This window comes from Hemitrygon akajei, chromosome 5, assembly GCF_048418815.1.
Source record: "Hemitrygon akajei chromosome 5, sHemAka1.3, whole genome shotgun sequence".
Lineage (NCBI taxonomy): Eukaryota > Metazoa > Chordata > Chondrichthyes > Myliobatiformes > Dasyatidae > Hemitrygon > Hemitrygon akajei.
This window is the reverse complement of record NC_133128.1, coordinates 194,129,617-194,417,974: the sequence shown is the minus strand read 5'-3', so window position 1 is coordinate 194,417,974 and position 288,358 is coordinate 194,129,617. Positions and strand designations below refer to the sequence as shown.

Here is a 288,358-nt window from a genome sequence, read left to right as displayed (position 1 = left end):
GTCCATATACCTATCCAATTTTTTTTTTTAAATGACAAATTCGAACCTGCCTCTACCACTTCTACTGGAAGCTCGTTCCACACAGCTACCACTCTCTGAGTAAAGAAGTTTCCCCTCGTGTTACCCCTAAACTTTTGCTCCTCGACTCTCAACTCGTGTCCTCTTGTTTGAATCTCCCCTACTCTCAATGGAAAAAGCCTATCCACATCAACTCTATCTATTCCCCCATAATTTTAAATACCTCTATCAAGTTCCCCCTCAACCTTCTATGCTCCAAAGAATAAAGACCTAACTTGTTCAACCTTTCTCTATAACTTAGGTGCTGAAACCCAGGTAACATTCTAGTAAATCTCCTCTGTACTCTCTCTATTTTGTTGACATCTTTCCTATAATTCGGTGACCAGAACTGTACACAATACTCCAAATTTGGCCTCACCAATGCCTTGTATGGAGTTCCATGGAGTTGTCATTTCAGAGGATAGCGGACAGCACAACATGGAGGGCTGAAGGGCTTGTACTGTGCTGTAGTGTTCTATGGTTCTAGGATCTGCTCTGGGCCGAGCACGTACGTGCAATTATGAAGAAAGCGTGGCAGCGCCTCTCCTTCCTTAGGAGTTTGCAAAGATTTGATATGACATTTAAAATTCTGACTAAACTCTTTAGATGTGTAGTAGAGAGCATATTGACTGGAGGAGAAAGAAACCAGAGGTCCATAAGCCGGTCCTCATAGGAGGATCTGAGGTGGAGAGGGTCAACAACTTTAAATTCCTCAGTGTTATAATTTCAGAGGACCTGTCCTGGGCCGAGCATGTAAGTGCAATTGCAAAGAATGCATTGATGCTGCCTGGCCTGTTGACTTCCTCCAGCATTTTGTGTGTGTTGCAGCTACTTCCTTAGGAGTTTGCAGAATTAGCATGACATCTAAAACTTTGACAAATTTCTATAGATGTGTGGTGGAGAGTATATTGACTGGCTGCATCACAACCTGATATGGAAGCACCAAATCCTCTCCTCTCCTTCACTGTTCCCCATTCTCATTTCTCTCCATCACTTCCCTCTGGTGCTCCTCCCCTTCCCTTCCCTTTCCTCTATGGCCTTCTGTCCTCTACTATCAGATTCCTCCTTCTCCATCCTCTATGTTTCCCCAATCAACTTCCCAGCTGTTGACTTCACCTCTCCCCTCTCACTTATCACCTAGTTTGTGGAATTTCTTCCTTTCCTCCCCCACCTTCTTACTCTGACCTCTCATCGTTTCTCTCCAATCTTGATGAAGGGACTCGTCCTGAATGATTCCTATGGATGGTCCCTGGCCTGCAGAGTTCTTCCAGCATTTTGTAAGGTTGCTCTGGATTTCCAGCATCTGCAGATTTTTTTCTTGTTTGTGATTTATGTCTCGGGTCCAAAGCTTCTTCCCAATTTGCAGATTTCAGCACATATGATCGAAACTGATAATCCAATCCAGCACTGAGACGTGATTCAAGCCAACACTGAGAGCGTGATGCAAATTTACTAAGTGGAACCAGAGTAGAAACTTAATGAAAATTGTGGTTCAGCTGCTATCTTCCTTGCCTTCAAAGCAGAAAGATATGATGTTGTCATTTTAGAGGCTTTGAATGTGTTATCTGTGCTGACACTTCAGTGCAGCATTGAGGAATTGTTGCAATGAGGTTTTGTCTTTGAGGAGATCTTCAGTCAATTCTTCATCAGCTCTTATTAAAGGATATCAGAGGGTTTATGTCACCATTTCAAAAACTTAATAATTTTCTCCCCAGTGTGTGAGCTAATCTGACAGCTCTCTGGTTAAATCAGTTTCTCCTGTATTCTCTACTGAATTTATCAGTGACCATCATATGATTACAGATCTGGGTTTTTACCTTTAGTACAACAGAACATCTTTCCTTTGTTTAGCCTAACAAATATTTTGATAATTTATCCATCAGGCCATTCTTCATGAGTTCTGTCCCGCTTAAGTCCCATGCCATCAGGTACATTTTATTGTTAAATATTCAGCCTACTCTTCAGAAATGCTGGAAAGTTTAGCTGCTTAGATCTCATCAGTAATTCTCCTCACAAAAAATTCAGATGTTCAGTTTGCATAAAACACATACAAAGAGCCACTTTTTAATGAACAGCTGCCTTTTCATCAGACTTAAGTACATCGTGCAGACGATGCTGCTTCATTTGAAAAGCCTACACCCACTAGTATTTGATTAGCAATCTTTGTGAAAGGAAAATTCGGATAGTTGGAGAAAACTACACAGTTGTTCTGATATTATTGTACATCATGAACTTAAAATACAAGCTGGGTTTGCCAAAGCAAAGAAAATAGATAATGCATGACAAGCAAGTGCTGGTCTCTCACAATAAAAGCCTGGGTAACAAGTAATCAGAATCAACGTAATGGATCTGAGAATCTGAGAACCCTGGAGTGATACCAAGTTGATAGCGTAACTTGACAGAGTGTAACAGAAAAGGTTCTGAGAATTTATTACTTAGCTTTGAAGTTGCTCACTGACTTCAATAATCCAGGTGAGATGATATATTAAATAGTAAATTACTATTGTAAGATGAATGTTAGATGTACTTGGTCTGTTGCAATCTGCCTGCACATTGAGCCTAATAAATTGCATGATATTGATTTTGCTATGAGGTACAATATTGTTGCTATTGGTCATGGGTCCTTTGATGAAATCTTCAGTATTTTTCACATCTTCTGGCCTTTAAGATGAACCAGACCTACCTTTAAATGTCATGTCAACATTTTGAAAACATGGTGAACTTTTAACTTTTCAAGATGAGCATCATTGCTGCAGACAAGTAGGAATTCAACAGGACATTAAATACTGCAAATTTATTGTATTGAGTGACTGGGAAGGTTACTAACTTTATAGATGTAATGTGAAACTAATCAAAACAGAATTAATATGCGTTAATGCTTGGCTGTTACACTTAATTGCACTAGACATTAGACATTACAGTCATCAGAGTGAAATGGAAACAGACCGTGATCAGGAAGTTTCATGTTTGATTGCGATGGAAATGGTCTGTGTTCAGGAAGTTTCATGTTTGGATCAGATGGGAACAGTCCGTGTTCAGGAAGTTTCATGTTTGGATCAGATGGAAACAGTCTGTGTTCAGGAAGTTTCATGTTTGGATCAGATGGGAACAGTCTGTGTTCAGGAAGTTTCATGTTTGGATCAGATGGGAACAGTCCGTGTTCAGGAAGTTTCAAGTTTCTTGCCTGTGAATTGTTGCACAGTGGAGACTAATAAAATAGTTACATTCTTGATTTCTCAGTGGCTTTTGACATGATCAACCACAATATAAAAATTCTGCTCAGTTGTCAAGTTAAATAAAAAATTTTTTTGCCAAATTCCAGTTTATATATTGCTTTTGTCAATGTGATCGATAGCCCTTTAACAGCGGGATTGAAACCGTCCTTGAGCCTGGTGGTCTGTGCAGTCAGGCTTTTGTATCTTCTGTCTGATCGAGTGAGAAAAGGGAGGATATTTGGAGTAAGTGGGATCTTGGACTATGTTGGCTGCTTTACTGAGGTGGGGAGAAGTGCAGACAGAGTTTATGGAGGGAAAGTTGGTTTTCACCATGTGTTGAGCTGTGTCGACAACTCTGCTGTTTGTTCTGGTCATGAACAGGGCAGTCGTCATACAAAACCATGATGCTTCTGGATAGGGCGATTTCTATGGTGCATTAGAGCTGGTCTGAGGGAAATGTAAAGTATTAGTGTTCTGAGGAATTAGAGGTGCTGGTGAGCTTTCATTGTCATGGTATTTATATTGTTGGACCAGGACAAGCTACCAGCGATGCTCACTCATGGCTAGGAACTTGAAGCTCTCAACCCTCCCAGTGTCAGCACTGCTGATGTAAAAAGGATCATGGGCACTGACCCTTACTGAAGCTAATAAACGAGTCCTTTGTATCACTGACACTGAAGAAAGATGGTTGTCATGACACCATGTTATTCCTGCCTGTTCTTCAATTCATCATTATTTGAGATATAAACCATGTCGGTGGTATTATCTGCAAACATGTAACAAAACTTATCCACGCAAATATGAGTGTGCAGCAAGTAGAGTAGGGGTTGAGGATGAAGCTTGTGGGGCAGAGTTACTGCTCCCTATCCTATTGACTGGGGTCAGTTAGTCAGGTGTTTGATTATGCAGATGCTCTAGAGATGCGTGTAGGGCCGGGGAGATGGCATCCACTGTACACTTGTTTGGTAGTAGGAACATTGCAGTCGTTTGAGGTTTTCTGCGAGGCTGCACTTATTGCATGCCGTGACCAGTGCAAGGCATGTACTCAAGTGTCAAACATTTCTACTCCAAAGAAAAGATTCCATCTGTGCCTCTCATGATTTTATAAACTTCCATCAGGTCCCCTCAGCCTTGTTGGTGCTCCAGAGAAAGCAATCCATGTTTGTCCAAACTCTCCTTCCAGCTCACATCTCCAGTCCAGCAAATCTCTTCTGTACCCATTCCATAGCTTCCACATTCTTTCTGTGATGAGGGACCAAAATGCAGCTAACCTACATTTTGTATTGGTGCAACATGACTTCCTTACTCATTCACGCTCATTGCCACCACCAATGAAACTCAGTCCCTCTGTATATCAATGTTGTTAAGCTTCCTTCCATTAATTGTGTGGCTTCCTCTTGGATTCGGCTGCCCAAAGTGCACACTTCACATTAAACTCCATCTGCTATTTCTCTACTCATCAGTATCTGATCTATATCTTGCTGTATCTTTTGAGAACTCTCTTCACTGTCCGATACTTCACCAGTCTTACTATCATCCACAAACTTACTAACCTATTAATTTACATTTTCATCCAATTTATTTGTATAACAATGCAACAAAGATCCCTGAACCGATCACAGACTTTCAGGCAGAGTAACTTCATCTACCACTACCCTCTGTCATCAAGTCCTAAATTGACAATGAACCCTCAGACACTACCTCACTTTTTTATTATACAGTATTTCTGTTTTTGCACATTTTTAAAAATCTGTAAAGTATCAGTAATAGATTTACTTGTTTAATTATTTTTTTCACTTCTATGTTATGTATGTCTTGCATTGAACTGCTGCTGCTAAGTTAACAAGTTTCATGTCACATGCCGGTGATTTTAAACCTGATTCTGATAACCTGTAGACCACATCTTTACCTCTGTTAGCTGGGCTGTATCATCACGCTCATTTTACCTTTGCAGTTCCATAACTCTACCCAGAATGTTTCAACACCTTCTGACTCTATGCCATCTCTTTCTTATGATTTGACTTCAATTTTTACCAACAGAATCACACTACTCCCTCTGCCTTCCTGCCCACCTTTTAGATACAATGTATATCCTTGGATATTAAGCTCCAAACTATAACCTTCTTTCAGCCATGATTCAGTAATGCCTACAGCATCATACCTGCCAATTTGTAACTGTGCTACAAGTTTATTTGACTTATTCCGTATACTACGAGCTTTCGAATATAACACCTTCTGTCCTTGATTCACCCTTTTTCAATTTTGTCTACTTTTACATTGCAACTCATCCTGCTGATTGCAGTTTTGCCCTGTCATCAGCCTCTCCTCACTGAACATTGCCTCTGTTTGTAAACCAGCTGCCTCATCTTCATCATTATCACTCCGCTTGCCATCTCCCTGCCAAATTAGTTTAAACCCACCCACACAACCCTAGACAACCTGCCCACAAGGAAATTGGACCCCCCTCGGGTTCAGGTGTAACCCATCCTTTTTGTACAGCTATTACCTTCTCTAGAAGAGATCTCAATGATCCATAAATCTGAATTCCTGCCCCTGCACCAGTTCCTCAGCCACACGTTCATCTTATTCTTACCCTCACTGCTGCATGGCACGGGCAGCAATTCAGAGATCACTACTCTGAAGATCCTGTTCCTCAGCTTTCTACCTAGCTCCCTAAAATCTCTCTCCAGGATCTCCTCAACCTGTCTACCTATGTCATTTGTGACAATATGTACCAAGACTTCTGGCTGCTTACCCTTGCCCTTGAGAATGCCATGGACACGATCCGAGACTTTCCTGATCCTGGCATCAGTGAGGCAACATACCATCCGGGTGTCTCTGTGGCACCCACAGAATCTCCTCTCTGTTCCACTGACTATGGAATCTCTGGTCAACACGCAGTCCTCTTCACCTCTCTGCTCTTCTGAGCCACAGCTCCAGAGACCTGGTCACTGACACTCCCCCGGTATGTCACCCCCTCCCCCCAATATTATCTAAAGATCTATAATTATTATCGAGGCGACTGGCTACAGGTGTACTCTGCACTGGCTGTGCATTTCCCTTCCTCCTCCTGACAGTCACCCAGTTACCTGAAATCTAGGAGTAACTATCTCTCTGTAGCTCCTGTCTATCACCACCTCATTCTCCCATATGAACCGAATGTCATTGAGCTGCAGCTCCAGTTTCTTAATACGTTCTCTGAGGAGCTACAGCTCGGTCGGTGCACCTGGTGCAGATGTGTTTATCAGGGAGACTGGAGGTCTCTCAGACTTCCCACAGACAGTACAGAACCCTGTCACTAGAGCCATTCTCTCTAATCTACTATGCCCTAACAGATGAGGAATGAACGAGAGAGAGAGAGAGAGAGAAACTGCTGTGAAGCTCTGCTTCTAAATCTTGAACTAAGCCAATTCTAAAATCTGCAGACACATCATTGCAGACCCCATGTTGTCAGCACTGTCCACACCAGAAAAGGAAATGTGATAGTGTATGATCATGAAAGATACTTAACATGCCAAATGAGGCACAGGAATACAACCTTTTGTGCGCAATTTAACTTTTGTATGCTAATAGCAAAAGGTGTGTGCACGCAGACAGGGATCATTGGCCAGGACCATTGCCCTACATACCCCTACCATCTATGTCACTCAGCGACTTGAGCTATGTGCTTTGTTTTATTTTTGAACTCTCTCACTTCTATCCACCCACTAACTTTGTGTTGTCAGTTTGGTTTTTTCAACATTCTGTGCCATCAATGCAAATGGTAGGAAGAACAAAGCCTTCATCCTCTCTCCTCTTCTCCTGCTGCTAGTTTTCCCATTGAACCAGTGTAAGCTTGGCTCTCTCTACTCCAGGGCATCTACTGTGTGGTACCTCCTGTCACCCTCCTTCCCTTGTCCTTGTTATATATAACCACATAACAATTACAGCACGGAAACAGGCCATCTCGGCCCTTCTAGTCTGTGCCGAACGCTTACAGAGAGAACCATTTATAAATAACACAAAATGCTTCCTGTAGGATGGGTGGTGGAGGGCAGTAACATAATAAGTACATTTTGTTTTGTAATTCAAATTTTTATTATTTATTCTTATTTTACAAAGCAGCACAGCATATCATAGAGCAGATACAGTACAGCATATTTACACAGCCATCCCATGACAGGAAAACATATAAAACTAAGAAACAGAAAAAAAACTTCTAATTTAAATTTAAATTAGCATACAACCAAAATTGATCCCACGCATCTTGCACTTTTCCCTCACTGTTAATTCTTCCCAATATGTGTTCATATGATGAAATCTTAACCATTTCCTCAGTCCATTCCCTCACAGTGGGACATCTGGGTTTTTTCCAGTTTTGCAATTTAATTCTTGCAGCTGTGATGAGACCCACCTTTAAAATGGTAAGTTTGTCATTGTTTACATTAGGTATCATTGTCCTATCACCCAGGAGACAAAGCCATGGGCACAAGAGCAGTGTAGGACCCGACCAATTCCCCAACAAATTAGGAACTTTCCACCAAAATGGACGAACCATGGAACACTCCCAAATCATGTGAAAATATGTGCCCACCTCATTTTTACATTTTCAGCATAAATGATTATCAACAATCCCCATTTTGTAGAATCTAGTTGGTGTCAAATAATAACTGTGTACTATCTTATACTGAATAAATTTCCCTCTCGCTTCCCTAATATGTCTACCCACATTTGATAAAATATTTGACCACTCGTTATCTTCAATATCGCTTCCAAGATCCTTCTGCCATACTGCTTTGAGATTGTTACATGGTTCACCCACAGAGTGCTTGAACATTTTATAAAACACTGATGCTTTATGAACTTCCTATGGTAGTGTAAAGTATTCAGTTAAAGGGTTACTTTGTGGGCCACCATTCTTGAATATGCTACTAATGCAATGTCTTATTTGTAAATACTTCCAGAAATTCCCTTTATCTACAAAGTTATATTTCCTCTGCAAATCCACATACGACATAAAAATCCCATTCTCATAGAGATCACCTACTGTATTTACACTTTTAATCTTCCATTCTTTCCAGTACACCATTCTTTTCCCACTGCATATCGCAGGGTTATTCCAGAGCGAGGAGTATAACTGATTTAAATGTGACATTCTACAAGCTTTATGAATTGTGCTCCACACACTCCTTGAGTGAAATAGTATAGGATTTAGATTAGTCTTGTCTCTCACATGTTGTGAGAGAATGTTAAGGGGAGAATGTGGTGCAGCCAAGCTCTGTTCTATAACCACCCAGTCTCAATCAACATCAGCCCTGTCCCAATGTTTAGCTAACTTGGTTATTTCAAAGGATAATTTATATGCCCAGACATCTGGTAGACTGAGCCCACCCATGTCCCTGGACATACACATCTTACTCATTTTAATTCTGGGCTTCTTCTTATCCCATAGAAAGTCACTAATAATTTTGTTGTATTGCTTGTAGATCAAATCTGAAATATTTAAAGGAAGCATCATAGAAAGATAGTTAAACTGAGGTGCTATGACCATTTTAACTACATTGACTTTACCCCAGAGTGACAGTCGCAGTGCCCCCCACTTATCCAGATTATTTCTTATCCTACTCAATAATGGATCATAATTTAAAGTAATTATTTCATCCAAATTCTGACTGAGTTTGATCCCTAGTTACTTCATTCCAACTAGCACCCATCTGAAATTAAACTGAGATACTGAATTTGAATAATACAATTTTGACATTGGCATAGCTTCAGAATTACTGCAGTTGATTTTATAACCAGACACTTCAGAATATAATTGAATTGTTTCATTAGTGGGGGTAAGGAATTAGGAGGGTCACTAATCAGTAATAAATCATCGTCAGCATATAGCATCAACTTATGCTCCCTTTCGCTTCCCTTCACCCCTCTAATATTTAAATCTGGTTTTAAAAAGAAGTTTTAGAAATTAAAAAAATGCAGGTTGCTTAAAATCCCATCATATTTGTGAAATCTGTCTTTGCGGCAGGAGTACAATACAATGCATAATAAAAAAATGTGAATTAGAGTAAGTATATATATATATTAAATAGTTAAATTTAATAAGTACTGCAAAAACAGAAGTAAAATTTAGTGAAGTAGTGTTCATGGGTTCAATGTCCATTCAGAAGTCAGATGGCAGAGGGGAAGAAGCCGCTCCTGAATTATTGAGTGTGTGCCTTCAGGATTCTGTACCTCCTTCCTGATGGTAGCAATGAGAGCAAGACATGGCCTGGGAGATGGAGGTCCTTAATGATGAATGTTGCCTTTTAGAGGCATTGCTCCTTGAAGATGTTCTGGATACTACGAAGGCTAGTGCCCATGATGGCGCTGGCTCAGTTTCTGCAATTCTCTGTTGATTCTGTGCAATGGCCATCGCTTCTCCCAGACCAGATGGTGATGCAACCAGTTAGATGCACGGTACATCTGTAGAAATATGCCAGTGTCCGGTGACACACTAAATCTTCTCAAACTCGTAATTAAATATAGCATCATCATGCCTTCTTTGTAGCATTTCCAATATTTTCCATCTTCATTTTTTGTGTTAGATTTTCACATTTGCTACTCTGTTTTTGAAGACTCCATGGATGGAGTGGTGAAGCATTAATAGCCCAGGTCTTCCACTCAAAAACTGACAGCTCCGAGCTTCCGTTTGGCTGCTCTTTGCTTTGAGAGCAGCTGCTCTCTGATATTACAGCTGAGTCTACAGGGAACACAAACCTCCAAGCACTTCCACTGTAGGACAATTCGAATCAATACCTAGTAATTTCCTGTCTTTTTTATTTAATTGACTGAATTTGAAAATTTTTAAATTGTATATTATTATTCTTCAGTATTTTAAGATTTTTTAAACATGTTTATTTTAAAATTTTGAATGTCAAGGATAATCACAAATATTTTTTGTTAGTTATGCCAACTGCATAATTTAAGCAGCTGCTAAGTCAACTCTGAGGCCAGGGCCTGATGGTGTTGTCACATACTGAAATGGTAAAGTCAGTTAATGTAGTTTGACACTTGTCAAGTACGATGATGATGTCATCAGTCTGAGACAACAACACGTGATGTGAGGGAGCATGGAAGCAGAAATGAGAAATAAAGACATGTTCAGAGTTTTGAGTCATGATATATGCATTAATATAGGTTGAAGATATGCTACAGTGGCTACGATATGGACATTGAAAGCAAGTTTAACGTTAGTTGATGGAAATGGAGAAATCCGGGATCCAACACTTCCAATGTTTTACGGAGCCAGCTACATCAGGTCTGAGATGGATGTGGTAGCTCAAATCATTTGAATTTTATGCTGATGGTAAAGGGCTGATTGTGGACAATAATGCAACAGATAATAGAAAACAGACACAGAGAGCACTACTTTTGCACCTTGCAGGGCCAGAGGACCAGATATGCAGTGACACATGGCAAAAAGACAGAGGGAAAAAGAAAATCTACTAATACAAATGAAAGGAAATGCTACAGATGTGGAAACACGGATCACCTGGGTAGAGACCGAAAGTGGACAGAAGTGCAGAAAATGCACTGGAAAGGACCACTTTGCAAAAATGTGCAGGACAAAAGGACTAAAGACACAAAAAGTGAACAATGTTGGGGATGAACAGAGGGATTTGTATGTGTTATTAATGAGACAGAGTCATCTAAAAAAATTACTTTTGGTGCAGGGGGTGTAAATCTGTGCATGTTAGTAGATTCAGGAGCCAGATTTAATATACTGGGTTAAAATGTGTGGGGAAAAATTAAAGTCTGAGAAAATAAAGTGCCTTACATATATTCCTAAGCAAAAGAGAAAGCTAAACCTATATTCATCCAGCACAGGGGGGTGTTTGAATGTGAAATGAGAATTGGAAACAGTTGGGCTAGGGCAGTACTCATACAAAAACAAAATGAAGAAACGGTACCTGTCTGCTATGTGAGCCGCAGTCTGATAAACGGTGAATGAAAATACTCACAAACAGAGCAAGAAGCATTAACTCTAGTATGGGTCTATGAAAATTTTCATCCTTATTCGTCTGGAAGAAAATGTGACCTGATCACAGATCACAACCATTTGGAGATAATTTACAACCCAAGATCTAAAGCATGTGCATGTATAGAGCGGTGGGTCTCAATATTGCAACCATATGGCTACAGAATCATACACACGCCAGGAAAACAGAACATTGCAGACCCAATGTAGAGGCAACTGGCAGAGACTGCTCAAAAAGAGACACACAAGCATGATTCCGAGGAATATATCAAGTTCATAGCCTAAACCCCTGACAACACGAGAGGTGGGCAGAGCCTCAGTCACAGATCCAAAACTGCAGGAGGTGCACAAAGCCATCATGAATAGACACCTTGAAGGACACTTGGGAATAGTTGGTACAAAACAACATCCCAGAATCAAGGTTCAGTGGCCTGGTATGGATAAGCAGCTGAAAAACTGCGAAACTTGTCACAGCTGTCAAACTGTATCTAGACCCAACCCTCCAGAACCACTAAAACTGGCACCATTACTGGATCATCCTTGACAGGAAATAGCTGTTGATTTGCTTGGACCATTAACAACAAACCATTCATTCTAGTAGTAGTTGATTACTGCAGCCAATTTTATGAATATGACAGTCTGACCTCTACGACTGCAGAAAGTTATTGAGTGTCTGAAGAACATTTTCAGTAGACGTGGACTGCCCATATCTATCAAATCAATAATGGACCTCCATTCAGATCTGAATATTGTGAGAGTAATGGAATCAAACTCCTGTAAAGAGCACCAAAGTGGGCTCAGGCAAATGGTGAAGTGGAGCGCCAAAATGCATCACTGATGAAAAGGATTAGGATTGCTCAGGCAGAAGACTTGACTGGAAACATAAACTGAGAAAGTATGTGACTGTGTACAGATGTGTGGAACATGCCACTACAGGGGAAATCCTGCTGAACTTCTCTAAACCACAAAGTGAGGGGGAAGTTACCAGACATCAAGGAGATACACACAGCAGAACTGGGAGTATGAGATTGGGATGCAGAACAAAAAGGAAACCACTATCTGTATACAGAGGATCAAAGAGGAGCACAAAAGTCTACTGTAAAAGTTGGGGACACTGCTTATTTATGCAAGAAAAAGTGGACAAATTCACCACACTTTTCAACACAACACCTCACAGGCTGGTGAGGAGAACAGGGAATCAAGTGGAGGTTGAATCTCCAGCAAGTGTGCAGCATGCAAGGAACACCACACATGTAAAAAAAAAAAAGTTCAATACAAGAGAGACTTCTGACAAACAGGAGGAAATACAGGCATTTGACAATGAGGTACCAGGACAGTAGGACAATATGATGGACAGTTATAGATAAGCTGAAAGTTCACAGTGAACAAAAGCCATTACCAGACATTGAAAGCAAAGAGAAACCGGATAGAGAGACCTCAAAGGGTTAGAAAACAACTTCTGAAGTTTAACAATTTTGTATTGAGGTCGAGCTTTAAGTTGAGGGTTTCAAAACAATGAAAACTGTTGTAAGTTGAAAAATTAGTTTTCAGTTCCAGAGTTATCAATAAGTTGAAACAGAAAATGTGTTGGTTATAGTCAGAATGTGTTGAATTGAAATGGTTAAATCCGTGAGTTAAATGTGTGATAAAACATTGAAGTTCATTTCTGCGGAAAGGAGTGATGCCATGTATTGAATTGGTAAGGTCAGTTAATGTAGTTTGACACTTGTCTAATTAAGTACCAAGATAGACTGCAAATACACAACAGTTATGTTCATAAAGGTCTTGCATTGTGACACAGATCAGCCAGGAGCTGGCTTCCAAGTGGAAGGCAGTACATAGGGACCCACTCCATCTGAAGGCTAAGATTCTTACTATCTGATAGCACAGAGGAGAAACAAAGCTATATATTTTGTATAACTGCAAATTATTCATTTTTACAAAAATCAATAAACACAAACTGGTATAAGATTTCCAACACAATTAACTAAAATATTAAGGTCAGTTAAAAATCAATGCAGTGGGCACGAATATTAGACAGCTCTGATTCCGCCAGGCCTATTAAGCAAAGAACATCTATTCAAGCCATTGATACTTGATGTTGAATAAACTTTGCAGTGTGGCTATTAATCACTAAATCCCATGAAGCTATAATAGTCATAAATGCATTAAGTTTCAGGTAAACCTCTTTGATTAAGGTAAAAATGTACCTGAAATAAAATGTATCAATGCAATTTTTAATGGAGCTGATGGACTTACTTTGTTGACAAGCCGATAGGTTGTGGCAATGAAAAACTGCCGTTCAGGAAAGATTAAGTACAGATGAGATAATGAACGGGTGTCGTTCAAGTAATATCATGATACTGTTCAAGTTTTATATGTTCTAGTTGCACAATTAAATAAGTTGTCTGAATCTTTGCTTGGGAAGAAACATAAGTAATTTCATAGCTATATGTCTCTTCAGAAACCTGGGCATATAAACTAGTGGAATATTTCAGTGCACTCACAAGGGAATGCTTTAGCATTGACAGTGGTATTGTCTCTCAGCCAAGCATACAGGGCTACACTCAAAGCCCAACGCTCTGTTTCCCCTATAATGTAAACATTTTCATACTTTGAAAATACGCAGGCTTGTGGCTACCCATCAATTAACTACCTTGGGGGTAAAAACAGATCATCTGCTACATTTTCACGTTACAGAAGTTGGAATCTGGCTTTTGCTGATGATTTTCTGTTGCATAGAAGCGATCATACTTTGAAACTGTTCACTCTTAAGTCCTTTGGAGACCTTGGTCTGGTCTGGAAGGGCCTCTACATTCATATCACTCTCAAGTCCAGTTTATCAGAATATTAGAAACATAAAGGTAGGAGTAGGGGGAGACCATCTGGACCTTGGAACCTACTCTGCCATTTATCATGACCTTAGATGGACTTCTATCTCAGTGCCATCTTCCTACACCATCTCCATATCCAACAATTCATTTAATATCCAGAGATCTACTCATGTCTGAATTCAATTAACTCAACAGCTGAACTTTTTTACTAACTCTTTTGCACAAAGAATACAAACCATTCACCTATCCTGAGTAAAGGAATTTTGACACCGTTTCTGACAGACAACCTGCCTCTCATTCCAAGACATTGATCTTACTTGTAGATTTTCAGTCAGAGGACAGATCCTCCTTAAAGCCAGCCTGTCACAAGTGGTAGATAACAGTTTTGTAAATTCCACTTAATGTCCTCTAAATTCCAGAAAATACAGGTTTTATTGCACGATTTCTCTAGGAAACTTCTCATGCCTGCAAATGAGGTTAGTAAATCTTCACTGCATGTTCCCCATGGCAAGTATATCTTCAATAAGGAGATCAAAGCTGCACAAAATATTCCAGGTGTTGTCTTACCCCGGCCACATACAAATGTAGTAAGAATTCCTTTCTCCAGTTTAGTTCTTAGATAAAGTGACCAGATCAACTTGGAGATTATTTTTACATGTTTAGAATTAATATCATTGTAATAGTAGAGGTGATCAAATGAAACATTTAATACACATTAAATGTTTAGATTATAAGGATGATAACACAGAGGTGTTTCCCAAAATGGTAAACAGTGGGCATGATGGAAACAAACTTTTATTTCTTACAAACTATTGTGTTTCCGTCCACGTGCTGCTTCCATCTGCACCTGGACAGTTCACCTGAACCTTTGTTTCAAAGGAAACTTATAATCAAAGTTTAAATATGTCACAATATACAACCCTGAGATTCATTTTCTTGAGAGTATTCATACTAAATATAAAGAAGCTCTTAGTTGATGAAGAAGATCCTGAGAGGCAGGATTTATGAAAATTGGAGAGGCAAAATATGATTAGGAATAATCAATATGGCTTTGTCAAAGGCAGGTCATGCCTGACGAACCTGATTCAATATTTTGAGGATGTGACTAAATGCATTGATGAAGGAAGAGCAGTAGGTGTCGTGTATATGGATTTCAGCAAGGCATTTGATAAGGTACCAGGCTTATTGAGAAAGTAAGGAGGCATGGGATCCAAGGGGACCTTTCTTTGTGGATCCAGAACTGGCTTGCTCACAGAAGGCAAAGAGTGGTTGTAGACGGATCATATTCTGTATGGAGGTCGGTGACCAGTCGTGTGCATCAGGGATCTGTTCTGGGACCTTTACTCTTCATGATTTTTATAAATGTGAAGTGGTTCATTTCGGTAGGTCAAATATGATGGCAGAATATAGTATTAATGGTAAGACTCTTGGCAGTGCAGAGGATCAGAGGGATCTTGGGGTCCGTCCATAGGACACTCAAAGCTGCTGCACAGGTTGCCTCTGTGGTTAAGAAGACATATGGTGCATTGGCCTTCATCAATCATGAGATTGAGTTTAGGAGCCGAGAGGTAATGTTGCAGCTACATAGGACCCTGGTCAGACCCCACTTGGAGTACTGTGCTCAGTTCTGGTCACCTCACTACAGGAAGAATGTGGAAACTATAGAAAGGGTGCGGAGAAGAGTTACAAGGATGTTGCCTGGATTGGAGAGCATGCCTTACGAAAACAGGTTGAGTGAACTCAGCCATTTCTCCTTGGAGCAATGGAGGATGAGCGGTGACCTGATAGAGGTGTATAAGTTGATGAGAGGCATTGATCATATGGCTAGTCAGAGGCTTTTTCTCAGGGCTGAAATGGCTAGCATGAGAGGACACATTTTTAAGGTGCTTAGAAGTAGGTACAGAGGGGATGTCGGGTAAGTTTTTTACGCAACGAGTGGTAAGTGCTTGGAATGGGCTGCCAGTGACAGTGATGGAGGCGGATACGATAGGGTCTTTTAAGAGACTCCTGGATAGGTACATGGAGCTTAGAAAAATAGAGGGCTATAAGTAACCCTGGGTAATTTCTAAAGTAAGTACATGTTCAGCACAGCATTGTGGATCGAAGGGCCTGTATTGTCCTGTAGGTTTTCTGTGTTTCTATGTTAACTCTAATCTGCAACACCCAGAACATGCCTTCTTCTCATTGCTACCATCGGGAAGGAGGTACAGAAGCCTGAACGCAAACACTCAATGATTCAGGAACAGCTTCTTCCCCTCTGCCATCCAAAGGTTCATTTTATCATCAGAGTGTATGTGTCTGTATGATACAACCCTGATATATATCTTCTCCAGATTGCCATCCCCCCTTCCCCACGGAAACCAGCAGCAACAATAACAGTTTGCAACTCTCACACTTGCAGAAAAATAGTAACAGTCCCATCAGCCCTCACTCACAGAAACCCGATTCCTTTTTTCAAATCTTTTAATGTTATTATTATTCAAAAATAGCACAAGTACACTGAAGTAACAACACTTACAATGCCTCATAAAAGAGGATATTATAGAACCATAGAACATTACAGCACAGAAACAGACCTTTTGGCCCTTCTTGGCTGTGCTGAACCATTTTCTGACTGGTCCCACTGACCTACACCTGGGCCATATCCCTCCAAACCCTTCTCATCCATATACCTGTCCAAGATTTTCTTAAACGTCAAAAGTGAGCCTGCATTCATCACTTCATCTGCCAGCTCATTCCACACTCCCACCACTCTCTGTGTGAAGAAGCCCCCCCAATGTTCCCTTTAAACTTTTCCCCCTTCACCCTTAACCCATGTCCTCTGGTTTCTTTCTCCCCAGGCATCAGTGGAAAAAGCCTGCTTGCATTCACTCTATCTATACCCATCATAAATTTATACACCTCTATCAAATCACCCCTCATTCTCCTATGCTCCAGGGAATAAAGTCCTAACCTATTCAACCTTTCTCTGTAACTCAGTTTCTCAAGTCCTGGCAACATCCTTGTAAACCTTCTCTGCACTCTTTCAACCTTATTAATATCCTTCCTGTAATTAGGTGACCAAAACTGCACACAATACTCCAAATTCGGTCTCACCAATGTCTTATACAACCTCGCCATTACATTCCAACTCTTATACTCAATACTTTGATTTATAAAGGCCAATGTACCAAAAGCTCTCTTTACAACCCTATCTACTTGTGATTCCACTTTTAGGGAATTATGTATCTGTACTCTCAGATCCCTCTGCTCTACTGCACTCCTCAGTGTCCTACCATTTACCTTGTATGTTCTACCTTGGTTTGACCTTCCTAAGTGCAATACCTGACACTTGTCCGCATTAAATTCCATCTGCCATTTTTCTGCCCATTCCTCCAACTGGTCCAAATCCCTCTGCAAGCTTTGGAAACCTTCCTCACTGTCCACTACACCTCCAATCTGTGTATCATCAGCAAATTTGTTAATCCAATTTGCCACATTATCATCCAGATCATTGATATAGATGACAAATAACAATGGACCCAGCACTGATCCCTGTGGCACACCACTATCTTAAAGACTGAAAATTTTTGTGAATAAAAAAAAACCCTACTAAGCAAGAAAAGTGAGGAAAAAAAAGAACCCATTGGGGGTACAACCCCGGAGCCAGGCGTCATACAGAAAGCTTCTAAAAATAAACATCAAACCGCCAACAAGAAAAAAAGATATATCCAAAAAAAATTACATTTAGATTGTGGAGGAAATCAATCAGTTAACTGAAATGATAGTAACGAGCAAATGAGCCCCATCTCTTCTCAAAATCAAATAGAGGTTCAAAGATTCGACTTTTAATTTTCTCCAAGCTAAGACACAGCATCACTTCAGAGAACCATTGTGACAAAGCAGGAGCTGATATATCCTTCTATTTCAACAAGATGGCCCTCCTAGCTATCAATGTAACAAACACAATAACATGTTGGTTAGACACAGAAATACCATAGATATTTTGAGGAATTATTCCAAAATGCACAGTTAATTTATTAGGTTGTAAGTTGATTCTGAGTGCTTTAGAAATTGTCAAAAAGACTGACTTCCAAAACTGTTTTAATATAGAACATGACCAGAACATATGTGTCAGTATAGCGATCTCAGTTTTACATCTTTCACAATACTTGTCAACATTAGGAAATATTTTAGAAAGTCTCTCCTTTGTCAAATGGTAACGATGTACAATTTTAAATTGAATCAGTGAATGACTAGCACAGATCACAGAAGAGTTAACCAGCTTCAGAATCTGTGTCCAATCCTTCCATATAAAAGTCAAATTGAGTTCCTTCTCCCAATCCTGTTTAATCTTAAGTAAAGGACGCTTGTCCCATTGTAATAATGAATTATAAATTCTTCCAATAGAACCTTTCAACAAGGGATTCATATTCATAATAGTATCTAGCAAGTCAGCCTCCAATATGTAAGGAAAATTACTTAAATATTTTTGTAAAAAATGTCTAACTTGAAGATATTGTAAAAAGTGTGAATATGAGAGAGAATACTTATCGACTAATTGTTCAAATTCAAATTGTTCAAAAGACATCAATCTGCCTTCTTTAAATAAATCCAAAAAAGAATTAATAGCTTTATTTTTCCAAAGTAAAAAAATTGGATCACTCCAACAAGGTTTTAAAAAAGTAATTATGATAAATTATACTATAAAGTTTACATTTTTTAAGATTAAAAAAATTGCAGAACTGGATCCAAATTTGTAAAGAGTGCTTAACCACAGGATATAGGTTTAAATTAACAACTTTAGCTAATTGTATAGGTAGAGCAACTCCTAATGACGAAGTTAAATAAAACTGTTTCACAGCTCTCAGTTCCAGGTCTACCCAAATTGGCTAATCATTCCCATCACCCCAATATAACCAAAAGGACATATACCGCAAAGTAACAGCCCAATAGTACATTCTTAGATTAGGCAAAGTGAGACCCCCATCCTTTTTCAACTTCTGCAAATGACATTTACCAATTCTTGGTCTTTTATTATCCCAAATAAAAGATAGAATAATAGAATCAATCCGCTCAAAAAAAACTTCTTAGTCAAAAAAACAGGAATATTCTGAAATAAATATGAAATTTTTGGTAAAATCATCATTTTAACTATATGAATACGACCAACAAGTGAAAATGTAAGTGGGCTCCATCTACTAAATGAATACTTCATAGAGTCCACTAAAGGAGGAAAATTGGCTTTATAAAGATCCTTATTTTTTTTAGTAATTATAACACCTAAATATCTAAAAGAATCCGTAACTTTAAAAGGAATATTATCATATATAGAAACCCGATTTCTGAATAAACATTGAACCCATGACCATTACCTCACTACTTTTTTAAAATTTCTCTTTTAGCACTACTTATTTAATTAAAAACAAATATATATATTTACATAATTCAGTTTTTTCCTATATTATCATATGTTGCAATGTATTGCTGCTGCAAAGTTAACAAATTTCATGACATACAGTATGCCAGTTATATTAAATCTGATTCTGAAACACACGGTATTGGGGAAGGAGGGAGCTGTTTCAATGGGATGGGCTCCTTCTGAACCATAATGGGACTTGGGTCCAAGTGATTTGCAAAACTAGGGCAGTGAATGGGGCTTTAAACCAAATAATAGGGAGGGAGGTTCAACAGACTGGAGAAGAGTGGCTAAAGTAAAAGAGAAAAATGTGAAAAAGATAAAGAAAAAAGCAACGGAAAAAAGAGAAAAGTCAGAGTGAAGTGAAGAAAAATTAAGTGCAAAAGAGTGAAAGATCACAAGATTTTAAAAACACAATGAGTGTAAGGGCACTTTATTTGAATGTCCATAGTATTCAAAATAAGATCAGTGAACTTGTAGTCATGGCAGATTTCAACATACAAGTCAATTCAGAAAATCAGGTTGGAAATGGATCTCAAGGCAGTGAATTTGTTGAATGCATATGAGATGGGTTTTTTAAAGAGTATTTGTTGTTGAGAATACCAGGGGATCAGCAATACTGGATTGGGTGTTATGTGATAAGACCATAAGACATAGGAGCAGAAGTAGGCCATTCAGCCCATCTGGTCTGCTCCACCATTCAATCATGGTGTGATCCAATTCTTCCAGTATAAGAATATAAGATGAACTGGAGGTTACTAGGGAGCTTAAGGTAAAACAAGCAGGTTGATTCTAGAGATGAGGGGAGTAGACTCTAAGGAGAGGTTGAGTCGTCTGGGACTGCACTCACCGGAATTCAGAACAATGAGAGGAGGTCTTATAGAAACATAAGATTATGAAAGGGGTAGAATGCTTGGGTATTCTCTGGCTGCTTTGACTCCCTCCCACAGTCCAAGATGTACCCAGTAGGTTATTCGTCATTGTAAATTGCCCTGTATGAAGGTAGAGTCAGGGGTTGCTGGGGTGGCATAGCCCAAAGGAGTAGAAGAGCCAACTCCATACTGTATCAGTAAATAAAATCAATAAATAAATAATGGACTTAATGATGCCCTGATTTACCGTCTCTAAATCTTTCCGCATCATTATCTTTCCCTCCTCCTTTTACATATTTTACACTAAACTTTAAGTTATCTAGTCCAAAATCTCTTTTAGCTTAGCAATAAGGACTTGTTAAATTACTTTGAGTTATTTCACTATCCTGAAGACTCTGTATAAACATTTTTTAGTGTGTCACTCCAGACAGCCAGCCATTCTTGTCTGGTGCGTGTTGTCAGGATTGGTCTCCTTTCCGATTAACAGGGTCACAATATGAACGTTCCTGACTTGACCCTTGTTTTTGTTTTACAAGGCCGATTGGCTAGCTCGACACTCAAGCCGGCACGGATGGAAAACGTGCTCGGGGGTGGCCCGACTTGGATTCGAACACAGGAGCCTTCGCTCCGGAGTCCGGCACTGAAGCCATTGCACCACCAGTTTATACATATATGTTTATGTATCTGTAACAGGCTAGTAACAGTAATCGCTCTACTTGTCATTTCCTTCTCTCACATCTACTTTGTGCCTCCACTTTGTCTGATCTATTTGTTGCTTTTTTAAAACTAATTCTGGTAGTTCAGGCTCTTCTAAATGATGTACATGGGCCCTACCTGACAGTCTTCAAAATTCAAAGTAAATTTATTATCAAAATACATAAATGTCACCATGTACAACCCTGAGATTCAATTTCTCATAAATCCAATAATCATAATAGAATCATTGAAAGACCACACCAACAGTGTACAACCAGTGTGCAAACGACAACAAACTGTGCAAATAAAAAAGGAATAATAATAAAGAGAGCAACTAAATATGCAATAAATATCAAGAACATGAGATAAAGAGTCCTTGAAAGTGAGTCCACTGATTGTGGGAACAGTTCAGTGATGGAGCAAGTGAAGTTGAGTGAAATTATCCCCTTTAGTTCAAGAGCCTGATGGTTGAAGGGTAATTACTGTTCCTGAACCTGATGCTGTGAGTTTCAAAGTATATTGGTGAACTGGTTAAGAAAAAGAGAGAGGTGTATAGCAGGTAAAGGCACCAAGGAACAAATGAGGTACTTGGAAAATATAGAAAATGTATGAGAACACTAAAGTAGGTGTGGTAAATTATGTATGCCTGTCTGGACATGCCCCCGGGGTGAATGTGGTAAACTATGTATGCCTGTCTGGACATGCCCCTCTGCTGACTGCTCATGTGGCTCCTCCCACAGACCCCTGTATAAAGGCGATTGGAGGTACTGCTCCCCCCTCAGTCTCCGAGATGCTGTGCTCAGATGCTGTGCTCAGAAATGGCATCTGCTCTGGACATGTTGCTCCAGTAGGCAAATTGGAGCAGATAAAAGTTAGTTCTCAGACTGGAGTAGATGTGTTTCATCACCTCCCTCTGAAAATACTTCATCACTGCGGATATAAGTACTACTGGATGACAGTCATATTCTTCTTAGGCACCGGTATAATTGAAGGTTGCTTAAAGCAGGTGGGGACCTCAGACTACTGAAGCAAGATGTACATAGCATAGAACATAGAAATTTACAGCACATTACAGGCCCTTTGGCCCACAATGTTGTGCTGACCATGTAACGTACTCTAGACTGCCTAAACTTTCCCCAGTGCACAGCTCTCTATTTTTCTAAGCTCCATGTACTAATCTAAGAGGCTCTTAAAAGATCTTATTGTATCCGCCTCTACCACCGTTGCTGGCAGTGCATTCCACGCACCGACCACTCTCTGTGTGAAAAACTTACCCCGACATCCCCTCTGTACCTATTTCCATGTGCCTTAAAACTATGCACCCTTGTGTTAGCCATTTCAGCCCTGAAAAAGCCTCTGGCTATCCACACGATTGATGCCTCTCATCATCTTATTCACCTCTCATCCTCCGTTGTTCCAAGGAGGAAATGCCGAGTTCACTCAACCTATTCTCATAACATACACCCACCAATCTAAGCAACATCCCTGTAAATCTCCTCAGCACTCTCTCTATAGTTTCCACATCCTTCCTGTAGTGAGGTGACCAGAACTGAGCACAGTACTCCAAGTGGCGTCTGACCAGGGTCTGGTATAGCTCACAGCTCTTGAACTCAATCCCACTGTTGATGAATGCCAGCACACCAAACGTTTTTTAAATATTACTGGAATCTTTCAACTTCTCAGTATTCAGTTCTCTAGTTTACCTACGTGATTACAGGACTAGTGCACTACTTATTGCTGTTTGCTTGTAAGCTCAGTTTGTCCTTGCAGCTTTTTTTTAAATGCTAAGGCAGCGTACATGGCAAAATATATTCAAAATAAAATCTATATGATGTACACTTATTGTACCTGCCCCACCTAGGACGCTAGATAAACTCCATGTCATAATCAATGAAAATACGTTGCATGACTTAGACCACTTAGCTTTGGAATATTCAAAAGATAAGTCTGTCTTCTGAGGTATAGCAGCTTCTTTGGATTTGTTCCAAAACACCAGTGTAATGTGCACCTTAGAGCAATGCCCAGCTGACGTGATTATAAGGGAGCAGGCAATAATTTCAACTGCTGCAATAATTTCAAGCAGTTCATAGAATCAACAGATTATACCACAGAGGGTGAATATTTGGCCAATTTGAACTTGGGGCTATGTAGTCTAATTTAATTATCCCCCTAATTCCTACAGCATTTCAAATCTAAACTGATGTTTGGCAAAACCAAGTTTGGAGGTTTAGAAGTAAAACTATAAATTACAGAAGTAGCATGAGTAAAAGGAAACAGACCTAATGTTTCAGGTCACCAGAACACTGATTCTCCTTCCACAGATGCCACCTGACCTGCAGAGTATTTCCAGCATTTTCTGTTCTAATTAAACTTAACAAGAGAAAGTCTGCAGAGGCTGGAAATCCAGAGTAACTCTCAGAAAATGCTGGAGGATCTCAGCAGGTCAGGCAGCTTCTATGGAAATAACTAAACACAAGATATTCTGCAGAGGCTGGAAATCCAGAGTAATACACACACAATGCGAGAGGAACAGAGCAGGACAGGCAGCATCTATGACAATGAATAAACTGTTGAAGTCTTGGGCTAAGATCCTTCTTCAGGACCTAAGAGGGGCCTCAGCTTGAAACATCAACTGTTTATTCTTTTCCATAGATGCCACTTGACCTGCAGAATATTTGCAGCATTTTCTGTTTTTATTTAACCTCCTCTTTATGTCTACACTCCATCTCGTGCTATTTGTTTGTTATCACCTCAACTATCTAACATTAAAGACTTCATTAGAGCAAAGGTGTGTGATGGAGATCTCACATTGTGTTTACAGAGAGTCACAGAGACATACACAGAGCTTGGAATCACTGAGTTCATGATGACTATTGCGAACTGATTTACACTAATCCCTCCATGGACGTTGTGTCCCAGCTCTATTATGTGATGTGTAAACCAGCATGCAAGCCAGACCAATACGAAGTGGAGAGCAGGCTGTTGTCCACTCTGATGCCTTTCCCTCTCCATGCAGCTGATGAACCTAAAGGAATGGCAGAGACTGATATTTGGCATTAGAGGCATTGCAGGAGCTGCCAGCTGGTGTTGAACTTAACACAGGGACTCCAGGTCTGGATTTTCCCCTGAGGTTCACTCCTGGCCTTCTCCATGAGTGGGTATAGGCACAAGTCAACAGAGGTTTGAGATCGGAGTTTTCCTTCTCCTGGGTGACCTACCAATATGGCTGAGAGGCTTCATTTACCAGGTACATGGACCTCAGAACAATAGAGGGCTATGGGTACCCCTAGGTAATTTCTAAGGTACGGACATGTTCGTCAGAGCTTTGTGGGCTGAAGGGCCTGTATTGTGCTGTAGGTTTTCTATGTTTCTACCAAAGTGATTGGTTTTAAGACGCCAGTAACCCGCCCTTTCCCTTCTCCTGTCAGTAGAAACAGTTCAGCTGGGCTCCGTAGCGAATGCCAGGATGGATTTGGTTGTCAGAGGCTATTTCAGACGCACACCATTGGCAGCATTCAACAGGTAGTGGGAGTTTATCCTCACTACCACTTCCAGCTATAACAACTTTAAGGAACTCATCCCACTTTATTCTCTCATCGTTCTTATCAACTCTGCCCAGATTCTGCTTTTCACTTATGTACCAGGGACCAACCAGCCTCTCAGCCATGTTCCAATAACAATGAGGACCTTTTACACATGAGTAAAGCTCTTGAGTTCCTGCCATGGATGCAATGATAGTGTTTATACGCAGATTTTACGTGGGATGTTCATACAGTTAAATTATTCCATGAATTCCTTTTCTAAATATGACTGATGCTATTATCTACCTTCATCAGCATCAAGTTTAATATCGTTGGCGAATGTCATGAAATTTGTTGTTTTGCAGCAGCAGTACATTGCAATACATAATAATAGAAATACTCGTGAATTACAGTAAATATATATATAGAATGGTTAAATCAAATAATTAGTGCAAAAAGGGAAGTAAAAAGAAGAAGCTGTACATGAATCATTGAGTGTCTGCGTTCAGGTTCCTGTACAATCTTCTTCATACTGATTGTGATCATCATACTTCTGATTGTCAGTTTTCTCCATACCAAATCAATGAAGAAATAAATGGTTTGCAAAGATTTGAAATATTTGATCTTTTCCACTGCTCCAAGAGGCCATAGAATGACTTTTATATGGAAGTAAATTCTGTTGACTGCAAAAATCAAAAGGATTGTGATTTGTATTTTTATCATATCACTTCCATTCCATGTCAAAGAACTAACCAAGCGATTAGTAACTGGAACCTATGCAGTCTACCTGAAATGGTGACAGAATATTCATCACCAGTGTGCTGGTAAAGGTCCAGACAGGGATCTCATCATCACCAGTGTGCTGGTAAAGGTCCAGACAGGGATCTCATCATCACCGGTGTGCTGATAAAGGTCCAGACAGGGATCTCATCATCACCGGTGTGCTGGTAAAGGTCCAGACAGGGATCTCATCAGCACCGGTGTGCTGGTAAAGGTCCAGACAGGGATCTCATCATCACCAGTGTGGTGGTAAAGGTCCAGACAGGGATCTCATCATCACCGGTGTGCTGGTAAAGGTCCAGACAGGGATCTCATCATCACCAGTGTGCTGGTAAAGGTCCAGACAGGGATCTCATCATCACCAGTGTGCTGGTAAAGGTCCAGACAGGGATCTCATCATCACCAGTGTGCTGGTAAAGGTCCAGACAGGGATCTCATCATCACCGGTGTGCTGGTAAAGGTCCAGACAGGGATCTCATCATCACCAGTGTGCTGGTAAAGGTCCAGACAGGGATCTCATCATCACCGGTGTGCTGGTAAAGGTCCAGACAGGGATCTCATCATCACCAGTGTGCTGATAAAGGTCCAGACAGGGATCTCATCATCACCAGTGTGCTGATAAAGGTCCAGACAGGGATCTCATCATCACCAGTGTGCTGGTAAAGGTCCAGACAGGGATCTCATCATCACCGGTGTGGTGGTAAAGGTCCAGACAGGGATCTCATCATCACCAGTGTGCTGGTAAAGGTCCAGACAGGGATCTCATCATCACCGGTGTGCTGATAAAGGTCCAGACAGGGATCTCATCATCACCGGTGTGGTGGTAAAGGTCCAGACAGGGATCTCATCATCACCAGTGTGCTGGTAAAGGTCCAGACAGGGATCTCATCATCACCAGTGTGCTGATAAAGGTCCAGACAGGGATCTCATCATCACCGGTGTGGTGGTAAAGGTCCAGACAGGGATCTCATCATCACCAGTGTGCTGGTAAAGGTCCAGACAGGGATCTCATCATCACCAGTGTGCTGGTAAAGGTCCAGACAGGGATCTCATCATCACCAGTGTGCTGGTAAAGGTCCAGACAGGGATCTCATCATCACCAGTGTGCTGATAAAGGTCCAGACAGGGATCTCATCATCACCAGTGTGCTGGTAAAGGTCCAGACAGGGATCTCATCATCACCGGTGTGGTGGTAAAGGTCCAGACAGGGATCTCATCATCACCGGTGTGGTGGTAAAGGTCCAGACAGGGATCTCATCATCACCGGTGTGCTGGTAAAGGTCCAGACAGGGATCTCATCATCACCAGTGTGCTGGTAAAAGTCTAGGTGAGGCTCTCAAAAATTTCACTACCTACTGTTACACAAAATGTACAAAAGTGAAAACTTTAAAAAAAACAATGTTGATCCCAGTAAAAAATAATTATCTAAGATTAAGGAATAATTTTATTTATGCTCATCCTTAGTTTGACTGTGTATCTCTGTTGAAGAATATAATTAATTAGCTCAAAACAATATATCTAATTGTTTTAAAACTTCTGAAATTTGGAAATCTTAAACTATTTAAAACAATGTTCTGTACTGCAGCACTAATTTATAACAATTTGAAATTATTTACTGTCAAATTAATAATTTCCAATAAATATTTTGATATAATTGGAGTGAAGAAATTTCACTGTTTCTGCAAAAGTTACACTTCCATTTTTGAACTCCAGCTTACAAGTTTCGCAGTTTGAAAATACAGATACATCAATAATTAATAAACTGCTCCTTTGCAGATGTTTCTTAATACAGTCTGGCAACAGTGCGTGTGGTAGTGGGGATAAACTCTCAGCACTTATTACATGTTCCCAATGACGTGTGTCTCAAATAGCCTCTGACATCTTGGTTCACTGGGGATCACTGGGGCCTCTTCTGGGGGGGGGGGGTACAACCTATGCAAAAAGGACGGGTTACACCTGAACCCAAAGGGGTTCAATATCCTAACAGACAGGTTTAATAGAGCTGTTAGGGAGGGTTTAAACTAATTTGGCAGGGGGATGGGAATCGGAGTGATAGGGCTGAGGAAGGGGAAAACAGAAATAAATCAAAGATAGTGTGCAACAGAGATGATAGAAAGGCCAGGCAGGAGATGAGGCGTAATCACAGCCAGTGGGATGAATTACAGGGCAATAGAGACGTGGTCCAGTTACAACAGAAATTAACAAATACTGGACTGAAAGTGTTATATTTGAATGCACGCAGCATAAGAAATAAAATGGATGATCTTGAAATTCAGCTACAGATTGGCAAGTATGTCATCATGGCCATCTCTGAAACTTGGCTAAAGGATGGCTGCCATTGGGAGCTGAACGTCCAAGGATATACAGTGTATCTGAAAGATAGGTTAGCAGACAGAGTGGATGGTGTGGCCCTGTGTATAAGAAATAATATCAAATCATTAGAAAGGGATCGGAAGGTGTAGGGTCTTTATGGTTTGAGTTAAGAAATGGCAAGGGTAAGAGGACCCTAACTGCAGTTGAATACAGGCCTCCAAACAGCAGCCGGGATGTGGATTACAAATTACACCAGAAGATAGACAAGGTGTGTCAGAACGGCAATGTCATGGTAATGGTTGGGGATTTTAACATAAAACTGGATTGGGAAAACCAGGCCAGTGTGATCAAGTTCACTTTGAAATTTTAGAAGGAAAAACTAAATTCCAATGTGTTGGTATTTCAGTGGAATAAAGGAAATTAATGGAACTGGCCAAAGTTGACTGGAAAGAAACACAAGCAAGAAGGACACTACTGTAGCTGACAAGAGAAGTCAGAGCCAAAGTAAAAGCAAAAGAGAGGGCATGCAAGGAAGCCAAAGCTAGTGGGAAGATAGAGGATTGGGAAGGTTTTAAAAACTTGCAGAAGGAAACTAAGAAGGTTATTAGGAAGGAAAAGATGAATTATGAAAGGAAGCTGGCAACTAATATCAAAGAAGATACTAAAAGTTTTCTAAGTACATAAAGGGTAAAAGAGAGTTGAGGGCAGATATAGGACCAATAGAAAATGATGCTGAAATATTGTAATGAGAGATGCAGAGATGGCAGAGGAACTGAAAGCGTATTTTGCATCAGTCTTCACAGCAGAAGACATCTGCAGTATACCGGACATTCAAGAGTGTCAGGGAAGTGAAGTATGTGCAGTGAAAATTATGACTGAGAAGGTGCTCAGAAAACTTATTGGTATGAGGGTGGATAAATCTCCTGGAGCTGATGGAATGCACCCTCGAGTTCTGAAGAAAGTAGCTGGAAGAGATTGTGGAGGTTTTAACAATGATCTTTTAAGAATCGATAGATTCTGGCATTGTACCAGATGCCTGGAAAATCGCAAATGTTACTCTGCTATTTAAGAAGGATGGGAGACAGCAGAAAGGAAACTATAGACCTGTTAGCCTGACATCAGTGGTTGGGAAGTTGTTGGAATCAATTGTCAGGGATGAGATTATGGAATACCTGGAGGCATATGACAAGATAGGCCACAGCTAGCATGGTTTGCTGAAAGGAAAATCCTGCCTGACTAACCTACTGCAATTTTTGAGGGAATTATAAGCAGGGTAGACAAAGGAAATGTAGTAAATGTGCTTTACTTGGATTTTCAGAAGGTCTTTGACAAGGTGCCACACATGATGCTGCTTAGCAAGATATGAGCCCATGGAATTACAGGGAAGTTACTAGCATGGGTGGAGCATTGGCTGATGGGCAGAAAACAGAGAGTGGGAATAAAGGGATCCTGCCGGTTACCAGGGGTCAGTGTTGGACCACTGCTTTTTACCATGTGGTGCATGGGAGGGGTGGCACCACTAGATGGGGGGGCTTGTCACACTCCTTGGAGTGGCTTGTCATTTATTGGTCCCCACCAACGCCCAGCTCTCACCTGTGGCTCCTCGTAGCTGTTTGCATGTGACAGTGGCCACACGCCGGGCAACGGCTTCGACAGCCTGGCTAAACTGGGTGAGGGTGGCCAACTGGTCTGAAACCCTTGGTGAGATGGGAATTTGCTCGTCCCAGCATGTGAAGACTCCTTCGGTGGATCAGGCGGAGGAGACCCCGGGGGTTCAGCAGCTGAGAAGGTGTTGCAGCAGCTCTTGTGGAGAGCGTAGGGCGCGGCAGAGCACTTAAGACGCAGCCATCAATGCAGCCAAGGAAGTTGCCAGACGTAACGATTCTTCGTGCCACTGGATCCTGACTTCTGAGGCCGAGAGAGTGGGATCGTCTCTGTGCAAGGCTTTTCCACTTTAATATCTTTCACGCACTGGGTACATTTTGAAAAAGGTCGGCTTGTGGCGCAATGAGATCAGCACCAGACTCGAGAACGGAGTTCGATCCTGCGACAGGCCGCCCCCGAGCGCGCTCTTCATCCATGCCAGGTTGATGTTGAGCTCGTAACTCAGCCTCGTAAAAAACACTGCCACCCTGCACGATGTAGTCTTCCTCGGAAGAGTAGAGAACAGAGAGCCTGCAGAGAGACTTAGATAGCTTAGGGGAATGGACAAATGAATACAATGTTGGAAAGTGAATGGTCATGCACTTTGGTGGAAGAACTAAATGGGCAGACTATTATTTAGATAAGGAGAAAATTCAAGATGCAGAGATGCAAAGGGACTTGGGAGTCCTCGTGCAGGATACCCTAAAGGTTAACCTCCAAATTGAGTCGGTTGTAAAGAAGGTGAATGCAATGTTGGCATTCATTTCTATTGGTATAGAATATAAGAGTAGGGATGTGCTGTTGAGGCTCTGTAAGGCACTCGTAGTGTTTTGTGTGCAGTTTTTGGCTCCTTATTTTAGAAAGGATATACTGACATTGGAGAGGGTTCAGAGAAAATTCACGAGAATGATACTAGGAATGAAAGGGTTACCATATGAGGAGCATCTGGCAGCTCCTGGGCTGTGTCCCCTGGAGTTCAGGAGAATGAGGGGGGATCTCATAGAAACATTCCAGAGTGTTAAAAGGCCTGAACAGATTAGATATGGCAAAGTTATTTCCCATGGTAGGGGATTCTAGGACAAGAGGGCATGACTTCAGGATTGAAGGACGTCCATTTAGAACTGAGATGTGGTAAATCTGTGGAATTTGTTGCCACGAGAGGCTGTGGAGGCCAAGTCATTGAGTGCATTTAAGGCAAAGATAGATAGGTTCTTGATTAGCCAGGGCTTCAAAGGGTATGGAGAGAAAGCAGGGGAGTGGGGATGACTGAAAAAATTGGATCAGCCCATGACTAAATGGCGGATCAGACTCGATGGGTCGAATGGCCTACTTCTGATCCTGTATCTTATGGTCTTACAGCTATTAGCCCCCATGTCTGGCTTAACCCAGTGGAACCATTTCTACCGACAGGAGAAGAGCCAAAGACGATTTACTGGCTCCTTAAAACAAATCGCTTTCGGTAGATGGGGCTCATCAGCCGTGGTTATCCACTCACCTTGGAGAAGAAGAACTCCGGTCTCAAAGCTCCGCTGCATTGTGGCTATACCCACTCATGGAGAATGCTTTGGGATAAACCCGAAGCTGGAGGAGCTGTCCTACGCTGAGTTCAGTGCCCAGTGGCAACTCTTGCAATGCTGCTAATGCCAAGCTATATTGGTCTCTGTCATTCCTCTGAATTCATCAGCTGCATGGAGAGGGGAAGCCCGCTACATGGGCAACAGCTGCTCTCCAGATCCCACTGCCCTGGCTTACAGATCACGTAGATTGCTGGATTGCAACATCCATGGTCGACTCCAAGCAAATGAGTCCTTCAAACTTCACAGAACAATTACCAATGTAATGTCTGAGAAAGTTTTCTTTACCTTGTGTTAGCAGTCAGAAAACTTCATTAAAAATTGTAATACAAAAGTTATGAAAGTATAATCTAGCAAAAGCAACAGATTGCATTTGATTATGATTTGCTTTCTCAGCTTCTAGAAAAAAAATCACTGATCCTTATTTCCATCTGAGATTTTTTAAAACGCATGTATCAGTTTAATATGTATTCATTACATCAAATCCAACAATTCTTATTGTTTTCGGATACTGATCCTTGAAACAGTCCCGTGACATACTATGTATAATTTGTTCTTATTCCTCTATCAAATAAAATGAACAATTCTGCTTTGAATTTCTTGAGCTGATTTTGGAGAAGCAACTTACTATCTGACAAGATTGCTCACAGAAGATTGGGAATTATTTACATGTAGAGTATTTGTTTATTACATTAGGAAATGCTCATTTTACTGATACTTTCAGGGAAGATAAACAATAAAATGTAGCAATAAAAGTAAGCAAACAGCATTCAGAATAAAAATGATCCATGGAGATGAAGCCTGGAGCAGGCCATAGCCTTAGCCTCGGCTTCAGTTCAGTGCCGCACCCAGTAAACGTCGCAGTGCCCTCAGACACGGAGCCAGGAGCAGTCCATTGCCTCAAACCTCAGTTTAGCGTAGAACCAAGTAAATGTCGTGGAGCAGCAAGCAGCAATCATGATTGTTCTTGGAAAATTTTACTGTAGAAGTGGTTTTCTATTATCTTCTGAGTAGTGTCTTTACAAGATTGGTGACCCCAGCCATTATCAATACACATAGGAGATTGTCCGCCTCGCGTCAGTGATCACGTAACCAGGAATTGTGATCTGCACCAGCTGCTCATATGATCATCCGTCACCTGCTCCCATGATTTCACATGACTCTGACTGGGGGGGCTAGAAAGGTGCTACACCTGGGCCAAGGGTGATGATGCACCATCAATAACTCACTCTGAGACGTAAAAGCGAGGTATCGGCTTTTATTGACTGGAAGAAAGAATGAGCAGTGAGTGACCACCATACTATATCTTGGAGACTGAGAGGCCGGGCTCAGACCTCCATCACCTTTATGCAGGGGCCTGTGGGAGGAGCCACAGGAGCAGTCATCAGGGGGCATGTCCAGACAGGTATATGTAGTTCACCACAGGTGACTTGCAGGTTAGTAGAGGGAAGGAGCACCTTGCGCCTCCTTCGGTAGAGACGTAGCTCCACCACGTAACACTGTCATATGATGCCTGGAATGATACTGCAGGAGTATTTGTAAACAAAGGGATATGACACACAATGCAGGTCAAGAAGTCAGAAAAGGCTTCTGCTAGAATCTGCTATAAATGTGGAAATAAAGTAATATGAATCCTGTCTGAAAAGACATTGAAGAGAGGTTGGCGGGGTTGCAGAGCATGAGTTAAAGTGCATATTTTTGCCTTGAACAGGGACTTAGATGGTTAGGTATTGTGAATCATCTGGAATATTTTGCTTAATAACACATATCAGAGCACTAGACATAGCTAACCCAATGAGTATTCAATTCTCTGCAGCGTTTAATGGTGGAAAAGGAAGTCAGAGCAACGTGAGGAGGAGGAAAACGGTACTATTATTTGTTTCTCTAGGTGTGCTGTGTATTTGGTGACTAAAAAAGAAATGATGTTGAAACTGGCCTTAATACTTCTGAAAGAATAGAAACAAGACCGTCAACGTTTTTGATGAGACTTTTTCCAGAATGCTGATTTGCAACAGAAATCTTTATATTTGGCATTTTAGATCTTCTAATATAGAGAAGAGATGGTTGTTTATTAATGTGGATTATTGGTAACAGTGCCTCAGTTTGTATTTCAGTTCTGCCTTGGATGTCAACATAAATATACAGATGCTTTGAAGGCACAATTAGAGTTAGTTTTATAATCCACCGGAAGCAAAGAAGCAGTGGGATTAGAAGTAATTAGCATGAACAACTTTGCCTGATTTTTGGGCTGCTTTCATTAAAAAGAGATTAAGAAGTGATTTAATAACAGCATTTAAATTTATGAAGAGAAATAACAAGAGATACAGTGTTTGCACTTATTGGTCGAACACAACTATACTTTGGAAAGGATACTAAAGCCAAAGGAGATGTTCTAGTACGGATCCCCAAAGACAAAATCTGCTGTGCAGAATGAACAAAAATAATTAAAGCGAAAACAAAAAGTGGGGATTGAGAGTGTATTGGTAGAAAGGCTTAAAATTAGAAAGGGAGGTAACAGATACTTAATGAAGTTCTCCCAAGGGTCATTGTGGGGATTTACACAGTAAGAGATTTTCACATAATAGGGGAACACTTACAATATATTCTCAGGGGTGAGAACAGAAAATGACTCTAGGATTGTTTCTCTGGTAGAGAGGTCGAAGGAAATGCACATTCTAACAATGACTACCACCACTCCCTACACTCACACCATGATAGCTGTCTGTATTCAGGTTCTGGTTAGACAACCAGCTGAAAGAAAAGGAGAAACAAGGATGGGTTCAGAGCACTAAGGTGGGGAAAGGGAAGTTCAATCAAGGACTGTTTGGGTTGTCTGACCTGTTTCCGCATTGTAATTTACGTCTCATTCTGCGAACTTCTCTGCAGCTTTTGCTTTGACTAACAACAAAATCCAAATCATATTTTGGGTAATAACAGCATAATGAAATACTTGTTTACTTAATTACATATGGAGCACCATGGTAGTGTAAGGCACATGCTTTACAGTACCCCGGTTCAATTCCCATCACTGTCTGTAAGGAGTTTGTTTGTTCTCCCTGTGATTGCATGGGCTTCCTCCCACAGTCCAAAGATGTACCGGTGGGTTGGTTAATTGGTCTTTATAAATTGTGCCATGATTAGGCTGAGGTTCAATCAAATATATCTGGGTGGTGCCACCTGTAAGGGCCTATTCTGTGCTGTATCTAAATAAATAAATAAAAAGCTTTAGTAAATGTTTGTACTCCCATAAATACTGCAATTACTGGTAATTTAATGTTACTTTTGTGATCATAGATTGAAGTGATGTAAATATTTACATTGACGTCAAGACGTTTATATCTTTCTTTAACTGTTCCACATTGAAGTTTTTTTCTTACCGCCGCTGAGCTATCTACCACAGTTCATTGAGGCTTGAAATAGCTTAGTAAAGTAAGTATATAACTCAAGTACTGTGCCTGATGCATTATGCAACTCCACTGCCCTCTAGTAACAATAGGATGAATTTCTTTTCTAGAATCTTTCTACATTCAGCGTTTGTTCAGCACTCAGACCAAAGGATTGAGATGTGTCTATTTTAACGCAACGAGTGTTGTGAACAAAGTAGATGAGCTTAGAGCGTGGATCAGTACTTGGAGATATGATGTGGTGGCCATTACAGAGACTTGGATGGCTCAGGGACAGGATTGGTTACTTCAAGTGGGGGGTTTTAGATGTTTCAGAAAGGACAGGGAGGGAGGCAAAAGAGGTGGAGGCGTGGCACTGTTGATCAGTGATAGAAATGGTGGGCACCATGGAGGGATTGTCTACGGAGTCTCTGTGGGTTGAGGTTAGGAACAGGAAGGGGTCAATAACTTTACTGTTTTTTATAGGCCGCCTAATAGTAACAGGGATATCGAGGAGCAGATTGGGAAACAGATCCTGGAAAGGTGTAATAATAATAGAGTTGTCGTGATGGGAGATTTTAATTTCCCAAATATCGATTGGCATCTCCCTAGAGGAAGGGGTTTAGATGGGGTGGAGTTTGTTTGGTGTGTTCAGGCAGGTTTCTGACACAATATGTAGATAAGCCTACAAGAGGAGAGGCTGTACTTGATCTGGTATTGGGAAATGAACCTGGTCAGGTGTCGGATCTCTCAGTGGGAGAGCATCTTGGAGATAGTGATCAGAATTCTATATCCTTTACAATAGCATTGGAGAGAGATAGGTACAGACAAGTTAGAAAAGCGTTTAATTGGAGTAAGGGAAATTATGTGGCTATCAGGAAAGAAATTGGAGGCTTAAATTGGAAACAGATGTTCTCATGGAAAAGTATGGAAGAAATGTGGCAAATATTCAGGGGATATTTGTGTGGAGTTCTGCATAGGTACTTTCCAATGAGACAGCGAAGTTATGGTAGGGTACAGGAACCGTGGTGTACAAAGGCTGTAATAAATCTGGTCAAGAAGAAAAGAAAAGCTTACAAAAGGTTCAGAGAGCTAGGTAATGTTAGAGATCTAGAAGATTATAAGGCTAACAGGAAGGAGCTTAAGAAGGAAATTAGGAGAGCCAGAAGGGGCATGAGGAGGCCTTGGCGGGCAGGATTAAGGAAAACTCCAAGGCATTCTACAAGTATGTGAAGAGCAAGAGGCTAAGACGTGAAAGAATAGAACCTATCAAGTGTGACAGTGGGAAAGTGTTCATGGAACTGAATGCAATAGCAGAGGTACTTAATGAATACTTCAGTATTCACTATAGAAAAGGATCTTAGTGATTGTAGTGATGACTTGCAGCAGACTGAAAAGCTTGAGCATGCAGATATTAAGAAAGAGGATGTGCTGGAGCTTTTGGAAAGCATCAAGTTGGATAAGTCGCCAGGACCGGAAGTTTACCCCAGGCTACTGTGGGAGGCGAGGGAAGAGATTGCTGACCCTCTGGCAATGATCTTTGCATCATCAATGGGGACGGGAGAGATTCCTGAGGATTGGAGGTTTGCGGATGTTGTTCTTTTATTCAAGAAAGGGAGTTGAGATAGCCCAGTTGGTAAGTTGATGGAGAAGATCCTGAGAGGCAGGATTTATGAACATTTGGAGAGGTATAATATGATCAGGAGTAGTCAGCAGGGCTTTGTAAAGGGCAGGTCTTGCCTTATGAGCCTGATTGAATTTTTTGAGGATGTGACTAAACACATTGAAGAAGGAAGAGCAGTATATGTAGTGTATATGGATTTCAGCAAAGCATTTGATAAGTTACCCCATGCAAGGCTTATTGAGAAAGTAAGGAGGCATGGGATCCAAGGGGACATTGCTTTGTGGATCCAGAACTGGCTTGCCCACAGAAGGCAAAGAGTGGTTGTAGACGGGTCATATTCTGCATGGATGTCGGTCACCAGTGGAGTGCCTCAGGGAACTGTTCTGGGAACCTTACTCTTCGTGATTTTTATAAATGACCTGGATGAGAAAGTGGAGGGAGGGGTTAGTAAGTTTGCTGATGACACAAAGGTTGGAGCTGTTGTGGATAGTGTGGAGGGCTGTCAGAGGTTACAACGGGACATTGATAGGATGCAAAATTGGGCTGAGAAGTGGCAGATGGAGTTCAACCCAGGTAAGTGTGAAGTGATTCATTTTGGTAGGTCAAATATGATGGCAGAATATAGTATTAATGGTAAGACTCTTGGCAGTGTGGAGGATCAGAGGGATCTTGGGATCCGAGTCCATAGGACATTCAAAGCAGCTGCGCAGGTTGATTCTGTGGTTAAGAAGGCATACGGTGTATTGGCCTTCATCAATTGTGGAATTGAATTTAGGAGCCAAGAGGTAATTTGCAACTATATAGGACTCTGGTCAGACCCCACTTGGAGTACTGTGCTCAGTTCTGGTTGCCTCACTATAGGAAGGACGTGGAAACCATAGAAAGGGTGCAGAAGAGATTTACAAGATTGCCTGGATTGGGGAGCATGCCTTATAAGAATAGGTTGAGTGAACTCGACCTTTTCTCCTTGGAGTGAAGGAAGATGAGTGGTGACCTGATAGAGGTGTACAAGATGATGAGAGGCATTATTTGTGTGGATAATCAGAGGCTTTTTCCCAGGGTTGAAATGGTTGCCACAAGAGGACACAGGTTTAAGGTGCTGAGGAGTAGGTACAGAGGAGATGTCAGGGGTATGTTTTTTACTCAGAGAGTGATGAGTGCGTGGAATGGACTGCCGGCAACGGTGGTGGACATGGATATGATAGGGTCTTTTAAGAGGCTTTTAGATAGGTACATTGAGCTTAGTAAAATAGAAGGCTATAGGTAAGCCTAGTAATTTCTAATGTAGGGACATTTTCGGCACAACTTTGTGGGCCGAAGTGCCTGTATTGTGCTGTAGGTTTTTCTATGTTTCTATGTTCAAACCTTTCTCAATAGCCCTTGGGGAAAAGGAAGTGGTATTCAATGGCTGAGTATTAATAATGGGAGTGCTGAAAGAAACATCAGTCAATGGAATAATGTTGATTGGTAGAGCAGAGGACTGCAATTGCTGTCATTGTGAAAGTTATACATGCAACAAACTAATACTGCTGTTTGAAGAAGAAACTAATTGGAGAAACAGTATGTGGTTGACAGTACCTAAATTATATTCTCATTCATACCTGATCCATAGTATTCAGATTCGAGAGCACAGAATTAAATCGAACTCTGCTGCCAATTTTAGTTTCATGCTCTGCTGGCTCCTCCAATTGTTGATGTGGTGTTTGTGCCTGGACTGGTGGGAAGGAATTGTTTTTCTGTTCACCAGAGTTCGAGGATCATTCTGTCCCCTTCATCAGCTTAGTGCTGGCCCTTCATTAACATGACTGCTTCCTTGGTGCTTCTCCAGCTGTCTGTTGGCCTGCCCACTCCCTCCATCAGCCATACTCTATTCATAGCAAGTTGGCCAAGTTTATGCATTGTCTTCATTACTCTCTGAGTCTGCCAGCTGCACCCTCTGAAACGTTAGTTATTTCTGATTGCCAGTTGGTACTGATAACAGCTCACCAGCAGCCTGTTCTAGTCCAACTACATAGATGCTACAGCTAGGCAAGCTCATCATGGCCTCTACTTCCTCAGAAAGATAAAGAAATATGCCACGTTTTGTCAACCCTTATCAAATTTTATGGATGTACCATATAAATGCTTTATGCATGACTGACCATATGATCATAATCATAAGACATAGGAGCAGAATTAGGCCATTTCGCCCCATTGAGTCTGTTCCACAATTTAATCATGGCTAATCATTCTTCCCCTCCTCAGCCCCACTCCCCAGCCTTCTCCATCTTAACCTTTGCGGCAGTGGCCAGTCAAGACTATGAGACCATACGACATGAGCAGAATGACGCCTTCTGGCCCATCGAGTCTGCTCCACCACTCATTCATGGCTGATCCTTTTTCTTCTCCTCCTCAACCCCAGTTAGAACCATAGAACATTACAGCACAGAAACAGGCCCTTTGGCCCTTCTTGGCTCTGCTGAACCATTTTTCTGTCTAGTCCCACTGACCTGCTCCTGGACCATATCCCTCCATACACCTCTCATCCATGTACCTGTCCAAGTTTTTCTTAAATGTCAAAAGTGAGCCTGCATTTACCACTTCATCTGGCAGCTCATTCCACACTCCCACCACTCTCTGTGTGAAGAAGCCCCCGCCCCCCCAATGTTCCCTTTAAACTTTTCCCCCTTCACACTTAACCCATGTCCTCTGGTTTTTTCTCCCCTGGCCTCAGTGGAAAAAGCCTGCTTGCATTCACTCTATCTATACCCATCATAATTTTATATACCTCTATCAAATCTCCCCTCATTCTCCTTCGCTCCAAGAAATAAAGTCCTAACCTATTCAACCTTTCTCTGTAACTCAGTTTCTCAAGTCCTGGCAACATCCTTGTAAACCTTCTCTGCACTCTTTCAACCTTATTAATATCCTTCCTGTAATTAGGATATTAGGATATTCCTGTAATCCTGTGACCAAAACTGCACACAATACTCCAAATTCGGCCTCACCAATGCCTTGTACAACCTCACCATAACATTCCAACTCTTATACTCAATACTTTGATTTATAAAGGCCAACGTACCAAAAGCTCTCTTTACTACCCTATCTACCTGTGACGCCACTTTTAGGGAATTTTGTATCTGTATTCCCAGATCCCTCTGTTCTACTGCACTCCTCAGTGCCCTACCATTTACCTTGTATATTCTACCTTGGATTTTCCTTCCAAAGTGCAATACCTCACACTTGTCTGTATTAAACTCCATCTGCCATTTTTCAGCCCATTTTTCCAGCTTGACCAGATCTCTCTGCAAGCTTTGAAAACCTTCCTCGCTGTCCACTACACCTCCAATCTTTGTATCATCAGCAAATGTGCTGATCCAGTTTACCACATTATTATCCAGATCATTGATATAGATGGCAAATAACAATGGACCCAGCACTGATCCCTGTGGCACACCACTAATCACAGGCCTCCACTCAGAGAAGCAATCCTCCACTACCACTCTCTGGCTTCTCCCATTGAGCCAATGTCTAATCCAATTTACTACCTCTCCATGTAAACCTAGTGACTGAATCTTCCTAACTAACCTCCCATGCGGGACCTTGTCAAAGGCCTTACTGAAGTCCATGTATACACCATCCACTTTCCTGGTAACCTCCTCGAAAAACTCTAATAGATTGGTTAAACATGACCTACCACATACAAAGCCACGTTGACTTCCCCTAATAAGTCCTTGTCTATCCAAATACTTGTAGATCCTATCTCTTAGTATTCCTTCCAATAATTTACCTACTACTGATGTCAAACTTACCGGCCTATAATTTCCCGGATTACTTTTAGAGCCTTTTTTTAAACAACAGAACAACATGAGCTATCCTCCAATCCTCCGGCACCTCACCTGTAGATACTGATATTTTAAATATATCTGCAAGGGCCCCTGCAATTTCAACACTAGTCTCCTTCAAGGTCCAAGGGAATACCTTGTCAGGTCCTGGGGATTTATCTACTCTGATTTGCCTCAAGACAGCAAGCACCTCCTCCTCTTCAATCTGTATAGGTTCCATGACCTCACTACTTGTTTGCCTTATTTCCATAGACTCCATGCCAGTTTCCTTAGTAAATACAGAGGCAAAATACCCATTTAAGATCTCCCCATTTCTTTTGGTTCCATACATAGCTGACCACTCTGATTTTCAAGAGGACCAATTTTATCCCTTACTATCCTTTTGCTCTTAATATACCTGTAGAAGCTCTTAGGATTACCCTTCACCTTGACTGCCAAAGCAACCTCATGTCTTCTTTTAGCCCTCCTGATTTTTTTTTCTCAGTTTTTTTTGCACTTTTTATATTCCTCAAGCACCTTATTTGCTCCCTGTAGCCTATACATTTCATACATCTCTCTTTTCTCCTTTATCAGCGTTCCAATATCCTTTGAGAACCAAGGTTCCTTATTCTTATTCACTTTGCCTTTATTCCTGACAGGAACATACAAACACTGCACTCTCAAAATTTCTCCTTTGAAGGCCTCCCACTTACCAATCACATCCTTGCCAGAGAACAACCTGTCCCAATCCACGCTTTTTAGATCCTTTCTCATTTCTTCAAATTTGGCCTTTTTCCAGTTTAGAACCTCAACTCGAGGACCAGATCTATCTTTATCCATGATCAAGTTGAAACTAATGGTGTTATGATCACTGGAACCAAAGTGTTCCCCTACATACACTTCTGTCACCTGTCCTAACTCGTTTCCTAATAGGAGATCTAATATTGCATCCTCCCTAGTTGGTACATCTATATATTGATTTAGAAAACTTTCCCGGACACATTTTACAAACTCTAACCTGTCTAAACCTTTAACAGTATGGGAGTCCCAATCAATATGTGGAAAATTAAAATCCCCTACTATCACAACTTTATGTTTCCTGCAGTTGTCTGCTATCTCTCTGCAGATTGCTCCTCCAATTCTCGCTGACTATTGGGTGGTCTATAATACAACCCCATTAATGTGGTCATACTTATCCTGTTTCTCGGCTCCACCCATATGGCCTCAGTAGACAAGCCCGCTAATCTGTCCTGCCTGAGCTCTGTTGTAATGTTTTCCCTGACTAGCAATTCCACCACCCTCACCCCCCCCCCACCCTTCATCTAAACCCTGGAACATTAAGCTGCCAGTCTTGCCCCTCCTGTAGCCAAGTTTCACTAATGGCTATAATGTCATAGTTCCATGTGTCAATCCATGCCCTCAGCTCATCTGCCTTTCCCACAATACTCCTCGCATTGACATAGACACACCTCAGAAGATTATTACCACCATACACAAACCTTCTATTTCTGACTTTGCATGAACTTTTAATATCATTTATTTTTCACCCCCGTTCCACTATCTGCTCTGGCACTCTGGTTCCCATTTCCCTGCAAATCTAGTTTAAACTGTCCCCAATAACACTTCTTAGTGGGTTTGTTAACCTCCCTGCAAGGATATTCATCCTCCTGTAGTTCAGGTGTAACCCATCTCTCTTGTACAGGTCCCACCTGCCCCAGAAGAGGTCCCAATGATCCTGAAATCTGAAACCCTGCCCCCTACACCAGTTTCTCAGCCACGTGTTCATCCTCTAGAGCATCCTACTCTTACTCTCACTGGCACATGGCACAGGTAGCAGTCCTGAGATTACCACCCTTGAGGTCCTGCTTTTTATCTTCCTACCAAGCTGTCTATACTTACCCTTCCGGACCACCTCACTCATTCTTCCTACGTTATTGGTACTGATGTTTACCATGACATCTGGCTGATCACCCTCCCACTTCAGATTGTTCCTAGCCTTCTCCCCCATAACCCATGATGTTATGTCCAATGAAGAAATTATCAATCTCTGCCTTAAATGCACCCAACGATCTGGCCTCCACAGCTGCATGTGGCAACAAATTCCACAAATTTACCACCCTTTGGTTAAAGAAATTTCTCCACATCTGTTTTGAAAGTGCGCCCCTCTATCCTGAGGCTGTGCCCTCCTGTCCTAGACTCCCCCACCATGGGAAACATCCTTTCTACTCTGTCAAGGTTTTTCAACATCTGAAAAGTTTCAATGAGTTCCCCCTGATTCTTCTGAATTCCAGTGAGTACAGACCTAGAACCATCAAACGTTCCTCATATGATAAACCTTTCATTCCTGGAATCATCCTTGTAAACCTCCTCTGGACACTGTCCAATGCCAGCTCATCTTTTCCTAGATGAGGAGCTCAAAATTGTTCACAATACTCAAGGTGAGGTCTCACCAGTGGCTTATAAAGCCTCAGCATCACATCCCTGCTCTTGTATTCTAGACCTCTTGAAATGAATGCTAACATGGCATTTGCCTTCCTCACCACCAACACAACCTGCAAGTTAACCTTTAGGGTGTTCTGCACATGGACTCCCAAGCCCTTTACATCTCAGACTTTTGAATTTTCTCCCCATTTAGAAAATAGTCCATACGTTTACCTCTACTACCAAAGTGCATGACATGCATTTTCCAACATTGCATTTCATTTGCCACTTTCTTGCCCATTCTCCTAATCTGCCTAAGTCCTTCATCTGCCTTCTTGTTTTCTCAACACTACCTATCCCTCCACCAATCTTTGTATTATCTGCAAACTTGGCAACAAATCCATCTGTTCCATCATCTAAATCAATGATATACAATATAAAAAGAAGTGGTCCCAATTCCAACCCTTGCAGAACACCACCCTATCACTGACAGCCAACCAGAAAAGGTTCCCACTTGCTGCCTCCTACCAATCAGCCATTGCTCAAACCTTGCCAGTAACTTTCCTGTAATACCAAGGGCTCTTAACTTGGTGAGCAGCCTCATGTGTGGCACCTTGTCAAAAGCCTTCTGAAAATCCAAATATACAACATGCACTGCATCTCCTTTATCCATCCTACTTGTAATCTCCTCAAAGAATTCTATGAGGACTGCTAGAAACCGCAGAGAGTTGAGGACACAGCTCAGCCCTTCATGGAAATTAACCTCTCTAAAATGGATTCTGTCTAATTTTTGCTGCCTCAATAAAGCAGCCAATATAATCAGACACCACCCACCCTGGATATTCTCTTACTTTCCCTCTCTCATGGATTTGTAGATACAAGCATGTAATACTAGGCTCGAGCTGTATCATTGCTCTGTTGTTATAAGATTTTTGAATAGTACCCTAGTTATTCCTAGGTTTGCAAAATAGTTCTTCCAAATTATTAATTCATGTGTGTAGCTGCTGCTGTTAGAAAAGCAAGTTGGCAGTATATTTTTCATACAATTTTTAAGGATGGCCAAAAGATGAATGAATGTTGCTTTACACATCAGGCACGAGTCCTGAAGAGTCCAAATGAAGTGTCTAAGCCTGAAAATTTGACTATAGTATCTATAGATCATGCATGACTTGGTGATTTCCTCCATCATTTTGTGTGATTTACTCTGAATTTTCAGTATACGCAGAGTCTCTTGCGCTTACAAAAACTTTCTGCTACTTTAGAGCATTACAGCTACATTATCAGTTGGGATCTCATTCTAATTATGGTGTCTGATATTGCAACATTTTCATTGTACTGTATAACGTTCACAGCCTAGATTACATGCTTGAATCTTAGAGAAAGGGGTTAAACTCACAAATGACTAATGTATAATTGCCCAAAACTTAACATCAAAGGCTTCTATCATTCTCCCATTGTCTGTATTGAGAAAGAAAATATGCCCATGTACAAATATTTCTGATTTTACCTGATATTATGACTACATATTGGTAAATGTCCTACTTTCAACAATGGAAAATACTGGAAATTATTTTATTATCTTTGATGTCCTGTTTTATAATGGGAGATCAAATCTCCAAGGAATTGTTTTTGTGCTGCATCATTAAAGTAACACAACAAAGTTTTCCACTTTTATCATTTGTGATGTATTATGTTAAAAATATTAATGATATACTCAAGCTTTCAAAACATATTGGCCTAGAAACATACTGGCTGGTTCAAGCAGCTCACCGCCACCTTCTCAAGGGCAATTGGGGTGAGCAATAAATGCTGGCTTAGCTGTCCCATAAGTGAACAAATAAAAAAAAAGGGGTGTATGTAAATTTAAGGACAATAGCCCATATCCTAGGGTGAGGCTGAAGGTACCTTCAATTTTGTCTCATGAGAAAGGAAACATGAAATGAGAAGAATCTAGGAGTGAAGGGATAATATAGTGGGCATTGTGCATATGGGGTTTGGCCAGCATCAGGAATCAAGTCGGTTCTGGGACACAAAGAAGTCACAGGAGATAAGGGGGAGAAAAATTAGACTGGAAAGAGTTAGTCAAAATAAGGGATTAAGAATCTTTGAAAATCATTCAAGATCTACCTTGTGAATGGCAAATCTGCAGTGTTTTGCATGCTCACGTTGAGTTTATTCATAGTTGAATTGAACAGATCCCTCCAAGTGGATGGATCAGGGAAAATGGAGGACAGGCAGAAAGGCGCTCAGCTTAAGATCACACATGTTCTTATTGAAAGAGCAGATTTCTGAAGTTGTATAGCCAACTCTTGCTCTTCATGTCTCTTTAAAATTGTAAATTCAGTTACATGCAATGTTTAAATCTAGAATTCTGCTGCTCACAGAAAAAGAGTAATGGAGGCCTATAAACAAGTTTAGTTTATTCTGGAACCAATTAAGCATGTAACTTAGAGGCAAAAGAAGGCTGAGGAAGCTCAATGTGACTACTAAAAATACAAAATGGATGGGTGTTCTGCAGAACACTTCAAAATAACATTACTTACCATAACAGGTAAATAACGTAGTTTTATTACTAACACGAATGAATTGTGTTGTTTACCAAAAGTTCAATGCATGCAAAGTAAACATCTCTCCCAGTTACATTGAGTCTTGACCAACACGGGGGCTCACTGATCCTTTTGTAGGCAACAACCAGCAGTTTGCTTTGCTCACCTTTGACCTGAGACTTTGAGATTTCACGGGGTCCAGAGTCAAGTTTGAGGACACCCAGGTCTTTTTTTTTGTGGAAGATCGATGGAAATTGATTTCCTGGAGTTCTTTGAAAAATGTTTATTAAAGCGGAAATCTCCGGCTATACCACACTTTGACTTTCAGAGTTATTTCAAGTTGCAGAAAAGAAAAAGCTCACAATGTAGCAGGTAATATACTGATATGAACAGAAGAGTGATTGGCTAAGACAAAAGGTCAGTAAAAATGTAAATCACAAACACCAGACAGTCTGCAGATGCTGGAAATTCAAAGCAACTCAGTAAAAATGCTGGAGGTACGCAGCAAGTGAGTTAGCATCTATGGAAAAGAGTAAATAATAATTAATTGACCTAATTGACTGTGCTTTTTGGAATAATTCCTCAAAATATCCATGGTATTTCTCTGTCTGTCCAACATGTTGTTGTGTTTGTTACATTGATAGCTAGGAGGGCCATTTTGTTGAAATGGAAGGATATATCTGCTCCTACTTTGTCACAATGGTTCTCTCAAGTGATGTGTCTCAGTTTGGAGAAAATTAAAAGTCGAACCTTTGAACCTTTATTTGATTTTGAGAAGAGATGGGGCTCATTTGCTCGTTACTATCATTTCAGTTAACTGAGTGATTTCCTCCACGATCTAAGTGTAAATTTTGTTTTGATATTTTTTCTTGTTGGCAGTTTGATGTTTATTTTTAGAAGCTTTCTATATGATGCATGGCTCCGGCGTTGTGCCCTCAATGGGTTCTCTTTTTTTTCTCACTTTTCTTGCTTAGTAGGGGTTTTTTTATATTCACAAAAATTTTCAGTCTTTAAGATAATTTAAAATTTTTTTTGAGACATTGTAAGTGTTGTTACTTCGATATACTTGTGTATTTTTGAATAATAATAATAAAAATATTTGAAAAGGGAAAGAGTAAATGGTTGATGTTTTGGGCTGAGACCCTTCTCCAGGACTGAAAAGGAAGGGGGAAGATGCCTGACCTGCCTATTGCTTCCCCATGAGTCCCACTCTAATCTCCTATCAGATTCTTTCTTCTTCAGTCTTTGACCTTTCCCACCCTCCTGGCTTCACCTATCACCTTCTAGTTAGTCTCTTTTTCCTTCCTCCACCTTCTTATTCAGGCTTCTTCTCAATCTTGAAGAGTCTCAGCTCAAAATGTCCAAATGTTTACTCACTGAGTTCCTCCAGCATGTTGTGTGGGTTGCAATAAAAAACATAGATTGATGAAGGCACTTACAAATGGAACATTATGCATGTAGAAAAAAAAATGAACTAGACCATTATGACAGGAAAAAAAAGTAGGTATCTAAATGATGAGAAACTGGAGAACTCTTAGAGCAACTTCTCTGATAATGATGCAGCATTCAATGTGACCATGGCAACATTTAGGTTTGGGACTTGCATGATATGAATGTGCATTTAAGTCTCAATTTCAACCAATTCCAAGACTGGGTCAAATCATCTCCCATTAACCATCAATCATATCATCAATAAAGGTCATCAATATCCAAATAATTGTGATCTGAAAAATAAAAAAAAAATCTAGCGTCAGCACGGACTAGAAGGGCCGAGATGGCCTGTTTCCATGCTGTAATTGTTATATGGTTATATAGACCAGTTAACTCGGCATTCCTGCTCTGACCATTTGAAAAATGTTCTCAGTCATTGATTCTTGATTTTGATCCCTAATCCTCAAGTTTTTCCATTCTTAAGTAGCTGTGCAACACTTTATTTATGGATTTCCAGGAAGTCTTCCAGATGTTAACAAATCTTCTTTCTTTCAAGTCTTCTGTCAATGGACTTTTAAGCTATTGATGCAACTTCTCCACAGACCTCACTCTTAACTTTCTCAGTCTTATTCTTCTCCATGGAAAGTGTCCGAAATTTTCAAATCCCTTGTTAAATCTTCCATGCACCCTTTCAAAAGCATTAATATTTTTACTGAAGGGCTGTTATTCAAAAGAGATTACTATAGCTTCATTTCTCTTCAAAGAAATAAGATTTATATCTATCTCTTTACTAAGAAAATCTATACAATAAATAACATGCTCACAAATTGAAAACATTTCACATTCAGAATTATACATGATATTTTGTGCTGGATGACAACCAGGAATCATTTCAATTTGTACTTTAATTCTGATTTGTTGGTGAAGTCATAATATTGAAACTTGAATTTGCAAAGTAGTATTTAATCAAGTAAAACAATATTTCTACAATTTTCTACACAAAATTATTAAAATTATGCACATTTAACTGATTGCTTTATTAGTGCAGGTTTTATAAACCTGCAAAATAGACTTTCTAGCATTTAAGTACAACACTTCAACCAGAAATAACAGGACTGCAGATAATTCTTTTAAAACAGCCACCCTGTACATCAATAAATGTCCTTGATTTTGGTAGAGAAATGGAACTGCAGAATTGTCTGCAATAATTTCCTGAGAATCACAGAATACAGGTGTAGGTAAGCATTGAAGCACCATGATAAAAATATATGGAAATGTCAATGACTAATTCAAGGAGGGTGCAGCTGCAATCTTTATGAAACAAAATGCTGGTTCTGGAATTAAACACCATGGAAAATGTCTTATTTATTCCAAGTCAACTTAACAGATACTTTTAACAGTGATCAGAGATATATTTACTTTGAAACTTCAGAGTACTAGAAGTACAGAAAGCTGAACCAGTCTTTAAAAGGCAACAGCCTATGTAGTGTATCCACTGTTTAATCAGATACTTTAAACTATCTCAGCAATACTGTTCTTTGAACTGCATTTGATGTCTTTTTTTGTTGAATTTTCTTTGAATACTCATCGATTTTATTCCTTTTTAGGTTAAATGCATATACAATACCAAAATGGGTCTGAATACCTTTCAAAATGATTTTCCCTTTGCTTCTAGTGTCAGCGTCACATATTGAATATGCTCTACTTTAGTGACAGTTCTGAAGTCCTGACATAGAAAAATGTCCAAAGAAGCAAGAAACAGAGTTATTGTTCAGAAACAAGTTTATCCTTGGATTCACAAAATTGAGTTCAATTGTCAAGTTGCGTCTGAAGACTTGATACATTCAGTAAGGCAGACAGATTGTATTGATAGGTGAGTTTCCCCACAATATTCTTTAGTGATAAGAAACCAATTCTGCATTTTAAAAAATTCATATGTTTCCAACATATGATGCATTTAAATGAATGTAGAGCCTTCAATGATTTGAAACTTTGTGGCTGAGACATTTGAGCAGGCACCAACAGAAATCAGATTCATCAGAACTTCAGAAGATTGAGCACAAAAGCACTCTGTCAATTTATCTTCAGCTGGGGAAGAAATAAAAAAGAAATTCTCATCAGGTGAATTTATTTTCTTTAATTGGAATAAATACAAATGTTCCTTCCAATTTCTCATCCAATCTCCTATTGTATCAATAAATTTCATGCCACTTTCAAGAACCAAATATTTTACAATTAAAGATGTTCAATCATCAGCTCAAACATGTGCATTTTCAGCTCATAGTCAATCATAAGCAACAAAACCCTTTCAAATGATCCTTGGACAAAATAATCAGCATAGTCAGCTGTGTAAGTATTAATTAGAACAGTATAAATTACAAATAAGAACTGTTTAGAAATAATGGGCTGTTTTGTATTGATGGTAGGGCCATTTCGTAAAGACGATGGTTTGCCACTGTGTGTGCAGCAGCATGTGAGAGATTTGCGAGCCTGGACTCCTCACTGAGCTCTCGAACCTACTGCGTAAGGGACCAAAAACATCTGGAATCTCACTATGTCCAACAAAGGTGAATGTTTAATCTCACAATTCATGGCTCATACACTTCATGTCTCCCTACATCACACTCTCTGTAACTGGAATATTATCTTCTGCAGAAAAACAGCATCAATCATCAGAGATCCCACCACCCAGGACATGCTCACTTCTCGCTGTTGGCATTAGTAAGAAAGGTACAGGAGCCTCAGGACACACACCACACGGTTCAGGAACAGTTACTACCCTCAAAAATCAGGCTCCTGAACCAATGGGAATGATTTCACTCAACTTCCCTTGCCCCATCATTGAAGCATTCCCACAACCAATGGATTCACTTTCAAAGACTCCACATCTCATGTTTTTGATATTTATAGCTTATTTGTTCATAAAAAATTTTTTTCTTTTTATATTTGCGTAGTTTGTTGTCTTTTGCAACTTGGTGTGGTTGTTCATTGATTTTATTATGGTTATTATCCTATTATGGATTTACTTGAGCATAAGACATAGGAGCAGAATTAGGCCATCCAGCTCATTGAGTCTGCCCTGCCATTCCATCAAGGCTGATCCTGGATTCCACTCAACCTCATACATCTGCCTTCTTGCCATATCCACTGATGCCCCAATTGATCAGGAAACGATCAATTTCCACCTTAAATATTCTCATGGACTTGGCCTCCACCGCAGTCCATTGCAGCGTATTCCACAGATTCACCAATCTGCTGCTAAAAAAAGTACCTCCTACCTCTGTTCTAAAGGGTCACCCCTCAATTCTGAAGCTATGCCCTCTAGTTCTGGATACTTCCACCATAGGAAACATCCTCTCCACATCCACATCCAGCCCTTTCAAAATTCGATAGGTTTCAATGAGATCCCCCCACATTGTTCTAAATTCCAGTGAGTCCCAAAGTTGCCAAATGCTCTTCATATTTTAACCCTTTCATTCCCAGAATCATCCTCAAGAACCTCCTCTGGACTCTCTCCAGTAACAACGCATCCCTTCTGAGATATGCGGCCCAGAACTGTTAACAATACTCCAAGTGCAGCCTGACTAGTATCTTATAAAGCCTCTCATTATCTCTTTGCTTTTATGTTTTATTCCCCTTGAAATAAATGCCAACATTGCATTTGCTTTCTTTACCACAGATTCAACCTTCTTGGAATCTTTCACAAGGATGCCCAAGTCTGATGTTTGGACCTTTCCCCATTTAGATAATAATCTGCACTATTGTTACTTTTAACAAAAGGTATTAACATACATTTCCCAACACTATATTCCAACTGCCCTTTCTTCCAATTTGTCTAAGTCCTGCTGCAATCGTATTGCTACCTCAGCACTAACTATCCCTCCACTTATCTTCATATCAACCACAAACTTTGCCACAAAGCCATCAATTCCATTATTCAAATCATTGACAAACAATGTGAAAAGTAGCGGTCCTAATACTGACCCCTGACGAACACCACTAGTCACTGGCAGACAACCAGAAAAGGCCACTTGCTGCCTCCTGTCAGCCATTCCTCTACTCATGCCAGTATCTCTCCGGTAATGTCACAAGATTTTATCTTGTTAAGCAGCCTCATGTATGGCATCTTATCAAATGCCTTCAGAAAATCCAAGTAAATGAAATCCACTGCCTCACCCTGCTTGTTACTTCCTCGAAGTACTCCAACAGATTTGTCAGGCAAGATTTCCCTTTGCAGAAACCATGCTGAATTTGACTGACTTTATCATTAGTCTCCAAGTACCTCAAAACTTCATCCTTAATAACAGACTCCAACACATTCACAACTACTGAGGTTAGGCATACTGGCCAATACATTTTTTACTACTTCATTCCTCCCTTCAAGAGAGTAGTGACATTGGAAATCTTCCAGTTCTTCGGGACCATGCCAGTATTAAGTGATTCTTGAAAGATCATGACCAATGCATCTGTTATCTCTTCAGCATCTTCTTTCAGTACTCTGAGATGTAGTCCATCTGGTCCAGGAGACTTATCCACCTTAAGACCTTTGAGTTTGCCTAGCACTTTTTCATTTGGAATAGCAATGGCACTCACAGACCTCTGGCACACTGCAGGTACAGAGGGGATGTCAGGGTTAAGTTTTTTTATGCAGAGTGGTGAGTGCGTGGAATGGTTTGCCGATGACGGTGGTGCAGACGGATACGATAGGGTCATTTAAGGATTCCTGGATAGGAACATGGAGCTTCGAAAAATACAGGGCTATGAGTAACCCTAGGTAATTTCTAAAGTAAGTACATGTTGAGCACAGCATTGCAGGCCGAAGGGCCTGTATTGTGCTGTAGGTTTTCTATTTCTATGTTTCTGCAAAATATATCCTTTGACTTTAAGCTGCCAATTATGGCCCTCTATCAGCCACGACTCAGTGATGCCCACAATGTCATACCAACCAATCACTAATTGCACCACAAGTTTGCCCACCTTATTCCGAATGCTACGCACATTTAAATACACACCTTCAGTCCTGCACTCTTTGTCCTTTTGAATTTTGCTCTTTCCTCTGTCTGCATTTGTACAGAATCATTAGCTTGTCCTTCCTTACATTCATATTACACTCATCACCTACTTGTAAACCTGCTGGCTCATCCTCAGCTCTATCATCCTGGTTCCCATCCCCCTGACATATTATGCCCACATAAAAACAAATCTGTGGGTTGTATAGGGTGACATATCTGAACATTGATAATAAATTTACTTTGAATGATCTATTTAGATGCTACATGAACAAAAGTTTTTCCACTGAATCTTGGTATTTTGGTGCATGTGACGATAACAATCCTATTGTCAATTTATTGAAGATGGAGCTTCAACTTAATAGCGACTCCCATTCACTTCAATGGGATCAGTGACCCCACTTTAAAAGATAAGCACTTTGATTATATTGTTTTCAGTCTCTCTATTTATCCTTTTAACAGTACTTTTTCATTATTAATGCTCTTATTCTTTAAACATTTGTATATATATTTTAATTCATTTAATGGTTTATAAATGTCTCTTTATCACACACCTTGGAACCACTATCACAGTTATTTTTGAAACACACAGCTGTAGGAGCAAAGGTTAAGTTAAATGAAATACAACTAGTCTTAAAATCTGACAAGTTCTTTTTTGCTGCTTTTGTGATCAATTTGAGTATCTCAATCCCACAGATTGCAACAATGTCAAAATGAATGTGCCATCAATACAGGACAAACGATAACCTTAAAAATGTTTCCAATAAACCAAGGTGCAGACCCAAGTCCAAGGACCACAGTGTTGAGTGTTAGAAGGTCAAAAGAATAGAAGGGACAACAGGGAAAGTCAACAAATAAATAAGGTATGTGAAGCTCAGCTGGTAATATAGTAAATAAAAGCAAGAATGATTCCAATTCTGGTATCCTCAAGGAGATTAAACTGGAAATTTGATTCTGACAGTGAAAATACTGGAGAGTTACTGTGGGCAGGGTAAGTGTACAATGTCAGTTTGGATTGTTTTGATTCGTTATTTATCTGTCTTGTTGGGTGCAGTATCTCACTGTATCTATTACGGTTCTTGGATTAATTGAGTATGCACACAAGAAAACAAATCTCAGGGTTGTATATAGTTTCATATACAGCATGTACTTTAATAATACATCTACTTTGAAATTTGATTTATGTGGAGAAAGCCAAGAGTAAGTGAAAGGCATCCTCTACAAAGACTGCTACCCTTTCATGTCAGGTTGCTTAGGTCTGTGATGTTGATCGCGTCCACAGTATTTTGGAGCGGGAGGGAGAGCAGCCAGATGTCTTGGTACATATTGGTACCAATGACATAGGAAGGAAAAGCAAAGAGGTCCTGGAAAGAGAATTTAGAGAGCCAGGCAGAAAGCTGAGAAGCAGGACCTCTCAGATAGTAATTCCTGGATTGCTGCCTGTGCCAGGCACCAGTGAGGGGAGGAACAGGATGATTTGGCAGATTAATGTGTGGCTGAGAAGCTGGTGAAGGAGGCAGGGCTTCAGGTTCTTGGATCATTGGGATCTCTTCTGGGGAGATATAACCCGTTCAAAAGTGACGGGTTGCACCTGAACCCAAGGGGGACCAATATTCTCGTGGGCAGGTTTGTTAGAGCTGTTGGGGAGGGTTTAAACTAATTTGGCAGAGAGGTGGGAACAGGAGTGAAGGGAATCAAGATAGGATGGATGGTAAATAGGCAAAGATAGCAAGCAGCCAGATTGTCAGGAAGAACAGGCAGATAATAGGACAAAACTGCAGGCAGCAGGTTGAGTACTAGTGTATTAGGGATGCAGAATCAAAAAGGGTAGCAAATACAGTACTCAAAGTGTTATATCTCAATGCGTGGAGTATAAGAAATAAGGTGGATGATCTTGTTGCACTTTTACAGATTGTCAGGTATAATGTTGCGACCATTGCTGAATCATGGCTGAAGGATGGTTGTAGTTGGGAGCTGACTATCCAAGGTTACACATTGTATCAGAGGGATAGGAAAGTAGGCAGAGGGGGTGGCATGGATCTGCTGGTAAAGAATGGCTTCAAATCAGTAGAAAGATGTGACACAGGATCAAAAGATCTTGAATCCTTGTGGGATGAGTTAGGAAACTGCACGGGTAAAAGGACCCTGATGGCAGTTATATACAGGCCTCCCAACAGTAGCTGGGATGTGGACTACAGATTACAACGGGAAACAGAAAAGGTTTGTCAAAAATGCAATGTTTGATAGTCATGGGAAATTTCAACACGCAGGTCGACTGGGGAAATCTTGTTGGTAATGGATCTCAAGAGGGTGAGTTTGTTGAATGTTCATGAGATGGCTTTTTAGAGCAGTTTGTTGTTAAGCCTACAAGGGGATCAGCTATATTGGATTGGGTGTTATGTTATGAACTGGAGGTAATTGAGGAACTCATGGCAAAAGAACCCTTAGGAGATAGTGATCACAATATGATTGAGTTCAACTTGAAATTTAATAGGGAGAAAGTAAAGTCTGATGTAGCAATATTTCAGTGGAGTAAAGGAAATTACAGTGGTATGAGAGAGGAGCTGGCCAAAGTAAATTAGAAGGAGCTGCTGGCAGGGATGTCAGCAGAGCAGCAATGGTGTGAGTTTCTGGGAAAATTCAGGAAGGTGCAGGATCGATGTATTCCAAAAACAAAGAAATACTCAAATGGCAAAATAGTACAACTGTGGCTGAGGGGAAGTCAAAGCTAATGTAAGAGCAAAAGAGAGGGCATACAACAAAACAAAAATTAGCACGCCCCTACCTCTTTTGCCTACCTCCCTGTCCTTTCTGAAACATCTTAGCCTGGCACTCTGAGCAACCATCCCTGCCCCTTAGCCATCCAAGTCCCATAGCTCCAAGTACTGACGTATACTCCAAGCTCATCCGCTTAATGGAAAATCTTGCCTGATGAACCTGCTGGAATTCTTTGATGGAGATTACAAATAGAATAGATAAAGGGGATGCAGTGGATGTTGTATATTTAGATTTTCAGAAGGCCTTTGATGAAGTGCCACACATGAGGCTGCTTACCAAGTTAAGAGCCCATGGTATTACAGAAATGCACAGTAAATTTTTCTAAATGAGAAAATCCAAAAATCTGAGATGCAAAGGGACTTGGGAGTCCTTGTGCAGAACACCCTAAAGGTTAACTTGCAGGTAGAGTCGCTGATGAGGAAGGTAAATGCAATGTTAGCATTCATTTTAAGAGGTCCAGAATACAAGAGCAGGGAAGTGATAGTGAGGCTTTATAAGGGCTTGATAAGGCCTCACCTTGAGTATTGTGTACAGTTTTGGTCTACTCCTCTAACTAGAGATGTGATGGCATTGGAGAGGGTTCAGAGGGCATTCACAAAGATGATTCTAGGAATGAAAGGGTTATCATATGAGGAACGTTCGATAGTTCTGGATTTGTACTTGCTGGAATTCAGAAGGATAAGGGAGGCTCTCTTTGAAACCTTTCAAATGTTGAAAGGCCTAGACAGAGTAGAAGTGGAAAGGATATTTCCCATGGTGGGGTAGTCTAGGACAAGAGGGCTCATGATGAAGGGTGTCCATTTAAAACAGAGATGCCGAGAAATTTATTTAGCCAGAGGGTGGTGAATGTTTGGAATTTGTTATCACATGCACCTGTGAAGGCCTGGCTGTTGGGTGTATTTCAGGCAGAGCTTGATAGGTTCTTGATTGGACATGGCATCAAAGGTCACAGGGGGAAGGCTGGGGAATGGGGCTGAGGAGGGTAGAAAACAATCAGCCTTGATTGAATGGCAGAGCAGACCTGATGGGCCAAATGGCCTATTTCTGCTCCAATGACTTATGGTCTTAAAACCCTCTCTTGATACAGAAGTTAAAGGGCTTCAAAGAGAGTTTAACATAACTGTGTGTGGGGGGCAACCGGTATGTCTTTGGACAGTAGGAGGAAACTGGATCATCCGGAGGAAAACCACATGGGCAATGGGACAATGGGATAATGTACAAACTCCTGAAGGCAGTGATGGGAATTGAACCCAGATCACCTGTACTGTGAAGCGTGCATGCTAACCACCACGCTGCTGTGCCACCAAGTCCAAGGTTGACAGGTTCTTGATTAGTCATGGCGTGGAAGGTTATGAGAAGGCTGGAGAATGGGATTGAGAAGGAAATTGGATCAGCCATGATGAAATGGTGGAGCAGACAAGATGGGCTGAATGGTCTAATTTTGCTTCTATACCTTATTGTATTCTGTGTTGTGCTTTACATCACTATTAGCCTAACTTCTCCCTTTTCCTTTGCTGTTTATTTGTCAAATATTTAATTGACTGTCATTCAATTTAATGCTACATTGTAATAACAGTTATGGGAAAGACAAATACAATTAAAAACGGAAACCAAAACTTTTAAGATTTATTTCCAGTATATATCAGCAAAAGGATAAATCAAATTCAATTAATTGAAAGGATAGATTAGGTGCAGTGGTTGTAACCTGCAAGGTCCTATTCAGTCATTTAGTTTGGGATTCAATTTAAATTTTGGGATCTAATTAAATTCCAATACTCTTGAATGGAAAATCCTACAAAAATAGTGAATATAGCCCAGTTGATCACAGGTAAAGCTCTCCTTGCTACTGAGAACATTTACACAAAGTATTGTTGCAGGAAAACAGCATCCATCATCAGGCACTTCCATCACCCATTTCACTGTCCATCAGGAGCCTCAGGACCCAAACCAGCAGGTTCAGGAACAGTTCTTCACTCAACTTCACTTATTAAAAGATTCCCACAACCTGTGAACTCACTTTCAAGGACTCTTCATCTCATATTCTCAATATTCCATATTTATTATTACTCTTTTTCTATTTACACAATTTGTTGTCTTTCATACTTTGGTTGAATGCCCAATTTGGTGCAGTCTTTCACTGATTCTGTTATGGTTATCATTTTATTATGAATTGATTGAGTATGCCTGCAAGAAAATGAATCTCAAGGTTGTACATGATGACATGTATTTTCTTTGATAATAAATTTACTTTTAACTTTTAAGTTCATGTTAGTTAGGATTCAATGTTTAGGGAGATAGATGGGGTTGCTTTGCCCTGGATGGTTTTTAGCTTAATTGCTGTTAAGAAGTATTCCATTACATTCCTGACATGGTTTTGGGAATATCAGGAGATGAGCCACTGACTGATTCCATGGTTAGAAAGATAAGGGAATTCACGGTTAACGGTAAGGGTCCATGGCAAAAAAAGGTTGGGAACCCCAGGGCTAGGTGAATGTGTGGCTGAAGAGCTGGTGCAGGCGGCAGGGATTCAGGTGTTTGGATCATTATGATTTCTTCTGGGTAGAGGTGACCTGTACAAGAGGGAAGGGTCACAATTAAACCGGGGGAGACCAATATCGAGAGCGAAGTCAGTGAAAAGACTGGCAGAAAGCAGTGTATGAGCAAGGCAATCAGAAGAGCCATGTTTATAGCATAAGGGCAGAAAGAAACACAGCTTCAAATTGCATCTATTTCAAAGTATGTAACTTAATAGGTAGGGTGCATGAACTGATGGTGTGGGTTGCCTCTAGGGACTGGAATATTGTGGCCATAACAGAAACATGGCTTGGAGAAAGGCAGGACTGGCTGCTTAATACTTAGGTGTGGCAAGGAACAGACAAGAGGGAAGGGGGTGCTTTTGATAAGTATGGACATGATACCAGTTCCTTGACGGGAATAGTCAGCACGGTTTGTGTGTAGGAGCCCAATCTTTTGGAGTTACTTGAAGAGGTAATGAAGAGGATAGATGAAAATCAAGCAGTGGATATTGTCTATATAGATTTTAGTAATGCTTTTGACAAAGTCCAACAGGGCAGGCTAATTTGGAAGATTACCTCTCATGGGATCCAGGGACAGCTAGTAGGGTGAATTCAGAATTGGCTCAATGATTGGAAGCATAGGATGTTGGATAAAGGTCAATTCTTGGCCAGTTAGGGAGAAAGGTTGAGGAATGGCAAATGGATTTCAACTTACAGTGGGTAAGTGTAAGGACACACATTCTGGATCGTCAACCCAGGGCAGGACATAAACAGTGAATGGCAGAGCACTGGGTGTAACAGAGGGACCAGGATTACAAGTGCACAGTTCACTGAAAGTGGCCACACACTAGACAGGGTGGTGAAGAAGGCACTTAGCATGCTGACCTTCATTGTTAAGGCATCATGTTTAGAAGAAGACTCATTTTGCTGCCATTATACATCATTGGTGAGGCTGTACTTAGAGTATTTCTGCAGAGGACGCCCCCCGCATTCCACCATCCCTCACATGACGGACATGGCCCAGCCAGCGCAGCATACACTGTCTTAAAAGCGTGGACATTGTGGGAAGTCCAGCGTGGGCGAGGACCTCAGAGTTTGGGACTTTGTCTCTTCAGGTGATAGAGAATTTTTGGAGTAGATGGTCCAAGTCTCACTACAATACAGGAGGGTGTAGATAACACATGCATTGTACATGGTAGTCTAGGTCTTTGTAGCGAGTTTCGGGTTCTCCCAGACCCGCGAGAGAGCCGAGCAACAGGCAAGAGGATCATTGGTGGACCCCGGCTGCGCTTCAGGGACCTCTGCAAGCGCAACATGGGGGCCTTAAAAATCAACACAGAGTGCTGGGAGGATACAGCAGATGACCACAACAAATGGCGAGGTACTCTTCAGCAAAACCTAGAGCAAGGTGAAAGAATGGTCCTGGGTCAGTTTGAGGAGTGGACAGCGGACAACAATTCCATAACGCCCTACACATGCAGCAACTGATAATAAAGAGAGGAGAGATTTGAAAGGCACCTGAGAGGTAACCTCTTTACAGAGAGGGTAGCGAGGACCTGGAATGAGCTGCCTGAAGAAGTGGTTGATGCGAGGATAATTCAAGCATTTATGAGGCATTTGGGTAGGTACATGGAGAGGAAGGGCTTCGAGTTATGGGCCGAATCTGATTAGCTAGGAGGGTGCTGTGATTACCATGGACCCACTGGGCCAATGGCCTGTTTCTATGCTGTTTTGTTCCATCGCTCTATTAAGATTTTTTAAACTCTGTGATTTCCAAGTCAAAGGTGGATGAGACTAATCTACCCTACACATCCTTCATGGTTATACAATACTGGTTTTTGATTCTAATAAATTGATCTAATTACAAATCTTACAAATAGTAAGTTCAGACAGTAAATTTTATAGCTATACCTCAGGAACAACAATTAGTTCCTTCCTCTTGAGAAACACCATGCATAGGAATCAAACTCTCACACTGTTCATTATCTTCTGGAGTTCTGAAAAGAAATCACAATTATTACTTATCTCCTGTGACAAAGCCTGAGAAATGATTCAATCATGTTTGTTAAAAATATTACTGAAAAAATTTCCTTGTACATTACAACAAAAAAGTGTTGAGATGCAAATGTTTGGTTCAGTTATACACAGAGAAAATAAACTCAAGCTTTAACTTCAATGACATATCAAGTATTAAATACCATTGTAAATATTTGTATGGTTTTAATTAAAATGAATTCTGGAAACAGCAGGTCCGGCAGGTAATCCCTGGTCTAATACATGAATTAATTCTCGTGTCTCTTTTCACAGTTGCTGTCTGGCCTGCTGAATGTCCCCAGCATCTGCAAAATGCAGCTTTCCCTGCCTGGTGTTAAGGTTAATGATGAATATTCATTAGTGAAGATGATTCAAGAAATTTAATTATTTCATTTAATAATATGAAATATTATTAAATGAAATAATAGCAGCTGAATAATAGCAGAGGCTGAGTACGAGCTTCACTCCAGGTGAGGTAAGGCCAAGTAAGCTTCTTTAATTAATCTAATAAGCTTAGGAGTAGGTAATGGAGGCAGCAGTTAGGGCAGTTGAGTGCTCCGTTTGCAGTATGTGGGAAGTGAAGGCGAGCACAGCTGTCCCTGATGACTACACCTGCAAAAGGTGCATCCAGCTGCAGCTCCTGACAAACCGTGTTAGGGAACTGGAGCTGGAGCTGGATGAACTTCGGATCATTCGGGAGGCAGAGGCAGAAATAGACAGGAGTTTCAGGGAAATAGTCACCCCTAGGAGTCAGGAGACAGGTAGTTGGGTGACTGTAAGGAGAGGGAAGGGGATTAGACAGGAAAAGCAGAGCACCCCTGTGGCCGTTCCCATCAATAATAAGTATACCATTTTTGGATACCGTTGGTGGGAACGACCTACCAGGGACATGTTGCAGTGGTTGCATCTCTGGCACCGAGAATGGACCCTCAGCTCAGAAGGGAAGGAGGGAAAAGAGGAGAGCAGTAGTGATAGGGGATTCGATAGTTAGAGGGGCAGATAGGAGGTTCTGTGGAAGAGATCGAGAATCCCGGATGCTCTGTTGCCTCCCTGGTGCCAGGGTCTGCGATATCTTGGATTGAGTTCTCAGTATTCTCAAGAGGGAGGGTGAGCAGCCAGATGTTGTGGTTCATGTAGGGACCAATGACGTGGGTAGGAAGAGTGAGGAGGTCCTGAAAGGTGAGTTTAGGGAGCTAGGTGCCAAGTTAAAAGACAGGACCTCCAGGATAGCAATCTCAGGATTGCTACCAGTGCCACGTGCAGGTGGGTTTAGAAATAGTAAGATAGTGCAGATCAACACGTGGCTGAAGTCATGGTGCAGGAGGGAGGGCTTCAGATTTATAGATAATTGGGCAGTTTTCCAGGGAAGGTGGGACCTGTTCCGACAGGACGATTTACATCTGAACTGGAGGGGGACAAATATTCTTGCAGGTAGGTTTGCTAGAGAGGCTCCAGTGGATTTAAACTAGATATGAGGGGGGAGGGGAACCAGAGTGTAGGAACAGATGTATGGGAGAAGGAAGAAAAAGACAGTAAATTTGTTTGTACTGTTAGAGATAAACAGAGAGGAAGAGGTGGAGAATTTCTTAAATGCATTTATTTTAATGCTAGGAGCATTGTAAAAAAGGTGGATTAACTTAGAGCATGGATTGATACTTGGAAATATGATGTTGTAGCTATTAGAGAAACATGGTTGCAGGAGGGGTGTGATTGGCAACTAAATATTCCTGGATTTCGTTGCTTCAGGTGTGATAGAATCGGAGGGACAAGAGGGGGAGGTGTTGCGTTGCTTGTCAGAAAAAATATTACAGCGGTGCTCTGTCAGGATAGATTAGAGGGCTTGTCTAGGGAGGCTATTTGAGGAATGGGAAAGGTGTAGTAACACTTTTAGGGGTGTATTATAGACCACCTAATGGGGAGTGAGAATTGGAGGAGCAAATTTGCAAGGAGATAGCAGATATTTGTAGTAAGCACAGGGTTGTGATTGTGGGAAATTTTAATTTTCCACACATAGACTGGGAAGCCCATACTGTAAAAGGGATGGATGGTTTGGAGTTTGTAAAATGTGCGCAGGATAGTTTTTTGCAGCAATACATAGAGGAACCAACTAGAGAAGGGGCAGTGTTGGATCTTCTGTAAGGGAATGAAATAGGTCAGGTGACGGAGGTATGTGTTGGGGAGCACTTCGGGTCCAGTGATCACAATGCCATTAGTTTCAATATAATTATGGAGAAGGATAGGTCTGTACCCAGGATTGAGATTTTTGATTGGAGAAAGGCTAACCTTGAGGCGATGCAAAAGGATTTAGAAGGAGTGGATTGGGAGAATTTGTATTATGGGAAGGATGTAATAGAGAAATGGTGGTCATTTAAATGTGAAATTTTGAGGGTACAGAATGTTTATGTTCCTGTTAGGTCGAAAGGAAAGGTTAAAAGTTTAAGAGAGGCATGGTTTTCAAGGGATATTGTAAACTTGGTTAGGAAAAAGAGAGATATCTACAATAAATATAGGCAGCATGGAGTAAATGAGGTGCTCAAGGAATATAAAGAATGTAAGAAGAATCTTAAGAAAGAAATTAGAAAAGCTAAAAGTAGAAATGAGGTTGCTTTGGCAAGTAAGGTGAAAATAAATCCAAAGGGTTTCTACAATTATATTAATAACAAAAGGATAGTGAGGGATAAAATTAGTCCTTAAGAGAATCAGAGTGGACAGCTATGTGTGGAGCCGAAAGAGATGGGGGAGATTTTGAACAATTTCTTTTCTTCGGTATTCACTGAGGAGAAGGATATTGAATTGTGTAAGGTAAGGGAAACAAGTAGGGAAGTTATGGAAACTATGATGATTAAAGAGGAGGAAATACTGGTGCTTTTAAGGAATATAAAAGTGGATAAATCTCCAGGTCCTGACGGGATATTTCCTAGGACTTTGAGGGAGGTTAGTGTAGAAATAGCAGGGGCTCTGACAGAAATATTTCAAATGTCATTAGAAACCGGGATGGTGCCGGAGGATTGGTGTATTGCTCATGTGGTTCCATTGTTTAAAAAGGGTTCGAAGAGTAAACCTAGCAATTATAGGCCTATCAGTTTGACATCAGTGGTGGGTAAATTAATGGAAAGTATTCTTAGAGATGGTATATATAATTATCTGGATAGACAGGGTCTGATTAGGAACAGTCAACATGGATTTGTGCGTGGAAGGTCATATTTGACAAATCTTATTGAATTTTTGAAGAGGTTATGAGGAAAGTTGACGAGGGTAAAGCAGTGGATGTTGTCTATATGGACTTATCGTTAGGTATTAATATTGAAGTAGTAAAATGGATTCAACAGTGGCTGGATGGGAGATGTCAGAGAGTAGTGGTGGATAACTGTTTGTCAGGTTGGAGGCCGGTGACTAGTGGTGTGCCTCAGGGATCTGTACTGGGTCCAATGTTGTTTGTCATATACACTAATGATCTGGATGATGGGGTGGTAAATTGGGTTAGTAAGTATGCAGATGATATTAAGGTAGGTGGCGTTGTGGATAATGAAGTAGGTTTTCAAAGTTTGCAGAGAGATTTAGGCCAGTTAGAAGAGTGGGCTGAGTGATGGCAGATGGAGTTTGATGCTGTTAAGTGTGAGGTGCTACATTTTGGTAGGACTAATCAAAATAGGACATACATGGTAAATGGTAGGACATTGAAGAATGCAGCAGAACAGAGTGATCTAGGAATAATGGTGCATAGTTTCCTGAAGGTGGAATCTCATGTGGATAGGGTGGTGAAGAAAGCTTTTGGTATGTTGGCCTTCATAAATCAGAGCATTGAGTATAGGAGTTGGGATGTAATGTTCAAATTCAGCCTTACCAATGCCTTGTACAATTTTGAGTATTGTGTACAGTTCTGGTTACCAAATTATAGGAAAGATGTCAACAAAATAGAGAGAGTACAGAGAAGATTTACTAGAATGTTACCTGGGTTTCAGCACCTAAGTTACAGGAAAAGGTTGAACAAGTTAGGTCTTTATTCTTTGGAGGGTAGAAGGTTGAGGGGGGACTTGATAGGGGTATTTAAAATAATGAGGGGGATAGATCGAGTTGACGTGGATAGGCTTTTTCCATTGAGAGTAGGGGCGATTCAAACAAGAGGACATAAGTTGAGACTTAGGGGGAAAAAGTTTAAGGGTAACATGAGGGGGAATTTCTTTACTCAGAGAGCGGTAGCTGTGTGAAATGAGCTTCCAGTAGAAGTGGTAGAGGCATGTTCGGTATTGTCATTTAAAGCAAAATTGGATAGGTATATGGACAGGAAAGGAATGGAGGGTTATGGGCTGAGTGCAGGTAGGTGGGACTAGGTGAGAGTAAGCGTTCGGCACAGACTAGAAGGGCCGAGATGGCCTCTTTCCGTGCTGTAATTGTTATATGGTTATATAATATAAGAATATATATTCTATTAAACACCCTCAGAATGTCTAAATAACTTAAGGGAAAACAAGCTATTTATTAGAATCTTCTAATTAAACCATTACAGACTTGTTGAGAGATAATATCTCTCTATTTGGTTTTAACAAACTTTGTTTTGTGGCATAATCATTAAGAAGATTGTCCAAAATTTTGTGGCTGCCCCTTCAGTATGCCATTACTATGTTGCCTGTAATCAAGAGATCTGAGGCAGATCAACAACATTTTTCAGTTTCACTTTTTAATGATTACAATTGTTGCCAATTCCCTCTCTGTTTAGTGCTGAACAATTGCTCATATAGGCTTCCAATGTACTACGAGTGTTGTAACATCTTTTATGTCCTAGTCTTGTGAGTGTCAATAAACTATTTGATTACAGAATGCAACAGCCAAACCCATTTACTCAACATAACACAAGCATATGCTGTTTAATTGTCACCGCACAGCAACTGAAAATAAAAAGCCATTGGTGGCCAACTAATACACTCTCTATTTCAGGTCAATTGCAGTTGTGGCTTCAGATAAATCATCTAGGGTTGCCAACTCTTATTGGATTTATTTCTGGAGTTTAATCCATTTATCTGTCTTTCTCCATCAACTCTGACACAGTTGCATCGATGAGAAATAAATGGATAAATAAGCTCAAAATGAAATGAAAGACATTTTTGTTAGCATGGCATGTTTGCAACATTGGTTCAGAGTTGGATATTCAATAGCTCCAGGACATTCTAAGAAGGTTGGCAACAAGGAATGAAATCTGAGGCTTTAGGTTTTTGTGGATTTGTGCTACACCCCATGATCTTAAGCATAGGTTGAGGAGTTGGAAAAATATTGTTTTAATTCTTTAATACTTTAATCTTTAAGATAATTGCATTGTAAAAACCACTTTGTCTTCCTTCCAAGAGATTGTTGAAAGAAAAACTAACATTTCCAGGAGGGACTTTGTTTTAAAATATGCTCAAAATCATACTAGAAGTCATGCAGATGTATTAGCTCAGGTGGTAAAGTGATGCAGCTAGGGTAGTTGCTGCACCTCTGTGTCAGAGACCTGGGTTCAAACCCAGCCTCGGATACTATCTGCTGTTTCACGTTCTCCCTGTGACAATGAGTTCCCTCTGGATGCTCCAGTTTCTCCCCACATCCAAAGAAGTTCGGATGGTAAATTAATTGACAATTGTGAATTATTGATTGCGTGGAGGAACATTGTAGGATCTGGACGGAATTGATAAGGTGGACAGAATAAAAAAATGGGAACAATGTAGGATGGGAAAAAAGTAATGATGCAAAAAATGGGAATAATGTAAATACATTGTTGAGTGTCAGCTTGGACTTGGTGGGCTGAAGGGTCTTTGAACATAAAACTGCAAAAGAAACAGCCTACAAATACTGCAGCAAACCTTAAAATAATTACTGTGGTCTGTTTTGTGATAGGAAAAGGTCTCCATTTAATGTGGATACGAGGAAGTCTGCAGATGCTAGAAATTCAAGCAACACACACAAAATGCTGGTGGAACGCAGCAAGCCAGGCAGCATCTACAGGGAGAAGTAGTCGATGTTTCTGGCCCAGACCCTTTGTCAGGACTAACTAAAAGAAAAGATAGTAAGAGATATAAAAGTGGGAGGGAGAGGGGGAAATCCAAAATGATAGAAGAAGATGGAAGGGGGAGGGATAAAGCTAAGAGCTGGAAAGGTGATTGGCAAAAGGGATACACAGCTGGAGAGAGAGAGGATCATGGGACAGGAGGCCGAGAGAGAAAGGAAGGGGGAGGGGAGCACCAGAGGGAGATGGAGAACAGGCAAGGAGTGATTGTGAGAGGTGCAGAGAGAGAACAAAAAGGAAGAGAGAAATAAGGGGGGGGGGGGGTGTGGGGAATAATAAATAAATGCAGGATGGGGTAAGAAGGGGAGGAGGGGCATTAACAGAAGTTAGAGAAATCAATGTTCATGCCCTCAGGTTGGAGGCTACCCTGCTGGTATATAAGGTGTTGTTCCTCCAACCTGAATGTGGATTCATCTTGACAGAAGAGGAGGCCATGGATAGACATATCAGAATAAGAATGGGACGTGGAATTAAAATGTGTGGCCACTGGGAGATCCTGCTTTCTCTGGCGGAAACTGCATCTGGTGCTCCCGGAACGGCCTTCTATATATATGTGCGGTTGGGAGACTGTAGGTCTGACACGGTGGTCAGCAGCACAGGAGCGCCGCAGGGAACCGTACTCTCTCCGGTCCTGTTCACCCTGTACACATCAGACTTCCAATATAACTCGGAGTCCTGCCATGTGCAGAAGTTCGCTGATGACATGGCCATAGTGGGGTGTGTCAGGAATGGACAGGAGGAGGAGTATAGGAAACTGATACAGGACTTTGTGATATGGTGCAACTCAAACTACCTGCGTCTCAATATCACCAAGACCAAGGAGATGGTGGTGGACTTTAGGAGATCTAGGCCTCATATGGAGCCAGTGATCATTAATGGAGAATGTGTGGAGCAGGTTAAGACCTACAAGTATCTGGGAGTACAGTTAGACTAGAAGCTTGACTGGACTGCCAACACAGATGCCTTGTGCAGGAAGGCACAGAGTCGACTGTACTTCCTTAGAAGGTTGGCGTCATTCAATGTCTGTAGTGAGATGCTGAAGATGTTCTATAGGTCAGTTGTGGAGAGCGCCCTCTTCTTTGTGGTGGCGTGTTGGGGAGGAAGCATTAAGAAGAGGGACGCCTCACGTCTTAATAAGCTGGTAAGGAAGGCGGGCTCTGTCGTGGGCAAAGTACTGGAGAGTTTAACATCGGTAGCTGAGCGAAGGGCGCTGAGTAGGCTACGGTCAATTATGGATAACTCTGAACATCCTCTACATAGCACCATCCAGAGACAGAGAAGCAGTTTCAGCGACAGGTTACTATCGATGCAATGCTCCTCAGACAGGATGAAGAGGTCAATACTCCCCAATGCCATTAGGCTTTACAATTCAACCGCCAGGACTTAAGAACTTTTTTTTTAAAGCTATTATTAATGCTTTTTGAGTTAGTGATTTAGATGCATATCATATTTTACTGAGTTAAGTATTGTATGTAATTAGTTTTTGCTACAACAAGTGTATGGGACATTGGAAAAAAAAGGTTGAATTTCCCCATGGGGATGAATAAAGTATCTATCTATCTATCTATATTGGTTTGACCCAACGCAAACTGGGAGACCATTTCACTGAACACCTACGCTCTGTCCGCCAGAGAAAGCAGGATCTCCCAATGGCCCCACATGTTAATTCCACATCCCATTCCCATTCTGATATGTCTATCCATGGCCACCTCGCCTGTCAAGATGAAGCCACACTCAGGTTGGAGGAACAACACCTGATATTCCGTCTGGGTAGCCTCCAACGTGATGGCATGAACATTGATTTCTCTAACTTCTGTTAATGCCCCTCCTCCCCTTCTTACCCCATCCTGCATTTATTTATTATTCCCCACACCCCCCCCCTTATTTCTCTCTTCCTTTTTGTTCTCTCTCTGCACCTCTCACAATCACTCCTTGCCTGTTCTCCATCTCCCTCTGGTGCTCCCCTCCCCCTTCCTTTCTCCCTTGGCCTCCCGTCCCATGATCCTCTCTCTCTCCAGCTCTGTATCCCTTTTTCCAATCACCTTTACAGCTCTTAGCTTTATCCTTCCCCCTCCTGTCTTCTCCTATCATTTCAGATTTCCTCCTCCTCTCTCACTTTCCTATCTCTTACTATCTTTTCTTTCAGTTAGTCCTGACGAAGGATCTCGGCCTGAAACGTCGACTGTACTTCTCTTCCTATAGATGCTGCCTGGCCTGTTGTGTTCCACCAGCATTTTGTGGGTTGGCCTCCATTTAATGTGGGCTGGTATTAGAGTGGCTGAGCCTTCTGCTGCCCCCTATGTAGTTGTCATCTCCCTGCCTGGACTACTTTTGACCATACCATCACTTGACAGAATTTACTTACCAACTTACTTCAAGTGCCCTAAAAAAAATGAGCTCAAGTTATCACAATCAAATGCAACCGATTGTTAACTATTGTCTAGATTCGTGTTTGACTGCGTTTAAAAGCAAGTAATCAGAGTTGACACACAAGTTTTCAAAAAGTCCATGCAGTTAATTTCACTGGCCCTCCTATGTGTCAAAGCAATTATGAATTATTACAGCGTCCCATCATTTCCATTGTATCATAACTTCCTCTACTGAACATGTAACACAGTCAGCCTCACCATTTTGTATAGCACAGCACGTCAAATTCTAAAGATATAAGAGTAAAAACATCTTTCCAACCTTCTTGCTCTCCTCTAGGGATAATATAAATTTCAAGTTATTTAAGTGTCCCCAAATTCTTGTAAAAGCTTTGTCTTTAATCATGTTCACTAAAAGCTTATTCAATTTTTAAATCATTAATGGTATAAAAAATGTATGAACAGAAAAGGTGTTTCAACTGCACAACCTGACACTTCTAGCTCAACATTGCTCGAAGCAAGATCAAATTTTAAATTGGTACCAGCTGTACACATAATCATCAAAGCAGACGATACCTCTGAATCCAATGTTTCCTGCATATAAATGCAAATATCCGCCTAAGGCCAACCATTACTGGATCCCAGTTATTATAATGGCATAAAAGTGTTGCAATGAAAAAAGAGAGAAACACTGGAATGGATCCTGCGAATAATAACCATGAAAATTCCATCTGGAAATTAAAAATAAAAATTAGAATTAATAAAAGATTGCAATTTTTTATCCAAGTTTAATTTATACAACTAAGTTTTAAGTTGACTTGTTTTTCACAAAGATTTCTTTTAAACGGCTGCATGTACATATTTTAGTATATGTAAAATTAGCTATATAAATGCCATAACATTGAGACTTGTGTATGTCTAAATGTGGAAGACCCAATCTTGCTGATATCTCTGCTGTTGGAACCTATATCATGTTCAGCAGAATTAAGCATACACTTGCTGAGATTGTGCTGGAGAATCTATTTATTGTTTCTGAAATAGAAGAGCCCCAGCGTAGCACGGCAGCATAGTGGCTAGGCAACGCTTTACAGTAACTGCTGCTGCTTGTAAGGAGTTTGTACATTCTTACCGTGAACACGTGGGTTTGCTCCAGGTGTTCCAGTTTCCTCTGACAGGCCAAAGGTGTACTGGTTGTTAGGTTAATTGATCATTATAAAATGCCCCCGATTAGGTTAGCATTAAATTTGGAGAATGATGGGCAGTGTTGAAGGTCTGGAAGGGGCTATTCCATGCTGGATCTCAATGAATAAATCGCTGCTTCCATACCGAAAGGATAGATCTATAGAGTCTCTCAAAAGCAGAGGTGGTGGAGTATGCCTCATGATCAACTCTTCTTGGTGCACAAATATATCAGTGCTGTCCCAATTCTGTTCACCAGACCTGGAATATCTAGCAGTTAAATGCCATCCTTTTTACCTACCACAAGAGTTCTCTGGGGTCATTTTGATAACAGTATACATTCCACCTCAAGCCAATGTCAATCAGGCTTTAGATGATATGAATAATGGGATCAACATGCACAAAACAGTGCACCTTAACGCCTTCACCATTTTCGGGGATTTTAACCAGGCCAGTCTGAAAAAACTCACTAAGCAATTACCATCAACAGATCACTTTCAATACTGGAGGAAACAACACACTGGACCATTGTTACACCACCATCAAGAATGCCTACCGTGCTATTCCACGCCCTCTCTTCGGGAAGTCTGATCACCTGGCTGTACTTTTACTCCCTGAGTATAGGCAGAGACTGAGGACTGCAGCACCAGCAGTGAGGACCAAGAAGGTTTGGACGAGGGAAGCACAGGAGCACCTACGAGACTGTTTTGAATCGGTGGACTGGACTGTATTCAGGGATTTATCTTCGAACCTGAATGAATATGCTGCAGTTGTTACTGACGTCATTAAAACCTGTGTGGAGGAGTGTGTGCCTACAAAGACTTACTGTACATTCCCAAACCAAAAGCCGTCGATGAACCAGGAGGTAAGTCGACTGCTGAAGGCTGGATATGTGGCATTCAAGTCTGGCGAACCAGGCCTGAACTAGAAAACCAGGTATAATTTAAGGAGCAGCCAATTTTGAATGAGTTTGGAGGCGACATCGGATTCATGACAACTCTGGCAGGGACTGCAAGACATTACTTCCTACAAAGCGAAACCCAACAGCATGAATGGCAGCGATGCTTCATACCAGATGAACACTGACTTCTATGCCTGCTTTGAAAGGGAGAATATAACTGAAACTGTGAAGATCCCTGCTGCACCTGATGACCCTGTGATCTCTGTCTCAGAGGCCAATATTAAAGAGAGTGAACCCTCGCAAGGCGGAAAGTCCCGATGGAGTACCTGGTAAAGCTCTGAAAACCAGTGCCAACCAACTGACGAGTATTCAAGATCATTTTCAACCTCTCACTGTAACAGACGGAAATTCCCACTTGCTTCAAAAAGGCAACAATTATACCTGTGCCTAAGAAGAATAATGTGAGCTGCCTTAATGACTATTGCCCAGTAGCACTCACAGCAACAGTGATGATATGCTTTGAGAGATTGGTCATAACTAGACTGAATTCCTGCCTCAGCAAGGGCCTAGACCCATTGTAATTTGCCTATCGTCATAATAGGTCAATGGCAGATGCAATCTCCATGGCTCTCCACATGGCTTTAGACCACCTGGACCACACAAACACCTACGTCAGGATGTTGTTCATCGACTATAGCTCAGCATTTAATACCATCATTCCCACAATCCTGATTGACATGTTACAGAACCTGGGCCTCTGTACCTCCCTCTGCAATTGGATCCTTGACTTCCTAACCTGAAGATCACAATCTGTGCAGACTGGTGATAACATAGCCTTCTTGCTGGTGATCAACACTGGTGCACTTCAGAGGTGTGTGCTTAGCCCACTGCTCTACTCTCTAAATACCCATGACTCTGTGGCTAGGCAGAGCTCAAGTTCATCTATAAATTTTCTGCAGATACAACCATTGTTGGTGGAATCTCAGGTGGTGATGAGAGGGCGTACAGGAGTGAGATGTCAACTAGTGGAATGGTGCCACAGCAACAACTTGGCACTCAACATCAGTAAGACAAAAGAACTGATTGTGGACTTCAGGAAGGGTAAGATGAAAGAACACATACCAATCCTCACAGAGGGATCAGAAGTGGAGAGAGTGAGCAGTTTCAAACTCCTGGGAGTCAAGATCTCTGAGGATCTAACCTGGTCCCAACTTAGCAGCTATACTCCTTTAGCTTGAAGAGATTTGGTATGTCAACAACTACACTCAAAAACTTCTACAGATGTACCGTGGAAAGCATTCTGACAGGCTGCATCACCATCTGGTATGGGGGGGAGGGGGGTGCGGGCTACAGCACAGGACTGAAAGAAGCTGCAGAGGGCGGTAAATTTAGTCAGCTCCATCTTGAGTACTAGCCTACAAAGTACAAGGACATCTTCAAGAGTGGTATTTCAAAAAGGCAGCGTCCATTATTAAGCAACACAAACACGAGGAACTCTGCCGATGCTGGAAATTCAAGCGAGACACACAAAATGCTGGTGTTCCGGAGGATTAGAGTCCAGAACAGATCCCTGAGGCACACCACTGGTGACCGACCTCCATGCAGAATATAACCCGTCTACAACCACTCTTTGCCCTCTGTGGGCAAGCCAGTTCTAGATCTACAAAGCAATGTCCTCTTGGATCCCATGTCTCCTTACTTTCTCAATAAGCCTTGCATGGGGGTACCTTATCAAATGCCTTGCTGAAATCCATATACACTACATCTACTGCTCTTCCTTCATCAATGTGTTTAGTCACATCCTCAAAAAATTCAATCAGGCTTGTAAGGCACGACCTGCCCTTTACAAAGCCATGTTGATTATTCCTAATCATTTTATACCTCTCCAAATGTTTATAAATCCTACCTCTCAGGATCTTCTCCATCAACTTACCAACCAGAGGCAAGACTCGCTGGTCTATAATTTCCTGGGCTATCTCTAATCCCTTTCTTGAACAAAGGAATAACATTCGCAACACTCCAATCCTCCAGAACCTCTCCCACCCCCATTGATGAAGCAAAGATCATTGTCAGAGGCTAAGCAATCTTCTCCTCCCCCTCCCACAGTAGCCTGGGGTACATCTCATCCGGTCCCGGTGTCTTACCCAACTTGATGCTTTCCAAAAGCTCCAGCACATCCCCTTTCTTAATATCTACATGTTCAAGCTTTTCAGTCTGCTGCAAGCCATCAGTATATTCACCAAGATCTTTTTCCATACTGAATACTGAAGTAAAGTATTAATTAAGTACCTCTGCTATTTCCTCTGGTTTCATATGCACTTTCCCACTGTCACACTTGATAGTTCCTATTGTTTCACGTCTTATCCTCTTGCTCTTCACTTACTTGTAAAATGCCTTGGGGTTTTCCTTAATCCTGCCCACCAAGGCCTTCTCATACCCCTTCTAGCTCTCCTAATTTCCTTCCTAAGCTCCTTCCTGTTAGCCTTATAATCTTCTAGATCTCTAACATTACCTAGCTCTCTGAACTTTACTTAAACTTCTTGATTAGATTTATTACAGCCTCAGTACACCACGGTTCCTGTATCCTACCATAACTTCCCCGTCTCATTGGAACGTACCTATGCAGAACTCCACAAATATCCCATGAACATCTGCCACATTTCTTCTGTACTTTTCCCTGAGAACATCTATTTCCAATTTAAGCTTCCAATTTCCTACCTGATAGCCTCATAATTCCCCTTACTCCAATTAAATGCTTTTCTTACTTGTCTGTTCCTCTCTCTCTCCAATGCTATTGTAAAGGAGATAGAATTCTGATCACTATCTCCAAAATGCTCTCCCAGTGAGAGATCTGACACCTGACCAGCTTCATTTCCCAACACCAAATCAAGTACCACCTCTCCTCTTGTAGGCTTATCTACATATTGTGTCAAGAAACCTTCCTGAACACACCTTACGAACTCCACCCCATCTAATCCCCTTATTCTAGGGAGATGCCAATCGATATTTGGGAAATTAAAATCTCCCATCACGACAACTCTTATTATTACACCTTTCCAGGATATGTTTCCCTATCTGCTCCTCGATATCCCTGTTACTATTGGGCAGCCTATAAAAAACACCCAGTAAAGTTATTGACCCCTCCCTGTTCCTAAGCTCCACCCACAGAGACTCCGTAGATAATCCCTCCATGATGTCCACCTTTTCTGCAGCTGTGACACTATCTCTGATCAACAGTGCCACGCCTCCACCTCTTTCGCCTCCCTCCCTGTTCTTTCTGAAACATCTAAAACCCGGCACTTGAAGTAACCATTCCTGTCCCTGAGCCATCCAAGTCTCTGTAATGACCACCACATCATATCTCCAAGTACTGATCCATGCTCTAAACTAATCCGCTTTGTTCACAACACTCCTTGTGTTAAAATAGACACATCTCAAACCGTCTGTCTGAGCACGCCCCTTCTCTATCACCTGCCTATCCTCCCTCTCACATTGTCTACAAGCTTTCTCTATTTGTGAACCAGCTGCCTCTTCCCTAGTCTCTTCAGTTTGGCTCCCACCCCCCAAAAATTCTAGTTTAAACTCTCCCCAGTAGCCTTAGCAAACCTCCCCGCCAGGATATTGGTCCCCCTGGGATTCAAGTGCAACCCATCCTTTTTGTACAGGTCATACCTGCCCCAAAAGAGGTCCCAATGATCCAGCAATCTGAATCGCTGCCCCCAGCTCCAATCCCTCAGCCATGCATTTATCCTCCACCTCATTCTATTCCTATACTCACTGTCACGTGGCACAGGCAGTAATCCTGAGATTGCTATCTTTGTGGTCCTGCTTCTCAACTTCCTTCCTAACTTCCTGTAGTCTTTTTTCAGGACCTCTTCCCTTTTCCTACCTGTCTCATTGATACCAATACGTACCACGACCTCTGGCTGTTCTCCCTCCCACTGCAGGATATCTTGGACGAGATCCGAAACATCCTGACACCTGGGAGGCAAACTACCATCCGAGTTTCTTTTCTGCATTCACAGAATCGCCTGTCTGACCCCCTAACTATAGAGTCCCCTATCACTGCTGACTTCCTCTTCCCTTCTGAGCCACAGTGTCGCACTCTGTGCCAGAGGCACGGCCACTGTTGCTTCCCCCAGGTATGCTGTCCCCCCTAACAGTACTCAAATGGGAGTACTTATTGTCAAGGGTACAGCCACTGGGGTACTCTCTAGTACCTGACTCTTCCCCTACCCCCCCCCCCCCCCCCCCCACCAACTGTGACCCACTTGTCTGTCTCCCATGGCCCTGGTGTGACCACCTGCTTGTAACTCCTCTCTATCAACTCCTCGCTCTCCCTGACCAGGCGAAGGTCATTGAGCTGCATCTCCAGTTCCCTAACTCGTTCCCTTAGGAGCTGCAGCTCGACACACCGTGTGTGGCCGTCCGGGAGGCTGGGAGACTCCAGTTCTTCACACATCTGACACCGAGCACAGAAAATGGGCCTCACACACATACTACCTCCTTTCCGCAAAGAACACAGGTAAACCTTGTCCTGTTACGGCCTAAGCCCGTTGAGCCAAAGCCCTATCACTCAGCTGCCTCTCATTCCACTGCCCGCTGGATATGGCAATCTTATTTTAAACCTTTCGTGCTCTACCGGTTGACGTCACACGCCTGCATAGTCTTGCCACTCTTTTGTCCCGTGTAGTAAAAACTGCCTTCGCTCCCGAAATCAGCCATAAAACTTAAGAGTGAGCTTGCATTTACCATGTCAGATGGCAGCTCGTTCCACATTCCCACTACTCTCTGAGTGAAGAAGATCCCCCTAATGTTCCTCCTAAACCTGTCCGCTTTCACCCTAAAACCATGTTCTTTCGTATTTATCTCTCCTAATCTAAATAAAAAGAGCCTCCTGGCATTTACTCTGTCTATACCCCTCAATTTTGTAAACCTTTATCAAATCTCCCCTTACTCTTCTATGCTCCAAGGAATAAAGTCCTAAGCTGTTCTATCTTTCCCTGTAACTCAACTCCTGAAAACCTGGAAACATCCTAGTAAATCTTCTCTGCACTCTCTCAATCTTACTGATATCCTTCCTATAGTTAGTTGACCAGAACTGCACACAATACTCCAAATTTGTCCTCACCAATGTCTTGTACAACCTCACCATAACATCCCAAATCCTATACTCAATACTTTGATTTATGAATGCCAGGATGCTAAAAGCCTTCTTTACAACCCTGCCTGCCTGTGACACCACTTTCAGGGAATTATGCATCTGAACTCCCAGATCCCTTTTTTCCTCCGCACTCCTCAGTGCCCTACCATTTACTGTGTATGTCCTACCTTGATTTGTCCTTCCAAAATGCAATACCTCACACTTGTCTGCATTAAATTCCATCTGTCATTTCTGGCCCATTTTTCCAGTTGGCCCAGATCCCTCTGCAAGCTTTGAAAGCCTTCCTCGCTGACCACAATGCCTCCAATCTTAGTGTCATCGGCAAACTTGCTGATCCAATTTACCACATAATCATCTAGATCATTGATATAGACAACAAACAACAATGGTCCCAGCACAGATCCCTGAGGCACACCACTAGTCACAGGCCTCCAGTCTGAGAAGCAATCATCCACTACCACTCTCTGTCTTCTCCCACACAGCCAATTTCAAATCCAGTTTACAACCTCTCCATGGATACCCTAGTGTCTGAACCTTCTGAACTAACCTCCCATGTGGGACCTTGTCAAAGGCCTTACTAAAGTCTATGTAGACAACATCCCCACCCTTTCCTTCATCTACTTTCTTGGTAACCTCCTCGAAAAACTCTGCAAGATTCGTTAAACACAATCTACCACGCACAAAGCCATGCTGACTATCCTTAATCAGCCCCTGGCTGTCCAAATACTTGTATATCCAAACTCTCAGAACACCTTCCAATAATTTACCTACTACTGATGTCAGGCTCACCGACCTGTAATTACCTGGTTTACTTTCGGAGCCTTTTTTAAACAATGGAACAATGGAATACCCTCCAATCCTCCGGGACCGCATCCGTGGCTAAGGACATTTTAAATATTTCTGCCAGGGCCCCTGCAATTTCTACACTAGTCTCTCTCATGGTCTGAGGATAGATCATTTCAGGCCTGGGGAATTTATCTACCTTTATTCGCTGTAAGGCAGCAAGCACCTCCTCCTCTTTAATCTCTATATGTTCCATGACACTACTGCTCGTTTCCTTTCCTTCCATATACGCTATGCCAGTTTCTTGAGTAAATACTGATGCAAAATAACTGTTTAAGATCTCCTCCATCTCGTGAGGCTCCTTACGTAGACAACCACTCTGATCTTCTAGAGGGTTAGTTTTGCCCCTTACTATCCTTTTACTCTTAATATACTTGTAGAAACCCTTTGGGTTTACCTTCACACATCGTCTGTCAAAGCAACCCCATGTCCTCTTTTTGCCTTCCTGATTTCCTTCTTTAGTATTTTCTTACATTTTCTATACTCTTCAAGTACCTCATTTGTTCCTCGTTGCCTATACCTGCTATACACCCTCTCTTTTTCTTAACCAGATCAACAATATCCTTTGAAAACCAAGGTTTCCTATGCCTGTTAACTTTGCCTTTAATCCTGGCAGGAACATGCAAACTCTGCACTCCCAAAATTTTGCCTTTGAAGGCCTTCCACTTACTAAACACGTCCTTGCCAGAGAACTTATTCCAATCCACTCTTCTTAGACCCTTTCTCATTTCCACAAAATTGGCCCTTTGCCAATTTAGAACCTCAACTCGAGGACCAGACCTATCCTTATCCATAATTAACTTGAAACTATTGACATTATGGTCACTGGACCCAAAATGTTTGCCTACACATACTTCTGTCACCTGACCTGTCTGGTTCCCTAACAGGAGATCAAGTATTGTACCCTCTCTCGTAGGTACCTCTATATATTGATTTAGAAAACTTTCCTGAACACATTTGACAAACTCCAAGCCATCTAGCCCTTTCACAGTGTGGGAGTCCCAGTCAATATGTGGAAAGTTCAAATCCCCTACTATTAGAGCTTTCTGTTTCTTACATCGGTCTGCTCTCTCTCTACAGATTTGCTCCTCCAATCCCTTCTGACTATTGGGAGGTCTATAATACAACCCTACTAGTGTGATCACACCTTTCCCATTCCTCAGCTCCACCCATACAGCTTCTGTAGACAAGTCCTCCGGGCTGTCCTGTCTACGCACAGCTGTGATATTTTCCCTGACTAGTAATGCCACTCCTCCCCCCCCCACCCCCACATCACGTCTGAAACAACGGAATCCCGGAACATTAAACTAACAGCAATAATGTCGTAATCCCACGTGCCAATCCACGCCCTAAACTCATCTGCCTTACCTACAATACTCCTTGCATTGAAATAGATGCCCCTGAGAACATTTCTATCAAGTACAAACCTTTGATGTCTGTCTATACATGCAGTCCTTGCATGACCTTTATCCTCCTCCACCTCACTATCTGCTCTAACATGCTGGTTCCCCTCCCCCTGCAAATCTAGCTTAAACCCCCTACAGCAGCACTAGCAATCTACCCGCAAAATGTTAGTCCCCCTCCAGTTCAGGTGCAAACCATCCCATCAGAACAGGTCCCACCTTCTCTGGGACAAAGCCCAATTGTCCAGAAACATGAAGCCCTCCCTCCTGCACCATCTCCTTAGCCACGCATTTAGCTGCATTATCTTCCTATTTCTAACCTCACTAACACGTGGCACAGGTAGCAATCCTGAGATTGCAACCCTGGAGGTCCTGTCCTTCAACTTTGCACCTAACTCCTTAAACTCTCTTTGCAGGACCTCCTCCTCCTTCCTATCCACGTCATTGGTCCCAACATGGACCATGACATCTGGCTGCTCATCCTCCCTCCTCAGAAAACCGAGAACTCGATCTGAGATATCGTGGACCCTGGCACTAGGGAGGCAACAGACCATCCGGGATTCTCGATCTCTCCCACAGAACCTCTTACCTGTCCCCCTAACTACTGAATCCCCTATCACTACAGGCAGTCCCTGGGTTATGAATGAGTTCCGTTCCTGAGTCCGTCTTTAAGTCGGAACAGGTACATCCAGTATCATTTAGCGTCAGTTAGTCAAACATTGGTCTTAATAAATAGTATATATTTTACCTTTCTATGCATATAAAACACTTAAGAAACGTATGTATTTCAATAATTAAACCACTGCATTGCTTAGTAATAATTGTAGCTTTCATCAGGGCAGGGCCTTTCACATGCTCCATTATTCTCGCTTTATCCTTTAAAAATGTTCTGATCATTGACCGACTGTAGCCTAATGCTTTTCCAATGACCAATGGCATTTCACCTCTTTCTGATCACTTTATTATTTCCACTTTATTTTCAATCGTGATCATTTTCTGTCAACAGAACAGAAATACTGCGGATTCAGCAGCAATAGCTGTGGGCAGCAGGTCCCGAGCTCTGCCGGGTCCTAAAGTCCACCCGCACTGAGACAGATTAAATGGGACAAGTAGGGGCGGTGCTGACTGGAAAAGGGGGGTCAGGGTGAATCTTGCTATGAAAAATTTAAGCCAAATACAAAGTTACAGACTCGACACAGTGTTAACGGCAATGTGATCCGACTTAAAATGGTGGACGTGATGAATTTTTAATATAATAGGCTTTATGGCAGGCTGTTTGTAAGTATGAGTTGTCTGTAAGTCGGACGTTCGTAACTCAGGGACTGCCTGTATTGCTCTCCTCTTTTCCCTCCTCCTTTTCTGATCTGAGGGTCCAGTCTCGGTGCCAGAGACACAACCACTACAACTTGTTCTTGGTAGGTTGTCCCCACCAACAGTATCCAAAATGGTATACTTATTGTTGATGGGAATGGCCACAGGGGTGCTCTGCTCTTTCTGTCTATTTCCCTTCCCTCTCCTGACAGTCACCCAGCTACCTGCCTCCTGACTTTTAGGGGTGACTATCTCCCTGAAACTCCTGTCTAGTTCTGCCTCTGCCTCATGAATGATCTGATGTTCATCCAGCTCCAGCTCCAGTTCCCTAACACGGTTTGTCAGGAGCTGCATCTGGATGCATCTTTTGCAGGTGTAGTCATCAGGGACAGCTGTGCTCGCCCTGACTTCCCACATACTGCATACAGAACACTCGACTGCCCTAACTGCTGCCTCCATTACCTTACTCCTAAGTTAATTAAATTAATTAAAGGAACTTACCCAGCCTTACCTCACTGGGAGCAAGCTTGACCTCAGCCTCTGTTTGCCGAAGTCTCTCGAGCCAAAGCCTCAAAGCTCCACTCCTACCCTGAGCCGCTCACACCACTGGCTGCTCCTCTGCAGTTATTTGTCCCTGCCAAATATCTCAAGTAGTCGCTTGCTCTAATCAACACTCTATTTAACCCTTCAGTTGCCCTCCACGCTCCTTTTAAAGCACACTCACCTCAGCTGCTTCCCAGCACTCAGCGCTCTCCCGAGCCCCTCGCTCCTCCTCCTGCTGCGACAGTCCCGTGATCACACTGTGCCTTCTCTTAAAATTCCCTGAACTACCTCTACCACCACCCCAGACAGCAGATTCCACACCCCCAACACTCTCTGTAAAGAAAAACAACTATCCCGTCACATGTCTTTTGAAGTTACCCCCCCACACATTAAATGTATGCCCTCTAGAATAAGATACCGTCTGCTCTAGCTATGCCTGTCATAATCTTATAAACCTCTATCAAATCTCCCCTCAGCCTCCTCTGCTCCAGAGAAAACAACCAAGTTTGTTCAACCTTTCTTTATAGCACATTACCCCTAATTCAGGTAGCATCCTGATAAATTTTCTGCACCCTCTGCATAGCCTCAGCATCCTTCCTATAATTATGAGTGACCAGAACTGTATGCACTACTTCAGATGCAAGTTTTATTAAGCTGCAACATAAATGACATTCCTGTCATTTGAACTCAATGGCTTGACTAATAAAGGCAAGCATGCCATATGCCTTCTTAACCACCTTATTGACTTGTGTATCCACTCTCAGGGAGCTATGAACTTGGACCCGAAGCTTATCAACATTAAGGGTCTTGCCTTTTCATTTCATTGTTTTTGTTTCAATGTTTATAGTTTTAATTCAGAGAATGGATGCTTGGCATGAAGACAGGATGGAAACAAACTTCTCCTTCCTAATATTTAAGTAGAGGACACTCCTGCTCACCCAATAATGAAAAACAAAACAATACCTATTTACTGACAAAGGGAGAATTGTGATGATGCAGACTACGTCTGATCAACATACAATATGGAAACTAGCTCTATTCTTTTCGAAGAAGAGCATCTGCGTGTAGATGAAAAGTGGGAGAAAAAGCAGAAGGTAGTAAAAGGAGGAGAGAAGCTATACCAGTCAAAGCTTTGGCTATGGACCCAGGTAAGTACGGTCTTATTCAGTTGAACAATATTATTAAAGTAAGTCTGGCCATTACCTAACTTCCTTCGTTATTTATTTGTTATTTTTTGATTCCTTCATCAACTGATACTTCTCCATAGCTTAATATTACCACTGGAAAACCAAACTGAATGTGCTCCAGTACAGCAGTCTACTAGTTAGAAGCAATATTATTATATTTGATATTTCCTTTATAATTAATATTGCTTAAAAGAATTTTTTTGATCTGAAATGTACTTATTTTATTTAGAGATACAATAGGCTTTTCCTGCCCAGCGAGCTACACTGCCTAGCAACCGACTGATTAAACCCAAGCCCAGTCACTCGACAGTTTATAATGATCAATTAACCCACTAACCGGTACACCGTAAACATGAGAGATTCTGCAGATGCTGGAAATCCAGAGCAACACACACAAAATGCTAAAGCAACTCAGCAGGCCAGGAAATAAATAAACAGTCAATGTTTTGGGCAGAGACCGTTCTTCAGGACTGGGAAGCCAGGATAAGTTATTGGACTCTGCAAGCAAACCAAAGCACCTGGAGGATACTGGAATTAAACTCCAAACTCCAAAAGCCCAGAGCTATAAAAGCGTTGCACTGACTGCTATGCTACAGTGGCACCCTATTCTTTAACCTCTTCTACAAAGTGACAAGCATTCCTTTAAAAAATAATATAACCACTTATCTTTCATGCCTTACCTAAACGTGCTATTTATAACATCTCAAATAGGACCATTAATACTCATGGGGTACAGGAGCTCCTGAAACTTCACTGATCATGTTTGTCCAAATTGGAACTGTACTGTTTAGAACTATCGGGCCATTTATCTCAATGGATAGTAATCCAATTTCCACTTTAATGTTAGATCAGACAAGATTTTACAGTGTTATAAATCTCCTACAAATAACAAGACTGCAACTCTGATGATTCTATCAGAACTCTGTGTTAAAATAAAGCTGTCCTTGTTGCAAATTTATAAAGAAATCTTTTCCAGAAACAAAAACAAATGTTCGGAGCAAGGAGATGCTCAGCCAGCAGCAGACCAGCTTCAAGTTCATTCTCTTTTCTCAGTCCATTTGTCTCCGCCACATCTGTATCTGTTCCTAGGATGCGGCTTTCCATCAGAGACATCTTCATTTTCCAAAGAACAGCCTTCCCCAAACTCTATCATTGACTCTGCCCTCAGCCTCTTCTCCATTTCCCAAATATCTGTGCTCGCCCATCTTTCCACAGCCTTAATAGGGATAGAGTTCCTCTTGTCCTCACCTACCACTCCATGAGGCTCTGTATCCAACACATACATCATTCTCCACAAATTCCACCATTTTCACTCAGATCCTATCACCAAACACATCTTTACCTTACCTTCCTCCCCCCCCACTCTCTGCTTTCCAACAGACATCAGTCCTTTCATGATTCCCTTGTCTATTCACCCCTCTGCACTAAACTTTCTCCAGGCACATATCCCTGCAAGTGAAGAAATGCTACACCTGATCATTCACCTCCTTGCTCATTCCCAAACAGTCCTTTCATGTGAAACAACACTTCACCTGTGAATCTGTTGAGATCATTTACTGTATCAGGTGCTCCCATTGTGGCCTCCTCTATGTTGGTGAGACCTGATGTAAATTGGGGGAAAGATCGCTCTGTCGAGCACATCTCTACTCTATCTGCAAAAAGCAGAATTTCCTACTGGCCAACCATTTTCATTTCTATCCCCATTCCTGTTCTGACTTGTCAGCCCATGGCCTACTCTTCCGCCATGTTGAGGCCATTCTCAGGGTGGAGGAGCTACATTTTATATTCCATCCTGGTGGCCTCCAACCTGATGACGTGAACATTGATTTTCCATTCCAGTAATTTCTTTCCCCTCCCCCTTCCCTGTTCTTCTATTCCACACTTTGGCCTTTTGCCTGTTCTCATCTGCCTATCTTCTCCCCCTGGGTTCCCTCCTCCTTCCCTTTCTCCCATGGTCTACTCTTCTCTCCCATTAGACTCCTTCTTCAGCAGCCCTTTGCCTTTTCCACCAATCACCTCCAGCCAGTCCCCTTCCCCCACCCACCTAGCTTCATTTAGAATCTTCTAGCTTGTCCTTTTTATTCTGGTGCCTTCCCCTTACTTTTCCTGTCCTGAAGTAGGGTCTTGGCCCAAAATGTCGACTGTTTATTCATTTCCATAGATGCTGCCTGACTTGCTGAGATCCTCCATCATATTGTGTGTGTTGCTCTGGATTTCCAGCATCTGCAAAATCTCGAGTTCAATTTATAATTTTTGCTTAACTTCAGAGTAGAAACAATTATATTTCTCTGCACACCATATTTAGGAAAACAAACTTGCACGTGTCATGATTTCTATAGGGTCAAAAGTCAGGCAAACTACACTTGTTTAACTACTTCCAACCCTGCAGCTACTAATTTCCTAATGGTATGCCTTAGTATTCTCTTCCATAATACAATTCCTCTTTTATTAAGTGTTATGCTTCTCCATAGTAATTTCAAAGGAGGTTTTGACAAGAGATACCCAAATGAACTTTGATAACTCTTTACAAAAATTCTCAAATCTGTATTTGTGAACTTCCCATGATTCAGGACATTTACAAAGACAGGTGTGAAAAAAGGAACTGAAGGATCATTGGGGACCCGAATCACCCCAACCACAATCTATTCCACCTGTTACCATCCGGGAAACGGTACTGCAGCAAAAAAGTCAGGACCAACAGGCTCCGGGACAGCTTTTTCCACTAGGCCATCGGACTGATTAACTCACACTGATTTGAGTGTATTCCTATGTTACATTGACTGTTCTATTTATTATAACTTACTACGATTGCATACTTAGACGGAGACGTAACGTAAAGATATTTACTTCTCATATATGTGAAGAATGTATGAAATAAAGTCAATTCAATTCAAGTGTTTCATTAGAGCCCTCTGTAGTAGCAACACATAGGCCTAAAATGTCACAAATACAATGGAAGTACACAGATCTGTGCCCCAAATGAACAAACTAACTAGAAGTGAGCAATTTCTTTAGAACAAATATTTGCTGATATCCATCATCAAACATAGCCTAACAACAATTCAGCAGATTAATGAAAATATACATAATGAGTCTTGTTTTCTAGCCACTGTACTGTGAATGTTTTGACAAGATTCTGGTATTGATCATGCATTGAAAACAGAATGAATTACCTTTCTCATATAGATGTCTGCTATCATGGAAAGTGGTATTGTGAGGCTTAGTGCAAGTGTACCAATTAGCGATGATGTGAGAAAACAGCCCCTGAAAAATAAAATTCACTTTAAATATAAAAATTATAAATTTGCACAGGTTAAATTATATTCTTGTTTAACCCTAGAAGTCAGAATGATGCGTTAACTTACAATGCTCCCTGACCTCCGTATAATAAAATACTTATTCTAAAGTTATGGTGTACATAGATTTAACACACACAATGAAATTAGATAACAGATCAATTGGTTTGTATTTTTTGGCATTTTGTAAGATATTAATGTTGCAAAGACATCATGAGGGGTTTTACTTTCATTTAAAATATTGTTAACAGAATTTTATACATTGGAACATTGGGGTTTAACTTAGTGTTTCGAACAAAGTGATTTACAAAAATGTAGCATGCCCAAAGTACTGTACTGAAGTATTAGTCATATTATGTGTATGTTGGCTTGACCTTACAAATTATTACAGCTCAACTATCAGGCTCTTGAACCAAAGGGGATAGCTTCACAACCTATGGACTCACTTTCCAGGACACTTCGTCTCATGCTCTTGATACTTAGAGCTTATTTATTCATTATTATTATTTCTTTCTTTTTGTATTGGCACAGTTTATTGTCTTTTGCATCTGGTTGATCACTCAAGTTGGTGTGGTCTTTCATTGATTCTATAATGGTTATTATTCTATTATAGATTTATTGAATATGCCCACAAGAAAATGAATCTCAGAGTTGTATATGGTGACATATATGTAATTTGATAAATTTACTCTGAAGTTTGAAATGTCTACTGCAGCAAGAGTCCTATCCATTTAACCAGACCACAGGATAATGATCAGCAGTGAATGTCTGAAACCAAGAGAGCTGGTTTCTGAAAAGCACAAAGCTTCACTTTAAGTTGCCATTACATCAGTTGATTCTTTCCATGCCTTATAAGCCCATAAGATATAGGAACAGAATTAGGCCATTCGGTCCATCGAGCCTGCTCTGCCATTCCATCATGGCTGATCCTGGATCCCACTCAACCCATACACCTGCCTTTTCATCATATCCTTCGATGCCCTGACCAATCAGGAAACAATCAACTTCTGCCTTAAATATATGCACGGGCTCGGCCTCCACCGCAGTGTGTGGCAGACCATTCCACAGATTGACTACTCTCTGGCTAAAGGAAAATTCCTTCTTACCTCTGTTCTAAAGGGTCGCACCCCCCCCCCCCCCACCTTGTGGCACATTAGGCAGCAACCTTGTTGTTTTTTTAGAATTTGTCTGTTTTTTTATGAAGCCGAATTGCTAGCTCAACGCTCAAACCAGAACAGATGGAAAAGATGCAAGGAGCCGGCCGGATTCGAACCCAAGACCATTTGCCTCAAATTCCAGTGCAGATGCCACTAAACCACTGGCTGGCTACAATTACAGAAGCTGAAGGAGGTGTTTCTGAGGAACTGAGAAGGGTTGGGAAAACCTTGTAGCAGAAATAAATCTGGCTGTAGCTTTTTCTTTGTGCATCTTTGGATGCTGAGCCACTGAGTATAATTTAGGCTGAGATAGGTAGACTTCTGGATCACAGAGGAATCAAAAATTACGGGGAACAGGTAGAAAATGGAATTGAGACCAATGATCTTATCAATCATGATCTGTTGAATGGCAAAACTTCTTCAGTCTTTTCAATAAACACAGAATTTCCAGGTTTTCTACTATTTAGGTTAAAAGGGTGAAGCAGCAACATGCAAGAATTCATCAGAACTTTAGAGTTTAAGGGACATTGCAAACATAATATATAATGTATAAGATGATGCGAGGCGTTGGTCGTGTGGATAGCCAGAGGCTTTTTCCCAGGGCTGAAATGGCAAACACGAGAGAGCACAGTTTTTAAGGTGCTTGTAAGTAGGTACAGAGGAGATGTCAGGGGTAAGTTTTTTTACTCAGAGTGGTGAGTGCATGGAATGGGCTGCTGGCAACGGTGGTGGAGGCAGATACAATAGGGTTTTTTCAGAGACTCCTGGATAGGTACATGGTGTTTCAAAAAATAGAGGGCAACAAGTAACCTTAGGTAATTTCTGAAGTAAGTACATGTTTGGCACAGCTTTGCGGGCCGAAGGGTTTGCATTGTGCTGTAGGTTTTCTACGTCTAAAATGGATTCTGGAGTTAGAAGAAAGGAAAATAGCAAAAATAGTGCTACGCTCAATTTGTTCAGTAATCAATACTGAACACAGATTAATGATATTAATCATCACAGCAAAGATGTATGCAGTAACACATCCATCCACCTTGATGGCTGTATTAATCCAGTCCTTCAACCACACTCCAGCATACATACCAATTTAATTTGCAGATATACCCATTTGTCTTTCTGTGCAATTCCTCATATCCCTATTTGTTAATTCACCAATAACTATTAAACTTATCTTAATGTCTCTTTTTCAGTCACTTTCAACAACAGCTTACTATCCTTCCATTCACTATTTTTCAATACGTTCATTCATAGGTGTCTATTTTTCTCCTTGCTAGGAAAGAAAATAAAGAACAGAAGAGAATGGCAGATAACCGGATGTGGTTCTCCAATTATCACACACTTTACAGTTGTAGAAGAGGGATGCTGCAAATATACAGAGTTTTGTGGTGCTCAGTCACTGGAGATGGCAGTCTTAATGCAAGGCTTTTTGAACCATTAAGCACTTCAGTTGGACTGCTAAGGCAGGCTGGATTTTTTCCTAGTAACTCTTACACAAAGTGAGCACAGTAGGTTTGGGAAAAAGTTTAACTCGGAAGGTCTTGGACTCTATATAGATTCTAAATCTTTGCTCCTGATAATAAACAAGGTCATTGTGAAGAGTATGTTATGTATTCCCAAGTGTCTTGCTACACTGTGTTGCTGGTAGAGAAACTGGTGGAGTCTGCCTCTAATATGGTCTAATGCAGATAGCAGGGTATCACAGGCTGCACCCTTGTAAAAAGTGACCAACACTACATATCAAATAAAGCACTGAAATGAGGACTGACAAGCATTCACCAGGAACTGAATACATGTATGATTTCATAATTTATCTCCCATGATCAACAATTGATCAAAAGCTTAATGCTAGCAAAAAACTATTGGTGGGCCTTGACAGGGATAAACTTTTCCATAGATGTCAACTGGCCGGCTGAGTTCCTCCAGTGTTTTGTGTGTGTTGGAAACATAGAAAACCTACAGCATAATACAGGCCCTTCGGCCCACAATGCTTTGCTGAACTTGTACTTACTTTAGAAATTACATAGGGTTACCCATAGTCCTCTATTTTTCTAAGATCCATGTACCTATCCAGGAGTCTCTTAAAAGACCCTATTGCATTTGCCTCCATTACCAATGCCGGCAGCCAATTCCACGCACTCACCACTCTCTGCGTAAAAAACTTAACCCTGACATCTCCTCTGTACCCAACTCCAAGCACCTTAAAACTGTGCCCTCTTGTGTAAGCCATTTCAGCCATGGGAGAAAGCCTCTGACTATCCACACAATCAATGCCTCTCATCATCTTATACACCTTCATCAGGTCACCTCTCATCCTCCGCCACTCCAAGGAGAAAAGGCCGAGTTCACTCAACCTATTCTCATAAGTCATGCTCCCCAATCCAGGAAACATCCTTGTAGATCTCCTCTGCACCCTTTCTATAGTTTCCACATCCATTCTGTAGTGAAGTGACTAGAACTGAGCACAATACTCCGAGTCTGACCAGGGTCCTATATAGCTGCAACATTACCTCTCAGCTCTTGAACTCAATCCCATGGTTGATGAAGGCCAACACACCCTTTGCCTACTTAACCACAGTCAACCTGTGCAGCAGCTTTGAGTGTCCAATGGATTTGGACCCCAAGATCCCTCTGATCCTCCACACTGCCAACAGTCTTACCATTAATAGCATAATCTGCCATCCTATTTGACCTACCAAAATGAACACCTCACAGCTATCTGGGTTGAACTCCATCTGACACTTCTCAGCCCAGTTGCTAAGACTCTCCTTTAGGAATTTCAAAAAGATAATCTACTTGGAAAGAGTCTAAACTATTGATCATCTACCCTAATAAGCCCTTGTGTATTAATTTTATTTATTTGACAGAGCTCTTGTGAAGCATCAAAATACACTCAGTGACCACTTTGTTTGGCACCACCTACATCTAATAAAGTGGCTACTGAGACTACGTTCATGGTCTTCTGCTGCTGTAGCCCATCCACTTCAAGGTTCAACATGTTATGCATTCACAGATGCTCTGTTGCACAACACTACTGTAATGCATGGTTACTTGCGTTACTGTCACCTCCCAGTCAGCATCAGCCAGTCTAGCCATTCTTCTCCAACCTCTCTCATAACAAGGCGTTTTTGCCCATAGAACTGTTCTAGATATTTTTTCTTTTTGCACCATTCTCTGTAAATTCCAGAGACTGATGTTGATGAAAATTCCAAGAGATCAGCAGTTTCTGCGATACTGAAACCACCGCATTTGCTACTAACAAACATTCCGCAGTCAAAGTGACTAGATTCTGATGTTTAGTCTAAACAACAACTGAATCCCTTGACCATATCTGCATGTTTTTATGTATTGAGTTGCTGCCACATAATTAGCTGATTCGAAATTTCCATAAATGAGCAGGTATATAGGTGTATCTAATGAAGTGGCCAGCGAAGTGTTGCTCTAATTATTCCTAAATGCAAAGATAAGGAAGAGAAGAAAGGAATCAGAGTGGCATCAGTACTACTGGGGAGAGCAGACATTTTGTAATAATCTACTTCTAATTATACTGTTTAGAATTAAGAAACAAAGATGTTTTTGTCCTTAACTAATGGGAAGCGTTCTGAGCAGCAGATTTCCAGGGACTTTATAAAAACTACAGATTGGCTTCTCTGCACATAAAGTTAACATTATAGCCTGCTTTGGTAAGTAAGTAGCCATTTGGCTTTTGTGGCTGGCTGGCTATAAGATTGAACAATCAATGAAGCCTGTACTTCACCAATGCCTGTACTCTATGGGTGATAAGTTTAGCATCTTGTGATTTGCAACCCTTTGATGATTCCTGCTCTGCTGTAGAACTGCACCTTTACGTTGTTGCTGTTGTTGTTTATCATAGATCTCAGCTAAAAAAAACTCAGTATCAGTGACACATTGGGTAATCTGAATAGATAAGAGCTCCTCATCTGTGGTATCTATGGAATTTTCAAAATAATCTGGTATGTTTACACCTTACAACATGACACACATTATGTTTTTAAAAGCCATCTTGGAAGCAGCTGTGAGGTTGAGACATCTGTGCCAGATGTCCTTGTCAATGTTCCAGACCTTCATCTTGTATTTCAAATTCATACTAAAAACCTCTAACTGACCAACTAAAATTGATAACTACCTCACTGATGATACTGATTACACACAGACTAAAACATCAGTCGAGATATGGAAATCCCTAGGGTAGAGCTTCCAGATGCACTGTCATTTTCTCAAACTTGCAAACTCATGTAGCAGCCATTTAAAATTCAGGTCAGGGCTTCCGAGAGAGAAAAAAAACTATAAAGAACAAAGAAAAAGTTCCTGAAGTAATAGCATTCATGTACTCTGAAGCTTTACCTGAACATCGCAATTACCGCTTGTTAACTAGAGGAATGCCATAGAGATTTGGGTAGTTGCAGAAAGGCTTAGACCACATAGAAGAAGCTAGAGTTTCTGATGAGATGCTAGGATGCAAAATGGAATGATAATGAAGCTGATCAATTAAAATGCTAAACAGTTGATTGCTACAGCCATTGCATTGCAGAGACATTTATGCAAGAGAAAATCATAGAGCTTTAGCAGAACAACCAAGACGCCACAGTGAGAATTACTTTAACCTCTTACTATATACATTTACCTGCCAGTAATACAATAATATCTTTGCTGACCTATCTGGAATACTGAATGCTCACCAGATGTAATCTGTTGAAATGGTAGAGAGAATTGCTTGTAGCAGCACTGCCAGCAGAGCCTTATCTTGGAAACCAAACAGATCTCATTTATGTTTCATCATCACTGCTGACCCATACCACTGGTGGCAGTTGTGTAATGGGGCAAGGGGATATAACCTTAAATGTGCTGTCCAGAGGGATAGTCTGATGCATATGAAGGCAAACACAATTTGGAGACCAACAAGCAAGGTTCCACATGCCTGTGATCAAATTAAAGATCTCTCTGACATATCATTGCAATGAATTACAGGATTATGGTAGAGATATCACCAGATACATGTAGCTAAACAGTATTTGCTGACTTGTCATACAAAAGAAATTGTAATTCCCAAATTTTGTAAGAGTGACTAAAAGCTTCCAAAAAAATTATGTCCATTATTACCAAATGCATTATAAATAACAATGATCTTTGGAAATAAAGAATTATGGAAGGTTTACTTCATTCTTATTTACTGAATTAAGGGTGAAGGGCGAAAAGTTTAAGGGAAACATGTGGAGAAACTTCTTCATTCAGAGAATCATGTGGGTGTGGAACAAGTTGCAAGTGGTGCACATGAGCTTGCTTTCAACATTGAAGAGAAGATTGGATAGGCAATGGATGATAGGGCTACAGTCCTGGTGCAGGTTGATGGGAATGGGCACTTAAATGGTTTGGCTGGTTTCGATGGGCAGAATGGCCTGATTCTGTGCTCGTTTCTATGACTGCGATGTGTAATACTACGAAACACTTGATAACGTTTGTAGATCATTTTCCTTCAAGTGAACATGTCTTAACAATTCAAAAATAAGCTGTAATAAAAATCATACCACAACCAGAGAAATTCGGACAAAACTGTTCCTATAAGACCATTAATAAGGATGTACATCCATACAGTTCTGGTTGGAAATTCAAAAACCTCAAATCCTGTATAATGAAGAAGGAAAAACCCAGGCCACAGTAGCAGGAGATTAAATAGTCCAACAAACCCTGTATGGAAAAAAGGCAGAATAAAGAAAAAGTTAAATTCAGAACAACTAGCTCTAGGTTTCAAAAAATTAACAATTGGTAAAATCTGAAGATATTTATTCTTTTTCTTACCTAAGATTTTATATATCTAATTTTAAATTCAGTAATACCAGCTTTTCAGCAATGAGCTGCATCCAAAGGTTCAAATTTAGCAAACAAATCAAGGATAATTTTGATTTTGCCTTGATTTAAAAAAAATCATTTTTCAAAAGAACAAGAAAATTAGAGTGATGTATGTAATTAAGATGTTAGCCTTGTTACATTTTCTATTCAAGCATGGCACAGTAATGGATACCTGAGTTCGCCAAATTCAATACCATAAATCACTTACAACAAAACATTAATTTGTTACATTACTATAGTGAACCAATTCGGCAACGAAGGCAAACAGTGCAAAACTGTTTGTTTTTAACAGAAGCACAGTAATCATGGGGTGATGGGGTGGAGATGCCTCTCTACCAAAGGAGGTGTAGGGTGCTCCTTCCCTCTGCTAGCCTGCAGGTCACCCTTCAACACGGTGTAGCATCCTGTGAAGCCATGGGAACAGGTCGTGGATGGTCATATGAGCAGCTAGTGTATATCACAAGTCCTAGTTATGCGACCACTGACACTAAGCAGATAATCTTTGAAGAGTATTGATAATGGTTGGGGTGACCTCTCTTGTAAAGACACTACCCAGAAGAAGGCAATGGCAAACCACTTCTGTAGAAGTCACGTTATTGACCATAATTGCTAACATCATATGACACAGCACATAACGAATGAATGACTATAAAAATTAATGAGCTCTCAGAGTAACTCTCCAAAAATGACAAACACCAGATTTCAAAGTTTCATTCTTAAATTACACTTTTCAGCTTAATTTTTAAAATGTGCCAAAATTGCTTTCTATCAGAGAACTGTTGTCCCTGTTATTCCGTTGTGTTTGCATATCATAAATCTAACTCAAGAGGCAATTGGAGATTGGTTAGTACAACAATGAGGGCATCACTGAGTCGTAGTTGAAATGCGGCCATATTAGGGAGCTTAACATCTAGGAATATACTTTGCATCAAAAGGAAAGGCACGGAAGCATAGAAAGGGGTGCCATCGGTTCAGACTGCTGAATCTTTGTGGGTGAAGTTAAGAAACTGCAAGGGTAAAAAAATCATTATGGGAAACATATCTAGGCCTCCAAATAGTAGCCAAGATGTGGGGTTGAGTTTGCAAAGGGCATGTAAGAAGGGTAATGACAATAGACAATAGGTGCAGAAGTAGACTATTCGGCCCTTCGAGCCTGCACCGCCATTTTGAGATCATGGCTGATCATCTACCATCAATACCCGGTTCCTGTCTTGTCCCCATATCCCTTGATTCCCCTATCCATAAGAATGTCACAATTGTAATGGGGAATTTCAATATACAGGGGGATTGGGAAAATCAGATTGGTGTCAGATTGCAAGAGAGGGTATTTGTTAAGTGCCTACAAGGTGGCTTTTTAGAGCAGCACTAACTAGGGAAAAGACCATCTTAGATTGGGTGCTGTGTAATAACCCAGATCTTATTAGGGAACTTAATATAAAGGAGCCCTTAGGAGGCAGTGATCATAACTGATTGAATTCATACTGCAATTTGAGAGGATGCCGCATAAGTCACATGTATCAGTACTGCAATGGAATAAAGGGAATGTCAGAGACATGAGAGGAGCTTGCCCAGGTGGATTGGAGGAGGATACTGGTGAGGACGACGGCAAAGCAGGGATGGCTGAAGTTTCTGGGAATAGTTCACAAGGCGCAGGATAGATATGTCCCACAGAAGAAGCTGTTCTCAATTGGCAGGGGTAGGCAACCCTGGCTGACAAAGGAAGTTAAGGAATGCATAAAAGGAAGGAAAGGGCATATAAGGTAGCTCTTTTCCCAGAAGCTGTCTGGCCTGCTGAGTTCCTCCAGCATTTTCTGTGTGTTGCTTCGGATTTCTAGCATCGGCAGATTTTCTCTTGTTTGAGTACTTTGTATCAGCCTTCACTGTGGAAGACACTCGCAGTGTGCCAGAGATCTGTAAATGTCAGGGTGCAGGAATGAGTGTCATTTCTATTACAAAGGAAAAAGTGCTAGGCAAACTCAAAGGTTTTAAGGTGGATGGACTACATTCCAGAGTCCTGAGAGAGGTTACAGAAGAGATAACGGATGTATTGGTTATGATCTTTCAAGAATCACTTGAATCTGGCATGGTCCCGGAAGACCGGAAATTGCAAATATCACTCCACTCTTTAAGAAGGGAGGAAGGCAAAAGACAGACAACTATAGGCCAGTTAGCCTAACCTCCATGGTTGGGAAAGTGTTGGAGTCCATTATAAAGGATAAAGTTCCGGGATACTTGGAGACTAATAATAAAATAAGTCAAAGTCAACATGGTTTCTGTGAAGGGAAATCCTGTCTGACCAATCTGTTAAGAGTTCTTCGAGGAAGTAACAAGCAGGGTGGACAAAGGAGAGGAAGAGGATGTCACTTACTTGGATTTTTTGAAGGCAATTGATAAGGTGCCACATGAGGCTGCTTAACAAGACAAAGTCCTATAGCGTTGCAGGAAAGATACTGGCATGGTTAGAGGAATGGCTGACAGCCATGAGGCAGCAAGTGGGAATAATGGGGGCCTTTTCTGGTTGGCTGCCAGTGACTAGTGGTGTTCCTCAGGGGTCAGGATTAGAACCACTACTTTTGACATTGTTTGTCAATGATTTAGATAATGGAATTTATAGCTCTGTGGCAAAGTTTGCAGATGATATGAAGATAAGTGGAGGGGGGATAGTTAGTGCTGAGGAAGCAATGCGATTGCAGCAGGACTTGGACAAATTGGAAGACTGGGCATAAGAAGTGGCAGATGGAATACAGTGTTGGGAAATGTACGTTAATAAACTATTAACTAAATGGGGAGAACATTCAAATATCAGAGAAGCAGGACTTGGGAGTTCTCGTGCAAGACTCCCAGAGGTTAATTTACAGGTTGAGTCTGAGGTAAAGAAGGCAACTGCAATGTTGCCATTATTTCAAGGGGAATAGAATACAAAAGCAAGGAGATAACAGTTTATAAGACACTAAGAGACTAGTCAGGCCACACTTGGAGTACTGTCAACTGTTTTGGGCCCCATATCTCAGAAAGGATGTGTTGTCATTGGAGAGTCCAGAGGAGGTTCAGAAGGATGATTCCGGGAATGAAGGGGTTAACATATGAGAAGTGTTTGGCCGCTTTGGAACTATACTCACTGGAATTTAGAAGAAGAATCCAGCCTGGGGGGGGGGGGGCGGGGGAAGACAGTCTCATTGAAACCTACCAAATGTTTAAAGGACAAGATACAGTGAATGCGGAGAAGATGTTTTCTATGCTGGGGGTATTCAGATCTAGACGACATTGCCTCAAGATTGAGGGGTAACCTTTTAGAACAGTGGTAAGGAGGAATTTTTTTTTTGGCCGGAGAGTAGTGAATCTGTGGAATGCTCTACCATAGACTCCAGTGGAGTCCGTGGGTATATTTAAAGCAGATTTTGATATTTTTCTGATTGGTCAGGGCATCAAAAGATATGGCAAAAAGGCAGGTGTATAGGGTAAAGTGGGATCTAGGATCAGCCATTATGGAATGGAGGAACATACTTGATGGGCTGAATAGCCTAATTCATCTCCTATGTCTTATGGTCTAATATTATGTTTATATGAAAAAATATAGTCATGGATCTTATTGCCAAATTGGTGATCAGAAAACTATTTCAAATTACCTTTGTTATATCATAGCAACTTCACACAATGTAACTTTATACAAAAATGTCACGATAGTGATAGTAATTAAAGTTTGAAGAAAACTAGTGAAACATGGAAGATAAGTTTTAAATAAAAATCTAAATAAAAATACCAATACAAATGCAAAAGATAAAGTCTAAGCAGCACACACAAAATGTTGGAGGAACTCAGCAGGCCAGGCAGCATCTATAAAAAGAGTAAACAGTTGACATTTCAGGCTGAGACCCTTCATCACAACTAGAAAAAAAGATGAAAAGTCTGAGGAGAAAGTACACGGTTGCAGGTGATAGGTGGACTGGCAAGGGGCAGGAATATAGCGAAGAGCTGGAAAATTGATAGGTGGAAGAGATAAAGGGCTGGAGAAGGGGTAACCTGATAGGAGAGTGTAGAAGACCACGGAAGAAAGGGAAGGGGAGGAGCATCAGAGGCAGGTGACGGACAGGTAAGGAAATAATGTGAGAAAGTCTAATATAGTCTAAAGCTAATTACTGGTTGTGTCAAAAGAAAAAGCATTTCATTCGAATTCATATGTAGCCAGTATTAGAAAATCAATGTTGATACAAACTTGCATGAAAAGATTCAGTGAAGCATGTCACACAAAATGCTGGTGGAACACAGCAGGCCAGGCAGCATCTATAGGGAGAAGCACTGCCGACATTTTGGGCCGACACCCTTCGTCAGCATGTTATTGAAGCAAGTTATTGCTTTTACTGACAAAACTTTATGTATAACAAGAAAATATCACTAAAAGTACTAGTTTAATGTGTTTTAGATTAAGACATAAAGTACTTTGGGGAAATAAGGTGATGGAAAAAAGTTATCTAACTGGCTTTGATAAAATTCATTCATTTGCAAGTACCACAAATTAAACAGCCTTGTCCCAACAAAGAAATTTAATTTTGTACATACAAATGCCGGAGACATAATTTTGGTCAAACAAAGCAAGTGATTTATACTTGAAATCAAAGCATTTGAAATTGCTGGTATAGAAGTGGTATCCTTATAAACAATGTGAAGGAGGCCTTGCATATTTTCAGAGAGATTTCCATTGCTTTTCTACTGAATAGGAAGCAAAATTATGCAGATTTAAAATGAATACCCACAGGTACTTCACTTCATTGTATTCAGTGCACAAGGCTGACAAGCAACAGATAACCCAACCAAATTAGTCTACAGATATATCCAAGTTAAAATTTAATATCTTAATGTTGCTAATTGTTCAATTTTATCTGTTCTACTAGGCATTTATTCATGTCAAATATGTAATTTGGATTTCCAGTTTAAGAGAATGTGATTTTTAGCCTGATTTATTATAGAGTAAAACAAGAACTTTTATTATTCTATAATTGATACTGCTCTGAGTATCTTTCAGTTGGTGATAAAACGTTAATTATTCCAAAAATTACAATGAAACCACAGCAGTTTTATTTTCTGCTACAATCTAACATATAGTAAGTATTCAAGACATTCAACAATCCAGACTACCAACAAACAGCAACACTATTTAGAAAAGCTTCAGATTCAAACAATTTTTTAATTTTAATATCACTTCGGTTAACCTCTTAAGACATACAAGGAACAATTTCTATTAAGAAAACAAACCAGAGAAAACTCCAACAGCACTAACAAAAAATACAACAGGACATTGTGACTTTCAAATATTCTCCTCCTATTCGTTTTAATCCCGAAAATGACTTTTTGATTTCCCCTGCAAGTTCAGAGTACATTTATTATCAAAGTTGAGATTCCTCTCCTAACAGGTAGCCATGAAACAAGGTTGCAGAGAGGCTTGGTCAGTTTAGGAGAGTGGGCAAAGAAATGGCAGATGAGATACAATGTTGAGAAATGTACGGTTGTACATTTTGGAAGAAGAAATAATCGGGCAGATTATTATTTAGATGGGAAGAAAATTCAAAAATTGGAAGTGCAAAGGGACTTGGGGGTCCTCGTGCAGGATACCCTAAAGGTTAACCACCAGGTTGGATCAGCAGTAAGGAAAGCGAAAGCTATGTTGGCATTCATTTGAAGAGGAATAGTGTATAAGAGTAAGGAGGTGTTGATGAGGCTCTATGGGGCACCGGTGAGACCTCATTTGGAATACTGTGTGCAGTTTTGGGCTCCCTATCTTAGAAGGGATGTACTCATGCTAGAGAGTTCAGAGAAGATTTACAAGGATGATTCCTGGAATGCAGGGGGTTCCATATGAGGAGCATATGTCATATGGTATCTTGGACTGTATTCATTAGCGCATAGAAGAATGAGAGGCGATCTCATAGAACCATTTTGAATGTTGAAAGGAATGGACAGAGTAGATGTGGAAAGGCCATTTCCCTTGGTGGGTGAGTCCAGGACAAGAAGCCACAGTCTTAGAATTTGAGGGTACCCATTTAAAACAGAGATGAGGAGAAATTTTTTTAGCCAGAGGATCGTAGATTTATGGAATTCGTTGCCACATACAGCTGTGGAGGCCCGATCATTGAGGGTGTTTAAGGAGGAGATTGATAGGTATCTAATTAGTCAGGGTATTAAGGGATATGGGGAAAAAGCCAGAAATTGGAACTAGATGGAAGAATAGTTTTTAGCTCATGGTGGAGTGGTGGAGCAGACTCGATGGGCCGAATGGCCAACTTCTGCTCCTTTGTCTTGTGATCTTGTGAATAAAACTCAAAAATCCCATATGTATGGAAAAAAAAGACTGTCTTAAACCCAATGTGCAGCGAATAAAAAAACCACATCATTCACAGAAACATAGAAAACTTACAGCACAATACAGGCCCTTCGGCCCACAAAGTTGTGCCGAACATGTCCCTACCTTAGAAATTACCTAGGCTTACCCATAGCCCTCTACTTTGCAAAGCTCCATGTACCTATCCAGGAGTCTCTTAAAAGACCCTATCGTATCCGCCTCCACCACCGTTGCCAGTAGCCCATTCCATGCACTCACCACTCTCTGAGTAAAAAACTTACCCCTGACATCTCTTCTGTAGCTACTCCCCAGCACCTTAAACCTATGTCCTCTTGTGGCAACCATTTCAGCCCTGGGATAAAGCCTGGGACTATCCATACGATCAATGCCTCTCAGCAGCTTATACACCTCTATCAGGTCACCTCTCATCCTCCTTTGCTCCAAGGAGAAAAGGCTGAGTTCACTCAACCTATTCTCATAAGGCATACTCCCCAATCTAGGCAACATCCTTGCAAATCTCCTCTGCACCCTTTCTATGGTTTCCATGTCCTTCCTGTAGTGAGGCGACCAGAACTGAGCACGGTACTCCAAGTGGTGTCTGACCAGGGTCCTATATAGCTGCAACATTACCTCTTGGCTCCTAAATTCATTTCCATGATAGATGAAGGCAAATACACTGTATGGCTTCTTAACCACAGAGTCAATGTGCGCAGCTGCTTTGAGCGTCCTATGGACTCGGACCCCAAGATTCCTCTGATCCTCCACACTGCCAAGAGTCTTACCATTAATACTATATTCTGCCATCATATTTTACCTACTAAAATGAATCACTTCACACTTAACTGGGTTGAACTTCATCTGCCACTTCTCAGCCCAGTGTTGGATCCTATCAATGACCTGCTGTAACCTCTGACAGCTCTCCACACTATCCACAACACCTGCAACCTTTGTGTCATCAGCAAACTTGCTAACCCATCCCTCCACTTCCTCATCCAGGTCATTTATAAAAATCACGAAGAGCAAGAGTCCCAGAACAGATCCCTGAGGCACTCCACTGGTGACCGACCTCTATGCAAAATATGACCCATCTACAACCACTCTTTACCTTCTGTGGGCAAGCCAGTTCTGTATCCACAAAACAATGTCCCCTTGGATCCTAGGCCTCCTTACTTTCTCAATAAGTCTTGCATGGGGTACCTTATCAAATGCCTTGCTGAAATCCATATACACTACATCGACTGCTCTTCCTTCATCAATGTGTTTTGTCACATCCTCAAAAAACTCAATCAGGCTCGTAAGGCACGACCTGCCCTTGACAAAGCCATGCTGACTATTTCTAATCATATTATACCTCTCCAAATATTCATAATCCTGCCTCTCAGGATCTTCTCCATCAACTAATCTTCTGGAACAGATTTATTACAGCCTTTGCACACCATGGTTCCTGTACCCTACCATAAATTCCGTCTCATTGGAATGTACCTAGGCAGAACTCCACGCAAATATCCCCTGAACAGTTGCCACATTTCTTTCATATATTTCCGAGAATATTTGTTCCCAATTTATGCTTCCAAGTTCTTGTCTGATAGCCTCATATTTCCCCTTACTCCAATTAAATGTTTCCCTAATTTGTCTGTTCCTATCCCTCTCCAATGCTATGATAAAGGAGATAGAATTGTGATCTCTATCTCCAAACTCCCTCTCACTGAGAGATCGGACACCTGACCAGGTTCATTTCCCAATACCAGATCAAGTACAGCCTCTCCTCTTGTAGGCTTATCTACATGTTGTGTCAAGAAACCTGCTTGAACACACTTAACAAACTCCAAGGCAACACAAGTGAATCTGCAGATGCTGGAAATAAATAAAAACACAAAATGCTGGCAGAACTCAGCAGGCCAGACAGCATCTATGGGAGGAGGTAGTGATGATGTTTCCGGCCAAAACCCTTCATCAGGAGTTCGGCCCAAAACGTCGTCACTACCTCCTCCCATAGATGCTGTCTGGCCTGCTGAGTTCTGCCAGCATTTTGTGTTTTTAACAAACTCCACCCCATTTAAACCCCTTGCTGTAGGGAAATGCCAATCAATATTGGGAAATTATAATCTCCCATCACGACATCTCTGTTATTATTACACCTTTCCAAGATCTGTTTCCTTATCTGCTCCTTGATATCCCTGTTACTATTGGGCAGCCTATAAAAAACACCCAGTAAAGTTATTGACCCCCCTTCCTGTTCTTCAGCTCCACCCATAGAGACTCCGTAGACAATCCCTCCATGACGTCCACCTTTTCTGCAGCCGTGACACTATCTCTGATCAACAGTGCCATGCCCCCACCTCTTTTGCCTCCCTCCCTGTCCTTTCTGAAACATCTAAAACCCGGCACTTGAAGTAACCATTCCTGTCCCTGAGCCATCCAAGTCTCTGTAATGGCCACCACATCATATCTCCAAGTACTGATCCACGCTCTAAGCTCATCCGCTTTGTTCACAACACTCCTTGTGTTAAAATAGACACATCTCAAACCTTCGGTCTGAGCACGTCCCTTCTCCATCACCAGCCTATCCTCCCTCACACATGGTCTCCTAGCTTTCTCTATTTGTGAACCAGCTGCCTCTTCCCCAGTCTCTTCAGTTTAGTTCCCACCCCCCGAAAATTCTAGTTTAAACTCTCCCCAGTAGCCTTAGCAAACCTCTCTGCCAGGTCAGAGCGCACCCCTTCTCTATCACCTGCCTATCCTTCCTTTCGCACTGTCTACAAGGTTTCTCTATTTGTGAGCCAACCTCCTCTTCCCCAGTCTCTTCAGTTCGGTTCCCACCCCCTAACAATTCTAGTTTAAACTCTCCCCAGCAGTGTTAGCAAATCTCTCCACCAGGATTTTGGTCTCCCTGGGATTCAAGTGCAACCCGTCCTTTTTATACAGGTCACACCCACCCCAAAAGAGGTCCCAATGATCCAGAAATCTGAACCCCTGCCCCCTGCTCCAATCCCTCAGCCACGCATTTATCCTCCACCTCATTCTATTCCTGTACTCATTGTCACGTGGCACAGGCAGTAATCCCGAGATTACCACCTTTGCGGTGTTCTCTACGGTTTATCACCTTGTTGTAGTGGAGAAGCTTGTGTGGTCCTGAGATCCCGAGAGCGATGTTGTCTGGAGCTATGCTCCTGGTAGGGTCACCCATGGCGGTAAGGTCGAGGGTGAGGTGCCTGACAAAGAACAATCCAACCAAGACCTCAACGATGGAACAGGCGGACAAAGTTACTTCAAACTCAACGGCTGTGAAGGCGGATGAAGGCTGCAACAAATCCATCAACTCCAATCATCGTGGTTTCCATGCCATTGGAATCAGTTGGTTGATTTGTGAAGTATCGTGTGCTTCTTGGAGTGCAACATCAAATACACGTCAAACAAATACACGCACAGGCGTCTTCGCTCTGTGGAAACGGAACAAAGACCATCATCCTCGACCGCGAGGGATAGCCACGACTACCTTTGTGGTCCTGCTTTTCAACTTCCTTCCTAACTCCCTGTAGTCTTTTTTCAGGAGCTCTTTCCTTTTCCTACCTATGTCATTGGTACCAATATGTACCACGACCTCTGGATGTTCTCCCTCCCACTGCAGGATATCTTGGACGCGATTAGAAACATCCTGGACCCTGGCACCTGGGAGGAAAACTACCATCCGAGTTTCTTTCCTGCATCCACAGAATTGCCTGCCTGACCCCCCTAACTATAGAGTCCCCCTATCACTACTGCCTTCCTCTTCCTTTCCCTACCCTTCTGAGCCACAGGGCCGGACTCTGCCAGAGGCACAGCCACTGTTGCTTCCCCCCTCCCCCCCTCCCGACTGTGACCCACTTGTCTGTCTCCTGTGGCCCCAGTGTGACCACCTGCCTATAACTCCTTTCTATCATCTCTTCGCTCTCCCTGACCAGACGAAGGTCATCAAGCTGCATCTCCAGTTCTCTAACATGGTCCCTTAGGAACTGCAGCTCGACACATCGGGTGCAGATATGGCGGTCCAGGAGGCTGGGAGACTCCAGGACCTCCAACATCTGACACATAGCACAGAAAACAAGCCTCACACACATACTACTTCCTTTCCACAATTAACACAGGTAAACCTACCACGCTTCGCCCCATTACCGCCTAAACCCGTTAAGCCAAAGCCCTATCACTCTGCTGCCCGCTGGATATGGCGGTCTTCTTTTTAAACCTTTCCCGCTCTACTGGCTGATGTCACGCGCCTGCGCAGTCTTGCCTCTCTTTTACCCTGAGTAGTAAAACTGCCTTCACTCCAGAAATCCTTCGCCGTTTACCCGCAGCTTTCTTGCTCCGAATCAAAATAAGAAAATAAGAGAGTAAGATAACCTGTACAAAAGACCACTGCCACTGAACACCCAAAGTGCAATAAAAAAATCATGCGAACAGTAACCGCAAGCAAATAGCACTTCAGAAAAAAAGAGTCTGAGAGCCATAATTCAGTGCAGAGCCGAGTAAACACATCAAGCAAGGACCCGAACCAACCCGTATATTGTCTCAGGTCCTGACACCTTGATATTTTCAATCAGGCCCGGCGTTTAAATCTCCGCCTGAACAATGGGTCTTGGTGCTTGGATACGCCAGACTTCGTGCCTTGATTCAGCCTGTAAACCTCCATCTGCACATTGTGTTCAGTTGTGTCTGGCGCTTGGACCCAGCAGATTCGATTTGGTCTGTGCCCAATCTTTCATGTTCTTCCACGCTCTCGGTGGCACGTCCGCTGTCTGGGTTCTGCCACACTGAAGGGATGTTGCAGACTATTACTTTTGATGATTATTTGCCAGAGAAATATGGTCATCAAAGTACTTAGTTGCTATCCTTGTTTCGTTAGCCACCATCAGAAATTGAGAGGTTCACCAGTGCCCTCTCAAACCAGAAGATTCCCACTAAATCTGGGAATATTTATTTCAGTATAGTATTTAATTACTTTGTCTATTTAGTTTTACCAAAATAGGCTAAAGGACTGGAATATGAGATTTTCAGACAGATGCCGTAGGTAGACTGTGGAATTGGGTTGTTCAATTAGGCACAAAGGAGTTTGGTATATTCCAGGTGACCGAGCAGTCCTTTTTAGGAGCAGCACTCTTTACCCTCAGACGAGGGAGGGGACTAGAAAAGATGTCCAAAACATTGGTTGTCCCACAACATCAGGCAGTTTACCCCAACAGCAGTTGAAAACATACAAAACTGATATTTTTTAGAACTTGGAATGTGCGGACTCTTATAGATGGTGACATAATATGGACTCAGTGGCCACCTACAAACACGTAACAAAAATGCACAAATGTAACCACCACCGGTGAATATTTCAAGCAACCAATCAAATCACAATTTGGTTCAATGGTGCTACAGAAAGAGAAAATGATCACATAAAAACATATGGAAGGAAGAATTAAAAACAAGGTAATTATAATGCCGGACCTTCAGTTAGTCAAAGGAAAAGTAGAATAGGAAATAAAGTGCAAAGATACATACATTTCAAAACAAAACAGTAATGCAGGGATTTCAAACTATGTAAATTAAACAAGATCAGTCTAAAGATATATATTTTTAAAATATACTCTGAAGAAATGTTTTAGCCATTAAGTGAAATTCCCACAAGGTGGTTGACCAAGTTTTGGGTGATGATGTTGGACAAGTAGATGGAAAGCAAGTGGAAACACAGTTTTGTTGGCAGTGACCTATAATTTAATTTGAATTAGTGGAGCTGTGAAAAAGATATACAAAAAGTACAAGATTCTTAGAAAAGGGCCATATCATCAAATCAATCCAGTTGCTTCACAGCAAATGTAGTTAAAGAAATCGGCTGAGTAGCAACTTTGGGGAAGTTGGGGTCCTCAGGAATAGGTCCATATAGATCATCTACTTGGTTAAATGCACCTGAACGTGTTTCAGTGCCTTCTGTATTTATATGCTCACCCCCATATTTACTAAGGTTAGGGAGGTTCACAAAACCTCTGCCAAATCAGGTGTAATTATCCATTATCATTCATAACTGGATACCATAGCTGCTGTAGAATTTTGATCTAATCCACTGGTTGTGGCAATACTCCAAATGTCTAAACCGGGGTCTACAGACCCCTCATTTAATGATAGTGGTTCATGGCATAAAAAGGTTGTGAAACCCTAGTCTACACTATTGCTTCAAAAGATGAGTAGAGGCAAAATTCCATTTCAAGAACACAGGAAATCAAAGCAGGAGTCTGCCATTCAACACTATGTACCTTCTCCACCATTCAACAAAATCATGGTTGATCCTTTACCACAGTGATGTTTTCTTGCCCCACACCAATCTGTCATTTCACTTAATGTTACAAAACCTATATTATTTTTAATGGATTAGCTGAATGAGCCTCCACAGCTCTTTTGAATACAGGTTCACTGTCCTCCAGATGAAGAGGAACAGTGAAGTAGTGATTAGCAGAATGCTTTACACTATCAGCGACCTGCGTTCAATTCCCACCATTGTCTGTAAGGAGTTTGTACATTCTCCACGTGACTGCATGGGTTTCCTCCCGGTGCTCTGGCTTTCTCCCACTGTTCAAAGGTGTACCAGTTGGTCAAATAGTTGTTGTAAATTGTCCTGTGCATTATTAGGCTAAGGTTAAATCAGGGATTGCTCGGTGATGCAGCTAAAAGGGCGGTAAAGGTCTGTTTCATGCTGTATTTCAAATAAGTGAATAAAATCTGTCCTCATCTCAGCCAAGAATAACTGACCCCTTACTTTTTGAGACCGTGACCCCTAAATCTAGCTATACTACCATGGGATCTATCATCCCTGCATCTATTCTGTCCCAAAAGAAACACGTATTTTTCAAAAAGATTAACTTCCCTTTTTTTTTAAAAACTCCAGATTATGTGCCTGGTCTACCTAATCTTTTATCATATGACAATATTCCTATGTCAGAAATCAAACTGGTTAACCTCTGTTGCACATCCTTGATGGCAACGATACTGTTCCTGTATAACAAAGTGTTTCAACAGACAATAGATGCAGGAGTAGGCCATTCGGCCCTTCAAGCCAGCACTGCCATTCACTGTGATCATGGCTGATCATCCACAATCAGTACCCTGTTCCTGCCATCTCCCCATATCCCTTGACTCTGCTGACTTTCAGAGCTCAATCTAACTCTTTCTTGAAAGCATCCAGAGAATTGGCCTCCACTGCCTTCTGAGGCAGAGCATTCCACAGATCCACAACTCTCCGGGTGAAAAAGTTTCCCTCAACTCCGTTCTAAATGGCCTACCCCTTATTCTTAAACTGTGGCCTCTGGTTCTGGACTCTCCCAACATCCGGAACATGTTTCCTGCCTCTAGCGCATCCAATCCCTTGTATAATCTTGTATGTTTCAATCAGATCCCCTCTCATCCTTCTAAATTCTAGTGTATACAAGCCCAGTCGCTCCAATCTTTCAACATATGACAGTCCTGCCATCCTGGGAATTAAGCTCGTGAACCTACGCTGCGCTCCCTCAATAGCAAGAATGTCCTTCCTCAAATTTGGAGACCAAAACTGAACACAAAACTCCAGGTGTGGTCTCACCAGGGCCCTGTACTACTGCAGAAGAACCTCTTTGCTCCTATACTCAACTCCCCTTGTTATGAAGGCCAACATGCCATTAGCTTTCTTCACTGCCTGCTGTACCTGCATGCTTACTTTCAGTGACTGATGAACAAGGACACCTAGATCTCGTTGTACTTCCCCTTTTCCTAACTTGACACTGTTCAGAGAGTAATCTGCCTTCCTGTTCTTGCCAGCAAAGTGGATAACCTCATTTTTATCCACATTAAACTGCATCTGCCATGCATCAGCCCACTCACCCAACCAGTCCAAGTCACCCTACATTCTCATAACATCCTCCTCACATTACATACTGCCATCCAGCTTTGTGTCATCTGCAAATTTGCTAATGTTACTTTTAATCCCTTCATCTAAATCATTAATGTATATTGTAAATAGCTGCAGTCCCAGCACCGAGACTTGCGGTACCCCACTAGTCACTGCCTGCCTTTCTGAAAAGGACCCATTAATCCCTACTCTGTTTCCTGTCTGCCAACCAATTTTCTATCCATGTCATTACCTACCCCCAATACCATGTACTCCAATTTTGCCTACTAATTTCCTATGTGGGACCTTATCAAAGGCTTTCTGAAGGTCCAGGTACACTACATCCACTGGCTCTCCCCTGTCCATTTTCATAGTTACATCCTCAAAAAATTCCAAGATTAGTCAAACATGATGTTCCCTTCATAAATCCATGCTGACTCGGACCGATCCAGTTACTGCTTTCCAAATGTGTCGCTATTTCATCTTTTATAATTGACTCCAGTATCTTCCCCACCACTGGTGTCAGGCTAACTGATCTATAATTCCGTTTTCTCTCCCATTCAATTCTTAAAAAGTGTGATAACATTAGCTACCCTCCAATCCACATAGAACATTGGAAAATGATTACCAATGCGTCCACGATTTCTAGAGCCACCTCCGTAAGTACCCTGGAATGCAGACCATCAGGCCCTGGGGATTTATCAGCCTTCAGTCCCATCAGTCTACCCAACACTATTTTCTGCCTAATGTGAATTTCCTTCAGTTCCTCTGTTACCCTAGGTCCTCTGTCCACTCTTACATCTGGGAGATTGTTTGTTTCTTCCCTAGTGAAGACAGATCCAATGTACCTGTTCAACTCGTCTGCCATTTCCTTGTTCCCCATAATAAATTCACCCGTTTCTGTCTTCAAGGGCCCAACTTTGGTCTTAACTAATTTTTTCCTCTTCACATACCTAAAGAAACTTTTACTATACTCCTTTATATTCTTGGCTAGCTTACAATAGTACCTCATTTTTTCTCCCCGTATTGCCTTTTTAGTTATCTTCCGTTGCTCTTTAAAAGTTTCCCAATCCTCTGGCTTCCCACTGATCTTTGCTATGTTATACTTCTTCTCTTTTATTTTTATACTGTCCTTGGCTTCCTTTGTTAGCCACGGTCACCCCTTACTCCCCTTAGAATCTTTCTTCCTCTTTGGAATGAACTGATCCTGCACCTTCTGTATTACTCCCAGAAATACCTGCCATTGTTGTTCCACTGTCATCCTTGCGAGGGTATCCTTCCAGTCAACTTTGGCTATCTCCTCCCTCATGGCTCCATAGTCCCCCTTTGTTCAACTGTAATACTGACACTTCCGATTTTCCCTTCTCCCTCTCAAATTGGAGATTAAAACATTATATTATGGTCATTACCTTCTAATGGCTCCTTCACCTCGAGTTCCCTTATCAAATCTGGTTCATTGCACAACACTAAATCCAGAATTGCCTTCTCCCTGGTAGGCTCCAGTACAAGCTGCTCTAAGAATCCATCTCTGAGGCACTCCACAAACTCCCTTTCTTGGGGTCCAGTACAAACCTGATTTTCCTGGTCTACCTGCATGTTGAAATCCCCCATAACCGTAGCATTACCTTTGCGACATGCCAATTTTAACTCTTGATTCAACTTGCACCCTATATCCAGCCTACTGTTTGGGGGCCTGTAGATAACTCCCATTAGGGTCTTTTTGCCCATACAATTTCTTAGTTCTATCCATACTGACTCTACATCTCCTGATTCTACGTCACCCCTCTCAAGGAACTGAATTTCATTCCTCACCAACAGAGCCACCCCACCCCCTCTGCCCACCTGTCTGTCCTTTCGATAGGACGTATACCCTTGAATATTCATTTTCCAGCCCTGGTCTTCTTGCAGCCTTGTCTCTGTTATTCCTACAACATCATACTTGCCAATTTCCAAATGAGCCTCAAGCTCATCTACTTTATCTCTTATACTTTGTGCATTCATATATAATACCTTGAATCCATTACTCCTCTCACCTTTCACATCGGTCCCTATTGCACTTGGCCATACTCTCCGATCCCTTCCTGAGCTTTCTGCCCCATTAGTTCTGTTGTCTTTCTTAACTTTTCTTATTCTCTCTTTCCCTTTAACTCCATCCTTATATTTCCAGTTCGTCTCCTCCCCCTCACTACTTAGTTTAAACACACCCATGTAGGAGTGGCAAACCCGTCTGCCAGAATGCTGGTCCCCCGCCTATTAAGGTGCAACCCGTCTCCTTCGTACAATTCATCCTTACCCCAAAACAGATCCCAGTGGTCTAAGAATCTAAATCCCCACTTCCCGCACCAGCTCCTCAGCCACACATTCAGATCCCCTATCTCCTTGTTCCTGCCCTCACCAGCATGAGGAACTGGAAGCAAACCAGAGATAACCACCCTGGAGGTCATGCTTTTCAGCCTTCTTCCAATTTCTCTGAAGTCACGCTGAAGAATTTCTTTCCTCTTCTTCCCGACGTCATTTGTGCCGACATGAACTACCACTTCTGGCTGTTCACCTTCACCCTTGAGGATGCCCTGCAAGAAACCCATTTCTGTACCTCTCACTATGGAGTCCCCTACTACCACGGCTCTGCCTGATGCCTGTCTTCTCGGCTTTGTTTCAGTGCCAATTTTTGACTCGCAGACCTGTCTGCCTCTCAGACTGGCAGTATCGTCTGTCCCGACAGCTTCCAAGAGGGTGAACCTGTTTTCAAGAGATACATCCCCTGGGGTTTCCTGTACTCCAAGTATCCATCCCTTCCTCATCATCAACCCCCCTTCTCTCTTTTGGTATCTTCAGTGTAACGATCTCCCTATAGGTCCTGTCCAGAAAACTCGTTTTCCCAGATGAACCTGAGGTCATCCAGTTGCTTCTCCAGTGCCCCAACACGGTCCTTTAGGAGCTGAACCTGGGCACACTTTCCACAGTTGTAGCAGCCAGAGGCACCATCAGTGTCCCTGACCTCCCACATCAGGCAAGCATCACACTGAATCAGTTTACCTGTCATCTCTTCACCACCTCTCACCCTCTCCAACTGTAGCATCGTCTCCTCCCTCAGCCTTCTCGCCAAAGGCTCGCACTTTTCTCACAAGGCACTTCCCTCCCCTAAAGCAAACCTTGCTTATATTGGCTGATAAACTGACTAACTTGTTTCACTTGCTTCACCTCTGCCAACCTTGAAGGTACATGGTAAATGGTAGGGTATTGAAGAATGCAGTAGAACAGAGTGATCTAGGAATAATGGTGCATAGTTCCCTGAAGGTGGAATCTCATGTGGATAGGGTGGTGAAGAAAGCTTTTGGTATGCTGGCCTTTATAAATCAGAGCATTGAGTATAGGAGGTGGGATGTGATGTTAAAATTGTACAAGGCATTGGTAAGGCCGAATTTGGAGTATTGTGTACAGTTCTGGTCACTGAATTATAGGAAAGATGTCAAAATAGAGAGTACAGAGGAGATTTACTAGAATGTTACCTGGGTTTCAGCACCTAAGTTACAGGGAAAGATTGAACAAGTTAGGTCTTTATTCTTTGGAGCGTAGAAGGTTGAGGGGGGACTTGATAGAGGTATTTATAATTATGAGGGGGATAGATAGAGTTGACGTGGATAGGCTTTTTTCATTGAGAGTAGGGGAGATTCAAACAAGAGGACATAAGTTGAGACTTAGGGGGCAAAAGTTTAAGGGTAACATGAGGGGGAATTTTTTTACTCAGAGAGTGGTAGCTGTGTGGAATGAGCTTCTAGTAGAAGTGGTAGAGGCAGGTTCGGTATTGTCATTTAAAGCAAAATTGGATAGGTATATGGACAGGAAAGGAATGGAGGGTTATGGGCTGAGTGCGGGTCAGTGGGATTAGGTGAGAGTAAGCCTTCGGCATGGACTAGAAGGGCCGAGATGGCCTGTTTCCGTGCTGTAATTGTTATATGGTTATATGGTATGTGTTGCAGGCTGGTCCCGACCGGTTTTTAAATCAACTGCTCCTGAAAACAACAGAAAAAAGACTCCGCGGGGCTTGGTGCATTAGTAGCGACCAATCAATTTGCGATTCATTAGCAGGAACAAGTAAAATTAAAGCAGAGTGGTCATTGTGTGAGTGGACTAGTGTAGGAGTGGGAATTTGCTTTGGCTCAAGAAGCTTCAGCGAAGAGGCACAGGTCAGTAGCAGGATTTTGTAGTGGTTGAATAAAAAGTCATTAAATTACCATTATTAAATAAGTAGGGATGATGCAGGATCAGGTGATGTGCTGTAGCTACATGATGTGGGAGCTGGTGGACACCATAGTGGTTCCTGGTGACCACATCTGTAGCAAGTGTTGGCTGCTTGAGGAACTCAGGCTCAAAGTTGATGACCTGGAATCTGAGCTTCAAACACTGTGGCACATCAGGGAGGTGGAGAGTTACCTGGATTCTCTGTTTCAGGAGGTAGTCACATCCATTTGATTAGCTGCCTCAAATCGGTCTGTGGTCAGGGACAAGAGGGTGTGACTGCAAGTGAGGTGGGTAGTGGGATCCAAAGACAGTGCTGGAGGCACCTCAGCCCTTGAGTTTGTCCAACAGGTCTGAGATTCTTGTTCCCTGTGTGGATGAGAGTGAGGGCTGTAGGAAGGATGAGCAACCTAACTGTGGCACTGTAGTTCAGGGAGCCATTCCAGAGGGGGGAAAGAAGAGAAATGTAGTGGTAATTCGGCACAGTATAGATAGGGAATAGACAGAGTTCTCTGTCATGTTCCAAAGGCTGTGTTGCCTATCTAGTGTTCAGGTTCCGGACAACATATCTGTCCTGCAGAGGAATTTGCAGTGGGAGGCGCAAGATCCAGTTGTCATGGTGCATGTGGATACCAATAACATGGGTAGAACGAGGAAAGAGGTTCTACTGATGGAATTTGAGCACCTAGGGACTAAATTAAAAAGCAGTACCAAAAAGGTGGTAATGTCTGGATTACTACCCGAGCCACGTGCAATTTGGCATAGGGTCAAGATTAGAGTTAAATGCGTGGCTCAACAACTGGTGTGGGAGAAGTGGGTTTGAATTCATGGGAAACTGGCACCAGTATTGGGGAAAGAGGGAGCTATTCCAATGGGATGGGCTCCATCTGAACCATGATGGGACCTGGATCTGAGGGAATTGCATAACTAGGGCTTTGGATAGGGCATTAATCTAAAGAATAGGAGGGTGAGTTCAACAGATTGGAGAAGTATGGATAAAGTAAAAGAGAGAAGTGTGGATAAAGGTAAATTCAAGCATAGGATAAAAAGAGAAAAGTAAGAGTGGAATGAAGAAAAGTCAAGTGAAAAGTGCCCAATTAGCCTACTAACTGGTACACACAAAGTACACTGCAGATGCTGTGGTCAAATCAACACGTACAAACAGGCTGGATGAACTCAGCAGGAAGGGCAGCATCCGCTGAAATGTCCGAGACCCTTCGTCAGGACCAGTACGTCTTTTGACTGTGGGAGAAAACTGGCGCACCTGGAGAAAAACTCATATATTCACAGAAAGAATGTACAAACACCTTACAGGCAAATGCGGGAACCGAACCCAGGTTGCTGGTTCTGTAAAGTGTTGTGCTAACCACAATACTACCATGCTGCCACATGTGATAAATAAATAAATGAATCTGAATCTGACTGTACCTAGAGACTTGAAACCTGTGGGGATTATAAATAAATGAAGCCAATTTTGCTGCAGCTGCAGCTTTAACACTTCATTGTAGTGAAGAGTGATGAATTTCTACACGGACTATCATTACCTTGTGCAAGCACAAATGAAAAAATTAAATAGACCGAAGAGCTGAACTGTGGCCCAGGGAGTAAAAGCACTAAATTATGTTGAAGTAATTAGTGACTTAAAATAATAATTCAGTAAACAGTACTTCAGTTACTCACCACTGAAACAGTATAGTCAATATTTTAAATACATAATGAAGCTATTAAAATAAATTGATCAGATTGGATCTGAATGTTTTTCAGGAAACACGGTGCAATGCTAGGGCAGGTTAAATCTTCATTCATATACTGACTTGTGATTTGGAATGATAAAAAATATCACAATGCACATTAATTCAATAGTTATTTTAATCCACCTATAGAATTGAATTATTCAAACCATTTTAGTAGACCATAAGATATAGGAGCATAAGTGGCCATTCGACCCATTGAGTCTGCTCCACCATTCAATCATGGGCTGATCCAATTCTTCCAGTCACCCACACCCAATTCTTACAGTCACCCTCACTCCCCTGCCTTTTCCCCATACCCTTTGATGCCCTGGCTAATCAAAAATCTATCTCTGCCTTAAATGCACCCAATGACTTGGCCTCCACAGCCATTCCTGGAAACAAGTTCTACAGATTTACCCCCTCTGACTAAAGTAATTTCTCCGCTCTCAGTTCTAAATGGACATGCTTCAATCCTGAAGTCATGCTTTCGTGTCCTAGAATCCCCTACCATGGGAAATAACTTTGCCATATCTAATCTGTTCAGGCCTTTGAACATTCAGAATGTTTGTTATGAGATCCCCCCCTCATTCTCCTGAACTCCAGGGAATACAGTCCAAGAGCTGCCAGACGTTCCTCATACTGTAACCCTTTCATTCCTAGAATCATTCTTGTGAATATTCTTTGAATCCTCTCCAATGTCAGTATATCCTTTCTAAAATAAGGAGCCCAAAACCGCACACAACACTCCAAGTGTGGTCGCACGAGTGCCTTATTATAAAGCCTCAACATCACATCTCTGCTCTTATATTCTATACCTCTAGAAATGAATGCCAACACTGCATTTGCCTTCTTCACCACCAACTCAACCTGGAGGTTAACCAAGTCCCTTTACATCTCTGCATTTTGAATTCTCTCCCCATCTAAATAATAGTCTGCCCATTTATTTCTTCCACCAAAGTGCATGACCATACACTTTCCAACACTGTATTTTATTTGCCACTTCTTTGCTCATTCCATAAACTATTTAAGTATCTTTGAGAGCTCTCCGTTTCCTCAACACTACCCTCTATTCCATCTATCTTTGTATCATCGGCAAATTTAGCTACAAATCTATTAATCTCATAGTCCAAATCATTGACATATATCGTAAAAAGCAGTGTTTCCAACACCAACTCCTGTAGAATTCTACTGGTAACTGGCAGCCAGTCAGAATAGGATCCCTTTATTCCCACTCTCTGTTTTCTGCCAGTCAGGCAAAGCTCCACCCACGCTAGGAACTCCCCTGTAATTCCATGGGATCTTATCTTGCTAAGCAGCCTCATGTGTGGCACCTTATCAAAGGCCTCCTGAAAATCCAAGTGCACCACATCTGCTGCATCTCCTTTGTCTACCCTGCTTGTAATTTCCTTTTAAAATTGTTGCAGGTTAGTCAGGCAGGATATTCCTTTCAGGAAACCATGCTGGTTTTGGCCTATCTTGTCATGTGCCTCCAGGTATTTCGTAATCTCATCCCTAACAATTGATTCCAACAACTTCCCAACCACTGATGTGAGGGTAACTGGTCTATAGTTTCCTTTCTGCTGCCTCCCACCCTTCTTAAATAGCAGAGTAACATTTGCAATTTTCCAGTCATCCAGTATAATGGCAGAACCTATCAATTCTTGAAAGATCATTGTTAACACGTCTGCAAATTCTCCAACTACTTCCTTCAGAACCTGAGGGTGCATTCCATCAGCTCCAGGAGATTTATCCACCCTCAGACCATTAAGCTTCTTGAACACCTTCTCAGTCATAATTTTCACTGCACATACTTCCCTGAACAGTCTTGAATGCCCAGTATACTGCAGATGTCTTCCACTGTGAAGACTGATTCAAAATATGCATTCAGTTTCTCTGCCATCTTTGCATCTTTCATTACAATATCTCCAGAATCATTTTCTATTGGTCCTATATCTACCCTCAACTTTCTTTTACCCTTTATATACTTAAAAAAGCTTTTATTATCTTCTTTGATATTAGTCACCAGCTTCCTTTCATGATTCATATTTTCCATCCTAATGACCTTCTTAGTTTCCTTCTGCAAGTTTTTAAAAGCTTCCCAATCCTCTATCTTCCCACTAGCTTTGGCTTCCTTGTATGCCCTCTCTTTTGATTTTACTTTGGCTCTAACTTCACTTGTCAGCCACGGTAGTGTTCTTCTTCCATTCAGAAATTTCCTCTTATTTGTAATATATCCGTCTTGCACTTCCCTCATTTTTTGCAGAAACTCCAGCCATTGCTGCTCTGCTATCCTTCCTGCTAGTGTCTCTTTCAAGTCAACCTTGGCCAATTCCCCTCTTAACCAATTGTAATTTTCTTTAAACTGAAACACCGGCACATTGGAATTTGTTTCCCCTTCTCAAATTTCAAAGTGAACTCGATCATATTGTGATCACTGTTCCCTAAGGGTTCCTTATCCTTAAGCTCTCTTATCATCTCCAGCTCATTACACAACACCCAATCCAGCACAGCCGATCCCCTAGTGGGCTCAACAACAAGCTGCTCTGAAAAGCCATCCCTTAGACATTCTACAAATCTCTCTTTTGAGGTCCAGTACTGACCTGGTTTTCCCGATCCACTTTCATATTAAAATCCCAATGATTATCATGGCATTGCCCTTCTGACACACTTTTTCTGTCTCCTGCTGTAATGTGTAATCTACATCCTGGTTGCTGTTTGGATGCCTGTATACAACTGCTATGAGGGTCCTTTTACCCTTGTCATTTCTTAATTCAACCTAGAGACTCTACTGCTTCCGATCCTATATCATCTCTTTCTAATCTAATATTATTTTTTATACACAGGGCCACACCAGCCCCTCTGCCTACTAACCTATCTTTCCAGTACACCGTATATCCTTGGACGTTCAGCTCCCAATGGCAGCCATCCTTTAGCCAAGTTTCAGAGATGGCTACAATGTCACACTTGCCAATCTGTAGTTGAAGTTCAAGATCATCCATTTTATTTCTTATGCTGCATGCATTCAAATAACATTTTCAATCCAGTATTCATTGCTTTCTGTTTTAACTGCATCATGCCCCTATTGCCCTGTAACTCATCCCACTGGCTGTGATTATGCCTCATCACCTGTCTGTCCTTTCTATCATCTCTGTTGTATGCTATCTTTTGATTTATTTCTGTTTTCACTTGAGGACAGTGAGGAAATGGTTGGGGGAGGCTTATGAGGCACTCCAGGGTTGTTTTGAGGTGACAGACTGGCAGGCACTCTGTGAGCCACATGGAGAGGACATTGATGGGCTCACAGAGTGCATCACTGGTTACATCAACTTCTGTGTGGACTGCAATGTTCCGGCAAGAACTGTCCTTTGTTATTCAAATAACAAGCCATGGGTAACAAAGGACATTAAGGCCATCCTGAACACTAAAAAGAGGGCATTTAGAGATGGAAATAGGGAGGAGCTGAGGACAATACAGAGGGACCTGAAAGCCAAGATCAGGGAGGCTAAAGACAGGTATAGGAGGAAGCTTGAGTGGAAACTCCAGCAGAACAACATGAAAGGGGTCTGGAGTGGGATGAGGACCATCACTGGGTTCCGGCAAACCAACGACAGAGGAGCTGAAGGCAGAGTGGACAGGACCAACAAACTTAACCTGTTCTTCAACAGATTTGACACTGTGGCTCCTGCCCATCCCCCACATGATTCATCTGTTGTCGGCCCCCAACCAACACATACTCCACTCTCCCCTCCTACCCCTCCTCACAGCCCTCCACCCTGCTCTCATGACTACACCCCTACCCCACCTGATACCACCGCAGTGGGCTTCACAGCTGAACAGGTGAGAAGACAGCTGAAACGTCTCCACACAAGCAAGGCTGCAGGCCCAGATGGTGTCAGCCCCAGGGTGCTCAAAGCCTGTGCCCCTCAGCTATGTGGAGTACTTCACCATGTCTTCAACCTGAGCCTGAGTCTCCAGAGGGTTCCTGTGCTGTGGAAGACGTCCTGCCTCGTCCCTGTATCGAAGACGCCGTGCCCCAGTGGCTCCAATGACTACAGACCGGTGGCATTGACCTCCCACATCATGAAGACCTGGAGAGACTTGTTCTGGAGTAGCTCCAGCCTATGGTTAGGCCACACTTAGACCCCCTCCAGTTCGACTACCAGCCCCGACTAGGAGTTGGATGCCATCGTCTACCTGCTGAACCATGTCTACGCCCACCTGGACAAGCCAGCGAGCACTGTGAGGATCATGCTTTTTTGACTTCTCCAGTGAGTTCAACACCATCTGCCCTGCTCTGCTGGGTGAGAAGCTGACAGTGATGCAGGTGGATGCTTCCCTGGTGTCATGGATTATTGATTACCTGACTGGCAGACCACAGTACGTGCGCTTGCAACACTGTGTGTCAGACAGAGTGGTCAGCAGCACTGGGGCTCCACAGGGGACTGTCCTGTCTCCCTTTCTCTTCACCATCTACAACTCGGACTTCAACTACTGCACAGAGTCTTGCCATCTTCAGAAGTTTTCTGATGACTCTGCCATAGTTGGATGCATCAACAAGGGAGATGAGGCTGAGTACAGGGCTATGGTGGGAAACTTTGTCACATGGTGCGAGCAGAATCATCTGCAGCTTAATGTAAAAAAGACTAAGGAGCTGGTGGTGGACCTGAGGAGGGCTAAGGCACCGGTGACCCCTGTTTCCATCCAAAGGGTCAGTGTGGACATGGTGGAGGATTACAAGTACCTGGGGATACGAATTGACAATAAACTGGACTGGTCAAAGAACATGGAGGCTGTCTACAAGAAGGGTCAGAGCTGTCTCTATTTCCTAAGGAGAATGAGGTCCTTTAATATCTGCCGGACGATGCTGAGGATGTTCTACAAGTCTGTGGTGGCCAGTGCTATCATGTTTGCTGTTGTGTGCTGGGGCAGCAGGCTGAGGGTAGCAGACACCAACAGAATCAACAAACTTATTCGTAAGGCCAGTGCTGTTGTGGGGGTGGAACTGGACTCTCTGACGGTGGTGTCTGAAAAGAGGATGCTGTCCAAGTTGCATGCCATCTTGGACAATGTCTCCCATCCACTCCATAATGTACTGGTTAGGCACAGGAGTACATTCAGTCAGAGACTCTTTCCACCGAGATGCAATACTGAGTGTCATAGGAAGTCATTCCTGCCTGTGGCCATCAAACTTTACAACTCCTCCCTTGGAGTGTCAGACACTCTGAGCCAATAGACTGGTCCTAGAATTATTTCCACTTGGCATAATTTACTTATTATCATTTAATTATTTTTGGTTTTATTTTGCTATATTTCTACTGTGTTATTGGTTGGTGCAACTGTAACAAAATCCAATTTCCCTTGGGATCAATAAAGTATGTCTGTCTGTCTGTCAGTCCAGTTCCCATCCCCCTGCCAAATTAGTTTAAACCCTCCCGAACAGCTCTATTAAACCTGTCTGTTAGAATATTGGACCCCTTTGGGTTCAGGTGTAACCTGTCCATTTTGTACTGGTTGTAACCACTCCCCACCCCCCCCCCCCAGAAGAGGCCACAATGACCCAGGACCCCGAAGCCCTGCCCCCTACACTGGTCTCTCATTAACATGCCTGATCATGCTATTCTTCCACTTGTCAGGACATAGCACAGGGCAGCAATCTTGAGATTACTACCCTGGAGGTCCTGCTTTTCAGCTTCCTACCCAACTCCCTGCATTCTCTCTTCAGGACCTCCTCCCTTTTTCAACGTGTACCAAGACTTCTGGCTGTTCATCCTCTCCCTTCAAAATACTCTGTACATTATAAGTTTTAGGTTTATTAAATTTGCCATTAGAAAACCCAATTCAAATGGATAAACACAAATTGTACTAACCAGCAATAAACTAAATCAATTTAGGTGTTACGAATGTGCCACAACTCTGAGGGGCCGAAGGGTACAAAGTAGCCCCCTCCTTCTTGAGAATCGCAAGATCGCTATTAATTCGGGTCTGGGACCCAGGAAATGAGAGAGAGACGTCCAGAATACACAGGTTTTGGAATGTGTCCTGAACTCAGCAAGACAAAGTCACGGATAACGGCCATTGTCTCTTGGAGACGGAATTGTGTATTGTGTACTGTACTATTCATTGAAGCCCCTCAGGGGATGACCAGAGTGGGCTGGTTGAGGGATTGCATCATCCCAACCTGATTGACATCTGAGACCCCGTGAGTAAGGATAAAAGAGGGTCTGGGGAACAACCCCTTTAGACGCACCAGGAGAAACGCTACAAACCCCGTTTCAGCGTTTAATAGCGACAGCCAGTGGAGGGCTCGCGTGCATCCTTTTCCCTTGCCTGGGAATTGGCGGGCTTGCCACGGAAGAACGGCTTTAGCTAAAGGAGAGGCCACAAGTGACCGGCCACACCAACGGAACTCTCGAAGGATCGAAATCATAAAAGGAAAAGCCAGCAAGTTTCTAAAAATCTCTCTCTTGACTGCAGCCTGCATAAACTGAGTGACTTTTATATTTCCATCGGACAATACATTATCCCCTAGACAACGATAGAGCTATTTCTTATTGATTATTATTATACCCGCACTTTTAGATTTAGTATTGACGACGTATATTATCTGTATGTTTGCACTGATAGTATTTTTACCAATAAATACTGTTAAAAATAGTACCATCAGACTTCAACGGACCTCTCTATCTTTGCTGGTAAGTGACCCAGTTACGGGGTTCGTAACATAGGAAACAACTATAGTTGATTTTATTATTTAAGAGAATTATACAGTAAGCTGTTTGACTGTCAACCTTACCAAAAAACATTGGAATGTCGAGTTTGTCTTCTCGATCAACTTTTCTTTTAATCATGACAATATAAACGGCATATAGCACTGCTCCTGTTAATGACCACAATGAACCTGCAATAAAATAAGATGTAAATATTATAGAGAATAACAGACAGAATTTGGATTTTAAACAGAAACTCTTCATTCTAGGCATGTTTACTCTGTACATAATTTTGTTTGGTATTCTCATGCCAGAGACCACTTTCCTACCAACTCTTAGTGTGATAATATATTCCTATCCTCTAACTTTTTTTCTGGCCAATTGAATTTTAGATCATTGTTGACACTGAGGGCTTGTGATAACTGACAATCTGGATCGGTCAGAATTGAGGATGGATTAGGTGCAGTGGGGTTGGCGGGACTGAAATTCAGGTTTTAAGATTAGTTTGAAGGGGGTTGGTGATAATAAAGATTCTTCACGTTTTATTTTTAAATCATCCTTCACTCATTTCTCAAACTCCCCAAACTTCAAACCCACTACTAGCACGGGAATCCTCAATATCACACACCATTTGTTTAGAGCAGTGCTTCGCAACCTGGGGTTCACAAACCCCTTGTTCAATGGTATTGGTCCATGGCATGGAGAAGGTTGGGAACCCTGGTTTAGAGTCTTTACTTTTCAATGGGAAATATCGTTGTTGAGAATTTCATCTTCTACCTGCCTTCATACTCTTGCAGTTGCCTTTATTTCCAATTAAAACATGAGTTTCATTTTTTCTTTTATACTTTTGTATCCAATTTAAAAATGTTATTAAAATCACTCTTGCCCTGAGGAAAACTTACCATAAAATTACTAATTAATCCTACCTCACTGTACATAACCAAATCTAATACAGCTTGTTCCAGGTTTACTATTTTGACATATTCTGAATATGCTCCATGAACTCGTGCTCAAGGCTGGTTTAATCAATTTAATTGATAAAAAGCATAAAATTAAGTTAAAAGATTGAAGTCCCTTTTGTGCAAGCTCCCATTATTTCTTCATTTGTACTCTGTCCTATAGTGTAGCTGTTGACAGGATATCGATTGACACTCTTGTGTTCTTTTTCTTTGCTGTTTTCATCTCCACCCAATCTGATTCTCACTATTGATCTTCTGAGGAAATATGATTTCTCACTTCTGTACTAATCTCACTCACCATTAACATCCTTTTTCCTTCAGGTTATTCCTCAAAAATAGCCTAGAATATTCAGTCACATTTCAAATACCCTCTTTAACAGCAATCAGATCACCCCCATTTATTTCTACATTTTCTTAAATATGAATCTTAAGTACAAATACTTACTGAACTTTAAGTGACATATGCAAACCACAAGCATATGAAACCAAGCAATATTATTCTTTAAGTAAGTCAGCACAGCTACTATATATCCAATTGAATGGCTGTTTTTGCCCTGCATTAACAGTTTGTTAATACTGTAAAGCTGGAAATGTTGAGGAATCACTACGTAGGTTTGGATTCAGCTAACAGTAGCCTACATGAAGACATAAACAACATCCATCTTTGGGCTGAGAAAAATATTTGGTCAAATTTCTGGCTTGAGTTGGGTAAAGAACACCCTGCTTTACTGGGAGGTCCATCTGCTTCTCTGCTCCTTCAATAGATTATGAATGCCAAGTACCACACTATCAAAATGACTGGGTCACCACTGACTAAGATCTAGCATCAACTGCCTTATCAAAAAGATGGCAGAGGCAAGGGGCTCTGTGACAAATAATTCATAGTCAACTCCTAAGTCTTTATTCTTAAGTCAAGTTCTAGTCAGGTTAATGAAGCACTCACAATGTGCCTGGATCCAACCATGCTCAATAAGCTAGGCAAATGCACGTCATCCCTCCGGTAAACACTGCTTCCTCCAGAATCTATAATGTTTCTACCATTACTAGTACACCGCATGGAATCTTGAATACAATGCTGCATAAACATTCTGTTAATGTTTGCCAAGTCCTATCATTTCTACTTCCGAAAAGGAGAGAGCAGCGCAACTATTACCACAGAGATTCCCTATAAGCCAAACTAGATCTTGAATGGGTAAACATTAATTATCTTACTGAGTTAATATCTGGAAGCCTCCAATAAAAACTGTTCCATCAGCACATGATGTACATCAGCTGAAAGAGAAATTCTTCACCTCTGTCAAAGCAGATAGGAAACAGTAGAAATGAATACTGCCTTGTATTTTGAGAATAAGTTTTTTGTTTAATAAAAACTGAATTCTGTAAGTGAATAATGCATCATTTTATGTGGGACTATTACTCAATATCTAAGTGCTATGCATCAGAGGTTCAAGAATAATTTATATTTATACAGCACCCTTAGGGAGCAAAACTGTCGCAAGCTATTTCACAGGAGCAATATTGAACAAAAATTTCCAACTGTGGATGCCAGGAAAGTTGGCCAAAAGCATCAGAGCAGCAAGTTTTATTAAGAGTCTAAAAGGGGCTTAACAAAGAAGTTTAGACTGGTATTAGAAAACAAGTCAGAATCAGGCCTATTATAACTGATTTAAATGATGTAAAATTTGTTCTCTTTGGCAGCAGTGCAGTGAAAAGACAAGTTTTAAAATGCTTAAAAATGATATAAGACCATAACAATAGAAGTAGGCCATTCAGCCCATTGAGTCTGCTCCACTGATTGGCTGATCCAATTCTTCCAGTCATCCCCACTCCCATCTTCTCCCCATACCCTTTGATGCACTGGCTAATCAAGAACCTATCTATCTCTGTCTTAAATGCACACAATGACTTGGCCTCCACAGCTGCTCGTTGCAACAAATTCCACAGACTTGCCACCCTCTGACTAAAGTAATTTCTCCGCATCTCTGTTCTATGTGGACATCCTTCAATCGTGAAGTCGCGCCCTCTTGTCCTGGACTCCCCTACCATGGGAAATAACTTTGCCATATCTAATCTGTTCAGGCCTTTTAACATTCAGTATGTTTCTATGAGATCCCCACTCATTCTCCTGAACTCCAGGGAATACAACCCAAGAGCTGCCAGACGTTTCTCATACGGTAACCCTTTCATTCCTGGAATCATTCTTGTGACTCTTCTCTGAACTCTCTCCAATGTCAGTATATCCTTTCTAAAATAAGGAGCCCAAAGCTGCACACTATACTTCAAGTGTGGTCTCACGAGCACCTTATAGAGCCTCGACATCACATCCCTGCTCTTATGTTCTATACCTCTTGAAATGAATGCCAACATTGCATTTACCTTCTTCACCAACAACTCAACCTGTAGGTTAACCTTTAGGGTATCCTGCACAAGGACGCCCATGTCCCTTTGTGTCTCTGCATTTTGAATTCTCTCCCTATCTAGATAATAGTCTGCCCATTTATTTCTTCCACCAAAGTGCATGACCATACACTTTCAAACATTGTATTTCTTTTGCCATTTCTTTGCCTATTCCCCCAAACTATCTAAGTCTCTCTGCAGGCTCTCTGTTTCCACAACACTGCCCGCTCTTCCACCTAGCTTTGTATCATCGGCAAATTTAGCCACAAAACCATTAATCCTATAGTCCAAATCATTGACATACCTCATAAAAAGCACCATGTTCCTAAACCAGGAGCCAATACAAGTCAGCTAGTATGAAACTTGGTATGAGACAGCACATAGATATTAGAGGTTTGATTAACATCAAGCTTATGGAGAGCAGAGAGAGGGCAGTGGCCAGAAATATTTAGAATAGGGGCTCCCAACCTCTTTTTATGCCATGGACCCATACCATTAAACAAGGGGTCTGTGGACCCCAGGTTGGGAACCCCTGGTTTAGAATAGTCAAGTTTATAAGTAAAAAGCATAAATGACAATGTCAGCAGCAGCTGAGTCTAAGCAGGGAAGAATCAGACAACGCTTCGAAAGGGGAAATAGGCAGATATAGCAAAGGCTGACTTAAGTGCTCACCTGAGGTGAAATATCTTAAAAAGATGGCAAACTTCAGATGTTTGCAAGAATCAGAAGGTTGCATAGGAGCAGAATTATTGTCTGGGGAGTAGAGGTGATAGGTGATGGAAAAAATAGCATTAGCCTTCCTTGTACAAGTTGGAAGAAACTTCTATGTACTTGTTACCAATTGTCAGTCAAGTGTAACATTTTAGGCACAGTGACATATTCAAAATAGGGAAGTGGTAAGGTGGAGAAAGGTGTCATTACACCATGTGAAAAAGCATGTTGTTACTGAGTGATAAAATTCATTGAAAGTGGTGTCACAGATCGATAGGGTTGTAAAGGATGCTTCTGGCACATTGGCCTTCTTAAATCCAAGTATTGAGTAGTTTTGTTGAAGTTGTAGTATTGTGTGCAGTTTTGGCCACCTAGCTACAGTAAAGATGTAAATAAGGTTGAAAGAGTGCAGGGAAAATTTATAAAGATTTTATAAAGGGTCTGGAAGGCCTAAGTTATAAGGAAAGATTGAATAGGTTAGGACTTGATTCCTTAGAATGTAGAAAATTGAGAAGAGATTTGATATACAAAATTATGAGGGGTATAGATAGGGTGAAAGCAAGCAGGATTTTTCCACTGAGATTACAACTAGAGTTCAAGGGTTTATAGACAATAGACAGTAGGTGCAGGAATAGGCCATTTGGCCCTTCTAGCCAGCACCGCCATTCACTGTGATCATGGCTGATCATACACAATCAGTATCCCGTTTCTGCACTCTCCCCATATCCCTTGACCCCGCTAATCTATAAGAGCTCTATCTAACTCTCTCTCGAATGCATCCAGAGACTTGGCCTCTACTGCCTTCTGGGGCAGAGCATTCCACATATCCACCACTCTCTGGGTGAAAAACGTTTTTCCACATCTCTGTTCTAAATGGCCTACCCCTTATTCTTAAACTGTGGCCTCTAGTTCTGGACTCACCCATCAGTGGGAACGTGCTTCCTGCCTCCAGTGTGTCCAATCTCTTAATAATCTTATATGTTTCAATCAGATCCCCTCTCATCCTTCTAAATTCCAGTATATACAAGCCCAGTCGCTCCAATCTTTCAACATATGACAGTCCCGCCATTCCGGGAATTAACCTTGTGAACCTATGTTGCACTCCCTCAATAGCAAGAATGTCCTTCCTCAAATTTGGAGACCAAAACTGCACACAATACTCCAGGTGGGGTCTCAACAGGGCCCTGTACAACTGCAGGACTTCTTTACTCCTATACTCAATTCCTCTTGTTATAAAAGCCAGCATGCCATTAGCTTTCTTCACTGCCTGCTGTACCTGCATGCTTGCTTTCATTGACTGATGTACTAGAACACCTAGATCTCGTTGTACTTCCCCTTTTCCTAACTTGACTCCATTTAGATATTAATCTGCTTTCCTGTTCTTGCCACCAAAGTGGATAGCCTCACATTTATCCACATTAAACTGCATCTGCCATACATTTGCCCACTCACCCAACCTGTCCAAGTCACCCTGCATTCTCATAACATCTTCCTGACATTTCACACTGCCACCCAGCTTTGTGTCATCAGCAAATTTGCTAATGTTACTTTTAATCCCTTCATCTAAATCATTAATGTATATTGTAAACAGCTGCGGTCCCAGCACCGAACCTTGCGGTACCCCACTGGTCACAGCCTGCCATTCCGAAAGGGACCCGTTAATCGCTACTCTGTTTCCTGTCAGCCAGCCAATTTTCAATCCATGACAGTACTCTGCCCCCAATACCATGTGCCCTAATTTTGCCCACTAATTTCCTATGTGGGACTTTATCAAAAGCTTTCTGGAAGTCCAGGTACACTACATCCACTGGCTCTCCCTTGTCCATTTTCATAGTTACATCCTCAAAAAACTCCAGAAGATTAGTCAAGCATGATTTTCCCTTCATAAATCCATGCTGACTCGGACTGATCCTTCTACTGCTATCCAAATGTGTCATAATTTTAGGCTGAAAGGTGAAAAGTTTAAGGAGAACATCAGGGGAAACATCTTCATTCAGAGGGTTGTGAGAGTGTGGAATGAGTTGCCAACACAGGTGGTGTATGCGAGTTTGATTTCAACGTTTAAGAGAAGTTTGGATAGGTACGTGGATGGTAAGGACATGGAAGGCTACAGTCCTGGTGCAGGCCGAAGGGAGTAGGCAGTTTAAACGGTTTCAGCACAGACTAGGTGGCCCAGAGGCCTGTTTCTGTGCTGTACTTTTCTGTGACTGACTCTAAATGTGTGCAGCAGTGTGGTGGCAATGCACAAGAATAAATCCTAGATGGGGGACCAGCAGCAATGGTTCTGGAGACTAAAACTATAGATGAGAACCGTTAACTGACAAATTATCATTAGACATGCCCAAGGTTAGGTTGTAAAATCTTTTTTAGAACTTTGTACCAAACCTGAAATGAAACTACTTAACCTTAGAAATGACAAACCATTAAGTGTTCTGACTTAAACAAATGTTAAATTACATTTATGGGTAGATGTGTAATTTTACAAATTGACACAAGAGATATTGTAAATTGAACAAATTCTATTATAGATATACAGTACAATTTAATTTTACATTGAAGACTATATTGTTACAGCTAATAAGCAAACTAAACATGCACAATCTAAAACATCAAGGTTGAAAGAACTAACAAATAAAAATTGTCTATGCATAGCAGTTTCTATTTTCCATTATTTAAAACAAACAGTATACTAGCTTTTTCAACTGTAGAATCATAATTCATTAATACCATAATCCAAAGACAGACAGAGCCCTTCGATTGAACAGTATGTAGTGTTTGTGATTAAGCAGTCTATAAAAGATCTAGAAAAGATGGTTAGAAAGTACAGTAAGAGAGCAAAGTTAAAGATTTAAAAATCTCATTATCCTTGTATCTGACAGGACTTTTGTCATTTTAATGACCGAATGTGTTTCAGATTTTGCGTATTTTTAGACAAAAATTCTGCCAGCTCCTCTGACGATACCTTCAGCAAACGTACTTTTCCGAGAAAAGAAACAGATGGATAAATCTGGTCATTTCTAGAGTCATAGAGTTTTACTGCAGGAAAATAGGCCGTTTGGCACAACTTGACTATACACACCCAATATTTATAATTGACTTCAGAGCTGTACAATTCTATTTTCATACCGGGTAACTTGTTTATAACTTATTTCCTTGTACATGTTTTTATTCTTAATGACTCATTGTGCCAATCCACCATTCCATCTGCCTTCTTCTTCAGATAATTAAAATTTTTTTAAAAAAAAATCTTAATTATCAGTGGAAGGAAGATTAGTAGCAGGACAATTAGTAACAAACAACTGACTCTTCTAAATTATGTATAATAGTTTTGATGAAATAGTAATAAAATATAGCAGGTAAATAATATTCATTATTTGAACAGCATTTCTACACAATAGCCTGAGATCACGTTCCTGTATAGAAAAAGATAACGACCACAAGAATCCGGTAATGGCACAATAAATTACAGCTTCAAGTAAGAAATGGACACTTACGCAGATTTATGGTGCCACAGAGAGATAAGGTTGTAAAGAAAGCTTTTGACAAATTGTCTTTCATAAATCAAACTTTCGAGTACAGGAGCTGGGATGTTACGTTAAATTTGTTTAAGACATTAGTGAGGCCTAATTTGGAGTACTGTGTGCAGTTTAGGTCACCTACCTTTAGGAACTGTATCAATAAGATTAAGAGTACAGATAAAATTTACAAGGATGTTGCCAGGACTTGAGGTCCTGAGTTAAAGGGAAAGGTTTAACAGGTTAGGACTTTATTCCCTGGAGTGTTGGAGATTTGACAGAAGTACACAAAATTATGAGGGGTATAGATAGGGCAAATTCAAGCAGGCTTTTTCCTCTGAGGTTCAGTGAGACTAGAATTAGAGGTCATGGTTTAAGGTGAATACGAGGAGGAACATATTCATTCAGAGGGTGTTATGAGTATGGAGCAAGACTCCAGGGCAAGTGGTGGATGCAGATTCAATTTCAGCATTTAAGAGAAGTTTGGACATGTACATGAATGGGGTGGGCAGGGGGCAGCTATTATCCAGATGCAGATCAATGGGACTAGGGAATAAAAGTTGGCACGGACTAGAATGGCTGAAGAGCCTGGTTCTGTGCTGTAGTGCTCTATCATTGTATGACTCTGTGTGTCTTATTGTTGTACTTTCACCTTATATAATCTGACCTCCAGCATTAGAAGCAGGTATGAATAGGTCAGTTGATCTGACCAATTTAAAAGGTTGGATATTCTCTGACCCGCATTAGCAGGCGCCATACAGAGTCAGCAAGTCCTAAAACACATCCTACGTTGCATTAGCACAGATGATGAGGAACACCAAATAATATTTAGGCAGAACAGGAAACAGGTCTGAAGAGCTCTGGAGTTGTGTATCTTTTGAGTCATGGAGAAACTCCATATTTTATTAATCTTTTGCCTTGAGATAATGATAGTGTTTAACTGATCCTGCAAACTTACCTAGGGATGCAATACACTCTCCTAGGATGGTTGAAGTTATATCCCACCTTGCTGTCATGTGGGCATTAAGGAAAGAAGAACCATGTTGTTAGAAATGTGACAAATACTATTGCAAGGTGGTATTATTATGGACCAACATCTTGAGGAGGCAGCTCCTCCATGCAAAGTATTGCTAAAGTTAAGTGAAGTCACCTAATTCTGTATATCCAGGTCATTACCACACTGAATTTATTGATCAGTGCTTTTACAAGCACACTACAAACATAAAATATTCAAGCTTTAGGCATTCTGTTGAAACGCAGACTGCAGCTTCAAATAACCTGAGTCAACAAGGCTAAATATTATTCAGTATCAACCTACATTCATAAAAAAGGGCAAAAAAACAGAAACAACATGTAAAAAAGGAGGATTCTCTGATGAAGCATCTACTGCAGAAATTAAGTTTCATAGCTGATTACAATCAAGTAGTTACAGGCTTAATTTATAGTTGGTCTAATCATATTTTGGCATATTCATGATGAAATCATACAATTAGTGCCAATCATTTCTTGATTAGCAAGAGAACAGTTCTGATGCACTAGCATACAAATTCAGTAATACTGTATCTAGGTGAGCTATCTTAACCTTGAAAATTTAAAACATTAAATAGTTTCTACTATATCACTGAGCATTCCAAGCAGTGCAGAAATGTACAAGTGATTTGGAAATTTATGACGCTAAAGTATAACATAAGTTGAAACTACTGGTAGTCATTGCACACCAAAAAGATATTGCAATTGTGAATTAAGATTGCAAAGAACAATGATGTAGCCATGATGTGATTAATAATTTCAAAAAGATGCCATCTTGGAAGTGCAAATATACTTTGTGCCATTAAACACAAAAAAAGACAGAAAATCTGATGACAAGCATGATCTTAAAACTGGGAAGCAGCAAGCATGAGTGGGACACTGTATGACCAAAAGGACAGTGATAGGCATGAACAGGGCACTGCACGTCTGAAACGACTGTGTTAGGCATGAATGGGACATTGCATGTCCGAAAGGACTGAGCTAGGCACGAATGGGACCCTGCACGTCTGAAAGGTCTGGGTTAGGCATGAATGGGGCCCTGCAGGTCTGAAAGAACTGGGTTAGCCATGAATCCTACGGCCATTGTGAATACAATATTCTGCCACCGCCATTTCTCTGGGTAACCCTAATAGTATACACCTATGCTCATTGATTTGGGTTTCGACTGTGAGTCCCACTTGGCTGACATGCACCACTCCGCATGCACAGGGAGTCCTGGCAGCATGAGCTGACCTGAGACCCAGATCCCCTTTGATTTGCATAATGGTATTAATCCGGTGATTATTTAGGATCCTTCCAGAAACCATGGTAATATAGGGAAGACAGGTTCCTCCTCATTGTTAGATTTCCTGGATTTTCCATTTGGGTGACCCAGAAAAATTGCTGGCAGCATAACATTACATTCGCAATACCCATAGGATTGACTTCTTTGGCGCAAGACTACTGTGCTGCGCCAATGGCTTTTGGGACTGCCTGGTAAAGGAAACCTTTGAAATAAAACCAGAGGAAAAGAATTTTAACAAAGTCAAAGGTCTCGCTCTAAGTAAGAACTGGACTTCGATTGTAAACAAAGTGGGAGAGCAGAAACCTGAGTGGATGAAGACTACCCAATCAGGAAGGATGGACTACAGGAATATAAATACTATCGGACTAGACATGATTCCTGATGAAGATGGCAGAGTCTATCATCGAAATGTTGGTAATTAATTGTACCCGGCTGGAAGCCTGAGAAGAGTTTATTCAAAACAGAAGGGTTAGACGTGAATGGGACACTGCATGACAGAAAAGATTACACAGAATGTTTGGAGTTACATTTCAATGAGCTGACAAGCAATTTCGTTTTTAGTGGCTGCCAGTTACCACAGGGTTCAATTATCTCTCACATTCTAACCCTGTCTGCCCATATACAATTGTATGAGACGTGTAATTAGTCACCACCATTATGTGTTATGTTGTATGACGTGGGTGTTCATGGTCTTCCATCCATTCCTAACCTGTGATGGATCACTACTTCTGGGGACAACAACTCTGCCCACAATGCTGCTCCCATTCCTTTCTTTATCCATGACCACGATTATTCTTGGCAATTTTATTCTGCAGAAGTGATCTGCCATTGCCTTCTTCCGAGCAGTGTCTTTACAAGATGGGTGATCCCAGCCATCAATACTCTTCAGAGATTGTCTGCCTGGCATCAGTAGTCACATAACCAGGTCTTGTGATATGCACCAGCTGCTCATACAACCATCTATCACCTGCTCCCACAGCTTCTCGTCGCTCTGACTGGGGGGTTAAGCAGGTGCTACACCTTGCCCAATGGTGACCTGCAGGCTAGCGGAGGGAAAGAGCTCCTTACACTCCTTTGGTAGAGATGCATCTCCAAACTGCCACTCATAACATTAATAATTAATATAAACATATTTCAATCACATTAATTTGTAAATAGATAAAACTTGGAAGTATTATCTAACAAGTCTAACACTTTCAGTAACTGACATTAGCTGTGGCAAAAACACTTTCACCAGCTGTTTAGAGCAAAATAATTCTGAGAACAAATCAGATAATTTCAATATTCTCCATCAGTGTTCAAATAAGTCCTGATTAGATAACTTACAAGTTTCAAAATGATGTACACAAAGTATTTTTATAGCTCATAAAATGCAGCTTGTTTAATTAACCTAATTGCAGTTTTGTATGTCTGATTTGATTATAACAGCTTTGGCTTGATTATTTTACCATCAGTGCAAGTTGATTATTTGCAAAAGATTGAGAGGTGAGAGTTCTTTTCTACACACAAGTAAAAATGAAAATGGCGGCATATTCAACACAACAAATCAAGGTGTAGGAGATAGCTTATCTAATTTTAGTTATACTGTTAAAGAATCAAAACAAATCAAGAAAACTCTCTAAACAAAGTGGATTTTATAGCAAGATGCAAGAATAAAATTTATGGTGGAGTAAGCACCTCTTTTGTAGTGAACGATGAGAAAATATAGATTAGAGGGAGGGCAAAAACAAATAGACAATAGATGAGTGTTGCAAGTGATTTAAATACCCAGTTTTACACTTAGAGCAGTAAAATAATTGGTGTTTCTTGTTCATTGACTTATTTTGGCTTTGAAGACTCAGCACAGCTTTAGCAGAAAAGATCTGAACGCTTTGGAAGGGGTCCCAAACTAACAGTATGTTAACTAGGACATGTCCTCTTCTCATTGCTACCATCAGATTTCTGAATGGACATTTAACCCATGGACACTATCTCAATACTTTACATATACGGTATATACTTACTGTAATGTATAGTTTTTATTATGTATTGCAATGCACTGCTGTTGTATAACAGCATATTTCTGTTATGATTCTGATTCTATAGGAAGAACTAAGACATTTAGGCTGGGAGATAATTAAATAGTCAAGGTGAGAAATGTAATCAAAGTGACTAGCAGAATGCTGACTTTTTCTAAGGATTTTTAAAAATAATTAATTTTAATATTTTTAAACTACCAAAGAAAAAAACTGATGGATGATAATGGATAATTAGGAAAAAAAACATATTCGCTTAAGAAGGGAAGATAGAAATATACATAAAAGTCTGTGCACTGTTAAACTTTATAAATTGGAAAAGTAATTTAGGAAAGGTCCCCAGATATCATAAAAAGATTGTTTCGAATTTAAGACTGAGCAGTGGATCTTCTCTAAATTTAAATAAGACATAATATCACGTAGCCATTGAAGATGTGTAGGAGGAGTAGACTCCTTCCATTCAAGCAAGATTGCTCTCCTTGCTAAAAGAGAGGTAAAAACTAAAACCTGTAGGTTATGAGTATTTAAAGTTATGTCTTCATTTGCAATAATACCAAACAAGGCAGTAAGGGGATTTGGGTCAAATTGGACCCTAAAAAGTTGTGAGAAGGTATGGAATACTTCCTGCCAAAACTTTTCAATTTTAGGGCAAAAACCAAAACATATGAATTAAAGAGGCATCAGCAGAGTTGTATAAGTGGAGAAACGTTCGAAACTAAGGATTAGTATACGAATGTAGAAAAACTTTGCTGGAGTCATGTGAAGTTCTAGGTAGACCACATCCAGAGCACTTGAGAAAATCTGACTGTCATACATCCGAGGCCCCCATCCAGAGCACTTTGAGCAAACTTGAGCCCCATACATTGTGGAAGGGTATTATTTTCTGGAAATTAGTTCAGTATTGATTTATCAAAAGGAATTTGGTTTTTATGTAATAAATTATGACTGCTTAAACAAGCTAGAATTTATCTCATGGAAATTTAAAAATCAAGGTAATACACTTTATTATCAAATATTAATGACTGCCAATGGGCAGTTGGAGGCAAACTACTTCTGTTGGATGGAAAGTCTAGGATCAAGAGGTAAAGGCTCCTAACCCAATCAGAAATAAAGACAGGAATCAATCCCATGCACAATGGAAAACAGAAATTTTGATCACTGATCTGGAAATTTATGCCTGGTCATTTGTTCATTTAAAAACTGAAGTGACTCTTTAAAAAAATCTATTAGTAAGTTAAGTACAGAAGCCAACATATGGAGCTAGATCAAAGATTAGCCATGATCTCAATGAAAATACTTGAGGGACTTAATAGTCTTCCTGCTCTAGTTGTCAGCTTAGAGCAAATGTGTAGTCACTAAGTTCTAAGTGAGACCTCCAAGTTGTTTTGGCTTTGAATATTGGTGAAGATATTATTCAAAAGATTATGGTTATGTTGACAGAAATACAAGTTAGTTTCCACACTTCATCTTTCCAATTGGGTTTTCACCAAAGATCTACTGCTAATGACTCATACACATATTATTATGTGAGGTCAATAAGACACATTCAAAGTGCAGTGAGTAACCAAGGGAACTTTCATTCAACTTACTTTTGTTTTCATTAATTTGCAATTTGTGTCACAGTTGTTCAAGACATAGAACCAAAAATTCATTTTCAACTGAATGATTAGCCTGACCATTAGCTGTTTCAACATTTCCACAATTCCAAGACAAACTTGCAGAACTTGACAACCTACAAAATCAGATGCCCTCACTCCTACATTTGTTAAATCTTGAAAAACCATCCACCAAGAGTAGAAATTTGTAAACAGAATTGAAATGGAATTGAAATAGCTTATAGATCAGAGAGCTCAGGATTAGTTAGTTTTCATGTTAATCTCATTTTCCCCCTATAATCATGAAAACAGTCCACTGTAACAGCATTTCAGGTGGTAGATTAATGTTTAACATTAGTAAATTAGATAGAAAGTCTTACTCTAGTTTCCCCTCTGTTACTTTTAAGATTCTGGTTATAGATATAGATGGCCTAAGTGACAGCACATTTAAACAAGTATATGTTAATGAAAAGTTCTCTCATGGTCTGCTTACCCTGCACTGCTTGCTTCTGCGTCCTACCCAAGATCCACAAACTGGATGTCCAGGTAGGCCTATTGTCTCTGCCTGCTCCTGCCCTACTGAACTTGTGTCTTCATATCTCAATTCCATTCCATCCCCTTGGCTTAGTCCCTTCCCACCTACATCCACGACACTTCTCGTGCCCTCAGTTCCCTCAGTGACTTTCAATTCCCTGACCCTGACCACCTCACCTTCACCATAGATCTTCAGTACCTGGACACTTCCATCCCACATCAGGAAGACCTCAAAGCTCTCCGCCACTTGCCTGACAAAAGACCCAACCAGTTCCCCACCACCACCACCCTCCTCCATATGGCAGAAGTGGTCATCACCCTGGAGCAAATTTTCCTTTGGCTCCTCCCATTTTTTCCAAACCTGAGCGGTAGCCATGGCCCTTAAATCCACATGATCCATCTCTGACACATCACTGTCCTTTCTCAATCTCTCTGTCTCCATCTCTGGGGACAAACTGTCAAGTAACATTTATTATTATTTTATTTTTTTACAAACCTACTGATTTCCATGGTTCTCTTAACTATATCTCTTCCCACCCTATCTCCTGTAAAACACTATTCCCCTTAATCAGTTTATTTGCCTCTACTGCATCTGTTCCCAGGACATGGCTTTCCATTCCAGGACATCAGAGATGGCCTCCTTCTTTACAGAATAGAGTTACTCTCCCTCTACTATTGATGCTGTCCTCAGCCACATCTCCTCCATTTTCCATACATCCTTGCTTACCCCACCTTCCCACCGCCTTAAAGGTGATAGAGTCCCTCATCCTTACCCACCACCCTGTTGGCCTCCACATCCAACATATTATCCTCCGCAACTTCTACCATCTTCAAATGGATCCTACCACTAAACAAATCTCTACCTCCCCTTCCCTCCACTTTCTGCAGATATCATTCCCTTGGTAATTCCCTTGTCCATTTGTCCCTCTGTACTAATCTCCCTCCAAACACTTATCCCTGTAAGTGGCTACACTTCGCCCATTCCCCTGCTCCCACACCTCCATCCAGGGCCCAAGCAATCTTTCCAATTGAGGCAACACTTCACCTGTGAATTTGCTGGGGCTGTCTATTGTGTTCAGTGCTCCCAATGCGGTATTCTCAACATTGGTGAGACCCATTCTAAGTTGTAGGACAGGTTCGATGAGAACCTTCGCACCATCCACCACAAGCGGGACTTCCCAGTGGCCAAACAGTTTAATTCTGATGCCCATTCTGATGTGTCAATCCTTAGCCTCCTCTTGTGCCAAAATGGAGGCCTTGGGGTGAAGGAAAAATACCTTATATTCTGTCTGGGTACCCACCAACCTGATGATATGAACATCGATTTCTCCTTCTGGTAACCCAAATTCCCCCTACCCCCTCTATTCACCACTCTAACCTTTTACTTCCCCCTGGGTCGGGTCCCTTTCTCCTATGGTCCACACTTCTGTCCTAACAGATTCTTTCTTCTCCAGCCCTTGACCTTTCCCACCCACCTGACTTCACCTATCACCTTCCAGCTAGCCCCTTTCCTCCTCCCCCGCCTTTTTATTCTGACATCTTCCCCCTTCCTTTTTAGTCCTCATGAAAGGTCTCAGCCTGAAGCATTGGCTGTTTATTCATTTCCATAGATGCTGCCTGTCCTGCTGAGTTCCTCCAGATTTCCAGCATCTGCAGATTTTCTCATGTTTGTTACTGGGAAGAAAGCATTACATTTACTTTGCTGTCACAATGACATTTGTTTACAATTGTAAACAAATTAGCTCTTGAAATTCAAAATTACTATGAATATCAAGCATGGGGTTTTCAGTTTTAAACTGATAATTCTGAAATTCCAGAAATCAGTTAACCAGGTTTCACAGCTAAGAGTCCTCAAAACTGCAACTCTTCCTTTACAAACGTCTGCAGCTTCTTGACACTGACAAAAAGAACTTCGTAAAATATTCTAAAGACATTATTTTTACAAACAGATTGCTGCATTTCTGTTGAACTTCCTCCAGAGGAAAGTTTATGTCCAAAGTTTCTACAATTCTACAAAGTTTTCCAATCAAAATCTTTTCACATATATATTAAATGCAATCAATTAACACAAACTTAAGGCAAAAATTTGATGCTGAATATCAGATAAACAATATGTCTTTAAACTAAGTACAGACGGCACTCCTTATCCACAAATTCAACCAACCGTGCATCCAGAAAACCCGGCAGTGCTCATCCAGCACTTGTTGTTCAAGCATGTACAGACTTTTTTTTCTTGTCATTATTCCCTAAACAATGCAGTATAACAACTATTTTACATCGTATTTACATTGTATTAGGTATTATAAGCATTCTAGGGATGATTTAAAGTATACGGGAGGATGTGCGTGGGCTATTGTGGATCGGGATCGAAAAAATCAGAAGTTATCTTACTAAATAAGTCGGAATAGGTACATCCAATATTATTTAGCATCAGTTAGTCAAGTGTTTATCTTAGTATATAGTATATATTTTACCTTTCTATGCATATAAAACACTTAAGAACGTATGCTTCAGCGCCGGGCTCAGGAGCCAGTGACAGACCGCTTTTGAGCGCGTTCTCCATCCATGACGGGTTGATGTGGAGGATCAAAAACCCAAAACCCAATAATTAAACCACTGCGTTGCTCAATAATAATTGTAGCTTTGATTGGGGCAGGGCCTTTCTCACTTTATCCTTTAAAATTGTTCCAATCGTTGACTGATGTAACCTAACGCTTTTACAATGACCGATGGCGTTTCACCTTTTTCTGATCGCTTTATTGTTTCCACTTTATTTTCAATCGTGATCGTGATTATTTTCGTGAATAGAAACACTGCGGATTCAGAGGTCCGATGCTGGGTCCTAATGTCCACCGCACTGAGACAGGTTAAATAAGGTCTGGGGTTCCGCTGGGTCCTAAGATCCACTGCATTGAGACAGGTTGAATAAGGGACTTGAGCATCTGCGTTTTTTGGTATCCGCAAGGGGTCCCAGAACCAATCCCTCGCAGATAAGAAGGACCGACTGTAAGTGAGACACATGCATAAGTCTTTAAAGTAATATTTTGCTGCCAACATGTTAATACAGTATATATTAAAGATATTCTCTGAGTTTCTGCTTGGGCACATATCTGACTCAGTCCATTAGTATTGCTGAGGTAAATGATTGGGAGGTGTAGGGAGTAGTTAGATGTGTGTTGTCATTGTCATCAGTTATAAAGCTAGCAATTATTGCCCATTTCCTGTTTCCCTTCAGAAAGGTCTGGTGAGTTGCTTTCTCTAACTATTTACTTGTATTCTCATGGGCATTTATGGAAAAGCATTCTCTTGTCTGGAAGGGAAGCTTGAATCCTTTTCAGCTAAACTTTACTGCGATTTGAACCTTATAAGAGCAAAGATAAGGATGCTCTTACAAATAAATGGTCACTCAGCATGTCAAACATCCTACATCACCTGTTAATTGTAAAAGAAGTTTCTGACGTGAAACTGCCTATGATCATTCACAAGAAGCCTATGTTAATTCTGCAGCCTTGAAGCGCTGAGTGAAGTAGAAACCAAACTGAATAAAGTATGAAGTGCAATGACCTAAGAAAGATAGGATAGCACATCAAAAACTTTGGAAGTGAAGGAGGACAAGCTGGAGATAATGATGGCATTTGGACAGTCATTATAATCTTGAAAAGTGATGGTACAGAGCTAAAAGTCACTAACAAATGTAAAGGACTATTCAGTACCTCAGTCCTTTATAAATGTTTATTTTAATCATGGTATGACATGGTGCACTTGCAATTCAGTTAGAGTCTGCAGATATGTAATTCTGCTCAATTACTAGACATAGAAAAGAACAATTTCTTTACCAGCAAAGCCAATAATAAGGGAATTTAGACTTGTGGAAGGACCGGAAGAAATTTGAACATATTTTTCATCCAGAGAGTACTTGGGACCTGTAGTTTATTCTCTAAAAAACATAAGGCTATTAAACATAGGCTATTCAACCGATCCAGTCTGCTCCGCCATTCCATCATAGCTGATCCATATAACAATTACAGCACGGAAACAGGCCATCTCGGCCCTTCTAGTCCGTGCCGAACTCTTACTCTCACCTAATCCCACTGACCCGCACTCAGCCCATAACCCTCCATTCCTTTCCTGTTCATATACCTATCCAATTTTATTTTAAATGACAATATCGAACCTGCCTCTACCACTTCTACTGGAAGCTCGTTCTACACAGCTACCACTCTCTGAGTAAAGAAATTCCACCTCGTGTTACCTTAAACTTTTGCCCCCTAACTCTCAACTCATGTCCTCTTGTTTGAATCTCCCCTACTCTCGATGGAAAAAAGCCTATCCACGTCAACTCTATCTATCGCCCTCATAATTTTAAATACCTCTATCAAGTCCCCCCTCAACCTTCTACGCTCCAAAGAATAAAGACCTGACTTGTTCAATCTTTCCCTGTAACTTAGGTGCTGAAACCCAGGTAACATTCTAGTAAATCTTCTCTGTACTCTCTCTATTTTGTTGACATCTTTCCTATAATTCGGTGACCAGAACTGTACACAATACTCCAAATTTGGCCTTACCAATGCCTTGTACAATTTTAACATTACATCCCACCTCCTATACTCAATGGCCTTTATAAAGGCCAGCATACCAAAAGCTTTCTTCACCACCCTATCCACATGAGATTCCACCTTGAGGGAACTATGCACCATTATTCCTAGATCACTCTGTTCTACTGCATTCCTCAATGCCCTACCATTTAACATGTATCCATCCATCATCCCTCTCATCCTCACAATCCTGCCTTCTCTCTGTAAGCTTCAATGCCATGACTAATCAAGAACCTATTAACTGCTGCCTTAAATATACCCAATGACTTGGCCTGCACAACCATCTGTGGCAATAAACTTCATGATGAATTCAACACCCTCTGGCTAAAGCAATATTTTCTCATTTCCGTTCTAAACGGACATTTGCTCTATCCAAACCTTTCAATATTTAATAGGTTTCAATGAGATTCCCGCTTATTCTTCTATACTCCAGCAGAATGACAAAAGAAATGACATCTTACAAAAACTCAAATGCATTTGAAGTACCGTGATACACAAGGTTATGAAGCAAAAGGTGAAAAGCAGGATTAAATGGGATAGAACTTAATTAATTTGTATGATTTCACTCAGTGCCAGATTCATAGTTTATGCAATAATACTTTCTTCCAAAACCTTTAATAACTATGACAGCAAGTACAAATTTGGATGGTGAAAGAATTAGTTAATTTTGTTGAGACACTTCAATATTTTTTTCTATTTGGTCTTAAAATGCAGTATCCGTTCAGGCTATACAGAGAGTAAAGCCGACCCTCAAACCCTGCCTCCCATATAACTCCCCACCTTAAATTCCTCTATATACCTGTCTAGTAGTCTCTTACTAACAAAACAAAAGCTATTGTGAGGTTTGAATTTTTAATTTTCATTTTAAATTGCTACACAATACTCTATATTTACATAGCACAACATCTATAAGCTCAGAGCACATCTGATATTTTCTCATCAACTAGGAACATTCTGCACATATATCATAATAGACTGACTATTCAAACAATAATGATTGGTAACTTATCAGCCAGCACTTTTTCCAAGGGGGCTTGATTTCTGTCATTAAACATGCTTACAGTGATACTTTAAATATTCCGAACACAAATCACAAAATGAGAATATGTGGGTGTGATTGATAGCCATTAGAAAGTAGGAGGGAAAGCTACAGACTTGTTAGATTAATCTTCATCATAGGGATTCTGTATGTAAGATATAGAGAAAATTGAAATGATTATAACAAAAACACAATTTTTTTTAAAGATTAGGGCACCTCTATTGCATTGTTAATTCATCTACTTTAGATGGGTTTCCAGAAGGAATTTGGTATGAAGGTTAGAGAGCACTTATGGAATGAAAAACAGAGTTGATATTTCAGGTCAAAGGACCTTCATTGGAACTAGGAAAATGAAGACAATGAATGGAGGACTCCAATTAAAGGTCTCAAAATGAAACCTATTCATCTATCCCCTATTCTTTCTGCAACTTAAACCAGTCCTTGTCATCTCACTGATAAGGATTATGAATCTGAAACATTAACTTCCATCTGAATGGCATTTCCAGAATTTTCTGTTTTTATTTCAGATTTTCGGCATCTGCAGTCTTTTTTAAATTTTTATGGATTCAGTAAGGTTCTGCATAAGAGATTGTTAGCCACAATTCAAGCAAATGGAAATGAGAGCAAATTATTGAGCTGAATAGAAACTTGTTAGGAAGATGGGTTATATATTCACATTAGAAAGATTGGCTGGTAATGGTGTTTGAAAATTCACTTTATTAAATAATACAAGCAGCCAAGAATATGAGATTGTATAGTGGACAATGATTAGGGGCGTGGTAAACAGTATACACAGAAGAACAAATTATATTAACTCAGAACAGTACAGCAATGGACATGTCATTCGGCCTGTGGTATTGTACCAATCTTGATGTCGATGCTTTCCTCCTGTGTATCAATAATATCAATAATATGTCAATCTAAAAGTCTCAAACTCCAACAAACTGACTACCTCCACTATTACCTTGGTAGCCTATTCCAATCACCTACCTTCTCAAAGGACATTATTAGATTAAAAGAGTGGACAAAGGTGTCACATATGTATCTCAAGATGTAAAGTCATACATTGTGGATTAAAAAACTTCCATCATACTCTATATTTGGAGGGATACAATACTGAGGAACTCCGCTGGTCGGGATTAACTTGGATGTTGTGTCATAGTTATCTACATGATATGTAAGCCAAGATAGTCAGATATGGGGAGCAAGCTGTTGCCCGTGCAGCAGGCTCCCCTCTCCATGCATCTGATGAAGCTAAAGGAACGGCAGAGACTGATACTATTCGGCATCAGTGGCAGCACAGCAGTTGCCAGTCTGCATTGAACTCAACATAGGACTGCCTTAGGGTTTCCAGCTCCAGATTTTTCCTCAGGGTATACCCCCAAAGCCTTCCCCGTGAGTGGGGAAAGCTGAAAGACAGTGGAGATGTGAGATCATAGTTTTCCTTCTCCTAGATGAGCTGCCAACCGCAGTGAACAAGCTCCATCTGCCCAAAGTGACTAGTTTTAACCCACCTTTGTCCCTCCTCCTCAAAGTAGAAACCTAGTAGCTAAGCCCCACAGGAGCTGCTCTTGTTGTGACTATTTGAGACACACGTCATTGGGAGCATTAACAGGTAGTGGGAGCTTATCCTCACTACCACCCCAGCTGGAACAACCTTAAGGAACCAGTTATATAATAAAAAAGGAAAGTTTGGCTACATCAGAACAGCTGTGTACAATACCACAGACTACGCTTTAAGAAAAATTATATCGAGCCAGGAACAGGTAGTGAACAGATGCAGGAGAATCTTCATACAATCACACAAATTTAAAGCGCAAAAGATAGTTTGTTTAGGTTACAGTGTATCCATTCGTGCCTCCAAGCTTTCAGTACCCAAATGGAATAGGTATAGGTATGGCTTCAAGTATTCAACAGCTATCTTTGAAAGGCACAGAGAGTTTCAAACCCACACTGACCTTTGGGTGAAAAAGTATTTATTTAATTTCCTAACATTGGCAGTGTTTCATTTCCCCAGTTTGAATTCCACGGTTTTAGCTTTATTACTTTTCACATTTTTTCCTGCCTTCTTTATTTTCTATATCTCCTTCAAAAAGAGGAGTTGCCACTAAAAGGCCTGCATCACTCTCTTTCAGTTGGCAACACCCTCACTTGTGCCAATCAGCTTCTCCTGGCCCACACCAAATCACAGACTTTCCCTTAATGTTCTCAACCCCTCTTCCAGATAACCAATATGTTTAATTTTTAACTGTTTGCAGTTGTGGTGAAAGGTCATCAAAATTAACCATTAACCCCGTTTCCATCAGACTGATCTGCTGAGTATTACCAGCACTCTTGGTTTTTATTTCAATTTCCACTATCTGATTTTCCTCACTTTCCAATTAAAGTATCTCTTCAGTCTCCTTTGATCCAGAATTAACCATGCTCAACCTTGACCGTGTCTCCTGACAACTATACTTTTCATTATATATTGTCTCCATATCCTCACTACTGTTATCAAGTTATATTTGCACAGTGGGGATTAGAATTGTACAGTCTTCAAGTTGTAGCCAAGCTAACCTTTTATGCAGATCTAGCATGAGATAACTCCTTTTACAAACGTATATTCTATGCCTCAGCTATTCAAGGCCAATTATCCCATATTCTATAAAATCACAAGACACAGGAACAGAATTAGGCCACTTGGCTTGAGTCTGCTCCACCATTCCATCATGGCTGATTTATCATCCCTCTCAACCCCATTCTCCTGCTTTCTCCGATAACCACTGAGTCTAATCAAGAACCTGATGTTGAAATTAACTCCAATTTTAGATTTTAAATGGTTTTACATATGAATGCAAGGCACATTCACAAATTATTAGAATTCAATGAGCTTGTAAAAGAACAAAATGTCTTCCCAGCAGCCAGAAAAATGACTAGAGTTCTCTGCCACAATTCCTAAGTCTCAGTTATTTAGGTAAATATTAAGTAGTGAAGGTATATTAAGGTTGCATGAGATGGGACTTCTGCAATGAAAGTGACCAATAATAAATGGCTTGAACAAATATACAGCATTAACACAAAACTAGCAGTGGGAAATAGCTTGTTCTGATAAAGCCTGCCTTGCTGATTTTCAAGGAGTTTTTAATAAACACTATTTGCTGAGCTCCTATAGTCATGAATCATCATGCAAGCCAAACCTCTCCTTCAATCATTCTTTTAAAATTCTTCAACTGAAATTGGTTAATAATTCAAAGTAAACTTATTATCAAAGTATATGTATCACCATACACAGCACTAAGATTCATTCCCTTGCGGGCATTCATAGTAAATACAAAGAAATAACAAAAAAAAAGTAAATAAATATTGAGAACAGGAGAATGAAGAGTCCTTGAAAGTGAGTCCAACTGTCTGTCTAAAGTGAGCCAGAAGTTTAATTGAAATGTATGGAATGTTTAATGAAAATAAATTCTACTAATGAAGTAAATGTATTTTCCAAGATAAGTATGGCTAAATAATCTATATATTACCCAGAGTTTTGAATTAGAAGCCTTAACTGCGTCACATCAATGAAGGGAACATTTATTACATTAAAAGAATTATATAATTCACATTATCATGCAAACTCTATCACTAAAGTTTTAGAAAAAATGCATCATAAATATTGGAATTTATTTTGTGTGTCAATAATTGTATATGCTGGATTAATTATCTTGCACTATATTTTGCAATGGCTATGCTATAAACAAAATAACAAAAAATCAGTATGTGAAGTTAAACAAAACTACAAATTGGTTATTACTTTTTTCAACAGTGTTACAAAAGAAGTAAAATCCTTTACCTATGGTGCCTTTTCCCCCTGTCTCATTACTTGACAGACTTACAAGTGTAACACCACCAATGCTAAAAAAGCAAAAGCAAATATTGTTAATTTTAGATTGCAGATTAGTCCTACAGAGACGAAAAATTGGAGAAATATGTTCAATGTGTAAAAGGCAACAAATACAATTGATGCGTGTAATTGAATAAAAATGATAAGGTTAACATTTTATTAATAAGTCAATACATACCTTAAAATTACTGCTAATAATTTGGATAATGTAAATCTGTCTCCACTGTTGCTAGGGAACATAGCAGCCAGAAGAAGAGTGAAAAGGCCTGTAGAAATAAAATATTCAAACAACCAGCAAATTAACTTTGAAATGTAAAAAGATAGAATTAAGCACAAGGATTTTTTAGGAAAATATTTTGCCACAATTAGTAGATTAGGAAGCTGAAGCACATCAAAATCTTATTTGAGAGGAATATAACTCATATCTTTTTAAACAAAGGTCAATATATTAAATACAATCACAACTAATAATACAATTACTAGTCTTGTAGTAGTTGTGGTTTGAGGAGCTTTAATGAGGGGAGTAAACGGGATTAGGCAGTTAAGAGTTGCAGCATTACTGTAGACTGAGCCATTTTAAAGAGCTTGCTTTATTTTTATATTTAAAAAGACATATCTAGATGAGGTAACAAATAAATTATACTATAAAAAGGAATTATTCTGTTCTCCCAAAATAAAATCTCAACTAAATTACATCTCAGTTATTGGGACTGTATTTGTTAGCAGTCTCTTCTCATTTCTAAATTAATATATACTACTTTTAACTTCTAATAAACTTTTGAACTATTTAGGCCGCCATGAAACTTCCGTGGTCGCTAAGCTTGTTCATGGAGCTAAAGAATTAAGCAGCAAAGAAATAGGACCCTTGGCCAACTTGTCTATTCTGACCAAGATATATATCCGAGCTAGACCCATTTGACTGCATTTGTGCCATATACTTCTAAAACTATTCTATCCACGTATTTGTCCAAATGTCTTTAAAACATTGTAATACTCACTTCTCCCACTTCCTCTGGCAGTTCAGATAGCAATAATTGAAAAACACTAGATGGCGCTGTTGCAAGTGTTTTTTTTTGCATTTAATACTGATTAATCACCGAAAGAAGTTTATTTGACAAGACATTTCCATATGATTGAGCAACTGTTCCCCCATCCTAGCTGCACTCTTATGGCCCCTCTCAAGCAGACAATTACATTTTGTCACTCTAACATGGAAATTAACTGGCTCAGAGTGTCATGAATAAATATTTTTCAAAAAACTTCAAATAGCAGTTTAGTGGGATGAGCAAATCTGGTAAAGTTTGATTACAAATTAAACACAGAATTCATTAAATCATTAGGAATAATTATAGTCAAATAAGAATAAAATGTGTTGGTAGTAACACGAGAAATCCATTCGCATCTGAAAAGAGGAAAAAATAGGTTAACGTTTTTACTCCTCAACTGAAAAGGAAGGAACTGAAATCTTTGTATAGTACTGTACAAATGTTTTAGGCACATATATATAACTAAGCTACCCCTGAGACTTTTGCACAGTACTGTAGTAGTTTTGTGTATTGCACTGTACTGCTGCCACAAGAAAAACAAATTTCATAACATATGTGAGTGACAATAAACCTGATTCTGATATGTATGGGTTTCTATCGTGGACAGAGTGGGAAAAGGAAAGGGAAAGGAGAATCATGGTTGGGAAAGAGGACGGGAGAGGGAAGGGAACAAGAAGCACCAGAGACATTCTTTAATGATCAATAAACCAATTGTTTGGAATCAAATGATCTTGCCTGGTGTTTCAGGTCTAGATGTGTCTACACCTGTGCCAACCTCTGCCCCTGGCACATCTTCTCTGCCACCTCTCCCACACAACTCCCGTGGCACTCCACCCTTGCCATACCCAACATCCTTTGTTTCCACCAGATTTACAAACTTGATCTCTGCTCAAGTTTGTTGGGTCCTACACCGCCCTTGTGCCCACGGCTTTGTCTCCTGGGTGATAGGACAATAATACCTAATGTAAACAATGACAAATTTACTATTTTAAATGTGGGTCTCATCACAGCTGCAAGAATTATATTGCAAAACTGGAAAAAACCCAGATGTCTCACTGTAAGGGAATGGACTGAGGAAATGGTTAAGATTTCATCATATGAATACATGTTTGGAAGAATTAACAGTGAGGGAAAAGTGCAAGATGTGTGGGATCAATTTTGGTTGTATGTTAACTTAAACTTAAATTAGAAGTTTTTTTCTGTTTCTTAGTTTTATATGTTTTCCTGTCATGGGATGGCTGTGTAAATATGCTGTACTGTATCTGCTCTATGATATGCTGTGCTGCTTTGTAAAATAAGAATAAATAATAATAAAAATTTGAATTACAAAAAAAAGCTATATATTTTTAAAAACTTTTCCACAGTACTGTAGAGAAAAGGGACAATAATTAATAGCTAATAGTGCTTAAAAATAAAGACAGAATACATACATTTGATTTTTTGTATCAAAAAAAGAGCAACTTATTCGTGTGGCTCGGCGTGTAGGGATGGTCAAATTCCAAGAATTCAATTTTCGATTAGTGGAGGATTTTAGTCCAGAAGTAATGAAGGCAAGGCTTCTTTTTAAACCTCTGATGTCCGAATGTTATGAGAAAAATCTAAAACCTGCGCTCTTATACCCTGCGAAGCTCAGAATCTCGCCTCCCAATGCATCACGGCGTGTTTTCTTTTCTATATCTGAAGCGAGAAGCTTTCTGAATGAGAACTTCCCTACTGCTGCGGATTCTCATCTCTAATAAATGAGTGATTTTGATTGTTGCAAGATGGTTTTTGTTTCCAAAACCAGATTTTGTTTCTGGCTATTGGTGTAGGTTTACACTATATTTTATACTCTGAAGTTTTTTTTTGATGTACTAATCTTTTTATTTTACTTACTTCAATCACTGTACTTCATCTTTGGTCATTATTATTAATCCTTCGAAGGCGAATTTTTTTTTACTAAGATGGTGGTTTCTTTAAAATATTTCTGGCTTTTTTTTAATTTCGCCATTTTCTTTCTCTCGTCTTCTTCCTATAATGCATTTCTTATCACAGTTTAAATTTTTTTTTGGTTTGTTTGGGTTTTAACCCAATTTATAAGTTACTAGTGATTATATTCTTTTTATTTTTTTTACTAGCAATTATATTAAGAAGTTTGGTTTTAGTATAGTGATTATTATTTCTTTAGAGTTTGGGTGGATCTTTTTTATCCTTTATATACGGAGTTGCCTTCTGCTGATATGGGGGTAGATTTAGTTTCATTTCTCTTTCTTCCCAGTCTTTTCCTGGCTGGGGAGGAGTTCTCTCCTCTTGGGTGGGGGTGGGGGGGGGTCTTTTTCTAAATCTTATGTTCCTTACATCAGTTTTTTTTAGTTTCTTCATTTGGGCTGATTTTAAACTACTAAAATGTCTGCGATGTCGTCACTTCCGGGTCCTCCCCTTATTTTTGTTCCTCTTCCGGGTGCATGAGTTCATAATTTGGTTAACCCTTTATATACCAAAGGGTTGATTTCAGAAATATGGCTCAGACCATTAATTTTGTCTCTTGGAATACTAATAGCTTAAACCATCTGATTAAACGGAAAAAGATTTTCAAAGTATTCCAAAGACTGAATGCACATATTATTTTTGTACAAGAAACTCATGTGAGGAAAGAGGACATTTATCGCTTTTTTAGGTTTTGGAGGGGTCAACAGTACCATTCGAATTCAAATGCTAAAGTAAAGGGAGTTTCAATTTTTATTGACTCCTCTATTGCATTTGTCCAACACGATATTTTTTCGGATCCGAATGGTAGATTTTTGTTAATTACTGGCTTACTTTTTAACAAAAAGGTTGCTATGGTTAATGTTTATGCTCCAAATGTGGATTATCCCGATTTTTTTGTCCTTATTTACTTCTCTATCTAATCTAAATGAATATAAGTTAATAATGGGTGGTGAATTTAATTGTTGTTTAAATCCTTTGTTGGACAGATCTATATCTACTCAGACTTTACCTAATAAGTCGGCCACTTATATTAACTCTTTTTTGACTGATAATGGAATTTTTGATATTTGGAGATTTCGGCATTCTAAGGACAAAGAGTTTTCATTTTTCTCACATGTTTATCATTCTTACTCGATAATTGATTATTTTTTTATTGACTCTTGGTTTATTCCATCGGTAATTGGTTGTAATTATGATATTATAGCTATCTCTGACCATGCTCCATTAAAACTTTCTATTAAATTTACGGATACAGCTTCTAGTGCTAGACAATGGCAATTTGATTCTACCTTACTGCAAGATCCAGATTTTATTAAATTTATGAAGGAACAGATCGATTTCTTCTTTTCAACTAATTCCACTGATGATATTTCTTGCGGAACATTTTGGGACACTTTTAAAGCATATATACATGGACAGATTATCTCCTACTCTGTTGGTCTGAGAAAATGCATTAAGAAGGAAACTCTTTTATTGGTTGATAAAATTAAAGAGATTGACAAGAAATATTTGACTGCTCCTAGTAAAGAGCTTTACAAACAAAGGGTTGAACTTCAAATGGAACATAGTTTATTACTTACATCTTCGATTGAAAATCAATTAATGAAAACCAGATCTGATTTTTATATACATAGTGATAAATCGGGTAAACTGTTAGCTAGTCAATTGAAGAATGCTTTGGTTAAACGTCAAGTTACTAAGACTCGTCAGCAGAATGGGGATCTGACAGTTAACCATGATGAGATAAACAAATCTTTTCAAGATTTTTATACCTCCCTGTATCATTCTGAATTCCCTCATGATTATAATACCATGTGTGATTTTCTTGGGAAATTGAATTTTCCAAAATTATCATCAGATGATCTTTCAATATTAGATACTCCTATTACGGATGCAGAAATTAAAGGGGTTATTTCCTCTATGAATTCTGGGAAAGCACCAGGTTCAGATGGGTATACAGTAGAATTTTTTAAATGTTTTTCCGCTAATCTTACTCCTTGGTTATGCAGGGTTTTTGAAGAAGCAATTAGATTGAGTAATCTGCCACAATCTTTTTATAGAGCTTCCATTTCTTTAATATTGAAGAAAGATAAAGACCCTACTGACTGTGCATCCTATAGACCAATATCTTTATTGAATGTAGATTCCAAGATCTTTTCCAAGTTACTGGCATCCAGGCTGGAGAAGGTATTACCTCAAATTATCTCGGAAGATCAAACTGGTTTTATTAAAAATCACTACTTTTTTCAATGTTAGGAGATTATTGGATATTGTTTATACTCCTTCACATAGCACTTCAGAATGTGTCATTTCATTAGATGCGGAGAAAACATTTGATAGAGCTGAATGGCCATACTTATTTCCTGTGCTTGAGAAGTTTAATTTTAATCCGACATTCATTTCCTGGATTAAACTGATATATCATACTCCAGTAGCCTCAGTGCTTACTAACAATCAAAGATCTCCCTTTTTTCGGGGTACTAGACAAGGCTGTTCTCTTAGTCCATTATTATTTGATATTGCTTTAGAACCCTTGGCAATTGCTATCAGAGAATCACAGAACATTTTTGGCATTAATCGTGGGATGGATATACATAAGTTATCATTATATGCAGATGATTTATTATTATTTATTTTTGATCCTGATAAATCCATTCCTGCAGTTATATCATTGTTGGCTCAATTTAGTAATTTTTCCGGGTATAAATTAAATCTTAATAAGAGTGAAATGTTTCCTTTAAATAGACAGGTTCCAATTTATGGAAATTTACCTTTTAAATTAGTTAATGACTCTTTTATTTACTTAGGGATTAAAATCACAAAAAAACTATAAGGACTTATTTAAGGTTAATTTTTTACCCCTAATCGATCAGATTAAATGTTTGTTTACTAAATGGTCACCAGTATCTTTATCTCTGATAGGTCGGATTAATGCTATTAAGATGGTTATTTTACCCAAGTTTTTATATATATTTCAAGTGGTACCAATTTTTATTCCGAAATCTTTTTTTGCTAATGTTGATTCAAAAATTTCCTCATATATATGGCAGAATAAAAATCCTAGATTAGGTAAAAAATATTTACAGAAGGCAAGGAAGGAAGGTGGATTGGCATTGCCTAATTTTAGATTTTATTATTGGGCAGTCAATATCCGATTTTTGATATGTTGGTTAAAGTATTGGGATTTATCTTTTAGCCCTCATTGGGTGAACCTGGAAATTAAATCTGTACAAGGATTTTCATTGGGTTCTATTTTAGGGTCTTCTCTTCCCTTTGCTCTTTCTAAATTGCAGAAACGAATTGACAATCCGATAGTTAAACATACTTTACGTATATGGTTTCAATTTCGGAAATTTTTTGGGTTGACTCAGTTTGTTTTAAATATTCCTATTGTATCCAATTGCTTTTTTTATCCTTCTATTATAGACCAAGCTTATTCAGCTTGGAAGACTAAAGGATTACTCCGATTTTCCGATTTAATTTTGGATAATTGTTTTATGTCTTTCGAACAATTATCTAATAAATATAATTTGCCTAGATTTCATTTTTTTAGATATCTACAGATTAGGAATTTCTTAAATACTGTACTTCCTACCTTTCCAAATCTTGTGTCTTCAGGTATTTTGGAGAATTTGTTTGAACTAAATCCTTCTCAGAAAGGGCTAATATCAAAACTCTACAATATAATTATGAAGATACGTTCAGAGCCCTTATATAAGATTAAAAATGATTGGGAAAGAGAACTTAACCTTACTATCCCTATTGAGAATTGGGATAAAATTCTTCAATTAGTTAATTCATCATCTATATGTGCTAAACATTCATTAATACAGTTTAAGGTTGTGCATAGGGCTCATATGTCTAAGGATAAATTGGCTCATTTTTATTCCTATATAAATCCTATTTGTGACAGATGTCATTCTGAGACAGCGTCTTTAACTCGTATGTTCTGGTCTTGTCCGCTTTTGAAAAAATATTGGAAGGACATTTTTGATATTATTTTCACAGTATTGAACATTGATTTACAACCTCATCCTATTACTGCAATTTTTGGTTTACCAATGATGGACTCAGTCCATTTATCCTCTTCTGCTTGTCGAATGATTGCATTTCTTACATTAATGGCTAGAAGATCTATTTTGTTGAATTGGAAAGAAATTAATCCTCCTTCCGTATTTCATTGGTTTTCTCAAACTATGTTATGTCTAAATTTAGAAAAAATTAGAAGTGTTGTATTTGATACTTCTATTAAATTTAAAAAGATATGGAGACCATTTATTCAATATTTTCATATGATGTAATGTGACCCTGTTCCAAGCCTATTTGTTTTTCCAGTTTTGATTTTGCATATGTTGAGAGGATCGGAGTTGACGACACTGATGATTTTGTATTTTTGTTAGATATTATAAACAGCCCTTTTTTTCATTTTTTCTTTTTCCCTTTTTCGTTTTTTTCCTTATTAGTTATTAGATTGTTAGATTAGTTTTTCTTGCATAAATTTTTTTTTCTTTTTCTTTTTTCTGTTTTTTAAAAATATATATTATGATATACCTAGGTTTGCTTTGTTTATTTGTTACTTGTATCGTCCATGATTTGGGAAGACTCATTTATACTGTAACTATTGCTTATGTATTCTTTCATGTTCAGTTGAAATGTGTATGTTTGTAATCCCATTATCTATGTATCATTCTTATTATGTTGATATTAATAATAATAAAAAGATTGAAAAAGATTTTTTGTATACATCAGAAGTTTTGGAAGTTGAAGATGATCTAAATAACATTTTAAGGTAGCAAACAGTTTTGGTAGGTAAGCTTCCTATGGTGGGGTGATCCGGAAAAAGATGCCTTTAAGTAGTTGGTACACATACATTACGGACATTGGGTCATCTAAAATATTCAATTTTCTTTTGTTAGGTAATGGTACTGAAAGAAACGAGTGTTCAAAATGCTAAATAGAGCTGAGGAGCAAATGAGCAATAAGTGGTAAATCAGGAATGAGGGTTTGATTAAACCTTTTACAAAAATCTACTTTAACATTAATTATGTTGAGTTTTCATTATACAGTAATATGTAATTTTGGTAATAAGCCAATTTTTTTATTTTAAAACACAAATTTAACAAATCCTAACACTTAATTTTTCTAAACTAATTTTCCATGCAGTTCAAAGGACAGAGCATACAACTTACCAGAAGTAGAGGACAAAATATTAACAATTGCCACCTGGGTATCAGACAATGCCTCCTGGTAGGAAAAGTTTGCCAGAAACCACTATAACATTAATAGTACAGTTTAAGTCAAAATGTACAGTTTATAACAACATATATATGGTGCATTAATATTTCTGTTCAATCATTTTAATTGTAAAACATAAATGATAAATATTTTAACAGTAAAAAAACTATTTATAAATGTATAATTCCAACACAATGTCAAATGATGTTGATAAGACTAATGAACACATATTAGATACTTCTATGATGTTAAGTCAATTGCAGTGTATATTTTCCTGTATCCAATTAATTGAAATGCAATACTTGATGTGGTGAAGAATATATCCATATGTAATTTTCTAAAGAAGAAATTTAGCCATTTATACTGTTTATAAGAAACTCCATCCCACCTTTTGGAACACATTGGTTTATCCTTAATATGTTCATTGCTTGCACTAGTCATACGAATAGACCACAAGATATAACAGAATTAGGTCATTTGGCCCATCGCCTGCTCTGCCTTTTCATTATGGCTGATCCATTTCCTTCTCCTGTATTCTCCCCATATCCCTTCATGCTCTGACCAGTCAGGAATCTATAAACCTCTGCTTTGAATATATCCAATGACTTGGTCCCCGCAGCCACCTGTGGCAATGAATTCCACAGATTCATCACCAGTCATAACTATTTTTACACAGAGGGTAGTGGGTGCGTACAATGCCCTGCCAAGGGTGGTAGTAGGGGCAGATAATAGACAATAGACAGTAGGTGCAGGAGTAGGCCATTTGGCCCTTCTAGCCAGCACCGCCATTCACTGTGATCATGGCTGATCATACACAATCAGTACCCCGTTCCTGTCCTCTCCCCATATCCCTTGACCCCACTATCTATAAGAGCTCTATCTAACTCTCTCTTGAATGCATCCAGAGACTTGGCCTCCACTGCCTTCTGGGGCACATATCCACCACTCTCTGGGTGAAAAAGTTTTTCTGCATCTCTGTTCTAAAAGGCCTACCCCTTATTCTTAAACTGTGGCCTCTAGTTCTGGACTCACCCATCAGCGGGAACATGCTTCTTGCCTCTAGTGTGTCCAATCCCTTAATAATCTTATATGTTTCAATCAGATCCCCTCTCATCCTTCTAAATTCCAGTGTATACAAGCCCAGTTGCCTCAATCTTTCAACATATGACAGTCCCGCCATTCCGAGAATTAACCTTGTGAACCTACTCTGCACTCCCTCAATAGCAAGAATGTCCTTCCTCAAATTTGGAGACCAAAACTGCACTCAATACTCCAGGTGGGGTCTCACCAGGGCCCTGTACAGCTGCAGAAGGACCTCTTTACTCCTATACTCAATTCCTCTTGTTATAAAAGCCAGCATGCCATTAGCTTTCTTCACTGCCTGCTGTACCTGCATGCTTGCTTTCATTGACTGATGTACAAGAACACCTAGATCTCGTTGTACTTCCCCTTTTCCTAACTTGACTCCATTTAGATAGTAATCTGCCTTCCTGTTCTTGCCACCAAAGTGGATAACCTCACATTTATCCACATTAAACTGCATCTGCCATACATTTGCCCACTCACCTAACCTGTCCAAGTCACCCTGCATTCTCATAACATCCTCCTGACATTTCACACTGCCACCCAGCTTTGTGTCATCAGCAAATTTGCTAATGTTACTTTTAATCCCTTCATCTAAATCATTAATGTATATTGTAAACAGCTGCGGTCCCAGCACCGAACCTTGCGGTACCCCACTGGTCACAGTCTGCCATTCCGAAAGGGACCCGTTAATCGCTACTCTTTGTTTCCTGTCAGCCAGCCAATTTTCAATCCATGTCAGTACTCTGCCCCCAATAACATGTGCCCTAATTTTGCCCACTAATCTCCTATGTGGGACTTTATCAAAAGCTTTCTGGAAGTCCAGGTACACTACATCCACTGGCTCTCCCTTGTCCATTTTCATAGTTACATCATCAAGAAACTCCAGAAGATTAGTCAAGCATGATTTTCCCTTCATAAATCCATGCTGACTCAGACTGATCCTTCTACTGCTTTCCAAATGTGTCGTAATTTCCTCTTTTATAATTAACTCCAGCATCTTTCCCACCACTGACGTCAGGCTAACTGGTCTATAATTCCCTGTTTTTTCTCTCTCCCTCCTTTCTTGAAAAGTGGGACAACATTAACCACCCTCCAATCAGCAGGAACTATTCCTGAATCTATAGAACATTGGAAAATGATTACCAATGTGTCCATGATTTCTAGAGCCACCTCTTTAAGTACCCTGGGATGCAGACCATCAGGTCCTGGGGACTTGTCAGCCTTCAGACTCAACAGTCTATCCAACACCATTTCTTGCCTAATATAAATTTCCTTCAGTTCATCCTTTACCCTAGTTCCTTTGGCCACTATTATGATTAGATGCATTAGATACATTTAAAAATCACTTAGGTAGGCACATGGATGGTAGGAAAATGGTGGGCAATGTATGTGGGAAGGGTTATATTGTAGGTTTACAAGTTGACACAGCATTTTGTGCCAACGGATCTGTTCTGTGCTGTGCAATAATGCAGGAGGAGATACTCACCACAAAGCAGAAGAAAAAACTGATTTTTGCTACTTGTGATATTGTCAGTTTGCCAGCAGATTTTAGTGCCGCTTCATGATCCTTTGCTGCTGGATAGGACATCCTAGACAGCTTTGCTTCAAATGCGTGATGAGCTGGAAGCTGCCGCACCTCCATAATATTACTGAATCGAACACGTGTCTTTTTCACAGCTATAAATAAAACAAATTCATATAAAACTTCTAGCATTTCAATGAAGCATTTGTTTTCTTTAATAATGAAAAGATAAAATGCCAGAACCACTCAGCTTGTTAGGCTGCATCCATAGAAAAACTATTCCATTTCAGGTAAGTAGATTTCTTCAGAACTATGATGCTGAGTGTTTCCACCATTTCTATTTTTGAGCTCAAGCATTTATGTTCTTTAATGAAACATTCCTCCCCATTACATTCTTCTTGGATTTCGACTTTGAATGGATAAACACACAGGTACATCAGAATCAAAATTAGGTTTATTATCACTGGGATGTGATGTGAAATTTGTTAATTTAGCAGCAGGGAAAATGAAATAATAATAAATAAAATAAAAATAATAATAAATAAACAAGTAAATCAATTACATATATCGCATAGTTTAAAAAACGTGCAAAAACAGAAATACTGTATGTTAAAAAAAAAAAAGTGAGGTAATGTCCAAAGACTAAATGTCCATTTAGGAATCGGATGGCAGAGGGGAAGAAGCTGTTCCTGAATCACTGAATGTGTGCCTTCAGGTTTCTGTACCTCCTACCTAATGGTAACAGTGAGAAAAGGGCATGCCCTGGGTACTGGAGATCCTTAATAATGGATGCTGCGTTTCTGACACACTGCTCCCTAAAGATGTCCTGGGTACTTTGTAGGCTAGTACCCAAGATGGAGCTGACTAGATTTACAACCTTCTGCAGCTTCTTTCAGACCTGTGCAGTAGCTCCTCCATACCAGACAGTGATGCAGCCTGTCAGAATGCTCTCTACGGTACAATTATAGAAGTTTTTGAGTGTATTTGTTGACATGCCAAATCTTTTCAAAACTTAATAAAGTATAGCTGCTGTCTTCCCTTCTTTATAACTACATCGATATGTTGGGACCAGGTTAGATCCTCAGAGATCTTGACACCCAGGAACTTGAATCTGCTCACTCTCTCCACTTCTGATCCCTCTATGAGGATTGGTATGTGTTCCTTCGTTTTACCTTTCCTGAAGTCCACAATCAGCTCTTTCATCTTACTGACGTTGAGTGCCAGGTTGTTGCTGCGGCACCATTCCACTAGTTGACATATCTCACTCCAGTACGCCCTCTCGTCACCACCTGATATTCTGCCAACAATAGTTGTATCGTCAGCAAATTTATGGATGGCATTTGAGCTTTGCCTAGCCACACAGTCATGTGTATACAGAGAGTAGAGCAGTGGGCTAGGCACACATCCCTAAGGTGCACCAGTGTTGATTGTCAGCGAGGAGGATGTGTTATCACCAATCTGCACAGATTGTGGTCTTCTGGTTAGGAAGTCGAAGATCCACTTGCGCAGGGAGGTACAGAGACCCAGGTTCTGCAACTTCTCAATCAGGATTGTGGTATTAAATGCAGAGCTACAGTCAATGAGCAGCATCCTGACGTAGGTGTTTGTGTTGGCCAGGTGGAGAGCCATTGAGATTGCATCTGCCATTGACCTACTTTAGCTTGTGATGAAAAATATTAAACAATTTAGTAAGTTACCAACATAATTCAAGGAAATAGCACCACACAATGTTATGCCTTTAGGAAATGAAGATCAAGGATAAACAGCTCAAAAAGGATGAATTTGACAAGAAAGAATTAATTTACATCCTCTCTACATTCCCACAGCTGAGGTAATGAATTAGACATACTGTGAAGGTCTCAGTACTCGCTGCTAGATTTTCAACTTGAGGTAGTAGTGGCAAGACTGAAAGAAACATTCAAGTTACCCACAGCATCTCTGGGTCAACAAAGGCAAATAGGTTAAAACATCTCTCAATCAAGTAACTTCCTGCTTAAAAGTTTGAACATTCAGATACCAATAAAATAGGTTGCTCTAGCAATGATAGCTGTCACTTAATGTCCTTTAACAAGGTCTCTTTAAAGATCAAGTTGTAGTAAAATCATTTTGAGGTATTTCACAGCAATGTCTGTCACTGCTGAATGCCCTTGGACAAAGTCACTTTGAAGAATAAGTTGTAGTAAAGTCACACTGAGACATTTCAAATTAGTTTTAATTCATGACACTATGTATATTGAAAGACTCAAAGATCCTGTTTTCTTTCTACTTACAAATCACTTTCTACATTACGTTTCCCTCTCAAAATCACTATTTCTAGAACAATATAATCCAACATGTTTCTGCATTTTTTGCATTAATGCTTTTAAGATCACTATTTTATTACAGTAACCATGGGGTGATGGAGTGGAGATACATCTCTACCAAAGGAGGTATAATGTGTTCCCTCTCCCCAACCCCCCCCCCCCCCCCCCCACCTGCAGGTTACCCTTGGGTGAAGCACCTGCTTAGACCCTGAGTAGGGTCATATGAGCAGCTGATGCAAATCACGTCCTGGTTTTGTGATCACTGATGTCAGGTAGACAATCTCTGAAGAGTATTGATAACAGCTGACATCATCCATCTTGTAAAGAAGGCAATGTCAAACCACTTCTGTAGAAAAATTTGCCAAGAACAATCAAGCTCATGGAAAGACCCTGATCGTGAATGCTATATGACATGGGACATAATGAACAAACTGGTTTTATTGCATAGCTCCAAAGACATGTAGCTATGTCTCCATTTAAGACCATCAAGGCCTTGATTTTCTTTAGAGACGTTGTAGTAGACAACTGTTACGAAGGATGAACAACTCTGATGGGCAGAAGGGTACAGAGTTGCCCATGCCCCCCTCCCCTGGGAGAATCACAATTGGTCAATTTTAACTCACAGTGTTTATAGCGAGGCCGGTGGGGAAGGCTCAAGAGAGGAGAAGTTTAATGTTAGTAGAGAGTTTAGGTTAGTACCTCCATTCAAGGAGACTGATGTTGATAGTTACTTCTTGCATTTTGAAAAGGTGGCAGTGAATCAGAAGTGGCCCAGAGATCAGTGGGTGGAGTTGTTACAAAGTGCATTAAAAGGGAAGGCTCAACGGGCATATGCGGCATTGTCCACGGACGAGTCTGAGGATTATGAGGAAGTAAAAGAGGCTATCCTTCGGGTCTATGAGTTGGTACCTGAAGCGTATAGACAAAAGTTCAGAGATTTAAAGAAACTATGGAATCAGACGTATGCAGAGTTTGCCTATGAAAAGGGTGTGCTCTTGGATTGCTGGTGTGCTGCAGAAAAGGTGGAGGAGGATTTCCATCATTTCAGAGAGTTAATTCTGATTGAGGAATTTAAAGGTTGTGTTTCGGATAATATCAGGATGTATCTGAACAAGAAGACGAATAAGTCTATATCGGAATTTGCCAGGTTCACAGATGAATATGCCCTAACCCACAAGTCAAGGTTTTCCTCGAATATGAGTTACCAGAAAGGCAGTAGGGACGGTAGAGAAAGTCCACCGGCTAAGGTCGAGAATAAGCCGGGAGTTAGTGGAAAAGGTGAGGAGGAAGACAAGCAGGCTGGCAGGAAGGTTCCTGGCTTGACCTGTTATAATTGTGGAAAGGTTGGTCATATTGCATCTAAGTGCTTTGCTCCGAAGAAGGAGACAGGAAAAGGGAAAATAGCAGTCCTTACAGGGTGTATTGAGTCGATCAGCAAGTCGACGAGGAAGGCAAAGGTAGATAGAGTACGAGAGAGGCATGAGAAATTTATTTCAGAAGGGACGGTGTCTGAAAGGAGAGACCCCAGTTCCAGTGAGAATCTGGAGAGATACTGAGGCTGATCAGTCATTGATCCTAAGTAAGGTGCTAGATTTTGGTCCTGAGACTGGAGAGGTAGTTTTAAGAGGTATAGAAAAAGGGACAGAAGCTGTGCCTTTGCATGGGATCATTTTAAAATGTGACCTGGTATCTGGACCAGTCGAAGTAGGGGTGCGGTCAGAATTACCGAGAGACGGCGTGGACATCCTTCTTGGTAATGATTTAGCAGGTGGTGACGTGTGTTCAGCAGTGAAATTAACGAGCAAGCCTGTAAGTGTTGAGGACCCGCCCCTGGATTCTAAGATCTATCCCGCATGCGCAATCACTCGCAGCATGTCAAGGAAGGCAGCTGAGAAAGGGGACAGTTTAAATGAGTCCAGTGTTGATTTGGTTGAGATGTTTTTACCGAATCTGTGCCAAGAGGGGTTAGGGGATGGTAAAGCGGAGAATAGGGAGGTGAAAGAGAGTAAAGGAGAGGAGGTAGACCTACCCTTAGCCAAGAGGGAATTTATAGAGGCACAGAGTAAAGATGAGAAACAGATGAGGCAATTAGAAGGTCCAGGGTTGGACATGGATGATCTGTCTGGCTTAACAGAGCAGTTTGAAGTTGAAAAATTTAAATGTGTTCCCGATAATGATATGAGGGCAGTCCTAGATGAAAAGGATGCCATTACCTTGAAGGAGTCTGCTGGGATAGCAGATGAAATAGTTTTAACCCGCAGGGTTAAGTTTACTCTGGATGGGAGTTGCCCAGAGAGTAACTGGGAGGATCAAGGGAACTTAGAATTTGGAAAAGGGACTGGTATGGAAAGCCCGGAAGAGGTAGATGTCCCGTTTGAGTGTGTTTAGGGTGTGGAGTCACATGGTACTGAACCTAGTAATGAAACTCAGGAAAGGTCTGAGGTATCTGATTCAGTTGAAAAGGAATGCAGTTCTTTTGGGTCAGATGGACTTGGTTCAGTGAAGAAAGGGTTAACCTTGGTACCAGTGGAAAGTCAGAATTCTCAGTTGTTTGTGTTAGAAGGTGTGTTAAAAGTTAGTGAGGAGATGAAAGCTGGTGATGTGAATATTATTGAAAGAGAAGGGAAAGGTGTTGTTCCTAAATTAAATAAAGAAAATTTAAAGTCTGAATTGGTTTTAGAAGCAGTAACCAGGCTGAAGGAACAATGGCTTGTTAACAAGGTGCCTGTGAATCAATTACAGTTTGTTTTGGAATTTACAGGTAAACAACTTGCAGATGTTAAACTGAAAACTAATAGAATGAAGGGTCCTGAAGATAAAATTAATGACTTGCTCAAAAATAAAGAATTGTGTGGAAGTTCAGAAAATAGGCTAAGTTTGGAAAACATTGGTGATAAGATAACTCCTATGAAAGGAGTATGTGAAAGCCTATTCCACACTGGTGAGCAAGCTAAACATGTGAGAGTTAAGTGGGAAAGAGGAAAAGGTTGACAAATGCCACAGGATCTGGTTTTGAGGGAATTTGACAAAGCATGTAAAAGATAAAAACACCATGGAAGATTGACTGTTAAGTTTAAAAGTAAAATAGAGATTAGTATTTGCACAAACTTCTGTAATGTACTACAGTATAATCACACATGTATTGGTTCACATTTTGTAATATATACTTAAGATCACAACCCTTTAGTATTTTTTTTGCTGACAAAAGGAAAAAAAATAGGTGGTTATTAAATTGGAGTCTGATGCTACAGGAATTTATTAAAATACAATATATTAAAGGGAGTGACAATGTAATCGCTGACTGGTTATCTAGATGCTAAGTGAAGGTATATCTGTATTGCTTTATAGTTAAGAACACTTCTGTATTTTTGCTAAACTCTGTAATCCTGTAAAACGCTGTACTAGTTAATTTTCCCCTTTGGTGAAAATTCCTAGAAGGATGGGGGTGTTACGAAGGATGAACAACTCTGATGGGCAGAAGGGTGCAGAGTTGCCCATGTCCCCCTTCCCTGGGAGAATCATAAACTGTTACTGTTACCACGCTGCTAATGAGAGAGAAAAAGAGATCAAGAGGAAAACAAGTTGGAAGATCTGCTGCTGATAAGAGGGAGGAGAGGAGCTATTGATTTACTGTTATGTCTTTTGGAGAGGGCTGTTTACTTGGTACCATTCTGTTCATTAAAATTCCTCAGTGGACAGCTGGAGTGGGCTGGTTTGATGGGCTAAGCCATTCAAAACTGATTGACACCTGAGACCCCATGAGTAGGGATAAAAGTGAGGTCTGGGGAGACACCCCGCAGACACACCAGGAGACACACCAAGAGGCGCACCAAGTGGCACACTAGTGAGCACGGCTTAAGCGTTGGAACCCACAAGAAAAGTGTGGGGCATCGGAGACCGAATGAAGGATCGATCAATTTTAACTCACAGTGTTTATAGCGAGGCCGGTGGGGGCTTGTGTGTGTGTCCACCCTTGCCTGGGTGATGAGTCCACCATAGAAGAACGGTCTAGCTAAAGGACAGAGGGGTCATACCTGAATGGCCACAACAACACATCGACGGATCAAGAACATAAAGGAAGGTTTGACTGGCTGTCACTGTTTGCTCGCCCTCTCTCTCTCTCCCTCCCTCCCTCCCTCTAACGGTTACAACAAAAGAACCAACAACTACCTCAGCCTACATGAACTGAACTGAACTTTATACTTTCCCATGATAATTCATTATCCCCTAGACAATGATAGAGCTTGTTTATTATTGATTATTATTATTATACCCACACTTTTAGGTTTAGTATTGCTAATGTGTATTATCTGTATATTTGCATTGTTGATATTGATTTGTATATTTTACTAATAAACACTGTTTTGAAAATAGTACCAGACTCCAACGGATACTTCTATCTTTGCTGGTAAGACACCCAGTTACGGGGTACGTAACACAACACATACCTAATTTTTTAAAACAATTTTCACTGTTTCCATTGTGATCACAGCATTTACTTGTTGAAGTCTTTGGTATTCCTTGTTGGCTGATACCACTATGGCTGGAGCTCTTGCACCAATCTATGCCATCTTACCCCCCCCCCCCCCCAACCCTGTCCATCTTGATAATTCTCAAATAACCAGGCTTCTCACTGTCAGTGGAAATAGAAATATTACAAATATATGATTTAGGAGCAAGAGCAATGTACTCAAGTATTCTCTAATATACAATAACACCAAGGCTAATCTGATTGAAGCCTGAATCCTGAAGCTTGATGAACAGACAAATGTTATTTTGATCTAGGTGAAATAAACGATGTTTTTTCCCTTTCTGTTTATTTAGTGGCATACAGAAGTTCTCTGACTAATGTGCTGAAACCGGACAACAGTTTCCATTTGGAAATCTTGTGTGTCGCAGAAAGCAGAAGGAGGTCATTCAGTCTACAGTTACAGATATTATTACATAGGGGGATTATATTTGCAGATCAGTCCTGTGGTACATCTGCCATTTCCCAAGAAGACTGTGTTGTCTTTATTTCTCCTTACTCTTAGCAAGCTGGGAGTAGAAAAACTAAATGTACTTTAATGTTGTTAATATGCAGGTGATTACCGTAGATTCCGGACTACAGAGCGCACCTGATTAAAAGCCGCTGGCTCTAATTTTAGAAATAAAATCAATTTTTTAATTGTAAAGGCCGCACCGGATTTTCGGCCGCAGGTGTCCCACGTTGTAATATGAGATATTTACACAGAAAGATATTACACGTGAGGATTTTTTTAACTTTTAATTAAATCCATATGGTAACAAAAACAAATACATATTGCAAATGCTTTTTTTCGAACCGTGCCCGTACGCGGCTACTTTTAAATATACGTTGCGTATACTTCTTTACTGAACAACATTCTAATATCTCCTAACGACTGGTAAAAAATATATATATTGCAGCCTACCAGGAAAAGTTATTGATCACCTTTAACTTAAAAGCAGCGTTCGCTCAGATCCAAAGCCGCTCGCGTAATGCGCTCCCTCCCTCCGTCCCGTTTCATCGCAAACCGGCATTTTCCCACAAGACGCCGCGAAACCGGGTGTGACGTCATAGCATCCCGCGATGCAGTACAGAAAACAAATATAGTTAAAACTCTTCTAACTTTAACTAGAAAATGAATTACTAAGCGAAAATATTATAAACTAAGTAACTGCCATAAGGCAGCACAATGCTTCGAGTGTTTTCCATGTTGATGAGGGTGAGTACAAATGACTGATTTACAATAATTTAATTGTGAAAGTGCGCTTGATTTGTGAACTACTCATCAATTTTATTGGTCTACTGTTATGAGGCAAAATGTTTACGAGGCGGCATGAAAAAAAACCATGTATTAGCCGCTCTGGATTATAGGCCGCAAAGTTCAAAGCTGTTCAAAATGTGGGAAGAAAGTAGCGGCTTAAAATCCGGAATCTACGGTAATGTAGTCGGCTGGTGGCGCAGTGACATCAGCGCCAGACTCTGGAACAGAGGTTCCCTGGTTTGAATCCAGCCGGCCGTTCCCGAGTATGCTTTCCATCCGTGATGGGTTGAGTGTTGAGCTTGTAACTCGAAGAAAAATAAAGAAAAATACTGCGAAATATCTGTGTGAGGAGTGGCGCGCCACACAGTCTTTCGTTCTGTGCCTTGTAAGGCATGAAAATTCCCAATGCTGGCCTCTCAGGCCTGAGTTGACATCATCATTAATGTGTTGAACAACCTCTCCAATGTAACACACATAAAATGCTGGTGGAACGCAGCAGGCCAGGCAGGATCTATAGGGAGAAGCACTGTCGACATTTCGGGCCGAGAGCGAGAAAGGGTTACAGAGCTGGAAAAGGGAAAGGATCATGGGACAGGAGGCCTAGGGAGAAAGAAAGGGGGAGGGGAGCACCAGAGGGAGATGGAGAACAGGCACAGTGATGGGCAGAGAGAGAGAGAAAATAAAAGAGGAGGGGGATAAAAACTAAATATATCAGGGATGGGGTAAGAAGGGGAGGAGGGGCATTAACGGAAGTTAGAGAAGTCAATGTTCAAGTCAATGTTGTTCCTCCAAACTGAGTGTAGCTTCATCTTGACAGTAGAGGAAGCTGTGAAAAATGTGTGGCCACTGGGAAATACTGCTTTCTCTGGCGGACGGAGCGTGGGTGGTCAGCGAAACGGTCTCCCAATGTTTGGAGAAACCTCTCCAATGTTTCTACTTTATTCTGTTTATTACAAATACTCTATTATATACCATCTCCAATACTTCATGGTCTTCATAACATTATTAGATACAACCATTATTCAATTACATTTATTTTGATTTTGTACTCAATAATTCTTTCATTGGTTACTAATTTAGTCATTTAGTAATACAGCACAGAGTAAGCCCTTCTGGCCCTTTGAGCCACACAACCCCCTCCACTAACAACCTCGACTTAACTCTAACCTAATCATGGGACTTTTCACTACAACCAATTAACCTACCTGATCTGTCCTGGGACTGTGGGGGGAAACCGAAGCACCTGGGGAAAATCCACGTATTCCACAGGGAGGATGTACAGACTCTTTACAGATGACACTGGAACTGACCTTCGAACTCCAGGGCCCTGAGCTGTTATAGTGTAGCACTAACTGCTACACCACTGTAGTGTTTTAAGGAGATTGAGAGGGGATCTGATTGAAACATATAAGATTATTAAGGGATTGGACAAGATAGAGGCAGGAAATATGTTCCAGATGCTGGGAGAGTCCAGTACCAGAGGGCATGGTTTGAGAATAAGGGGTAGGTCATTTAGAACAGAGTTAAGGAAAAACTTCTTCTCCCAGAGAGTTGTGGGGGTCTGGAATGCACTGCCTCGGAAGGTAGTGGAGGCCAATTCTCTGGATGCTTTCAAGAAGGAGCTAGATAGGTATCTTATGGATAGGGGAATCAAGGGATATGGGGACAAGGCAGGAACTGGGTATTGATAGTAATTGATCAGCCATGATCTCAAAATGGCGGTGCAGGCTCGAAGGGCCGAATGGTCTACTTCTGCACCTATTGTCTACTGTCTAATCTGTTCTGTTCTAATCTGTTAACCTGTTCTAAATGTCATCTGAAACCTCATTTAACTAAATTATTGTTGTTTAAGATTAATGAATTTTCAATGCAGCCATTAATGTTGATGCTGCAGTGACCCAGGATCCTGGGTTTTATCTTCACCTTTGCTGTTGTCTGTGTGACCACATGGGTACAGGCCAGTTCTCAGAGCATTTTCCTACTTATTTCTCTGTGATCTATTCTCACATACCCATCAACCTACCCTTCCCACCACCAATTCCCCCACCATGTACTTACATTAAGGGTAATTTACAGTAACCAGCCAGTATGTCTTCACAATGTGGAGGGGAACCAGAGTTCCCAGAGAAAGCCCATGTGGTCGCACAAATAACAGACAAGGTCAGGATGAAACCCAGGATCCTGGGTCTCTGCAGCATCAGCATTAATTGCTACATTAACAATTCACTAACATTAAACAACAATAGTAATTTAGATAGATGAAGTCTCACATGACATTTAGAACAGATTTAAATGACCACAACACAATGTAAGAATTATCAGGTAAAAAATCAAAATGTAATTGAGTGATTGTTCTATCTGACAATGTGATGCATGGAGTATGTGAGATGGTATGAGTATTGTAATAAGCAGGCAGAAAATGGAACAAAATAGAAACTTCGAAAAGTTTGTTGAACACATAATCACTGCAAACTAACAATATAAAGGTACGTTGAGTTTGTCAGGTCCCAGCTTGCTCAGAGGGAGGAGTGAAGACAACATGATCTACCTGGGACATGGGGGGGAGGGATGTACCACGAGATTGGAACAACAAATAAAATACCTTGTTAAATAATATCTCTTGTAAATATAGACTGGTCACCTTGGGATCAGTGGCAGGTAAAATTTTGGTAACAACAGTCAGAGGAAAAAAAGTTAAAAAATACTTGGAGAGGCACACTTCCAATTCAGTAGTTCAGGAGAACCAGTATGGACTTGTATAACTAAGTCATGTTTTACTAATTTTAACTGGATTTTTTGGTGAAGTAGCAGAGAAGGCCAATGAAGGAAATGCAATGTATGTTGCTCAAAGAGATTTTAAGATCATTAGACAAAATTTCATATAAATGACTAATGAATAAAATAATAGCTCCTGGAATATGAGGCTGCACAACTAATTAAAACATTGATGTAAATATACTGTAGATTTAAAATTTTAAATTCATATTTCCTACATCCCCAAAGCTGCACAATCACTGATCTAAAATACAAGATCCTGGAACAGATTCCCTATTACGACTGCTGGTAAGTTCTAGCATGCTCCTGATCCTATGTGGAATTCAGCTGGGGAGCAAGTTGGTAAATTGCCAATGAAGTTTTTTTCAATAAGAACATGAATGTGGGAAGCAATGAAGGCATATTTGAGAGGTCAGATAATAAGTTATACTTCTAAAATTAAGAAGGAATATATGATAGAAATAGATCAATTGGAAAAAGAGATTATAAAACTAGAAAAAGAATCTCAAAGAAATATGACAGAAGAAAAACGAAGACAACTTATTAATAAGAAGTTAAAATATAACACACTCCAGACATATCGGACAGAAAAAGCAATTATGAGAACTAAACAGAGATATTATGAACTAGGTGAAAGATCACATAAGGTCCTTGCATGGCAGTTAAAAACAGATCAGATTTCTAAAACAATAAATGCAATCCAAACAAAAGTGAACAAAGTTACTTATAAGCCTCTAGAAATTAATGAGGCTTTTAAGAATTTTTATTCTGAGTTGTATAAATCAGAATCAAAAAATGATGATGTTAAGATAGAAAGATTTTTAGCACAAATAACTCTTCCAAAATTAAATACGGAAGAACAGAAGGGATTAGGTATGCCTTTTACAGTGAAGGAGGTTGAAGAAGCTCTGGGATCACTTCAAAGTAATAAATCTCCAGGAGAAGATGGTTTTCCGCCTGAATTTTATAAAAAGTTTAAAGATTTATTAATTTCTCCCTTTATGGAGTTAATACATCAAGCGGAAAGAACGCATAGACTTCCAGAATCTTTTTCAACAGCTATTTTAATAGTATTGCCAAAAAAAGATAGAGACCTTTTAAAGCCAGCATCATATAGACCTATTTCTTTATTAAATACTGATTATAAAATAATAGCAAAAATCTTATCTAATAGATTATCTAAATGCTTATCAAAATTAGTGCATATGGATCAAACAGGATTTATTAAAAATAGACAATCGGCAGATAATGTAACCCGGTTAATTAGTATAATCCATTTAGCGCAAAAGAGGGCAGTTGCTTTAGATGCCGAAAAAGCATTTGATAGATTGGAATGGGATTTTTTATTTAAGGTATTGGAAAAATATGGATTAGGAACATCATTTATAAAATGGATTAAAACCTTAAATACTAATCCCAATGCTAAAGTAGTGACAAATGGTCAAATTTCGACACCATTTCAGTTAACAAGATCAACTAGGCAAGGTTGTCCATTATCACCTGCTTTGTTTGTGTTGGCAATAGAGCCATTAGCTGAATTAATTAGAATGGACCCAGATATTAAGGGTTTCAGAGTTAATCAGGAAGAATACAAGATTAATTTATTTGCTGATGATGTTCTACTTTATTTAACAGATCCATTACATTCATTATGTAAATTATCTTATAGATTAGAAGAATATGGGAAAATATCAGGTTATAAAGTAAATTGGGATAAAAGTGAAATTTTACCTCTTACTAATGGAGACTATAGTCAATGTCGATTAATAACTCAATTTAGATGGCCGGCAAATGGTATAAAATATTTAGGTATAAGAGTTGATAATGATTTAAAAAACTTATACAAATTAAATTATTCACCACTTTTGAAAAAAATTCAGGAAGATCTTGATAAATGGATGGCATTACCATTAACATTAGTAGGTAGAGTAAATACTATAAAAATGAATATATTCCCTAGACTACAATATTTATTTCAATCATTACCAATACAATTACCCCAGAAGTTTTTTCAAGAGTTAAACAAATATGTGAGGAAGTTTCTCTGGAAAGGTAAAATGTCAAGAATATCGTTGGAAAAATTGACATGGAAATTTGATCTAGGAGGGTTACAACTTCCAAATTTTAAGAATTATTATAAAGCAAATCAACTTAGATTTATTGCATCTTAATTTTTTGAGAAAGATAAACCGGCATGGATTAGAATAGAACTAGATAAAATAGGAGAAAATGTACCAGAAGATTTTATATATAAATGGGAATCTAAATGGATACGGGAAAAGAAAGAATCTCCTATATTAAAACATTTGATTGATTTATGGAATAAGATAAATGTTGATGATGAGACAAAAAAATCTTTATTAGCAAAGAGATCTTTAATTCAAAATAGACTTATTCCTTTTACAATGGACAATCAACTTTTATATAATTGGTTTCAAAAAGGGATTAGATACATAGGAGATTGTTTTGAAGGAGGTATATTAATGTCATTCGATCAATTAAAGAATAAATATAAAGTATCAAATAACACTTTATTTTGTTACTTTCAACTAAGGACATATAAGAGAAAAACTAGGTCAAACAATGTTATTGCCGAAATCTAATGAAATAGAAATTTTAATTCAAAAAGGAAACATTAAAAAATTTATATCTTGTATGTATAGTTTGATTCAAAAACAGGCAATTAAACAAGGAGTCCATAAGTCAAGACAAAAATGGGAAAGTGATTTGAATATTAAAATTGAAGAAACAAATTGGTCAAGACTATGTCTTGATAGTATGATAAATACAATAAATGTTCGGTTAAGATTAGTGCAATATAACTTTCTACATCAATTATATATTACACCACAAAAAATAAATTAATTAAATCCAAGTTTATCTGATCAGTGTTTCCGATGTAACCAAGAAACTGGTACATTTTTACATTCTACATGGTCTTGTTCTAAAATTCAGCCTTTTTGGACAAATTTAAGACTTTTACTGGAACAAATTACGGGAATACAACTTCCTCATAATCCAATATTACTTTTACTAGGTGATATTGAAGGGATAAAACCAAAACTCAAACTAAATAAATATCAGAAAGAATTCATAAAAATTGCACTGGCAGTAGCCAAAAAGGCTATTGCAGTTACTTGGAAATCGGATACATATTTAAGTATAGATTGTTGGAAGAAAGAAATCTATGGCTGTATTCCATTAGAGAAAATTACTTATAATTTAAGAGATAAATATGAAACATTTTTGAAAATTTGGTGCCCTTATTTACAAAAGACAGGACTAAATATATAGGTGCTCTGAAGATGAAACAATTGGTTACTTGGGGAAAGAAATAAATATATATACTAAAGTTAGTAAGAACTCCATGGAGCATGTGGAGATCTTCCAACAACCAGGCACTCTTTCTTTTTTTTTCTTTCTTACCTTCTCTTTTTTTTATATAGGGAAGTTAAGGGGAGGGGTTAAGGGGAGGGGGGAAGGGATATATACATTTTTTTTCCACTCTTGTAATTACTTAAAAATGCAATTAAATAAAAATTTTTTAAAAAAAATAAAAATAAAAATAAGAACATGAATTATGCATTCACAAAAAACTCCCAAACTTGCTAGTACTTATTTGGGAATGCCATGTATTCAAGGTATAATGACAAACTTGATCCAGGCCAAGATACTTAAAAATCTGAACATGACATGCTCCTCTGCTAAGCTAGGCAAAGTAAGAATCTAAAGTTAAACCTACCTGGAATGTTGTCATTATTAGCTTTATCATTGGCAGAGTCATGAAACTTCACTGGGATGTACAGAGGTTCACTCTGCAAAATAAGGAGAAACAAGCTCGCAACTAGTTAAACAGAATATTTAAAAACTTTACACAATATGTGAAAACATACTTATTTTAATAGTTATTAGGATTTAATTTTGAAAATATATTTCTATATCCTAATCATTGAGCCTAACTTTCCCTTTTTCTTTCATTTGTAGTTGCAAAATTGACCACAAGGCCTTCATTTGTGGTGTTTAAAGTGGTCTCCAGGAAGCTATTCTTCATTCAGAAACATTTGCTCTTCATTGACAACACGTTTGTTGATAATCTCTGCATTGGCAACAATAAAGTTGGTATGAAGGTGGCACATACCATCCTTCTATGAAGTCCACTTCATATTATTTTAATAATCAGTTTCTGATACTGAAAATAAAGTGTTGGGGATAGTGCGTGGGAAGAAGAGATCAATGCATGAAACCTGAGTAAGGTCTAATTGGACTTATACAATATGTACTTCGAGAATAAATTGAACTTTGAAGGAGAATCACTTCTGCTGCTCTTGACCCATGTGAAAACTTTTCAATGATTCAAGCTTTAATATTTCTGCGTTTTTGGAATAATTGCCCTTTTTCTTAAATTTTTCAGATTAAGAAATAGAGGAACACACACAGAAATACAGGTATATTGTTTGGATCAAAATGTTAATCAAGATGCAAATTGCTCTGTTTTTCTGAAGGTAAGACAAGGGTCAAGTTCCAGTCTGAAAATTCAAGACAATTACATCCATTGACTCTCCCTTCTCTATCATGCCTGTTATTTACTCAAATAATTCCAACAGGTATGTCAGGCAAGATTTCCTCTTCTGGAAACAATGCTGCCTTTGGCCTATTTTATCATGCATGTCCAAGTATCCCGAAACCTCATACTTAATAATGCACTCCATCATCTTCCCAACTACTGAAGTCAAGCTAACAAGCCTAAAATGATAACTTTGTCTTATCACATGCCTTTCTATCTTCCATTGTAATTCATATCCCACATCCTGGCTATTGTTCAGAGGCCTGTATATAATTACCATCAGTTTTTTTAACCTTGCCGTTTCTTAACTCTACCCACAAAGATTCTACATGTTCCAATCTTATGTCACCCCTTTCTATGGATTTGATTTCAATACAGCCACCCCATCCCCTCCGCCTAACTGCCTGTCCTTTTGTTACAAACTGTATCCTTGGATGTCAAACTACCATCTTTTTTCAGCCACGACTCAGGGATGCCCACAATGTCTTACCTTCCAATCTCTAACTGCATTACAAGATCTGCATTACCTTATTCCATATACTGTGTGCATTCAAATATAATATCTTCAGTCCTGTATTTATCACCCTTTTCAACTTTGTCCCCGTTACACTTCAGCTCATCCCTCTGACTGCAATTTTGCCCTATCGACTGCTTGACATCCTTATAGTCTCACTATACAACGCATCAATTTGTATACCACTTTGGTTCCATCCCTCTGCCAAATTAGTGCTTAAACTAACCCTCCCCAAGAGCTCTAGCAAACCCGCCCAGGAATATATTGGTCCCCCTTGGCTTCAGGTGTCAGCCACCTTTTCTGTTCAGGTCATAACTTCACTGGAAGAGGTCCCAATGATGCAGAAATCTGAAACCCTGCCCTTTCCACCACGCCCCCAATCACTCAGGGTGGATGTGGAGAGGATGTTTCCTGTGGTAGAGGTATTCAAAACTAGAGGGAACAGCATCAAAATTGAGGGGCAACCTTTAAGAATAGACAGACAGACAGACATACTTTATTGATCCCGAGGGAAGTTGGGTTTCTTTACAGTTGCACCAACCAAGAATAGTGTAGAAATACAGCAATATAAAACCATAAATAATTAAATAATAATAAGTAAACTATGCCAAGTGGAATTAAGTCCAGGACCAGCCTATTGGCTCAGGGTGTCTGACACTCCGAGGGAGGAGTTGTAAAGTTTGATGGCCACAGGCAGGAATGACTTCCTATGATGCTCAGTGTTGCATCTTGGTGGAATGAGTCTCTGGCTGAATGTTCTCCTGTGCCTAACCAGTACATTATTGAGTGGATGGGAGACATTGTCCAAGATGGCATGCAACTTGGACAGCATCCTCTTTTCAGAAACCACAGTCAGAGAGTCCAGTTCCACCCCCACAACATCATTAGAGGTAAAGAGGAATTTTCTGAGCCAGAAGGTAGTAAATCTATGGAATGCTCTGCCACCGACTGCAGCGGAGGCCAAAGCTATGCATATATTTAAGGCAGAGGTTGATCATTTCTTGATCAATCAGGGCATCAAAGAATATGATGAGAAGGCAGGTGTATGGGGTTGAATGGGATCCGAGATCAGCCATGATGGAATGGTGGAGCAGATCCATGGGCTAGATGGCCTAATTCTGCTCCTATGGCTTATGGACTGCTGAGCGAAACACGTCCTACAGGAATGCATCCCTAGTAATATCATGGGAATCTTGGTTTAACCTTATGGAAATTCACTTTATGGATGGTTTTCTAGCAATATAAACCCTTTATAACAGGAAGACAAAATTGTTTGCAACACTGCGTACTCACCAAAGAATTATTTACACTAGTGTCGGTAGTACAAGTTGCAAGATAACTTTCAGCATCTGCAAACTTAAAAAAAGAAATAGTTTACTAAGCTGGCACCAGAAACAGCATATTAATATGGGAAAATTGATCTTGGTACATCCGCTAAGATTGAATAACAATTAATTATTTCTGTGCGGGTATGTTTTTGACATTTACTGTAACCATAAATCAGAAAATTACATCTTAAAGTAAAGCTAGTAAACCTTTCACAGTTTCACAGGGTCTCTCATGAGTCACAGGAAAATACAACACAGAAACAGGCCCTTAGACCCATCTAGTTTGTGCCTATTCCCATCGACCTGCACTGGGACCATAGCCCTCCGTGAAGTTGAGATTGCACGCACCACTTGCCCTGACAGCTTGTTCCTCTGCGTGAAGAGGTTTCCTATCACGTTCCCTTTAACTTTTTCACCTTTCACCATTAACCCATGATCTCTAGTTGTAGTCCCCCTTAAGTTGAGTGGAAAAAAACTGCTTACATTTACCCTACCTACTGTATACCCTTCATAATTTTGCAATCTCAAACTTCTACGTTCCAAGGAATACGGTCGTAGATGGCTGATTCAGAAGATTAAGGTACTTGGCGATCTGCAGAGACTTGGTAGATTAGAATCAAAATTGACTTGGTCATAGAAGGCAGAGGGTAGTGGAAGGGTATTATTCCGATATTATGGGCTGAAGGGTCTGTTCCAGTGTTCTATAGTTTATGTTCCTAAACTTGCAGCAACACAAGTTATTTACAATATATTGCCTTTAAAATTATTAAGAAAATGTAGATTGAGGGCTTAGTTGGGAAAGTTACTCACCAACGCAACATGCCTTCCATTGGTACATTGCTCCCGCCATGGCTTCCACACAAGGAATCCAATTAAGTAAAGAACAAACATGGATGTTTTGGCAAATGTACTAAAAAAGGGTTTCTCATACTTTTTAAATATATACTGGAAAGAAGAAGAAAAAAAGCATGGTTAAAATTTTTTTAAAGACCTACTAAGCCAGTTAATCTTCATGTACAACAAATTAAGGATTTTATCTGCTCCCTGAACTTTTGTACTCCTCTTAAAACAACACAATCTGTAAAAATGTTGTATTTACAATCACCACTTATGCAAAGCACATCTCCAGGTATGCACACATACAATGTTGTGCAGTGCCTAGTAAAAGTATTCAGGCCCCAACCCTTTGTTCACATAAATGAGTATTACAATCAGGGATCGATCAATTTAACAGATTTTTTTTAAATTTATGAATCATATGCTCCTTTTTCACTGTAGAGCCCAAAAAACTGGGAAGATTCTAAAGCATGAAAAACTAAAAATTCAGTTACTGAAATACCAGCAGTTCAATATTATTCACCCCCCTTTGCTCAGTTCGACCACATCTCGAAGCTATTACAGCCAGTAGTCTTTTTGGTAAGTCTCTATTAGCTTTGCACAATGTGATGGAGCAAAACTTGCCCATTCCTCCTTGCAAAATTGCTCAAGTTGTGCCAGGTTAGTTGGGGAGCAGCAGTGGACAACAATCTTGAGATCTTGTCAGAGATGTTCAATTGGATTAAGGTCAGAAGTCTGACTGGGCCACTTAAAGACATCAATTTTCTTCATTTGAAGCCACTCCATGGCTGCTCTGGCAGAGTGCTTTGGGTTGTTGTCCAGTTTAAGCTTTTTAGCAGAGGCTACCAGGTTTCATCCAGGATCTCTCTGTTTTTAAACAGCATTCATTTTTCATTGTTCTCCGATTAAAACAAAGAGGGAGACTGAAACACCGAGGTGAATGCTGAAGATGAGCACCGGCTTCCTGTCTTTTGATCACTGGTGGGAGTACTGTGTTAACGGAAAAGGAAGCCTGCCTTTTCATCACAGGTGGGCTCACTCTGCAACTGGAGAGGAGAGACTGCCTTTTGATCGCTGGTGGGATCGCTCTGCTGTCGGAGAGGGGAGACTGCCTTTTGATCACTGGTGAGATCGTTCTGCTGTCGGAGAGGGGAGACTGCCTTTTGATCGCTGCTGGGATCGCTCTGCTGTCGGAGAGGGGAGACTGCCTTTTGATCACTGGTGAGATCGTCCTGCTGTCAGAGAGGGGAGATTGCCTTTTGATCGCTGGTGAGATCGTCCTGCTGCCGGAGAGGGGAGACTGCCTTTTGATCACTGGTGAGATCATTCTGCTGCCGGAGAGGGGAGACTGCCTTTTGATCGCTGGTGGGATCACTCTGCTGCCGGAGAGGGGAGACTGCCTTTTGATCGCTGCTGGGATCACTCTGCTGCCGGAGAGGGGAGACTGCCTTTTGATCACTGGTAGGTTCGCTCTGCTGCCGGAGAGGGCATTCGATCGCTGGTGGGATCGCTCTGCTGCCAGAGAGGGGAGATTGCCTTTTGATCGCTGCTGGGATCGCTCTGCTGTCGGAGAGGGGAGATTGCCTTTTGATCACTGGTGGGATCACTTTGCTGCCGGAGAGGAGAGACTGCCTTTTGATCACTGGTGAGATCGTCCTGCTGCCGGAGAGGGGAGACTGCCTTTTGATCGCTGCTGGGATCGCTCTGCTGTCGGAGAGGGGAGATTGCCTTTTAATCACTGGTGGGATCACTTTGCTGCCGGAGAGGAGAGACTGTCTTTTGATCACTGGTGAGATCGTCCTGCTGCCGGAGAGGGGAGACTGCCTTTTGATCGCTGCTGGGATCGTTCTGCTGTCGGAGAGGGGAGATTGCCTTTTGATCACTGGTGGGATCACTTTGCTGCCGGAGAGGAGAGAGAATGTGACTGTTACTGTTAGTGATTTTTGGGTTTAAGTCATTTACATTTAGCAGATGGCTTTGGCTACCAGTCTTCTGTTTCTTGAAAACATATTGTGGATTTAATTTGGAACAATGCATTCCTAAAAGCTGTGAATCCCAGTCCACAGATGATGTGAAGTTTGCATGTAATTTCAAAAGTAAGCTTTGTCTATACTTTGTAAACATGGAATTATCCTTCGTGTTTAGCAAATAAATACTGAGCCCCACATTGGGCCAGGAGACCTTCTACTGAAAGTGTCTCCATATGATGCCTGCTGTGCCTAGTTTTGTCAAATAAAGAAGCTGCTTTGTATCTATCAGTAACGCAATTTCATTCACGCAACAACATTTGGTGTCAGGAGTGGGATACCTTCGTGACCCATCGTGTGGCCAGCAAGCCTGAGTATTTTCTAAAATAGCACTCACACTTGGATCTGTTCGGGTCAGTGGTATACGGGAATACCAGGTATCACAATCGCGGAGAGCTGAACTGGTAGATATAAAAGTAGTGTGTGTATGTGAGGAAACTTTGCGTGTTAACTTGGTGAGATGAAGCCACCAGTTGCGAAGGGTGGTTACCAATGGTTCAGGATGCCAGAGTAGGGGGCGTGTATATTCGTTCGGGGAGCTGCATTTTACTGTATACATTTTGCAAGTGTGATGCAAATCAATACAGCAAGCATCATGAGTTCAGGTGCTCAAAAGTGGCAAATTGTGGTGTATATACTCTGTGGTTTTACGTATGTGCTGTTTAACTGGTACCTGTCTTTTATATTTTGCATAGTGTGGGAATTAGTGTGGCTGTATTTCAGGGAGAGGTTTTACCCAGATATATCTGTCGAATGGCACCTATTGAGATCAAGCAACGTCAGGTTGCGAACCCCGATGATCAAAGCCAGCACGTGACAATGATTACGACCATTCATAAGCCCCTCACATCCGGGGAGAAACAGAGCATTTTGTCAGAGTTGCCCTCACTTGAAATTGCATGTGGGAATTCGGAATTCTGGCGTAAGCTTGAGGAAATGGCTGAAATTCACCAGATGCACCCTAAAGATATACACGTGTTGGAAAAAGCGAAGTGCCCGAGGAATATGTGGGACAGGATGGCCCAGGGGTGCGGGATGGTACCTGGGCAACTACCGGGAAAGCCAGCAATGAAGAAAGATATTGCTTTTCTAAAGGGGAAGTGGGGCAGTGACTGGGGGGAGGTGAGAGTAACTGGGGAATGATAATGGCAGCGATTCAAAAAACTGATGAGACGGCTGTGGATAATGCAGAATGTAAATAGTGAGTGTATGAGGAGTATTCCGGGTTGGACAATCCAGGGAGGGAACGACTAAATTTTCCTGAAAATGCTGAAGGAAGGCCTGCACTCAGCCCATCAGGGAGTTTTAGATTTAGGCATAACGGTAGGGTTGACCTACTCTGCGATAGTTTCCTGGACCAGTAAGGTAGACAGAAGAAAGTGCAAGAGAGATCGTAAAATGGCTGTAGACGATGCAGCTGCTGTGATGTCTCAGAGAGTTTGTTTTGTTTGTTAGCGACCAGGGCATGGAGCAAGGAACTGCTGGAATAGACGTGGGACGATAAAGGAGCTGATATGCTACAGGTGTGGCCTATTGGGACACGGTTAGAAGCAGTGTCCAAAACAGAGGAAACAAAAACAGATGAACGTCACAGCAGACACACAATCTCTCACCCCATCGGTGCCCAGTCTGACTGACGATCAGATCAAAAAGGTCAGGAAAAGGTGTGGTGGCGGGAACACTGCCAGCGCTGGTGACCTGCAGATGTACACAAGAGCATTACTAGGGGGACGGCCATGCAATATGTTAGTGGACACAAGGGCATCGATATTGATCCGAAGCCCAAGATCTTAAGGCACAAACTAACGGAGATGGGAGTAGACTCTCACATGGTGGATTGGATAGTGGACTACTTGACAGATAGACCTCAGTATGTGCGGTTGGGAGACTGTAGGTCTGACACGGTGGTCAGCAGCACAGGAGCGCCGCAGGGGACCGTGCTCTCTCCGGTCCTGTTCACCCTGTACACATCAGACTTCCAATATAACTCGGAGTCCTGCCATGTGCAGAAGTTCGCTGATGACATGGCCATAGTGGGGTGCATCAGGAATGGACAGGAGGAAGAGTATAGGAAACTGATACAGGACTTTGTGATATGGTGCAACTCAAACTACCTGCGTCTCAATATCACCAAAACAAAGGAGATGGTGGTGGACTTTAGGAGATCTAGGCCTCATATGGAGCCAGTGATCATTAATGGAGAATGTGTGGAGCAGGTTAAGACCTACAAGTATCTGGGAGTACAGTTAGACGAGAAGCTAGACTGGACTGCCAACACAGATGCCTTGTGCAGGAAGGCACAGAGTCGACTGTACTTCCTTAGAAGGTTGGCGTCATTCAATGTTTGTAGTGAGATGCTGAAGATGTTCTATAGGTCAGTTGTGGAGAGCGCCCTCTTCTTTGTGGTGGCGTGTTGGGGAGGCAGCATTAAGAAGAGGGATGCCTCACGTCTTAATAAGCTGGTAAGGAAGGCGGGCTCTGTCGTGGGCAAAGTACTGGAGAGTATAACATCGGTAGCAGAGCGAAGGGCGCTGAGTAGGCTACGGTCAATTATGGAAAACCCTGAACATCCTCTACATAGCACCATCCAGAGACAGAAAAGCAGTTTCAGCGACAGGTTGCTATCGATGCAATGCTCCTCAGACAGGATGAAGAGATCAATACTCCCCAATGCCATTCGGCTTTACAATTCAACCGCCAGGAGTAAGATATGTTAAAGTGCCGGGGTTAGGACTCAATGTATTTAAGTAAACTACTTAAGAACTTCTTAAAAGCTATTATTAATGCTTTTTGAGAGGGTGATTTTAGATGCATATCATATTTTTACTGAGTTAAGTATTGTATGTCATTAGTTTTGCTACAATAAGTGTATGGGACATTGGAAAAAATGTTGAATTTCCCCATGGGGATGAATGAAGTATCTATCTATCTATAAAAGACATACTCTTGCCAACAACCGGACAGGCTATTTATATTAGGGGTGTAGGAGGGAAAACACTGAAAGCAGAAAGAAGTCACAAATACTAGAAAATGGGGGCGTGTAGCTTCCAGTGTATTTCTGGTTATGTCCGAATATTGAGGGCACTATCCTTGGAACAGACATCCTAAGGGAAGCAGGAGCTGTTATTGATTCAGGAAAGGGAGAAATAATATAGACAAGTCAGGGGCAGCGAACACATACAACCAACAGAATACACAACGCAACCTGGCTAGCATAGTCGCAGCTGCCCTGATCACCAGAGACTGGAGCCAGGATGGTGTCTACGGGTTACTTTGTCGGCAGCAAGATTGTGGACAAGTAAAGATAAACCCAGTTTAAATAGATGGGGACCTGCATAAACCCCATAAGCAGTACCCTATAAAAACTGACCACTGTCCAGGGTACAGTGAAGGCACAAAAACACCAGGGGATACTCAGAGAGACTGCGGCTATATGGCCAGCAAAGCCCAGTGAAACATATCCGTTAACCACAGGCTATACCGCCCTTAAAACCATGCCATTTTAGTAAAACTATATGAAGAGGTGGAGGCAGAAGAGAAGGAGAGGAGGCAGAGAAAGGGAGCAAAGGAGGGACCAGGTGGGCGCTGGGCACAAGGGGAGGGAAGAGTCCCACCATGTATTAGGAAGATATTACTGAAGTTATATCATGGGGTAATTACGGGTTGAGGGGAACCTGGGGCTTACAGGGATAGAATGACACAAAATGTGAAAGACCTTTGTAGTCAACTTAAAGTGTTGAAGGGCCGAGCGAAACAACAGCAGTGAATCGTTGATCAGAGAGCCAGAGGGAAAGGAGATGGTCCATCCACAGCCTGGCGACCAAGTCATGGTGAGGGTGCTGCCGGAAAGGGTTTGCCCTGAGGTGGGCAGGACCACAGACGGTACTCTTAACCAATGCCACTTGTGTCTGTGTGCAGACTCGGCGAGGCAGCCAGTGGAAACACTGGACTCAGGGTTAAACCGCACGACTCACCCTCCTGTTGCTCCCACAGACAGAGTGGGGGATCAAGTGTACCCAGTAACCATGTCATTACACCAGCTGGCCATGCCAGACCTGACCACAGCTGATGAAAACATACCCAGAGGAAACACAAAGGCTGAAAATCCCGACAGCATGGCAGAAAACCGTCAGTAACATGCTAAAGTGTGATGGTGATGGTACTCTATAATGAAGGCTGGTTGCTGAAGGTAGATGATTAGTTTAATAGCATAGAATAGAGAAGATATTGGAAAATAGATGGGGAGGGATTTTTAAGTTAAAGCAGAGACAGCAAGTTCCACAACTTCGATGGGTTTCAGACTGCACACGGCATCTGAAGGATGTCACCCCCAGTCTGAATGAGAAGCTGGGCCCTTTCAGCAGTCGGGTCAGTGATCGACTGGACAGTTCTGAAGGGGGTGCCACCATGGAGACCACCCCACCCCTTCCTGTACATCGATGAGAGGGCCTGTGGGTGCTCTTGGAAAGAGAGTTTCAGTGACCAGAGAATGAAGGGGGGGGGGGGAAGGCAAGGAATGTGATTAAGCTGCAATCAACCTGCAGTGAAAGAGCTGACAGGCACATGAAAGAAGCCGCATTTCTAAAGGTAGTGATTAGGGAATGCTAGGGTAGATATTGAGGCACACAAAATTGAGGGGGGGGGGGGTGAATTGTGAGGCAGGGTGTTTCTGCTGCCCTATTTGAGTAGATCCTCCTAGGTTGGCCTTTCCTGGTACAAATTTATTTTTGTCCAGGAGGGCTAAGAGGAGGGACTGTTAGAGTGATTTTTGGGTTTAGGTCATTTACATTTAGCAAATGGCTTTGGCTACCAGTCTTCTGTTCTTTGGTAATGTATTGTGGATGTACGAATGTTTGTAATTTGCAACAATGCATTCCTAAAAGCTATGAATCAGAAGATGTGAAGTTTGCATGTAGTTTCAAAAGAAAGCATTGTCTATACTTTGTAAATATGGAATTGTCCTTTGTGTTTAGCAAATAAATATTAAGCCCCACTTTGGGCTAGGGGACCTTTCCACCGAAAGCGTTTCCATATGAAGCCTACTGTACCTTGTTTTGTCGAATGAAGAAGCTGCTTTGTATCTACCAGTAACTCCCTCTGGCGATTTCATTCATGCAACAACAGTTACCTAGGTTTTCTACCCAGGATATAGATATGATATGGACTTGGACGATTGACTTTCCCCCCCCCCCAGTCTTATAGTTTTTTTATATTCTGTGTTTTACACCCAATTTTTCCACATTTTTTGTGTGCAGGGGAGGGGGATTTGGGGGTTGACAATTGTGCTGCCATTCTTTTCTTTCTTGGTTTTGTGGCTATCTGGAGAAAAAGAATTTCAGAGTTGTATTTTATCATTGTATTTTAATGATAAATGAACCTCTGAGTCCTTTGTGTCTATCCACCTTGACCAGATTTCTAGTCCCTGCTGCTGAAATGCATCCTGATAGCATAATGCTACCTTCACCAGACTTTACAACAGGGATGGTGTTATCTGACTGTTGCATAGTATTAGATTTATCCCACATGTACCACTTAGTGTTGAGACCAAAAAGTTCCACTTCAGTCTCATCCAACCACAAGGCCTTCTTCACAGTATCTTTTAGGTGATGCTTTGTAAAGTCTTTATGGGCAAGAACATGATTTTTTTGTTTTCCTGAGCTTTTATCTTGCCACAGCGATGGAGGATGAGAGGTGACCTGATAGAGGTGTAAAGGATGATGACGGGCATTGATCGTGTGGATAGCCAGAGGTTTTTTCCCTAGGGCTGAAATGGCTAACACGAGGGGGCATAGTTTTAAGATGCTTGCCAGAAGTAAGTTTTTCACACAGAGAGTGGTGGATGCATGGAAGATACTGCCAGCGAAGGTGGTAGAGGATTATATAATAGGGTATTTTAAGAGACTCTTAGATAGGTACGCAGAGTTTAGAAAAATGGAGGGCTGTGCAGTAGGGAAATTCTAAACAGTTTCTAGAGTAAGTTACATGGCTGGCACACACTGTAGGCTGAAGGGCCTGTAATGTGATTTCTATGTTTCGTCCATAAATATACTCTTTCTGCAAGGCTTTAGAGAATACGGAGCCATGAACATCATCTGCAGTTGCAGCCACTGCCTTTCACAGCTCACTCAGAGTGATGGTTGGCATCACAGCAGCCTCTGTTACAAGTGCCATTCTTCTCTGGTGACTAGGCTTAGAGGGGGAGCCTGACCTGGGCAGTGTGGCTGTGGTTTCATATTTTTCCCCCAGTGGACTGCACTGAGCTCCAAGGCATGTTCAGTGTCTTAGAGATGGTCTTGTATCCTTCCTCAGACTTTTGCTTCTCTATTACAATTTCTCTGACTTGTCTTGAATTCTCTTTTGTCTTAATTTTAGTTTGGTCTGTTGAAAATCGACCACACTATCGGACCTTACAGATAGAAAGTTTACTTATTCAGTTAATCCTCTAATTTTCTACATCAACATTTGGGTGAATTGGTAAGCACCAAGGAAAGTTAACATAATAATTACAAAGGAGATGGACACCTTTTCTGCCACACAATTTTGGTTTTAATTTTTAGTAAATTGTTGACAGGTTTTGGAATTTTTCTTTTGATTTAATATGATGCTCAATGTTTTGTAGACTGCTCACCTCCCTCTGCAGCTGGATCCTAGACTTCCTGACTGGGAGACCTCAGTCAGTCTGGATTGGGAGCAGCATCTCCAAAACCATCACACTGAGCACGGGGGCCCCCCAGGGCTGTGTGCTCAGTCCACTGCTGTTCACTCTGCTGACCCACGAATGTGCTGCAATACACAGCTCGAATCACATCATCAAGTTCACCGATGACACAACTATGGCGTGTCTCATCAGCAAGAACGATGAGTCAGCATACAGAGAGGAGGTGCAGTGGCTAAAGGACTGGTGCAGAGCCAACAACCTGTCTCTGAATGTGAACAAAACAGATGGTTGTTGGCGTCAGGAGAGCATGGAGTGACCACTCTCTGCTGAACATCGATGGCTCCTCCGTTGAGATGGTTATAGCACCAAATTTCTTGGTGTTCACCTGGTCCCTCAACACCAGCTCCATAGCAAAGAAACCCCAGCAGATTCTCTACTTTCTGCAAAGGCTGAGTAAAGTTCATCTTCCAGTCCCCATCCTCACCACATTCTACAGAGGATGTATAGAGAGCATCCTGAGCAGCTGCATCACTGCCTGGTTCAGGAATTGCACCGTTTCGGATCGCAAGACTCTGCAGCGGATAATGAGGTCAGCTGAGAAGATCATCGGGGTCTCTCTTCTCGCCATTACAGACATTTACACCACACACTGCATGCGCAAAGCTAACAGCATTATGAAGGACCCCACACACCCTTCATACAAATTCTTCTCCCTCCTGCCGTCTGGGAAAAGGCACCGAAGCATTCGGGCCTCATGACCAGACTGTGCAGCAGTTTCTTCCCCCAAGCCATCAGACTCCTCAATACCCAGAGCCTGGACTGACATCTACATCATTTATTATTGTATTGAAATTTGTCCTCTACTGTGCCTATTGTCTTGTTTATTATTTATTTATTAATTATTGTACTGCCCTGCACTTTATTGTGCACTTTATGTAGTCTTGTGTAGGTCTGTAGTCTAGTGTAGTTTTATACGTACACAACACTGGAAGAACTCAGCAGGTCAGGCAGCATCTATTTCGGGCCGAGACCCTTCATCAGGAATGGGGGGGGGGAAAAAGAGGGCCGAAGCCCAGTAATAGAGATAGGGGAGGGGGTAGGGCCTAGAGATGCCAGGTGGAAAACCAATCAGAGGAACGATAAAGGGGGCAGGGGGAGGGGATAAGCATGAAAGAACTGTAGAGATAAAGAAGCAGAAAGTTGAAAGGGGAGAGAGAGGCAGAGAGGGACCTGGGATAGGGGATGTAGCACTATGGTCCTGGAGGAACGTTGTTTAGTTTTTACAGTGTATTGTATCAGCAGTTTATGGTTGAAATTACAATAAAAAGCGACTTGAGTTGACTTGACTTGACTCAAAAATGCTAGTTTAATAAATTAAATTTAGAAAATTAAACAGTAAAATATGAAAATAATTGTGGGGGGGTGAATACATTTTCAAGGCACTGTACCTGTAACCTGCAATGCTTTTAATTATTTAAACAATAGTACACAATCTTCTCCTTATAGTAGGTGTTATAATTCTAAGCTACCATAAAACTAACCTGTTTGTTAAATGTGTATGTTAATGATAACTCAATATGTTTTATGAGGGCATTTCAAAAAACAGGTGAAATATATAATTACATCTATGTTTCTAAAGCATATAACACATCTCTTAAGACAATAAGACAGAGGAGCAGAATTAGGCTATTCAGTCCATCAACTCTGCTCTGCCATTCCATCATGGCTGATTTATTATTTCTCTCTCAACACTATTCTCCGGCCTTCTTCTCGTAACCTCTGACACCCTGACTAATCAATACCTATCAACTTCCACTTTAAATATATCAGTGACTTGACCTCCACAGCTGTCTGTGGCAATGAATTCCTCAGATTCACCACCTAGCTGAAGAAATTCCTCATCTCTGTTCTAAAGGGACGTCCTTGTGTTCTGAGGCTGTGCCCTCTGGTCTGAGACTCCTCCTTGTATCTTTATGCTTCCTTTTATGTTTGCACAATTTATTTTATTTTCTGCATGACAGTCTTTTTTTAAAATAGGTTCTTTTGTGTTTGTTTTGTGGCCGCCTGTAAGACTAATCTCAAGATAATATAATGTATACATGCTTTCATAACAAATGTACTTTGAACATCTCTTGATATATTAACCACAATAATTAAAAGTGTTACATGCCTAAAATAAGAAGTCTCTTTCCACTCACTTGAGCCTGAATTCCTGCACTCCCTACCCACCCACAACGACCCAGATTCCCACACCTCACTTCCACTTACTCAGGCCTCAGACGTTACATGGTATATGATATGTGCTGGTCTGCTGTTGCAGAAGTCCGAAGTGTGTTGGATTACCAGTGTGTTGCAGGAAAGCTTACTCTGTGACAATGAACTACACTCTGATCAACATCCTTCAAATGGAATACCCAAAGGCTCCTGAATTCATCATTGCTGGTGACTTCAACCAGGCCAACTTGAAGCGTGCGTTAGCTCAACACTAGCATCACGCCGCCTGTCCCACCAGGGGCAGAAACACCCTCAAGCATCAAACCCTCAACCTCAACTATACAACCATCAAAAATGCATGTGAAGCTCTTGTCCACAGACCACAGGGATGTGCTGCTTCTTCCTGCATACAGACAGAATCTGAAAGAGGACAGTCCGGTACAGAACGTCGTATAGTACTGGTCTGAGGAAAACGATGAGATTCTATGTGATTGCTTTGAGTCAGTAGTCCGGTCCATTTTCAAAGACCAGCCTAGATGAGTATGTCACTATTATCACAGACTTTACCACAAGTGTGCTTGGACTGTACACCAACGAGGACAACCTGGGTGTTTCCGAATGAGAAACCATGGATGAAGCAGGAGGTACAACCCCCATTAAAGTCTAAGTCTGTAGCATTTAAATCAGATGACCTTGAACTTTGAAGGTGGGGACATCGTAAGCAGTGTGTGAGGAAGCGGAAGCAAGGCCAGCGGGCAGGAGTCCGTGCCAGGAAAAAAGCCAGCCCCAACCAGCTGACTCTCCCGTCCATTCTGCTCTCCAATGGACATTAAATTGGACCACATCTGTGGCAACGAAATACTCGGCAGGAGTACAGAGACGGACGGAATCCCGGACACTGCCATTCAGCTGTTTATTTATGTAACAGATTTTCCCCCAAGCCATCGGACTACCAACCTACTGCCCGCTGCTGTGCCTATTGTCTTGTTTATTATTTATTGTAATGCCTGCACTGTTCTGTGTACTTTATGCAGTCCTGGGTAGGTCTGTAGTCTAGTGTAGTTTTTGTACTGTGTCATGTAGCACCATGGTCCTGAAAAATGTTGTCTCATTTTTACTATGTACTGTACCAGTAGCTATGGTCGAAATAACAATAAAAAGTGACTTGACTTGACTTGAAATAAATCAAGATATGACCTCTGTAAAGTTATAAGAACTCACCACACAGGTTACAACACGAAGTGTGGCCGCATTGGCAACAACAGATAGATGCAATTTTCAGAATGTGACTGCAATATTAATGATGAGTTGCTGTAAATATGACATGAAACAACTAAAAATCTGCAAAATAGAATGAATTTAAGGAAACATTCTGTCAAACCAGATAATACAAGACCACTGCACTTACTGAAGTAAGTTCAGATGATGCAACCCAGATGACGTCAACAATCAACAAAATGATTATTCCGAGGACCATCCGTCGCCTCTGGGGGAAACTGCTTTGTGAGCTCATTCGATTCATGATAAACACCCACACCATTTGTAACCTGTCAAACACAAATATTAGAGCAGTGAATGCAAGTAAGTGTATAAAATTATCTGCATTTTCTATCATTACTCTAACATACTAATCTCATTCATTCATATGCAGCCTTTGTCCATTCAGACTGTTTATCTATTATGATTCATGCAGAAACAATGTTTCCATCATCTCCCTCTCCCTCTCTTTTTTTCCATGTTTTCATCTTTTGGCATCCCATTCACTGTTGTTCTTTCTCAGGGGACCATCCTGGACCCAGCACACAAGTATAATTGCAATTGTGAAGAAAGCATAGATATGTAATGAAAAGTTTCTTGACTGGCTGCATCACGACCTGATATGGAAACACCAATGCTTTGGAATGGAAGATCCATTAAAAGATAGTGGATTCAGCCGAGTATATCATGGGTAAAGCGCTCCCAACCATTGAGCACATCTACATGAAACACTGTCATAGGAAAGTAGTATCCATCATCAGAGATCCCCACCACCCAGGTCATGCTCTCTTCTCTCTGCTGTCATCAGGTAGAAGGCACAAGAGCCTCAGGACTCACACCACCATACCAGCACGTATCATGTACAGGTTTCCCCCGCAATCCAAAAGTACAGTATTTCTATGAAACCGTTTGTAAACCAAAATGTCGTAAAGCAAAGAAGCAATTACTATTAATTTATATGGGAAAAGTTTTTGAGCGTTTCCAGACCCAAAAAATAACCTACCAAATCATACCAAGTAACACATAAAACCTAAAATAACACTAACATATAGTAAAAGCAGGAATGATATGATAAATATACAGCCTATATAAAGTAGAAATATTGTATGTACAGTGTAGTTTCACCTATCAAAATCGGGAAGACAGCGAGCCAAAGTCAATTTGGAGAAAAAAAAACACGCATGCGCAAACAACTGCCCGCACAAGGTTTCACGGTCATTGTAGTCTTTCTCGGGGTAAACACACATATAAAGCGGGTGTCTTTTTTTCGTAAAAGCGAAAATCCTCTTTGGTTAGCGAAAACAGGTACTAATGTAGGTCTTTCGTAACAGCGAGTTGTCGTAAAGCGAACGTTCGAAAAACGGGGAACACCTGTACTATGTAACATCTGAGGTGAGTAAGCGGAAGGGATCTGGGTCATTGTGGGTGGGTAGGGAGTGCAGGAATTCAGGCTCATGTGAGTAGGACTTTTTATTTTAGGCATGTAACACTTTTAATTATTGTACCCTTTTGAAAGGGTACCCCTCAACCAACTGGCTCTTGAATAAAAGAGGATAAATATGCTCACTTGCCTCATTATTGAGATCACAAGATCACAAGACAAGGAGCAGAAGTAGGCCATTCAATCCATCGAGTCTGCTCTGCCACTCCACCATGAGCTAAACTATTCTCCCATCTAGTTCCAATTTCTGGCTTTTCCCCCATATCTCTTGATACCCTGACTAATTAGAAACCTATCAATCTCCTCCTGACGAAGGCCATTTCATTCTTGGAGTCATCTTTGTGAACATCCTCAGACCCTCTGCAACACCAGCACATATTTTCTAAGATGAGGGGCCCAAAAGTGTTCACAATTCTCAAGGTGAAACATCACCAGTGCATTATAAAGCTTCAACATCACATCCTTGCTTTTGTATTCTAGACTTCTTGAAATGAATGCTAACATGGCATTTGCCTTCCTCACCACCAACTCTAAGGCTATGTCCACACTAGATTGGATAAATCCGTAACCGAAGCTTTTCCTCTTCACTTTGACCCTCTGTCCACACTGAAATGGCATTTTCCTCCCCCGAAAATGTAACTTTTCTAAAACGCCCTCCAGAGTGTGTAAATTTGAAAACGCCGGTTGGGCAGAGTAATGTGGACGGGATAACTGGATATTTTTAAAAACGCTGTCGTGTCCTGCAGGAACAGATAGTGGTGGTACCTCGGCAGTTCATTGTTTTCCTGAACACAACCAAACAATTTCAGAACAGACAGCAATGAGACTGAAGCTAGAAGAGTTAGAAATGTGTTCACTAAATACTTTGACCCATAACTTACTGAATAAATAAATGTACTAATATATCTCAGAATTTTGGATTTTCTTCCCCGTTTAGAAAATTGTCCGCACATTTATTTCTACTACCAAAGTGCATGAACATGCATTTTCCAGCATTTTTTTTCATTTTCCACTTTCTTCCCATTCTCTTAATCTAAGTCCTTCTGATTCCGACCTGTTTCCGCGACACTATCTGCCCCTCCACCAATCTTCATATCATCTGCAAACTTGGCAACAAAGCCATCTATTCCATCATCTAAATCACTTATATACAGCATAAACAGAAGTGGTCCCAACACCGACCCCTGTGGAACACCACTAGTCATTGTCAGCCAACCAGAAAAGGATCCTTTTATTCCCACTCACTGCCTCCTACCAATCAGCCAATGCTCTAACTATGTTAGTAACTTTCCTGTTACTCTTAACTTGGGAAGCAGCCTCATGTGTGGCACCTCGTCAAAGGCTTTCTGGAAGTCCAAATATACAACATCCACTGCATCCCCTTTCTCTATCCTACTTGTAATCTCTTCAAAAAATTCCAACAGGTTCGTCAGACAGGATTTTCCCTGAAGGAAAGCATGCTGACTTTATACTATCTTGTCCTGTGTCACCAAGTGCTCCATCACCTCATCCTTAACAATTAACTCTAACATCTTCTGAACCACTGAGGTCAGGCTAACTGGTCTATAATGTCCTTTCTGCTGTCTTCTTCTTTTCTTAAACAGTGAAGTGACATTTGCAATTTTCCAGTCCTCTGGCACCATGCCAGAGTTCAATAATTTCTTAAAAATTATTTCTAATGCCACTACAATCTCTAACACTACATCTTTCAGAACTCTAGGATGCAGTTCATCTGGTCCGGGTGACTTATGTACCCTTGGGTCTTTCAGCTTTTACAGCACCTTCTCTCTTGTAACAGTAGCTCCACGTATTTCTCTTCCTTCACAAACCACAACATCGGGCATACTGCTACTGTCTTCCACAGTGAAGATTGATGCAAAATACTCATTTAGTTCATCAGCCATCTCCTTGACCCGTTATTATTTCTCCTGCCTCTGCCTCATTTTCTAGCGGTCCTATATCCACTCTTATTTCTCTCTTATTTTTAACATACTTGAGAAAAGCTTTTACTATCCATTTTGATATTATTTGCTAGCTTGCTTTCATATTTCATCTTTTTCTTTCTAATGATTTTTTTAGTTGCTCTCTGTAGGTTTTTAAAAACTTTCCAATCCTCTCTCTTCCCACTAATTTTTGCTTTGTTGTATGCCCATTCTTTTGCTCTTACAATGGCTTTGACTTCCCTTGTCAGCCATGGTTGTACTATTTACCATTCGAGTATTTCTTCATTTTTGGAATACATGTGTACTGCTCCTTTCTCATTTTTTTTTGCCAGAAACACACACCATTGCTGCTCTGCTGACATCCCTGCCAGCATCTCCTTCCAATTTACTTTGGCCAACCCCTCTCTCATACCACCTTTACCTTAAGCTCACTAATCGCCTCCAGTTCATTACATAACTCCCAATCCACTATAGCTGATCCCTTAGCAGGCTCAATGACAAACTGCTCTAAAAAGCTATCCCTTGGGCATTCAACAACACCTTTTCTATTTCCTGTTGTAACCTGTGGTCCACCTCCCAGCCACTGTTGGGAGGCCTGTATATAACCGCCATCAACAAACATTACATATATTCTATTCTTTTATATTATATATAACAAAACGACAATGTTGTTTATCTGTGGTACATATAATTTTCAAAGCACAAAAATATATTTATAACATTCCCAAAGACAACTAATCTTATGCCAATAGCAAATCACTAACCTTTTTCATTTCTTGTGTTAAAACCTAGCTACAATTATTCATCATGCATTTCTTTCAACAATTTCTGAAAAATAATGCATCAGCACCACCAATCTACATTCATGTTCATTAATCAGTTTCTGCTCTAACAGAAATTTTGAAAGGAGTGTGTATTTCAGTTGGAATAAACTGAAGGGAAGTGATTTGTAGATCTCTGGGGCAGAGCTGCAATGTGTAACTACGGTAATTATTAGAATTTCACACTTCCAGCTTTCAAAATCTTTCAGCATACAGTATAAAGTTTCTTGAATTGCAGTTGAGATATTATGTTCTACAATCTTATAATTACTGACAGGGAGTATTCTGGAGTTACGTGAATATAGTAGATATTAATTCAAACAAGAACCAGTCTTCATAAAAAAGATACAGAAACATCATCGGCTTAACTCTGCATGGTAGCAGCAGAGACACCGAGGAGCAGATTGGGAAGCAGATTGGGAGGCAGATTTTGGAAAGGTGCAAAAATAATAGGATTGTTATCATGGGTGACTTTAACTTCCCTAATATTGATTGGCAACACACACAAAATGCTGGTGGAACGCAGCAGGCCAGGCAGCATCGATAGGAAGAAGCACTGTCGATGTTTCGGGCCGACACCCTTCGTCAGGACCTGACGAATTCATGGGAATTTCCAGCATCTGCAGATTTCCTCGTGTTTAATATTGATTGGCATCTGATTAGTTCCAATGGTTTAGATGGGGCAGAGTTTGTTAAGTGTGTCCAGGATGGATTCCTGTCACAGTATGTTGACAGGCCAACTAGAGGGAATGCCATACTAGATCTAGTATTAGGTAACGAACTGGGTCAGGTCACAGATCTGTCAGTGGGTGAGCATCTGGGGGACAGTGATCACCGCTCCCTGGCCTTTAACATTATCATGGAAAAAGACAGAATCAGAGAGGACAGGAAAATTTTTAATTGGGGAAGGGCAAATTATGAGGCTATAAGGCTAGAACTTGCAGGTGTTAATTGGGGTGATGTTTTTGCAGGGAAATGTACTATGGACATGTGGTTGATATTTAGGCATATTTAGGGATAGCACCATCCAGAGACAGAGAAGCAGTTTCAGTGACAGGTTACTGTCGATGCAATGCTCCTCAGACAGGATGAAGAGGTCAATACTCCCCAATGCCATTAGGCTTTACAATTCAACTGCCAGGACTTAAGAACTTTTTTAAAGCTATTATTAATGCTTTTTGAGTTAGTGATTTAGATGCATATCATATTATTACTGAGTTAAGTATTGTATGTAATGAGTTTTTGCTACAACAAGTGTATGGGACATTGGAAAAAATGTTGAATTTCCCCATGGGGATGAATAAAGTATCTATCTATCTATCTTGCAGGAAGTTAGGGATAAATTTGTCCCGGTGAGGAAGATAAAGAATGGTATGGTGAAGGAACCATGGGTGACAAGTGAGGTGGAAAATCTAGTCAGGTGGAAGGCAGCAGCATACATGAGGTTTAGGAAGCAAGGATCAGATGGGTCTATTGAGGAATATAGGGTAGCAAGAAAGGAGCTTAAGAAGGGGCTGAGGAGAGCAAGAAGGGGGCATGAGAAGGCCTTGGCGAGTAGGGTAAAGGAAAACCCCAAGGCATTCTTCAATTATGTGAAGAACAAAAGGTTGACAGGTGTGAAGATAGGACCAATTAGAGATAAAGGTTGAGAAGATGTGCCTGGAGGCTGAGCGAGGTCCTCACTGAATACCTTTCTTCGGTATTCACCAATGAGAGGGAACTTGATGACGGTGAGGACTATATGAGTGAGGTTGATGTTCTGGAGCATGTTGATATTAAGGGAGAGGAGGTGTTGGAGTTGTTAAAATACATTATGATGGATAAGTCCCTGGGTCCTGACGGAATATTCCTCAGGCTGCTCCACGAGGCGAGGGAAGAGATTGCTGAGCCTCTGGCTAGGATCTTTATGTCCTCGTTGTCCACGGGAATGGTACCGGAGGATTGGAGGGAGGCGAATGTTGTCCCCTTGTTCAAAAAAGGTAGTAGGAATAGTCCAGGTAATTATAGACCAGTGAGCCTTACGTCTGTGGTGGGAAAGCTGTTGGAAAAGATTCTTAGAGATAGAATCTATGGGCATCTAGAAAATCATGGACTGATCAGGGCCAGTCAGCATGGCTTTGCGAAGGGCAGATCGTGTTTAACAAGCCTGATAGAGTTCTTTAAGGAGGTGACCAGGACTATAGGTGAGGGTAGTGTAGTGGATGTGATCTACATGGACTTTAGTAAGGCATTTGACAAGGTACCACACGGTAGGCTTATTCAGAAAGTCAGAAGGCATGGGATCCAGGGAAGTTTGGCCAGGTAGATTCAGAATTGGCTTGCTTGCAGAAAGCAGAGGGTCGTGGTGGAGGGAGTACATTCGGATTGGAAGACTGTGACTAGTGGCGTCCCACAAGGTTGGGTTCTGGGACCTCTACTTTTCTTGATTTTTATTAATGACCTGGATGTGGGGGTAGAAGGGTGGGTTGGCAAGTTTACAAACGACACAAAAGTTGGTGGTGTTGTGGATAGTGTTGAGGATTGTTGAAGATTGCAGAGAGACATTGATAGAATGCAAAAGTGGGCTGAGAAGTGGCAGATGGAGTTCAACTCAGAGAAGCGCGAGGTTCTCACTTTGGAAGGACAAACTCCAAGGCAGAGTACAAAGTAAATGGCAGGATACTTGCGAGTGTGGAGAAACAGAGGGATCTGGGGGTACATGTCCACAGATCCGTGAAAGTTGCCTCACAGGTAGATACGGTAGTTAAGAAAGCTTATGGGGTGTTAGCTTTCATAAGTCGAGGGACAGAGTTTAAGAAACGCAATGTAATGATGCAGCTCTATAAAACTCTGGTTAGGCCACACTTGGAGTACTGTGTCCAGTTCTGTTCGCCTCACTATAGGAAGGATGTGGAAGCATTGGAAAGGGTACAGAGGAGATTTACCAGGATGCTGCCTGGTTTAGAGAGATCAGAGATTAAGGAAGCTTGGGCTTTACTCTCTGGAGAGAAGGAGGATGAGGGGTTTGCATCATTGTGATTTGAGTTTAATCTGGCAGACCAGACAGATAAGGTCACTTAGCAATATTAAAATGTGGTCACAGGTCTAGACAATCAATAGTGTTTGTGTACTTATGATATTTGTGTACTCAGAGAGAACCCTGACAACATTAATTTTGGCTAGTTGGTATTTCTGTCCCCAGTAGCTTGCAGACTATTTGTGTGAGCAAACACAAGGAAATCTGCAGATGCTGGAAATTCAAACAACAACACACACAAAATGCTGGTGGAACACAGCAGGCCAGGCAGCATCTATAGGGAGAAGTGCTGTTGATGTTTCGGGCCGAGACCCTTCGTCAGGACTAACTGAAAGGAAAGATAGTAAGAGATTTAAACGTAGTGGGGGGAGGGGGAAATGCGAAATGATAGGAGAAGACCAGAGGGGGTGGGATGAAGCTAAGAGCTGGAAAGGTGATTGGCGAAACTGATACAGAGCTGAAGAAGGGAAAGGATCATGGGACAGGAGGCCTCAGGAGGAAGAAAGGCTGGGGGGAGCACCAGAGGGAGATGGAGAACAGGCAAACAACTAAATATGTCAGGGATGGGGTAAGAAGGGGAGGAGGGGCATTAACAGAAGTTAGAGAAGTCAATGTTCATGCCATCAGGTTGGAGGCCACCCAGCCGGTATATAAGGTGTTGTTCCTCCAACCTGAGTTTGGATATTTGTGTGAGTTACTTTGTGACAAAAGGTATTTGAACAATCAGATGCATCACTGTAGATATGTAATTCAAAGAAACCATCGGTTAACCCAAAATATTGAAGTAAACTATGTCATTTTAACTACTGAATTGTATTGAATCACCAGCTGTTATCTTTAATCTTGAGGATATAAGAACGTGGTGTACCTTTGGGCTTGTGAAACTCTAGCAAGAGAGTTCGAAAGGAATGTTTGTCACGATGAATAAAAACTTTCATATCCACTTGTCCAGTTTCTCCAGTGACCTACTCACAGTCACAAAAATGGCTAGCTTAAAATCATACAATATAAGCAGAGGGGTATATGGTATTAAACATGTTACTAAACAGGTACATGGAATTTAAAGCTCTTTATAGCTGCTCTCCGATTAGCCATAATCATAAAGATGTTAAATGCGGCAGCCTAATGAAAGGACAAAGCAGAGTTCACCAAACCAGGACCAATACTGAAATATTTCTTAACTTCTATTACTTTATTAATAAGCTGCAAGAACTCACAAACAAAATTAGTAAATATACAGCAGTTTCCTATTATAGTGAGCAATCAAAAAAAATTAAATAATTAACCAAGTGTACATAGAGTGATACAAAATGAAAATGGATGTTTCTGACTTTTGGAGATAAGAGTTTCCACAGTTCTCAGGAATGAAACACTTTCTTAAACACAGAACTGCCTATACTGGCCAACAGTAATTGATTACCGTAGATTCCGGATTATAAGCCGCTACTTTTTTCCCACATTTTGAACAGCTTTGAACTCTGCGGCCTTTAATCCAGAGCGGCTAATACATGTTTTTTTTTTCATGCCGCCTCGTAAACATTTTGCCTCGTAACAGTAGACCAATAAAATTAATGAGTAGTTCACAGAGGTCCAATGAAATTGCACGATAAATCAAGCGCACTTTCACAATTAAATTATTGTAAATCAGTCATTTGTACTCACCCTCATCAACATGGAAAACACTCGAAGAAAAGCATTGTGCTGCCTTTATGGCAGTTACTTAGTTTATAATATTTTCGCTTAGTAATTCATTTGTTGGTTAAAGTTAGAAGTGTTTTAACTATATTTGTTTTCTGTACTACATCCCGGGATGCTATGACGTCACACCCGGTTTCGCCGCGTCTTGTGGGATACCGGTTTGCGATATACGGGAAGGTGGGGGCATTACGCGAGCGCATCAGACCCGAGCGCGTCAGACCCGAGCGCGTCAGACCCGAGCACATCAGACCCGATTAGACCCGATCGCGTTACGCGAGCTCATCAGACCCGAGCGAAAACGCTGCTTTTAAGTTAAAGGCGATCAATAACTTTTCCTGGTAGGCTGCAGTATATATTTTTTTACCAGTCGCTAGGAGATATTGGAATGTTGTTCATGCTGTTCAGTAAAAAAGTATATGCAACGTAATTTGTGTTACCGATACGTATGTATATTTAAAAGTAGCCATATTACAGGCACGGTTCGAAAAAAAGCATTTGCAATATATATTTGTTTGTTACCATATGGATTTAATTAAAAGTTAAAAAATCCTCACGTGTAATATCTTTCTGTGTAAATATCTCATATTACAACGTGGGACACCTGCGGCCGAAAATCCGGTGCGGCCTTTACAATTAAAAATTTTATTTTATTTCTAAAATTAGAGCCAGCGGCTTTTAATCAGGTGCGCTCTGTAGTCCGGAATCTACGGTAGATGAATAGAAACAAAGCAATTTCATTCATGAGTTCAGTCAAAAGCATGGAACTGAGGGTTCAGGAAATGAAAGCATACTTCTTGAAGTGCAGCAGACTTGCATAAGGAGGCTGAAGAAACTAGTAAAACAGAGAAACAGAAATATTTAATTGTACGGATCATTAGAGAGATCTAGCATATGTTGACACAATACCTGGATCCTACAATTTCTCTCATCACCTTCCATTAGATGTGAAGGAAGCCTATTTTTGTTTTGTTGTGTGGATCTCCCCAGCTCTCTCTGTGGTATCATGCTCAGAGATCAACACCTCTCCAGTTTTCTCTGTGGTATCATGCTCAGAGATCAACACCTCTCCAGTTTTCTCTGTGGTATCATGCTCAGAGATCAACACCTCTCCAGTTTTCTCTGTGGTATTATGCCAATATGCAGTTCCTCATACAGTGCCTCTGTTGTTCCCTATACACAAAGTTGTGCAGAAATGAGATCACCATGGTATTGTAGCAGAAGTGTCATTAGAGAGCAAACATTGGTTCCTGGTTCCCACATTGCTCTGCAGTCCAAGCAAACCCCTTTCTCACAGGAGGCTTCAATCCTAGCAGTGTTTGGACACCAGTTCAAGAGTAAGACAATGAAAGGGGCAATGAAGAGGACTCTCACTGTAAAATCTGAAATCATGGATTGCCAGGAAACATGTCACTCAGATTTGTGCTGAACGGAAATGACAGTACATTGCAACAACAGCTGTACAACGATCGCTGCATATGTTGCTCGTGAACTTCTTCCCTTTTGGGCTTTCAGAAAGAATACTCAATTTCTCTGTCAACTCATAATGTTGGTTTTGTAGCATACTCAACGAAACTGGACATCTGCTTCATATTCACTCATCCTGCCTTATCTCATGTTGAATATAACCCTTTTCAAACCAAATACCAATTAATTACAAAAAAGTTGATTAGTTTTCCAGGCCTCTAAAAATAAGGAATTTTAATTTCTTAAAAAGTACTGTACAAAAGTCTTAAGCAGGAGGTGTCCATAATTACGGACCTCCAGCACCCAGGGCATGCCCTTCTCTCACTGTTACTGTCAGGTAGGAGGTACAGAAGCCTGAAGGCACACACTCAGTGATTCAGGAACAGCTTCTTCCTTCTGCCATCCGATTCTCAAATGGACTTGAACCCTTGGACACTACCTCACTTTTTAAAATATAGTATTTCTGTTTTTTTTGCACTATTTTTAATCTATTCAGTATATGTATACTGTAATTGATTTATTTATTACTATTATTATTTTATTTTGTTTTCTTTCTTCCATATTATGTATTGCATACAACTGCTGCTGTCAAGTTAACAATTTTCATGTCACATGCCGGAATTTCTTGACTCAGAGAGTGGTAGCTGTGTGGAATGAGCTTCCAGCAGAAGTGGTAAAGGCAGGTTCGGTATTGTCATTTAAAGTAAAATTGGATAGGTATATGGACAGGAAAGGAATGGAGGGTTATGGGCTGAGTGCGGGCCAGTGGGACTAGGTGAGTGTAAATGTCGACACGGACTAGAAGGGCCGTGATGGCCTGTTTCCATGCTGTAATTATTATGTGGTTATATGGTTATAATAAACCTGATTTTGATTCTGTATATCATGTAGTAATAGAAGTTAAATTCAGTATCTGTGAAAAAGTTCAATCAAGTTTCTTTTAAAAAAACTGCATTGAAACTATAAAACATAGGAGCAGAATTAGGCAATTTGCCGCATCATTGATCTCAACCACATTCCCCTGCTTTCACTGCCTAACCTTTCTTCACTATTCTTGGTTGGTGCGGCTGTAACGAAACCCAATTTCCCTCGGGATCAATAAAGTATGTCTGTCTGTCTGTTGACACCCTGACCAATCCACAAACTATCGAGTTTAAACTGGTATTCAACTACCTGTTAAAATATACCCAATGACTTGACCTCCATAGTCATCTGTGACATCAAATTCTACAGATTCATCACTCTCTGGCTCAAGCAATTTCTCCTCATCTCTGTTCCAAAGGGACATCCTTCTATTCTGAGGATGTGCCCTCTGGTCCTAGACATCCTAGATCATAGAACATAGAAAATCTACAGCACAATACAGGCCCTTCGGCCCACAAAGCTGTGTCGAACATATCCTTACCTTAGAAATTACTTAGGGTTACTCATTGCCCTCTTATTTTTCTGAGCTCCATGTACCTGTCCAGGAATTTCGTAAAAGACTCTGTCGTATCCACTTCCACCACCTTCACAGGCAGCCCATTCCACGCACTCACCATTCTCTTTGTAAAAAACTTACCCCTGACATCTCCTCTGTACCTACTTCCAAGCACCTTAAAAAAGTGCTCTCTAATGCTAGCCATTTCAGCCCTGGGGAAAAGCCTCCGACTACCCACACGATCAATGCCTCTCATTATCTCATATACCTCTATCTGGTCACCTCCCATCCTCCGTTGTTCCAAGGAAAACAGGCCAAGTTCACTCAACCTATTCTCATAAGCCGTACTCCCCAATCCAGGCAACATCCTTGTAAATCTCCTCTGCACCCTTTCTATGGTTTCTACACCCTTCCTATAGTGAGGCAACCAGAACTGAGCACAGTACTCCAAGTGGGGTCTGGCAGGATCCAATATAGCTGCAATATTACCTCTCAGCTCCTAAACTCAATCCCACGATTGATGAAGGCCAATGCACTGTATGCTTTTTTAACCACAGAGTCAACTTGCACAGCAGCTTTGAGTGTCCTTTGGCCTCGGACCACAAGATCCCTCTGATCCTCCACACTGCCAAGAGTCTGACCATTAATACTTTATTCTGTCATCATATTTGACCTACCAAAATGAACTACCTCACACTTATCTGGGTTGAACTCCATCTACCACTTCTCAGCCCAGCTTTGCATCCTATCAATGTCCCACTGTAGCCTTTGACAGCCCTCCACACTATCCACACCACCTCCAACCTGTACATCATCAGCAAATTTACTAACCCATCCCTCCACTTCTTCATCCAGGTTGTTTATAAAAATCCTGAAGAGTACGGGTCCCAGAGCAAATCCCTGAGGCACACCATTGGTCACTGACCTCCATGCAGAATATGACCCGTCTACAACCACTCTTTGCCTTCTGTGGGGAAGCCAGTTCTGGATCCACAAAGCAATTTCCCTTTGGATCCCATGCCTCCTTACTTTCGCAATAAGCCTTGCATGGGGTACTTTATCAACTGCCTTGCTGAAATCCATATACACTACATCTAGTGCTCTACCTTCATCAATGTGTTTAGTCACATCCTCAAAAAATTCAATCAGGCTCATAAGGCACGGCCTGCCTTTCACAAAGCCATGCTGACTATTCCTAATCATATTAAGCCTCTTCAAATGTTCATAAATCTTGCCTCTCAAGATCTTCTCCATCAGCTTTCCAACCACTGAAATAAGATTCATTGGTCTATAATTTCCTGAGCTATCTGTACTCCATTCCTTGAATAATGGAACAATATCTGCAACCCTCCAATCCTCTGGAACCTCTCCCATCATTGATGATGCAAAGATCATCGCCAGAGGCTCAGCAATCTCCTCCATCACCTCCCACAGTAGCCTGGGTTACATCTCGTCTGGTCCGGGTGACTTATCCAACTTGATGCTTTTCAAAAGCTCCAGCACATCCTCTTTCTTAATATCTACATGCTCAAGCTTTTCAGTCCACTGTAAGTCATCCCTACAATCGCCAAGATCCTTTTCCGTAATGAATACTGAAGCAAAGGACTTATTAAATACCTCTGCTATCTCCTCCGGTTCCATACATACTTTTCCACTGTCACACTTGATTGGTCCTATTCTCTCACATCTAATCCTCTTGCTCTTCGCATACTTGTAGAATGCCTTGTGGTTTTCCTTAATCCTGTTCGCCAAGGCCTTCTCATGACCCCTTCAGGGAATCCTAATTTCTTTCATAAGCTCCTTCCTGCTAGCCTTATAATTTTCTAGATCCCTATCATTACCTAGTTTTTTGAACCTTTCGTAAGCTCCTTTTCTTCTTGACTAGATTTTTAACAGCCTTTGTACACCACAGTTCCAGTAACCTTCCATACTTCCCCTGTCTCACTGGAACATACCTATGCAGAACTCCATGCAAATATCCCCCAAACATTTGCCACATTTCTTCAGTACATTTCCCTGAGAATATATGTTTCTAATTTATGCTTCCAAGTTCCTGCCTGATAGCTTCATATTTCCCTTTACTCCAATTAAACACTTTCCTAACTTGTCTGTTCCTATCCCTCTCCAATGCTATGGGGAAAGAGATAAAATTGTGATCACTATCTCCAATATGCTCTCCCACTGAGAGATCTGACACCTGACCAGGTTCATTTCCCAATACCAGATCAAGTACAGCCTCTCTTCTTGTAGGCTTATCTACATATTGTGTGAAGAAACTTTCTTGAACACTCCTTACCAACTCCACTCCATCTAAACCCCTCGCTCTAGGGACATGCCAATTGATATTTGGGAAATTAAAATCTCCCACCACGACAACCCTGTTATTATTATACCTTTCCAGAACCTGTCTCCCTATCTGCTCCTCGATATCCCTGTTACCATTTGGAGGTCTATAAAAAACACCCAGTAGTTATTGACCCCTTCCTGTTCCTAACTTCCACCCACAGACTCTGTAGACAATCCTTCCATGTCTTTCTCCTTTTCTGCAGCCCTGACACTATCTCTGATCAACAGTGCCACGACCCCACCTCTTTTGCCTCCCTCCCTGTCCTTTCTGAAACATCTGAAGCCCGGCACTCAAAGTATCCATTCCTGCCCCTGAGCCATCCATGCCTCACCACATTCAATCTGTTTAGGCCTTTCAATATTCAGTAGGTTTTAATGAGAATCTCTCCCCCCCCCACCAAACATTCTTCTAAAATCCAGCGAGTATAGGTCTAGAGCCATCAAATGCTCCTCACACATTAACCATTTCATTCCCATAATCATTCTTGTGAACCTCCTTTGGACCTGCTCCAAAGCCAGCACATCCTTTCTTATACAAGGGGCCCAAAACTGCTCACAATACTCCAGGTGCGATCTGGACAATGTCTTATAAAGCCTCAGCATTACAACCATGCTATTATATTCCAGTACTTTTGAAATGAATTACAACATTGCATTTGCCATCCTTACCAACCTGCAAGTTAAGCTTCAAGGAATCCTGCACAAGGGCTCACAAGTCCCTTTGCATTTCTGATTTCTGAATTTTCTCCCATTTAGAAAATAGTCCATGCCTTGATTCTTTCTACCGAAGTGCATGACCACGAGTTCCCTACACTATGACTTTTTTTTATCCATTCTCCTAATCTATTAAATCCTTCTGCAAACTCCCTCATTCTTCAACACTACCTCCCTCATTCTTCAACACTACCTCCCTCTCCATCCATCTGCAAATTTGAGCACAAAGTCATCAATTATGTCATCAAATTAATTTGCATATTATGTGAAAAGAAGTGGTCATAATACTGGCCCCTGCTAGCCACCAGCAGCCAACCAGAATAGGCGATCATATTCCATTTCTTTGCCTCCTGCAGGTCATCCAATCCTCTGCCAATGCTAGTATCTTCCCTGTAATACCATGGGTTATCTTATTAAGCAGCCCCACCATGAGTGGCACCTTATCAAAGGTCTTCTGAATATCCAATAAACAGCATCCACTAACTCATCTTTGTCTATTCTGTCTGTTATTTCCTCAAAGAATTCCAGCAGATTTGTCAGGCAAGATTTCCCCTTCGAGGAAATCATGCTGACTTTGGCATATTGTATCAAGTGCCTCCGAGTTTCCCCAAAACCTTATCCTTAATAATTGACTCCAACATCTACTCAGCCACTGATGTCAGACTAACTGGCTGATGACTTATTTTCTTTTGTCTCCATCCTTTGTTAAAGGCCAGATGAAAATTGGGAGAAAATTAATTGTAATTTGTTGCCACCAGTCCTTGCTTCAACTTCAATTCTAGACTTATCCAAGAAGACCAGATATGGAACCAGAAGGAGTAACCAATCTAACTGGCAAGTAAGGCATCTTGTAAGTTTTGCACCACCACACAACAGAACTGCTTAGCAAATGGAGAAATACATTTTCATCGTTGGCAAAAAAGACATGTGGAGTAAAGTGAAGCTGTGACACAAAGTTCCAAGCTGGATAATGTAGTTACAAAAGAGAAAAACATCCCATAGAGAGAACTGTGCATAAATGTGATGATTTTGAAATTGACAGTTAATGCAAGAAACAAGCAAGGCAGTTGGGTAAGATTTGCCATAGGTTAAAAGAGGGCAGAAGGTTTCTGGATTTGTTGGTATTTATGGAAAAAAGGGAAACAAGCAAGGCATTGACAAAGTTGAGTTGGAGTATTCACCATTCTTACAATTTTGGAGATAACACAGGGAAAAAGAATGGCAAGTTATGGGATATGAAAACAGAACAATTATTTAGAAAAGCACCATCAGGGACAACCAAATAGCTTCTGGTAGAAAATGAATATCCTGACTCACTGATATTAAAGTTTAAAAAGCCTCAAAATTAAAGTTATTGGCAGAGGATGAATCTGATTATTGTAACATACAAATGAAAATAAGGCTTATGTTTAAACTCTAAATCTATGAGAAGTAGGACATTTAAATAGGAAATAGAGAAGAGCCAAAATGAATTCTAGAGACACAATTGAGGGCATTGTGTAACTATGGCAGGATAAATTATTACCACAGGCATGGTGAGTGAAGGGAACTAGGAAGAAAGATATTGCACTAGGCTAGAGATAATAAGTCTATCCACACCAATAACATTCGGAGAAATCAAGAGAAAGAGAAGAATAACAATCAGAAATAGTGAACCGTAGTCACAGTAATTCAATTTTTAATGTTAATGCTTGGATTCAGTAGATTGTCAGTGTTGGATGACTATAACTTATTCTGAATTTTTAACAGAGAAAATAGAATGTATATGACTGATTAGGATAGGGATGAGGATATAGCTAGCTTTGGATAGGTTATATGGACAGGAAAGGAATGGAGGGTTATGGGCTGAGTGCAGGTCGGTGGGACTAAGTGAGAGTAAGCGCTCGGCACTGACTAGAAGAGCTGAGATGGCCTGTTTCCGTGCTGTAATTGTTATATGGTTATATGGTTAAAGTGATAAGGATAATTACAGAAGCTTAGAGCAAAGAAAACAGACACTGAGGAAAAGCATCAGTTAACATTCAGCTGAGGGAGATGAGCCTGCAATAGTTTATCACTGTTTATAGAACCTCACAATGTGCATTTTAGCTTAATTTTATCACTGGCTTTCAAACATTACTAATTCTGCTTTAATGTTTCAGAATCTTTGAAAAATATTAAATTAATTTTCTTTTATAAACCATGGCCAAACGTGCAATATAAATAGTGCTTGGTACAATCATATGTCAATAAGTCAACAGGAGGAAGGAGATGGGCCAAATGATTATTACAACTTTAAAACAAGTGACATGAGTTACTAAATGAAGTTCAATACTATTTCACCACCAGACAGAATAGTCAAACACTTGCCACTCAAATCTTCTGACATCTGTCAAATGAAGAAGCATTTTTTGCAACTTTATTTTGTTTTACCTCAGTATAAACTGATTAAGTGCAAATAATTTTCACAGATTTAAAATGTAATAGCTCTTTCATCAAACCTACAAAATAGTTTCTTCAATTTACCAGCTGACAGAAGTATGACATATAATGTTTTCACCCATCTTATATCTGTAGTACATTTCATTTTCAAACCAGTCAAAATATATCCATAATAGTCATAGTCACAAATAAGCAAATGCCAAGAGGAAAATATGGATCTTTTCCTGTGTAAACATCAAGATATAATTATTCAATTTCCATGCCCTTCAACAATGACTGAAAGCTAATGCAACAGCACCACCAACCTTAGCTCACGTTCACTGATCAGTTTCTGTTCTAACAGAAATCCTGAAAGGAATGCATATTTCAGTTTGAATAAATGTGATTGGACAAATGGTTACACTATTTCTGAAGGGAAATGATTAATAGGGCTGTGGAGAAGGACTGCAGTGTGAGACTAATTATTAGAATTTCAAAATTCCAACTTTGAAAAGCATCTAGCATACAGAATTAGACTCCTTGAATTGAAGTTGAGATACAGTTGGCCCCCTGTATCCGCGGATCAAAAATATTTGACAAAATTTCCAGGAAGTTCCAAAAAGCAAAACTTGTATTTGCTGCGCGTTGAGCACTACACTGAATCCATGTGAATGAAGTGATGTGTAGGCATACTCTTCTGTAGCCTCCCACCATTTCACAGATCCTCAATCTCTATCCAGCGCTCGTTGTTTGAGCATTGTTCGCCTTGTATCTCGTTTGTTTGCTATTTGTGTTGTGAGTGAGAGGAAGGAGCTTAAGGCTAGTAAGGGATGGCTGGCTAGCTATGTAAAGTACTACAGCCTCAAGAACTTAAAATTCACAGGAGAATCGGCCTGGGCTGATGCTGAGGGAGCATCAGCGTTCCCAGAAGAGCTACAATGGTTACGTCTGTACTGAACATGTTCAGACTTTTTTTCCTGTCATTATTCCCTAAACAATGCAGTATAACAACTACTTACATAACATTTACATTGTATTAGGTATAAGTAATCTAGAGATGATTTAAAGTATACGGGAGGATGTGCATAGGTTATATGCAAATACTATGCCATTTTATATAAGGGACTTGAGCATCCTCGGGGGTTCCTGGAACCAATCCCCTGCAGATACCGAGGGACGAATGTATTATGCTCCATGATCCTCTGATGGCATGCTTAAAATTTGGCAATAAAAGCATATTACAGGTGTCCCCCGTTTTTCAAACGTTCACTTTACACCTCGCTGTTACGAAAGACCTACATTAGTTACCTGTTTTCACTAACAGAAGGTGTTTTCACTGTTACAAAAAAAGATAGCACGCGAAAAAAGGCAGCGTGCACCCTGAGCAGCTAAGCTCCTCCCCCGGAACGCATTCTAGCCGGCATTGCTTAAACACGTAAAGCATCTGTGCTTTACGTCGATTTATTTTGTGCATCCGTTAGCAAGATGAGTTCACAGGTATCGGAAAAGCCTAAAAGAGCTCCTAAGGGTGTTACGCTTAGCGTAAAACTAAACATTATTAAGCGTTTCGATCATGGTGAACGAAGTAAGGACAAAGTGAGTTTGGCTTGTGGAAGTTGATGAAGATAATGTTGAAGAGGTTTGGGCATCCCATGACCAAGAACTGATAGATGGAGAGCAGATACAATTGGAAGAGGAAAGGATAACAATCGAAACGGAACGCAGTAGCGAACGGACCAAAAGTGAAGTCGTCCAGGAACTGAACGTGAAGCAACTGCATGAGATTTTCGCTGCAATGATTGTAGAGAAGTTTAATTTTGAAAGGGTACATAGGTTTAGGGCATATTTTCAGGATGGTTTGAGTGTTTACAAAGAACCATATGATAGAAAAATGCGCGAGGCTAAGCAGTCAAGCATAGTGTCATTTTTCAAGCCTTCCACATCAGCCACAGCAGACAACGAAACTCGACCTTCGATATCGAGGCAGGCAGACATGGAAGATGACTAGCCTGTCCGGATGGATACAGACGACAATCACACTCCAGTCTCTCACCATCCCAACCTCCGACGACTCAGCCTAACACACCATCATCACTGTGCTCACTGTCTTCCCGATTCCAGTACGTGAAGCTACACTGTACATACATTATTTCTACTTTGTATAGACTGTGTATTTTCATATGTTATTTGGTATGATTTGGCAGCTTCATAGCTTAAAGGTTACTGGAAAGAGTGCTTCTGCCGAAAGCGCTTGCGCCAAGTGTTTTTGCCGCCAGTGCTGCCAAGAGTGCTTGTGTGAGATTTTCGCTATGGTGGACAGTGCTGCAATAATTGCAGAAAAGTATTCCTACTTTATATAGGCTGTGTATTTATCATATCATTCCTGCTTTTACTATATGTTACTGTTATTTTAGGTTTTATGTGTTATTTGGCATGATTTAGTAGGTTATTTTTTGAGTCTGCCAATGCTCACAAACTTTTCCCATAGAAATAAATGGTAATTACTTTTTCACTTTACGACATTCCAGCTTACGAACCGTTTCATAGGAACGTTCTACCTTCGGATGGCAAGGGAAACCTGCACTAAGCAAGTATATGGAATTTATATCCACATCTATAGGAGTTTGTCAAAGTTTTAGATGTCATGCGAAACCTGTTTGAAGCAGATGGGTATCTCAGACTGCAGAAGCGAGAGGTTAAAGGTCAGATCAGCACAGGTCACCAGTACTTGGTTCGGTATCCCATCTGGGCCAGATGTTTTTCATGGGCTCACCCTCCTAAAGTCTGTCCCCACATCAGCTTTACAGACTGAAATCACAGGATCACTGGGGCTATGAGAGTTTGTGATAGTTCTTCCAAAGCCTTGTTGTCATCCATATTGCTTGATTTAACTTTACAAGAGGTGATAATATTCAAGCCCTGACACAACTGTCAAGCATCCTTCGTTGATTCAATTTGCAAAGAATTTGAGTTAAGAATTATCTTTGTTAAAATAGCAAAAATAAAATCCACGTAACAGGAAACATATCAATTGAAATTGCAGGCCATTTGGCTCCACATTTCCTATGTATTTACTAGAACTTACAGCGTTCCTAATACAACCTTGGAACATCTGGACAGCAAAGGTGCATACTTCGGGATGTCCTTTATCAATTACAGTTCAGCATTTAATGCCATCACTTCCTTGAAATTAATCAGTAAATTCTAAGGCCTGGGCCTCAACACCCCTTTGTGCAATTGGATACTGGTTTTCCTCATTTGGAGACCCTAGTCAGATCAGATTGGCAAAAACATCTCCTCCATGATCTCCAGCAGCACAGGTGCACAACATGGATGTGTGCCTAGCCCCTTGCTTTACACTTATGATTGTGAGGCTACATACAGCTCCAACACCATATACAAGTTACTGATGACACCACTGTTGTGGGCCGTACCAAAGGAGGGAGATTGAAAATTTGGCTGGTTGGTTTCACAACAACAACCTCTCACTCAGTGTCAGCAACATGAAGGAACTTATTGTAGACTTCTGGAGAGCGAAACAAGAGGTCCATGAGCTAGTCCTTATCAGGGGATCACTATTTTGGAGGACCTGTCCTGGACCCATTATATAAATGTAATTGCAAAGTAAGCACGATGCGCCTCTACTTCCTCAGAAGGCTGTACAGATTCAGCATGACAAACTTCCTCTGCTGTGTAGTGCAAAGTGTATTGACTGACTGCTTTACGGCCTGGTATGGGAACACCAATGCCTTTGAATGGAAAACCCTACAAAAGATAGTGGATCCAGCCCAGTATACAACGGGTATAAAATCAGGTTTAATAATCATTTAAGCTATACACTGATACTGCTTAATGAGACAGCACCCCTCTGGGACCAAGGTGCAAAACATTCAAAAATAGCAAGCAAACATTCAAAACAGTAACAATTTCAGAAAAGCACATTCACCAAGACACTGGGCGACAAATGTCCAGCAATCGACGGTATGGTCTCTCAACAGCGTACAGACGCCACAATCCCTCTGTCATTCCACTGTTCAAACATGGGAGGACAGTACCGATGAGCAACACCAGGTCCCAGCTGAGCTCAACTTCAGCATTGCTCACCTGGTCTACAGCAGCAGGCAAGCCTGAGGCTTGTGGCCTAGTTCTCCTTACAATCAAAGCTACACAGCTCCCATTTCGACTGTCCCTCCACCAGACAAAGGTAACAAGTCTGTGGCAACTTACATTATCATTGCCCAACAGATCGCAAGTGAATGTCCGAGACAATCGCCAATGGTTATACTGCACCAACTTCGATACTTCCGAGTAGCGGGCAGCAACAAGTTCTGCAGGCCCCTCTGAACCCAAACCGGCTCCAACGGTATCCTGACCAACGCCTTCTCCACCATCTTGGCCTCAGCTGGCCCCTTCAATACCTCAGCCAGCTCTGCCGCTGACACCAGTCCGGGTACTCTCATCAACCCGCCGTTCACTGATGGAGTGGCCCTACTGTACCTGACATTCTTAGAGTAAAATTGTCTTTGGATCATAAAAAAGCATATTCTATGAACAAAGCACTTTTGGTTGGCCCTGGGAGGCCACTGCATTCACATGTGCCACCATCTTTCCAGAAGTCAAAGATCCTCAGCGTCCAGGCCATGCTCTTTTCTTGCTGCTGCATCAGACAGAAGGTTCTAGTGCCTCAGGTTCAACAACCATCAGGCTCTTGAACATAGGAGGGTAACTACACTCATCTATTGAGTTGTTTCCACAACCAATAATCTCACTTTAAGGACGCTTTAACTTATTATTTCATTCTCTTCTTACTTCTTACTATTTACTTAAAGAGTTACATTTCAACAGTTTGTTGTCTTCTGTGCTCTTGCTCTTTCATTGCTCCTGTTTACAGTTACCGTTCTATAGATTTGCTGAGTATGCCTGGAGGAAAAGGAATCTCAGGGTTGAACGTGGTGATGTATATGCACTCTGATAATAAATTTTACTTTGCACTTTGATATTTGATTTCTGGAAAGTTAGAGGTGACCCAAGGGCATGAGTACACTGTTCTTCAACAATTTATTCCAATTTTGGGTTTTATAAGAAAACAGGACATGAGAGGAACTTGCCATGAAGAATTTTTGCACAGAAATTGCCTCACCTCGCTGTGGGGTGGCCACAGGCCTCCCCACAGGTCAAGCTTGCTTCAAGCTCAGTTCACTAACATTTAGAATTTAACACCCTGGTTATAATTTTACCGCTGGGTATTTCATTTAATGGTTTTCTGTAGAAGCAGTGTGTTCTGGTAGTGTTTAGATTACTGATAAAGATAAGGGGTTGTGATGTTCATGGTTAGGAATGTCATGTCATCTAATCAAGATGATGGAATTGGAAGAAGGTTCTAGAGGATGCTGGGCAGAGAGGTTTTGATCCAACCTCTGATGTGAGGTGGGTTGAGGACCTTTTTCTTCGGCGGGAGATGGAGAGAGAAGCTCAGAAGAACCAGCCATAGGATTTCATCCAATGGGAATGCATGATCGGATGGAGTTCAAGAGGGGAATCCTACTGGTGATCGGTGAATAGGAGTTGGTGTCATGAGTACATATGACACATCTGCTTTTGGAATATTTGAGCTCCAACTTGCACACATTTGACTGTTTTAAGTATGATGGGCCCTTATGTTTTTTTCTTCTTTAAAAATGGTTTGGTTAACATTCATAAGTGTACTTTCTTTATAATTGTATGCAACGTATGGTCTGTTATTTCTTGCTGACAGACAGTTGCAGGGGGCAGTAATTACGCAATATTCACAGATTGGGGTTCGGGTAGGCAAGGCATCCCAACTTCCCGGTTTTGGTGGGACTGAAGTCATACCGACCTTAGACACATGGAGTTTTTGAAGGGCGGTTTTCTCACCACTGAGTCCGGTGGCTGTCAGCAAGGGGCTAATGAGCCGCATCTTCAGAGATGCTGGCTAAAAAGGCGTTTCAAGAATAATTAGTTAAAATAACAAAATTAGAAAATTCTGCCTAGATTATCATCTTGAACATAACACCTTGAATATGGGTGATATATCAAATTCTTAGCTGCAAGTCAGGGAGTAGAATCTTTAATACAAATGAGATTATTTAAAGCCAAGTATATACAGTGAAAGCTTTTTTGAAACAAAGCTTCAATATCCAAATGTTGAATAAAAATCTTTCTAAATCAAGTACAATTAAAAAAAAGCATAGAGTTGATTTTCAATTCACTATTCTTTTTAATACATAATTATCACTATATGAACTTTTGGAATCAAGTTAATCTAAATTCCAATTACCTTTAAAATTCAGTATCTGCTATTTAGCAAATAGTAACTATTCCATTGAAATTTTTGGAAATTGTGCAGCCATATACGAGGAGACAAAATATGTAAACCAAATATGTGCAGCCTTCTTGAAATGTATGAAGTAATGAGATAGTTGTTTTTGAGATGTAGCTTGACATAGATAAAGGTTAACCAGAGTGTAGCATAAAACAATCTCAAGTAATCTCAGTTCAGTTTGTAGTGGAGTTGGAACCTCAGTATAAGCTGGCTTTAGTTCAGCAGTTATTAATATGTTCATTCAGAGAGGCCACGGGATGTGAAAATGGAGAAGTTGCACATGGATGTAATTGGAGTTGCTCTTCGGAGATTGTAGTTGAGCTACATAGTTGGGTCAGAATACAGGAAACATCTTTTTTCCCCTGTATCCAGTTGTTCTGCAGCTGATCAGGAAATATGTTCCTGATCGTAAGTGGAAAATATTCCACTTATTCCTCACCTTTATTCACACCAAATTTTGTTTAATAATTAATATTTATGGGGCAATGTATTTTTCAAGTATGAAAATATTGCAGTAAATATAATCATTTCAATGTTTCTTTTTCAACAAGTGTCCCAGAAAGATACCAAGTAGATTTAGAAAACTTCCAGGAGGTCTGCAATGTATTTTCTTTAATACACTCATCTAGCTCTCTTCGAACGCTACAAATAAATCTGTTCCCAATATTATCTCCCACAGTGTATTCCAGATCCTAATTACTTACTGTTTAAACATGTTTACTGATGTCACTTCTGGTTCTCCTGTCAATCACCTTCATTCTTTGCCCCCCACCCTTTTCCAGATGCTCCCTTTGCACCCTTTTGCCTCTTTGCAATTTAAATTTATTTTCTTTCTTATTGTTCCATTTATATGGAAGGGTCATTGATTTGCAACGTTACCTCTGCTTCCCTTTTCATAAATCTCCATTACTTGTCAGGTATTTCATTATACATCTATGCATTTCATGATTTTAAAATTATGAAGCTTTTCCACACAGAGTACTCGTCCCTGAAATAATTCCTCTCTTCCCGCTGTTCCCATTAGGAAGAAAGTACGGGAACTTCAGGATTCACACCACCAAGTTCAGGAACAGTTACTACCCCTCAACCATCAGGATCTTGAACCAAAAAGGATAACTTCACTTAACTTTACTTGCCCGGTCAGGGCATATTCTGGAGTTTGGTGTACGGCAAATATTAATTTCAGCAGCAGCCATTCTTCATTACAGAGTACAGTTACCGTGACACTTTAACATGTTATTCACACTTGCTGTCACACTCCCTCGGTGTCCTCTGCCTTTGCGTTTGGTGAGGTCAGAACTGATACAACTTACTGGTGTTCATCACTTAGGATCTCTGAAATGACACTGTTACTGGGTACATTTGATTTCTTGCTCTGTTGGAAATGCCAGTACTGAAGAGTGAAATCACTTTGTTAAGGGAAAGTGAGGCAGCGACTGGGGTGAGGTGAGAGTAACTGGGGTACGATAATGCCAATGGTTCAGAAAAGCGATGGATTAAGTATCAAGCGTATGAGTATTCAGTAATAGATAATCCAGGGAGGATCACCCAGTCTTCCTGCAAATGCTGAAGGAAGGCCTGAGCTTAGCACTCCAGGAAGTTTTAGATTTGGGGATAGCAGGGGGATTTACCTACTCCACAACAGTATCACGGGCCAGTGAGTTACACCAGAGGACGGGGTAGAGAAGTTGTAAAGTGGTTAAGTGAACATAGCTGCTGTGATATCATGAAGAACTTGCTTTGCATGCCAGCAAACAGAACACTTAGAAAGGAACTGCTGGAATAGAGTTGTTACAGCTGTAGCCTCTAAGCCATGGTTGAAAAGACAGGAAGGTATGAGAATCACTCACCAAAGCGGGCAGAATCCACAGCAGCGCTCTCCCCTTCTGATCTGAGTACAGACCTGATTGTAGAGCTGGTGAGGTCAGACAACTGGCTGCTGGCTGCCTCTATTTTTCAAAGGTGGTCATCCACAGATGTACACAAGGTGTTTATTAGGGGGCCGGCAATGTGAAATGCTAGTGGACTCAGGATCACCAGTATCAATAACTGACCCAGGTCTGGAGAGGCAATTTACATTACCAGTGCAAGATATGAAACAATGAGGGAAGAGAGAAATCAGCCCCAGGTACAAGACCGAGGGAGTACAGTTTCCTGTGGTTTTTTTGGATGTGTCCAACCAATGAAGGTACACACCGACTAAGGCGGGTACTATCATAGACTCAGGAAAAGGAGAAGTAATGTGGACAAGACAAGAGCAGCGAACATGTGTGGCCCAGAGAGACAGCAATCCCAGGCAAAGAGAAGAAGCAGGGCGATGTACGGAAATCATGTCAGAAGATCCCAAAGGTAGGGGCCAAACACGGTCAGGAACTGTTAGAAGTAGTGTAGCTGCCTCAAGTGGTAGGAGTGATTAAAGGAAAGGATAGTAAGGAGCCGAAAGGGAACGAGTGCAAGGAGGGCGGCGAAAGAACAAGAAGCAACAGAAATTTCACAAGTACAGAAAGAAACCACAACTGCCAATTTAGTAAGATTACATGGAGATGTTAAGGACCACTGCAACCAGGGTAACACATTGAGGGATCGAGCAAAGCAGCAGTGGCATACTGCAGATCAGAGACAGGCAGAGGGACAGAAAATAATCCTCCCATAGCCAGGTGACCAAGTTAGGGTAAGGGAGCTGGTTGAAAAGACAGGTGAATAAAATGACAGGCGATGCTCCCCATGAATGACGCCTGTGTTGGTGTGCAGTCCTGGCAAAGTAGCCCGGGGAAACAGTGGACTCAGGTTATACTGTATTACCCAACTTCTTGTCGCTCCCACAGACAGATCAAGCGTACCACATAAGAGTATCATTGCAAAGAACCTATGTGATGAACATCAGCCGGCTGCATCAGTTCTAACCATACATGATGGAAGCAAGCCCACAGCACACACAAAGGCGCAGGGCACAGAGAGCACGATAGCAAGTCATAAATAACATGTTAAAATAGAATGGTAACTGTACTCTGTAATGGAGAATGACTGCTGTTGAGATCAATATTTGCTATATACCTGAACTCCAGAATACACCCTGACACTGAAATGTTTCCATGACCAATGGACTCACTTTCAGGGACGCTATCTCATGACCCTGATATTAATTTCTTATTTCTTTATTATTATTTCTTTCTTTTTGTATTTCCAAAGTTTGTTGTCTTCTGCATTCAGTTGAACATCCTACTTGCACAGTCCTTCATTGATTCTGTTACAGTTATTATACATCAAAAAGCACAGGATAAGATGTTAATATCCTTCATGCCAATGGGTCATGAGCACATGATCGAGACTGCCTTGATATTGGGAGTGGCACAGGGTTGACACACAGGGGTCTTTAAGTGGGCACCCTCCTTCCTCGATGTTTCATCGATTAGCCCACATCTCTGGAAGGCTCGACGATGACTTCTGGTGTCCCAGAGTCATCCCACATTGTGTCTTCCCACTCTCTTAATGCTACCTTGGACCCCAGTTATCTTTTCGCTTGATCCAAAGCCATTGACTGCTTCTTACCGCTGCCTCTGATGTGGGTCTATTGGTTTGCCACAAAGTCTGACCATCAAATCCCTCACTTCCTCAGCAATTTGATGGTGGATGTGGCTATAAATCCCCTTCAACCCACTTCCACAGCACAAACTTTGGTTTTCCAGCCCCATTGTTGCACTTCAGCTCCTAGATCAAAATAGTATACAAAAAAGCTGGATGAACTCAGCAGGGAGGCCAGCATCCGTTGAAAGAAGCAGTCAACGTTTCAGGTCGAGACCCTTTGTCAGATCAACATAGTGTAGCCTCTTGCATTCATGCTTCAGCCACTGAATCCTGCCACAGGACTATGAGTTCCACGATGTAGTTGATCTGTAATGAATTGGACCAGAGAACCAAGTCTGGCCTGAGGTTGGTGGTAGAAATTTTGGGTGGAAATGTGAGTTTTCTATAAATATCCCCCAGCATTTCCCATTCTCTTGTCATTCATCTGTCCTGTTCCTGGTTTTGGATGCAGATTAGTTGGACTTTTCCCTCCCTCCCAGACAAATGTTACTGGAGTCAGAGCATTAGATCAGTCTAGTTTTTGTACTGTGTCATGTAACACCATGGTCCTGAAAAACATTGTCTCATTTTTACTATGTATTGTACATAGCAGCTATGGTCGAAATGACAATAAAAGTGACTTGACTTGACTTATTAGTCATTCTAGGGGGCAAATAGCTGGTTGATATCCTCTTGGTCTAGATTGCCACTGCCAGACTCCTCAAGACTTAGTTGTGACGCACATGTACCTACCTAGTGTGAAGCTGGCTTTGCAGCTGGCTAGATTGTGCTTGAGGTTTGCTGGAATCGAGCACAGGGCACAAGTTGGCTCCTGATCAAACTACAAGTGGAGTTTTTTTTATGAGGAAAGCACATTATATGTAGCTCTGATGAAAATGCCAAGTCTGTTTACTTCCATCTTCCATATGTCCTTCCAGATAATTTTCCTCCTCTCAGTCGTTTCCCACCACGTCCATTGCCCATGTTTAGCCAGAGAGACCGGCTTTGCACTTCTGTCTGACTCTTGTTCTCGCCATACTTCCTCGCGATGGAATTGTGGCCTTATGCCAGGTGGGTCCACTTGCTGCCAGACCAAAGCTGCCCCAGCCCTGTTGGATTTGCCCCAAAGTCTCTGTGCCTAAGGACTGGTGTTGCTTACTGCACTGCATCAAGCTGGGGTCCATTCCGCCCAGATGATAAGATCCGTGCAGCATTACCGATGGTCTTGTCAAGAGAGTCTTGGAGTGTCATCTGCAGACACACCTTAGAACACTTGAATTACTCTGTAAAGCCAGTGAAAGATAGTTCAAGGACTTCTTTACCATTGAGACTGATGTTACTGATAGACCTTGGGGCACCAAGCCACTTACTGACGAACAACCAATGGTTCGCGTGAGCTTCTTCAAGGTTGCTAGTGGGACCTCATAGACAGTGAATGGCCACATCACCTGCAGTAGGAGTCCAAACTGTAAGCACCAGAGCTTCAGTTTTCCTGGCAGCATGGCCTTGTCGGTGTTATCCAAACTGTGGGCGATGTATTGCATTAGTTGCTGCACCTGCTCTTTCTTTGTGAGACTGCCATTGTACCATGGACCCAGGCTTTTGACAGGCTGTTCAGACACTGTTGGAATTGGGTAATCACTGATGAAGAACTTTATGTCTTTCAGCATTCTCTTGACTATGGAGGTGCTTCCTGACTCGCTGGGTTTGATTTTCATTCTAGCTCACTTGATGTTTTCCTGCATCTTTCCAAGTAGTCGCTTGGTACATGCTGCAGTAGCAGTCAGTGTTCTTGTATTGTCCATGTACGTCCCAACAGTGGGAAGATGAAGTCCAGCACTTGTTCTTTCACTGCCTACCACCCATCTCGAAGCCCTGATAATGACCTCCATGGCCACTGTGAAGGCCAGGGGTGATATACTGCAACCTGCCATAATGCCTACTTCCAGTCTGTCATGTTGTGGTAAAATCTGCTCTTGTGAAGCACAAATGCAGGTCTTGAAAGTACAACTTCACCAGTGTTGTGATGGGCTCTGATATCTGGAAGAAGTCAAATGCTTCCCAGAGGAGTGCATGGGGAATTGAGCAGAATACATTGGCGAGGTCCAGAAAGATCAGAGATTCCTTTTGTCCTTCCTAACTGCTTGGATCTGCTTGTATGTTCCAAATACCCAGAGAACCCTGGGATCCCTGCTTTCTGTACAGCTGTATCAATGTACTTGTTTCTCTCCAGGTAATTGGCCAGTGAAGAAGATTTTCCCTTCGATGTTCAGAAGGCAGATTGGTCGAAACTGACCAATGTTTTCTGCATCCTTTTCTTATGGATTCAGGACACTACCAGCCCTTCACCTCGCTTTGGGTATTATTTACCTCTGTCACACTATCCTCATGAGCCTCCAGAGATACCGCAAGATGTCCAGTGCATTCTTATAAAGCTTGTTTAAGACCATAAGATAAAGGAGCAAAAGTAGGTCATTCGGCCCATCGATACGGTCACCCATAGGCCCAGGAGCAGGTGCTGCTGTCGCCCGTCGTACTGCCTTCTCTAATTTTCTCCATTTTGGATGGTCAGCATCCAAGTGGTAGCTGGGGGGAGGGGGGGGGGCTGAATTGGCGGGATGTCGTATAGATCACATGTTCCTGCCTTTCAAGTCAGTGTGAATCTTTTCCAGGTGATCTTCCAGTTCCTGCTTTGATGCTTTCAAAGTTCCACTTTTTTCCAGCTTGAAGAGACCTTTAAGGAACTTAAAAGGGTATTTGAGCAACTGTGTTCTTGTTTGTCCTTTCTTTCTGCACAGCTTCCTGAGACTCTCAGTTCTTCGCACCTTTGTCCACCGGCTCATGAAATCCGCGTGAAGTTCGTTGAGACGTTCCCTCTCACTATCTGGGGCTTTCTCCCTGTTTCCTCAACTGTCCCCTTATTCTAACCATTTGCTCAATCTCCTGCTGCCTCCTACACTTCATTGATGGTGATGTTGTCTTTCCACTCTTCCTTGAGCTGACTCCAAACCTCTCTTTCCTCCATAGCAGTAGCTGATGCCTCCCATTGCATCCAACTTCATTGCTGTTGTTCCTTTTAATTGCTCGAAAATTTTCATCAAGTCATTGTTGATAGCTTCCCTCTCAGCAGTTTAGGGCCACTTCATGAGCATTTAGGAGGTGTTGGAGGTTGGGTGGGTCCCTCAGCTAGCATTTCTGTGCTAACCTCCTAAGTGACAGGGGTGCTGATGTTCTGCAAACTTTGGTTTTTGACTGGTTGCTGCGCTTCACTCGACTCAGTTGATTTACTTTGGAAGAAGTCCGGATCAATGTGAGGCCTATGTCCCTGCTCCCTCAACCACCTTTCCTCCCTTGAAGGATCTTCAACTCCTTTTCTGATGTTATTTTCTCCCACCCACAGATGCACACCCGACGCTTGTGTCCTACTACTAATGCTGCTGGTGTTTCGGTGGTCTCTTGTGCGGTGTTCTCTTTTTATTCATGGTAGATTCCGTTCCTAGGTCTGTAGCTGTGTCATTGAGCCATCTTGAGCCGCTGCACTAGCAGGCTCTAGGTTTATCTTCCTTTGTTGCCTTTTCAGAGCTGCTAACAGGCGTCTCCAACATGCTGAACTAGCACTGAGGACTGCTGCCATGCATTGCTAGCCCATGACAGTCCCACTGAGGTCTACTCTCTCCTGTCAGTTGTCTTTCCCTTGTCGTCAGCTGCCCTTTCACAGCAGTCACTGGACAACTGCAGCTAATCCAAATAAAAAAAAACACAGGAAAAGATGTTAATACCCCTCCTGCCAATGGGTCATGAGCACTTGCTGAAGACTGCCTTGATGCTGGGAGCGACACAGGGTTGACACGCAGGGGTTTTCAAGCAGACAGCCTCCTTCCTCAATCTTTCTTCGATTAGCCCACTACGTCTTTGGAGGGCTCGATGATTACTTCTGGCATCCCAGAGTCACCTCCCCAATGTGTTTTACCTCTCTCTTGATGCTATCGTGGAGCCCAAGAGACCTCTTTTTGTTTGATCCAAAGCCATTTACTGCTTCTTTCCACTGCCTCTGATGGTTTACAATAAAGTCTGACTACTCCTTCAGCAATCTGATGGTGGATATGGCTATAATTCCCCTACAACCCACCTCCACAGGATAAACTTTGGTTTTCCAGCCCTGTCACTGAACTTCAGCTGCTCAATCTGCATAATGTGGCCTCTTGCACTCATAGGCTTCAGCCACTGAATCCTGCCACAGGACTGTGAGTTGCACGACGTAGACAATCTGTAATGAATTGGACCAGAGAACCAAGTCTGGCCTGAGGTTGATGGTGGTAATTTTTGGTGGAAAGTGGAGTTGTTTATTGACATCCACTGGCATTTTCCAGTCACAGGCCATGATCATCTATAGATTTATTAAGTATGCCTGCAAGAAAATAAATCTCAGGATTGTATATGGTGACATATATGTACTTTGATAATTAACTTGCTTTGAACTTTAATTTCAGTATCAAATGCATGTAAATTTTCCTGAAGTATGAATACTCCAGTTTTGGTCAAATCACCATTTTATAATGGTTCAGCATGATTTGCATGACCTTGTATTCTAGATATCTATTCAGAGAAGGCCAGAATGCCTATTTTAAGCTACTTTTTCAACCTGCATTGTCATTTACAACAAAGTATGCACAATACTTCCAGATATATGCCTTTGTACTCCTTTTAGAATTGTGCTCACTCGTTTTTTTAACATTAAAATGTTTTTGCACTAAAATGGCCTCTTTTGTTCTAATTGTGCCTTTGAAAAAATTGTGCTTTATGTTTAATTTATGCTTCTTATATGATATTGTGTACCCGTGACACTCCTGCAAGTAAGGTTATCATTGCACCTGTGTACATGTGTATTTGTGCATATAACAATAAAATCGATTTGGTGACTTCTACTATCAAAATGTACTATTTAGCAATTTTTTTGTATTAAACTTCATCTGCACATAATTTCTTTATTCCATCAGCATGCTCATTTCTCTTTCCTCTGTGAACATTTGTATAAATTTGGAAAGTGAGGCCTGTACACTTAAGTCCAAGTCAACAATAAATATGAAGGAAAGCAATAGTACTAATACACCCCACTAGGATATCTCTCTCTTGTCGAAAAAATGACTATTACATCATATTTCCTTTTACCTAGCCAGTTTTCTATCCATGTTGTCACAGCCTCTTTTACATGGTCTTCCATCTGGTGACAAGTTTATTATAATGCACTTTAACAAAAACCTTTATGGAAATTATATACACATCAAATACAGTTCCTTCGTCACCTTCAACACTACTCCCTTTACACTTATCAAGTAGGTTGCACATAATATGCCTTCAAAAAATCCACTCTGACTTTCACTAATCAATTTCTCTAAGCTATTTCTCTCCACAATTATTGTTTCCATAACTTTTCCCTACTACTAAACCAGTTAGTATTACTCAAATTACCCCTGTACTGTTTTTATTTTGTACAAGAGTGTAATATCTGCATCTTTTTTCTGTGGAAATCCAGCAACATCATCTTCATCGATATAGAGTCATTATTGTACATATTGTACAAATTGACAGATCGACAGATGATGCAATAGCCACAGCCCTACACACCGTCCTTATACACCTGGAGAAGAGGAATGCTTATGTGAGAATGCTGTTCTTGGACTACAGTTTAGCATTCAACACCATAATTCCCTCCAAGCTTGACAAGAAGCTCAGAGACCTTGACCTTCACCCTGCCTTGTGTAGTTGGGTCCTACTTCCTGTCAGATCGCCGGCAGTTGGTAAGTGTGGGCTCCCTCACCTCTGCCCCTCTGACCCTCAACAAAGGTGCCACTCAGGGTTGTGTACTAAACTTATTCCTTTCCTCTCTGTATACCCATGACTGTGTAACCACCCACAGCTCCAATCTGCTAATTAAATTTACTGATGATACTACAATGATTGACCTAATCTCAAAAAATAATGAGGTAGCCTACAGAGACTATAGGTTAGCATTTAATGCTATCATTCCCACAATCCTAATTGAGGAGTTACAGAAGCTGGGCCTCTGTACCTCCCTCCGCAATTGGATCCTCGACTTCCTAACCAGAAGACCACAATCTGTGTGGATTGGTGATAATGTATCCTCCTCACTGACGATCAACAATGGTGCACCTCAGGGGTGTGTGCTTAGCCCACTGCTCTACTGTCTACATACATACCCATGACTGTGGCTAGGCATAGCTCAAATACCATCTATATATTTGCTGATGATACAACCATTGTTGGTGGAATCTCAGATGGTGACGAGAGGGCATACAGGAGCGAGATGTGCCAACTAGTGGAGTGGTGTCACAGCAACAACCTGGCACTCAACATCAGTAAGAAGAAAGAGCTGATTTCAGGGGTGTCAAACTCATTTTAGGTCACGGGCCGGATTGAGCAAAATGCAGCTTCATGCGGGCCGGATCAGTCAGACGCGTGCGAACGCAGTTTTCGTTGCCTCCGTTTTTTCAGCCTGCTCTCATGTGTCTCAGTCTCTGCTATAACTACAAAGTGTTTCACTTTACAAATTCCGTTTCTTATGAAGAAGACTGCCGAATAAACACTAAAAACCCTGAAAACCTGGTACCTGAATAAACTCAGCATTAGCCACATCATACGCCATAGGCGCTTCGATTACTGGGGCCAGCTTTAATAGTAATTAGATATTATCTCGCGGGCCAAAGATAATTCCACCGCGGGCCGGATTTGGCCCGCGGGCCTTGAGTTTGACATATATGGGTAAGATGAAGGAACACATACCAATCCTTATAAAGGGGGTCAGAAATGGAGAAGGTGAGCAGTTTCAAGTTCCTGGGTGTCAAGATCTCTGAGGACCTAACCTGGTCCAAACATATCAATGCAGTTATAAAGGCAGCAAGACAATGACTATACTTCATTAAGAGTTTGAAGAGATTTGGTATGTCAACAAATACACTCAAAAACTTCTATAGGTGTACTGTGGAGAGCATTCTGACAGGCTGCATCACTGTCTGGTATGGGGGTGTGAACTATTGCACAGGACTGAAAGAAGCTGCAGACGGTTTTAAATTTAGTTGTCCCCATCTTGGGTACAAGCCTACAACGTACCCAGGACATCTTCAAGGAGCGGTGTCTCAGAAAGGCAGCTTCCATTATTAAGGACCTCCAGCACCCAGGGCATGCCCTTTTCTCATTGTTACCATCAGGTAGGAGGTACAGAAGCCTGAAGGCACACACTCAGCGATTCAGGAACAGTTGTTTCCCCTCTGCCATCCGTTTCCTAAATGAACATTGAACCCTTGAATAGTACCTCACTTTTTAAAATAAATATTATTTCTGTTTATTGCCCGATTTTTAATCTATTCAATACACGCATACTGTAATTGAATTACTTAATTTTTTTTCTTCTTCTATATTATGTATTCTATTGAACTGCTGCTGATAATTTAACAAATTTCACGACACATGACGGTGATAATAAACCTAATTCTGATTCTGAGAAGAAGTCACTACCCTGACACAATGGTGTTAAGAAAACAACCTCTTCCTCAATGTCACAAAAACAAAGGAGCTGGTCGTGGACTACAGGAGAAATGGAGAAAGGCTAGCCCTTATTGACATCAATGGATCTGGGGTTGAGAGGGTGAACAGCTTTAAGTTCCTCACCATACACATCACTGAGGATCCTACGTGGTCTGTACATACTGACTGTGTGGTGAAAAAGGCACAACAGCACTTCTTTCACCGCAGATTGTTGAAGAAGTTTGGTGTGGGCCCCCAAATCCTAAGAAATTTATATGGGGGCACAATTGAGAGCATCCTGACTGGCTGCATCACTGCCTGGTATGGGAACTGTACCTCCCTCAATCGCAGGACTCTGCAAAGAGTGGAGCGGACAGCCCAGCACATCTGTAGATGTGAACTTTTCACTATTCAGGACAGTTAAAAAGACAGGTGTGTAAACGAGCCCAAAGGATCATTGGGGACCCAAATCACCCCAACCACAATCTATTCCAGCTGCTAGCATCTGGGAAACAGTATGGCAGCATTAAAGCCAGGACCAACAGGCTCCAGGACAGCTTCTTCCACCAGGCCAACAGACTGATTAACTCATGTTGACACAACTGCATTGTTACGTTATACTGACTGTCCTGTTGTACATAATGTTTATTATAAATTACTATAAAATGCACAGTGCACATTTAGACAGAGATGTAACATAAATCTTTTTACTCTTCATGTATGTGAAAGATGTAAGTAATAGTCAGTTCAATTCAATTGTCCCTGCCCATCCATCATCTTGCAATAATTTTCCTGTTCACAAGCCTATACCATTGGATCCAGTTTTATGTTTGTTTTCAGTCTTTCACATTCTTTCCATTTCCCTTCTTTGCTCCCTTTACTTGTTCATGAACTTCTTATATTCAACTTGTTCTAACGACTTGGTGTCTGAAATTTGTTCTCTAATATATATTTCTTGTTGTGCCACAAATAATCTCTACTACTCTTATTCACATCTTTTTTTTCTCTTATTATCAAGTCTCGTTCCAAAGTTAGCTTAGATCTCCGATAGTGCACTATAAAATATACTATGAGACATCTGTTGAATGTTTTTCCAAAGCAGATAATACAGCAATTGTAAAACAAATTTATATCAAGTAAAGTTCATATTATAGGCCAGTTAGTCAGACCTCAGTGGTTAGGAAGATATTGAAGTCGATTATTAAGGATAAGGTCTCAAAGTACTTGGAGGGACATGATAAAAAAAGGCCATAGTCAGCATAGTTTCCTCAAGGAAAAAAACTTGCCTGACAAATCTGTTAGAATTCTTTGAAGAAATAACAAGCATCAGTTGATAATGTGTACTTGGATTTTCAGAAGGCCTTTGATAAGGTGCCACTCAGGAGGCTGCTTAACAAGCTGCATGCCCATAGTATTACAAAAAAGATTCCAGCATGGATAAAGCAGTGGCTGACTGGCAGGACACAAAGAATGGGAATAAAAGAAGCCTTTTCTGGTTAGCTGTCAGTGAATGGTGGTGTCCTACAGGGGTCTGTTTTGGGACTGATTCTTTTTACATGATAGGTCAATGGTTTGGATGATGGAATTGATGGCTTTGTTACAAAGTCTGCAGACGATATGAAGATAGGTGGTGCTGCGGGTAGTTTTGAGGAAGTAGATCCGCTACAGAAGAATTTAGACAGCTTAGGTGTTGAAGCTTAGGAGAATGAATGAAGAAATGGCATATGGAATGTACTGTCAGGAAGTGTATGGTTATGCACATTGGTAGAAGTGTTACGAATGAGGAGCAACTCTGATGGGCAGAAGGGAATTTTGAGAATCGCAAAATCGCTACTATTTCGGGTCTGATACCAAGGAAATGAGAGAGATAACAGCAAAGACAGTTGTTATTGATAAACAGCTCATGTCAGTTAATGAGAGAGGGACAACGCAGAGATACACTAAGTGGAATGTCTCCTCCTAACAAAAACGGAACGGAACCACTGATTACTGCTATTGTTTCTTGGAGAAGGATTGTATATTGAGTACTGTTCTATTCAGTGAAACCCCTCATGGGGCAACCAGAGGGGGCGGGTTTGATGGATTGCATCATCCCAACCTGATTGACACCTGATACCCCATGAGTGGGGATAATAGTAAGGTCTGGGGAACACCCCTCAGACGCACCAGGAGAGATGCTACGAGACCGGTGGGGGCTTGTGTGTGTGTCCACCCTTGCCTGGGTGACGAGTCCACCACAGAATGGTCTAGCTTATGGTCTAGCTAAAGGACGGAGGGGTCATAAGTGAATGGCCACAACAACAACGCATCGACGGATCAAGATCGTAAAGGAAAGTCGTCAAGTCAATAGCTGTTACTCTCTCTCTCTCTCTCCAACAATTGCAACACAGCGACCAACAACTACCGCAGCCTGCATGAACTGAACTGAACTTTATATTTCCATCGGACAATTCATTATCCCCTAGACAACGATAGAGCTTATTTCTTATTGATTATTATTATACCCACACTTTTAGGTTTAGTATCAATGACGTATATTATCTGTATATTTGCATTGATATTATTTTTGTGTATTTTTACTAATAAATACTGTTAAAAATAGTATCAGCAGACTCCAACGGATACTCCTATCTTTGCTGGTAAGACACTCAGTTACGGGGTTCGTAACAGAAGAAATAAAAAGATTGACTATTTTCTAAATGGAGAGAAAATATAAAGAACTGAAACACAAAGGGACTAGGTAATCCTTGTGCAGTATTCCTTGAAGGTTAATTTGCAGGTTGAGTTTTTGGTAAGGAAGCCAAATACAATGTTAGCATTCATTACAAGAGGACTAGAATACAAAAGCAAGGATGTAATGAAACTTTATAAAGCACTGGTGAGGCCTCACTTGGAATATTGTATGCAGGTTTGAGCCCGTTATGTTAGAATGGACATGCTGAAACAGGACAGGGTTCAAAGGAGGTTCACAGAAATGGCTTGTCATATGAAGAGTGTTTGATGGCTCTGGGCCTGTATTCACTAGAGTTTGGATGAATGACAGTGACCTCACTGAAACCAATCAAATGGTAAAAGGTCTTGATGGACTGGATATGGAAGGGTGCTTCCTATGATGGAAGAGTCTAAGCCCAGAGCACACAGCTTCAGATTAGAGGGGTATCCTTTCAGAATGGAGATGAGAAGGAATTTAGCCAGAGGGTCTTTGCCACAGGTAACTGAAGAGGCCAAATCTTTACATATATTTAAGGCAGTTTGATAGATTCTTGATTGGTCAGAGTATGAAGGGATACGGGGAGAAGGCAGGAGATTAGGGCTGAGAGGATAAACCGATCTACCATGATGAAATGGCAGAGCAGAGTCGATGGGCCAAATGGCCTAATTCTGCTCCTATATGTTATGATCTTATGGATTTTTTTGTGCGGAAGGAGGAATTGGGGGGGGAGGGGTGGCGATGTACCTATTCTGTTTATGTTCATTTGTTTGTGTGGAGAGGTAGGATGTGAGGGTTCATGATGGTGCTGCCTTTCTTCTCATGGCTATGTGGAGAAGAGGAATTTCACATTGTTTACAATGATAATAAATGAGCCTTTGAACAACACCATTTTATTTATTTAATACATTTTGTATTAATTGTTTCTGAATTTGCGTTACATTTTTCAAGCTATCATGTCCACAACACTTTGGAAAGGGAGGGAGAGCAGCCTGATGTCCTGGTACATATTGGTACCAATGACATAGGAAGGAAAAGCAAAGAAGTTCTGAAAAGAAAATTTAGAGAGCCATGTAGAAAGCTGAGAAGCAGGACCTCCAGGGTAGTAATTTCAGGATTGCTGCCTGTGCCATGTGCCAGTGAGGGTAGAAACAGGATGATTTGGCAGATAAATGCGTGGCTGAGAAGCTGGTGCAGGGGGCAGGGCTTCAGGCTCTTGGATCATTGGGATCTCCTCTGGGGGAGAGCTGTCCTGTTCCAGAGTGAAGGCTTACACCTGAACCCGAGAGGGACCGATATTCTCGCGGGCAGGTTTGTCAGAGCTGTTGGAGAGGGTTTAAACTAATCTGGTGGGGAGGAGGGTTGGGAACCAGAGAGAAGGGACTCAGGATAGGACGGATGGTAAAAAAGGCAAAGGTAGCATGCAGTCAAACTGTCAGGAAGGGCGGCCAGATGACAGCACATAATTGCAGCCAGTAGGGTGGACCAGTGCATTACGGATGCAGAGTCAAAAATAGTAACAAATACAGTACTCAAAGTGTTATATCTCAATGCATGGAATATAAGAAATAAAGTGGATGATCTTATTGCACTATTACAGATTGTCAGGCATGACGTTGTGGCCATCACTGAATTGTAGCTGAAGAATGGTTGCAGTTGGGAGCTAAATGCCCACAGTTACACATTGTATCAGAGGGACAGGAAGGAAGGCAGAGGGGGTGGCGTGGCTCTGCTGGTAAAGAATGACATCAAATCAGTATAAAGATGTGACATAGGATCAGAAAATGTTGAATTCTTGTGGATTGAGTTCAGAAACTGAAAGGGTAAAATAACCCTGATGGCAGTAAAATACAACCCTCCCAATAGTGGCTAGGTTGTGGACTACAGATTACAACAGGAAATAGAAAAGGTATGTCAAAAAAGGCAATGTTATGAAAGTCACGGGAGAATTCAACATGCAGGACGATTGGTAAAATCAGGTTGGAAATGGATCTCAAGAGACTGAGTTTGTTGAATGCCTACAAGATGGCTTTTGAGAGCAGTTTGACATTGAGCCTAAGAGATCAACTATACTGGATTGGGTGTTATGTAATGAACCAGAGGTGATTAGGCAGCTTAAGATAAAAGAGCACTTAGCCGTGATCACAATATGATTATGTGTTCAACTTAAAATTTGATAGGGGGAAAGTAAAGTCTGACATAGCAGTATTTCAATGGAGTAAAGGGAATTACTGTGGTGTGAGAGAGAATTGGCCAAAGTAAATTGGAAGGAGATGCTGGCAAGGATGACAGCAGAACAGCAATGGTGTGAGGTCTGGGACAAATGAAAAAGGTGCAGGATAGATGTATTCCAAAAACAAAGAAATACTCAAATGACAAAATAGTACAACCGTGACTGACAAGGAAGTCAATGCTAATGTAAAAACAAAAGAGGGGGCATACAACAAATCAAAAATTAGTGGGAAAACATCAGTGGGAAGCTTTTCAAATCCTACAGGATCACCAGGAGGGAAAAGATGAAATATGAAAGCAAGCTAGCAAACAATATCAAAGTGGATAGTAAAAGCTTTTTCAAGTATGTAAAAAAGAGAAATGAGAGTGGATATAGGAACACCAGAATATGAGGCCGGAGAAATAATAACGGGGGCCAAGGAGATAGCAGGTGAAGTAAATGAGTATTTTGTAAATCTTCACTTTGGAAGACACGAACAGTGTGCCAAATGCTGAAGAATGAGAGGGAAGAGAAGTGAGTGCAGTTACTATTACAAGGGAAAAGGTGCTCAAAAAGCTGAAAGACCCAAGGGTACATAAGTCATCTGGAACAGATGAACTGCACCCTAGGGTTCTGAAAGATGTAGCAGTAGAGATTGTGGAGGCATTAGAAATGACCTTTCAAAAATCATTGCACTCTGCCATGGAGACAAGGGGCCAAAAAACTGCTAACGTCACCCCACTTTTTAAGAAAGGAGGAAGGCAGCAGAAAGGAAATTATAGACCAGTTAGCCTGACCTCAGTTGTTGGGAAAATGTTAGTCAATTGTCAAGGATGAGGTTATGGAATACTTGCAGACACAGGACAAGATAGGACAAAGTTTGCATGGTTTCCTTAGGGAAAATCTTGCCTGACAAACCTGCTGGAATCCTTTGAGGAGATTACATGTAGGATAGATAAAGGGATGCAGTGGATGTTGTATATTTGGACTTTCAGAAGGCCTTTAACAAGGTGCCACACATGAGGCTGCTTACCAAGTTCAGAGCCCATGGTATTACAGGAAAGTTACTGGCATGGTTAGAACATTGGCTGATTAGTAAGAGGCAGAGGGACTTGTAAGCCCTTGTACAGAACACCCTAAAGGTTATCTTGCAGGTAGAGTCATGGTGAGGAAGGCAAATGCATTGTTAGCATTCATTTCAAGAGGTCTGGAATACAAGACCAGGGTTGTGATGCTGAGGCTTTATAAGGTACTGGTGAAGCCTCACCTTGAGTATTGTCAACAGTTTTGAGCTCCTCGTCCAAAAGATGTGCTTTGGAGAGGGTTCAAATGGAGAATCAAAGGATTATACGAGGAATGCTTGAGTCCCTACTCACTGGAATTCAGAAGGATGAGGGGAGGATCTGATTGAAACCTTCTGAAAATTGAAAGGCCTAGGCAGAGATATGGAAAGGATTTTTCCCATGCTGGGGGAGTGAAGAGTGCACAGAGGGGCCTCCACTTAAAACAGGGATGCGGAGAAATTTCTTAAGCCAGAAAGTGGTGGATTTGTGGAATTTATTCCCACAGGCAGCTGTGGAAGTCAGAAACATGGAAGAAACCATTACAAACTGACTCCTTTCTGTACCACTTCTTTCACTTTTATTGGTCACAAAATCATCAATTGTCTTAATCCTGTATTTTTGATCTAATCCTGAAACATTCCAACTTTCAATCTCCTTCCTATCTACTTCTTGTATCTCTTCAAAAGTAACTTGGACCTTCAAGTTGTAAGCTGTTACTAAAGAAATTGTTAGATTAACTTTTAAAAATCAATGTCTGACATTATACTGAACTGGGAAATCAAACAGCAATTAGCCTTTTTACACTTATATTGTATTATGATAAGAGTGAAATGCAATTATTAGTTAAATTTTACTAACAGTAAATTCCATATTTTACGTCGAAACGTACCTGTGGGTGATAAAGAAAATTCATCACCAAGTTTACACAGCAGAGTCCTACAAACAGCAAATGACCAGATCATGTTACTAGCTGTTATTTGAGAGATAAATGTTAGCCTGGAAACCAGAGGAACCCATCTAAGCTTCTCCTAATAATGCATTCCCCCTCCCCTCTTCTCCTATTCCCCACTCTAGTCTCATAACTCTTCTCACCTGCCTATTACCTCCCTCAATTCTCCTCCTTCTCCTCTCCTATCAGATTCCTTCCTCTCCAAGCCTTTACCTTTCCCACCCACCTGGCTTCACCTATCACCTTCTAGCTATTCTCCTTACCCCACCCCTTACGTTTTTATACGGTGTCTTCCCCTTTCCTTTCCAGTCCTAAAGAAGGGCCTCAGCTTGAAGTGTCGTTTATTAATTTCTATCGATGCTGCCTGACCTGCTAAGTTCATCCAGTATTTTGTGTGTTGCAATGGATTTAGGGTTTCTGTTTTACTTGAGAGCACAGACTTAACTGTGAAATCTGAAGGAGAGTACCTCTGATAAATGTAACACTGTCTCAGCAATCTGCTTCAGTGAAATAGAGAATCGGAATAAATACGTACAGAAAATCAAGATGGAATGCGGGGGGGGGTGGTGTCTATATTCAATCTGGCATCGATAACTAGTGATGCATACAGGTCATTGTTAGATGTCAACTATTAACTCTCTTTGTATATGATCTGGACAAAGCCAACAGGTGTGCTCTAGCAACTTTGCTGATAACACAAAGATATAGTGGATGGGTTTGCAAATTGTGAGATTTCATAAGCCCACAGAAGGATATAGTTGCTTAAGGGAATAAACAAGAAATTGGGTAGTAGAGAACACGGTGGGAAAATGCACTAAGAAAAATTAAAAGGCAAGCTTTGTTTTTACTAAATTAAAGTAAAATTATAAAATGTTGTGGCAAGATCTGGTAGAAGTTCACATGCAGGTTCAGTAAGTTATTCAGAAGTTAAGAATGTTAACCTTTATTCCAAAGGAAATGGATAATAAATTAGGGACATTTTGATGCAGTTTTGCAGAAACAAAATCTGGGCTTTCCTGTGATATATCAATCACCATATTTAAGGAATGACTGGAAGCAGTGACAAGTTTCATTTGATTGATTGCTGAGAAGCAGAAGTTGATACATGAAAAAAGCTTAAACAACATGGACCGATTCCATATTGTAAAGCACTAACAGCAAAAAAAATCTGCAGAGGGCTGTCACGTCAGCTAGCTCCATCATGGGCACTAGCCCACCCACCATTGAGGATATCTCCATAAGGCAATGTCTCAAAAAGCTGGCATCATTAAGGACCACTTCTCATTTATACCATCTAGATTTAACAGACATTTATTTTTAAATATAGCATATTTGAAGTACTGCTACCGCAAAACAACAAATTTCACAACAAATGTCAGTGAAATAAACTTCATTCTGGTTCTAAGCTACAGGATGCTGAAAGGTGATCATATGGAATTATATAAGATTCGGAACGCGATCAACAGAGTGCATATTGAGAGAATATTTTCCATCGTGCAGTATCCCGAGTTAGTCATAACTTCAAATAAAGGGTCGTCCATTTAAGACACCTCACTCAATAGACGTTAATCTTTGGAAATCTGTACCTGAAGTAGATGCGGAAGCAGAGCCACTGAATATATTTAAGGCGGAGAATTACAGATATTTAAATCACAAAAAGTCCAAAGGTGTGAAAAGGGAGGTAAAAAAGTGTTGAAACCAAGATGTGGATCAGTCATGGTCTTACAGAATAGCGAAGCACGCTGGAGAGGGGCCGACTGGCCTATTCCTGCCCCTGTTCCTAGGAAACTTGTGTAAAGACCGCAACTGATGCCAGCAACACGTGTCACCGTGCCCTTTAACCGCGGGCTGGACCCGAATGCCCATCCGACCTCTCCCTCCCGCGCCTCGGCAGAGAGAATCCAGCAGGCATATTCACAATCACAAATCCACCGATAACAACCACTGAACGACGTCTTCATAAGCGCAGCAAACGGCACCACATTGCAACTTACGCAGAAAAGTGAACGAGGACATCACATCTTGACGATGACAAGCAGGAGACGAAATGTTGTAAACAGAACAGCCCCTACGGAGTCACTGGTCAGATGCCCGTCTCTGACTAAAACGTGCACGCACGGTATTCTGGAGTTTGTAGTTCATCTGTATAGGAACACACCGGAATTTCCTACAGTTAAACTATAGTACCCAGCATGCAGTGCAACAAGGCCGCTTGGATTCACGTGAGCAAGTCTAATTTAGAAGGTATAGAGTCTGGGCAGCAGCAAATATTCCATGACGTAATGTCGATAGACAGAAGCGCTGGCCACTCAGGTGGTAAGCTGACTCATCTGTGGTTGGTAGAAAATGGCTGCCGGCTGTCCGACTTATTAGCCAATCAGACTGTGCGAACCCGGGAGCTAGAGGCGGGTCTGCGGTCTGAACGCCCGGAGCCGGCAGCCATTTTGGCGCTAGTGCGGAAGTTGGAGTTGTGTCCTCGGAGCCCGAGCCGGAGCGGCCGACCGTTCCCTCTGTTCATGCTCAGGTAGCGCCGGGCACAGCGGCTCCCGTTCTTTCTTGTCAGCTTCGAGAAGAAAGCTATCCGAAAAGATGGCAGGCAGATTACCGGCGTGTGTGGTGGATTGTGGCACTGGGTAAGTAATGAGGCGCGGTGTGGAGGAGTGAAGTTAGAGAGGCGGCTCTCGGTTCCGGGGCCGGTGGGTGTGGGCCGCCCGTCTGTCGTGATCCGATTCACTGGCTGGGCAGGGTTGGCCCGGGCTGCAGAGGGTACCACATCCATTAATCAGCAAGGTAAACGATCGGGAAGAGGTGAAGCACTGACTAAAAGGCGGTGTTCATATCTCCGCGGAAATCAAATAGCATAGCTCCAGGGAAAGGTGTGACTCTGACGGCAGTAACAGCCGACCACGGTCGCTAACTGTCCTCCACCCAGAATCAACTGTAACGGCGCAGGATTCCTCCCTTCCATCAGCATCGTTGCACCTTTCAGAACCAGGTGAACTAAAATCTAAAATCTCCTCATTCCTCCCATGTCGGCGTTTTACACTTTTTTTTGCCCTAAAGTAATTCTTGCAGAAAAACCGTGGGTAAAAAGGCCGCAAGTGGACAAGCGCGAATGAACTTCCGAGTTGTCAAAGCTCCTTCCTCCTTTCGTGCATAATTTCCTTATTAGGCTGTTTCTTTGTTAATGTTTAGTTGCTGATCGTGGAGGCTTAAACTATTTCCTTTTTGGTGTTTTTTTTTCAGACCTAGTATGTTTCAAACTACTATATTTCAAATGTGACAAAAGAGGTACTCGTTGAGTAAGGGAAATATTCACGTTACACTTTGCATCATCTTCAGTAAAACAAATCCTAATATGTGAGCTATCATTGTAGTGAATTTTGCTGTGTTGACAAGTGCCTGCGACCCTATGGTCTGTAAGCATATTCGCTTGTTTCTCTTGGTATAGACGCTGTACGTTTCGGCAAAATACACCACTAGTGAAGTTTATCGGATTCCTTGCTGTCTTTGGTACTGCAAAGTAGGGTTAAGCATGAGTTGTTTTTGTTTAAATCTATATGGTGAATCTATTTTAAAAATCAATTGCGTGGATTTTTTAAAAAGTGGGAACAGATCTACCTAAAATGGGTATTACATTTAAAATGTTGAATAAAAGTATGCAATGTGTTCAGTATTACAGGGTGTAACTTTGTGGAAAATTAATGTCATTGTCTTGAAATAGTTCTTTAAAAATGTATGTCTTGTCCTGTCTGCTGTGAATTGCCTGCACTAGCTTGCAGGAGGAATTTTGGAATTTCTTATTGCTGCTTTTTGTTGCCTCAATTTCCCCCCAATCCTAAGTCACTGATACCTGACAACCTGTTGAGATTCGTGCACATGTTGTTCTGACATCCTGAATCCTGCCCCTGATTTTCATTATTTTAATCCTGGTTCCAAATTCTGGAATTCACTCCCAGACCATCCATTCCACTCTGCATTTAATTCTCTTCTAAATGTCACTTTCTGAAAGCCTTTAAGGTTTTGCTTAGTGACTGTGTCTAATTATCTTAACAACTTGTACTTTAAATATTATGTCACATTAACATACTCTATTGATCAAGCATTCAGCATTGATATTTAAACAAAATCTATTCACAAAGCATAAACTTCTAAAGTGAAAGAATCAACTTGAAGTGATGAATGAGATAATTTATTTAAATATGTTACTCAGAATAAGTATGACTACTCTGCCCATTGAAGTAAATTTGGCAAAAATGAAATAAAGATATTGAATAATTTTGGTACCACAGCCACCAGAAACTGTTCTGACAGGTTAGCTATTTTGACATACCGACAAATTCATTCTGTTACCCATGCGAAATAACTTGGTTTCTTTATATCCCAGTTAACTAAGCACTTCATTACAGATATTTTGTCTTAAATGTACCTTTATAGAGTCATAGAAAAGTGCAGTACAGAAATAGGCCCTTTGGCCCATCTAGTCTGTGCCAAAAGCATTTAACCTGCCTACTCCCATCAATTTGCACAGAGGTCATAGCCCTCCACATCCCTACCATCCATGTTCCTATCCAAACTTCTCTTAAATGTTGAAATTGAGCTTGCATCCACCACTTATGCTGGCAGCTCGTCCCACACTCTCTCAACCCTCTGAAGTTTCTGCTCATGTTTGCCTTAAAATTTTCACTTTTCAACCTTAACTTATGACCTCTGGTTATAGCCCACCTAACCTTGGTGGAAAATAGACAATAGGTGCAGGAGTAGGCCATTCGGCCCTTCAAGCCAGCACCGCCATTCAATGTGATCATGGCTGATCATCCACAATCAGTACTCCGTTCCTAACTTCTCCCCATATCCCTTGACTCCGCTATCTTTAAGAGCTCCTTCTTGAAAGCATCCAGAGAACTGGCCTCCACTGCCTTCTGAGGCAGAGCATTCCGTAGATCCATAACTCTCTGAGTGAAAAAGTTTTTCCTCAACTCCATTCTAAATGGCCTACCCCTTATTCTTAAACTGTGGCCTCTGGTTCTGGACTCCCCCAACATCAGGAACATGTTTCCTGCCTCTAGCATGTCCAATCCCTTATAATCTTAAATGTTTCAATCAGATCCCCTCTCATCCTTCTAAATTCCAGTGTACACAAGCCCAGTTGCTCCAATCTTTCAACATATGATAGTCCTGTCATCCCGGGAATCAACCTCGTGAACCTACGCTGCACTCCCTCAATAGCAAGAATGTCCTTCCTCAAATTTGGAGACCAAAACTGCACAGAATACTCCAGGTGTGGTCTCACCAGGGCCCTGTACAACTTCGGAAGGACCTCTTTGCTCCAATACTCAACTCCCCTTGTTCTGAAGGCCAACATGCCATTAGCTTTCTTCACTGCCTGCTTTACCTGCATGCTTACTTTCAGTGACTGATGAACAAAGACACCTAGATCTCGTACTTCTCCTTTTCCTAACTTGACACCATTCAGATAGTGATCTGCCTTCCTGTTCTTGCCACCAAAGTGGATAACCTCACATTTATCCACTTTAAACTGCATCTGCCATGCATCTGCCCACTCACCCAAGCTGTCCAAGTCGCCCTGCATTCTCCTAACATCCTCCTCATATTTCACACTGCCACCCACCTTTGTGTCATCTGCAAATTTGCTAATGTTACTTTTAATCCCTTCATCTAAATCATTAATGTATATTGTAAATGGCTGCAGTCCCAGCACCGAATCTTGCGGTACCCCACTAGTTACTGCCTGTCATTCTGAAAAGGACCTGTTAATCCCTACTCTTTGTTTCCTGTCTGCCAACCAATTTTCTATCCATGTTAGTACCCTACCCCCAATACCATGTGCTCTAATTTTGCCCACTAATCTCCTATGTGGGACCTTATCAAAGGCTTTCTGAAAGTCCAGGTACACTACATCGACTGGCTCTCCCTTGTCCATTTTCATAGTTACATCCTCAAAAAATTCCAGAAGATTAGTCAAGCATGGTTTCCCCTTCGTAAATCCATGCTGACTTGGACTGATCCTGTTACTGCTATCCAAATGTGCCGCTATTTCATCTTTCATAATTGACTCCAGCATCTTCCCCACCATTGATGTCAGGCTAACTGGTCTATAATTCCCTGTTTTCTCTCACCCTCCTTTCTTAAAAAGTGGGATAACATTAGCTATCCTCCAATCCTCAGGAGCTGACCCTGAATCTATAGAACATTGGAAAAGGATTACCAATGTGTCCACTATTTCTAGAGCGACCTCCTTAAGTACCCTGGGATGCAGACCATCAGGCCCTGGGGATTTATCAGTCTTCAGTCCCATCAGTCTACCCAACACCATTTTCTGGTTAATGTGAATTTCCTTCAGTTCCTCTGTTACCCTAGGTCCTCTGGCCACTATTACATTTGGGAGATTGTGTCTTCCCTAGTGAAGACAGATCCAAAGTACCTGTTCAACTCATCTGCCATTTCCTTGTTCCCCATAATAAACTCACCTGTTTCTGCCTTCAAGGGCCCAACTTTGGTCTTAACTAATTTTTTTCCTCTTCACATACCTAAAGAAGCTTTTACTATCCTCCTTTATATCTTAATCTCTAGACAGTTTCTCAGGCATTTTAATTATTTTGCTGATTAACCTAGAATAGGAACAAAGGTGACGCCTTACTGCTAAAGCATATTTAAGCTTTTTTAAAGTGAGCAGATTATGGATAGATGCTATATTTGTATTCCTTGCCTATTTCTGGTGTAAAATATTTGCAAATGTGACTCTTCAAAGGCTGACTCTAACTTTCAATTCGAAGATGAACAGCAGCTACAATTAAAATTGCATTTGGAATTGGAAATTTTCCAAGTGCACACATCAGTCAGAGTATGTACTGGGCATGGCAGTTTGCATGTGTGTCTTAATTATTTTGAATTGTCATTTGAAGTCATGAGTGGTTTGATTTTGTTTTAGATAGATAGATACTTTATTCATCCCCATGGGGAAATTCAACTTTTTTTCCAATGTCCCATACACTTGTTGTAGCAAAACTAATTACATACAATACTTAACTCAGTAAAAAATATGATATGCATCTAAATCACTATCTCAAAAAGCTAATCTACAAATCTAAAAAAGTATAGATTGTATATCTAAAATACCTTACTACTTAGCACCAAAATATGGTTTGGAATAATATCAAGTGTTTGCTCAGTTTTTTGGTATTAAGCATGTAGAAATTGTCTTGTCCTGAGAACTCTGTCCCTCTGCTTTTGATAACTTAAAAAAGAAGCTGCAAATCTCAGTCTCTCTTCTGTTAATCTTGATCTTTACTATCAAACCCAGTTCAATGAAGATTAGAGGTTATGCTGGAAAATGAGATGCCAGTTTGAAGCTGCAGAACAGGGTTATATGCATGCTAAACAGCTGAGTGTTCTTGTACCCAACAGTTTCAATCAAAAGTTAGCAGTCCAGTAATATTTAGTTGGGAATGCTGGTGCAACTAACCAGAAGAGAAACTTCAAGAGCATCTTACGCTATAATGATAAATGCTGAAGGTGAGGCTGGGTTGTGCCTTGACATCTTCAGGTAGAAGTGCAGAATAAATCATCGAGCTCTGTGTCCTCTTAGTGTGAGATTTCAGTCAATTTAGTTCACTTCATGTACCAAGAAATGGTTTAGCACCAAATATTCCAAAGGCAAGCAGACCAAGCAGCATGATGGCCGTGGTTCTGTTGACCTCTGCTTCCACTGGGGATGATTCCATATGGTTACAACACTGGCAGTGTAGACAGTTGTCTGTCTATCAAACATACCGAATGCAAACTGGCTAATGGATGCCCAATTCTCAGTCGTGGAAGATCATATCATCAGAGCTATCAAGTGGCATTCTCTTTTTGACAATCGACTTACCATTATTTAATTAGATTTTTTTTACATCTGTCCTTATCACAGCCACGGTTTTAATCAGCCAAAGAGCTGACTTCTACAGATGATGAGAGTGACTGCCCTTATCATCAGGGCAACAGTTTAGGGACAATGATGATTAATGCATACTGTCATTGTCAGTGTAAGTCCCCAAGCATAAAATTTGTGGGGGGAAAGGCTTCTCCAGTGCAGTGTGGTATTTGCTTCCTTGACCTGCTCTCTACTCCAAGGTATAATTGAAAATCTTTGATTGGAAAAATGTGTAGTCATATTTGTAATGTTATTTCCAGCAGACAAGTGTAAATTGTTACTCCAAATCCGATGCAGCACAAAAAAGAAGGCAAATGAAACCCCATTTATAAGACGACTTGTAAAGATAGATTATATGTGCATAAAATTACTTTAGGTTTAGGAGTGTCTGTAAATAAGTTGACTCTGACTAAAGTAGTGCAGATAGAGGTCGGTGTGGTAGGTTACTCTCCCACCTAAGTATCTAAACCATATATGTCAAACTCAAGGCCCGCGGGCCAAATCCGGCCCGCAGTGGAATTATCTTTGGCCCGCGAGATAATATCTAATTACTATTAAAGCTGGCCCCAGTAATCGAAGCGCCTATGGCGTATGATATGGCTAATGCTGAGTTTATTCAGGTACCAGGTTCTCAGGGTTTTTAGTGTTTATTCGGCAGTCTTGCTCGGCAGTCTTCTTCATAAGAAACGGAATTTGTAAAGTGAAACACTTTGTAGTTATAGCAGAGACTGAGACACATGAGAGCAGGCTGAAAAAATGGAGGCAACGAAAGCTGCGTTCGCACGCGTCCGACTGATCCGGCCCGCATGAAGCTGCATTTTGCTCAATCCGGCCCGTGACCTAAAATGAGTTTGACACCCCTGAACTAACGAATCACAGAGACATCAAAGACTGGTAAATTAGATCAATGTACCTGGTATTTGGTGGTCAGTGTGGATAGGGTGGGGCTGGTGTCTGTTCTGTTTCATGACTGACTCCCATTGGATATATGAAAAATCGATACTTGTGCATAGAGGTCTGTCAAGTTTGTCCTGTTGAGGGAATATGAATGACCAAAATAAATGTTAACTTTTTACTTTTCTTTTAAGATCTACGTCCTATACTTAAATTTCAGTACATTAGGAAGCATTGTTGCTTTCCTCCACCAGACTTTCATATGTCGGGTTGTATTAAAATTCTGTCTCAAATAAATCATTCAAGCATGCCTTTTCTACATATATATGAGGATGTTGGTCCCTCAGAAACTTGTGAATCACAGCTGCACATTGCATCATTGTGCCTGTAAGGGAGCAAAATGGAAAACTGAAATTTGTGCAACTGGGATTGTAGTTGCCAAGGAAACACATTTGAGAATATTTATAACTTGCATTAGAAGATGAGCAGGGATGACTTGATTTCAGTTATAGGACAAAGGCGTCATTAATTTTACAAGAATGGTTTCTGAAGCAAGCGATTCTTTTCATTTTGCAGCTACACCAAGCTTGGTTATGCTGGGAATACAGAGCCACAGTTCATCATTCCATCATGTAAGTATGGTATTTCAGTGTTAGCAATAAATATAGATACAAAATTAAACTTACTTACTGAGATTTTAAGATGGATCTTCAAATTAATTTCCATTTTCGAGTCCTACTATTAAGTAGAAGTAATTTGACAGCATTTAATTTGAATGAAAATAAAATGCACTTTATGGGCAATGGGTAAGCAGTGTAAATTGTCTCCATAGAATATTTACTTCCACATAAAATTCAAGGGTTATTTACAGATGTTGTAATATCTTTAGAGGCAGTATAGACTTGGATGCAAAACTATGCATTATGATAATAATTCAAATGTTTATTTATGTAAGGAATAGAATAAGATTTTTCTCAATGAAAAGAGACAACATTGTATGTCTTCTGTGACTTTTACATGCTATAAAGATCAGATTTAACCAATCTAAAATTTGGAGTACCAATTAATGAAGTGACCCTGGTGAATATTGAGATTGAATTACAACTTTTTATAGAAAGTCTTCCTGGTTTCAAATTTCAAAAAGATGTGGGAGACATTTTAAATATTGAATACCTGGTCTATATTACCATACTAACTTTTATTTTAACAAACATTAATACATGGACTCTTAAGAATTTCCAAGGACAATGTCTTGCTTTACAAGGCACTTAAAATAGAACAAAACAAAAACACCATTGATCCAGGCAGCAACAAAACATAAAAAACCTGAGAATGCTTGAGTCAAGCTGCATTTATGATGAGAGAAAGCTAATAAAACTGAAGTTTTGATCTCCACAGAAGCTGTCTTATATGCCAACTTTGAACATAGTGGTTAATTCTAATTTCTTCAAATCGACTCCTTTAAAAGGGGAATGTTTACATTAAACTGCCCAGATTTTATGCAAATACAGTTAATGTCTCGACCTTCATCGGAGCACTGATTTGATCAATGTGCTAGCTTGTTGTGGGAAATAGGATATCTACCAAAAATCAATAATTTTAAGCATGATGTTTGCAGGAGCTGTATGATATGTAATTTCAATTACTGACAGGAGATGGGCAGATTACTATCTGAATCCTAACGAATATTCTAAAATTTAATTTCTTGACTTTATTGAAAATGAGCCTGTGAAAATGAGAAGCTACCACCTGTCTGCTACACACAAGCTGTGACAAGATCATAGATATGATAGAACTACCAGAGAATCTGAATTATGACACTGAGAGAGAACAAAATAAGTTTTGGAATATATTTACTGAGAGACCTCCTATCCAAAAAAGTGTTTCAGTAGGCATTCTCAGAAGAAAATATACAGATTTTTGTTTTGTTGAACTTGTGCATTGTTCAGTTAACTGAGATTGATGATTTTTACTTTGGTAAAGATCTAAAATGGATGTTCAGATTGGGTTTACCTACAGAGCTATTTTAGCATAAAGGTTAAATCGCAGAGGATAGCAACAACTGCACATAACTATATATCCATAATTCCATTTACATTGAAGTGTAGATATGTTGAGGATATTTTGTGCATCTTTCCAGGTATTGTATCTCTAATTTTGAAACACCGTGCATACTATGAAAGGAAATGAGGTGATGGACATGAGAGAGCAATCCCAAGGTTTAATTCATTATTTAAATCATGGAATATTAACAGCTGCTAGGCGTAGTTTGTGTTAATCCTAGTGAAAATAGGGTTGTAGTAAGTTTTTTGACGTTAAAGTGTAAACCCTTGATTAATTCTTCTGCAAATACGTCTTTTCAATTATTCAGTACAGATTTAATTTAATAAATGTGGACATTTTATTTATGCCCATACATGCAAAAGAAAGTTTAACAGAATAAATTAATTCCATAATTATTTAGTGTTGTATGTTTTAAATTCTGAATCAAAATTAAATCTAGCTGTGATAAAATGTTAATGTCAGGTTTAATATCATTGCCATATGTTATGCTGCAGTAGTACAATGAATACATAAGCTCAGTTACAGTAAGTATAGTTTTAAAAAATGAAATAGTGCAAAAAGAGGTGAAAAAAATAATGAGCAATTAACACAAAATGTTGGAGGAATTCAGCAGGCCAGGCAGCATCTATGAAAAAGAGTAAGTTGATGTTTCGGGCTGAAACTCTTCATGTGTTCTTGGCCTGAAATGTTGACTGTACTCCAGCATTTTGACTGTTGCATCTGCAGATTTTCTCTTGTTTGTGGGGGGGGGGGGGGGGGGAAGATGTAGTGTTCATGGGTTCAATGTCCATTCAGAAATCAGATGGCAGAAGCTGTTCCTGAAGCATTGAGTGTGTGTTTTCAGGCTCCTGTACCACCTCCCTGATTGAAGATAGCCAAGAGAAGAGGACATGTCCTGGGTGATAGGGGTCCTTCAAGATGAGTAACACCTTTTTGAGGCATCATTTCTTGAAGATGTACTGATGCTGGGGAGGCCAGTGCCCATGATGATACAGACTAAGTTCAATCCTGTTCAGTGCCACCCCACTCCTCTCCCCATCCGTACCAAGCAGTGATGCAGCCAGGTAGCATGCTCACCACAATACATCTGCAGAAATTTGCAAGTAGAAATTCAAGATACAATGTTGCTGCCAAATAGGATGAGTTTAGCCTGGAATGTTGAGCCCAAAGTTAATATTTGATCACAAAACTATGATATGTAGTTTAGCCATTAAGAGATGGGGAATGAGGATCTTTTAGTTAAACCATATTTTCCTCGTACAAGAACGCCAGAATTTTGCAGTCAGTTAGCTCAAGAATAATGTCTGATGATTTTACTAATTTCGGGAGCGTTTGCACCCACTCCACCTGTATGTATGTGCACATTTAAAATCCCTTCTTTCTGATTGAGATGATTGACCTGAAATGTTAAATCTTTCAGATCTTGTGAGTGTTTTACAAATTTATTTCAGATTTTTACTATTGGTAGTTACTTTTTAACTGGAAATGGAACTGCATTTGGGGAGAGCAGGATGTAAGAACGAAAATGTGCTGATAAAATTTGAAATCAGGAAGGAACATAATGTAGGGTAATGAAAGCCTACCGTAACATTTGATCATGTGTTTGAGCTGAAACATGGTTTTTAAAACAAAGTCATATTTCCTTTATGCCAGGCAAGTCGTTACTTTCTGGGAAACAGTTTGATACACCTCTGCAAGCATTTCAAATAGGCCACAAGTTTATTCTGTCATTGATTTGCACATCACAGTAACAGCATTTCCTTTCTGCTGTAGCTTTTTCGGGTGGAAAAAGATTATTTCCTGTGCATTGAAAATTTTAGCTTCAGAGTAGTGCTTGAGCTTCATGCGACCTCTAATTTTGCAATTTTTTTTGCCATCTGGGAAGGAAGTGGCTAAGCATTGTGTGTCCTAAAAGATAGCCATTGTCTGAATTAGAGAATATGCCAAGAAACACAGTTCAGTGAAGTTTAAAGAACCATCATCTACTTATTGAGATAGAAAAAGCTGAGTATATTTTGCTTTCATAATCACTTTACTCATCCTCATATAGTTACTTTATATATCATGTTCTTTACTAATGCTGCTCACAACTTGCCAGAGATAAAGGAAGTAGTTCATGTAAATATGGAGATTAACACTTTTTTTTGCAAAGATCTTGTTTCCGTACATCAAACTGAGACATTCAGCGATGCATGCCTTAAATGTTCCAATGATTGTTGTAAACAGATCAATGCTTTTACTCTGGAATTTGTCATGAACAAAGAATCTATCAGCCTAAATAAAATCAGTATACAATGAAAATAGTAAATGACTTTAAAAATCATTTTTTCTTTTGACTTTCTTTTTATAACATTAATATTGTATGCATTTCTAAGAACATGCAGTTCAACTCTGCATGATTATGCAGAACGTTTGAAGTTATTAACTCATCTTCTACCATAGGCCACAAACTTATCAATCACCCCGATGAGTTATTAACTTCAAACTTTCTGCATAATCACTGAGTTGAACTGCATGTGGATGTAACGAGAGCTGTATAACTCGTCTCCTTATATCTTGGGTCACAAACTTATCAATCAGCCCTGCTGTGGACACTTTCTGGAGGTCCAAGATCCGTATGCTCCACAACTGCTGGACTAAGTGTGTAAATATAGGAGGGGACTATGTTGAAAACTAAATGTACTAGGTTTTCTAAAATTTACTCCTACCTTAGGCCATCCCTTAAAAATCACCCCTTGTACACTTTGTTAGTATTTGGTAGCATTGCCTTTAAATTGTTTAACTTGGGTCAAACATTTTGGGTAGCCTTCCACAAGTTTCTCACAGTAAGTTACTGGAATTTTGTTCCATTCCTCCAGACAGAACTGGTGTAACTGAGACAGGTTTGTAGGTCTCCTTGCTCGCACATGCTTTTTCAGTTCTGTCCACACATTTTCTATCGGATTGAGGTCAGAAAATGATGTCAAGTCTGGTTCATCCTTGGGAGCAATTTCCAAATGCCTGAAGGTCCTGACCTCAATCCGATAGAAAATTGTGGGCAGAACTGAAAAAGCATGTGCAAGCAAGGAGGCCTACAAACCTGACTCAGTTACACCAGTTTTGTCTGGAGAAGTAGAACAACATTCCAGCAACTTACTGTGAAAAGCTTGTGGAAGGCTATCCAAAACGTTTGACCCAAGTTAAACAATTTAAAGGCAATGCTACTAAATACTAACAGTGTATGTAAACTTCTGACCCACTGGGAAAGTGATGAAAGAAATAAAAGCTGAAATAAATCGTGCTCTCTACTATTATTCTGACATTTCACAGTCTTAAAATAAAGTAGTGATCCTAACTGACCTAAGACAGGGAATGTTTTCTAGATTAAATGTCAGGAATTGTGAAAAACTGAGTTTAAGTGTATTTGGCTCTAGGTAATGATAGGATTCCATTCCTGACATTCTTAATAACCGGAACAGTCTATATTTTGGAAATGAATTTCAACAGAAGAAATTCTCAAAAAGCTGATGGGAGATCAAATAGGTGTAGGAAGAATGGGTGCCTGCGACCTGACTGACCCAGTATGTGAGCAAGTGAGTGTGCTCAACACTTCCAGCTCTGCTTAGCCCCTTGAAAGTTGTGGCTCTGCAGAGATTAGGAAGAGAAGGAACCTGGAAATGCCCAATTTCTACCCAGCCTGTAGCTCCACAGTAGCTGATAAATTCATCCCCATTCATCCCACTAGTCTCCAATATTTGTTTGAATACATGGTCATAACCTGGAGAGGAGCATACTTGTACTGTGCAAACATTTCTGAAATATTTGCTCTTTTCACCTACCTCTTCCACCACCTATGGCAGTTTGTACCACACTCTGGGAGAAAAATGAGCCTTTAAAATCTCATGTAAATATTCCCCATGTCACCCTAAATCTATGCCTTCTAGTGTTGAATTATCTTAAACATGAGAAAAAGACTCTGAATGCCTGCCCAGTGTGTCCTTTATATTATAGAGTAAATCTTCAAGGTCATTCCTCGGGGTCCTTTACTCCAGGGGAAACAGTTCCAGTCTACCTAATCCCTTGTAACTCAAATCGTCAAGTCTTGCAACATTGTTGTGTATCTTTCATGCACTCTTGACTTAATAGTATAATATATAGCTTAGTGAATGACACAAATTGCTACTCTCCAACCCTGTCTCAATAACTAATAATTGTATTAGTAAATGCAAAGTGAAGTGTGACAACACCACAATATAACCTTAATGACATTTGATCTTGTAGCAAAATTACACAGCATGGAAATAGGCCCTACAGCCCATCTAGTCTGTGAAGATCAAAATGCCCAACTAAGCTTGGTCCATATCCTTCAGTCTTTCCTATGTATTTGGCCAAGTCTACAGCCTTGGCACTTTTGGCAAACTTGCTTTCACTCGGTGAGTTGGTTTCCTGAAGCTGCCTTCATTTGTGTGGTGTTCTTCTATTGAGACTAAAAGCAGATTTACCAATGGCACCTATAAATGTATTGTTTAGTCAGGTCTATAAAGTCTCTCTTGCTAAAAATTGAGGCTTGTTTTATTGATATTTTAACCAGTTAATGTCACTAAATATGTGCAAATAGTGTAATTATACTATCATTGTCCAAGAAGATATTTGAAACAAAAACTCTGGATTCTATTCTAATAGCAGAACTATGTACTACTTAATAGCATTCTACTGTTTGTTCTATTGTTTCTATAACTGTTCTATTGTTTGTGCCTATAATTTTATATACATTTGTGTCAGTGAATATTACAATAGTTATAGCACTTAAGGATATGAGAGCATTTTGTAAATATTTTACAGTAGCATTTTTGATAAACTTTCAATTTCTCTATCAAATTAATATAAGTAGTAGCACATTCTAGTTGTATAAGATGATGAGAGGCATTGATCATGTGGATAGTCAGAGGCTCTTTCCCAGGGCTGAAATGGCTAGCACGAGAGAGCATAGATTTAAGGTGTTTGGAAGCAGGTACAGAGGAGATGTCAGGGGTAAGTTTTTTTTTTTACACAGAGAGTGGTGAGTGTGTGGAATGGGCTGCCGGCGACAGTGGTGGAAGCGGATACAATAGGGTCTTTTAAAACACTCCTGGATAGGTTTATGAAGCTCAGAAAAATAGAGGGCAATGGGTAACCCTGGTTAATTTCAAAGGTAAGGACATGTTCGCCACAGTTTTGAGAGCCAAAGGGCTTGTATTGTGGTGTAGGCTTTCTATGTTTCTAATCGTATCTCAATTCATGTTGAACTAGCGTTCATAAATTTTGTCAATCATTTTGTCGAGAGGATGACATTGTGAATATATTTAGAACTAGTTTGGTGTATCTGATTATGAAAGTTGGAATTGAAAGGGATAATTAACAGGATGGTCCTGTGCTGCTTGGCAACGTTAAGTTTCTTGATACAAGCCCACATTTTCTTTAAATAATTTAAAGATTGTAAATACTACAACTTTCTCACTATATTGACCTGCAAATGAAAATAAAATACAAGAATAGGTGTAATTTTCTCATATCTGCAGGTGTTTTAATTTCAATAATTGATCTTGAAAAAATAAGTCATTGATGTTTTCCATCAGCTAAAATCTTACTTGCATTTACATGTTTTAATATTGTATGTGTGCTAGTTATTTTCTATATTATACCCAAAAGCAGTCTTTTTTATTTGTATTGTAAATTTTTAATGCTAACATCTTTAAACAAAACTACAATGTAATCCTCAATGGCATCTGAAATATTACTATTTTTATTTGATTTATCTTCAGCTGAATTTATATTTAAGCTTTGATCTTTTGAAAATACCTCAATACAACACAATTCAAAGTACAGAGTATTTGAAAGTGTTGCTCATGGGCCAGAAGTTATATTTGATGAAGGCTTTGAAGACAATTGTTCATCTGTGTAAAGTTTTATTTGTTTTGCAAATCTGAAACAATGCTGGAGAAAGTTTAGGCATTTGTGAATGAAAATCAAATTAACTAAAATCAGCAAATGATGGGAGCATGTTATCTGAGTTGGGTTTTATCAGTATCCTCTGTTCTAACATCTGGCTTCCATCGTTTTGTATATCACATTAAGTTTTAAATTTCATTGTTTGCCTCTCTGAAATGGACAAAACATTTCCTCTTTTTAAATGCGTACTTATTTTCTTGTGCATAAACTATTTGTTGACTAAACATTTTTTCTCTACCTACTGTAAGGTATTGCAATCAAGGAATCTGCAAAGGTTGGTGACCAGGCGCAAAGGAGGGTGATGAAAGGAGTTGATGATTTGGATTTCTTCATAGGGGATGAAGCAATAGACAAACCTACTTATGCAACAAAGGTAAGTTCATGAAATGAGGTCATTTTGGCATTTGATAAACATTGTTCAATATTAAAATGTTTGTAAATGTAACAAGAAATCTGCAGAAATGAGAATAAATTTGACTCGTAGCTTGCTGTATCATTTACACTTGGCTGTGAATGGATTGAGTTTGGTAAATGGTCACTTTACCAATACGTGTGTGTATACTAGTATTAAGTTAGTCATGTTACACAGTTGGAAGTGGAACAATTAATGCAGAAGTATGTGATTTGTATCTTTGCCCTAATAAGAAATTTGGTAAGTGACTGTATGAGTCCTATTTAGGACATTAACTTCCTTATTACTTGTTAAATTTTAAAGGACTATCTGATAGGTCTACAATATTTTATTTATTACTCAGTTTGAAAGTTTCTTAATTACAAAATTAATATTGATATCTGCTTTACTCCTGTGACAGTGGCCTATTCGTCATGGCATTGTTGAAGACTGGGATCTGATGGAGAGATTTATGGAACAGGTTATTTTTAAATACCTTAGGGCAGAACCAGAAGACCATTATTTTCTTTTGGTAAGTACAGCTGTTACTTTATGCTAATTCTGTAATTGAAGATTTTTAATTAAAAATCACAATAACATTAATATATTTTTAAAGATTTAGAAATGGAATTTTAATCATTAAGTAGCAGTGAACGTTTACTTAGAATTTATGCCTGGAGCCACAACGAGGTACAATACTAAACAAGAATTTTGTATTGGTGTTCATGAAAGAGAAAGACATGGAAGATGATGAGTTTATGGAGGCGTATGCTGATATTCTAAGGAATGTTGGTATCGAGGGGAGATGGTTGGGTTCGACCCCTGGGGTCTTGTCAACATAATTTGCATAAGTCCCCAGTTTATTGAAAGAGACAAGATGTTGACAGATCTTTAGGACCTTGCCTGTAGATGAGAAGGATACAGGTGGCTGAAGAATATCCACTGTTAATCTTGTAAGATCAATGAGGATAATCCAGCAAATTTTTGTGCCATGGAAATTATTGGACAAGGTTCTTGGGCATAGGTTCCACTTATATCTGAAATAGTATGTCTTTGTTATGGATAGTCAGCCTGGCTAACTTCATGTTATAAATTTGAGTTTTTTGAGGTGATGAAGATGATGGAGATAGGGCAGTAATTATCATATATGTACATTTTAAAGCTGTCAGCAAGGTAGGTACATTGTGACTTGGTGGAGTGATTCAAATTGTCTTTGCTATAGAAAGCAGGGTAGTTGTGGAAGTGCATTATTCTTACTGGAGATCTGTAACAAGTGGTTGTACCACAGACCTTGAGCTGGGGCATCTGTTTATAATGTATGTGGATGAATTGGTTTAATTGTACAGTAGATAGGCTGATTAGTTAATCTGCAAATGGCACCAAAATTGTGGATAGAAAGGAAGATTATCAAACTATTTAGCAGGGTGTGGATCAGTTAGAAATGTGGATACAAAAATGTCAGATTAAATTTAATCCATGAAGCATTGTAGTTTAGGGATTCAAATAAGAGCAGAATACACAGTAAATGACAGACCCTCAGGAACATGGATGCACAGAGATACTGAGCTTCCCAAAAGTACTTAGGGTAGTAAGGGTGTACATCATGCTCACCTTCGTTAATCAGGGCATTGAGTAAAATACATGGTGTCATGTTGCAGCTGTGTAAAACTGCGGACACAGGTGAAGTATTATAAGCAATTAACTGGAAGAATGCAGAGGTTTTGAAGAGGGTTGCAGTTTTTATTCACCAGGATGTTGCTCACATTAGAGATTATTAGCTTTAAGGAGAGATTCGTCAAACTTGGATTGTTTTCTGTGGAGAGTCACAGGCTGCTGACCTGTTGGAGGTATATAAAATTGACAGGATAGTCTATCTTCCAGATGAAAATGTCAAATACTATGAGGTGTATATTTTAAGGTGAGAGGGGGAAAATGTAAAGGAGATTTATAAGGCAGGGTTTTTATTTTGTACACAGAATGATGTGCCCTGAAGTACTGCCAGGGGAGGTGGCAAAAGAGGTAGTAACTTTAAGAGGTATTTAAGTAGGGAATGTTGGGATGTAAACCATGTGTTGACAAATAAGATTACTTTAAATTGGTGTTATCATTGGCATAAACATGTCAAACAGAAAGCTTATTCCTGTGCTCTTCTATAATTCTCTTCAATAGAAGCTGAAGTAAATTATAGTATGCATTCTGAATTATGAGCAAGTAAAGCAGATAACTAGAATATGTCTGCTCCCATTTATTAAGAGGCTTATTGTATTTTCAACAGACTGAGCCTCCATTAAATACACCTGAAAATAGAGAATATACTGCTGAGATTATGTTTGAATCTTTCAACGTACCAGGTCTTTACATCGCTGTCCAGGTGAGGTAACATTTTGTTGCTTTTGTATAACTGTATTAGTAAATAAAATAGTTATATGTGTTATTTCAATAATCTTGTATACTGATGCTGCACAAAAATACTCTGACCTTTTACCAACTTTTTTTATACTCTTATTATGCCTTACCCTGAAGTATACTAGATGTTCTTATCAAAACTTCACAAATTATTCTTCCCTCATGGTTACAAAATGCTACAAGACTATCACTTGGTTTCCTTAACTTCTAATACCAGAGAAAATTAAATATCTTGTCCCCAGTGATATGCAGATAACCTGTTTAGTGAATTGTTCAAATTATAAGCATGGAATTTCTCCTTCACCAACATGAGTATGACAAATATGTTTCTATATATGTTGTAGTTTGTTTCAAGATTGTTACTGCTAAATAGAGTATAATTTGTTCTAACGGTCTTCAGCTTTGGATTGAAAAATAACTAGCTTTGTTTGACTTCAGGCTGTCCTTGCCTTAGCTGCCTCATGGACGTCTCGACAAGTTGGTGAGCGAACGTTGACTGGAACAGTTATTGATAGTGGGGATGGTGTCACTCATGTTATTCCAGTGGTAAGTATACTTTCAAACTGTTCTGTGACCTATCCCAATGACCTTCAAACTGAAGTTGAACTTCATTGATCTGCTTTAATTGAAGTGTTCCTTATAGATGTTTGTCCACTTATTCCTCCCTGGTCCTAGCACCTCCTTGAGGTGCAGCCCCTGTCCCTGTACTGCTTCCCTCCCCAATACTCAGAGACATAGACTCATTCCATGTTGCATACTGCTCCTGCAAACTAATTTTTATGCTGTTGACGTGGCATCCTCTATGTTGGCGAGACCAAGCACAGAGTAGTTGACTGCTTTGTGAAGCATCTTCACTCTGTTCACAATACCCATTGTGAGCGTCTTTGTGCATGTCATCTTCTCCTTTATAGTCACGCCAACCTATCTGTCCCGTACCTCTCCACTGCCATGTTGAGACCAAATGCATACTAGGAGAACAGCACCCCATATTCCACATGGGTAATTTATGCCCCAGTAGTGTTCCATTCTCCCTCTGCCTATCTGCATGGGTTCTCTGTCCCTTTGTTCACCATTCCAGACCTGTTATCTACATCCTTACTTTCTTCTAGTAGCTCCATCTGCTCATTATGCACCACCTCACCCGATCCACTTTGCATTTTAACCCCTTTCATTTCTTTATGCTTCCTTCTACACTCTGCCCTGTTGCAGAGTCTTGACCTGAAATTTCAACCAGCCTCATGCCTACAGAAATGCTTCTTGATCTACTAAGTTCATCCAGCAGTTTTGTCATGACCATAAAGGCTTGAACCAGAGATTTCTACCACCTGGATAACTAAGAGCATAAGGTGTTAGAAAATAGACACTTTCACCTTTCCCTCTCACGTAGGCTCTTAAATCTGAAATATATTGCTGATCTGTTTTTGTCACTGGGTCGAAATCCTGGAACTTTCTATGCAAAGCTTTGAAATGCCTTCAGTCTACTGAGTAGGGAGTGTTTAAGAATGTATCTTACTACCATAATTATGGCATTTATAGATGGGTTGGTTGTCCCAAGTGATCAGTGGTCCCATGATTTCTTAAAGGCTTAAATCGGCATGAAATGTGATACAAAATGAAGTGGAATCAAAAGAAATCTGTAATTTATAATTAGTCATATAAAATATTTCTTGCCTAATTGATCCTCTTTAATCATCATAAGGCCTTGATATCTATTAATTGAAATGCTGTATTTTGGTGCGGATCCATAGTTTGTGGTGATATTTCAATAATTTGTGTCAAGTGTAGTTAAGTGTCACAGTTAAGAGTCAGTATTAACTTTACCTGGTTTTCCCTGGCTGGTCCCATTTTCAGCTCCACCCCCTCCATTTCTGCCACATCCCTCCCGCCCCCTTATCTTGAAAAGCTATACAGCTATATGCCTATTGACCCCTTTGTTCATGAGTATAAAAATCTTACAAGTAGAGGTCATGATTCTAACTGTAAAGGAGACAATTTGGAATGGAAAAAAGGACTGAGCCAAAAATGGGCATGTAGATTGAAGACAAACAGATTACTGCAATTCAATAAGCATAGGCCTGCATTATTTTGGGTATTTTTGCTTTATGTTAAAGAGTAGACACTCTACTTTGAATGCACTGTGATCCTGCACTTCCTAATATTGAAGACTAAAATGTGCTTGTGTACAAATGCAGGTCAGAACTCGTCCTCTTGAATTTCTAGGCCATTGTTTTATTTCTCAAATCTAGTTTTATTCCCGCATGACCAGCTGAGTTCTTTTTTTTTCTTGCAATAGAACACGCTTCCCTTTTGCTATTCTTTGCAAATCTAATTACATTGTTGTCAAAAACACATCCTTTCTTTCTCAGCACTGAATAATAATAGTTCCCTATTAATGCTATTGGTGATTTTAAAATGTTGTAATTCCAAGAACTAGTATGTGTTTCATTTCTGGTGGGACTGATGCAATTTCCTGTGGTTTGAAGGATAGTTGACCTCAGACTCGTCCAACAACTCCATTGGGTAAATTTTGCTGTTCATGATCAACTTGGTCTGCTAAAGTGCATCTTGCAATTTTTACTACCACTAAACCTGTTTGAGGCAAATAAAGGGTTGAATTTATGGTCCATCTTTACCAAGATCATCTTAATGCAGGGGTTTCTGTATCTAATCCCGTAAGTGCAGTTTATTATTGTATGTACTTGTATGACTGACAAGGTTGGTATTTCCCCATCAAGTAAATGTTTTGTCATTAACTTCGCTAATAAAGGAAATTTTAATTTATTTGTAATTTTTGTGTAAGCTGACCCCAACCTGTTTTGGAGAGCAGGTTAGCTACTTGTATCAGTTAAGGAGAAGTGTTAAAATCTTGTGTTTAAGCTGTTTGTGATAGGATCACTCTCTCATTGCAAGAATCAGTTGCTTGAGTCTGTGTTGATCTGCCTCCAGTGCTAGTGTATCCCTTCATCAATAATGAGATCAAAACTCTGCACAGTCCTCCAGGTGTGACCTTGCCAGTATTCCACATGACTTTGATACAGGGGTTCCCAAACTGGGGTCCATAGACCCCTTGGTTATTGGTAGGGGTCTGTGACATTAAAAAGGTTGGGGACCCCTGCTGTAATAAAATGTACCTATTTACGGTTAGAGAAGTCACTTTACTGATCACTGATTTGGGTTCAATTTCCCTTTGCATCCCTAAGGTGATTGTATGTTCTTCCTGTGACTGTGGGTTTTCTCCGGCTGCTCCAGTTTCTTCCCGTGTTTTTAGGGACTATGGTTAGGGTTAGTGAGTTGTGGGTGGGCTATGTTGGTGCTGGAAGCAAGGCAACACTTATGGGTTACCCCAGCACAATCCTCAGACTCTGTTGGTCATTGCTGCAAAAGACACAATTTATTATGTTTTGATGTACGTGACAAATCAAAGCTTTAATCTTCTTTAATCTTTTTTGCAACTAAGGTTAATATGGCATTTGCCACTTGCCACACCTGCCTACTAACTTTAATGCAATTTATCAAAGAAGAACCTGTTTTTTTTCTTGCCAAGTTTGTGCCTATTCTAGCAACCTATTGCAGTGCCAAAATATTCTTCAGATCGTTAGTATAAATCACAAACAATTGAGGGCCAGAAGTGGAGTTACACCCTTCCCTCCTGATTAGATTAAAAATCTGTTTCTGACTGTCTTCTGTGCAATGAACGCATTCCCTAATACCAGGCTTGTATATCTTGTACAATGCCCTTAAGCGATACTTATCAAATACCATCTGAAAGTTCATATACTTTCGGATGGCATTTGACATCAATGAATTTTGTTGATCTGTAACTTCAGATATTAAGTCGTACATTAAATGTTTTTAACGGTAATGAACAATGAGAAAAATTAACACAATAATAAAATCTTACTATCATTCTAGTATTCTATTCATTCTATGTAACTATCTTAAAAAAATTGAATAAATAAAAAAAAGATCTTACTAAATGGAAGAACAAGTTTGAGAAGCCTCAAGGCATGTCATCATGTTTGTTAGTATTTCTGTAGAAAGTACAGACCAATAACTACTTTGCAATTGGATTTTCTAGAATTCATAGTAAAAGCACCTGAGCCAAATTTGTATTGGGGTATTACTTTCTGCCTGTTATGCTGCTGGCTTTTAGGGCAACTGGAGGTCCTCCATCTTTGCCGGTTTTCAGTTCTTCCCCTCAGTTTTCACTACTGTCAGTAATCTATTTTACTACTTTCTTTTAAAGGCTGAAGGTTATGTGATTGGTAGCTGCATTAAACACATTCCTATTGCTGGTCGAGATATTACATACTTCATCCAACAACTTTTGAGAGATCGAGAAGTGGGTATACCCCCGGAACAGTCCCTGGAAACTGCAAAGGCTGTAAAGGTACAATTGTGTTTTTTTTGAAAAGCAAAACAGTGTAATGCCCCTAATGTGAAATAATTTCTCATTGACTCAAGAAAGTATGAGCGATGGGACCATTTAGAATAATATCTGAAGATTTGTTCAGAGATTACTGTTAAGGAGTTTGTTATGGTAAATATAATATAAATGTCAAGGTAAGCATTTTTAATACACTTGCTCTTGAATAAGTAGGTTATTTAGCCACTGTAAAGATCAGCGTCAGTACTTGATGGGAACGAGGGGAGAGTAAAATAGGTCAATGTGGGAGTATTGTCAGTGGCTGCTTGGTCAGCTTGGATTCAGTGGACTGCGTAATTAGGTTTCATGCTGTTTGTATTTAGCAAACAGTAGTGCTAATTTTCATATAAAATTACTGTTTTATATTGGACTTTTTTTTGGACTGTTTATAAATTGTTAGCTATTGCATTTAAATTCGATATGTTTAAGGTAGTATGTTTAAACTTGTATATTAAAGATAAAAATAATGTTGTAAGAATTTGATTGTGTTCCTGCTTTTGTTTAAACTTTATCTTACTAAATTAAAGGAACGCTTCAGTTATGTCTGCCCAGACTTGGTGAAAGAGTTCAGCAAATATGACACAGATGGTACCAAATGGATCAAACAATATACTGGAGTCAATGCCATCTCTAAGAAAGAATTTACCATTGATGTAGGCTATGAGCGATTCTTGGGCCCTGAAATTTTCTTTCACCCAGAGGTAACTTTTTAATTGTGCTTAACAAATTTGCATTGCTACTTTTCAACAATTTGCTGTGTATGTGTTATTCTCATTAATCATTAGTGATGGACAGTGTTTTCCTTCTCTCTAGTTTGCGAATCCTGATTTCACACAGCCCATTTCAGAAGTAGTTGATGAAGTTATTCAGAACTGCCCTATTGATGTTAGACGTCCACTGTATAAGGTAAGTGTTCCAATTATGCAGCATTTCAGTGTGGTTCTTTTGAACTTTTATTTAGGTGTATTGAGATAATATGCAAACTTTCTGATTGAACACTCAATTATGCCTAAGATACTCAATTAATTTGTGATCATTAATTTTTTTTAAATGTTACTTTCAGTATCTAGTTGCTTGTTCTTTTTTTCCCTAAATTGAGCAAACCTTGTCAGTCCTTCAGAGTGCAAAGATATCTAGCTTTACACTGTTATTTATAATATGGGTCCAGGTTAAAGTTATTTCGTGTGGCTGCCTTCACATACTAGTTCATGAAGCAAGCTATATGGTTACCAGCTCAGAGGATTATCCCACTTTATATTGTCTTGTTTTTCCACTTTGAATTAAGCTTGCAAAGTCTTTTATAATGCTATTTAAATAGGTAGCATTCCCAATAAGACAAATAGGATGAGTCCTCAATCCTGATATAATGAAGTTTCATTAGTGTCCTGAAAAGTTACAGCTTCCTCATTTTCTTATTCCATACCCCTTGCAATAATGGACAATATTCTGTCATCCTGACTAATTACTTGGAGTATCTATATAACAACTGTGTTTCATATACCAAGACATCAAGATCCTTTTGTATTGCAAAATTATGCAATCTTGCATAATTTAATGGGCCTTTTCACTTTCACCAAGTGCAAAACTTGCATTTTATTTTATTGTAGATTTTGTACAATACTTGTTTGTTCATTTAATCAAACTTGTCTCTCTACTGGTTGTTTGTGCTATTTGCTTTGGATTTAAGTTTCTCACCTTCAAACTGAATGTGAAATCCTGACGAAGGGTCTCAGCCCAAAATATCAACTATTTATTCTTTTCCATAGATGCTGTGTTCTTCCGACAATTGATGTGTGTTTCCTGCCATGCTCAGCAATCTTGGTTCTTTTGGTCATGAAAGCAGAATTTTAGTCTTAATTAGTTTGCAATCTCAATACATATCTGTTCTGAGGTGGATACCATGTGTCCGTGGGAACTTGGTGTTTTTAATCACTTTAAGCCTGACATCAAAACAAAACAAATCAAGTTTAATTATCACCCTAACACTACATGGATACAGCTGAACGAGACAGCATTCCTCTGGGGCCAAGGTGCAGAACACTCAAAATAGCAAGCAAACATTCAAAAATAGTGAGTAACATAATTCAAAATATCGAGCAAAGAAGCGTATTTCCTCAAAAAAGCATATGTAGTTCAAGACCCTGAGTGACAATGTCCAGCAATCAATGATACAGACACACACAATCCAACCTATCATTCCATCACTTAAACATGGTAGGGCAGCCCCGATGGGTGAGGCTAGACCCCAGCCACTCTCTAGCGCTTTCACATCGCTAACCCTGGTCTGCAGCAACAGGCAAGCCCTCCAACAGCGTCTTGCGATTGCAAGTAAAATGTCCAAGACAATCCCCCATGGTTGTACTGCACCAACGAATAGTGGGCAACAGCGCGTTCACTATTCTGAGCCCAAACTGGCAGGCTCTGCTGTCAACACCAATCCAGCTATTCCAGTCAGCGAGTAGCCCTGCAGTACCCAATGTTCTTGGAGTAGAATTGTCTTTGGATCATAAGCAACAAATTTCACAAACAAAAACGCACCTTTGGTTGGCCCACAAGAGTCCGCTGCATCTTACTGGAAGATCCTTTCACCTTTCAGGCTAGGCTGCTGCTTTCCATTCACAATTAAATGGCTTGTTACTCTAGTAGAGCTGTCTTAATTTAGTTTGTCTACAGTACCTTGTGCATTAACATGTTAATTCACGTCTGATAGTTTAGAAAGCTATCCCAATACATTATCCTGTGTTTTTAGATTTTGGTCATCTGGTTCTTTGCAAATCTGTAAGTTCTTTGCACTTGCAGCTAAATTTCCAGGATTTGGCTGATGCTGACCATTTCATCCTTTTTTTAAAAAAAAAAGTATGAGTGAAAATTCATGCATTCTATTTTTTTCTCTCTCGAAGGCTAGGGTAGAATCATCCAGTAGTAAATCAGGCTACATCAGAATCTTAGTGTAATTTTTGTATTGTTTTTTATCCAGATGATTTGTAAGATGACCAAAGCCCTGCAGATTAAATGTATAACGTGTTGTTTTGCAGAATGTTGTCCTCTCTGGTGGCTCAACCATGTTTAGAGATTTTGGACGCCGTTTACAACGGGACCTAAAGCGGACAGTGGATGCCAGGCTCAAACTTAGTGAAGAATTGAGTGGTGGAAAACTAAAGGTTTGCACTTTTTGATAAATTGTCAGACATATCTAAAATATTCTAAAACTACATTTTTTAACTTGTTATATTTTGATTTGCTTTTGAAATTATTTTAAGAATTTGTTTACTTTTCCTGTTGCTTATTTTTCCAGTTCAATTAAGTTCAGTTCTATACAAAGTTACAATTGAAACATGTTATTCTCATTGGCAGAATGCTCTTCTAGATTGGCAGTTTGATTTCGAACTGTATTTCAATACTGCTCTGAATCAAGTTGAAATATTCTGAGGATTTGTAAAAAAATTTTTGTTTCCAGACTAGAAAGTCTTAATCAATAACTCTTCCGGCAAAATTTTTCAAAATAGCCTTCGAAATATGGATGGTATAGCTTGTTTCCTTGTTATAGCTGTAGTATAAGAACTTGGATTTACAATCAGAAAGGAAGTGTAGGTCTATTGTGCAAACCTTACTTACAATACCCTGTATATCATTTCTCAGTTACTCCTAGTTAGCTAGTACACCCATCAGAAGTTGCTGTTGTTTTTGTTTTGGAGAGTTAGATTGCAGACGCTGGGCCCACAGAGGTTGTTTGGATTTATACTATAGGCACCCGTTACACTTCTCATGTTCAAGGTAAATTAATTATCAAAATACGTATGTCTGCATATACAACAGATTAATTTTCTTGCAGGCATACTCAATATGTCTATAACAATCAATGGAAAATTACCCGATTTGGGTGTTTAATCAGAGTGCAGAAGACAACAAACTGTGCAAATACAAAAATAAGAAATAATAATATATTGAGAACATGAGATCAAGAGTCCTTTAAAATGAGTCCATTCGTTGTGGGAACATTTCAAAACTGGGGCAAGTGAAGTTGATTGAAGTTATCCCCTTTGGTTCAAGAGCCTGATGGTTAAGGGGTAATAACTGTTCCTGTACCTGGCGATGAGAGTCCTGGGTCTCCTGCATCACCTTACTGAGGGCAGCAGCAAGAAGAGACCATGTCCTGGGTGATGATCGATGCTACTTTCCTGTGACAGCATTTCATATCAATGTGCTCAGTGGTAGAGAGATCTTTACCCATGATGGACTGGACTGTATCTACTGTTTTTTGCAGGAGTTTCTGTTCAAGGGAGTTGGTGTTTACATACCAGGCTGTCAATTGCAGTCAGTCAATATATATGTCACTACACATTTATAGAAATTTATCGAAGTTGTTATTTTTTTGCTTGCAATGAGTTGTATTCAACTTATGATTTCACAGGAATGCAACCAATTGACAGTAAGAATGTTTGTTGTTTCTTGTTTCCCAATAGTTTGTGAAGCACTGGGGGGTTATGATTGATTTTTGTCTTGGATACAGTTGGATTCCTGTTCATTGGGCCATCAGTTTATCAAGGTAGCCACTTATTTGGGATAACTCTTAAACAACCAAAACAAATTGAGAAAATGGCTGGGATTCCCTTTATTTATTGGGGACATTATGCAACTTAATTGGAGACTGTTACCGAACATTTTATAACTAGAGTCAGTCGCATGAGTGTCATGTGGCCATTAGACACTACACCGTGCTGAGGCAAACAGTTTTGAAATGGCATCAATTGTGTTTTTGTTCAAAAAGCAGTGATTTTTGTCACTGATAGTTGGTGAGTAATAAACAAGACAATTCAGAACTGTTTTGCTCATGGCAATTTCAAGCATTCAAGGTTTGAGGTGCCAGAAACAGCTAGGAGTGAAAGTGAAACAACCTCACTGTTTCGAGTTAGTAACTGCGAAGAATTTGAAAATATCAACAATCATCTTGAAAGTTATTTAATTGAAATGAAGATTTGGAGGATGTAATCATTGAAAACACTGTTTGAAGATAGTCCACTATCTGCACTGATTTTGTTCATTTACAGTCAATCAAAAGATCACATCAGCATACACAGAATGAATTCCTCTATTAGGAATTAATACACAACTTTATAGTTTTGGTAGTGTTCTAATTTGTTCTGTATTTCATTTCAATACATAATTTGTTCCTCTGTTAAACAATAGTTTGTCTATTTTTGTACCTTTTTAATTATTTCCATGCAACTTCAATTAATTAGGGCAGCCGCTTAATTGGACCAAAATGTACTGATCCTGAGGTGTCCTAATTGACCAGAATCCATTGTACTTCAGGATGTGCTATTCACCAGTTGCCTTGCAATACTTCGGGCACAATTAACTAGAGCAAACTAATCAAATATCTTAATGGCTAAGGGATACGTGGCATAAACGAGTACTGTTCATGCTGAGCATGCTTATTGCAATAAAATGCGATCTTTATTTTAATTTGATTAATTTTCTTCAAAATATGTGTAATTTTCTTCTAGGGGTTCTAACCTTTTTTATGTCATGAACCAATACCATTAAGCAAGGGGCCTGTGAACCCCAGGTTGGGAACCCCTGTCCTAGATCAATAGGCCAAGTAATTCTCCATAGTAGCAAAACTAGAAATCTCAATTTAACTTTCTTAGAATAGTTAGTTTGTTTTCAAAAATAATATAACAGGGATATGTTTCATTTTGTAGCCTAAACCAATTGATGTTCAAGTGATCACACACCACATGCAGCGATATGCAGTTTGGTTTGGAGGGTCCATGCTAGCATCCACTGTGAGTAAACATTTTGGTAAAATTTGTCTGCTTCACATTTATAAGACTTGGGCATTCAGTTTTTTTAGTCTTTGAATAATTGCTAGAATTATTGAAACAAAATTTCCCTCGCACTCAGTTTGTTTCAACTAAGACTTATGTGGTTTACTTTTAACACAAATGCTATATTTTGCTGCATTTTAATCAAATATGGAATTATGTACAGAAATTTGTTCACACTGTGCAGGAATTGTAAGTCTTATACTTGCTGTTTTTTAGCATTCAATAGCAATGTAAACATTACCACTGTGCAAAGTGTTCATTATTTACAGGGTATGGGGATGGAGACTTCCTACAAATAACATCATAACAATAAAAACTGTAAAGCCCTTGGCAATGATATTTAAGAATGTAGTGACATTCAGTGGGTCTACCTCGGTGTGGGTATAACTGCTATGAAGGAATGTTACATTTATCTAACACCAGCTTACCTCATGGTTTGTGGGTCTGCAGCTGATTGAGTTAACTGATAATGTACTTGCATATAACTGAAGATAATACTTTTCCATTCTGAAAGCTTTGGAAATACCCTATGCTGGGCACAATACTTGGGTCTCAATGTGCTGCTTTGAAAGCCCAATTTTATCTTTGCCTGATATGGCACAGCAGTTAGTGCAGCTCCAACACAGCTCAAGCAACCTTGGTTCAATCCTGACTTCGTGTTGTGTTCTCCCTGTGATTACCTAAAGCCTCTGGGGAAATCCTGTTTCCTCTTGTGTCCTGAAAACACACTGGTTTTCTGAAGTTTTAATCTGAATTTTTTTTTGTTTTGCAGCCGGAGTTCTACCAGGTATGCCACACCAAAAAAGATTATGAGGAGATTGGCCCCAGCATTTGTCGCCATAACCCTGTCTTTGGAGTCATGTCTTAAGGCTGAGCTCAATATTCTAAGGGCTGAGGGAAAGCCTTGCTTTTGGGGGCCTATTGGGTCTGGATTGACTGGTGTTGTGTTATTAAACTGGCTTAACTTTTAAAACAGATGACCAAACAGTATGTGGTTGGCAAACTTAACAATTGAGTGTCTTAAATGGGCTAAATTGTGTTAAGCCAAAATATGAACAATCTTTCTTTATATTAAACATTTTGGACTAATTTGTAAGAAAATTCTATAGTGGTTTTAGATCAGATTATGCCCTAAAATGATGCATTTGATGGGAACTCCAAGACTTGTAGGATTTAAATGAGACTGGAAGGTCAGCTCTACCATACTTGAATTGTACCCACTGTGTACAATACAAGAGCTTGTTTATATTTCGTACTGATTTTTTATACATCAGATGAGGAAAATTAGAACATTAGGTAATCTATACAGTGAAATAAAGACAATTAATACTTGGAAAAGAGTATGTGAAGGTACTGATCAATAGGAGTTGCACAAATAATCAAATCTCTAGCATAAAATGAAATAAGGAATTGATTTCTGACGACTGAACTAGAAGTATACATATCTTTATTGTAAGAACCTTTTCTTTGCCCAGGATGGAATGTTATGACTATTAGTATAGCTTGTTGAAGTCTGTATATGAGGTGGGTATAATTAACATCCCAACATCCATCAAGCATTGCAGACTGAACTTTTCCTGACAGGAATCCAAGCACTTGTAGGGATAAGTTGATGATTTTTTTTTTCATTTCCCCTCATTTTTAAGTTGACATTTCATTTACTTGCAGTTATCTGTCCTCTTCTAATTGGAGAAACTTCACAAAAGCCTAAAACATATATCCTCATCAAATAGGCGCTAAAATGGTTTGAGCCATGTAACTTTGTTTATTTGTGACTCCAGTCTGTTCCCAAAAGAATAATGAACTGTATTTCCCATAACAAACATGGCTAACTCCGCAAGTGCTTTGGGAACTATTTCTTACTCAAACTAACAGATGCCTGCTAGTGCTTTCTGAATATTGAATGCATTTTTGTTTATTGCTGCAAAAAAAAGACTGTTGGACCAGTATTGTAGTTCTAGAGCCTCATTTTGATTTAAACCAAATAATCTAATCAGTGGTGTATTGAAAACCTTACACCATTCCAATAAAGGCGCAAAATTCTTTTTAAATGTTATGGCTGTGATTTTATTATTTAAAACTGGAAATTTGGTGCATGCACGACTTCAGTCAGGAGAAATGATTCTTAGATGCATGAGGATTATTAAATTGTAGATGGACATACAGAGTAAAGTTCAAGTGTCTGAGGGACAAAAATGTTTTAATGACTCTATAAGCCTTATGAAAATGTCTTGCAACTTGGGTTTAAGTTCCTTCATGATTCTTCTAATTGGCACATTGCCAATTTCGTCGTCAAAATTTTAGTAATAATATCATCTGTATCACAGATCAAATCAGGAAGCTGGCAGCTGCTTCTAAATCAAAGTGTTTTTCTTCTATTGGGATTGTGAATGAAACTTCATTGATAGCTGGGAAGCTTTGAGAATGTTTGAGCTTATACTTTGATCAAGGGTAGAACTAGCATTTTGATACTTTTTGGTCTGATTTGACTCTGGTAATATTGGAAGGAAAAAAATAACACGTTCTTCCCAAATGACTGAATCAGAAAAAGGTTTATTATGACTAATACATTGCTTTTGCAGCAGCAAGGCAGTACAAACAGTATTCATGGGTTCATGAACCTTTGAGAAATCTGATGTCTACCTGGATGCAGTATTAAAATCATTTACTTCCATAAGTAGTTGAGATGAAAATGTTAATTACTGAATTCTTGCTCTGACCCTTCCTTTCCAACCATATCGGAGGGTCTTGGCCCAGCTATTATCCCCCTCCATAGTTGCTACCTGACTTGCTGAATTCCTCCAGCATTTTGTGTGTTGCTCAACATTTCCTAGACCTGCAGAATCTCTTGTGGTTATTTAACTGTCTTTAATGTTTATTGTCTTCTCTTGCAAATTAACCTTTTGGTGGTCCAATGATTTTGGCATAACATTGTATTGGTGACATAGGTTTAAACTTTGCTTCGAGTAAGCAGGCAAATTGGAATACAAAACTTTGTAGTAACCACTTACAATTTGAGTAGGCATTGCAATTCTCATTATGCCACCTGCTTATTTGTGGCCTTGGCAGAATCCATCAGAATGACTCTTTGATCTCTGTTGCATTTTTAACCTCAGAAGCGACTATTAAATGGTCCAAACTTTCCTCTGAAATCTTCAGTTTGCTGAGCTACTAAGTAAGATAAGTAAGGAAAATGCTGGAATGTCATATTAAATGGTAATAGAACACTTAGTAAATAATAAAATTGACCTGGATTTATGATGAAAAAGAGCTTCAGAACCTTAGCAGGTAGAGGCAAATAGAAACACATAAGGAACTTACGGAGTACAGAAATGCAAGACAATACTTAAGAAAGAAATCAGTGGGGCTGAAAGAAGGCATGAAGTTATTCTCGCAGACAAGGTGAAGAATCCCAAGGGATTCTATGGATATATCGAGCAAAAGTATTACAAAGGACAAAACTGTCCCTCTGGAAGACCAGAATGGTAATCCATGTGACAAGCGCAAACAGATGGGGGAGATCTTAAATGCATTCTTTGCATCTGTATTTACTTAGGAGATGGGTACAGAGTCTTTAGAAGTGAGGCAAAGTGGCATCAACTTCATGGACCTTGTACAGATTACAGAGGAGAGGGTGTTTGCTACTCTAAGGCAAATCACAGTGGATAAAAACCTAGGGCTTGACAAGTTGTTCTATCGGACCCTATGGGAATCAAGTGCAGAATTTGTTGGGGCCCTAGCAGAGACATTTAAAACGCTCTTAGCAACAGGACTGGTACTAGATGATTGGGGGATAGCCAATATTGTTCTGTTTTTTTTTAAAGTTCTAAACAGGAAATCATAGGCAGTTGTCTGACATCAATTGTGGGAAAGATACTGGAAGGTATTCTAAGGGACTGGGTATATAAGTATTTGGATAGATGTGGACTGATTAAGAATTGTAAACATGGCTTCGTGTGTGGTATGTCATGTCTAACCAATCTTAGAGTTTTGAGGAAGCGGAAAAGTGAATGAAGGCAAGGCAGTGGATGTGGTCTACATAGATTTTAGCAAGGCATTTGACAAGGTTCAGCATGGGAGATTGGTCAAGAAGGTTCAGTTGCTCAGCATTCAGGATGAGGTAGGAAATTGGATTAGGTATTGGCTTTGGGAGAAGCCAGAGAGTGGTGGTAGAGTGTTGCCACTCTGACTGGAGGACTGTGACGAGTGTGCTGCAGCAATTGTTGATGGGTCCTTTGGTGTGTGCCATCTATATCAATTCTATGGATGATGACGTGGTTAAATGGATAAGCAAATTTATAGATGACACCAAGATCGGGGATGTAGTGAACAGTGAGGAAGGCTATCATGGCTTGAAGAGGGATCTGCATTAGCTGGAAAAATGTGATGAAAAAATTGCAGATGGAATTTAACGCAGACAGGTGAGGTTCTGCACTTTGCTAGGACCAACCAGGATATGTCTGGCACAGTGAACAGTAAGACACTAAGAAGTGTGGTAGAACAAGGGGATCTAGGAATACAGGTATATAATCTGTTGAAAGTGGTGTCACAGGTAGATCAGGTGATAAAACTTTTAGGACTTTGACCTTCATAAATCAATGTTTTGAGTACAGAAGATGGGATGTTATGAAGTTGTATAAGACATTGGTGAGGCCTAATTTGGAGTATTGTGTGCAGTTCTGGTCACCTACCTACAGGAAAGATGTAAGTAAGGTTGAAAGAGTGCAGAGAAAATTTACAAGGATGTTACTGGGTATGGAGAACCTGAGTTACAAGGAAAGATTGAATAGGTTAGGACTGTATACATAGAAGCAGGAGTAGAGATTTGATAGAGGTATACAAAATTATGATGGGTGTCATCGTTAGGTTGCATCTGGAATTTCCAGTTGGCGGACAATTTCCCTCCACACCGCTCTGTCCCGACACTTGTCCACAACATCCCTAGTCTTGTCCAGCTTGATCCCATCCTTGGTGTTATTCAGCCACGTTGTCCTTTGCCTTCCTCTTCCTTTCTTTCCCTCCACCTTTCCATATAGCAAGTCCGACAAGATGTTCGGGTTAGGGTCTCCACGTAATGTGTCCACAATAAGCAGCTTTTAACTTCATAATCTTCTCCAGCAATATCCGTGGTCTTATCAACTTTGGACAAAACCCTCTCATTTGAAACTTTCTCTACCCAGCTGATCTTAAACGTTCGTCGATAGCACCATATTGCAAAAGCATTAATTTGTTTCATGTCATCCTCCTTCAGGGTCCATGTTTCTGATCCATACCTCAGCACTGACCATATGTAACACTCGAAGCGGATTCTACTTTGGATATCTACCTTCTGATTGCATAGTAGACCTTTTAGCTTCATGAACTGGGTCTTAGCCATACTTATTCTCCTGATCTCAACTTCACATCTCCTGTCATCTGTCAGACAACTGCCAAGATATTCAAACTTTTGCACCTGTTCAATGTCTTGTCCATTCTCTTGTAACGATGCCAACATGAATGAGTCTTTAGTGTTTGTTTTCTTAGGGTTGATTTTAAGTCCGTAGTCAAGGCTTTTCTCATTCACTGTATTCAGCATAATTTGCATTTCGCATTCGCTGTCAGCTAACAACATGGTATCATCCGCATACCTGATGTTATCCACCTTCCAGCCTCCGAATGGAATACCTGTTTCCTGATTGTTACATTCCTGAAAAATCCATTCTCCGTAGAGGTTGAACAAAACCGACGATCCAACACAGCCTTGCTTTACGCCTCGCTAATATATGCCCATGATAGCTCATTTTCTACCCTGACTGATGCTTTCTGTTTCCAATACAAGTTCCTTATTATCTGCACATTCGCCCATCCCAGATCGTACTTGTTCAGCACCTCTATTACTTCCTTGTGTCTTACTTTATCAAAAGCCTTTTCATAGTCAATGAAGCATAAGTAGATGGTCCTTTGTGCCTCAATGCATCTCTTCATGGTTTCTCATTGCAAATATTCCTTCCCTTGTTTCTGAGCCTTTACGAAAACCAAACTACGTTTCTCCAATTGCATCGCTGATTGTACCTTTCATTCTACCAAACACTATTTTCAAAAGTTAGCTTGACGCAGTGAGACATTATGCTTATCGTGCAAACACGAGGAAATCTGCAGATGCTGGAATTTCAAACAATACACACAGAATGCTGGTGGAACATAGCAGGCCAGGCAGCATATATAAGGGGATGCTTATCATCCTGTGTTGGTTACATTTTATCGTCCTTAGCATTTTTGGTAAAGCGATAAATACCAATTTGAGAAAGTCCTCCGGAAGATTTCCTATCATATAACTATTGTTTAATATCGCTAAAAGGTTCGTTTTTCCCTTCCGACCAAGTGAGTTCAGAATTTCAGTGAAAATCTTATCTTCACCGGCTGCCTTTCTGACTTTTAGACTCCAAATAACACTTTCCATCTCTGACATCAATATTTTAGGTTGATTAGTCATTTGATCTAATTCTGGTAAATAATCAATCCTGCTATCTTCAAATAATTCTGAGATGTACTCAATCCATCTGTCCATGATCTCTTTTTCATAGCATGGATTACCACTACCGTCTTCAATACACCCAGTTGATGGCATGGCCCTCTTTGATTTCGTCATATCCTTTACCTTTTGGTGAAGACCTCTATAATCATGACTTCGTTCATACTGCTCAATTTCTTTGTACTGTTCATTCATCCAATTCTCTTTTGCTTCCTTGCATTTTCTTTGAATCAAGCGGAGTAGGGCTTTGTACCATTCATTATCCTGATGTTTTACCTTTCTTCAGTTAACTTTCTCAGCTCATCGGTGAACCAAGGGTTATGTCTTTTGCTCTTTTTTCCCCAAAAACCTAAAGTCTTTCTCGCAACTTCTGTCACCGTTGTTTTAAACTCTTCCCAGATGTTCTCCACTGCCATGTTGCTACCCTCGTCATCTAAGACTGAAAATCTATTCTCCGTTTCGACCAAATATTCGATGTTTTTTGCTTCATCTGTAATGAGTTAATCAAAGTCTATCTTTTATGATGGTTTGGCCTTTCTCATCTTCTTGAAACGCACACTCATGTTCAATACCACAGGGTTGTGATCTGTATAACAGTCAGCACCAGGGTACATTTTCACCTGCTTCACTCCATTCCTGAACCAATTGGGTACTAAAATATAGTCAATTTGATCTTTTACTGAACCATCAGGACTGGTCCATGTGTACAGTCTCCATTTTGGCAGACTGTAGCAGGTGTTCGTAATCATTAGCTTTTGCAAGTTCAACCAGTCTTTCTCGGCATTCGTTTCCCCAAGTCCGAAGGGTCCTACAGTCAAAACTTCTCTTGCGCTGCCAACTTTGGCATTAAAATAACCAAGAATCACAGTTACTTCATTGTTTTTAGTCTTTTTCATTAGCTTTTCAACTTCTCTGTAGACTGTCATTGTCATAGTCCATGGTTGGCATATAGACCTGTATGACATTAACGTCAAATGGTTTAGCTGAGATTTTAATCATCATCACTCTTTCGTTAATGGATACACTGCCTTTGATAGTTCTCGCTGTTTCCTAGTCTAACAAAATTGCAACTCCGTGCTTATGTTCACTTCCTCATGAATAGATCAGTTGGTATCAATCATCTCCTTTGAGCTATCCCCTCTCTGTCCATCTTCTTTCACATAGTCCAAGTATGTTGATCTTCAGTCTTGTCATTTCCATAACCGCATTTTCTAGTTTACCTCATATGAAAAGAGATCTAATATTCCACCTAGCTATCCTGACATGAGGTTTTCGCTTGATGACAACCCTGGTGGCCTCAATCCTACTGTTGCCGGACGCAACTCCACTACTGTTATTCGTGGCTCCGTTAATGTTGTTGTTTTGATTCTTTATTGAGACTGACATATTGGGAAATCGTATTGGCAGGTTACAGCATGGTTGGCCTTTGCCTTCTGCCGGGTGAGTTTAAAGAGATCACCACCTCACTTCTTACTAGATCATCTGCTTGCAAAGCAGCCATTGTCTTCCAAGGCCACAGCTTTTTTGCCTTCCCCACCAGTCTCCTGCTGAGTCCGCGGTTGAGGGCTATGGATAGAGCAAATGCAAACAGACATTCTCCACTGTGATTTGGTGGGACTACAACTAAAGGTCATGGGTTAAGGGTGAAAGGTGAAAAGTTTTCATGGAGTATATAGGGAGACAGATTCTGGAAAGGTCTAATAATAACAGGGTTGTTATGGTGGGAGATTTTAATTTCCCACATACTGATTGGCATCTCCCTAGAGCAAGGGGTTTAGGTGAGGTGGAGTTTGTTAGGTGTGTTCAGGAAGGTTGCTTGACACAATATGTAGATAATCCTACAAGAGGAGCGGCTGTAATTGATCTGGTATTGGGAAATGAACCTGGTCAGGTGTCAGGTCTCTCAGTGGGAGAGCACTTAGGAGATAGTGATCACAATTCTACCTCGTTTACCATAGCTTTGGAGAGGGATAGGAACAGACAAGTTAGGGAAATGTTTAATTGGAGTAAGGGGAAATATGAAGGTATCAGGCAGGAACTTGGAAGCATAAATTGGGAACAGATGTTCTCAGGGAAATGTACAGCAGAAAAGTGGCAAATGTTCAGGGGATATTTGTGTGGAGTCCTGCATAGGTGGGTTCCATGAAATAGGGAAAGCATGGTAGGGTACAGGAACCATGGTGTACAAAGGCTGTTGAAAATCTAGTCAAGAAAAAAAAAGCTTAAGAAAGGTTCATAAAAACTAGGTAATGATAGAGATCTAGAAGAATATAAGGCTAACAGGAAAGAGTTTAAGAATGAAATTAGGAGAGACAGAAGGGGCCATGAGAAGGCCTTGGCAAGCAGGATTAAGGAAAAGGCCAAGGCATTCTACAAGTATCTGAAATGCAAGAGGATAAGACGTGAGAGAATAGGACCAATCAAGTATGACAGTGGAAAAGTGTGTATGGAACTGGAGGAGACAGCAAAGATCTTAATGAATACTTTACTACAGTATTCACTACAGAAATGGACCTTGGCGATTGCAGGGATGACTTCCAGCAGACTGAAAAGCTTGAGCATATAGATGTTAAGAAAGGATGTGCTGGAGCTTTTGGAAAGCATCAAGTTGGATAAGTCGCCAGGACCAGATGAGATGTACCCCAGGCTGCTGTGGGAGGTAAGGGAGGAGATTGCTGAGCCTCTGGCGATTTACATCATCAATGGGGACATGAGAGATTCCGGAGCATTGGAGGTTCATGGATGTTGTTCCCTGATTCAAGAAAGGGAGTAGAGCTCGCCCTGGAAATTATAGACCAGTGAGTCTTACCTCAGTGGTTGGTATGTTGATGGAGAAGATCCTGTGAGGCAGGATTTATGAACATTTGGAGTGGTATAATATGATTAGTAGTTAGCATGGCTTTGTAAAGGACAGGTCGTGCCTTACGAGCCTGATTGAATTTTTTGAGGATGTGACTAAATACATTGATGAAGGAAGAGCTGTAGATGTAGTATAAATGGATTTCAGCAAGGTATTTGACAAGGTACCCCATGCACTGTGCAAGGCTTATTGAGAAAGTAAGGAGGCATGGGATCCAAGGGGACATTGCTTTGTGGATCCAGAATTGGCTTGCCCACAGAGGGCAAAGAGTGGTTGTAGACAAGTCATACTCTGCATGGAGGTTGTTGACCAGTGGTGTGTATTAGGGATCTGTTCTGGGACCCCTTCTCTTCCTGATTTTTGTAAATGACCAGGATGAGGAAGTTGAGGGATGGGTTAGTAAATCTGCTGATGACACTAAGGTTGGAGGAGTTGTGGATAGCTGTCCGAGGTTACAGCAGGACATTGATAGGATGCAAAACTGGGTTGAGAAGTGGCAGATGGAGTTCAACCCAGATATGTGTGAGGTGGTTCATTGTGGTAGGTCAAATATGATAGGAGAATATAGTATTAATGGTAAGACTCTTGGCAGTGTGGAGGATCAGAGGGATCTTGGGATTTGGGTCCATAGGACACAAAGTTGCTGCGCAGGTTGACTGTGAGGTTAAGAAGACATATGGTGCTTTGGCCTTCATTAAACATGGGATTGAGTTCGTGAGCCGAGAGGTAATATTACAGCTATAGGACCCTGGTCAGACCCCACTTGAAGTACTGTGCTCGGCTCTGGTCACCTCACTACAGGAAGGATGTGGAAACCATAGAAAGGGTGCAGAGGAGATTTACAAGGATGTTGTCTGGATTGGGGAGCATGCCCTATGAGAATAGGTTGAGTGAACGTGGCCTTTTCTCCTTGGAGCGATGGAAGATGAGAGGTGACCTGATAGAGGTGTATAAGATAATGAGAGGCATTGATCGTGTGGACAGTCAGAGGCTTTTTCCCAGGGCTGAAATGGCTAACACAAGAGGGCACAGTTTTAAGGTTCCTGGATATAGGTACAGAGGGGATGTCAGGGGTAAGTTTTTTAGGCAGAGAGTGGTGAATACATGGAATTGGCTGCCGGCATATTGGTGGATGTGAATGCGATAGGGTCTTTTAAGAGACTCCTGGATAGGTACTGGGATCTTAGAAAAATAGAGGGCTATGGATAACCTTGGGTAATTTCTAAAGTAGGTACATGTTCGACACAGCATTGTGGTCCGAAGGGTCTGTATTGTGTTGTAGGTTTTCTATGTTTCAGGAGAAAACGAGGGGAAACTTCTTCACTCAGACGGTTCTGAGAGTGTGGAATAAGCTGCCAGCATAAGTGGTCTATGCGAGCTGGATTTCAACATTTAAGGGAAGTTTGGATAGGTAAAAGGATAGTGGGAGTATGGAGGGCTATGGTCCCAGTGCAGGTTGATAAGAGTAGGCAGTTTCAATGGTTTCAGCATGGACTGGTGGGCCAAAGGGCCTGTTTCTTTGTTGTAGTTTTCTATGACTAATTGAAGTTGGTGTTCAGGTGGGACAGGTACACAAATCACTCAATAGTTGACATGCAGGTTGAGAGGTCAAGTGTTAAAATAGCTATAACAAGTATAGAACATCAGGTCAACCAGAAAAGTGGAAGTTGACACTAAGACATGGAACCTTCCATCAACTGGAGAAGTGAAATAAACAGGTTTGCAAAGGTGGGAATGGTGGAGAAAATTAAAATGAAATGTACTTAATGAGGTGCGGATCAAATGGTTCTTTTTAAGAAAAAATAACCCTGAGGGCCAAGACATGCTCAGATGGCAAGAGTCCCAGTCCTTGTGTGTGTATTGAATACTTCGTTCATAGAGATTCGCTGGCCTCTGTTAGAGTTTGAATACAATGTAAGAAGCATCTTAGTCCAATTATATCGAACCTTAATGTGAACACCTCGTCTCCTCCCCCTCCCCCACCACCTTTCTCTATGTACACATTTTTTTTTAAAAAGCATGCAATTGTACTATGCAGCAAAGACTTATCAAATTAATACTTAGATTGAGTTTGTTCTAAGTGGACAAATTAAATGGAGATTTGGCCTATGATCTTGGGCTTAGATGAACGAGAGGTGATCTCATCAAAACAAGTCTTGAGCAACTTATCAGGGGGAGATGAATGGGCAGTCAAACTTCTGGTAACAAACTGAAAATAAGAGGTCTCCTTATTAGAACTTCACTCAAAGGGTTGTGCATCTGCTGGTAAGGAATCTGGAGGTTAGATCATAGTATATGTTGAAGGCTAAAATGATATTTATCGATGAAGGGATTTGAGTATGTGACAATAGTGTTATTTTTCCTCACTTGGGTAAGATACCAGCTGTAATTTTTAATGAATGCTAGAACTCACATGAGGTGCTGAATGATGTATCATTTGGATCTTGCAGATCCTTTTGGCTGCTACCTTAATGCAAAGTTTGTTTATTCTTGTCAAAGAATTATTGATGTGTTTGCAGCCTGGTACATATCCCGGAAAATGAACATAAGGCAACTCCCTTTGCTGTTGGGCTGTTATCAGTCAAAGAAATTGACATTACATGTGAGGGCATGTCTATTGAGATGTGGAATCTTTGCTGTTTAATGATTCATATGATCACACCTCATGGTGAAAAAAACAGCCCTCCCTCTTATTTCAAAATTCAACTTGTGCTTAGTTCCCATGCAATGCAGTAGTACTCTGGAAATCTGAAGCAATTTCAATGGCTTCAAATCCTACCTAAGAGCTGGTGATTTTAAAGAATGTTAGTTCTAGGTTTTGATTTTTTAAATATATTAAGTGATCTCTAGTTCCATTTATGTTGCCAGATTGTCTGTGCTGTACTTAACAACTGTTTAGAGTAATGGATTGTACTCAAGGTTATCTCTTGTACATATTTCTATCACATTTTCTCACTACTTCTGCATTTTCTCTGGTACAATTGCCTGAGGTCTTTAGTTCTGCTAGGCAAATGATATAGGTTAGGGTATGTGGGCCATTTTCAAGTTGGAGCAGAAGGCCTCTATGTCCAAGAATGTAATGTACAACACTATGCACAATAGTTTGCCTGATGAGTAAAATCAAATGTGGCCCAACTTAACACACAAATATTAACTAGAGAGTTCAGGCTTGCTTCAGTAGTAGTTGAACAACCAAGACTTTTCCAGAACCTGAAGAAGGGTCTCGGCCTGAAGCATTATTCATTATTCAGTTTATTCATTTTCATAGATGCTGTCTGACTTTAGGTTCTTCCAGTGCCTTGTGTGTGTTGCTTGGGACCTTTATAGTCAGCCAGAGGCTGAGGCATCTCCTTTCATCCAGATCAATGCTTTAACTTGTCATTACTGACAGCTCCTAACCAGTGCTTACCTCAGTTGTCAGCTTCGATCCTTTGGCCACAGCCCAAAGCCTTCATTCCAGATCCTGGACCTTGGATATACTCCACAACTGACATCCTTTGCAAACTGCAATGGCAGAACAATTAAGCCAAGAATTACTGTGGACTATTGCATGGCATCTGGACCATGTTTTAGCCCAAATTATTAGACGGACAATAAAAACGTATCAATAAACCACCAAGGTCTTTAAACTTGTTCCGTCAGGTCTAACATGATTGTAGCCTCCATTCTACGTTTCCACCTAGTTAGCTAACTTTCTAATCCTCAAGAAATACCTATTGCTTTGGCCTTGTTCTGCCAATACCTGTCCTCGAGTACTGAAGAGGAACACTGAACAGTGCAGTACCTTTGGCCAAGATGTTGCCAACCTTTCAGTGCTGCCTCCTCCCATAGCCCTCATTTTTCCTTCATCTACGTATCACCACCCCTGCCAGCACATTCCATGGCCATGCTACTGTTTAAAAACTAAACTTACTCCCCTCTCCATACTTTGCTCCAATCACATTACGATTATGCTGTTTTCTATTTCTACTCAGGTAGAAAGATACTGGTTGTCCATTCTGTTTTACAATTATGCACTTACCAAGTCACCTCTCACCCTCCTTTACTCCAAAGCAAAAAGCCCCAGCTCACGCAATCTTTCCTGATAAGACATGCTCTCTAATCCAGACAGCATCCTGGTAACTTTCCTGTACATTTTCTAAAGCCTTCCTATAATGAGACAATCAGAACTCCAGGTACGGTATACCCAGAGATTTATAGATCTGCAACGTTACCTTGGGGCTCTTGAGCTCAATCCTCTGACGAATGAAAGCCAACACACGATAAACCTTCTATGAACTTGTGCTGAAACTATGAGCAATTTATGGACATAGACCTTCAGATCCCTCTGTTTCTTCACACTGCCAAGAATCCTGTCATTAACCTTGTATTCAGCCTTCAAATTTAATTTCCAACTGAACCTTTTCATACATTTCTGGTTTGAACTCCATTTACCACTTTTCAGGCCAGCTCTGCACCCAGACTATGGCCAGTTGAAGCCTTCTACCTTATCCACAATACCACCAGCTTTTGTGTCATCTACAAAAATGCCTCTCCTCCTTCCTCATCTAAGTCATTTATAAAAATCACAAAGAACAGGGCCCAAGAAGAGATCCCCATGTTAAACACTCCTGGTCACCAACCTCCAGGCTGCATAGTACAAATTCTGGATCTACCCAGCCAAGTTTCCCCGGATACCATACCTGCTGAATTTCTGAATGAGCCTGCTATAGGGAACCTTGTGAAACACCTAAAGAAAATCCATATACATCACATCCACAACTCTACCTTTATCAGACAATTTAAAGATCTACCAATCTTCAAAATCTGGGCTGCAGACTACCCAGTAGTCAGTGCAGTTTCTCTTTAAGGAAATATGGCTGTTGGGCTGAGTTGTGTTAAAAGTGAAACGTAGGGCCCTGAGGCCCAGTTCCCTAACATCTTCTGGTGTCTGAAAAATAAAATTGAAAGCCTCAGAGCAAGATTGCAGTGCCAGGGGGACATCAGCATCTGCAGTATACTTTCCTTCACAGAGACATTGTTCAACCACAGCACTCTGGACACTCTTTGAAAGGAGGAATAAAACTGTCTGTGTGAATCCTTGAAGCAGTTGCTGACCCCGAGATCTATCTCAATGACCAACATGATCATCTTTCAAGAGGGTGAACCCTTGCAAGACATCGGGCCCTGTTGGTTGGCATAGGTTTTCAGAGCCCCACCAGGTACACCAAGTGACAAGAGAACTCAAGGACATCTTCAATCCCTCACTGCTGCAGTCAGAGGTTCTCTTCTGCTTCAAAAGGACATCAATCATGCCATTCACAAGAGCAGAATGAGCTACCTCAACAGCTACCACCAGTAACACTCATGAAGTGATAAAATGCTTTGAGATTGGTCATGCCTAATATTGTCTCTTGCTGAAGCAAGGACCTGCTGCAATATGCCCATCATCACAATAGATCTACAGCAGATGCAATATCTGGTTCTCCACTCTGCCTTGGACCATACGGTCAACAGCATTACTTATGTGAAGCTACTGTTCATTGATTACAGTTCAGCATCAACACCATCATCACCACAGTACTAACCTACAAACTTTAAAACCTGGACCTTTGTACATTCCTCTGCAACTGGATCCTTGACTTCCTCATTAGGAGAGCACAGTCTGTGCAGAACAAATATTATATCTCCTCACTGACAATTAATCTTGATTGTATCTTGATGGAATCCAAGTAACACCTACAAAATGCTGGAGGAACTAAGCAGGCCAGGCAGCATCTATGGAAAAAAAGTCCAGTCGATGTTTTGGGCTGAGACCCTTTGGCACATTGAGAAAAAGAAAGATGAGATGTGGATTTAAAAGGTGGGTGGGGGGGGGAGAGAGAGAGAGAAAAACACAAGATAAGTGAAACCTGGAGGGGGAAGGGATGAATTAAATAGCTGGGAAGTTCATTGGTGAAAGAGATACAGGGCTGGAGAAAGGAGAATCTGATGGAGGATAGAAGGCTATGAAAGAAAGAAAGAGGAGGAGGGAAGAGAGCCAGAGGAAGGCAATGGGCAGGTAAGGAGACAAGGAGCAATTCAATGTTCATGCCATCAGATTGGAGGCTACTGTAACACCCTGGGAAAGGGTTCACTGCTAATGTAATGGTCTTTCTGTAGAAGCAGCATTTGGGTTATGGTTAGAGATGACGGGTGCTTTGGAATGTGTGCTGTCCAATGAAGGGAGTGTGTTTTCGTGTTGTGTGCCTGACACCGGGGTGAGTGGGGTCTTTTGTTTGGTGGGAGATGAAGGGAGAAGAGAGAAGAGCTCTAGGACTCAACCCAGAGCAGGTCCATGATCTGATGAAGCACGGGAAGATCGAAAGAGGATCAACGAAGGAGAAGCCATGAGCTCCAACTTGTACACATTAGGCTGTTTCATTAAAATGTGCCCTTTTCTTTTTTTTGCTTTTTTCTTTACTAACCCTTTAATCAAATTAAGAACAATAAAGCTAAATTGTTTAATTGTATGTGGTGTACTTTCTGTTATTTTATGGTACTTATTTGTAACAGGGTAACAAATCACACAGCATCCAGACGAACAGGGAGTTTTGGGGTGGGCTTGCACCTCAATTTCACCCATTTGGTGGGGCCAGAGATGGTCTTCCCTAGTCATACACAGCTGGTGAAACCAGAGGTGTTTCGCTGCCCTGACAGAATATAAGGTGTTGTTCTTCCAACCTGAGTGTGGCCTCATTGTGACAGTAGAGGAAGCCATGGATTGACATATTGGAATGGGAATGGAAAGTGGAATTAAAATGGCTGGTCACTAGGAGACCCTGCTTCTTCTGGCAGATGGAGCATAGATACTCGACAAAATGGTCTCCCAAACTACATTGGGTTTCACCGATATACAGGAGGTCACACTGGGAGCACTGGACACAGTATATGACCCCAATAGATGTGCTTGGTGATGGGATCCCGTTGGAAATGGTGGAAGTTTCGGAGAATTATGTGCTGGACATGGAGGCTGGTGGGGTGGTAGGTGAGGACAAGAGGAACCCTATGCCTGGGAGGGTAGTGGGAAGATGGAGTAAGTGCAGACATGCATGAAATGGAAGAGATGCAGTTGAGGGCAGTGTTGATGATGGAGGAAGGGAAGCCCCTTTCTTTGAAAAAGGAGGACATCTTCATTTTAGAATGAAAAGCTTCATCCTGAGAGCAGATACAGCAGAGATGGATGAATTGAGAGAAGGGGGTGGTGCTTTTACAAGTAATGGAGTGGGAAGAGGTCTTGTCCAGGTAGCTGTGAGAGTCCATGGGTTTAGAAAAGACAACCCACCACCAAGCACATCTTTCCCTCCCTAACCTCCCAACCAGGAAATGAGCTATACTGGAATGGCAAAGGAGACAGTGATCACCTTATGATTGGATTCAACTTGAAATTTGATAGGGAGAAAGTAAAGTCTGATCTAGCAGTTTATCAGAGAAGTAAAGGGGAATTCCCACTCTCCCATAAAGCTGCAACTGGTGAAGTACCCAGGCAACAGTTGTTATCTGTGCAGTCTCTCTAACCTCAGCCACTGAGTTTATAACTCTTCCAGGGTTGTCATAGGTCTCTTGGTGGCCTCCCTCACTAGTCCCCTTCTTGCATGGTCACTCAGTCTTGGAGAGCTCCTTGTTCTATGCAGGTTTACAGCTGTGCCATATTCTTTCCATTTCTTGATTGACTTAATTGTACTTCAGTGACTTGGAAATTTTCTTGCATCCAGCTTCAGACCTTTTCAATAACCTTTTCACAGAGTTGTTTGGAGTGTTCTTTTGTCTTCTTGGTGTAACTTTTGCCAGGATACTGACTCACTGGCAGTTGGACTTTCCAGATACAGGTGTATTTTTACTACAATCAGTTGAAACACCTTGACTGCACACAGGTCTCCAAAGCAGATCTCCGTTTAACTAATTATGTGACTTCTAAAACCAATTTGCTGTACCAGTGATGATTTGGTGTGTCATATTAAAGAGGGCGAATAATGATGCAATTAATTACTTTGTTTTATATTTGTAATTTATTTACACCACTTTGTAGAGATCTGTTTTCAGTTTGACACAAAAGATTCTTTTTCTATTGATCAGTGTCAAAAAAGCCAAATTAAATTGACTGTGATTAAATGTTGTAAAACAATAAATCATGAAAATTTCCAAGTGGTGGGGGGTGAATACTTTTTATAGGCACTGTGACACTGTATATTCCGTCTAGATAGCCTCCATCCTGACGGCATGAACATTGATTTTTCAATTTTCTGGTGATGCCCCCCACCTCACTATCCCCGTTCCCATTCCCCTCTCTCACTTTATCTCCCTATCAGCCCATCACCTCACTCTGGTGTTCCACCCCCTTCCCTTCCTTTCACGGCCATCCATCCTCTCCTATCAGGTTTCTCCTTCTCCAGCCCTTTATCTCTTCCACCAATCGATTCCCTGCTCTATGCTTCACCTCTACCCCTCTCCCAGCTTCACCTATCATCTACAACTTTGCATTTCTTCCTTAATTCCCCCCACCTTCTTACTCTGATTTCACACCTTTTCTTCTCCAGTCCTGCTGAAGGCTCTTGGCCTGAAATGTCGACTATACTCTTTTCCATAGATGCTGCCTGGCCTGATGAGTTCCTCCAGCATGTTGTGTGTGTTGCTTGGATTTACAGCATCTGCAGATTTTTTTCTTGTTTGTGAGCAAACATGTGCCCTTGTGAACAGCCATGTCTCTGTAATGGCCACAATGTTGTAGTTCCGTGTGCTGATCAGTTCATCACCCTTGTTCCTGATACTTCTTGTATTAAACTAAATGTGCTTCTTCGTATCCAACAGGCTGCATTTATGCCCTATCCATTGGTATTCCTTCCCCACAGTCTCTCTACATTTTGCATCTACCTTTACACCAACTTCTCCATCCTATGACATCGCCGTGGTTTCCATGCCTCTACCAGCCTATTTTAAGCCCTCCCCAATAGCTCTAGCAAAGCAAGAACTCCCTTGAGTTCAAGTATAACCCATCCCTTTTGTACAGTTCGTACTTTCCCTGGAGGAGATCCTCTTGATACACAAATCTGAAACCTTGCCTCCAGCCACACGTTGATCTACCTATTCTTACCATCACTGGCGCATAGCACTGGCAGCAGTACAGAGATTGCCTCCCTCGATGAGTTTTTTAGCTTCTTGTCTTGCTCCCTATATTCGCTCTTCAGGGCCAAGTCCCTTCCCCTACCTCTGCCATTGTTACCAATATGTACCACAACCTCCAGCTGTCCACCCTTCTCCTTAAAAATACTGTGGACCCGACCTGAGACATCACTACACCTGGAATCTGAGAGACAACATTCCATCTGAGAGTCTCTTTCACATCCACATAAGCTTTTGCCTGTTACACCTGGATTGTAGCCCTGAAGTTGGAATACAGAAGTCTGCGTATTAGATATTGACTTTTTACATTGTGGCTTTGGCATAACTTATCTGTTACCGGCAATGTGACTAATCGTAGTTGAAATAAGATTAATATACTTTCCCATTTCTGTCATGAGATACAAACTAATATAATGCAAATGGACTACAGTCAACAAAGCTTAGTAATATTGGGCAGATGAGGAAAGAGGAAAGCATTTCTGAAGCACCTGTAATTAAAGTTTCTAATTGTTATTCATGAAGGTGAAGTACAGCATCTGTCAGAAATCACAGGTGTTACCCATCGTAAAGCACAGGTGTTATCCATCGGAAATCACAGGTGTTACCCATCGGAAATCACAGGTGTTACCCATCGTAAATCACAGGTGTTACCCATCGTAAAGCACAGGTGTTATCCATCGGAAATCACAGGTGTTACCCATCGGAAATCACAGGTGTTACCCATCGTAAAGCACAGGTGTTATCCATCGGAAATCACAGGTGTTACCCATCGGAAATCACAGGTGTTACCCATCGGAAATCACAGGTGTTACCCATCGGAAATCACAGGTGTTATATCTCAACAAAGCAAACAATGTGAAGGTCTTAGCCGGAATCTTCAGCTGCTTATTCACTTCCATCGATGCTACCTAACCTGCTGAGTTCCTCCTGTGTTACAACAGCAAAAAAATTTGGAGTCATTGCTTATTGACTTAAATATCCCCCAAAATTCATTTGGTACCTGTCAATATTCAGACTAACAACAATTCATTATTATGTGCCATGTTGTATGACATGGGCAATCATGATCTCCCCTCTGCATATCAATCCTCTTCAGAGATTGTCCACCTGACGTCAGTGGTCACATAACCAGAACTTGTGATCTGCACCAGCTGCTCATACGACCATCCACCACCTGCTCCCATGGCTTCACATGACCCTGATCAGGGACGCTAAGCAGGTGTTACATCTTGCCCAAGGGTGACCTGCACCTCCTTGGGTGGAGATATATCTGCACCCTGCCACCCATAAGAGCAATTCTAAATGTTTAAATGCTTGCAGGACATAGCAATGGCTTTCAAATCTCTTTAAATATCTCCTAAAGCACTCTGCATCCAGCAGCAGAAGTATGCCTCATCAGTCAGGGTCGACCACAGATGTTGCATCTTAGCTGTCTAGATACGCAAGCCTGGGCTGACCGATATGGAGAGCAAGCTGTTGCTCATGTAGCAAGCTCCCCCTCTCCACACTTCAGATGAATCCGAAAGAATGGCAGTGACCGATACAGTCTGGCACCAGCAGTGTTGCTGGAGTTGTCAGTCAATGTTGAACTCAATGTCGGAATGCCTTAGGAACTCCAGCTCTAGATTTTTCCCTCAGGGTTTACTGCCTAATCCTTCCCCATGATGGCTATACCCTCAAGGCAGCAGAAATTTGAGATCAGAGCTTTCCTTCTCCCAGATGAGCTGCCAACCATGGCTGACAAGCTCCATCTGCCCCGACTGGTTTTAAGGCACCAGTAACCCACTTTTGCACTTTCTCCTATTAGTAGAAACGGTTCCGCTGGGCTTTGTAGCTAAGCCAAAGGTGAGGGCCAGGAGCTGGACTTGGTTGTCAGAGGCTATTTGAGGTGCACGCCAATGGGTGGATTCTAATAGGTAGTGGGAGCTCGTCCCCTCTACCAGTCCCGGCTATAACAACCTTAGGAACTAGATAGATAGGTAGATAGATACTTTATTCATCCCCATGGGGAAATTCAACTTTTTTTCCAATGTCCCATACACTTGTTGTAGCAAAACTAATTACATACAATACTTAACTCAGTAAAAAATATGATATGCATCTAAATCACTATCTCAAAAAGCATTAATAATAGCTTTTAAAAAGTTCTTAAGTCCTGGCGGTAGAATTGTAAAGCCTAATGGCATTGGGGAGTATTGACCTCTTCATCCTGTCTGAGGAGCATTGCATCGATAGTAACCTGTCGCTGAAACTGCTTCTCTGTCTCTGGATGGTGCTATGTAGAGGATGTTCAGAGTTATCCATAATTGACCGTAGCCTACTCAGCGCCCTTCGCTGAGCTACCGATGTTAAACTCTCCAGTACTTTGCCCACGACAGAGCCCGCCTTCCTTACCAGCTTATTAAGACGTGAGGCGTCCCTCTTCTTAATGCTTCCTCCACAACACGCCACCACAAAGAAGAGGGCGCTCTCCACAACTGACCTATAGAACATCTTCAGCATCTCACTACAGACATTGAATGACGCCAACCTTCTTAGGAAGTACAGTCGACTCTGTGCCTTCCTGCACAAGGCATCTGTGTTGGCAGTCCAGTCTAGCTTCTCGTCTAACTGTACTCCCAGATACTTGTAGGTCTTAACCTGCTCCACACATTCTCCATTAATGATCACTGGCTCCATATGAGGCCTAGATCTCCTAAAGTCCACCACCATCTCCTTGGTCTTGGTGATATTGAGACTACTTGGCATTTAGTCCCTTTAAAAGTGTTTGTACAGAGCAAAGAAGACACAAGAGACTGCAGATGCTGGAATGGGGAACAGCAGTCTGCTGGAGGACTTAGTGGGTCGAGCAGTCTCTGTGATAATTGGTAATGGTCAAGAGGATTATGATGTAATGTTGAATATTCGCTTCATCCCATAGATGCAGATTGCTGATTTTTCAAAATCAGAATCAGGTTTATTATCACCGGTATATGACGTGAAATTTGTTAACTTAGCAGGAGCAGTTCAATGCAATACATAATTTAGACAGAGAAAAAAAAATAATAATAAAATGTTTAAAAATAATAATAAATAAGCAAATCAATTACGGTATAAATATATATAGACAATAGACAATAGGTGCAGAAGTAGACCATTCGGCCCTTCGAGCCTGCACCGCCATTTTGAGATCATGGCTGATCATCTACTATCAATACCCGGTTCCTGCCTTGTCCCCATATCCCTTGATTCCCCTATCCATAAGATACCTATCTAGCTCCTTCTTGAAAGCATCCAGAGAATTGGCCTCCACTGCCTTCCAAGGCAGTGCATTCCAGACCCCCACAACTCTCTGGGAGAAGAAGTTTTTCCTTAACCCTGTCCTAAATGACCTACCCCTTATTCTCAAATCATGCCCTCTGGTACTGGACTCTCCCAGCATCTGGAACATATTTCCTGCCTCTATCTTGTCCAATCCCTTAATAATCTTATATGTTGCAATCAGATCCCCTCTCAATCTCCTTAATTCCAGCGTGTACAAGCCCAGTCTCTCTAACCTCTCTGCGTAAGACAGTCCAGACATCCCAGGAATTAACCTCGTGAATCTACGCTGCACTTCCTCTACAGCCAGGATGTCCTTCCTTAACCCTGGAGACCAAAACTGTACACAATACTCCAAGTGTGGTCTCACCAGGGCCCTGTACAAATGCAAGAGGATTTCCGTGCTCTTGTACTCAATTCCCTTTGTAATAAAGGCCAACATTCCATTAGCCTTCTTCACTGCCTGCTGCACTTGCTCATTCACTTTCAGTGACTGATGAACAAGGACTCCTAGATCTCTTTGTATTTCTCCCTTACCTAACTTTACACCATTCAGATAATAATCTGCCTTCCTGTTCTTACTCCCAAAGTGGAAACCTCACACTTATTCACATTAAACGTCATCTGCCAAGTATCTGCCCACTCACCCAGCCTATCCAAGTCACCCTGAATTCTCCTAACATCCTCATCACATGTCACACTGCCACCCAGCTTAGTATCATCAGCAAACTTGCTGATGTTATTCTCAATGCCTTCATCTAAATCGTTGACGTAAATCGTAAACAACCGTGGTCCCAATACCAAGCCCTGTGGCACCCCACTAGTCACCACCTGCCATTCCAAGAAACACCCATTCACCACTACCCTTTACTTTCTATCTGCCAACCAGTCTTCTGTCCATGTCAATGTCTTCCCCCAATGCCATGAGCTTTGATTTTACCCACGAATCTCCTATGTGGGACCTTATCAAATGCCTTCTGAAAATCGAGGTACTCTACATCCACTGGATCCACTGGATATACTGAATAGATTTTAAAAACTGCAAAAACAGAAATACTGTATATTAAAAAAAGTGAGGTAGGGTCCAAGGGTTCAATGTCCATTTAGGAATTAGATGGCAGAGGGGAAGAAGCTGTTCCTGAATCGCTGAGTGTGTGCCTTCACGCTTCTGTACCTCCTACCTGATGGTAACAGTGAGAAAAGGGCATGCCCTGGGTGCTGGAGGTCCTTGATAATGGAAGCTGCCTTTCTGAGACACCACTCCCTGATGATGTCCTGGGTACTTTGTAGGCTAGTGCCCAAGATGGAGCTGAGTAGATTTACAACCTTCTGCAGCTTCTTTCGGTCCTGTGCAGTAGCCACTCCATACCAGACAGTGATGCAGCCTGTCAGAATGCTCTCCACGGTACATCTATAGAAATTTTTGAGTGTATTTTTTGACATGGCAAATGTCTTCAAACTCCTGGTAAAGTATAGCCGTTGTCTTGTCTTCTTTATAACTACATCGATATGTTGGGACCAAGTTAGATCCTCAGAGATCTTGACACCCAGGAACCTGAAACTGCTCACTCTCTCCACTTCTGATCCCTCTATGAGGATTAGTATGTGCTCCTTCATCTTACCCTTCCTGAATCAGCCCTTTTGTCTTACTGACATTGAGTGCCAGGTTGTTGCTATGGCACCATTCCACTAGCTGGCATATCTCACTGCTGTACGCCCTCTCGTCACCACCTGAGATTCTACCAACAATGTTTGTATCATCAGCAAATTTATAGATGGTATTTGAGCTATGCCTAGCTACACAGTCATATATACATATATATAGAGAGAGTAGAGCAGTGGACTAAGCACACACCCCTGAGGTGCGCCAGTATTGATGATCAGCGAGGAAGATACGTTATCACCAATCTGCACAGATTGTGGTCTTCTGGTTAGGAAGTCGAGGATCCAATTGCAGAGGGAGGTACAGAGGCCCAGGTTCTGCAACTTCTCAATCAGGATTGTGGGAATAATGGTACTAAATGTTGAGCTATAGTTGATGAACAGCATCCTGACGTAGGTGTTCATGTCCAGGTGATCTAAAGCCATGTGGAGAGCCATTGAGATTGTGTCTCCTGTTGACCTATTGTGGTGATAGGCAAATTGCAATGGGTCCAAGTCCTTGCTGAGTCTAGTCATGACCAACCTCCAAAAGCATTTCATCATTGTTGATGTGAATGCTACTGGGCGATAGTCATTGAGGCAGCTCACATTATTCTTCTTAGGCACTGGTATAATTGTTGCCTTTTTGAAGCAAGTGGGAACGTCTGCCCTTAGCAGTGAGAGGTTGAAAATGTCCTTGAATACTCCCGCTAGTTGGTTGGCACAGGTTTTGCGAGCCTTGCCAGGTACTCCATTGGGACCTTCCATCTTGCAAGGGTTCACCCTCTTTAAAGACAGTCTAACATCAGCCTCTGAGACAGAGATCACAGGGTCATCCAGTGCAGCAGAGATCTTCATAGCTGTAGTTGTGTTCTTCCTTTCAAAGCGGGCATAGAAGGCGTTGTGTTCATCTGGCAGTGAAGCATCGCTGCCATTCATGCTCTCGCTTTGTAGGAGTTCTTTCAGCGGATTGTGTTTTGTAGTGAGCAAGCAACCTGAAACATCAGCAAGATTTTTAAACATTTATTTTAGTGATGTTGCTAAAGTAATAAGTATTGGGCTCGCAGACCTCCTGTGCTGTTAATATTGAATGTAGGACAGTACAGTAAAGCAACAGGCTCTTGGACCAATCACTTCTTGCTGAATTTATCAGGCTAATGACACCTAATCTCTCCTGCCTAAAAAACTTGACCTGCCCATCCCCCTTGAACTTTCCACTTCTCTCATAAAATACTTTTTAACGTTGGAGGTAAAACAATACTGGCTGTCAACTCTCTGCCTCTCATAATCTTATAAATTTCTATCAGATCTTTCTGCCCAGCAACCGCACCCCCCCCCACACACACACCAACCTCTGCTGCTGCAGGCAGCATTCTGGTAAACATCTTCTGTGCCCCCACATTCTTCTTGTAATGGGGCGACCTGTTCTTAGAACAGTGCCAGGACATCTATTGTGTGTATTTGAGAGAGCAAATAGAAGCTGGTTTTGATCTACCTCAGTACTGCTCCCGAGAATCTGCCTAGGTTTTTGTGCTCAACTGCAAAGTGGAAAGAGCCATGTAGGAAAATGGCCTTTCTAAACCCACCAATTACATTCCTGGAACAGAGTTCATCTAAAAGTAATTACTGCAGTACAGGAGCATGAATTAAAAGCAGAAATTATCACACGTAGGCTGTGATACAGGAAACATCTGTGGAGCGAGAGAAATCAAGTCAATGTTAGTAAGATCCAGTATTCTGATGAGTGATAATTGACCTGAACCATATCTCAGTCTTTCTACAGATCCTTCTTGAATATTTGATTATACCTCGCATTTCTACTTTTATTTCATTCTAGGAAAACTTAAAAAACAAAGTTAATAATAGGCATCCATTAGTCTCGTGAGACCATGGATTTGCGCCTTGGAAGGTTTCCAGGGCACAGGCCAGGGCAGGGTTGTATGGAAGACCGACAGTTGCCCAAGCTGCCTCTCCACACCACCAATGTTGTCCAAGGGAAGGGCACTAGGACCCAAGCAGCTTGGCACCGGTGTCGTCGCAGAGCAATGTGTTGTTAAGTGCCTTCCTCAAGGACACAACGCGTTGCCTCAGCTGAGGCTCGAACCAGTGACCTTCAGATCACTAGACCAATGCCTTATCCACTAGGCCACGTGCCAACACAATAATAAAACAAAACAAAGTTACGTCCCAAAATATCATTATTAGCAAATATCCAGTTTTATCATTAGCTGATTCTGACACACATTACATGGGGTTTTGAGCAAAGCCAATCAGGGATCGGAAGTGTCCGAAGATGTAACTCACTCAGGTTCGGCAACTGAGTACATTAGGCATTGATATGTGGCAGTTTGTTTTTTGAACAGGGCCGACCAGCAACCTGGATTGATTACAAGAATAACTAAAAATAAGGCAGGGGCAAGCAGAGAGGTCATTGTTGGAGTGACAGTGTTAGAGTGGTCATTTGAGGCTTTAGTTCTTTGAGGTTCAGTGAGTAGAGGCTTGAGTGAGAGAAGGCAAAAAAGTTGTGAGTAAGTTTATTTTCCAGTTTATTTATTGTTTCCTACTTTACATTTGCTCAGTTAGAACAGTTGGACAGTTGAATCACATGAATCACAAACAAGAGAAAATCTGCAGATGTTGGAAATCCAAGCAATACACACAAAGTACTGGAGGAACTCAACAGGTCAGGCAGCATCTATGGTAAAGAATGCAGTCTACATTTCAAGCAGGATGGTTTAATGCTCCTTTTGCAGGATGTGGGAAATCAGGAGACCTGCAGTGTTCCTGATGACTTCAGCTGGAAGGTGCATCCAGCTGCAGCATCTAACACTCTGCGTTAAGGAGCTGGAGCTGGAACGGGATGAACTCGGCATCGTTTGGGAAGCTGAGGGGGTGATAGAGAGGCAGTTACACCCAAAGTGTGGGGCACTGGAAACTGGGTGACAGTTAGGAAGGGGCAAGGGATTAAGGAGCCAATGTAGAGTACCCCTGGGGCCAACCCCTCAACAACAGGTATACAACATTGGATACTGTTGCGGGGGAGAGGAGGGTGGGGGTGGGAGGGAATGACCTAGCAGAGGAAAGTCACAGCAGTTATGTCTCTAGCACTGAGTCTGGCTCCGTGGTCCCAGAAGGGAAGGAGAGGAAGAAGCAACCTACAGTGATAGGGGATTCATTAGGTGCCATAGCAAGGTTTAATCAACATGGATTGTAGGTTTGGACTCTCAGGATTATGATGTCTTCTAGATCTGATTTCACTTCTTTCTTACTAATTTTGGCTGATATTTAAATTGGGGTAACCTGCTGATAATAAACTCTGAGCTTAACTCTACCAAAGTATCCCTTTACATTTTGTACTTTTATATTCCGTGTTTTCGCTCATTTTTTTGTTGCCATTTTGTGCATTTTTTTTGCATGGAGGCGAGGAAAAGTTGATCTTTGATTGGTTTGATTCAGCTTGGCCTTGTGTGTGGTAGGTCATGCCTACCCAATCTTATAGAGTTTTTCAAGGAAGTTACCAGAAGTAGAATCAGAATCAGAATCAGAATCAGACTTTAATCGCCAAGTACCTATGCACATACAAGGAATTTACTTCCGGCAGATGTTGTCTCTCTGCTCATAACAATAATAATGATAAATATAAATGAAAATATAGATTATACATACAGGTAGTGCAATCCAAGTAATAGCTAGCCGACAGTTAACCGGCAGTTAACTGTTCAGCAAAGTGACCACAGTAGGGAAAAAACTTCTCCAGTGCCTATTAGTCTTAGTCTGGAGGGATCTAAAGCGCCTACCAGACGGAAGCAGATCAAACAGTCCGTACACAGGATGGGAGGAGTCCTTTATGATGTTCCCCGCCCTCTTCTTCAACCTGGAAGAGTACAGGTCCACAATAGAGGGCAGGGAGGCTCCAATGATGCGCTCGGCAGTCCTCACTGTGCGCTGTAGTCTGGTTCTATCCTGCTTGGTGGCGGCTCCAAACCACACAATGATGGAGGTGCACAGGACAGACTCAATGACTGCAGTGTAGAACTACAGCAGCAATTCCTGAGGCAGACCATATTTCCTCAAGAGCTGCAGGAAATACATCCGCTGCTGGGCCTTCTTCAGGATGGAGCTGATGTTCTGCTCCCACTTCAGATCCTGAGAGATGGTGGTTCCCAGGAACCTGAAGTTCTCCATGGTGGACACAGGGCTGCTGAGGACTGTGAGGGGAGACATAGCGGGGGGATGTCTCCTGAAATCCACTATCATCTCCTTTGTCTTGAGCGTGTTCAGCTCCAGATTGTTCCGACTGCACCAGAGCGCCAATTGGTCCATCTGCTGTCGATATGCAGACTCATCACCATTCTGGATGAGTCCGATGACGGTAGTGTCGTCTGCAAACTTCAAAAGCTTCACATAGGGGTTGGAGGAGGTGCAGTCATTGGTGTAGAGGGAGAACAGCAGTGAAAGCTGATGAAGGCAAGGCAGTGGATGTTGTCTACATGGACTTCAGCTAGGCACTTGATAAGGTCCCACATGGGAGATTGATTAGGAAAATTCAGTTGCTGGGCATTTAAGGTGAGGTACTAATTCAGATTTGTGGAAGAAGCCAAAGAACGGTAAAGCTGGTGGCCTCCTTGTCTGGAGGTCTGTGACTAGTGGAGTACTTCAGAGATCTGTGCTGGGTTCATTGATGTTTGTCATCTATATCAATGATCATGTGGTGAAATGAATCAGCAAATTTGTGGTGACACCAAGATTGAGGGTGTACTGGACAGTGAAGAAGACTATCAGAGTTTGCAGCGGGATGGGATTTAAATCAGACAAGTGTGAGGTGTTGCACTTCAGTAGGACCAAGCATGTTGGACTTCCACAGTGAATGGCAGTGCACTGAGGAGTGTGGTAGAACAAAGGGAATGCAGGTCCATATTTCATTGAAAGTGACATCACAGTCAGATTGGATTGAAAAGAAAGGTTTTTTACACATTGCCCTTCATAAATCAAAGTATTGAGCAGAGGAGGTGGGATGATATCTTGAATTTTTGTTAAGACATTGGTGAGGCCTAATTTGAAATATTTGGGGAGTTTTGGTCACCAACCTATAGGAAAGATGAAAATAAGTTTGAAAGAGTGCAAAGAAAATGTATGAGGATGTTGTGGATCTGGAGGACCTATTAGGAAAAATAGAATAAGTTAGGACTTTATTCCTTGGAACGTAGAAGATTGAGAGGAGATTTGATAGGGGTATACAAAATTACAAAAGGTATTGATAGGTAAATGCAAGCAGGATTTTTCCAGTGAGGTTGGGTGGGACTACAACTAGTGGTCATGGGTTAAGGATGAAAGGTGAAAAGTTTAATGGAAACATGAACGGAAACATCTTCACTCAGATGATCATGAGAGTGTGGAATGAGCTACCAGTGCAAATGCTGTATGCAAGCTAGTTAAGGGAAGTTTAGACAGTTCCATGGATGGCAGGGGTATGGAGAAAAAGCTATGGTCCAGGTGGGAGTAGGTAGGCAGTTTAAATGGTTTCTGCAAGAACTAGATAGACTGAGGGATGCTTCTGTGCTGCACTTTTCTATGACTTTACGACTAAATTAAATTGCAGGATTTAGGGAAAATAAAAATAAAATAAACTAGACTGAATCACAACATTGAAGTCAGGAAATAATTTGCTTGGTCCTGCTTGTAAATGCCTGTAATTCTAAATGGAACCACCAGCATTTAGAGCAATTGTGAAACTAGTTATTTTCTTAGCGAAGCACCAAAGTGCTGAGTTTTTCCAGCAGTTAGACTAGTGACTTGCTTTCAATGTTTAGATTTCTTATTTTAAGTAACTACTTCCAATTAATTTTTCAGTTTTTAAAAAGGAGTATTACATTTTTTTCAACCTCATCAATTTCAATATCTGGTAAAGTGGGAGCAGAGGTTTGCTGACATCAAAGCTGTCTCAGAACTGTTCTGTAACTGGGACTTTGGGGTTCCTGGATGTTCCTGCCAGGTATTGAGGCTTTGCACCCTTCCGGGCAACCGCCCACCCACCCCTCAAAACGACCAATCAGTACAAGTGATGGGCAAAAAATAAATTTGATTCTGCTTTTATGAACGTTTTTATTTACAATCCAGAAATGAAAAATATAATCACTAAATGAAATTCTGTTCTTAAGTTAATAAGACTCTATTCATTTAGGATTGTTTAATGCAGTTAGGAATCATTCAACATATTTGGATAATGATTAAGTCATAATCTTGTTTTGAGACAAATGTTATTAAAAAAAATCCTTGAAACATCTTTTCTATCTGAAGATATTTCAAAGCACCAATGCAGCAGAGAAAAAGCATCTGTATCCTTCATTGGCAAGGTATTAGGAAGGTGATATATTGATTCAGGTATTGATGTTGGCCAAATTGTTCAAGAAATTCCATGTAACATTTTATTTGAGAGTACAACCAATATGCCAATAATCAGAATCAGGTTTACTATCACTGACTGAGCTTGTACTGCACTGAATTACCCCCTTGAAAAATGTGCTTGTTTATGGAATGTCGCTGGTTAGTGAAGCATTATTTGGCTCTGAAGCAAAAATAGCAAAGATTGCAAAGATAAATAGTTCAATCAAAATGACAGCATTCTTAATGCAAGGATATCAGCAGAGAGAGAAAGCATAATAATGCATAGAAATGTGTACGTACAGAGCAGGTTCAACTAGGATAAACTAATTTGAAATGTCTACAAATACAGATAGTGGCTTATTTGAAGCTGAGTATTCTGGGACATGCAAAATGGAACAATTGAAGAGCATGTTTTTGTTACTATCAGAAATAGGCCACCAGAGCCCTTGAACGGAAATTCCTACAAAAAGTAGTGGATTCAGCCTAGTCCACCATGGGTAAAGGTCTCCCCATCATTGAACATATTTTCGTGGAACGCTGTCACAGGAAAGCAACATTCATTATCAGGGACCCCCACCACCCAGAACATGGTCTCTTCTCACTGTTGCCATCAGGAAGAAAGTACAGGAGCCTCAGGACTCAGACCACCAGGTTCAGGAACAATTATTATCCCTCAACCATTAAGCTCTTGAACCAAAGTGGATAACTTCACTCAACTTCACTTGCCCCATCACTGAAACATTTCCACAATTATGGACTCACTTTCAAAGACCTTTCGTCTCAAGTTCTCGATATTTATTTATTATTATTGTTTCTTCTGTTTTGCATTTGCATAGTTTGTTGTCTTTTGCACACTCATCGAAAGCCCTGATTGGGTAGTCCTTCATTGAATTTGTTGTTGTTATACCCACAAGGAAATGAGTCTCAACATTGTACACGGTGAAACATATGTACTTTGAACTTTATTTATAAGGCCTTAGACCAACTAGACAATACAAATACCCATGTCAGAATGCTATTCATCGATTATAGCTCAGTATTTAACACCATCATTCAAACAATCCTGATTGAGATGTTACAGAACCTGGGCCTTGGTACCTCACTCTGCAATTGGGCCCTTGACATCCTAACCAGAGGATAACAATCTGTGCAGATTAGTGATGATATCTCCTCTTTGCTGACAATCAGCACTAGCGCACCTCAGGGGTGTGTGCTTAGCCCACTGCTCTACTCTCTCTATACCTATGACTGAGTGGCTAGGCATAGCCCAAATACCATCTATAAATTTACTGATGATACAACCATTGTTGGTAGAATTTCAGCTGGAGATGATAGGACGTACGGGAGCAAGATTACCCACTAATGGAGTGGTGTCCAGCAACATCCCTTATCTATCTGTCCCCCTAACTATAGAGTCCACTATTACTGCTGCCACCCTCTTCGGTCCCCTACATTTCTCAGCTACAGGGCCAGACTCAGTGCCAGAGGCACGGCCGCCATTGCTTTCCCCAGGTAGATCATTCCCCACCGCCTCTAATAGTACTCAAATTGGAGTACATATTATTGAGGGGTATGGCCATAGGCGTGCTCTCCACTATCTGACATTCTCCATTCCCTGCCCTGACAGTCACCCATTTACCTGTCTCCTGTTGCCTTGGGGTGACTACCTCCCTGTAGCTCCTGCCTGTCACTGATTCATTTTCCCTAACAAGTCGAAGGTCATCGAGCTGCAGCTCCAGTTCCCTGACACGGTCTCTAAGGAGCTGCATCTCAATGCACTTGGTGCAGATGTGGCCATCAGGTAGGCTGGTGGTCTCCCGGAAATTCCACAGCTGACATAGACATAACCCCTAGAGTTAGATAAAAAAAAAGAAATTTGGATTTTCAGTAGGACTTTGATAACGTGCCAATCATGAATTTGCTTAAGAAGACAGAAGCCCTTGGGATTACAGGAAAGCTTCTAGGATGGATGGAAGATCAGCTGACTGGCAAGAGAAAAGAATGGGAATAAAGGGGGCCCTTTCCGGTTGGCTGCCAGTGATAAGTGATATGTTGCACAGGGTGGTTTTGGACTGCTTCTTTTTATGTCGTATGTCAATGATTTGGATTAAGGAATTGATGGCTTTACGGATTATACAAAGATAGGTGGAGGAGCAGATAGTGTTGAGGAAGCAGGGTATCTGGAGAGGGACTGATTGAGTGAATGGGCAAAGAGATGGCAGATGGGATATAATGTTCAGAAGCACATGGACTATTTTCTAAGTGGGGAGAACATTCAAAGATCAGAAATGCAGTGGAATTTAGGAGTCATCATGCAAGATTTCTTAAAAGTTAACTTGCAGGATGAGTCAGCAGGAAGGAAGGCAAATGCAATGTTACTGTTCATTTCGAGAGGACTGGAGTACAAAAGCAAGGAAGTAATGCTGAGGCTTTATAAAGCACTGGTGCGGCCTCACTTGGAGTATTGTGAGCTGCTTTAGACTCCTTAGCTAAGAAGAATATGCTGGCATTGGAGAGGGTGCTGAGGAGATTAATGAGAATGATCTCAGCAATAAAAGAGTTAACATATGAGGAGCATTTGAGGCCTCTGGCTCTGTACTCACTGGAGAATGGAGAATGGTGCAACCTATCAAATATTGAAAGGTCTGGATGCCTCCTAAGCTCAGGAAGTCTAAGATCAGAGGGGATATCCTCAGAATTGAGAGACATCCATTTAGAACAGAGCTAAGGAAAACTTTCTTTGGCCAAAGGGTGGTGAATCTGTGAAATTCATTGTCACGGACAGTTGTGCAGGCCAAGTCATTGGGTATATATAAGGTGGAGGTTGATAGATTCTTGATTATTTACGGCATGAAGTGATATGGGGAGAAGGCAGGAGACAGGCTGAGAGAAAAAATGGATCAGACATGATGATGATGAGCTGGAGCAGACTTGATGGGCCAAGTGGCCTCATTCTGCTCCTACGTTTCATAGTCTTAAATCTGAAGGAAGAGGGAAAGAAGCTGTTCCTGGAATTTTGCATGTGGGTCTTCAGGCTTCTGTATCTCCTCCCCAATGGTTGTAATGAAAGGAGGGCATGCCCTGGATGTTGGGGCTTACTAAAGATGGACACTGTCTTCTTGAGGCACGGCCTTTGGTAGATGTCCTTGATTGTGCAGAGGATTGTGCCTGTGATGGAGCAGGCTGAGTCTAAAACCTTCTGAAGCCTCTTCCAATCGTGTGCATTGGCACCTCAGTACCAGACGGAGATGTGACCAATGGTAAGTGCAGGAGATTCTGCAGATGATGGAAATCGTAAGCACTGGAGGAACTCAGTAAGTCAGGCAGCATATTCCAAGAGGATTAAACAATTATGTTTTGGGCTAAGACCCTTCGTCAGGACTGGAAAGGAAGGGGACAGAACTGAGAATGATAAGGTGAGAGGGGACGAAGGAGTACAAGCTTTCAGGTGATCAAAGCTGGGTAGGATTTTCACAGTGAGTGGTTGGGCCCTGGGAAATCCTATCGAACAAAAAGATCTAGGTCTGGAATTGGCGTCACAAATGATAGGGTGGTGAGGCAAACTGGCCTTTGTCAGTCAGGGCACTGAGTAAAGGTGCTGGGAAGTTAGCTGACATTATATAGGACATTGGTGAGACTGCACTTGGAGTGTTATATGGAGTTTTGGCCACCCTATTACAGAAAACAAATCATTAAAATAGAAAGAGCACGGAAGAGATTTAACAGGATGTTGCCTGGACGGGGTCCCGGTAATCGAGGAGTGATTTGCTGACTAGGTCTTCACTTCCTAAGATGAGGAATGACCTAATTGGGGCATTGGGGTATATAAGATCATTGAGGAGTGATCTGATTGGGGTATTGGGGTGTACAAGATCATTGAGGAGTGATCTGATTGGGGTATTGGGTTGTATAAGATCACGAGGAGTGATCTGATTGGGGTATTGGGTTGTATAAGATCACGAGGAGTGATCTGATTGGGGTATTGGGTTGTATAAGATCATTGAGGAGTGATCTGATTGGGGTATTGGGTTGTATAAGATCACGAGGAGTGATCTGATTGGGGTATTGGGGTATATAAGATCACGAGGAGTGATCTGATTGGGGTATTGGGTTGTATAAGATCATGAGGAGTGATCTGATTGGGGTATTGGGTTGTATAAGATCATGAGGAGTGATCTGATTGGGGTATTGGGTTGTATAAGATCATGAGGAGTGATCTGATTGGGGTATTGGGGTGTATAAGATCATGAGGAGTGATCTGATTGGGGTATTGGGTTGTATAAGATCATGAGGAGTGATCTGATTGGGGTATTGGGTTGTATAAGATCATGAGGAGTGATCTGATTGGGGTATTGGGTTGTATAAGATCATGAGAGGCATGAGCAAGATGGAAACACAGAGTTTTTTCCCCAGGGAGGAGCTGCTGTAAACAAGACGGCATTGGTTTAAGATCAGACTGAGAGATTTAAAAGGAACATTGGAACAGGTTTTTCTGTAGTCGTCAAAAGTAGTTGCGGAAGTGGGCAGAGTATTAGTATTTAAAAGCCATCTGGATTAGTACATGGACAGAGGTTTGAAGTGCTCTGAGTCAATACAGGCAGGTGGGACTAACTCACTGGGCAACAACTCAGCACGGACGAGTTCAGCTGAAAGTCCTGTTCTCCATGACTTTAATATCACTGACCTTTAATACCGGCCATCTTCCCTCTCCACTCTCAGAGTCATCACCCACAACACTGGCAATTTCTCTCCTCACACAATGGTGCTCATCCCATCACCTTCCTCCAGCAGATTGTTTGTGGTCCCTGATCCCACTGTCTGCTGTCTCTGGAATCCTCACCTTTGATTTTGTGAAAGGAGAGTGATTGATAAGGCAACTGAACATGACCTTGTCCAGGCCAACTCCTGTGGGATTTAGAAAACAGGACTCTAAAAATCATCAACGTAAAGTGTAATGAAATAGGTATGTTACAAATTCATGTTCGAAATGATTTCCTTCTTTCCAATTTTGACTCAGGTTTAAAACTGTCCACTAGATGGCGCTGTTGCCCAAACGCTGCTGCTAATTTCAAACCGGTTGTTTCAACAGGTTATTTTCTGTGAGCGTGCTGTTTATTTTCCATTGTTTTCCAATGAACTTATGACAATAATTATTTTTATAACCAAATATGATCAATGGCTCTTCCATAACTTTGAAGCCTAATTTCTGCACTGCCAAAAAAGTCACACTACTCCCCAACTACAAAAGCAAATGATATACATATAAAGAACTCAAAAAAATCTATCACCTCTAGGATATAAAGTGGCTTAGTATTTCTGTAACATGTTTTGGTACCACACAGAATGGTTTGAAAGGTAGAAAGAATGTTATGGCTATCACTAGGATGCCAATGATAATGAATCTTTCAGTTATATCCGCTTCAGAATCAGATATATATATAAAATAAATAAGTAGTGCAAAAAGAGAGAAGGAAGAGTAGTGAGGAAGTGTTCATGGGTTCAGTGCCATTCAGTTGAATATTTTGGATGACAGAGGGGAAGAATTTGTTCCTGAATTATTGAGTGTGTGACTTCAGGCTCCTGAAACCCATCCGTCATGGTAACAACCAGAAGAGGGCATGTCCTGGGTGATGCCCCCTTTTTAAGGCATCACTCCTTGATGATGTTATGGAGGCTAGTGCCCATGATTGAGTTGACTATGTTTACAACTCTGCAGCTTACTTTGA

At 40.8% G+C, this 288,358-nt stretch overlaps 2 protein-coding genes across 7 annotated transcripts; one reads left to right on the top strand and one right to left on the bottom strand.

Moving 5' to 3' along the window:
* Nucleotides 1-47,053: 47,053 nt before the first annotated feature.
* On the bottom strand, nt 47,054-225,051 carry LOC140728603 (solute carrier family 35 member F5-like). Of its 6 annotated transcripts, none has more exons than XM_073047585.1 (16): nt 224,878-225,027; nt 181,388-181,526; nt 169,054-169,188; nt 168,209-168,271; nt 165,580-165,652; nt 150,956-151,146; nt 148,338-148,419; nt 140,313-140,400; nt 140,084-140,145; nt 125,130-125,180; nt 116,676-116,780; nt 89,379-89,538; nt 82,556-82,646; nt 67,428-67,582; nt 58,326-58,411; nt 47,054-48,199 (listed from the first exon to the last, which is right to left on the bottom strand). In XM_073047585.1, exons 2-15 carry the CDS (start codon nt 181,517-181,519, stop codon nt 58,327-58,329), a joined length of 1,473 nt encoding a protein of 490 aa, XP_072903686.1. In that variant the 5' UTR covers nt 181,520-181,526; nt 224,878-225,027; the 3' UTR covers nt 47,054-48,199; nt 58,326. The 6 variants fall into 6 exon arrangements, with proteins under 6 accessions (XP_072903686.1, XP_072903689.1, XP_072903687.1 ...); XM_073047588.1 differs by lacking the exon at nt 224,878-225,027 and adding an exon at nt 172,721-172,805 and having other exon boundaries at nt 181,388-181,488; XM_073047586.1 differs by lacking the exon at nt 125,130-125,180.
* A 261-nt stretch (nt 225,052-225,312) lies between these two features.
* LOC140728604 (actin-related protein 3) lies at nt 225,313-254,849 on the top strand. The gene is made up of 12 exons (XM_073047592.1): nt 225,313-225,516; nt 232,290-232,345; nt 239,993-240,117; nt 240,557-240,667; nt 242,411-242,506; nt 242,980-243,087; nt 246,788-246,931; nt 247,495-247,668; nt 247,781-247,873; nt 250,003-250,128; nt 252,673-252,756; nt 253,571-254,849. The coding sequence occupies exons 1-12, from the start codon at nt 225,473-225,475 to the stop codon at nt 253,664-253,666; spliced, it is 1,257 nt and encodes a 418-aa protein (XP_072903693.1). The 5' UTR covers nt 225,313-225,472; the 3' UTR covers nt 253,667-254,849.
* Nucleotides 254,850-288,358: the final 33,509 nt, after the last annotated feature.

Bases quoted from the DNA above. Each gene is read 5' to 3' on its own strand.
- LOC140728604 (XM_073047592.1), top strand. From the start codon at position 225,473: ATGGCAGGCAGATTACCGGCGTGTGTGGTGGATTGTGGCACTGG. The intron at 246,932-247,494 runs GTACAATTGTGT...ACTAAATTAAAG, and splicing joins AAACTGCAAAGGCTGTAAAG to GAACGCTTCAGTTATGTCTG. The intron at 247,874-250,002 runs GTAAGTGTTCCA...GTTGTTTTGCAG, and splicing joins TTAGACGTCCACTGTATAAG to AATGTTGTCCTCTCTGGTGG.
- LOC140728603 (XM_073047585.1), bottom strand. From the start codon at position 181,519: ATGGTGTGGGTGTTTATCATGAATCGAATGAGCTCACAAAGCAGTTTC. The intron at 116,781-125,129 runs GTAAGTTTGCAG...ATTTTATTGCAG, and splicing joins AGAGTGTATTGCATCCCTAG to GTTCATTGTGGTCATTAACA. The intron at 82,647-89,378 runs GTATGATTTTTA...TTTATTTTTCAG, and splicing joins TCCGAATTTCTCTGGTTGTG to GGGCTGTTTTCTCACATCAT.